Source organism: Paramisgurnus dabryanus, chromosome 3, assembly GCF_030506205.2.
Source record: "Paramisgurnus dabryanus chromosome 3, PD_genome_1.1, whole genome shotgun sequence".
Taxonomy (NCBI): domain Eukaryota; kingdom Metazoa; phylum Chordata; class Actinopteri; order Cypriniformes; family Cobitidae; genus Paramisgurnus; species Paramisgurnus dabryanus.
Genome location: NC_133339.1, coordinates 34548726 through 34814256, shown reverse-complemented (window position 1 = coordinate 34814256; position 265531 = coordinate 34548726). Strand labels below are relative to the sequence as shown.

At 37.6% G+C, this 265531-nt stretch overlaps 4 protein-coding genes and 1 long non-coding RNA gene across 8 annotated transcripts; 1 reads left to right on the top strand and 4 right to left on the bottom strand.

The window, feature by feature from the left end:
- Positions 1–35672: 35672 nt before the first annotated feature.
- On the bottom strand, positions 35673–92877 carry LOC135766762 (5-hydroxytryptamine receptor 3A-like). The gene is made up of 9 exons (XM_065276235.2): positions 92791–92877; positions 92324–92502; positions 92179–92223; positions 91978–92087; positions 65873–66045; positions 65629–65789; positions 50530–50740; positions 37740–37880; positions 35673–37225 (listed from the first exon to the last, which is right to left on the bottom strand). Exons 1-9 carry the CDS (start codon positions 92828–92830, stop codon positions 36990–36992), a joined length of 1296 nt encoding a protein of 431 aa, XP_065132307.1. The 5' UTR covers positions 92831–92877; the 3' UTR covers positions 35673–36989.
- On the bottom strand, positions 43005–43870 carry LOC135766717 (uncharacterized). Its single transcript, XR_010541807.2, has 3 exons — positions 43677–43870; positions 43423–43580; positions 43005–43082 (listed from the first exon to the last, which is right to left on the bottom strand). It is a non-coding gene; the product is annotated as an uncharacterized lncRNA (long non-coding RNA).
- A 28176-nt stretch (positions 92878–121053) lies between the features above and the next one.
- On the bottom strand, positions 121054–179526 carry LOC135743258 (E3 ubiquitin-protein ligase rnf213-alpha-like). 2 transcript variants are annotated; one of them, XM_065260914.2, is made up of 69 exons: positions 179368–179526; positions 177001–177124; positions 176581–176735; positions 174742–175338; positions 173113–173228; positions 172311–172380; positions 172114–172220; positions 171858–172028; positions 171551–171753; positions 171142–171431; positions 170514–170773; positions 163650–163865; positions 163340–163532; positions 162094–162149; positions 161150–161309; positions 160863–161027; positions 160674–160772; positions 158145–158267; positions 157648–157840; positions 157378–157551; positions 157129–157281; positions 156408–157039; positions 156155–156314; positions 155859–156076; positions 155326–155463; positions 154237–154401; positions 152887–154141; positions 152578–152759; positions 152274–152429; positions 147051–150632; positions 145960–146084; positions 145783–145878; positions 145566–145687; positions 145296–145418; positions 145138–145202; positions 144902–145037; positions 144671–144806; positions 144343–144534; positions 144128–144258; positions 143891–144048; positions 143601–143810; positions 141394–141581; positions 140224–140344; positions 140045–140145; positions 139769–139951; positions 139512–139678; positions 139330–139435; positions 138925–139039; positions 137325–137529; positions 135991–136187; positions 135787–135909; positions 135245–135355; positions 134908–135135; positions 134747–134822; positions 133207–133241; positions 132977–133077; positions 132604–132760; positions 131725–131899; positions 131527–131621; positions 130268–130519; positions 130044–130176; positions 127883–127966; positions 127599–127779; positions 127140–127341; positions 126979–127056; positions 126680–126877; positions 125231–125320; positions 124974–125152; positions 121054–121762 (listed from the first exon to the last, which is right to left on the bottom strand). In XM_065260914.2, the coding sequence occupies exons 2-69, from the start codon at positions 177101–177103 to the stop codon at positions 121609–121611; spliced, it is 15621 nt and encodes a 5206-aa protein (XP_065116986.1). In that variant the 5' UTR covers positions 177104–177124; positions 179368–179526; the 3' UTR covers positions 121054–121608. The 2 variants fall into 2 exon arrangements, with proteins under 2 accessions (XP_065116986.1, XP_065117068.1); XM_065260996.2 differs by having other exon boundaries at positions 147051–150629.
- Positions 179527–183018: 3492 nt separating this feature from the next.
- Positions 183019–237907, top strand: ttyh3a (tweety family member 3a). 3 transcript variants are annotated; one of them, XM_065255389.2, is made up of 14 exons: positions 183019–183897; positions 196589–196758; positions 205769–205880; positions 207415–207635; positions 208649–208744; positions 212428–212500; positions 215013–215088; positions 218223–218278; positions 220937–221029; positions 223139–223231; positions 224271–224407; positions 227601–227774; positions 230984–231059; positions 235245–237907. In XM_065255389.2, the coding sequence occupies exons 1-14, from the start codon at positions 183772–183774 to the stop codon at positions 235317–235319; spliced, it is 1578 nt and encodes a 525-aa protein (XP_065111461.2). In that variant the 5' UTR covers positions 183019–183771; the 3' UTR covers positions 235320–237907. The 3 variants fall into 3 exon arrangements, with proteins under 3 accessions (XP_065111461.2, XP_065111460.2, XP_065111462.2); XM_065255388.2 differs by lacking the exon at positions 235245–237907 and adding an exon at positions 231733–231828; XM_065255390.2 differs by lacking the exons at positions 230984–231059; positions 235245–237907 and adding an exon at positions 228375–230267.
- A 9659-nt stretch (positions 237908–247566) lies between these two features.
- On the bottom strand, positions 247567–255103 carry lfng (LFNG O-fucosylpeptide 3-beta-N-acetylglucosaminyltransferase). Its single transcript, XM_065255391.2, has 8 exons — positions 254598–255103; positions 250381–250429; positions 250045–250147; positions 249779–249932; positions 249603–249688; positions 249350–249515; positions 249183–249268; positions 247567–249095 (listed from the first exon to the last, which is right to left on the bottom strand). The coding sequence occupies exons 1-8, from the start codon at positions 254997–254999 to the stop codon at positions 249029–249031; spliced, it is 1113 nt and encodes a 370-aa protein (XP_065111463.2). The 5' UTR covers positions 255000–255103; the 3' UTR covers positions 247567–249028.
- Positions 255104–265531: the final 10428 nt, after the last annotated feature.

Sequence of the window (265531 nt, the reverse complement as noted above, 5' to 3'; positions counted from 1 at the left end):
GAGGATCAATGGACAGGTACTGGTATTTCTCTCACTTGAGACAATGAACAAGGTAAATACTCCACAGGTAACTGGACTCGGGTTCTCTCCTTCTGCAGGCTTTAGCTGTAACGCAGAGGATCAATGGACAGGTACTGGTATTTCTCTAGTCACTCCGATGCCTGTGGCAATGGACAGAGTATATGCAGGTAAGCGAACTTCCGACAATATTCTAATAACTTTGCACGATCTTCACCTGACCCCAGGCCTCTCCTGATCGACTACTGCTCGGGGCGGTGGACTAACAACAACTTTTACTGTGGTAGACAGAGAATGGTACTCACAGACCTTCGTGTGGTAGGGTGTCTGACTCCAGCCCTCACTGTGGCCTCCAGTGCGTCGGGACTTACCACCGTCACGCCGAGCCGAACGCTGCCCTTCCCTCTCCTCTGACCACAGCCGTAGAGAGGCAGACAGGGGTGCCCTTTTGAAGAGGCTCCGTGACAGGTAGGTTACTCCTTACAGCAATACAATTTCTTCGTTTAAAATATAGCACTGGATGGGTTCTACTCACAATTGGTCTGTTTCCGCCGATACACTTCACCACCGCCTCCACAGAGCCAAACCGATTCCTGGGGTCCGTCAGGGGATCAGAGAGGAAAAGCGCATAGTGATTCTGATCGCACAATCAACCAAGGCTCCTCGACCTATGGCAGCTGAAGACTTCATCTCCATGGCCGGTACTGCTGAGGAAAGACCTCCTCTCTCAAGTGAGAGGGACGATTTTGCATCCGCAGCCGGAGTAACCTTCCATGTATGGTATCTGAACGGCAACCTCCATGCCTTTCAGAACGAGTGCTACACACATTGACGGAATCTAGGGCCCCATCTACTAGGCGCCTTTAAACGCAGTGTTTGTGTTTCATTAGCTCAATTACATTACTAAAGACATCCCTAAAGTGGCAATTTTTAACATGCTGCAACAAATTATTAGTTGAGTATTTTGAGCTAAAACTTTACATATGTACTATGGGAAACACTAAAAGTATATTATGACCCTTTTAACAATTTTGTGAGTCAAAGACAAGCTTGCCTTTGTTATATAACAGTTTTTCTCAGACGCTTTGGTACATTTCTTGAATCATCTTCAACATTTGCCAAACAATAAGTGAATTTCTTAAAGGGGTCATAGCGTGATTTGACTTTTTTCATGTTTAAGTGCTATAATTGGGTCCCCAGTGCTTCTATCAACCTAGAAAATGTGACAAAGATCAACCCAGTAACTTAATTTGAGTAAGCCATTTTCTGCAAGCGTGTGAAAAATTAGGTCGTTCAGATTTCGCCTGTTTTGTGAGGTAGGTAGCAAGGCGAACTACAATAATACCGCCCCCTTAATCTGCACTATCCAACCACAGCACTGCAATTTAGTGCAGAGAGAAAGAGGGAGAAAAGAAGGACTTGACAGCACAATTGAGTTTCAATTACAACAAACCACCATCATTGTGATCAGTGTTTGTATTTCATCAGCTCATTTGCATTTTAAATGACACACCCAAAAATGGCACACTTTTGCTCAGCACTCTAAAAAAATCCGTAAAAAAACGGACAAAGTACTGTGTAAATATGAAGGAATTTTCCGTATTTATGTTTTACAGGCGTTTATCCGTTTTGAAAAAAAACATGTTGCATTATGGGTGCAACAACTCCTGCTGCAATCTTTCACTTTTGCCTCTCTATCACCATCTCTGTTTGAAACCTAAAATTACAACTTGCTTGCATAGTTCTTTTCTAACATGGATGATGTTTAACTTCTAAATAAATGCTGTCAGAACAAGATACAAGCGTTCAACTATTCCAGCATCGACAAATGTGATTTAGTAGACAAATCTTCTTTCTGACGTGACATGTAATTTACCACAACATTTATCACATTAAATCTCCAGTTTGTGTTTGTTTTAGATTCATTTGAAGTCAACACTATGGTGATTAGTGTTCCCTTTAGTTAGGCTTTTGTCCCTTGACCTCTCAGAACTGACTCTGCTCTTTTAACATTACAACAGTGTTTTTTGCTTGTTGCAATTACAACTTGTTTGGTGCTTGAGTAAGTGTCTATGATGTCATCTAAGCTTGGTTGTTTTTATGTTATGCTGCCTAGCATTTAAATATGAAATAATAAAATAAGAATAAAGAACTGAAATGTATAAGAGTGACACTATGCTGACCTAATAAGACACTGTATTGAATAAGATTGCTGCAAATGTGTAGCAATGTGGATTTTTTTAGAGTGAGGCCTACAAATTTAAACAATAAAATCTAAACATTGCAAATGTAACAATTTAAACATGCTATAATAAATTATCTGTGGAGTATTTTGAGCTAGAACTTTTCATATACGCACTCTGGGGACACCAAAGATTTATTTTACATCTTCATAAATTCATAATATGACTCCTTTAAAACAATTTGTACAATAGCAAAACACCATGGATTACTTGCAAAAGCCACTCTCTTACTCAAAATCCTTAGTTCATCTCTCAAAAGTAAATATCTGTGTCAATGAACATATCAGTGCCATCAGAATGACAAGTCCTTGTGTCATTGCGTATGGATAAGACAAATAAGTCTTATAAGTCAAAGACTTATCTTAATAAGTCAAATTGTTTAGTCATGTTGTCAATATAACAGTTTACTCTGCAGGGATGTTCTGATGTAAATTATGGCTAAAGTTGTGATGACAGTTATTGTAAATTGTAAATATTGTAAATACAGAAAGGAAAAGACATCACTAGTTAGCACAAAGAAAAAAACACAAAAGTAGAAATGTACATAGAACAATCTCTTTAGGGAAAACTGTACATGCATTGCTGTAGGAATTACACTGAAGTCTTCCTATTCCTCCTGACCCAGCAAGCATGTTTGTCTAAAAAATGCTAAATTTGGGCTGCCAGTGAAAGTCTAATAGACGTCAAACCATAGCCCAAAAATAGACAATGCATATATACTTTTAGAACATGTAAAAGAAACGAATGCAAACACCTTGAACAACTGTTGACTTTGCTTGCATGATATCATACATCTTCAAGTTACTTTGGCAAAAATGGCATGTGATCAAATTCAAGGTTATTTAGGGTAGAAACCAACAAGTTAAGAGTACTCAAAACTTTTGTGAAAACTTATTACCTCATAAATATTTAGTAAACAACATCAAAAAATGTAAGTAAACCCACATCAAAAAATTTAACAAAAACACCTTAAAAATTTCAGTTAACCTGAATTTAAATGTTTATGCTTCATTTTATTTAACATTTAAATACACTATAGATAAATCTATTGTTTATTATAAGAACTGCTTACCATATATTCTTTTGGATTTTGTACTTAAAAGCTTTCACCATTTAATTTTTGTTCACAAGTCATTGAAACAAATCATGTGACTCACGGAAATGTAAGACCAGTGTAAGTGTGAAACTTGAAACTGAACTCAGTGCAGACTTTCACACAGTCACAGTTTATATATCAAAGCAAAATCCGACTATAGCATAAGCACAGGCATTACTCTTCTGAATGGTGGTAGATGTCACACGGTGACGATCTTTTGGGGGCGTAACCAAAAATAGGAGAGGTTGGTTCCGCCCGGAAGTGTTCCCGCACGGACGGAAGAGTAGAAACACCGGAACTTCCGGTAAACGCCGCGGGATGAAATCAAGCCGATTAAACGCAGGTGTGACTTATTAAACATAGCGGCTGGGGATTGGAGGATGCGAAGGAAGAGAGGAGTATAAAGGACCGTCTTAAAGATTTTTTCAGTCGCTAAAAAGCGTTTGTCCAATCAGTTGTCACATTTTCAAAACTCTAAACACAACTAGCACAGCATTGGTCTTTTGTGGCCATACAATTCATTCATTTCATGTCGTTTTCACACAATATGCAGTCAGTAAACACATTTCCACAATGCTTACATTTTCTTAACAGACAAGCTATACCTCCCACCAAAATTATGGATTGTTTTTGTAGTATTTACAAATGCTTACGCACAACATCCCACAATCGCAAAAACAATATTCCAAACCATAGATATAGTATAAAAACCCTTTATATTGGGTAAATTGGGCCAACCACAGCTGATTCCAGTCTGGCTTAGGTTATTTTTTCTATTACATTGATACTTATACAGTAAAAGGAGGACTTTGATGAGTGATGTTTTTGAAAACAGTAACAGACAAACACTGTAATGTCTGGACGAGGAAGCATAAAAGCAAGGGGCACATGAAGAAGAGCAGGCCCAGTGAGAGGTGCAGTGAGAGATGCAGGTGAAGTGAGAGATGCAGTGAGAGATGCAGTGAGAGGTGCAGTGAGAGATGCGGTGAGAGGTGCAGGAGCAGAGAGGAGCAGGAGCAGTGAGAGATACAGTGAGAGATGCAGTGAGAGATGCAGTGAGAGATGCAGTGAGAGGTACAGGAGCAGTGAGAGGAGCAGGGCCAGGGAGAAGAGCAGGCCCAAGGAGAGGGCAATGTAGAGGTGTAAGAATGCATGGTGGTGGCATTCCAAGGGCTGCAAGAACAGTAGTCAGTGATGAAATTCACTTATTTCAGTAAGAGAGGCTGGTGAAATAGTGCAGCCCAATTTTAGGAGTTTGCCTCCATTATACGCATCTTTCAACAAACCAACAGGTAAGTATTGCATTTTACATGGATTGTTTCTATTCTCACTTGACATGTCAATAAGGTATTACAGTAATGCATATGTAAAAAAATTTTGTCCCTCTAAAGAATGCAACGTCTTCCACCCTGTGGGGGAAGAGGAAAGCTCCTCAAAAATGATCAAGATCAATACTGTAAAACTTTTTCTGTTCTATCATATTGTGTTTCTACTTTACCTCCTGTAGTCAAGAGTAAGGGGAAAAAACTGCTTTTTACTGAAATGCTTTTGAATGTGAACATTGCTGTACATGTGGACACACAGTTCCCAACCAAGACATTTAGCATAAAAACGGTGGATTGCATGTTTTGCATGCAAATACCTGTGAAACTGAAACATAAAAGTCTATGCAGTTTTTGTAATGTAAACAATAGCCAGTAATTTGAAACCTGGTGTACTTTAATTGATTGCATGTACCTTGTGAAGTGAAAAGATGTGTTATTCTTTGAAAGAATAATTTTATTTTGAGTCAGATTTCCAGTGTTTTGGTAAAGGTATTATGTGCAGAGAAAGATTTGTTCTATTTTGAAATGAAGAGTTAGTATTTATTTAACAAAATGTGTTTTTGAGAAGAAAATTATGCATTTGGCCAATTGTGTTATGTAGGTGGAAAACTGTTTTAAGTGTTTAGAAAAATTATCTGAAGTATGGGTAAGCGCTTGTTAGCGATTGAAAAAAACTGTAATAACTGAAACCGGCAGCCTTTTCGTTCTCCCACGGCGAGGTTAGTGAAGGCGGGGTTTTTTCTGACAATACACACACAGCAGTACACAGCACCACGTCAAAATGAAATTTCCACAACAACACAGCTTTACCCACCGCACTCAAAGTGAACACTTAGGACGCCCCGTCTTCCTTCACTTCACCGCAGTCCGTTTAGACGATGGTTAGCACGGCCCAGTCAGCATTCACGTCGCTGTGATAGCCCAAGTTGTCCTCCTCCGGCTCACCCACCACACTGTTTAAGGGTAGGGCCGTCCTCCTTTTCCTGGAATCGTTCGCTACGAAACAGGTTAGTATACAGTGTGTCTCAAACTCAATGTTTCATACTCACAGTCACTGTAAGATCTTCTCTGATGCTCTCCTTTTTAATACACACAGGCGATTACTCCCAGCCTCACAGAACAGAGCGTCTCTTCCCCCAAACAGGGTTGCACAGCGATTTCACTTGTATCACAATATCCTCAATATAGCAACACTCACGCTAACTCCGCTTCTCCTTTTGTTTCGTTTCAGTATCCAGTAGTCTCCAATCGTCTTCCAACCACTATGGTTTACTTCGTCCCACACAGCCACGCCAGCTTCAGCCTGAGAGGAAACAGCCCAACAATAAACACACCAAACAGCACCAAACGAGCTCAACAACTGCACCCAAACTGTGGTTTTGGATCATCCTTTATACTGCCCTGCTCGCCATTTACTCCAATCATCAACCGCTAATGTTAACTACACACACCTGTGTGCAATTCGCTGATTTTCCCGCTCGCGGCACTTACCGGGAGTCCGGTGTTCGTCTTCTCCGGTCCGGGCAGAAACACTTCCGGGCGCAACCAAACTCTCCTAATTTCGGTTCCGCCCCTGGATAGACCGTCACCGTGTGACAAATATATACATCAAGCTGGCACGAAAAAGAAAGTTGTTCCACGAAAATGTGGAAACACGTCTATTAAACACTCAAAACATTAAAGCTGAATATAAATACTGTCACATTCCTATCTTACCATATCTGCGCTACTCACTGGACCAACGGTGAGCTCAAACTGCCAGAAGCTGGTGGAAGGCTCGATATCTAGCACCAGTGCTGTGATTGGCTGAAACGCTCGGGGCATGGGGATTGCCTTCCAGGCAGTGCTGCCTTGGAGGCTTTCTTTGAGGGCTTAAAACACCAGCGAGCCAGGAGGTCACCTCCTGCTGAAAAACTGTGCTAATTAGCTAATCCAGGTGATTGGAACAAAATACTGGAGAGGACTTTTACTCATGGCACATGGATTACCCACCTCTGCAAAGGACATAGGGATGATCACCTTTGATTGGAATTTACCTACAAAGTGATGCAATAAAGTAATGCACTGACAAAAAGTTTCTGCTTGGTTTATTTTAAAAAATATGATGAATTTTTTGCATAATATTATTACGTAGATAATACAAGAGTAGTCTTTGTACAAACTACTTATTTTTTGGTTTGTTGAAATATCATTTGTACATACAGTAAACTTAATTTTAGTATTTCTCTAGCTATTATGTTATGTGTATGCTCTACACAACTTCAAGAGTTCTAAATGTATATTTTTGATTAAATCCAACTTCATGTTTTAATTTCCATATTATGATACTTAAGTTGGATCTACCTTGCTTTTTCAAATGTATTGGTGTATTGCAGTGGTTCTCAATCCTGGTCCTGGAGGCCCATTGCTCTGCACATTTTGTATGTCTCTCTTATCTGATGGACAATAAGATATCTGCTAATGAGCTGATGATTTGAATCAGCTGTGTTAAACAAGGGAGACATACAAAATGTGCAGAGCAGTGGGCCTCCAGGACCAGGATTGAGAACCACTGGTGTATTGGTAAGGTACATGCAATCCAGTTGCAAATGTTAACATGCTGAAACTAGTGATGAGCGAGTCACTCGAAACTCTGATCATTTAACCCGATCCCTAAAATGACTCGGGAACCATGGTTCCTTAGTGACCATTTACTCGAGTCAGTTGAGTACTCTCAGATTTTGCATTAAAAATGAGAAATTGTATCAAACACAAAGCTCTTCAAATGTTTACAACACAATTACAACAAATAACTCTACATAAGCTGCCATAGGTTCTATAACTTGCAACAACAAGTTAATTTACATCACCAAATGTCAACTGAGTGAGCCAAAAGCTGCTATTCCGGATCATAATTTCCTGCAACTCCGAGTTACAAAGGGATACGTGCGCGCTGAGTTGGTCAGCGACTCGGGGATTCACATAGAGAGTGACTCAACTCAGAGCTTGAATCCTGGACTAGGAGAAACGAGCCTTGCTTGTGTTAATAACCCACTGACTCATGTAGGCTGATCTTTTGCAATATTTGACTGGCACAATGTTTTGGGTAGAAGCTCCAAATGTTTAAAATACTGCTGCTGCTGCTGCAGCAGTGCTGCTGGAAAGATCCGCCACTGACGGACACACACGGCTCCTCTTGTTGACTGAGTCACTCAGAGTGACGTGAGTGTTTCACTCACAGGACCCGTGCAGGAGCGAGCAGGTGTTCTTGCGCAGATGAGTGACTGTGTGGCTGCATTAACCGAAGCCTACATCGTGGATCTTTTAAGTCAATCTGAAACAGGACACGTTCCTCTCACTTCCAAGTCAACAAAGCCTGACATCTTCTAAACGTGGTGTTGATATATTTGTCTTTATGAAATTAAACTATACACACCGAACTTTTAAAATTATGTAATTGATAATATTACCAAGGACACGCATGTTTTTTTTGTAGTTCCTCAGGTCACTTGAGCCCTTATTTGCGAGCAGAGGAGTCGTAGACTAGTAACGGCGTACGTGATCTGAGTTGCTTGGTTGGCATTACGACTTAGCGATTGGAATTGGGAGATTTTGACCAAGCGAAAACCAGATCATATTAGTGAGTGACTCAGAATAACCCAAACCCTTAAAAAGATCTGGGTTGACATCACTAGCTGATACCAAAAATGCATACAGTTAGGTGAGCATATGAAAGTCATTTTCACACTGGCATTACCAAGATTAGTTTTCACTGAGTGAAATATCTCACATTCCACTACCCAACCAAAAGCACCACTCTTCGCATGAGGGAAACCAAACCAAATGAATTATTGACGAACTATAACACAAACTCTTCGAAATCAATAAGATAAACGAACAACAAACACTATCAAGTCTTTCTCTTTACTAAAAGTGCAGAAAATAACACTTAATAAAAAAATACTTTCCAAATGCAGTTGCATACATATAAACCATGCTGGGAAGAGGCACTGCTCATTTAGTAATATCAACAAAAATCAGTCATGTGGTCCCAACACAAAATTATTAAGTTAACTTAATTTTTACAAGTGATTTAGGTTACTTACTTGTTTCAATTAATTGAATTGAGCAAGGCACACAATTGAGTGTAATTATTTTGTACTGAGTAAATTAAACAAGGTATTGTTTGTTGTGTGTTTTTGTACCTATTGGCTGGAATACTTTTACATTGTCTTGTGTTTTGAACATATGTTGAATTCATGATGTGACTTTTGGAGGTTTTAGCAATAATTATTTATTAAATGACTTTGCAAATAAGTTTTTAATTATAAAGATGGCTGGAAGGGATTAAATACAAGCATTCAAAACATTCAAAGATAAATACAACTGATAAACATATGACAATGACCACACCACAATTATACAGATGATCTGAAAACACTGAAGAGCAATTTCTCTCATTTTCCTGACATTGTCAGAATACAGTAATAAGTCATGTATATTGTTTAATTGTCTTGATATTACCATAATAATAGTTACTGTATAAGTTCACTTCCAGTAAGACAATCATACATTGAAAAAACAGTAAGTAGAATTTACTGTATTTTTATTTTGCAGGTTCTTGCAAAAACTATTTTTCACACACATTTTACAATGTTGGTAACAATATCATACATAATATTTTTCATTACTTTAATCGGTTACTTCTTTGATTTAATCTTCTTTAATGGAAATTGTAATATTACTTCTTTTTGTTAGATATTTCCCAGCCAGCAGTGCTTGGTGGGGCAAATGTAGGCCCCATATGGGCTTGCAATATGGGCCCCAAGCTGGTCTTGCACCCGGGTTTCATGCTGGCCCCATCTGACTTAGCCGACATGAACCTTCTGTAGAAACTAAAGCCAATGTGGACTAAACCAAAGTCAAGTATGGGTGTGGTTGGGTTGAAGAAGTGATGAAGTTAATTAGATAATGAAGAAATGAATGAAGTGATGATTGACCATTAATGATAAACACCTGCTGTTAATAAACAGAATCACTAAAGAAAGATGAACATGAAGAGAATAAAGAGAAAAGACCAGCAGAACCACAACAAATACAAAAAAAATAAACATTTCTTGGTGGAGCTAATGTAGACAGCAAAATCCTGGATATGGTTAGGATATAGTGTTGATTGTCATGTAAAATAAACTGAGATGCTATTTTAGTTTGCTTACCAAAAATATTTTTTCTATCAGTAATGTGATACCGATAAGTATGATATGATATCTGGCACTCTCATATTAGTTTATCATTGTAAAGAAAGTTGAAATACTGTATAGTTCAAAATGAACTATTGTCCAATTTAAACACCCAAATATAAAGAATCTGAGTATGGATCTCAAAAATGGTGACCATAAAATGAAAAGCTTCATGCTGCAATGCATTCTGGGTATCAATAAATCTTATCCAGAACTCCCAGAATGCACTGCGACATGAAAAAAAATTCATGAACATTTTGGCATTTTTCTTTGTCACCATTGTTGAGATTCATACTGTGAGACTTGATGTTTGTGTGTTTAAGTTACACCATGGTTAATCTAAGTACACATTGTTTCAAAATCTTCAGAATGACAAACCGCTTTGAGAGTGCCAGATATCATACTGTAGCATCACATTACTGAGAGAGACCAATACATCTGCTAAATGAGCAAACACTAAATGAATAAATACATTTTCTAGATGTTCAATATTACATATCAAACATCATAAAAGAATTGCAACATCATTGGTCTCTTCTTTACCATAACAAATATAACACACAAAGTTATAGCAGGCAGTAAATAAAATAAACAAAGAGTCAAGAGTCCAACTAAAACAACCAATGATCACAATAATGGTGACTTTAAATGAAACATATAAACCTAAGTTAATAAATAACTCTACAAGTAAGATGTAAGATGTAAAATGCTTCAAGTGTTACTTTTTTAACACTCTGTAGTGTGGATCTATATAAACATTAAGCAGTGTTAATGTTAATTTAACACTGGGGATTTTGCAGTCTACATTAGCTCCACCAAGAAATGTTTATTTATTTTTTGTAGTTGTTGTGGTTCTGCTGGTCTTTTGTCTTTATTCTCTTCTTGTTCATCTTTCTTTAGTGATTCTGTTTATTAACAGCAGGTGTTTATCATTAATGGTCAATCATCACTTCGTTCATCTCTTCATTATCTAATTAACTTCATCACTTCTTCAACCCAACCACACCCATACTTGACTTTGGTTTAGTCCACATTGGCTTTAGTTTCTACAGAAGGTTCATGTGGGCTAAGTCAGATGGGGCCAGCATGAAACCCGGGTGCAAGCCCAGCTTGGGGCCCATATTGCAAGCCCATATGGGGCCTACATTTGCCCCACCAAGCACTGCTGGCTGGGTTATTATATCACATAATAATGAACAAGTCAGAAGAGACTGGTCTCTGTACTGGTATTTCTTTCTTTCAAAGTTTTTTATTGTCATCACATCTTTTTTCAAAAACACACATTGCTTTAAAAAAACACTCACATATCAGTCATTAATATCAATAAAATATATTTAAAACATCAGAGAATAAATAACATGTAAGACTTTTAAAAGAGATACAACTATTAAAATCGTTTCTGGGTGTTAAAAAAGTAAAAAGCCAATGAGTTTAAGAATTAAACAATACCTGAAATAAAGTTACCAATGTAAAGATTGTTAAGGGCTGGGGTGAGCCTTTGCCAACATGGCCGTCACCCCACTCAACAAAAGTTTTTTCTTTGGTGCCCAGCGGAGATCCCCATCCTCCTGGCGCTGGCCCGCGGTTCCCGTAGCCGGTGGTGACCCACCCCCCCTATAACTGCGAGCTTGTAATCCATCTGGACCCCACCTGTTGGCAGGCACAGGAAAAACAAGGGACCAGTTCTGGCCCACAGGTCCCTCGCATTACCGCACTCCCAGAGGCCAGAGCAGATGTCAAACGGTCTCTGGTAGATTACACAGTGGACAGACTGGGTTCTTGGCCATACCCCGGGAGTGCATTACCACCCTGACTGGGAGGATCTCATGTTTGGTATTAATGCTGCGTTCCAGAGCCCATCCAAACCAGTGGGACGTGGGACTTATCCTACCTCCAACTAGGAAAAGTGCACTGGAATGCCTGTCGACGTGGAACCTCCTACCGGCGAACTCGGGGGAGTTTGACCTACCCCGACTTCAGAAAATGAAGTCGGAGGACAATGGCGGCGCCCATAAATCGCGTCGTCGTCAGAGGAAATCTTCAAGGAATAGACTATAAATTGTACTTCTCTGCTTGTAGGGTTGTTTTAGACACTGTAATTTTAACACAACTTGTTTTTTTAATATTATGGCGTGAAATTATGTCGTTATTATCTGTTAGCATGAAAATACGGTAAAAGTATACCAAGTTACTTAGCGACATGCAGCGCTTTTATATAATGGCCCCAGAACACTTTGTAAAGATGTTTAACTTGATGTTTTACTGTAGTGTGAACTGCACAGTTCAGACTGACGTTTAAAAGTCATGTAGTCTTTACGAGCCTTAAGAAGATCGGTCGGTCGTCCATGTTTTCTGTTTACGTTCCACTTCAAATGCCTGGAACGCTTTGAAGTAGGAGCTAGGACACTTCAGGAAGGATAAGTCCCACGTCCCACTGGTTTGGATGGGCTCTGGAACGCAGCATAATACAGTTATTGCTCATTGACTGAATTAACATCATGATTTTCATTGCATCACAGTCTATACACAACCACCACTCTTCTGAACCACAAAACTCAAAGAAGAAACAGAAACTCTTCTAAATCTCAAAGATAAATGAACATTAAACACTAACAAGTCTAATCTTAAATTTTACTCTGTGGGTGAAATTAGACATACATGTCCTGAAAAGTTGAAGGCCCCTGTACACAGCAAAAAGTCCAGTGTTAAATGAACTCTCACAGGGTTGATTTCAACACTATTTCAGAGTTTATATAGCTCCACACTTATCAGAGTTAAATGCGCTTTCAAGACAGTAACATTTTTAACACTCACAGAAGTGTTAAAAGGGTTACATTATGAGATTTTTTTTGAGGTGTAAAATAAATCTTTGGTGTCCCCAGAGTGCATAAGTTTAAGCTCAACAAACAATACAAATTATTTATTATAGCATGTTTAAATTGCCACTTTCTACACAGTAAAATGACTAGATTCGAATGTAACTCCAACTCTGAACAACAATGTACTCTAAATATGTTCAATTTACTATGTAGGTGTTGAATTCAAATCGGAAATGTTTTACACTGAAATGTTAACTCTCCAATTCTTGCTGTGTATAACATAATATTAAAATTGAAACCAAACCTTGCCCAGAAAGGTCAGAAACCCAATAACGGTGATTATGTAAAGAACGGTAAATATCACATTTACAATTCTTGCTGCTAAGGTCCAGTTTGGTGAAACTTTTTCTTGGTGTTGGTGAGTGAAAGCCCGAAACTCCATGAGGATTTGCTTCAGCATGTCGGGCGTACATGTCATCTGTTCAGTTCTACCGGTAACTGTGTCTAGAGAGTTACGCAAGTATTTTATGCCATCTGTGGAAAGAAGTACAAACCATGGATCTGGATAAATGCTATGGGTCAAGTAAAAAATGTTACTGTAGCTCAATTTAAGGCCTAGTCCACACGGACAAGGGGAAATGTATAACCGGAGTTTTCCCTAAAAAAAAAAAATCCTGTCCACACATGCTCGGTTTAAATTAAATATCCATCCACACGATAAAGCAAAAGCACGCTATCAAGCGCTGTCAAGTGCATGCCACACCAGCAGGCGAGGATATAACCCAAATCGTGTTCCGCAATATAGTGAGATAACTGAGCATCTATCTGTATACATGTTAGAAGCCCTGCTAGCACAGTTATTATTAGCAAGATACGATTGCACAGAATCATCAACAAAGCAGTCAGCGGCGCACAATCTTGACGTCAAACACAGTAGATAACAGCTCACACTCTGACGTCGCAAGGCAAAACCCCCGGTTTTACTCTCTACACGACACCACTGTAACCGGGGTTTCTTAAAAAGCTCACCCTGGCCAGGGTTTTCAAATATGCTCGGTTTCAGTGCCCTGATACTGCGGTTTTGTGTGGACGAATGGCCGAACCGCGTGAAAAAACTCAGGGTTATAAAAATACCCGTGTCCGTGCTGACTAGGCCTAAAAAATTTTTTTTTTTTTAAATGCAAAAACAAAAATCTTTCTATCCAAATATTTTTACTTCTATAAGGCTGCTTTGCTCCAATGGAAATTGTCAATAGTACAACAGAAATAAAAATTTAGTTTTGATTTCCCACAAGAATACAAAAATATACAGTATGCTGACCAGAATGATATGAACAGCTGCACAGAATGTCATTATCAATAAATTAAGTCTACTCAATGTAGGTGGTGTGTCTTTTCTGGTTATGTAGTGGATACTACAATCAAGGTTGATGTTGTAGATTACTTTTGTTTATATGGTGGCTTTTCAGTTTGACTGTAAGATTAAGACAGATTTTAGACAATGTTTCTCATTTTCAATTGTTAGGTTGACTCTTACCATGTTGAACAGTTACATCTACTCCGCTTTCTGTTGGTGTTACCGGTTTGGTCTCTTTTCCTTTAGCAATCAGAATACTCACAAAGATGGTCTCCAGAATACTTATGCCAATAAGTGAGAATACCCCAATGCAGTAAATCCCTGTGACAATAAGAGCAAACCATTATAGTACATTCATTCATATATAAAGATTATATATATATACATCTGATGTCTAAAATGGCCACATTTTAAATAGTTTTACTTTGCCTGGAGGTCCCCTTGACATCAATATTGGATGTTCAGAACACGTCATAAAAAGACGTCAAAAAAACTTTTGTTCTGGCTCCTCATGGGACGTAGAAGCGATGTATTTTTAAGACACCTTGCTCAGTGGGTAGACTTACCAATCAGTGGCATTTCATTGGCAGTAGATGGCAGCTTGTCATTAAGAATCAGCAGTAACACAGATATGGACAGCAGTAAAGTCACTTTAAAGCCCAGCTTCTCGGATTCAGATGCAATCATGAAGAAGGAGGCCACATCCAGAACAAGAAAACAAAATACTGGAAAAATTAAGTTGATGATATACAGCAGAGGTCTCCTCTTGATGGTGATCTGCAATATAAGAGTATTGTATGAACAAAACAGCAAAACCAAATCATTTATGATGTTACAGCCTTGACTATTCTGCAATGCTGAACCTGCTATCTAACTAGTTATCATCATGCAAGTTAAAAGTGAACATTTAGCCATGACTTTATCATTATATACGGTATAAATACCAGCTTATAGTATACTGTACTGTACTGTACTGTACTTTACTACACTATAGACGGCTTCATTGCATGCATGCACCTTGTCGCGTCTGGCCCAAAGTTAACTTCTACGCTCTGTTTGTTTACTAGTGGCTAAACTGACCTCTGGAACAAATACCAATAAAGATAGCCGATCTGTAGTTAACATTGTATACATTCATTTTAAACAGTAACGTTAGGTCAATGTAGGAGTTGATACACTTTAGCTATGATTTGATCTAAGGTCATTTACTTGTTATTTAATTAGCTTGTTATCAGAAATAGTCTGCTCTAGAGGGACTCTGTTATTGATTCTTTTTGCGGAAGTCAACCAGAAGTTAAGATTGGGCTATGAAAGGTGTTTGTATACATTATTGCCGCTATACTATACTGCCCTACAAAGCAAAAAGGCAGTAACTACGCTAAATGCAGAAATGAGAAAATGACTTTAAAGTTATTCTATCCCATCCAGCCTGTGCAAACGACTACCATTTTTCTTCAAAACGACACACATCGAGATAAAATGTTTTGTCACATAACAAAGGATGTCTTGAATTTCATGAAAATGATAATAACAGTTAATACATGTATCTGGCCACTTTTTATTTGGCCATCTGCTAACGTCTTCTATCCACTCCACTATAATACACGGATCTGGTAACTGTGTTGAAAAAGTTTATAAAGTCAATTTTTTTAAATAACTTTCTCTGTCTGTGTTGCTTCACTGCTGATTATTGCCAAACTTCCATTGCCAAAATGGCGTGTATATGTTGCCACGTCATCATTGTGTACAAACAGTAAAAGGGTCTATATAGCCCTTTTAACTACCTGAAATATTTTGCAACTTTGTGAGAACCACAAAGTACTAGAATGAGCTAAAGATGAACTTATATTGAGAAGTTCCCACTCTCCCTGGGTCTGGAAGTTCTCCCGAGATTGAAAAGTAAGAGACTGTGAATTAGTGAGGTGAAGAAAGACTAGCTCATAATCTGTGGGAAAATAAAAGCAAAGAATTAAACATGCATTAGAATTTGATTAATTTAAATTTAAACATTTTATGTGTTTGTTTTACCTGTATAGACTAAAGATTGAAGTGTTAAATTGCAGGTTTGTGTGTCAAATGGAAACCTGTACAAGTCCATCTTACAGGCTGAGGTCACAGATAAAATATCCACTGTGAATAAAAAGCCTGCAGCATCTATCTGCACATATGGAGACTCATTTGATCCAATGTCTGTGTTGATGCTAAATGAACAAAACAAAATAAAAAATACTAATGACTGGAGACAGATATTAAAAAGAAACTATTGAAATGAATGATTTGGTAATTATCTTTTTTCTTTGAAGTTGACCCTATGGCGTAATATTTGTGCCTCAATCCTGAGCGAGCAATTGTAAGTTTTGAGCACAGAGAACTATATTTTGCAAGCACATTACATAATATTTTGAACAGAAATTAACAATCGCAAACAAAATTGTTTGAGCAAATAAAAAACGATTTTGTGCTCAATAAATGTATTTGCTTGTTTGCTATTATCCTTATATTTACGTGCAGTAAATCTCTCTCTCTCAACCTCTTTCTGTGTGCGCTCAACTCGATGGATTAAAACACATTTTGGTAAGTTTTTTTAAAAGTGCCTTGATAGTTTTGTGTATTATAATGCTGTTGTGTTGTTAAACTTACAATATTATATCTATTATGACTAAAGTTAGCTTGACTTATCTTTTTCAACGCACAGCTGCAGACAATATGTCATCAGAACAGCAACCCCTAAATGTCCCACCACAGCCACATGTAAGTTTGTAATATTTTGGTTAGTAACTGTGTTTATTACCTTTATTTTGTTTGTCTGCATTCTTAGCGTGCAAACTACATTTTGTTGCTTCCGTTAAGTAATTTATATAAAAAAAGCAGTAGGCTAACTCCCAGGATAACTTTATTTGGCAAACTAAGAGAACAATAAAGGCTTAACTTTGTTCTCCATAATGATTTAAACGTTATTTAAACTTATAATGTTAACTAGAATGCACATTACTGCCAGACATTTCAGATGTTAAATTAAAATTGGTCTTCTTTAGGCTTGGGGAGGATGTATGAGAGTTATGCAATCAACATACAAATAACATGTATTCCATTACAGGAGCAGGAATAGATATGTTAATAGTTACATTTAGTAACATTTTGCATTATTAGCAGAATTAAAATAGTAATTCATTAAAAAAAAAAAAAGTTAACGTAAGCAACGAAATGTAGTTTGCACGCTAAGAATGCAGACAAACAAAGTAAAAGTAATAAACACAGTAATTATATAACCAAAATATTACAAACTACTCACATGTGGCTTTGGTGGGATATTTAGGGGTTGCTGTTCTGATGACATTGTCTGCAGCTGTGTTTTGAAAAAGATAAGTCAAGCTAACTTTAATCACAATATGAGATATAATATTGAAAGTTAAACAACACAACAGCATTATAATACACAAAACTATCAAGGCACTTTTTATTTTTCCAAAATGTGTTTTAATCCATTAGTCTCGCTGTAGTCAGTTATTTTTTAAGATTTGTTTCAGTAAGCTTCCGTGATGCTGTAGATAGTTCGACCAGACGGGCTTTGGTTCTACTAGCGATTTGATCAACAGCTAATCAAAATTGACCTTTAATTTTCTGATTGGTTGATTTTGTGGCACACTTGTTACGCTGTTGTAAGTTGAGCGAGCGTGTGCTTCGAGTTGAGCGCGCACAGAAAGAGGTTGAGAGAGGCTTGTGAGAGAGCACCTGAGTAAACTGCGTGAGACGGGTTATTACTGCACGTAATTATATGGATAATAGCAAACAAGCAAATACATTTATTGAGCACAGAATCATTTTTTATTTGCTCAAACGATTTTTTTTTTTTTGGCGATTGTTAATTTCTGTTCAAAATATTATGTAATGTGCTTGCAAAATATAGTTCTCTGTGCTCAAAACTTACAATTGCTCGCTCAGGATTGAGGCACAAATATTACGCCATATTGACCCGTCATGTCAGCAAAGCAAATTTAAAGCTGGCTTGTGCATCTTTTCACCTTCTCCCTACACTCTAAAAAAATCAGTAAAAAAACGGACAAAGTACTGTGTAAATATGAAGGAATTTTCGGTATTTATGTTTTACAGGCGTTTATCGGTTTAAAAAAAAAACATGTTGCATTATGGGTGCAACAACTCCTGCTGCAATCTTTCACTTTTGCCTCTCTATCACCATCTCTGTTTGAAACCTAAAATTACAACTTGCTTGCAGAGTTCTTTTCTAACATGGATGATGTTTAACTTCTAAACAAATGCTGTCAGAACAAGATACAAGTGTTCAACTATTCCAGCATCGACACATGTGATTTAGTAGACAAATCTTCTTTCGGACGTGACATGTAAGTCAAATGAATATTTGCCACATTTATCACATTAAATCTACAGTTTGTGTTTGTTTAGATTCTTTTGAAGTCACCACTATGGTGATTAGTGTTCCCTTTAGTTAGGCTTTTGTCCCTTGACCTTCCAGAACTGACTCTGCTCTTTTAACATTGCAACAGTGTTTTTGATTGTAGCAATAACAACTTGTTTGTTGCTTGAGTAAGGGGAATTGTCTATGATGTCGTCTAAGCTTGGTTGTTTTTATGTTATGCTGCCTAGCATTTAAATATGAAATGATAAAATAAGAGTAAAGAACTGAAATATGTAAGACTGACACTCTATGCTGATCTTAGAAGACAATGTATTAAATAAGATTGCTGCAAATGTGTCAGCTGTGGTTTTGGCTTCAAAGAGACATCAACACTTTGGATACAAATCTCAACAATGGTGAGAGCAAATGTTAAGAAAGAGTTTTCCACAATCCTGGTACCCAGCATGCATTGGGCCTATATGGGGAGGCTGCAGACCTGGAGCCGGTAGTTCTATGCCCCTGGCAGTTTTACGCCCCTGGCAGTTTTGCGCCCCTGTTGCTCCTCATGCGTCCAGTGGGGGGAGAAGGAAATACAACTAGGATACTAGCCTATTTAAATAACCGTTTATGAGCACTATTTATTAATATTACACATTTAAGCGAAAATTGTATAAACTTACAGTGTACACTGCAGTCTGCACACTACGGAACACAGACAGTAAAAAATCCATATCTGGTCATCTTGGTTTTTATTATTGGAGCTAAAAATAAGGATCATGGGTTTAAATAGTTTTGGATTATGATACGCGTGTATATTAGCGTGTTTTCCTGTGGCATTTGAAAAAGATTGGACCCGGAAGCGGCGCATGATGACGTCACACTTAACTATTTATATTTCTTTATAAACTGTTTTTATATACAAGAGACTGACTGATATAGGATGTTGTGATTTTATATTAAGTTACATTTAGATATTAACCATTAGGCCATTAGATATAAACTGTGTAATCATGTGGATCCTAAATGAAATATCTGCTGTACAATTCACAATAGGTCATCATACAGCTACAAAACATGTCCTACATAGCATTTTATGAAGACAAACACAATGTAACTTTTCTAAAATTCCAAGGGTCATTTAAAAGAAAGAGACAATATATTGTGGTTCACAAAAAAATTTATTAACACCATGACTTGGTTATTTCTTTAGAGCATGACTCCTGTAGATGACTCTCCTATGGTTTGCCACTATTTTAATGTTTTTTTATCCTGCTATCAAAGTGCTATCGCTCACTGATAAAAAATAAATAAAGCAAAGGTTGCATAGTGTTAGAAACAATGGTTACTTATAAGTAATGGCACTATATCGCATCAATAATTTATAAATAATAAATCATTATCATTATAATACAATCAACAACAATAACTTTAGCAGATTATTTAACATACCTCAATTCGTATCGCTTCAAGAAAGTCTGCTGCTATCATACGGTCTGCTGTTCTGATATATGACTAGGCTCATACACTAATATACAGCCTCCCCCTACTGGACGCACGAGGAACAACAGGGGCGTAAAACTGTCAGGGGCGTAAAACTGCCAGGGGCGTAGATCTACCGGCTCCAGGTCTGCAGCCTCCCCCTACTCCATTGCGGCATGAAGCTTTGTTGTTGATTGTCACCATTGTTGCGTTTCATAGGAGGATTGAAGTGTCCCTAAAGGCTACGGATAATGTTCTGTAAATCTACGGACAGTGTTCTATAAATCTACAGAATTTTCAGTTTTTGAATAAACAGAAATGTCTGTAAACATAACATAACAGAAAAGGTGCTGGTAATTTTCTGCCAGGACATTATCCGTTTTTTTAAGGATTATTTTTTTAGAGTGTACACACTGCAAAAATGCTGGATTAAGTTCAAACAACTTGTTTGCAAGTCAATTCAACCTACTATTTTAAGTTTTCACTTGTGATAAATTGGCATAACTTATAAAAAACATTTGAAAATGTTCAATTTGTAAGGTTAAAGGGACATAAATATATGTTGATTTGACAAAAATGCTGCTTTTCCTTCATAATTCCTTCATATTTACACAGTGCCTCTCTATCACCATCTCTGTTTGAAACCTAAAATTACAACTTGCTTGCAGAGTTATTTTCTAACCCCGGATTTACACCGCACGAGTCTGCGGCGCGTTGCGGCTCCGAAGAGGCAACCGGAACTGATCGCGGCCATTCTAGTCAATGCTTGTGTTTACATCAGATGCGCCGCGGCACGTTTCAAGAGCGTCCCAGAAGCTGCCCTACGCGCCGCTTCGCTAAAGATAGGTGCCTAGTCTATTTTTGACGTGCGCCGCGTTGATGCCGCACCGTAAATATAAAATAAAAATTTTCACAGTTTCTCTGCCAACTGCTTTAATCGAGCGGAGACTTTTATGCGTTACTTTGCGCTTACTTCCGCGTGTTTTGTTTATCTTTCATACGCGGAGACATGCGCACATGGACAAAACCGTGAGAAAGTCGGTTAAGGTGTTTACATGCCATGCGAAATCGGCGTAAAGAGCAAAAAACTACCTGTGCCGATCGGTTTTTGCTAAAGCCGTTTATGGGCTTTCCCCAACAAAGGAAACCCGTTTTACGCGTTTACATGACCCTGCGTGTTATCAGTTTATTAAGCATAATCGGCGTAAGACTGTGCATGTAAACGCACTCAGTGTTGCGTTTTATAGGCAGATTGAAGTGTCCCTAAAGGCTTACGGACAGTGTTCTATAAATTTTCAGAATGTTCAGTTTTTGAATAAATGGAAATGTCTGTAAAGATAACGGAAAACGTACTGGTAATTTTCTGCCAGGACATTATCCGTTATTTTACGGAGTATTTTTTTAGAGTGTAGACCACTGTAATTATTAGTATTATACAGTGGGAAAAATGCCAAAAAATAAAGTTTTAAAACGTTCTCACCTTTCTCTGATGACAATGTCTGGAGTCCAAAGCAAATCTTTTTGAGCTGTAATTGTATATATATAACAATAATCTGCAGGGTCCCACAAGTTTCCCAGTGTTAACCAAAGCTGTGAAAGTGTTTGATATAACATATAATATAACATTATATAATTTGTATAAGTTTTAAGTAAAACAAAAGGGTTTTAGAACACTTACAGTGATTATTTTTACTTGTGTTGAGATGCTCTGAGCTTTTTCATTCTGTGGATAAAAGCAAATGTGATGAACCACAACTGCTTAACATCTCAGATTCATACTGTACTGACCCATATAAAGAGAGTAAATAATACTGGACTCATACCACATCTGTGATGGAGGTCACATACAAGTCCACATAAACGAAGGTGACTGTATCTGTATATAAGGGTCGCGTGTTATTTAACAAATTGTCTTCCCTCGAGCTAAGCACATTAAAAAGTCTCCGATTAGCTGAGGCAGTATTATTATCAGTATCGCATGATTCTCCACCAGCAGACATCCAACCTGCAAACATGACACTTCATATAACACAGCTCAAATATATTCACCAAGCAAACAGTAAAACAAGTGTACAGCAAAATCCCCAGTGTTAAATTAACACTGCTTGGTGTTTATATAATCCACACCAAGATTGGTGTTAAAAAACACACTAAATCAGTGTTAAAGTTAATAAGATAATGAAGTGATTGAGTCATTAATGGTAAACACATGCTGGTCATTCCGTGTCAAATCAACTCAATTTTGGAATTGTTCCTGTCTTTAATTTTTTATATTGTTGACTCTTTTTATGGAGAAAGTAATACTAAAATGTTGAAGAAAGCCAAAATATTAAATGCAATAGACAAAATGACTAGAGTTCAATGAACACTATCATCATCTCTGTTAGAAAACTAAAATTACAACTTGCTTGCAAAGTTACATGGATGATAAGTTTAACTTCTAAAGAACTGCTGAAAATTGGTGAATAAAGTTAGTCATCATTGTGCGGATTAGTGTTTCCTTTAGTTGGTCTTGAAGTTTAGTGTAAGTTATCTTCTGCTCATTATGTTTATAAAACACATTTGTTAGAGCAGAGGACAATGAGAGAAATCAAGTTATAAACTGTTACTATGTCTTTTATTGTGAAAGTATAAGTCTTATGATTCAATGATCTCATACAAAAAATATTTTTTTTTAATTTAAGTGTATAATTTTACATTCTGCCAACCCTGTGAAGCTCCCAAGAAATCCAACAGTCCTGTAAAATCCACATACCCTGAAGATTTAAATATTGTTTACCCAAATCTAATCTGTGGGGTTAGACAGACACAATGAGACATCAACAATCAGCCTATAAAACACAATCATGGTGACAATCAACAACAAAGCTTCATGCCGCAATGCATGCTGGGTACCAGGATTGTAGAAAACTCATTAATAACTCCCATCATGCATTGCAACATGACAAAATTTTAACAACTTTATTACCATTAACTGTCACCATCGTTGAGATTTGTATCAGAAATCATGATGTGTCTCCTAAGCAAAAAAATTACTAAAGCATAGTGATGGGAGAAACGAAGCTTTTCGAAGCTTCGAATCAAATGAACCAATTGCTTCGAAAATTGATTCAGTTTTTTGAAGCAGTTTGAAACAGCACACACGCTGGCGACCCCTGCTGGTCAAAATAGTGTAAAGCAGATATGGCCAAACATTTTAGACTTTTTTTTACAAAAAATAGCAATTTTTTATTAAAATATGTTTTAAAAAAAATATTTAAAGGGGACATATTATGAAAATCTGACTTTTTCCATGTTTAACTGCTTTAATTGTGTCCCCAGTGCTTCTATCAACCTAGAAAATGTGAAAAAGATCAACCCGGTAACTTAGTTTTGGTAAACCGTTCTCTGCAAGCATGTGAAAAAATAGGTCATTGTAATTTGGCTCCTATTGTGATGTCAGAATAAGGTAATACCGCCCCCTTTATCTGTACTATCCAACCAAAAAACTGTCATTGAGTTCAGAGAGAAAGAGAGAGAAAAGAAGGACTTGACAGCACAATTGAGTTTCAATTGCAACAAACCACCATCATTGTGATCAGTGGTTGCACTTCATACGCTCATTTGCATTTTAAATGACACACCCAAAACGGCACACTTTTGCTCAGACCTATTTTAGACTTAGTTTTCATCTTTAAAAAAATCTCATAATATGTCCCCTTTAAAGGGGACATATTATGAAAATCTGACTTTTTCCATGTTTAAGTGCTATAATTGTGTCCCCAGTGCTTCTATCAACCTAGAAAATATTAAAAAGATCAACCCAATAACTTAGTTTTGGTAAACCATTTTCTGCAAGCATGTGAAAAATAGGTCATTGTAATTTGGCCCTTATTGTGATGTCAGAATAAGGTAATACCGCCCCCTTTATCTGCACTATCCAACCACAGCACAACCATTTAGTATGGAGAGAAAGAGAGAGATAAAATATTTCACAGCACAATAGAGTTTCAATTGCAACAAACCACCATCATTGTGATCAGTGGTTGCACTTCATCCGCTCATTTGCATTTTAAATGACACACCCAAAACGGCACACTTTTGCTCAGACCTATTTTAGACTTAGTTTACATCTTAAAAAAAATCTCATAATATGTCCCCTTTAAGATTTAATGTGATACATTCTGTGATTACATCACGTCAGAAAGAAGATTTGTCTACTAAATCACGTGTGTGGATGCTGGAATAGTTGAGCACTTGTATTTTGTTCTGACAGCTGTTTAGAAGTTAAACTTATCCATTTAGAAAATAACTCTGCAAGTTATTATATTATTTTTCAAATAAATCATATATGATGATAGAGAGGCAAATGTGAAAGATTGCAGCTTTTGGAGGCATACACCTAACAGTATTCATCTATTGCATTTAGTAATTTGTCTTTATCATTTTAGTATTACTTTCTCCAGAAAAAGAGTCAACAAAAAAAAAAATTAAAGACAGGAACAATTCCAAGATTGAGTTGATTTGACACGGAATGACCAGCAGGTGTTCATCATTAATGACTCAATCACTTCCTTATCTTATTAACTTTTACACTGATTTAGTGTTTTTTTAACACCAATCTTGGTGTGGATTATATAAACACCAAGCAGTGTTAATTTAACACTGGGGATTTTGCTGTGAATGAATCTGTTTTTTGAAAAAACTATTATGAAAACACAATACACAACACAAATGATAAATATATTTCAAAAGATATACTTACAGACTAATGCAAGAGAAAAGGTTACCCAGTGAAGGTCCATGACCAGTAGTTTAATAAAAACCTGTTTGAGATACTTTTGGTGGAGGATGAAGATTCACTTTGGTACACATTATTGTCATTTGCTCTTATTTATACATGGTGAGTGACAAACATGCTCCACCTGCTGCTTTCTGTCCTCTTACTGTTGTTCTGTCACTATAAAGATTTATTCAAATTATTTTAAAAATAAACATACATTTTGGACAATGTGTGCTCAGGTTTTATTTTCTTATGTAAATGTTTTGTAGTTTCAGCTGATGTTGAACAAGAGTGGAACACGCAATGGAGCCTAAATAAATATTAAGAAAACTTAAAAATACAAATATTAAGGCTTGTTTTAGCAAACAGGTTATTTGATATAGGTTTATTGGTAACACTTTACAATAATGGTGCACTAATAAGCATGAATTCATGCTCAACTAATGCACAGATAATACTGAATTAATTTATTACTTATGATTAAGCTATTATGATTGCCCCATTAGTAACTTAAGAAGAGTCTGTCTGGTTAATATATTAGTTCATGTATGAATTGTTATTAATTAAATATGTAATTTTGGATTATTTCCATCATCACTTATTTTATTAACTAATATTGTTAATTAATTTGTTAATTACCACAATGAGCCAAAGCCTTATATTTTAACTTCCAGATAAAACAGGTAAACTAGTACGCATTAATACATTATTAATTACAGCATTAGTAGTGTGAAATATATCATTATGTTGTGACTTTACATGTTGAAGAACATCATTATTAACTCATCATTTAGTAATTGTTGTACTTGACAACAATTACTAAATGATGAGTTAATAATGATGTTCTTCAACATGTAAAGTCACAACATAATGATATATTTGCAAACCATTAGCTAATGATTAATTAATCATTAATGACCATCACTAAGCTATTTATTAAACACTATTGCCAAAAACACATTTCCACAACACAATACATTTAAACACAACATTAAAACATTTACAAAATAATGTATATTCCCTCTCTATGACAACTGAAAGGTTAATGTCACATATATAGTGACATATGACATACATATATAAATACTGTACATGTTACGCTATAAATAGTTTTTGCTTTTTGGCATATATTCCCACTGTGTTTAATATATCATTCATAACCTGCAACAAAAACACAGTGTGTCTTGTAACTATGAGGTACTTTCAACCGGGCAATACAGCAATGGTAAAGCAAGCAGCTGATTAAAAAACTTGTGTGTTTTGTGGTGAACTTCTACACAGGATAATGATGATGAATGTCTTTTAACAGTCTACCAAGGGGAGCCTGACTATGTTTGTCATTTAAAGGGGACATATTATGAGATTTTTTTAAAGATGTAAACTAAGTCTAAAATAGGTCTGAGCAAAAGTGTGCCATTTTGGGTGTGTCATTTAAAATGCAAATGAGCGGATGAAGTGCAACCACTGATCACAATGATGGTGGTTTGTTGCAATTGAAGCTCAATTGTGCTGTGAAATATTTTATCTCTCTCTTTCTCTCTGTACTAAATGGTTGTGCTGTGGTTGGATAGTGCAGATAAAGTGGGCGGTATTACCTTATTGTGACATCACAATAAGGGCCAAATTACAATGACCTATTTTTTCACATGCTTGCAGAAAATGGTTTACCAAAACTAAGTTATTGGGTTGATCTTTTTAACATTTTCTAGGTTGATAGAAGCACTGGGGACACAATTATCGCAGTTAAACATGGAAAAAGTCAGATTTTCATAATATGTCCCCTTTAAATATTTTTTTATTGAACTAACTGGTGACTGGGAAAGGCATTGTGACAAATTAATTTATGTACAAATTTTTTACCTGTCTGAAAATAACCACTATAGCAATGTTCGTGGTAACTGTGGTGGTATAAGAGGAATAATCCGGTCCTTTGAATTATTTTAAACTAATGCACACCACCTTCAAATTATACAACGTCCCGTCATCATGTATTCCTTAGCAAGCTATAACTTTATTAACTAAGGTATTAATCAAGGCACTTATTTTGAGCAAACACCTGATGCACATGGTTTACATGACACTTCAAACACATATTTTCAATTTGCGCTTCTCGTCACGAGCCGCCACTGCTTTATATCACTAAAATGGTTCCCCTATGATTACGAGCTTTTAGTGCGTAGTTTAGAGTGTACAATCAAAGTCTGGATGCCTAATTTGTGTAATCTTAATTTGTGAAAAAAATAAGTAGGATAATGCTTCTTATATTTAATTTCATGACTCTTACCATGTTGAACAATTAAATCTACTCCACTTTCTGTTGGTGTTACTGGTTTGGTCTCTTTTCTTTTCCTTTATTTTATCAGAATACTCACAAAGATGGTCTCCAGAATACTTATGCCAATAAGTGAGAAAATCCCAATGCAATAAATCCCTGTGACGACAACAGCAAACCATTATAGCAAAAAAAGGAAACTAGGCTATGAGAGATTCATTAAAACATGAGCAGGAGAAATAATGGGTTTAAAATGAAGCACAATTGTGCTGCTTGTCTTGTTAGTAAACATACTTGACAGAGTTTTGTGCATGTGTATGTAAAAGCTTTCTCTGATAGTTCAAAGTAATCGATGAAATAAGCTTGCACAACTTTCACACTCTTGCAAAATGAAACATGAGGTGGAGGTACAACATAAACTGTAAATTCTAACATGTTCAGTTTACTTTAAAAAAAACTAAGGAAACCGATTGCCCTTATTTATCCAAAGCAAACTTAAAAAGGAAAATTAAGGTTAACTTACTAATCAGCTATTGTTTAAAACTCATTCATAAATCCCGTCCTGCATTGGAAATGGACAAAATTGTGCAACTTTCTTGCCATTTACCTTCACCATCATTGAGATTTGTATCAGAAATCATGCTGTCTCTCTTAAGCAAAACATTACAGCAGTTTTTTTTTTCTTTTTTCAAACAGTGCTATATGAGCAGCATTATTAGGTATTTTATTTTTTTACAATTTATTTATAAATAAATGTTTTATTTGCAATTTAGTACAATATAACATTCAAAAACAACTAACAAAGGCTTATCCTCTACATCAAGCGATAGACAAATGGTCTTATAAAAACACTGTTGCAATTGCTAAAAGAGCAGAATTAGCTCAGTGAAAGTCAAAGGACAAATGTCTAACTAAAGGGAACAGTAATCATGAAAGTGGTGACTTCACATGAACCATAACAAACACAAACTGGAGATTTAATGTGATACATTTTGTGGTAAATGTCCAATTGACTTTTGTCTATAAACAGAAAGATTTGTCTACTAAGCCAGTGGTTCTTAACGTTATTCCTGGAGGCCCACTGCCCTGCATGTTTTGTATATCTCTTTTATCTGACAGACGTAGTTCAGTTCATGGGGATCCCTTCTAATGAGCTGATGATTTGAATCAGGTGTGTTAAATAAGGGAGACATTTGCTGAGTCCCAATTCGCATACTATCCGTCCTAAATAGTATTCGAAACTAGAATTAGTACGTCCCAAAACGTAGTATATTGAAATGAGTATCCCAAAGATACCCGGATGGTCTACTATTTCCGGTTAGATTTCGAAGTGCAGATCGATCCACACTAACGGCTAATATTGCCCACAACCCATTGCGTGCGGGAGGGAGGAGCTTTGTGGTGATGTAAATATGGCAGCCAGACGCAGCAGCGGAGATGCGCCCTCAGCTTTTAAGTGTAAGAATTTAAATGTTTAACCCTAATTAAAGTTATCTTTCATTGTCTCGTAATATTCGGTTGATGTTGTGAAAATAAAGTACCATGGCTGTAGTACTGTGTCATGCATGTGTCTTTTTTATGTATTTCTTTTTATGTTTCTGTCTTAGATTTATACCTTACTATAAACCCTTATGAAAAAAACACCTTTTACTGCACTAATCATAGTTTAACCACACTGACTTATTTGTAGTAATACTGTGGCTGTACAAATGTTAACTTTATTAAGAAATATGGTTACTAAACTTTTACTATAGTAAAAGCATGGTTCATTTTCATCGCAGTATTTCTGATTTGCAAACATAAGTATAAAATAAGCATAAAATACGTTAAACAATAGTTATACTATAAACTTTAACTATTTTGACTTTAAAATAAGTAGCTTTCATTACACACATTGTTGCACATGAACATCATAACCAGCCGCCTCACAAACGACCTGCGTTTGGTGTGCGTAACTAGGCAACCACGTTGTCGTTCACTTTGCATGACGTCATCGAAGTACGTCCCAGAACGTGCATACTCTTTTGCTACACACTCAAAAGTACGTACATTTTCCTCACAAAAACAGTACATACTTTTAGGTCGTAGTATAAGTAGGCGAATTGGGACCCAGCAATACAAAATGTGCAGAGCAGTGGGCCTCCAGGAATAACGTTAAGAACCACTGCTATGGTGGATCCCAGCATGCTTTGCAACATTATATTTGTCACCATGATTCCGATTAGTGGGGTGATTCATGATATCTGCACGTGAGGCAATAAAGTATTTCCAACAAGTTTTTAACAATAAAATTTGAAAAGCTTCCTCTGATGAAAGGTATGTTACTAAAAGCCAATACAGAATAATATGCATTTGATCAACATCTAATTTTCTATGAATACTATGATTTTTTTGACCGTGTAAATAATTTACTTAAATCTATAATCTCTGTTTTAAAACTATATAAACATTTTAACAACCTTTGCAACCAATAATGTGTTTAAGAAACACTGTTGCAAAGACCTCGAAGACAGAAACAAGAGTCAACCCACCCAACTAAAGGAACCACTGATCACCATAATGGTGACCAAACAATTTCAAAGTAGACAAAAGTCAGTCTGGTTTGTAATAAGAGAGAGGTCTTTTCAGTTGATTTTATCTAAGGCAGTGGCTGGAAGTTGTAGTTGTAGTTCGGCTCATTATCACCAGGTGTCTTCAATAATCAAATAATCACTCAAATGATTGCTTAATTATCTAATTAACTCTAACACTGCTTCGGTGTTACTTTTAACACCCTGCTGGTGGTACCCATATAAACACCGAGCCGGTATTAATTTAACACCGGGGATTTTGCTGTGTATGAAGTCCATCCTGGATACACTGCTCCACAGCAACCAAAATTGTACCCACATGGCTACACACCTCTCCATTGCTACATAAATTCAGTTAGACATTTTAACAACTGATTTAATGCCAATTTTGAAAAAGCTTATCTGTATGCTATTGTAAAATGTAACGTTAGTAGTATTGTTTAACTAGCCAGCCACTTACCCTGCCATGCAGGTGCAATGCCCGCTCTGGACTTGACCAGACTTCGCCGCAACGATCCAGGCAGAGTAGATCTTTGACAGCGCCTGACCCGCTTCGATTTCTCCGTAAACAACACGGGTAGTTCCATGTATGTGTGTTAATATGCGCCTGACTTTTCTGGAATAAAAGTAGTTGTATGCGTCTAAGCTGCGATACGCTTTCCTTCTCTACCAGAGACACGCATTCCTTCTCTACCTGGGGCCGTATTCACAAAGCATTTTATCTTATCACTAAGAGTACTCCTAAATCGCAGTAAAAGATTTTAGCTAGGAGTTTTCTCTTAAAAGTTATTCACAACGCCTTTCAGACCTACTTTTAGTAAGGAAAAATTATAACGGATGACGTCAATTCTCATGCACGAGCTGCCTCGCAATGACCACGGTGATTGGTTGTTAGATGACCGGGCTGTCATGCGTAACATAACACAGACGCACCAAATCATGGAAGTACAACATTGAAATATGTCTGTGTCCTATACAAAATAATAATAGTAATGCCATCGAAATGCATATATTAAAGAAAAGTCGTGAATGAAATTAAATTAAATCAAGGTATAATACCCAAATGAAAACCGCCAATTGCCTTATAATAAAAAACGACATTGCATTAACACTTGCTTGATTAATGTACATCCTATTAGCCTAAATAGATTACTTAAAGCAAGGAAATGTTGCCCATATTGAAGAATCATAATGTAATAAATAAATGACGGTGGTTTATGAACTCGCCAAAACGGAAAAGAAAGCCCAACTGGATGCAGGATCAGTTACTGCTGCTGTCCCAGTTGGTGCTGGAAAAAAGAAACGTAATAAAAGGGAAATTCGGCACTGAGATATCAAGCAAAACTAAGCGTGAGACATGCGAGACAATGATGCGCGGGTCAATGTACAAAACAACCGGCACCCGACCAACGTTTTCAACTAACCCGCCCGCAAGTCGGACCGCAAAAAATCCGCGGGTGACCACAGGCATACGCTCATTTCGGATCAACCCGCGCATGGGAGAGGATTTGTTGCAGATCAATGCAGCATTCCCGCTTGTGTCGCGGACCCCAGACGACTGCGGGAGGCGGTGGTATGCATTACAATCGCAGTAGAGGGTTGAGATTTCAGCCTTTAAACAGACTAGCATGGCAACAGGTATGCCTATAATATTAAATATTTATTGTTTCATGTAATTCTAAAAATCTTCCCGCTTGCCATGAATGTAATGAATTATAAAACAAATGTTATAAACAATATGCTTACATTAAAGTGTGCTTATAAGTATGTGCAATGCTTTTGAGTTGGTGAAACTGTCCATGTTAAGGAGGATCAGCACCTAAGACATTTTAAGATGCTTTGTGAATAGGTCTTAGTAAGTTAGGAGTCTTCTCGACTTCTTTTAAGCTGTCCCAGACTTAGGTGCTACTTTGAGGGCTAAAATGCTTTGTGAATTACTTTTAGTGAAAAAAATTAGGAGTCCTAAATTTAGGAGTGACACGCCCAGTATTTTTAGGAGTTGCTCCTAAATTCGCCAGTTAGGAGCTACTTTTAGCCTTAAAATTCTTTGTGAATACGGCCCCAGATATTCAAATATGTGTACCTGACTGATCTCCGGCAATTCAGACAGGTCACAAGAAAAACATTTTTCTCTAAGCAATTTGTCGAACGGGTCCGGTAGTGTACCGTTGTCGCATACGAGTTTAGCCAAGGAACGGCTCTTTTCTGCAGCTGGCAGCCCAAAATAGTAATGACTAGACATCGTTTTAACTGTGCATTCACACCAGCCGCGGAAGAGGCGGCAAGCGCGGATGATTTACATGTTAAGTCAATGCAAACACGCGATTAGGCATCCTGCGGCGCGGTACACGCGGTAGCCGCGGCGCGGATGGCGCGGAACGCGTGGGGCATTCCGCACGAATTGAGCGTTGCCGCGGGAAACGCGCGAGTTCAAAAATCTGAACTTTGGCGGAATTCCGCGCCGCGTTAACCAATCAGGAGCTTACTGTAGTAGTGACGTGATTACAGGAAGCGAGCGGAGTGGTGTAGTCTCCGCGGAGTCGCAGAAGCCCCTCCCATGAGGCGGATTTCCGCGTGAATTTCTCGAATGACTAGAATTTCACCCGCGGCTTTCACGCGAGAATGAAGCGAGTGAACTCAAATGTTCAAGCATCCAACTACGCGCGAATAGCGCGTTTTTGCCGCCTCTTCAGCGGCTGGTGTGAACCCACAGTAAGAGGTGCTCTGTTGTTGTTTACCTGCCGAGGTCTACCGGAAGTTAGGGTCTGGCCACGAAAGCGCGCATGCGCAGTAACGTTTGTTTATGTTGTGGTCGCTGAAACGGTCTATAATCAAATGCTTTACTATAAAACATAGAAACAATCACATTTATTTAAATTTACAAAAATAAACAATCTCATATGCTCTGAAAGGTTTTTCCTCTACATCAGGCAATGAACAAGTGATCTTATTAAAACACTGTTATAATACTAAAAGAGGAGATTTAGTTCAGTGAAGGTCAAGGAACAAATGCCTAACTAAAGGAAACATTAATCAAAATAATGGTGACTTCAAATGAACCCATAACAAACACAAACTGGAGATTTAATGTGATACATTTTGTGGTAAATATCTTTTTGACCTGTGATTGCATCACGACTGTAAACAGAAAGAAGATTTGTCTAAATCACGCGTGTGGATGCTGGAATAGTTGAGCACTTTTAGTTTTCAAACAGAGATGATGATAAAGAAGCAAACATGATAGATTGCAGCTTTTGGAGTCACACACCCAACAGTGTTCATTTAACACTGGGGTTTTTGCTGGATTCATCTATTGCATTTTATATGTTGGCTTTCTTTATTATTTTAGTATTACTTTCTCCAGAAAAAGTGTCATCAAAATAAAAATGTAGAGACAGGAACATTTAAAAAATTTAGTTGATTTGACACGGAATTAACCAGCAGGTTTTCACCATTAATCTCTTTAACATCACTTCATTTTCTCATTAACTTCAACACTGATGTGTGTGTGTGTGTGTGTGTGTGTGTGTGCGCGTGCGTGTGTGTGTGTGTGTGTGTGTGTGTGTGTGTGTGTGTGTGTGTGTGTGTGTGTGTGTGTGTGTGTGTGTGTGTGTGTGTGCGTTGGTGCTATTTCTTTGCACTATTTGAACAGTGAACAGTCATTTAGTACAACACATTCAAAGCTCTAGAGTACTGCTTATACTGTGCACAACACAAATGATAACTATTTCAAAAGATACTTACAGACTAATGCAAGAGAAAAGGTTACCCAGTTAAGGTACATAACCAGTAGTTTAATAAAAACCTGTCTGAGATACTTTTGATGGAGAATGAAGATTCACTTTGTATTATTGTCATTTGGACAAATGTATACACTATCAGTGACAAACCACTCCACCTGCTGCTTGCTGTCATCTTACTTTTGTTCTGTCACTATAAAGATTTATTTAAATTATTTAAAATATAAACACACATTTGGGGCAATGCGTGCCCAGGTTTTATTGTCTTATGTAAATGTTTTGTAGTTTCAGCTGTTGAAATAATGAGTGGAACAAGCACTGGAGCCTAAATAAATATTAACTTAACAATACAATATTATAATATATATTATAAAAACAATAACGGAAATATAATAATTTTAAAGAACAATTCATTTGCACATGATTTACCTCAGGAACAGAAATTGCATGTAGAGAATGACCAAAAATTATCATAGGAGTGAGAGTCCTACAACACAAATACTGGAGGGAACGATACATCTGCTTGCAAATTAAATCAATTAATAAAATCCATATTTGATATAATATCACTTGCACTGTAAAATGTAATAACTGAATCTACTTGAAAAAAGCTTGTAAGTAGAACTAATTTGGACACAATTGTTGATATTACTTAATAATGCTATGCTGTATAAACTTTAAGGTGAATGCAATAGTTAAACTAAGCAACTTTAGTAAGCAGTACTCTAATGCAGGGCTATTCAAATCTTACCCTGGAGGCAGGGGCGTCATGCACCAATTTTTTTTAAGGGGGCAAAGTGTCAACAGCTCACAGAAATTTGTGCATACACAGACATCAAACGAAATATTATAGAGCTTTCTGTCTTTTCCATGGCACTTACATTTCTAACAATCTGAAAACCCCTGCTTTCATGCAAAAACCTCCAAAATAAGAGTGATGACTAACTTTAATATCAAATACTATTCAATCGGAATAAGGACACATTTGCATCATATTTACATCTGAAACGGCATGTTTTATTTAAGTCTTAGTGTCATTAATGCATTTTGCACAACAACATTATCATATAAAATTAATGTAATTTTAAATCCATAAAGTATATAAACAACAAAAATGACATAAGCTATAGCCACGTGATTGATTTTAATGTTCAATAATGATTTAAAAAAATATGTTTAGATAAAATTATTAGAGGAACGGATTTTTTGCATTAAATTTTACCTCATGTGAGCATGTGAGATTCCGCGCCCACGTGAACTCTGGCGAACTTTGGCGTTGTGCCAAGAAGATGAATCTCTACTAATATAACGTTGAGACGGTCACATTTAAAACCATACATTTTCTACACAGAGGAGGTTAACTGCACATTACCGTACTGGGGTTTGGAAATGTTGTGAGCGTTTCTAATACATTTTAATTCCTTTAATTCCAAATGCAGCAGCAAGCCAGCAACAGCAGAGAGCTCGTGAGCACGCCCAGACGCTGATGACGTCTGCGACTGCGCTGACTGCAGCGCCAGCTGCCGCCAGAATAAAAGTAATGTAACATGATCAAAACACTATCAAAACGGCGAAAATCTCTGAAAAGTGACAAGGATGCAGCACAGAATGTATAATATTGTGCATATTAAACAGATTAAAGGTCAAATAACAGATTAATGGACGCTTATTTGATTTTGAGGTTGGATGCTAAATCCATTGGCTCAAAAAAACCAAGGGGGCAGGTGCCCCCTCAGTTTGAATGGGCATGACGCCTCTGCCTGGAGGGCCAGAGCACTGCAGAGTTTAGCTCCAACCCTAATCAAACACACCTGAGCAAGCTAATCAAGGTCTTTGTGCTCGGCCCTTCAAGGTAAGATTTGAATAGCCCTGATGTAGGCTATCCATCCATTTACAGCCTTTAAAAGATCTGCTAATTTTACTTCCATGACTGAAAGAAAATGACTTTTAAAGGTTTTCATACCAAAGAAATTTGCTTAGATTGTTAAAATAGGGCCCTTTCAGTTTACTCACTTCGTGTGTGAAAGTCACATTAGCAATTCAGAAAAACTCTTGAGTAACCTATGCAGCTGATTAAAGGTGGGCGTGGAAACAATTAATGTCCATAGCAACAAATAAGGGGGCAGGACAACTGGAAGATATCAATGAAATCTTCAACAAAAGAACAACAGAGACTTCAAAATAAAAGTTCAAGTCAATAGAGACATGAAACACAAGACAGGATCGTGACACATAGTATTACTTAATTTAAGTGAATTTTAAATATATGAAATATTGCTGCAGTAAAACAAATTCATGAGGTGACTTTCAGAGGTTTTTAGAAAGAATGATTTATTAAATGACTTTGCAAATACGTTTTTAATTATATAGATGGTTAGAAGGGATTAAATACAAACATTTAAAACATTCAAAGATAAATACAACTGATAAACATATGACAATAACCACACCACAATTATACAGATGATCGGAAAACACAAGACACTCTGAAGAGCAATTTCTCTCACTTTCCTGATATTGTCAGAATACAGTAATATTACAGTACTATTTAATTGTCTTGATATTACCATAATAATAGTTATAAGTGCATTTCTAGTAAGACATATTTTTCACACACATTTTACAATGTTGGTAACAATATTATACATTTATACCATGGGTCTATTGAATGCTGTATTCTGATTTCTGACTTGTCAAATCTCTTAAAAGTAGGTACCAGAGCAATGTTTGTGATAACCGTGATATAAGAGGAATAATTGACTCCGGTCCTTTGAATTATTTGAAAATAATGCACTCCGCTTCGCGTCTGGCCGCATTGCACCTTGGGTGTGCATTATTTTCTTATAATTCAATGGCCCGTCAACAATTATTCCTTACACTATAATGAACGTAGTCAGAAGAGACTAGTCCCTTTACTGGTATTAGTACAGTTATTGCTCATTGTTTGAATTCACACATCATGACTTTCATTGCAACACCTACAGTCTAGACACAAGCTGTGTTTGTTTGTTTTATTTGATAATAAAAGTTAAACCAGATACAATCAAGCCCAAAAGACCTGTTCATAAACATCTTAAAATAAACTGTCGAGGATAAAATACACAAAAAAGCCTCACGCTTATTTTCATTGTGGTCCTCATAATGATGGTACTGAATGATGGTAACCACAAAACTCAAAGACGAAACAGAAACTCATCTAAATATCAAAGATAAATGAACATTTAACACTAACAAGTCTTTCTTTCTACTTAAAAACACATAGAATAGCGTTTCATTTTTTAAATTTTACTCTGTGGCTGAAATTAGACAAACATGTCCTGAAAAGTTAAAGGCCCCTGTACACAGCAAAAAGTCCAGTGTTAAATGAACTCTCACAGAGTTGATTTCAACACTATTTCAGAGTTTATAGTCCACACTTATCAGAGTTAAATGCACGTTCAAAACAAAAGTGTTAAAGGGGTCACATTATGAGATTTTTTTAAGGTGTAAAATAAATCTTTGGTGTCCCCAGAGTGCATGAAGTTTTAGCTCAACATACACTGAAAAAAAGTTTTCATTCAATTTACTAAATTTTTTAAGGTAAGTGGTTGCAATCAATTTACTTAAGCTCTTAACAATTTACTCTAAATATGTTCAATTTACTCTTTAGGTGTTGAATTCAACTCAAACGTTTTACACTGAAGCTCTCCATTTTTTGCTGTGTATAACATTATATTAAAATTGAAACCAAACCTTGCCCAGAAAGGACAGAAACACAATAACGGTGATTATGTAAAGAACAGTAAATATCACATTTACAATTCTTGCTGCTAAGGTCCAGCACGATGAGACTTTTTCTTGGTGTTGTTGAGTAAAAACCCAAAACTCCATGAGGATTTGCTTCAGCTTGTCTGGCGTCATCTGTTCAGTTCTACCAGTAACTGTGTCTAGATGCAAGTATTTTACGCCATCTGTGGAAAGAAGCACAAACCATGGATCTGGAAAAATGCTGTGGGTCATGTAGAAATGTGTATACATTAATGAATTTGTTTAAAAAAATGGTTAAAATATATTTTTTCTATTCAAATATTTTAACTTATGTGAAGCTGCTTTGCTCTGTTGTGAAAAGTACAACAGAAATAAAATTAAGTTTTGATTTCCCATAAGAATACAAAAATACACAGTATGCTGACCAGAAGATATGAACATCTGCACAGAATGTCAATAACGTCTTGACAATGCGTATAATGTTTTAATACCTAATCTGCAACATTATTAACTAGGAATCAATTAAGTTCATCTTCTGTTGTCTATTCTGGCAATGTAGGTGGTGTGTCTATTCTGGTTATGTAGTGGATACTACAATCAGGTTGATGTTGTAGATGACTTTTGTCTATATGATGGCTTTTTAGTTTTAGTGTAAGAATAAGACAGATTTAAGACAAGTTTAAGTTTCTCATATTTAATTGTTGGGTTGACTCTTACCATGTTGAACAGTTACATCTACTCCACTTTCTGTTGGTGTTACTGGTTTGGTCTCTTCTCCTATAGCAATCAGAATACTCACAAAGATGGTCTCCAGAATACTTATGCCAATAAGTGAGAAAACCCCAATGCAGTAAATCCCTGTGACGACAACAACAGCAAACCATTATAGCAAAAAATGTATAAATGAGTCAAAGTTACATTTCTCTTAAGCCTCTGGGGCCTCATTTATAAAATGCTGCATAAAAACCATCCTACATTTGATCTTACGATCATTTATCAAAAATGCGTACGTGTGATTCATAAACCGAACGTACTCGCAAAAAACGCACGTACCCCTTTCAAATCTACAAATCGCAAATGAACTTTAACTTGTGCGCAGCCGAGCAGTTTCAGATCTCCGCTTTTAAACGATGCCTAATTAATGTCACAGACATATAAAAGAGCAATTCTCAATGTTTAAACCAAATTTCGAGCAGCAAGATTGGCTTATATTTCCAAAAACCTGCAGCAATCAGACAAGCAAAAGTGCGTACGTCTGCTCAGACCCTGACGTGGCGCTAAGCACTTTTCCACGTCAAAGACAGTTTTTATAAATATGCACTTTGGCATGGATTTTTGCGTAAGCAAACTTTATGATCAAATCTGTGCGTACACACGCTTTATAAATGAGGCCCCTGGTCTCAGGGAGAGTATCATAAGCCCTTTTTTACACAGATATTACAGAAAATAAAAAGAAAATGTGAGCAGGAGTAATAACGGGTTTATATTGACTCTCACTAATATTATTTCAAAATCGTATCGCTGCTTGTGTTGTTAGTAAACATCAGAGGTGGAAAAAGTAATAAAATATTGTACTCAAGTAAAAGTAAAGTTACTTTAATAATATTTTACTTAAGTAAAAGTAAAGTTACTGGTCTAAAAATCTACTCAAGTAAAAGTAAAAAGTAAGTCATTTTAACTTTACTCAGAGTAAAAGTTACTTTTTTTACAGCGGGGAGAGCCGGAGGATTCTAGTATAGTTCAAAAACGACAAGGGAATATAGATCTCAAACTAGTTGTTTTTAATTGTAGGAACATCTTTACAATTAAAGTGCAATAACAAAAAGTTAATAAAATAAAAAGCTTTTTTAATTAAGCTTTTAAAAAGCTTTACAATTAAAGTGCAATAAGAAAAAGATAATAAAATAAAAAGCTTTTTTAAACTAAGAAAAATTTATTGAATTATTTAATGATTTTTACATGTGAGTTATGCACTTTTGAAGGTGGTCAGCAGCTGGTAAATACAATCACTATAGTAAGTTTGTAAATGATTTTTTAGTATTGCTGGTAACATACATTATTTTATTAAACTATATATACTTTAAATGAGCATATAATGAGATGAGTGCCATAGCTATATACTTTTGACAAGTTTATTGTCTTCTAGCTTCCCTGTCCTGGGTACCTGATGTCAGACCTCTCTCTCTCTCTCTCTCTCTCTCTCTCTCTCTCTCTCTCTCTCTCTCTCTCTCTCTCTCTCTCTCTCTCTCTCTCTCTCTCTCTCTGCTGCAATGTCTAATGACCTGCGCATTCTCGAGGACGTTCTGAAGTTGTGTTTGACTTGACGCGAAGCTATAAACCTCGGAAAATACTGCGCATGGTATTAAAAACGCATCGTGCAAATGAGCGGTAAAAGGTCGGCAATTTCGTACTTAAGGGCATGAATCCTACCTTTCATATGAGGAAACACTCGCTTCGCGTCAATGGAAAGTGGTCGCTTAAATATGGCCAGAGGTTTCTTTCATAAGATTTGAACTGAGGCGGGTGTGCATTAGCGCGCACCCGTCTATTCCGTCTCGATGATTCTTTTTGCGCATTACCCCGCCCATCAATCATCCGTTGCGCGTATTTTCACCTTGCTTTTTTAAATATTTTTTTTACTCAGTAACGAATATGATTTAAAATGTAGCGAAGTACAATACTTTAAACAAAACATACTTAAGTAAAAGTAAAAGTACAGATTTTAAAAACTACTCAAAAAAGTAAAAGTACACAAAAAAACTACTCAATTACAGTAACGTGAGTAAATGTAATTAGTTACTTTCCACCTCTGGTAAACATGCTGCACAGAGTTTTGTACATGTAGATGTAAAAGTTTTCTCTGATAGTTCCAGAATGATCAATGAAATAACCTTGTGCAACTTTCACACGCTTGCAAAATTAAACAAAAATTTAAGAGGCGAAGAGCAGCTGCTTTAGTTTTATGGTAGCCTAAATTAATGATGTTTATACAATTTATGCAATTTCCCATATTCGATGATCTTTTAAATTAACGTTCAATCAATCGAATAATCGTTAACTGTAATAGTGCAATAAGCCTTTACAGCAGTGTAGTGTTGTAGTCGAGTCCAAGCCGAGACCGACTCGAGACCGGATCAATCACGCTGTGTTGATTGAATTAATTGATTTCACCTACAGTGTGTTAAAGTAACATTGAAGCAGTGTTAGAGTCAATTGGATACTTAAGTGAACGTTTAAGTGATGGTTTTTTGATTATTGAAGACACCTGATAATGAGCAGAATCCCTGAAGAAAAGAGAAACACAAGAACTAAAACTTCCAGCCCCTGCCTTAGATAAAATCAACTTAAGATGTTGATGTTTTATTGAAAATGTTTGGTCACCCTAATTGTGATCAGGGTTTCCTTTAGTTGGACAGTTTGACTCTTTGTTCTTGTCCGCTGTCTTTTTAAAACATATGTATTTTTGCAAAGAAAGTTAGAAATAAAATAATATCATAGCATGTAAAAGAAAATTTTCTTAATTTTGTCTCTTATTAAAAGGCTTTATTTACTGTGGCCTGGAAAGGCAAAAATAAATTACAATGGTAAATTACTTATTTACAATATTAAAAACAAATTTACAAGTTTTTTTAACAAATTTACAAGTTTTTTTAACAAATTTACAAGTTTTTTTAACACATTTACAATGAGTGAATAAATGTACAAGTTTTCTAAACAAATTTACAATGATTGAACAAATTTACAAGTTTTTTAAACAAATTTACATGTTTTTTAACATATTTACAATGAGTGAACAAATGTACATGTTTTTTAACAAATTTACAATGAGTGAACAAATTTACACGTTTTTTTTAAAAATTTACAAGTGTTCAAACAAATTTACAATGAGCGAACAAAATTACAAGTTTTAAAACAAATTTACGTTTATTACGGAAAAGGTAGGTACAATACGCTGACGTCACGCATCTGAGCCTCCGGTGGGAGGAAACCCGGAAGTATCGCCGTGAATCACATGAGAGTTGTGAATGCGATGTTGTGTATTACGCTGTACATAATATTAACGGAAAGAGAGTGATAATATATAACCTTTCATCGCTTCCGAAGTGACTAAAAGGGATATTGGACCTTATTTTCAGGTAAGTGAAATAGTTTTAGTTAGCTAACGCTAGCTTTCCAAGTTGCACACGTTTTGGATGGCAGTTATCAAAATAATTCACTGACTTTCTTATTAGATTACAGACAACACGAGAGGGTGCTTCAAACTTTTTGGACTGCATTGTTCGTTCGCTCCCGGGGTTACATAGACTGAAACGGGGAAGCGTGACGAGTTTGTTTACATGGTGCTGTAAACTCCAACCCAGGAGGACACTATCAGAGGAATCACAGGGATAACATGGTGTGATTTTTTTTGTCAAAACCAGAACTGACTTCCGAATCCACCTGGAACGCATTTACTTTGATGGAGATGTGGGCGGAGGCTAAACCCTCCAAATAGTATATTTAGAGAAATGGAAGTCAGTAAAAATTAAGTTGGACTCGTTTTTTAACTACTGGCTGCTTAACACATGCTTATAAACCCAGGAATAGCACACACACTTCTAACAGACATGCAATGCACACATTAGATACGTGTTAAGTAAATAACTGTACAGTTTTAGAACAACTCATTTCTACATTAAAGAAACTTAATTTCACTCATTGTTCAAAATATAGTTTTATTTATAAATGAACTTCAATGTATATTGTCTCAAGTATGAAAAAATATACATGTACATTTTTAGAACCAAACATATTTACATTAAAAGCCAGTGGGTACTAACACACTTTTTTACACAGGGCCATGTAGTTTTGATTTTTTTCCCTTAATAATAAAAACCTTCATTTAAAAAATGCATGTTGTGTTCACTTGGGTTTTATTTTTTGACTAATATTTGAATTTGTTTGATGATCTGAAACATTAAAGTGTGACAAATATGCAATAATAACATGGGAAATCTGGATGGGGGCTAACACCTTTTCACACCACTGTATATACATTTGTTCCAATGTATATTTTCTATCTACTGTACAAATTGTAACAATAAAGCAAAGTAAAAACATTTAAATGAAAAACGTTTGTTTTTGGGATTAAAGTAATTTTTCACCCAAGATATAGATGGTTTGTTTTTTCACTGGAACAGATTTGGAGAAATTAAGCATTACATTGCTTACAATGGGATCCTCTGCAGTGAATGGGTGCCGTGAGAATGAGAGTATTTAACACAAACTATGATTGTGTTTATGGTGTGCAATATAGCATGTGTTTATGTTTTGTGTGTAAAAAAAGACAATATTTTTCACATACTCTCTAGCGCTGTTTTTACTTTACTAAAAACGAGCTGATGTCTTCCTTGTTCTATAAAGTCCCTCCTTCAGAAATACCTATCGAGTTCTGATTATGTAGTTTGTTTAGTGTGCTGTGATTCAACAGCAGCTTAGTAGAGCCACATGAGTTTAGCTGGCGACTGACATATTCCAGTGGGCAGAGGTTAGTAAAAAACTCTTCTTTGGATGTCATTCAATCGAGAAGTAGAGGGCTGTAGTCCAAACTGGCCGTTTGCTATAGGCTTTGAAAGGGAAATTCTATTAAAGAAAATATATCGCTTGGTGTAGAATTTTGAGCTTTATAATTTTACAGATATTATTTATGCTCTAACAGCAACATTACACACCAACTAAAGTTTAAAAAATGGGATCAGGATAAACGGGACCTTTAAACCTTACAGCTAAATCTGTGGCAGAGAAACAAGAAAAAATGATCCAAGACACAAATGTTGCGATAATCTTCCATAATAGGAGATGTTTCCAGGTAACCATAGTCTTGCAATGCCCCAGAACCACTGCTAGATCTGTGTATTGAGAAAGAGGAGAAAATTACATGTAAAAAAAGAAAGATCAATGAAGTCATGAGATTTATTTGTTCTAATTTTCATCAATGAATTACATGCTTATTTTTTTTTCTGCTCAGGAAACGAATGGTGGTCCTCCTCTTCTTCCTTTAGTGTTTCAATATCACAGACACTGGAAATTAACATAATCATGATTTCAGTCTTGGCAGTCTATCTATCTATCTATCTATCTATCTATCTATCTATCTATCTATCTATCTATCTATCTATCTATCTATCTATCTATCTATCTATCTGACATAAATGACAGTTTGCTTAGGCAACATTAGAGTTTTTGTAATATGATAAAACATTACAATACTGTCACACTCAGAGAGGTTTAAATGATTAAATGAAAATATAATTTATAGTATAAATATAGGTAATTTTAACAAATCGTCTCATTAGTCACTACATAAAATCCTAATCTTTTAAAGATTATTCAGATTATATCATCGAACAAGTTAACGCACCCTTGATTCCTTTGAAGTGTCCTCCTGGGTTGAAGTTTACAGCACCATGTAAACAAACTCGTCACACTTCCTCGTTTCAGTCTATGTAACCCCGGGAGCGAACAAACAATGCAGTCCTGATTAAAAAGTTTGAAGCACCCTCTCGTGTTGTCTGTAATCTAATGAGAAAGTCAGTGAATTATTTTGATAACTGCCATCCAAAACGTGTGCAACTTGGACAGCTAACGTTAGCTAACTAAAACTATTTCACTTACCTGAAAATAAGGTCCAATATCCCTTTTAGTCACTTCGGAAGCGATGAAAGGTTATATATTATCACTCTCTTTCCGTTAATATTATGTACAGCCTAATACACAACATCGCATTCACAACTCTCATGTGATTCACGGCGATACTTCCGGGTTTCCTCCCACCGGAGGCTCAGATGCGTGACGTCAGCGTATTGTACCTACCCTTTCCGTAATAAACATAAATTTGTTTTAAAACTTGTAATTTTGTTCGCTCATTGTAAATTTGTTTGAACACTTGTAAATTTTTAAAAAAAACGTGTAAATTTGTTCACTCATTGTAAATTTGTTAAAAAACATGTACATTTGTTCACTCATTGTAAATATGTTAAAAAACATGTAAATTTGTTTAAAAAAACTTGTAAATTTGTTCAATCATTGTAAATTTGTTTAGAAAACTTGTACATTTATTCACTCATTGTAAATGTGTTAAAAAAACTTGTAAATTTGTTAAAAAAAAACTTGTAAATTTGTTAAAAAAATTATAAATTTGTTTAAAAAGTTGTAAATTTGTTTTTAATCTTGTAAATAAGTAATTTACCATTGTAATTTATTTTTGCACCCCGAGGCCACCGTATTTATTGGGTCATAGTTGTTACAATAAGAAAAAAAATCAGGTGTTTATAAATCTCTTTTTTTTTAAGAAATTGGGGAATTTTTTTCAACGCACATCCAGATATCAAGAATCTGCACATAAATCACAAAGGGGATTTTCACGCTGATACCTAGAACTTCCGCTTTCAGCGATCTTTGTGCACGGCCGCTTCCGGTGAATAACTCAATTGAAGAAATACATATTAATTTAGGGTTTAGTAATTTCTGTTAATATAGCTTTTATTGCTATAGATGTCACTAGTTCACTTTTGTAAGTGTATGGTGCTGAGATGCACCTAATGATGTTTTTGCACTGCTGTTCATGGTATTATTGCAAATTCTTTATGTAATATAAAAACCTGCTATCACGTAATTCTTTTGTTAGGGGCCATTTTCACATAAGATGGAAAGTCATGTCTAATTAAATATAATGCCTGTCATTAATCATATTGATTGACTAAACATCTTATACTCGAAGGAAATGTATTACCATTTTATTAGTTAATACCATTCAGATTTTTATCTATTTGTGAGAACACAAAAGTTTATAGTAATACCAGGGGCGTAAGCAGAAATAGAATTTTGGGCGGGCCGGGGCAAAAGTGAGTGGGCCTATAGTTTATCCTAAAATAAAATGACTTAAATAATAATTAAACCGTAGAGTAGAAATAAAAGAATAGACAAATTGCAAAAACCATGATATCTTTACTTTGCAATTTTCGGCGAAGGCAAAAACAAAACACAGTCTAAACTGTGTTCAACCAACACAGAGCTCAATAAAGGCTGGACAAACCAGGCCAGCATAGACATTAAACTGTCTTATTCAGGCTAGTCATCAGTGCAAAAACAGTTCACCTGAAATAAAGTAGGCTAAAAGTAACAGGAAATAGAAATAATGAAAACTCTCAGCAGAGCACGGTTTGAAAAAATAGCAACTCATTTGAATTAAACAATGTAAATTAACCTATAAGGCATACATCTATAGACAACACACCACTTAAAGGGGACATATTATGAGATTTTTTTAAAGATGAAAACTAAGTCTAAAATAGGTCTGAGCAAAAGTGTGCCGTTTTGGGTGTGTCATTTAAAATGCAAATGAGCGGATGAAGTGCAACCACTGATCACAATGATGGTGGTTTGTTGCAATTGAAACTCAATTGTGCTGTGAAATATTTTATCTCTCTCTTTCTCTCCATACTAAATGGTTGTGCTGTGGTTGGATAGTGCAGATAAAGGGGGCGGTATTACCTTATTCTGACATCACAATAAGGGCCAAATTACAATGACCTATTTTTCACATGCTTGCAGAAAATGGTTTACCAAAACTAAGTTATTGGGTTGATCTTTTTAATATTTTCTAGGTTGATAGAAGCACTGGGGACACAATTATAGCACTTAAACATGGAAAAAGTCCGATTTTCATAATATGTCCCCTTTAAGTTAGTTAAATCACTTCACGAGCAAAAATTAGGAAATGAGTTAATCAACAGGCCTACCTTTGTTGTTTTCATTCTGCAATACAAGACGCAAGCGCCAGGGGTTAATGTTGAAAACAGAAATGATCTCATTATAGTCCAAAGAGTCACAGAGTTCTTTTTCAAAAAACAAAAGGCACAGGTTTTTGAGGCGGGTAGCGCTGATTTATTCGAATTGGGTTGTATGTGGTTCATCAATTGCCGTTAGATCGGCGGGTAAACGCGTGATTTTTTTTCCCAAACCAGTTCAGATAGGAGTTTTACTTAAACATGAGCTCAGGGGCAGAAAGTTATTTGATTGGTTCACAAAAATGACCAATGAAAGTTCTCAACCGGAGCCTTCAAGGCAGCTTCTGCAGTGAAGCAGTTCGAGCTCACCGTTGGTCAGGTGAGTAGCGCAGATGGTTAGATAGGAATGTGACTGGTTTTGAATTCAGCTTGAAATGTTTCGAGCGTTTAAGTTAAGTGTTTCCACGTGTCCGTGGCACGACTTTAATTTTCGTGCCAGTTTCACGTGTTGATTACTCAATTGTTTTTCCTATTTTCTTACCATTGTCGCTTGGGATTGGGGTTAGAACAACTTTGTTACATAAAATGAAATCCAAACCCAACTCTAACCCCAACATCAAGTAAAAACAGTTTAAATTTCTGACAAAAAAACATATAAACCACTGCCATTCTAACCCAGACCCAACTTCATCCTCACTCGAAAACAGTTTAAAAATAAAAAACCCCGCAAATCTAAACCCAATCCCAATCGACAATGGTTTGAAAAAAGGAAAAAAAATTGAGTAACCAACACGTGAATCTGGCACGAAAATGAATGTCGTGCCACGGACACGTGAAAACGTGGAAACACTTAACTTAACTAAATGCTCAAAACAATTCGAGCTGAATTCAAAACCAGTAACATTCCTATCTAACCATCTGCGCTACTCACCTGACCAACGGTGAGCTCAAACTGCTTCACTGCAGAAGCTGCCTTGAAGGCTCTGGTTGAGGACTTTCATTGGTCATTTTTGTGAACCAATCAAATTTCTTTCTGCCCCTGAGCTCATGTTTAAGTAAAACTCCTATCTGAACTGGTTTGGGGGAAAAAATCAAGCCGGGTAAACCTGTGTCAGGCTGACCGGGAGAGCGCACTGGAATTGCCACCAGGTGAGCAAGCGGCAACCGGCGCCACTAGCGCCTGACTAGCCTTCTTGTGGGTTAATAATGCCGCGTTCCAGACAACCTGTAACCCGTGAATTTCGACTTCAAAACCACGACTCACGACTCTGAACTGGGAGTACATTAATCCAGTACGAGTTCACGGGTGGGAAGTCAGGGGTTTGACTGCCGTTCCAGTGCACTTTCACAGGTAGAAGGTTGTAAAATCACGGGTTATTAGCTCCACACTCTTAAAAAATTAATCCATTACAAAACAGATAACGTCCTTGCAGAAAATTACCGACACTTTTTCCATTATGTTTGCAGACATTTCCGTTTATTCAAAACTGAGCATTCTGTACATTTACAGAATATTGCCCGTAGCCTTTAGACATACTTCAATCCGGCTATGAAACGCAACAATGGTGACAATCAACAACAAAGCTTCATTTAGAAAATAACTCTGCAAGCAAGTTGTAATTTTAGTTTTCAAACAGAGATGGTGATAGAGAGGCAAAAGTGAAAGATTGCAGCAGGGGTTATTGCGCCCATAATGCAACGTGTTATTAAAAAAACAGGTAACCCAGCTAGAAATAAAAAGTCCAAGAACGTTCCCTGAAAGTTCCCAATGTTCCCAAAAACATTCTGCCAACGTTAAAAGTGTCCAGTTTTGTTTAAGTTTTTGGAACGTTTCTGTTGTCTGAACGTTAAGAGTAATGTTACATTTTACCATTTTTAAACGTTATGACAATGTCATGTTTTAATGTTCACACAATGTTTAAAACAACAACTGTTTGTTTTGTTTAATTGTTATGTAAATGATAGAGAAACATTGGATTTTATTATTTTATAAAACATTATTTCTGAATGTTCAGTAAATATATTGCTGTAGAAAACACAATTCACTTATTAGGTTTAGATGTTGATGTTTTGTTTCATTTTAAGTAACCATTATTGTGATAAGTGTTTGTTTTAGTTGGACTCTTGACACTTGACTTTTTGATTACTAATCTTTTCCCTGATTGTGTTAACGTGCCAGATTTATTATGAACATGCAAAGTTAGTAGTGTAAATCTGTGGTTGTTGGTACATAATGGTAAAGATCATCACCTAATTAATTTACTAATCAAAAGTGTATTTTCTGTCAATAATGTATATTAGGTCCAGCTCTTTCACAGCAGTTTGTCATTGAGGAGTTTTAGAAACTTTGGACAAAAAATATCCGCTGTCTAGTTGGGATGCACAAACATCAAGAATCAGACTATGAATCTCAACCATGGTGACAAATAAAATTGTTTAAAAAATCCTTATTTATCCATGCTGCAGTGCATGCTGGGAGTCCTGAATGAGATTTGTAATTTATTAATACCCAGCATGCATTGCAGCATGAAGTTTTCATTTAATTGTCACCATGGTTGAGATTCATACTCTGATTCTTGATGTTTGTGCGTCCCAATTATACAGCAGATATTTTTGTCTAAAGTTTCTAAAACTCCTTAATGAAAGACTGCTGTGAAAGCACTGGATCTCATTTACTTTTTTGACAGAAAATAAACTTTTGATAAGTAAATCTTCATCTGTGAGCTTCATTTCTTTTAAAAAATTTGTGTGTGCTCATAATCTTTAATCAAAAATGCAAATCTCCTCCCCTCCTCAAAACGATCGCTCTTCACTTCCGGTCAAAAGTATGGCAGGTGGCCGGGGTTCGGGAGAAGATCGCAGCGACACGACCCAACTTCAAACGATCTAATCAGATCTAGATGGACAAATTCAAATCCACCCCTGCCTTATTTCATCTCAAAAGCCGTTTCATTCGGATATATGTCACCACGGGGAAAATAAGGCAATCGCTACTTCCGTTTCATGGCGACTTTAAATGATAAAATTAGGATAAAGAACTGAAATGTATAAGAGTGACACTATACTGATCTAAAAACAAACTGTACTGAATAAGATTGCTGCAAATGTGTCAGCTGGGGTTTTTGCTTCAGAGAGACATCAACACTTTGGATACAAATCTCAACAATGGTGGTGGAGTAAATGTTAAGAAAGAGTTTTCTACAATTCTGATACCCAGCATGCATTGCGGCATGAAGCTTTGTTATTGATTTTCACCATTGTTGCGTTTCATAGGCGGATTGAAGTGTCCCTAAAAGCTTCAGACAATGTTCTGTAAATCTATGGACAGTGTTCTATAAATCTACAGAATGTTCAAGGGGACATATTATGAAAATCTGACTTTTTCCATGTTTAATTGCTATAATTGTGTCCCCAGTGCTTCTATCAACCTAGAAAATGTGAAAAAGATCAACCCAGTAACTTAGTTTTGGTAAACCATTCTTTCCAAGCATGTGAAAAAAAGGGCCTTGTAATTTGGCTCCTATTGTGATGTCAGAATAAGGTAATACCGCCCCCTTTATCTGCACTATCCAACCACAACACTGCCATTTAGTTCAAAGAGAAAGAGAAAGAAAAGAAGGACTTGACAGCACAATTGAGTTTCAATTACAAGAAACCACCATCATTGTGATCAGTGTTTGCACTTCAGCCACTCATTTGCATTTTAAAAGACACACCCAAAACGGCACACATTTGCTCAGACCAAGATTAAGACTTAGTTTACATCTTAAAAAAAATCTCATAATATGTCCCCTTTCAGTTTTTGAATAAACGGAGATGTCTGTAAACATAATGCAAAAAGTACTGGTAATTTTCTGCAAGGACATTATCTGTTTTTTATAGAGTATTTTTAGAGTGTAGTTTGTATATAGCACTCTAGAAAATCTGTTCATTTTCAGAGTGAAGCGTGGCAAATGGCGAAAACAACAAATTCTGAGGCGTCGCATCTCCTCTCAACTCCACGACCTGCCATTGTGCTAATAGAAGCTGTTAACAAACACTTCCTCATCCAATAATGCACAGCGCAGCTGACTACGGCAGCTGGTTTAGTCCAAAAAGTACTTTTGCAGTTATGTCTTTTTGATCTCAGATCGCGTTCCACCACAAACAAACCGCTCCAGAGTTTGTTGAAAGCGTGCCGAGAACACCTCTCTAACGAAGTATCGGTCTGCTTGTTTGGTCTGCTTTTGGTGAGCACCCGAGTTCGATTGCTGCATTCTCACCTGTCAAAACGTACTGCACCAAGCTATTGAATTCTGGTACGATTCAACCGAACTAAAGGTTAAAAAGCCCCCCTAGTACCCTCTCCCATTTTCACATGAGTCAGGGTCATATCCCAGCATTCCTTTCTTAGATGAATGGGTTGGTAACCTTCCATCATAGGCTTTTCTGGTGAAAACTTAGCAGAGCTTAGCGGAGCAGTTTGTGGAGCTGTTTGAAAACTTGTGATAGCTGCCCGGGTGTGCATGTGTTCATGACTTGCAGTGCATGTGTTCACTATTCACTGGATGGTTTAAATGCACATTCCAAGTATTGGTTACCATACAGTACATTGGCAAATACGTCACTTTCAACATCATCAGATTCTAATATTTGAAGAAATGCCATGCAGGCCTGTTTGAAGTGTGTAAAGTGATGTAGCATCACTAGTACAAGTATTCAAATCAAAGCTTTTTATGTTACAACTCATGTAGACTTACCAATCAGTGGCATTTGACTGGCAGTAGATGGCAGCTTGTCATTAAGAATCAGCAGTAACACAGATATGGACAGCAGTAAAGTCACTTTAAAGCCCAGCTTCTCTGATTCAGATGCATTTATTAAGAAGGAGGCCACATCCAGAACAAGAAAACAAAATACTGGAAAAATTAAGTTGATGATGTACAGCAGAGGTCTCCTCCTGATGGTGATCTGCAATATAAGAGTATTGTATTAATAATACAGCAAAACCAAATAATTTATGATGTTACAGCCTGTCTATCTGTCTGTCTATTCTGCAATGCTGAAACTGCCCAACTAGTTATTATCATGCAAGTTGATAGTAAAAATGTAGCCTATGGAGGGGTATTGTGGCCTTCTAATTACATATGAACCATTATGTACTGTTCCACACTATAGACGTTTTAATCGCATGCATGCACCTTGTCGCGTCTGGCTGGAGGTTAACTTACAGGCTCTGTTTTTTTACTAGTGGCTAAACTGACATCTGGAACAAATACAGATAAAGATAGCCGATCTGTAGTTAACATTTTATACATTAATTTTACACCATAACGTTAGCTCAATGAGTTAAAGTCATTTACTTGTTATTTATTTAGCTTGTTATCTAGAAATAGTCTGCTCTAAAGGGACTCTGAGGGACTCAGATTCTTGATGTTTGTGTGTCTACATTGTGCTGCGGTTAATTTTTAAGTCCCTCAAAATCGTTCAGAATGACAAACTGTCATGAGAGTGCTAGATATTATACTACAGTCTCACATGATAAGTGTGTAATCACTACACCTGCACATAAGCTTTCTAGATGCTGACAATATTTAGAATTTATGTACTAAAAAATCACTATGGAATTGCAGTATTGTTTTTTCTTTGCTATAACACAACATGGCTTAACCATATTAAATTATAGCAGTTGGAAAAAATAGCAACTAAGAGTCTAGTCCTACTAAAACATCCACTGAGTACAATAATGGTGAGTTTAAATGAAACAGCAAACATCTAACTTAAACACACGAACATCAAGTCTCACAGTATGAATTTCAACAATGGTGACAAAGAAAAATGCCAAAATGTTCATGATTTTTTTTTCATGCCGCAGTGCATTCTGGGAGTTCTGGATAAGATTTATTGATACCCAGAATGCATTGCAGCATGAAGCTTTTCATTTTATGGTCACCATTATTGAGATCCATACTCAGATTCTTTATATTTGGGTGTCTAAATTGGACAACAGTTAATTTTGAACTATATAGTATTTCAACTTTCTTTAAAATGATAAACTGATATGAGCGTGCCAGATGTCATACTACAGTATCACATTACTGATAGAAAAATTATTTTTGGTAAGCAAACTAAAATAGCATATCAGTTTTTTTACATGAAAATCGACACTATATCCTAATCACCACCACCACCACCAATGTCTTAGAATCACACTGGACACTTCTGTCTCTTTCGCTGCCATAACAAACAGGTTTTAAACACACCAAGTTACAGCAACCAGAAAACGACAAGTCAAAAACAGAGTAAAGAGTCCAACTAAAACTACCACTGATCACAATAATGGTGACTTTAAATGAAACATCTAAACCTAAGTTAATAAATAACTCTACAAGTAAGATGTAAGATGTAAAATGCTTCAAGTGTTACTTTTTTAACACTCTGTAGTGTGGATCTATATAAACATTAAGCAGTGTTAATGTTAATTTAACACTGGGGATTTTGCAGTCTACATTAGCTCCACCAAGAAATGTTTATTTATTTTTTGTAGTTGTTGTGGTTCTGCTGGTATTTTGTCTTTATTCTCTTCTTGTTCATCTTTCTTTAGTGATTCTGTTTATTAACAGCAGGTGTTTATCATTAATGGTCAATAATCACTTCATTCATTTCTTCATTATCTAATTAACTTCATCACTTCTTCAACCCAACCACACACATACTTGACTTTGGTTTAGTCCACATTGGCTTTAGTTTCTACAGAAGGTTCATGTGGGCTAAGTCAGATGGGGCCAGCATGAAACCCGGGTGCAAGCCCAGCTTGGGGCCCATATTGCAAGCCCATATGGGGCCTACATTTGCCCCACCAAGCACTGCTGGCTGGGTACTGATGGTAATTTTTTATAATAGTTTATGAATGTATACAGAAATTTTATTTGTTAGTTTATTGCAAGGTTTTAATAGGCCTTAGTTATTAAAGAGAAGGTTAAGAAATTATTTACTAATATAAAATAATGTATATTTAAAAGATAAAAACCACTGCTTTTATTATACAGTAAATAATAGAATTTTAAGTCAATTTACAGAAATATTGTACTTTTTTTAACCTTAAAATAGCTCTGCGGCCCTCCGATTAAATGTCAATCTCAGAAATGGCCCCAAGCCAATTTGAGTTTGAGACCCCTGACATAGAGCAACACTCACACACTGTTTGCTGATTCACTCAATTCTTTTACTGCTTTATTCAGTACAGAACTCACTCTAATATAGAACACTGTCGCCCCCTAATGGCAACTATTCATATAGCACAACATTTAGCTGCATATATAACACTATACAAAATACATTTCTTTCACTGTTAAAATAACAATAATGATATTGAGAATTCATTCAAAAGTATGTTACCTTCGACACCTTCTGTATGGCGCGTGTTACATGACGTCATCACCACCGCAACTTTTTCAGGATCAATCATTAAAAACATTCATAATGTTTGTGATAAATGCACTTTTTGTAAAACATCAATTAAAGATATTAAACATTTATTTTTGTATTGCCCTTTTTCTATTTCATTTTGGACTGACTTCAAAATAGATATTCCTAAAATAGAAATTCCCAGTATTAGAATTTAGAACCTCATGACATTTTACTTTGTTTCCAAAACCCATATTTTTCTGGAAAAAAATTATATAATTAAATTATTTTGTCGATGTTTTATATGCATAATACACAAATAAAAGAAACCCTCCTACTGTATATTACCTTTTATAAGACCTCGCAGTATACTTTGAAACCCTTTCAAACATGAGATAAAAAAACAAAAAGGTTTTGAAAATATCTATAACTACTTTGATTCATAAACTTTTATTTTTGTATTCATTTGTATTTTTCATTTTATACTTGTTATTCTCCGATTTACACATTTTGAGCTGTATTTACAATGCTTTGTATTCATCGTTTTTTATTGCATTATACTTGAAATGTCTGTATTTGAACTAAATAATAAAATAAAAAATCATTAAAAAACAAATTATTATTTTAAAGATAAAAATGTCTCTAAAAGTAATGTTATTTTTATAAAAATGGTACAGCAAATGTTTTGGCTGTGTAAAGGCATATACGTGTTTGATCAAACACTCACCATATAATTATTAAAGGGTCCATGGCATGAAGATGTTAGCATTGCCACTTTGTAGGTGTGAGCAAAAATGTGTCGTTTTGGGTGTGTCCTTTAAAATGCAAATGAGCGGATGAAATGCAAACACTGATCACAATGATAGTGGTTTGTTGTAATTGAAACTCAATTGTGCTGTCAAGTCCTTCTTTTCTGTCTCTTTCTCTCTGCACTAAATGGCAGTGCTGTGATTAAATAGTGCACATTAAGGGGGCGGTATTATTATAATAAGAGCTCCTTATGACATCATAAAGAGGGCCAAATTTCAATGACCTATTTTTTGCTCACACCTACAAAGTAGCAATGCTAACCTCTGTTTGCCATGGGCCCTTTAAATGAAGTAAAAACGGTTTAATAAACTTATTTTAAGTGACATTAATCAATTAAGCAAAACAAACACCATTTTATCCTTATTCAGTCATTTTTACAATAATTTTTTGAAACGTCAATTGAAGTTGTCATCAAAGGCTTGTGTTCTTGTGTTCAAAACTCATTCCTTCGAACAGAAGCCATCAAACTCTCTATCTAAATAGAACGCACAGTGACCCCCTTCATGGCGAACCGCGCAAAGTCTGCGGCTTTGCAAATGGCTTTGTATCTTGCGATATTCACAAGGTCTAACAACACTGAGAGCACAGAACGGACATCGACATAAATCGCCGACTCGGATGTCTTCGATGCAAATGCAGTCATTAATTTTTCTCACTGTAACAACATGTTTCTGTCAACAACAATTAAATAATCCCCGAAGCTGAAAAGACGTCAAGCAAAGAGACCATCAAATTATATCGCACATGTATTATATCCATCATCTTTCCTTCAAAAGAAAATTACGATTTCTTTTTAGCTAAAGGAAATGACGTATAACTATGATTACGGCTGATTGGCCAACGCAGTTGCCAGGAGGAAGCTCTTTTGGCCTATGAGTAGTGATGGTCGTTTTCGAAGCACTGCTTCATGAGGCTTCGAAACATTTACGAATCTTTTGTTTCGAATCAGTGGTTCGGAGCGTGTTTCAAACGCGTGATTTTTTTTCCCAAACCAGTTCAGATAGGAGTTTTACTTAAACATGAGCTCAGGGGCAGAAAGAAATTTGATTGGTTCACAAAAATGACCAATGAAAGTCCTCAACCGGAGCCTTCAAGGCAGCTTCTGCAGTGAAGCAGTTCGAGCTCACCGTTGGTCAGGTGAGTAGCGCAGATGGTTAGATAGGAATGTGACTGGTTTGGAATTCAGCTCGAAATGTTTCGAGCGTTTAAGTTACGTGTTACCACGTTTTCACGTGTCCGTGGCACGACTTTCTTTTTCGTGCCAGTTTCACGTAATGGTTACTCAATTTTTTTTCCTTTTTTCAAACCATTGTCGTTTGGGATTGGGGTTAGATTTGTGGGTTTTTTTCATTTTTAAACTGTTTTCGCGCGAAGATGAAGTTGGGTTTGGGTTAGAATGGCAGTGGTTTATACATTTATTTGTCAGAAATTTAAACAGCTTTCACTTGATGTTGGGGTTAGAGTTGGGTTTGGGTTAGGATGTCATTTTACGTAACAGAAAGTTGTTCTAACCCCAATCCCAAACGACAATGGTAAGAAAATAGTAAAAACAATTGAGTAAACATTACGTGAAACTGGCACGAAAAAGAAAGTCGTGCCAAGGACACGTGAAAACGTGGTAACACGTAACTTAAACGCTCGAAACATTTCGAGCTGAATTCCAAACCAGTCACATTCCTATCTAACCATCTGCGCTACTCACCTGACCAACGGTGAGCTCGAACTGCTTCACTGCAGAAGCTGCCTTGAAGGCTCCGGTTGAGGACTTTCATTGGTCATTTTTGTGAACCAATCAAATTTCTTTCTGCCCCTGAGCTCATGTTTAAGTAAAACTCCTATCTGAACTGGTTTGGGAAAAAAAATCAAGCGTTTCAAACTGGCCCAAGTCACGTGATTTTAGCAAACGAGGCTTCATTACGTCATAACTGTTTCGAAACGTTTCGAAAATCCGACGATTCACCACTAGGGGGAGTTGATCACATGACCAGTGTCTAATATGTTTCGGTGAACTCGGGTCAGTTTTATTATAAAAGTTCATAAAACATTTATCCTTCTGACTAATTACACTGCCATTTTGTCTATTTATTGTTTATAGACAGATTTAATGACAAAAATGTGCATAATTAAAAGGGTAGTTAGTTTTAATGATTTGTTTGCCCTAAATAAAACAAAAAACACATAATAAACTTTTAACTATGTCTTAATTAAGTTAAATAATTTTTTTAAACATATTTTAATAAAAATCTTGCTATTTTTTTGTAAAAAAAAAGTCTAAAATGTTTGGCCATATCTGCTCTACACTATTTTGACCAGCAGGGGTCGCCAGCGTGTGTGCTGTTTCGAACTGCTTCGAAAAACTGAATCAATTTTCGAAGCAATTGGTTCATTTGATTCGAAGCTTCGAAAAGCTTCGTTTCTCCCATCACTACCTATGAGAAACCTCTTACCATGCCCCTACCTCTTGCCATGCCTGTTGCTAGAAGCAGCAGCTACCCATGTTTTTTTTTTTTTTTTTTTGCTTAAGAGACACATCATAACTTCTGATACAAATCTCAACAAGGGTGACAGTAAATGGCAAGAAATTTGCAAAATTTTGTCATGTCACAATGCATGATGGGAGATATGAATGAGTTATGAATGAGTATACAATCCTGCTACCCAGCATGCATTGCGGCATGAAGCTTTGTTGTTGATTGTCACCATGGTTGTGTTTTATAGGCTGATTGTTGATGTCTCAGTGTGTCTGACTGACATCACGGATTAGATTTCAGTGAAAAATCTTAACTCTTAAGGCTATATAGATTTCATGGGGTGAACCGAATATAAAATTATACACTTATATTCAGTGATTATTTTTTTGTATATGATCATTGAATCACAACTCTTATGTTTTCATAATAATTAACATAGTAACAGTTATAGACTAAATTTATCTCATCTTCCTCTGATCTACACTGTAAAAAATCCAATTAATGAATTGTTGGACGGGCAAAAATATATAAGTTAAACCAATTTTTTTGTTTGAGCTAGTTGCAAAGACATATTATTTTAAGTCTAGATAAATCTGTGTTTAAAACATTAAATGAATGGTTATTTTCAAATCCAGTCAACATTCAGAATGGCTAATGTTGACTGAACTAATTAAGACAAATCAGGAAAATATGTGGAGTTATGACAGCTATGTTTCCTGACAGCAAAATGCTCCTAATATTACTGTTATTTGGTCACAAAATGTAATTGTAAGAGTTTTTCAGGCGTGAATGTATGTGCTTAAAGTTTAAATATGCGGTCGGTTAATAAAGATAGCGTCTATTTAAAAGTGTGCTAGGACACTTTCGGACGGAGATTAGCTCCATATGAGCTCCATATGAGCTCCAGAAAATCACCGGCGCTTAAGTGCTCACACCCCGCCCAGCGCAGCCTCGCCTCGGCAAGCGCATCAGAAATCGACTGCTGGCTCTGATATCTCTGTGGCGTTTAAACGTGATTTAATTCATTTTAATTTCTCATACTTAACAATGAAAGGGTTATGTTTTAAATCATATTTTAGGATTGCACTTAATTGATATCGCTGTTGAGAGATGTTTCATATCTTTTACTTTATAACCGGAGTGCATGCGAATTTGATCAGAGCTGAAGGAGCGGATGGAGAAATAGTCCCAATATCATAACAATCTTAAATAAAACTTCTAAATATACCCGTGTGTGTACCCGTGTGCGCGCGCGCGTGCACGCGACCCGCTCGCGCGCGTGTGTGTATGTACAGTATGTGCGTGAGTTTTTTAATTTAAAATGTCTTAACTCGGAAGGATCTGTATCACAGGTCATTTCATCTGAGATTAATCCGCACCTAACAGCAGGAATCACTCACTGTTTTACACAAGGATACAATTCATCAGCCGTTTCCTCAAGTTCACGTCAGGTAAGTGTTTGTAAATAAATGTTAATTTTAGACTATATTAATTGGCAAAGACGCAAATACTCGACGTTTTTGTAAAGATATAAGTTATATAAAGGTGTGTTATGTTATGTGTCCGAGTTAAAGTGGAGCTATTTTAGTTAAGATTACCGGACAGGGTTTATTACTCCGTCTTAATTATAATTGGGACATTTTTACAAACAAACCTTATAAAATACAATACTGGCGTGCATTTTTAGACAAAACAATAGCACTCATATGTTAAGAGATGTCAGTATTTTAGTCAGTGATAAGCCCTGTCCGAGAAAACCGCCCAATAGTGTTTAATTCAATTACGTGTGATGTCTTAGGGGAAATTTGGCAATTTTAGGGTATAAAGTCTTTCACCGTCAAGCTTTATTATATTAAACATCTATGTATGTGTGTGTGTATTTATATTCCTCTGTTTATCAAACCAGAGCGGTGATGATGTGGAGGCCAGAGGTATACATGGCGAAAGAAGTTAAATGGCCCTGGAGATGTTCTCACTGACTTTGGAGTGTTTTATGCCTTCTATTAAGAGAAGACTTAATTCTGTATGTTCAGTCTGTATGATAAGTGAATAAAGCTTTTGTTTTTATATGACTGAAGTTAATTATTTGTTAACAACACCAGCATAAATTATTTGATAAATAATTTAAAAAATTTATTAAAAATTTCCAAATAATAAATATTAATTGAAGTAACACATAAAACATTGAGTAAATACTTAAATTTTAATTTACAGAGTCTTTACTGTAAGTTTTTAAAGATTCAACTGATTAAAACATTTTAGTTGAATGAACTATAAAGCTAGTTGAGCAAACATACTTTTTTATATTTGAGTCAAGTTTGGGCCAACTAAAAAACATCAATCCAGGTAACACTTTGGAGTCAGAAATTGAGTGAACGTAAAATTTCTGTGGAACTAGTTACTAAAAAATAATTCATTGAGCCAACAATTTATTTTTTACAGTGTAACAGATGTGTTTAATAAACACTCTGCCACAATAAGCAGATGAAAAGTAAGACTAAACTTTAAGACCCAAGTACCCAAATAAAGAAAACACTAATCGGCACAATGGTGACTACCTTTATTACTGTGGGTTCACACCAGCCGCGGAAGAGGCGGCAAAAACGCGCTATTCGCGCGTAGTTGGACGCTTGAACATTTGAGTTCATTCGCTTCATTTTCGCGTGAAAGCCGCGGGTGAAATTCTAGTCATTCGAGAAATTCACGCGGAAATCCGCGTCATGGGAGGGGCTTCTGCGACTCCGCGGAGACTACACCACTCCGCTCGCTTTCTGTAATCACGTCACTACTACAGCAAGCTCCTGATTGGTTAACGTGGCGCGGAATTCCGCCAAAGTTCAGATTTTTGAACTCGCGCGTTTCCTGCGGCAACGCTCAAATCTCTCTCTTTCTCTCTGAACTAAATGGCAGTGCTGTGGTTGGATAGTGCAGATAAAGGGGGCGGTATTATTATAATTTGCCTTGCTACCTACCTCACAAAACAGACGAAATCTGAACGACCTAATTTTTCACATGCCTGCAGTAAATGGCTTACCCAAACAAAGTTACTGGATTGATCGTTATCACATTTTCTAGGTTGATAGAAGCACTGGGGACCCAGCTATAACACTTAACTCTTTCCCCGCCATTGACGAGATATCTCGTCAATTAAGAGAAAACGCTTCCCCGCCAATGACGAGATTTTCCGTCTTTCCGCAATACCGCTATTATCCACCAGGTGGCGCACCTTCCGCAACTTTTTAAAACCGGAAGTATTGCCCTATGGCAAGCTGCTGCATGTCCGTGTCTGTTTTAAAGATCGCTCTGAATCGGATCTCTATAAAAAGTCCGTCACAAAAATTGAATTATCTCTGCTTTTTGCTCAAAATATGGTGTTTTTGCAAAAACCTACCCATATTCAAATGCTGATTGCAAAAGAACCACTAAAGGTAGTATGAAACGTTTTTTTTTTTTTTTTGAAAGCAGAGGGTCTGTTCTTTCATTTGGTATATTATATGTTTATATATTTAAAGAAGAACATTTTCTGGAAGGCATTAAACTTTGGTGAAAATCATGAAAAACGCTGGCGCTGGCTGGCAACTTTTTTAAAAACGCTGGCGGTGAAAGAGTTAAACATGGAAAAAGTCTGATTTTCACGCTATGACCCCTTTAACATGTAAATCATCCACGCTTGCCGCCTCTTCCGCGGCTGGTGTGAATGCACAGTTAACCAGATTTACAGCAGTTGTATCGAAGTTAAACTTATCATCCATGTTACTCTGCAAGCAAGTTGTAATTTTAGTTTTCAAACAGAGATGATGATAGTGTTTATTTAACTGTGGGGATTTCATCTATTACATTTAAATATTTTATCTTTCTTCATTTTCTTCATATTTTAGGATTACTTTCTCCAGCAAAAATAGTCATCAAAATAAAAAATTAAAGACAGAGAAAATTCTAAAATGTAGTTGATTTGACACAGAATGACCAGCAGGTGTTCCCCATTAATGTCTTAATCATCACTTCATTATCTCATTAACTTTAACACTGCTTCAGTGTTATATTTTTTAACACCAGACTTTTTAAACACCCATCTGGGAGTGGATTATATATACATCAACAGTGTTTATTTAACACCGGGGACTTTACTGTGTACAGTAGTGTAGGGTAGTGTAGTGCAGTATACACAGCAAAATCCCCAGAGTTAAATCAACTCTGCTGGTTGTACATATTGTCCCAATCTTACAGAGAGTTAAAAAGTAACTCTGAATTTGAGTTAAAAGCTGCAATCAGTCATTTTATCCTCTCTATCACCATCCCTGTTTGAAACCTAAAATTGCATACTTGTAGTTATTTTCTTAACTTAAAGGGGACATATTATGAGATTTTTTTAAAGATGAAAACTAAGTCTAAAATAGGTCTGAGCAAAAGTGTGCCGTTTTGGGTGTGTCATTTAAAATGCAAATGAGCGGATGAAGTGCAACCACTGATCACAATGATGGTGGTTTGTTGCAATTGAAACTCAATTGTGCTGTGAATTATTTTATCTCTCTCTTTCTCTCCATACTAAATGGTTGTGCTGTGGTTGGATAGTGCAGATAAAGGGGGCGGTATTACCTTATTCTGACATCACAATAAGGGCCAAATTACAATGACCTATTTTTCACATGCTTGCAGAAAATGGTTTACCAAAACTAAGTTATTGGGTTGATCTTTTTAACATTTTCTAGGTTGATAGAAGCACTGGGGACACAATTATAGCACTTAAACATGGAAAAAGTCAGATTTTCATAATATGTCCCCTTTAAGTTACACCATGGTTAATCTAAGTACACATTGTTTCAAAATCTTCAGAATGACAAACCGCTTTGAGAGTGCCAGATATCATACTGTAGCATCACATTACTGAGAGAGACCAATACATCTGCTAAAGGAGCAAACACTAAATGAATAAATACATTTTCTAGATGTTCAACATTACGCATCAAACACCATAACAGAATTGCAACATGGTCTTTTCTTTACCATAACAAATATAACACAGAAAGTTATAGCAGGCAGAAAACATAAACAAAGAGTCAAGAGTCCAACTTAAACAACCAATGATCACAATAATGGTGACTTTAAATGAAACATCTAAACCTAAGTTAATAAATAACTCTACAAGTAAGATGTAAGATGTAAAATGCTTCAAGTGTTACTTTTTTAACACTCTGTAGTGTGGATCTATATAAACACGGAGCAGTGTTAATGTAATTTAACACTGGGGATTTTGCAGTCTACATTAGCTCCACCAAGAAATGTTTATTTATTTTTTGTAGTTGTTGTGGTTCTGCTGGTATTTTGTCTTTATTCTCTTCTTGTTCATCTTTCTTTAGTGATTCTGTTTATTAACAGCAGGTGTTTATCATTAATGGTCAATCATCACTTCATTCATCTCTTTATTATCTAATTAACTTCATCACTTCTTCAACCCAACCACACCCATACTTGACTTTGGTTTAGTCCACATTGGCTTTAGTTTCTACAGAAGGTTCATGTGGGCTAAGTCAGATGGGGCCAGCATGAAACCCGGGTGCAAGCGCAGCTTGGGGCCCATATTGCAAGCCCATATGGGGCCTACATTTGCCCCACCAAGCACTGCTGGCTGGGTAAATGTTTGTTTTTTGATTTATTTTGGATTGTTTACTGTCATACCATTGCCTTTATTATGTTCCATCTTTGTTATTCCACAGTTTTAATGATTTTGCTATAGACCTTTCTCACAGTAACCGGAAATACGTAATCGTCGTGTAAGCGGAGTTCCTGTCAAGCGTCAACACACTAGAAAAACATAAACCCGGGCAAGTTTAAAATGGATCAAAGAGTCTACACAACTTCGTTAACGGATTTGCCAAATATTACATTTGCTGATGTGACACGACTAATGGAGGAAAACTTTTTCCATGAAGAATTTGTCCATAAATTTCTAGGTAAGTAGAGAGCGAGTCTAACTGTTACTGAACTGTTAACTAAAACGACACATTATAAGTCTCGCCGAATAGCCTGAATCCACTTATGTCTAACTTCACCATCAACAGAGAATTGATGGAACAGATACGGCTTTTTACATTGCCTTGACTGCGGAGGAAGTAAATTTCCGCGACGATTGCGTATTTCCGGTCATAAATACGGAAGTTGTGAGAAAGGTCTATTATACAGTATGTGGAAAAATATGAATAAGTGAAAGTGATCCTAAAACTTCTGAATGGGTAGTCAATGTTACATAAGCTAGTTAAACAGAAAAAATATAATACTGCTAGGTGTAATTGCATAGCAAGCTAATAATATATTATACTTCATATATAGCAGTATACTTTTATCCTCTGTATGTTTCTCCTCATCTTTCCTCTTTTAACCTGGGCTCTTTATGGCAATTTTTCTTATCTGTAGTTTATGTGTTGCATTACATCTACGGCTCTGCCTCATATTATGCGGTGTCTCCATTAGAAGCTGTGACTTGTTGATGTGAGTCCCACCGCAGCTCTCTGAGTAACAACTGATATTCACCCGGAAGTAACAAATCTTCTCTGGACAAACACTACAAAGTCCCGACCAGATTAACTGATCGCATGATGACAATGATATGATTGATGCAGATGAGGAATTAAAGTCCGATCACGCATTCCGTTATCCTCGCAATCACGGAGCGCGCGCGGCTCATGACTGCGTAACAACGGGTGACGCGACCCACGCCACGGAACGCAACTTCCGCTCCCAAGCACTTTAGAAAGTAAGAAACGCCTTGACTCGTTTTAACGCGCGTTGTTAGACGCGACATGTGAACGAAACCTTAAACGTTTAAAGTAAAAATGAAATGAATATGAAACAAAGTGAATAAAAATCTTTCTGCGGGCCAGATTATGTTATATTGTTGGAAGGTGCTGTAAGGTCTTTTCAATTGGATGCGAAAAGCTTCCTGATCCGCATAAAAGCGAGCCATAAACTTAATCACTTTATATTATGTTGCTTGCTGATGTATGTATATAAACAATTTTATCGTAACACATAGAGCAGTGGTCTCAAACTCCCGGCCCGCGGGCCGCAGAGAGGGGGAGGGCGGGCCGCAAATGGCCCGCGGGCCGGGAGTTTGAGACCACTGCTCTATGTGTTACGATAAAATTGTTTATATACATACATCAGCAAGCAACATAATATAAAGTGATTAAGTTTATGGCTCGCTTTTATGCGGATCAGGAAGCTTTTCGCATCCAATTGAAAAGACCTTACAGCACGCCCCATTCCTCGTGGCACACCCCATTTCTTTCCGACCTCTTGCCACGCCCATTGCTCCAGCCTGCAGCTACCTCTAGTTGAGCATTACAGCAGTCTTATTCAGAACAGTGTCTTATTCCTAGAGCATTTTTGTATTTGCAGTATTGTCTTTATCATTTATTTACGAATTACGATCAAATGTTTAATGAATGGTAGAGTATAATATAAATAACCTCAGATGCTATGAAAAGTTTTCCCTCTACATCAAGCAATGGACAAGCAGTCTTAATAAAACAATGTTACAATTGCTAAATGAGGAAAATTAGTTAAGTTAAAGGGATAGTTCACCCAAAAATTAAAATTCTTTCATCATTTACTCACTCTCATGTTGTTACAAACCCACATAAACTTCTTTGTTCTGCTGAACACAAAGGAAGATATATTGAGAAATGTTTGTAACCAAACGGTTCGAGGACCCCATTTACTTGCACAGTAGAAAAAATAATACTATGGATGTAAATGGGGTCCACAAATGCTTTGGTTACAAACATTTCTTGAAATATCTTTCTTTGTGCTTTTTTAGAACAAAAATATTTATACAGGTTTGTAACAACATAAGCGCAACTAATTGATGACATAATTTTCATTTCTGGGTGAACTATCCCTTTAAGGTCAAAGGACGAACTAAAGGAAACGTTAATCACGATAATGGTGACTTTAAATGAACCCAAAACAAACACAAACTTATGTGATACATTTTGTGGTAAATGTCTATTTGACTTGTGATTACATCACGTCAGAAAGAAGATTTGTCTACTAAATCACGTGTGTGGATGCTGGAATAGTTGAGCACTTGTATTTTGTTCTGACAGCAGTTAAGAAGTTAAACTTATCATCCCGGTTTAGAAAATAACGCTGCAAGTTATAATTTTAGTTTTTTTAACAGAGATGATGATAGAGAGGCAAACGTGAAATTCATCCATAAACTGTATTCATCTATTGCATTTTGTCTTTCTACATCATTTTAGTATTACTTTCTCCAGAAAAAAATTCCAGGAAAATTTAGTTAATTTGAGTTGTTGCAGTAGGTGATTGATGACATCAACGTACAGCGAGAGCGAGTTTGAGGAATCACACGTAGAGGTCTAATTTCAAATCGCTCTCGCGGTACTTTGACATCATCCGTCTGTCGGTTCTTGCAGCGCTGCATGAAGTCAAACACGCGTAAAATTGCTGACCTCAGAGCACTCGTCTCTGCTCCTCGACATAATGGAGCAGCTGTATTTGCAAATACAAACACACGAAACGAGTTTGCACGAACATAAATGTGATCTTGGAAGCGTTCAGAGTAGCAGTCACATGTAAACATGGGTCGAACTTTTGACGTAGGTGCGAGCTCTGGCGCAAACTCTGTGATGTTGCCTGCTTAAACATCCGTTTGTCTCACTTTACATGCAACCGTGCAACCGAAGATTTTCAAGATCTCCACTCTGGCTGGAGTTTTTAGAAACAATCAGTTTCAGAGGCGAGTTCTCCGTTTGCGTGTAAACGAGGGGCACAAACGAAGGTAAATCTCTCAGTTTTTAAAAATAATCATGTACGTGTAAACAGAGCCTCAGTTCAGTTCATGGAGATCTCTTCTAATGAGCTGATGATTTGAATCAGGTGTGTTAAATAAGGGAGACATACAAAATGTGCAGGGCAGTGGGCCTCCAGGAATAACGTTAAGAACCACTGTACTATACTATACTGCTAATTATGTGCACACCCCTATTTTTGGCTATTTCAGTCATTTCTGTGATAATAAATGCGCTGTATCTTACAACAATTTTATATGGTCTTTACAGTGTGTGCAGAGCCACAGTCATTTTGCGACAAAAGTGGCCCTCTCCAAACTGTGTTGCCCTTCCTCAAACAATATAGCAATTTGAACTGTACCTTAAATATTTTGCGATTTTGTGAAAACCACATAGTACTGCAATCAGCTATTGATGCATTTATGTTGAGAAGTTCCCACTCTCCCTGGGTCTGAAAGTTTTGCTGAGATTCAGAGGTAAGATACTTTGAATCAGTGAGGTCATGAAAGTTTAGCTCCTCATCTGTGGGAAAATAAAAGCAAATAATTTAACATGCAGTAGAGTTTGATTCATTTAAAGTTAAACAATTAATTTGTTTGTTTTACCTGTATAGCCTAAAGATTGAAGTGTTAAATTGCAGATTTGTGTGTCAAATGGAAACCTGTACAAGTCCATCTTACAGGCTGAGGTCACAGATAAAATATCCACTGTGTATAGAAGGCCTTCATAAACTAAATGCACATATGGAGACTCCTTTGATCCAAACTGTGTGTCGATGCTAAATGAAGAAAACAAAATAAAAAGTGAAAACAAATATTCAAGAAAAACTATTATAATAATGAACTGATTTTTTTTATACGGCGCATCTTTTTGTGTCATTTTATTTATTGGTTTCTCTTTTTTTTCCATTGTCGCTTGGGTTTGGGGTTTTTGTTACATAAAATGACATCCAAACCTCAATTCTAACCCCAACTCCAAGCGTCCATGGTTTAAAGCTATTGTCTATGATTTCAAAGATTGTTCATTATTAATAACCTGGTTTAGATCCTGGTTATGGTTCTACAGTAAAATCCTAACAATATGAAGAGAAAAAAGAATGAAAAAAATCCATTCACTCTATTGGGTGTACAGCTGCAGAGAAGTTGACCAAGCTGTATTTATTCGCTACGCGTCGGGTGGTTCTTCGCCTCTACGTCGTGCATTAAAACCCTTTAATGCATGGCTAGCCGTGGATTATCCCTTACATATTTTTATCAGTCTGACAACTTGGTCATGCTGCTGGTCGGCATTGGAATGTTAGCCGTTTAGCATCGCTTATCACAGGTCAAAGTAATTATATTTCTTGAAGTGCCTGAATATATTTCAATAGGCCTAGCTTAGTGATGTTACATTTGAAGCGAGGCTTCGGAGCTTGTGTCGAGCAAAAGTGGGCGTGCCAGATGAAGCTTTGATTCGAAGCTTGTGTTGTTAACGTTGAAATCACGTGACCAATGACAAACGAAGCTTCACTTTCTGCACAGTCACGTGCGCGCTTCGCTTTGCGTGTCAGAAGGTTCGAACCCCAGAGGTTTTTTATGAGTTATTTGCCTTATAACATTTTGGTCCCACATTATACTGTATATATAGTATTGCATTTACTTATACTTGTGTGCGCATGTGTTATTATGTGCGTGTGAACATTATTTTGTACAATACAATATTGAATCATATGAATATTAACTAATACTCATACTTTATTGCCACACTTTAATAAGTAAATACATTTATTATATTGACCATTCACACACATGTTGTCTAAGCTTTATTTGTACACATAATATTAATATTCATCTGAATTTCATCAGCTTGTTGCTTCATTGACGGAGCTTTTTCCAGAAGCAACTGCTATTTGTTTTAATAGCCAAAAGATGGCGCTGTTTTCGACACCCTCGTTGAAGCTTCGAATCATGGTTCGAAACAGTAAGAGAAGTATCGGTGCTTCATTTGAAGCTTCATTTCCCCATCACTAGCCTAGCTGGTTTCAGTTTGAGCTGATCGGAATTTGAACAAGATGCGCTGTGTGCTACTATAACAATTACTCAAAACCTTAGCAATACTAACTAATAATTATTGTGCAATTAATGTGCGCTAGGTAGCACTTTTGACCAGGGTAAACAAGGCTCAGGAGGGGAAACGTATGCCAAACGTTGCTGTAAAAGTAAATGACGTCAATCAGTCATAATTGTAAGTGTTCATTCCTTCAAGGCTTTATGTGTTCACTGCTTTCAGTTCCGATGTTTACTACCGGTGATCACAGCTTGACTGAGTGACGTTGTTCAGGTCATTTCCCAGTGAGAGGGATCAGGTAGCACAGAGGGGAGGGGGGTGTGTGTGGAGGGGCGGGATGAGTTTTTTAAAACTTCCCAACCGTCTCAGGCTTTCTCGACCGATTTTCAACATCGTAGACTACAGCTTTAAAAATATACAAAACATGAAGAAACTTATATGTTAAAGTCCACCTATTTCTTAACTAAAAAAACATTTATTTTTGTGTATTTGGTATAATACAATGTGTTTGATTGATTTATGGTTAAAAAACATTATTTTCCACATACCGTACATTTTTGTAGCTCCAGATTTCACTCTCGTCCTGAAATGCACTGATTTTGTACAAAACTCATGGGGCCCAATCTTGCACCCAGCGCAATTGACTTTGTTAGTGACGCATGTATCATTCGTATTTTGCAAAGGCGCACAGCGGGTTTTTCCCTCCACAGACGCACGTCAACAAACTAGGGAATGAACTTGCGCTCCCTGGGCATTTTAGCGCAAAAAAAGAGGCTTGTTCGGGCGCAAACAATCCCTGATGGTATTTTGCAGTTTCAAAAAACAATTGCGCCACTGACCAGAAAAAAAAAGTTTAAAGTCAGTGGCGCGTTGCGCGTTTTTCATTATGCTATTTTAAGGGCGCATGCTTGACCATAATGTATAGCGTGCACAACGCGCATACACTTTGCATCTAATCTACACAGATGCAACAGTTATTTTTGCAAATCATAAATTGTTACACTAAAAAATATTAATACACGAGATAAGGGGAATCATAGTGGTGAGCATTGTGGTGATAGTTTTTATTTATTGTGTGGCTGCGTTAAAAAATTCTCATGCAAATAACGATTAAAATATTTTCATAAGTTTGTTGTGTGGCTGTTTTACGTTTATTTTATGTAAATAATAATTAAAATGTTTTCATAAGAAACCTTAATTTATATGAACTTGATTTGTTAGTCTACTTTGGGGTTGGACCTTGCGTTTCTTGGGTCCGATTTCAAAGCCCCCAAACCCTTTCAGCGGTGAGGGTGGACGCAGCGATGTCCTCTGCTGGCGTCAGGTCCTGAGGCAGATCCACCTCCCGTTACACGGCGTGCCCGATTTATGCTGGCAAGCTTGGGATTCCCCCGTACAAGGACGTCGGTCTCCTCGGCTGTGAACCGCTCCTGGCGTGCGCCTGGTAAATCCGTCATAATAATAGCAACCCGCCACGGAACTTGCGCCCTTGCGTTTAAAGGTAATGTTGGATAGCGTTCTAATTGGTTTATTTGACGTTACGCCCAAACCACACCTATGAATAATGAACCTACTTCAGACCAACCCCTTATTGATTTGCGCCTGGCGCAAGAGTTATTTCTCACGCCGGGAAACTAGCAACAGCGCCCAAGATCCGCCCACAAACTCACTTGCGCGTTGCGCTTCGCACTTGCGTTTCAGATCGTTAAAATAGGGCCCATGGATTTGAAAAGCTCTTGAAAGAGTCCCTGATTGGCCAGCTAATCTGTATGTTGTGATTGGTCTGAATACCTCTGATGTCAGCTGGAATTGTGATGCTCCTTGCCATGTTTGAAAGATTCGCTCACATTGCAAGGCTAACGGAAGTTAATTTGCAGGCTGTAAGTCTGAAGCGGGAGGAATTATGATAATGTCGGTCGTGTCTACATCCCCAATCGCAGACCTACAATCCATGTGTTTGTTGTAGTCCAAGAAAAGATATTTATGTTGGAGACGATAACTTGTACATTTTGCGTATCATTAACATTTACTAATACACACTTTTGCACGAAAGGAAAAGTTAAAACGTGATTCAGACCATAGGTGCTCTTTAAATGACATCCTTCCTAAAGCAAATCCCAAATCTAACCCCAAACCCAAGCAAAATGTTTTAAAAAACAGAAAAGAAATGAGAAAAATAAAACAACATAAAAAAGATGTGCTGTATAAGTGAACAGGAAGGACCGGCGTATCATATGCAAGCAAAATTGGAATTTGATATTCACACAGCATGCTATTTATACGCATTTCATAAGAATGGGTTGTAAAAATATATAATAGATTTTTTATAGTGTGCCTATTTATTTATACTATTTTATACCTTCATACTAATACACTGTAAAACCAAATAGTATATGCTACTATAAAAATGCTAGTATGTTTACTTGTTTTTAACCCTCATGTGTTGTTGGGGATGTTTTCATCCACTACAGAGTTTTTTTTACTCTTAATTTGGCCGTAACTTTCTCTCTGTTTTAGCAAATTGAATGATTTTTGGTGACAAATCTTATATTTACATATATTTTAAGAAAATGCTTTGAATTTTTTTAAAAACTCAACGATATACCGTGGGCAAATTTACTACCCTTTCGTGTTGTTAGTGGATGAAAACATCCACTAAATTCAACGGCTGTAAAAATTTATCAGATGAATATTTTTTCCAAATTTTTTTTCATAAATCTGTTAATCAACCTCAGTACTGATCAAAACTACCAAATCTTCACAAAAATTCCATGATTTTAACCCTTTAATTGCCAAGTTTATAAGGTGTGTCACTGATTTGGGGAAAAAACACACACAAAATGACAGATTTTCAATATAAAAAGTGATTGTAAACTGGATTTTTGTTTACCTTTTTCAGAGTCTTGAACATGTCTAAGATTGGTAAAAACATTGGCTTTGAAACATTTTTAGTTTTTGTGTAGCATCAGTTTTAATTTTTTTCTCCCTCATTTATTGTTATTGGCTGTTTTTGCCCCATTGACTTCCATTATAACCACATTTTTTGATTGCAGAGCTATGACACCTTTTTATCATGCATTTTTGAATGTTGGTGTTTTTTCCTTTTGCTAAGAGGTCAAATTTGTTATTTTTACAGTTTATCACCATGTGGCACTATTAACCCTTTAGTAGCCCTGTGCAAAAACAAAGCTTAATTTCTGACTTGTACATTGAGTTATATGGAGTATAACTCCATAATAAAAGCATATTTTTGTGTGTGTGCATGTGCGCGTGTGTGTGTGTGTGTGTACCTGGTTATTATCACGTTGTGGGGACCAATTGTCCCCACAAAGATAGGAATACCAGTGTCTTTGTGACCTTGTGGGGACATTTTGAGGTCCCCATGAGGAAACAAGTTTATAAATCAAACAAAATGATGTTTCCTGAAAATGTGAAGTAGGAGAAGGGTTTTTGTGATGGTTGGGGTTAGGGAAATTTTCTGTAAAAATCTTCTCTGCATCGGATTTATGAACATCATTTATTATGAACACAAAAACAACTTCAAATAAATTGAACAATGAAGCAAGAGTAGAGGATGGATGGAGAACTAAACAATCAAACTAAATTTTAGTGTGTATGTGTGCCGGGGGTGTGTTCAGTATTTCCAGCAGGACTTGCAGCATATCACTTGGTGCTCTCTGCAAGTGTGTCCACCACAACAGATGCAAGTGCTGACATGTTTGTTCTTTGCACCAATTGCATGTTCCCCTCTTCACTCCTGAGCTGCTGGTTCCTGCTGGTGTCTGTGGATTTGTGTCTGGACAGACAGCTGCAGGAGACTGAATCTCTCTCACCAGTGCAGTAGCAACTGGTGTGCGAGGGTGATGCTCTCTCCTCAATATTGCTGCAGAGATTTTCCCAGGTCTTCTAGGAAAGACTTCTCCTAAACAGCTTTTCACCTCCCTCGTGTATGAGTTGCTGTCCCTCCAGACAAACTTGCAGAGATCACCAAGTGATATGCTGCAAGTCCTGTTGGAATGACTAAACACTTATGTGTTCATAATAATGATGTTCATAAATCTAATGTCTAATGCAGAGAAGATTTTTACAGAATATCTTTTTTCATACACACACACATCCGCACACATCCGCACGCACACACACACGCACGCACGCACGCACGCACGCACGCACGCACACACACACACACACACACAAATATGCTTTTATTATGGAGTTATACTCCATAAAACACAATGTACAAGCCAGAAATTAAGCTTTGTTTTTGCACAGGGCTACTAAAGGGTTAATAGTGCCACATGGTGATCAACAGTAAAAATGACTAATTTGACCTCTTAGCAAAAGGAAAAAACACCAACATTCAAAAATGCATGATAAAAAGGTGTCATAGCTCTGCAATCAAAAAATGTGGTTATAATGGAAGTCAATGGGGCAAAAACAGCCAATAACAATAAATGAGGGAGAAAAATTTTTTAACTGATGCTACACAAAAACTAAAAATGCTTCAAAGCCAATGTTTTTACCAATCTTTGGCATGCCCAAGACTGTGAAAAAGGTTTAAAAAAATCCAGTTTACAATCACATTTTATATTGAAAATCGGTCATTTTGTGTGTGTTTTTTCCCCAAATCAGTGACACCACTTATAAACTTGGCAATTAAAGAGTTAAAATCATTGAATTTTTGTGAAGATTTGGTAGTTTTGATCAGTACTGAGGTTGATTAACAGATTTATGTAAAAAAATTTGGAAAAAATATTCATCCGATACATTTTTATAGCCGTTGAATTTAGTGGATGTTTTCATCCACTAACAACACGAAAGGGTAGTAAATTTGAACAATGCACAAGGGTTAACCAAAATGTTAAGTTTACTTATAATGGCAAATTTTTGTTGCTAATGATAAAAAAAGTTCACATAACTAAAGCAATTTAAGTAAAATTACATAAAATATCCAGGACATTCTTTTGAGCATGTGCATTTTTGTGCAATTCTCCTCCTCCACACCTGTCTCTAAATTTTTTATTTTGATGACTCTTTGAGAAAGTAATCCTAAAATGAAAAAAAGCCAAAATATTAAATGCAATAGATGAATACAGCAAAATCCCAACTGTTTAATGAACAATGTTGGCTGTATGACTCCAAAAGCTCAAGTAATACTCATGTTTGCCTCTCTATCATCATCTCTGTTTAAAAAACTAAAATAATAACTTGCAGTTATTTTTAAAGGGATAAGTTTAACTTCTAAACAGCTCTCATAACAAAATACAAGTGCTCATCTTCAGCGCTCGTTGGTGTTTTAACCCCTCAACGAAGCCTTTAAGGCAGCGCTGCCTGGATGTCACGGCTAGTCCGTGTCATGTTTTGTGTATTGCACTGATCCGTCTCACCTGAACACTCATTGACTCATTACGCCAATACACTACACCTGTCTTGTGTTTAATTGTCTTAGTATTTTTATGCCTTGTTTCTGTCACACCGGTTGCCGGATTATTGTCATTACAACCCTGTCTGTTCCCTGTGTTGGATGTTCCTGGTTTCCTGTGTTCCTGTATTCACCATGTCAGCCCTCGTGTTTTTATTATTAAATGTTATTTATTTTGAACTTTGCGTTTGCGTCCTGTCACTCCTACCCAGTCATGACAGAATAATCCGGCCAAACTGGACGCAGCAAGTTCACGGAGGGCGGCTCCCCCAGGAGTTTCGTCGAGGGGGAGTAGTGACATCGGTGTTCATTCCCCATCAGCCCCGATGTCTCTTGGGGACCACCGTGAGCGATCGCTCGCTCCTGCGGGAGGAGGATCGGCCCAGGCGGTCCCCCAACGGTTGAGTCGTCGTCGACGGTCCCTCGGAGGACCACCGTCCCGCTCGTAGGGGGATCCGGAACGGACCACGCCCGATCATTTCCCCGGGGTGGCTACCGAGTGAGGGTCTCCATTTCCACGAGGGGACGGGAGATGACTTCCGGGGGGCACCTCATCGTCGACGATTCCCAGAAGGGGGGTAATTCGTCTGCCTCGGTTCTCGGAGCGATCGCTCTGGTTCTCCTGGCGCAGTCCGCCCACCGTCCTGTTGGTTTCGTCCCGGCGGCTGCCGGCTTCGCCAGGGTCCCCAAGCCCTCCACCCCTCCCTTGGACTCTCGCTACCAGACTTTGTTTTTGTTTTGTGTTTATGTGAGTGTCTGGTAGCCACTCGTAGAGGGAGGGGTTATGTCACGGCTAGTCCGTGTCATGTTTTGTGTATTGCACTGATCCGTCTCACCTGAACACTCATTGACTCATTACGCCAATACACTACACCTGTCTTGTGTTTAATTGTCTTAGTATTTTTATGCCTTGTTTCTGTCACACCGGTTGCCGGATTATTGTCATTACAACCCTGTCTGTTCCCTGTGTTGGATGTTCCTGGTTTCCTGTGTTCCTGTATTCACCATGTCAGCCCTCGTGTTTTTATTATTAAATGTTATTTATTTTGAACTTTGCGTTTGCGTCCTGTCACTCCTACCCAGTCATGACACTGGAAGGCACTCCCTCTGCCCCGAGCGTTTCAGCCAATCACTGGCGCTAGATATCGAGTCTTCCACCAGCTTCTGGCAGTTCGAGCTCACCATTGGTCAGGTGAGTAACGCAGATATGGTAAGATAGAAATGTGACTGTATTTGATATCAGTTTGAAATGTTCTGAGTGTTTAAATGACGTGTTTCTGCGTTTTCACGTGTCCATGGCACAACTTTCTTTTTCGTGTCAGTTTCATGTATTGGTTATTCAATTGTTTTTTTTTTTTCTTACCATTGTTGCTTGGGATTACAACTAATTTCTGCTCCATTAAAATGACATCCTAACCCAACTCTAACCCCAAGCAAAAACAGTTTAAAATTCTGACAAATACACATCTAAACCAATGCTTAAAATGACATGCTAACCCAAAGCCAACTTTATCCCTGCGCAAAAACTGTATAAAAACCAGACAAAGAACACATATCTAAGCCCAATTGGCAATGGTTTGAGAATATGAAATTAATTGAGTAACCAATATGTAAAACGGTGAAAAAGAAAGTTGTATCAGAGACACGTGATTATGGGAAATGTGTCATAAATGCAAAACATTTTGAACTTAACTTAAAAACAGTTACATTCCTTTCTTACCATATCTGCGCTACTCACCTGACCAACGGTGAGCTCGAACTGCCAGAAGCTGGCGGAAGGCTCGATATTTAGCGCCAGTGCTGTGATTGGCTGAAACGCTCGGGGGAGGGGAGTGCCTTCCAGGCAGCACTGCCTTGAAGGCTTCATTGAGGGCTTAAAACACCAACGAGATAGGACCAACTGCAGAAGTGCAAAACGTCATGACAGTCTGACTGTGCATTCACACCAGCCGCGGAAGAGGCGGCAAGCGCGGATGATTAACATGTTAAGTCAATGCAAACACGCGATTAGGCATCCTGCGGCGCGGTACACGCGGTAGCCGCGGCGCGGAGGGCGCGGATGGCGCGGAACGCGCGGAAGCCGCGGGGCATTTCGCGCGAATTGAGCGTTGCCGCGGGAAACGCGCGAGTTCAAAAATCTGAACTTTGGCGGAATTCCGCGCCGCATTAACCAATCAGGAGCTTGCTGTAGTAGTGACGTGATTACAGGAAGCGAGCGGAGTGGTGTAGTCCAGGGCTATTCAAATCTTACCCTGGAGGGCTGGAGCACTACAGAGTTTAGGTCCAACCCTAATCAAACTTACCCACCTGTGATTGTCTAGTGATCATGAGGACCTTGATTAGCTTGCTCAGGTGTGTCTGATCAGGGTTGGAACTAAACTCTGCAGTGCTCTGGCCCTCCAGGGTAAGATTTGAATACCCCTAGTGTAGTCGCTTGATTTTTTTTCCCAAACCAGTTCAGATAGGAGTTTTACTTAAACATGAGCTCAGGGGCAGAAAGAAATTTGATTGGTTCACAAAAATGACCAATGAAAGTCCTCAACCGGAGCCTTCAAGGCAGCTTCTGCAGTGAAGCAGTTCGAGCTCACCGTTGGTCAGGTGAGTAGCGCAGATGGTTAGATAGGAATGTGGTTTTTTCAAACCATTGTCGATTGGGATTGGGGTTAGATTTGTGGGTTTTTTTTATTTTTAGACAGTTTTTCGCGTGGGGATGAAGTTGCGTCTGGGTTAGAATGGCAGTGGTTTATACGTTTATTTGTCAGAAATTTAAACTCTTTCACTTGAAGTTGGGGTTAGAGTTGGGTTTGGGTAAGGATGTCATTTTATGTAACAGAAAGTTGTTCTAACCCCAATCTCAAGTGACAATGGTAAGAAAATAGGAAAAACAATTGAGTAACCAACACAAGAGACTGGCACGAAAATGAAAGTCGTGCCACGGACACGTGAAAACGAGGAAACACGTAACTTAAACGCTCGAAACATTTCGAGCTGAATTCAAAACCAGTCACATTCCTATCTAACCATCTGCGCTACTCACCTGACCAACGGTGAGCTCGAACTGCTTCACTGCAGAAGCTGCCTTGAAGGCTCCGGTTGAGGACTTTCATTGGTAATTTTTGTGAACCAATCAAATTTCTTTCTGCCCCTGAGCTCATGTTTAAGTAAAACTCCTATCTGAACTGGTTTGGGAAAAAAAATCACACGGTGTAGTCTCCGCGGAGTCGCAGAAGCCCCTCCCATGACGCGGATTTCCGCGTGAATTTCTCGAATGACTAGAATTTCACGCGCGGCGTTCACGCGCGGATTAAGAGAGTAAACTCAAAATGTTCAAGCGGCAAACTGGACGTGGTTCACGCGTTTTTGCCACCTCTTCCGCGGCTGGTGTGAACCCACAGTGAGACTGACAGCCCCAGCCTGACAGTCTGAGGCCGGAAGTGGCGGAGTTGTAATCTCAGACCGGAGGTGGACGAAGAATTATTAAACGTTAAAATCTTTTAAAATGCCTTTTCATTCAAATCAAATGCTCAAGCTTTATTTTTTAAGATTTGTGTTAAATTTATTTCTATTCATTTATGACAAATAAAAAATGGATAATAAACTGTACATTTAACTTAAAAAAAATATTAACAATTGTCTGTAGCAAATAACAATTCTTACGTTTTACATTATTTTACACAAATACATAAACACATATAACTTACATACATACGTGTGTGTGTATATAAAATATAATTCATCTCAAATGGCAAAAAGTGCCTCAGTCATTCTGAAATCGCCCCTATATTTTTATAAATAATATACAGTTGCATCTCAAATATCGTAAATCTTTTTAATACATTTCTTAAAACAAGCACAACACACACTCTGATCTCACAGTACTTTGATGTCTCAAATATTGTAAATATATATTTTTAAATGATATCTTTTTAATACATTAAAACAAGCACAACATGCACTCTGACCTCATGGTACTTTGATGTCGAGTGAATCGCTTTGTGCAAGCCCTGCATTTATTTTATTTTTTTTATCGAGGTGGGTCTTGATCACAGTCCATGCTCTTGATATAATGGGTATGGTTTTCTAACAAAGTTAGCGTCCGTACCGAGCATAAAAGTCAGAAAACCTGCATGCCTGCATAATCATATCACCGTATTATTTACAACGACACAGAAGTAGCGGAATGCCTTATAAGGTCCACTTCCGGCCTCAGACTGTCAGGCTGGGGCTGTCAGTCTCAGACTGTCATGACGTAGGGTTCTGCGCTTCTGCAGTTGGTTAGTATTGACACCAACAACCAATTTCAGCTTCCACACATGTGATTTAGTAGACAAATCTTGCCTGTTTTTTTTAAGGTTTTTTTTAGGTTATTCTACTTCATTCACTAATAAGATTCGCACTGTGCGAGTCACTTCAGTCACTTGGTTGAAATCTCCCAATTGTTAAAGAGAATTGTTTCTCTACTTACTAATGCCAAGCAACTCAGATCACGTATGCAGCTACTAGTCTACGATTTCTCTGCTTGCAGGTAAGGGCTCCTCCTGTTACCTGAGGAACTCGTAATAAACACACATGTCCGTGGTAACTTTATCAGTAATGCAATTTTAAAAGTTTGGTGTGCTTAGTTTAATTTCATAACGACAAATATATCAACACCATGTTTAGAAGATGTCAGGCTTTGTTGACTTGGAAGTGAGAGGAACATGTCCTGTTTCAGATTGACAAAAGATCCACGATGTAGGCTTTGGTTAATGCAGCCACACAATCACTCATCCGCGCAAGAACATGATCTTGTGAGTGAGTCCCAGACAGAGCCGCCCACTCCTGCATGGGTCCTGTGAGTGAATCACTCACATCACTATGAGTCAGTTGTTTTTCGAATTACGAGGACTGCTGCAGCAGTCCAACGGACTCACACACACAGGTCTCTTGTTATGACTGAGTCATTCAGAGTAGTGGTTTTCAATCTTGTCCTAGGGGACCCACTGTTGTACATTTATCGTCTTAGAAAACTAAGAATAACGAAGGGAGACGTTGCTTCGTTTCAGACGTTTAATGAAAAAAAATGAAAGTAAAATACAGCGTGTGCTTGTTCAGCAAATCGTTCACAAGATGGCCGTTCTAGAATCCCCCAGAACCATTCACAAACCTTTCCGTGAATCACGTGACCTTTTCCATTGCTCAAGGCATCCTGGGTAATGAAGTCCATTCACAAATCAAAATGACACAATGTTTTAACCACATATGTATCTGTAACATGAACTGTTAATCTAAATGTTGTTAATCTAAACGTTAACTTACTAAATTTTAACTTATCAATCTTAACCCTTGTAACTATTATTTTAAATAGTTTTCTAACAACCTTTTCTCAACACCCAAAGCTCTGCATATTTTGTATGTCTCCCTTAACTGACACACCCAGTTCTGTTCATGGATCTCTCCCTTAATGAGCTGATGATCTGAATCAGGTATTTTAGATAAGGGAGACATATGCTGCATCCGAAACCGCCTACTACATACTATATAGGATGCGAAAAGCAGTAGGCGAGGCGAGTAGTATGTCCGAATACATAGTATTCGAAAAACAGTATGCGAAAAGTACACGGATGACCTACTACTTCCGGTTAGATTTTGCAGTGTGCATACGATGGACGTTTCACTATCCCATGATGCCCCGGGAGAGGAGTTATCCAACGAAGAAGAAGAGGCACGCGGTTGTTTTCGTGCTGAAATGACATGACGTGATGATGACGTATGTCACGTGATGTAGCAACATGGCGGATGTAGTACGTCCGAATCTCATTCATACTACTCGGATTCATACTATACAGTACCTACTGTTTTAACGCCAAGTAAGTAGGTACTTCATCTAATTCAGTACCTACTATACAGTATGCGGTTTCGGACGCAGCCATTCAAAATGTTCAGAGCAGTGGGTCCCCTAGGACAGTGGTTCCCAAATCCAGTCCTCGGGACCCCCCTCCCAGCATGTTTTAGATGTCTCCTTATATGAAACACCTGATTCCACTCATCAGGCTAGGCTGGAAGGCATGATTTTTTTCCCAAACCAGTTCAGATAGGAGTTTTACTTAAACATGAGCTCAGGGGCAGAAAGAAATTTGATTGGTTCACAAAAATGACCAATGAAAGTCCTCAACCGGAGCCTTCAAGGCAGCTTCTGCAGTGAAGCAGTTCGAGCTCACCGTTGGTCAGGTGAGTAGAGCAGATGGTTAGATAGGAATGTGACTGGTTTTGAATTCAGCTCGAAATGTTTGGAGCGTTTAAGTTACGTGTCTCCACGTTTTCACGTGTCCTTGGCATGACCTTCATTTTCGTGCCAGATTCACGTGTTGAATACTCAATTTTTTTTCCTTTTTTCAAACCATTGTCGATTGGGATTGGGGTTAGATTTGCGAGTTTTTTAATTTTAAACTGTTTTCGCGTGAAGATGAAGTTGGGTCTGGGTTAGAATGGCAGTGGTTTACAGGTTTATTTGTCAGAAATTTAAACTGTTTTCACTTGATGTTGGGGTTAGAGTTGGGTTTGGGTTAGGATGTCATTTTTTGTAACAAAGTTGTTCTAACCCCAATCCCAAGAGACAATGGTAAGAAAATAAGAAAAACAATTGAGTTACCAACACGTGAAACTGGCACGGAAATGAAGGTCATGCCACGAAAACGTGGAAACACGTAACTTAAACGCTCGAAACATTTTGAGCTGAATTCAAAACCAGTCACATTCCTATCTAACCATCTGCGCTACTCACCTGACCAACGGTGAGCTCGAACTGCTTCACTGCAGAAGCTGCCTTGAAGGCTCCGGTTGAGGAATTTCATTGGTCATTTTTGTGAACCAATCAAATTTCTTTCTGCCCCTGAACTCATGCTCTGAATGACTCAGGGTGCGTTCCACTCCAGTTTTAGACACACACTCGCGAACTTCCCTAAGCACTTCCCCTCGGGGGAATCCCTGTCGCCATTTTGTAGTGCGTTCCACTTCGTCAAGTGGACGAGGGAAGTTTGTATGGACAGACCCTCGCTCCCTCGATTTTGACCGAGGGAGCAAGTCTGCTTCATATGTACACTTCATGCAGCTTCATATCCCACAATGCAACACGATTGTGATGTCACTTCAGCAACTCGCACTTTGCACATGGAGGGGGCGGTCTCCACTTTCCATGTGATCAAGGGCTTAGGGCGATCCATTTGAACCCACTTCAAGTGTTCTAGCCTTAGTGGGCACTCGTACAACGTAAGCAATGATGTACATCCGAGTGAACGAGACTGAGGGAAGTTAGGGAGGGAAGTTCATAAAAAAACGAACTGGAACGCAGGGTCAGTCATAACAAGAGGACCTGTGTGTATGGGTCTGTCGGACTACTGCAGCAGTCCTAATATTTTAAACATTTACAGTAGCCTTAATCCAGTCAAATATTGCAACAAATCAGCCTACATCAGTGTTCCCCAAATCTTAAGCTCCAACCCCAATCAAACTTACCCACCTGTATTTTTCTAGTGATGCTGAAGGCTTGATTTTTTTCCCAAACCAGTTCAGATAGGAGTTTTACTTAAACATGATCTCAGGGGCAGAAAGAAATATGATTGGTTCACAAAAATGACCAATGAAAGTGCTCGTTGGTGTTTTAAGCCCTCAACGGAGCCTTCAAGGCAGCTTCTGCGGTGAACCAGTTTGACCCACCGTTGGTCAGGTGAGTAGCGCAGATATGGTTAGGAATGTTCCTGTTTTTGAATTCAACTCGAAATGTTTCAAGCGTTTAAGTCACTTGTTTTCCGTGACATGAATTTCTTTTTTGTGCCAGGTTCACGTATTGGTTAATTAATTTTTTCCTTTTTTCAAACCTTTGTCGCTTGGGATTTTTAAACAGTTTTTGCGCAGTTAGGCTGTCATTTTAAAGGGGACATATTATGAAAATCTGACTTTTTCCATGTTTAAGTGCTATAATTGTGTCCCCAGTGCTTCTATCAACCTAGAAAATGTTAAAAAGATCAACCCAATAACTTAGTTTTGGTAAACCATTTTCTGCAAGCATGTGAAAAATAGGTCATTGTAATTTGGCCCTTATTGTGATGTCAGAATAAGGTAATACCACCCCCTTTATCTGCACTATCCAACCACAGCACAACCATTTAGTATGGAGAGAAAGAGAGGGATAAAATATTTCACAGCACAATTGAGTTTCAATTGCAACAAACCACCATCATTGTGATCAGTGGTTGCACTTCATCCGCTCATTTGCATTTTAAATGACACACCCAAAACGGCACACTTTTGCTCAGACCTATTTTAGACTTAGTTTACATCTTTAAAAAAATCTCATAATATGTCCCCTTTAAGCATTGGTTTATGTTAATATATGTCAAATTTTTAAACTGCTTTCGCTTGGGGTTAGGATCAGTGGTGGGCAGAGCGAGGCTTCGTGAAACACTGAAACAGTTGAATCAATTGTGCCGTATGTTTCGAGGCTTCGAAACATCAATCCGAAACCGCCTCCACAGTGACACCTAGCGGTCGTTTGCATGTCTTTACATGAAGCAGCCTTGACAAGATTTTAGACGAGCGCTGACAAATTGTATCCCACATGTTGTTTGATTGACACACAAGTGATAGAATGGGAGAGTGGATAGTGCTCTCGACTCTCATTCGTAGATCTTAGGATCGAACCTGGGAAATGTATGTGCTACGTCATCATAATAAAATAGTTTTGTTGTTGTTTTAACATCTGTTTGACAACTACATGAGCTTTTAGGCTCACAATTGTCGATAACTATAGGCTATTCGGGTCTATTTAATGAAAAAAAATAGAATAGAGATATACCAAATAAATAATAAGAGATTCATAAAATATATCAAGCCATAATATGCCACATTGTTTACATATAAAGATCTTTATTCAAATATATAAATTGTTCTGTGTTGATAAACTCAACCAGCTACTTTTTTACATATAATTTCTCCAGCCTTTGAAAACATTCTCACACAAGGGACACTTGCTGGCATGCATTTTTTGTAAGTAGCCTAAGTGTTACATACCTATGAGGAAAATTTACTTTTCAGTAATTTATAGTATTTGATCTTGCCAAAAACGCATCTATGAGGTATTGTCAGTTGTTTCCTACCCTGTCAGTTTAAGATTCGAAGCAGATTCGACAGGTACGCCACCTTTCGAAATACTTGTGAAATGCACCGCTTGGTGTTTCGAATCACTTCATCACGTGACATGGGTGTTTCGAATCACATTTTGGAGTAGTGTTTCGAAACATTTACGCTTCGGGATCTCGACACAGTGTCGAAACGTCAGTTTCGCGGGAGCCATCCCTAGTTAGGATGTCATTTTATGTAACAAAGTCTTTCTAACCCCAATCCCAAGCGACAATGGTAAGAAAATAGGAAAAACAATTGAATAACCAATACGTGAAACTGGCAGTAGCGCCTCACTGCAGAACGCGACATCCAGGGGGCGGGGTTGGATCCCGATCCAGAGATCCCATTGGTCGGCAGTTTTACCACAAGACACGTCATACTGTACACGTGTTGCTGCGTTACCAGTTCCGCATTAAGTCCTAACTAAATTAAGTTATTATTTTGACATAAAAACTAACTTTACTTATGACTACAATAAAAGTAGTGCCTTTAGGGTGAAATGTAAGTTTTTTGCTATAATGTTTTGGAGTAAAACATTTCGGGTAAGCCTATTATGAGTAATCTTCCCACATGCAGTTTAAGACCTATTAATGGATACAGTATAAATATCCATAATTATAAAAATATATAGGCTATGTTATTTAGAAATTAATAAATTGAATGTTTATCTTGTATGGACTTTGAACTTGTTTTAATGCGTCTTTGCTTACAGCCATTAGGAAACAGGTTTCCCTCGTAGATGGTTTACTTTTTTTATTTGCTAATAAAAGATATCAAATAAATTTGTTTTTATATTTACTCGTATAGGGATAGCTGTGTAATAAGTGGGATAATGTACAAATAAATCCCTTCAGTGATATCAAACTGTCGGGAACGTTTCCTTCCCTTTTCTTACACCTAACTGTGATACTTTCTAAATTATGAATCTTTCTCAACTATATTATTAATCAAACGTAGACTTAAATTGATAAGAGCAAACGTTGGCGACCACAGGTTGCAACTAATTGCGGGCTGCAACAACGCAAATATACTGGTTCATTTGGCAGAACAAAGTATATAAAGTGGGAGGAGTTGGATCTAGATCCAACCCCGCCCCCTGGATGTTGTGTTCCGCAGTGAGGACCATCTCGAAACTGGCACAAAAAAGAAAGCCGTGCCACGGACATGTGAAAACGCGGAAAAACTTAACTTAAACACTCAAAACATTTCGAGCCGAGTTCAAATACAGTCACATTCCTATCTAACCATATCTGTGCTATTCACCTGACCAACGGTGGCTCGAACTGCTTCACTGCAGAAGCTGCCCTGAAGGCTCCGTTGAGGGCTTAAAACACCAACAAGCACTTTCATTGGTCATTTTTGTGAACCAATCTTATTTCTTTCGGCCCCTGAGATCATGTTTAAGAAAAACTCCTATATGAACTGGTTTGGGAAAAAAAATCACACATCATGAAGACCTTGATTAGCTTGCTCAAGTGTGTTTCTATTAGGGTTGGAGCTAAACTCTGCAGATTTGGGGAACCCTGGCCAACATGAATCAGTGGGTTAATAACACGAGCAATGCTCGTTTCTCCTAGTCCAGGAAGCTTTATATGTCACTCTCTGTGTGAATCCCTGAGTGGCCGACCAACTCATCGTCGCGCATATGCATCCCTTTGTACTCGGAGCTGCAGGAAATTATTTTATGATCTGGAATAGCAGACAGTGGTTCACTCAGTCCCCCAGTTGATGTTTGGTGATGTAAATTAACTTGTTGTTGCAAGTTATAGAACTTATGGCAGCCTATGTAGAGTTATTTGTTGTAATTCTGTTTTAAACATTTTAAGACCTTTGTGTTTGATACGATTTCTCATTTTTGATGCAAAATCTGGAAGGACTCAACTGACTTGGGTTAATGGTTATTAAGGACACATGGTTCCCGAGTCATTTTAGGGATCGGGTTAAATGATCTGAGTTTCGAGTGACTTGTCATCACTACCCTGCAAGTAAGCCTACAATGGCCCTGTATAGGCATAGCCTAAGGGCCCCACGCAGGTTTGCTCACTGGAGAAACGTTGGCCCCTTAGGGCTGGCCCTGCATGGGCAGCCCTCACTTAGCCCCCAGAAAGTCCTCATACAGCAAAATCCCCAGAGTTAAATAAACACTGCTGGATGTATATATTGTCCCAATCAGAGGCGGACAATCCATGTGCCATGAGTAAAAGTCCTCTCCAGTATTTTGTTTCAATCACCTGGATTTGCTTATTAGCACAGTTTTTCAGCAGGAGGTGAGCTCCTGGCTCGTTGGTGTTTTAAGCCCTCAATGAAGCCTCCAAGGCAGCGCTATATACTTGGAGCTGCCTGGAAGGCACTCCACGTGCCCCGAGCATTTCAGCCAATCACAGCACTAGTGCTAGATATCGAGCCTTCCGTCAGCTTCTGGCAGTTTGAGCTCACCATTGGTCAGGTGAGTAGTGCAGATATCGTAAGATAGGAATGTGACTGTTTTTGAATTCAGCTCGAAATTTTTCGAGCGTTTAAGTGAAGTGTTTTTGCGTCTTTACGTGCCCATGCCACGACTTTCTTTTTGTGGCAGTTTCACGTATTGGTTACACGATTGTTTTTCATTTTTTCAAACCATTGTCGCTAAGGAATGGGGTTAGATTTGTGGTTTTCCTCAAAATTTTTTTTTTGGCTGTTTTCATGCGTTGGGTTTGGCATAAATGTAGATGTAATTTTAAGCATTTGTTTGAAAAGGGGCACAAAAAAGAAAGTCGTGCCACAGACACGTGGAAACACATCACTTAAGCGCTCGAAACATTTCAAGCTAAATTCAAAATCAGTCACATTCCTATCTTACCATATCTGCGCTACTCACCTGACCAACGGTGAGCTTAAACTGCCAGAAGCTGGCAGAAGGCTCGATATCTTGCACCAGTGCTGTGATTGGCTGAAATGCTCGGGGCACATGGAGTGCCTTCCAGGCAGCGCTGCCTTGAAGGCTTCGTTGAGGGCTTAAAACACCAATGAGCCAGGAGCTCACCTCCTGCTGAAAAACTGTGCTAATTAGCAAATCCAGGTGATTGGAACAAAATACTGGAGAGGACTTTTACTCATGGCACATGGATTGTCCGCCTCTGGTCCCAATCTTACAGAGTGTTAAAAAGTTACACTGAAGCAGAATTAAAAGCTCTGTTATCCTCTTTCTCACCATCTCTGCCTGAAATCTAAAATTGCATTTTACATCTTACTTGTAGAGTCATTTTTTATTTACTTTAGGTTTAGATTTTGTTTTATGTAAAGTCACCATTATTGTGATCAGTGTTTGTTTTAGTTGATTTTGACACTTGACTCTTGCCTTGTTCAGTCTTTTGACTGCTATAACTTTATGTGTTTAAGACATGTTGGTTATAGTCCACATCAGCACTTAAAAGTGTAGTATCGACAAAATATACTACCGGCACACATGAAAATGAAACAGCTGATAAATTAGCAGAAGAAGCGCTAGGAAAAGAACTGATAGCTATTAAAACACCTTTAGGAAGAAATTAAGTCAGATCAATAATTAATCAACCCATTCTCACCAAAAAGCGTACAAATGACACGCAGTGTGATTATCGTGCAATAGATACGCCAAATTCCGATTTTGCGTGCATATGATACGCCAGTCCTTCCCATTCACTTATATGGCGAATCGTTTCGTGACGTTTTATTTATTGTTTTCTCATTTGTTTTCTGTTTTTTTTTACCATTTTCGCTTGGGTTTAGGGTTAGAACAACTTTTTGTTATATAAAAATGACATCCTAACCCAAAGCCCAACTCTAACCCCAACTCCAAGCGACCATGGCTTAAATATAGATAAAAACTTAGAGAAACCTGTATATTAAATAACCTGCTTAAACAAATGTGAAATCTAACCCTAAACCCAAGCGAAAATGGTTTAAAAACAGAAAACAAATGAGAAAACAATAAATAAAACGTCACGAAACGATTCGCCATATAAGTGAATGGGAAGGACTGGCGTATCATATGCACGCAAAATCGAAATTTGCTGTATCTATTGCACGATAATCACACTGCGTGTCATTTGTACGCATCTTGGTGAGAACGGGTAGAATTAATAGATAAGTAATAAGAGTATGGCAACAAAGATGAGAAAGTAGTAGTACAGGTAGGTGGTATTATAGTATTGTAAAATCAGTGGGGAATAAAGAATCGTGCTATGGAAGACATAGAAAGGAAGAAGTAATGATTTCTAGACTAAGGATGGGTCATACAGGGTTAAATTCAACACTGGCATTAATGGGAAAGCATGGAAATGGTATGTGTGATGAATGTGGTGTTGCTGAAACAGTAGAACATGTGCATTTTAAGCGTAGCGATCTTTTTAGTGATATAAAGAACAGGCCAGTGAGCATCATGGACCTATTGGGAAAGGACTTGAGTGATACACAGAGGTTAGAGCCTACAGGACTAGATCGCAGGATCTAGAGCCTGAGAAGTAGGAGCAAGTATCTCTGAACATCCTGGAGGCTGAGGAGCTCAACGTGGAAGCTGGAGGAGCTGAAACACGCAGCGTCAGCTAAAGCTTTGGCTCTGATCATTTGAGATGTTAAAGGGTTTACGTAAAGGGTGATTAATAATGTTTTTGTTTTTTTGTATTTTGCTGCAATTCAGATCCATTACTCATGGGTGCAAGGTACACAGTAGGTGGCAGTAATAAACCTAAGGAGTAAACAGCCATTAAACAAAAAGAAGAAAAAGATGTTGGTTATAGCAGACAGCAATTCTTTGGTGGTGGTTAGTACTGCATAATAAACTGTTCATAATAAATGTGGGGTATTAACACTGTTAACACAACCAGGGGAAAAACTAGCGAGCAAAATTTAAGGGTCAAGAGTCCAACTAAAACAAACACTAATCACGATAATGGTGACTTAAAATTAAAGAAAACATCAACATCTAAACCTAATCAGTGAATTGTGTTTTCTACAGCAATATATTTACTGAACATTTAGAAATAATGTTTTATAAAATAATAAAATGCAATGTTTCTCTATCTTTACATAACAATCAAACAAGTCAATATAATAAACAGTTGTTGTTTTAAACATTGTGTAAACATTAAAACATGACATTGTCATAACGTTTAAAAATGGTAAAATGTAACATTCCTCTAACGTTCAGACAACACAAAAATGTTCTTAGAATGTCAAGAAAACTGGATACTTTCTATGTTGGCAGAACGTTTTTGGGAACGTTCTTAGAACTTTTTTCTGTTAGCTGGGATATCAAAGGGATAATCTTTCAGAGAATCTGAGGTTTTTATTTGTGTTATGTTCTACCAATTATTAAAACATTATAAAATTAAAGCTTTAAACATATGACACTAATCTGAATAAGACCACTGTAATGCTTTTTTTTTATTAAGCGAGACATCATGACTTCTGATACACATCTCAACAATGGTGACAGTAAATGGTAAGAAAGTTTCACAATTTTGTCATGTTACAATGCACGATGGGAATTATGAATGAGTTTTATACAATCCTGGAACCTTGTTGTTGATTGTCACCATGGTTGTGTAATATGTCTGGTTCCCACCATTGATTAGATTTGTGTGAAGATGGAACTCTTAAGACTAAATGGATTTCTACAGCACTGTTGGGTTTCTCAGGATTGACAAAAAGTAAAACAATACACTTTTCAAATATTCTGCAACTATATTTGATATAAAATCACTGGATCACAATATTTATGATTTCATAACAATTAGCAAGAAAAAGCTTTAAACCTACTTTATCTCATCTTCCTCTGCCTCTGCTTTAATAATTTTGTTTATAAACACACTATTGTAATGAACAGAAGAAAACTAACACTAAACTAACACAAGACCCAAGTGTCCAACTAAATGAAACACTAATCAGCACAATGGTGACTTAATTAATTAACCAGATTTACCGCAGTTTTTTAGAAGTTTAAAGGGGTCATATTATGAGATATATTTAAGATCTAATATAAATCTTTGGTGTCCCTAGAGTGTGTATGTGTAGGCCTGAGCAAAAGTGTGCCGTTTTTGGGTGTGTCATTTGAAACAAGTAGAGGTAGCTGCAGGCTGGAGCAATGGGCGTGGCAAGAGGTCGGAAAGAAATGGGGTGTGCCACGAGGAATGGGGCGTGCCGTAAGGTCTTTTCAATTGGACGCGAAAAGCTTCCTGATCCGCATAAAAGTGAGCCATAAACTTAATCACTATATATTATGTTGCTTGCTGATGTATGTATATAAACAATTTTTATCGTAACACATAGAGCAACACTCACACGCTGTTTGCTGATTCACTCACTTCTTTTACTGCTTTATTCAGTACAGAACTCACTCTAATATAGAACTCTGTTGCCCCCTAATGGCAACTATTCATATAGCACAACATTTAGCTGCATATATAACACTATACAAAATACATTTCTTTCACTGTAAAAATAACAATAATGATATTGAGAATACATTCAAAAGTACGTTACCTTCGACACCTTCTGTATGGCGCGTGTTACATGACGTCATCACCACCGCAACTTTTTCAGGATCAATCATTAAAAACATTCATAATGTTTGTGATAAATGCACTTTTTGTAAAACATCACTTAAAGATATTAAACATTTATTTTTGTATTGCCCCTTTTCTATTTCATTTTGGACTGACTTCAAAATAGATATTCCTAAAATAGAAATTCCCAGTATTAGAATTTAGAACCTCATGACATTTAACTTTGTTTCCAAAATCCATATTTTTCTGGAAAATAATTATATAATTAAATTATTTTGTCGACGTTTTATATGCATAATACACAAATAAAAGAAACCCTCCTATATTACCTTTTATAAGACCTCGCAGTATACTTTGAAACCCAAACATGAGATCACAAAACAAAAAGGTTTTGAAAATATCTATAACTACTTTGATTCATAAACGTTTATTTTTGTATTCATTTGTATTTTTCATTTTATACTTGTTATTCTCCGATTTACACATTTTGAACTGAATGTACAATGCTTTGTATTCATCGTTTTTTATTGCATTATACTTGAAATGTCTGTATTTGAACTAAATAATAAAATAAAAAAATCATTAAAAAACAAATTATTATTTTAAAGATAAAAATGTCTCTAAAAGTAATGTTATTTTTATAAAAATGGTACAGCAAATGTTTTGGCTGTGTAAAGGCATATACGTGTTTGATCAAACACTCACCATATAATCATTAAATGAAGTAAAAACGGTTTAATAAACTTATTTTAAGTGACATTAATCAATTAAGCAAAACAAACACCATTTTATCCAAAAGAAAAACATTTATTCAGTCATTTTTACAATTTTTTTTTTGAAACGTCAATTGAAGTTGTCATCAAAGGCTTGTGTTCTTGTGTTCAAAACTCATTCCTTCGAACAGAAGCCATCAAACTCTCTATCTAAATAGAAAGCACAGTGACCTCCTTCATGGCGAACCGCGCGAAATCTGTGGCTTTGCAAATGGCTTTGTATCTTGCGATATTCACAAGGTCTAACAACACTGAGAGCACAGAACGGACATCGACATAAATCGCCGACTCGGATGTGTTCGATGCAAATGCAGTCATTAATTTTTCTCACTGTAACAACATGTTTCTGTCAACAACAATTAAATAATCCACGAATCTGAAAAGATGTCAAGCAAAGAGACCATCAAATTATATCGCACATGTATTATATCTATTTTCTTCTTTCCTTCAAAAGAAAATTACGATTTATTTTTAACTAAAGAAAATGACGTATAACTATGGTTACAGCTGATTGGCCAACGCAGTTGCCAGGAGGAAGCTCCTTTGACCAATGAGAAACCTCTTACCACGCCTCTACCTCCTGCCAGGCCCCTACCTCTTGCCACGCCCATTGCTCCAAGCTGCAGCTACGCCTGTCTCATTTGAAATGATGGTGATTTGTTGTAATTGAAACTCAATTGTGCTTTCAAGTCCTTCTTTTCTCTCTCTCTTTCTCTCTGCACTAAATGGCAGTGCTGTGATTGGATAGTGCAGATAAAGGTGTTTTTTCCCTGTTCCCAGACTGTACTCCCTTTGGAGCATAGTCTGGGGGTTTGTTTTTTTAACCTACCCTCCCTCATGTAATGCTGTATTTCTTCCTAATGCCCTGTCAACCTGTTCTGTCTACCCCTTGTCAGTTTATGTATTGTGTATATGGACAGGTTGATGGATAATTTCACTGGTACTTGTACCATGTGACAATAAAGTGCTTTATTGATTGATTGATTGATAAAGGGGGCGGTATTACCTTATTCTGACATCACAATAGAAGCCAAATTACAATGACCTATTTTTCCACATGCTTGCAGAGAATGGTTTACCAAAACTAAGTTACTGGGTTGATCTTTTTCACATTTTCTAGGTTGATAGAAGCACTGGGGACACAATTATAGCACTTAAACATGGAAAAAGTCAGATTTTCATAATATGTCCCCTTTAACTTATCTCTGCAAGCAAGTTTAATTTTAGATTTCAAACAGCGATGATGATAGTGATAGATTCAATTAACTATGGGGATTTATTGCATTTAATTTTCTGTCTTTCTTCATTATTTTCTCCAGAAAAAGAGTGGTCAAAATAAAAAAGAATTCTCCTGTAATGCAATATGTTACTTTATCCTCTCTATCACCATCTCTGAGGCTGTTTACACTTGGCATTAACATGCGTTTTCGTCGATTGGATCACAAGTGGACGCCGTTAATGCCAGGTGTAAACGGTGTTCAAAACGTTTTGAACGCGTCCACTTTCAACCACTTTCAACCACATTCAGAGGTAGTCGAAACCACTTTTGATCGGATCGCTTTGGAGTTGCGGAACGCAAATGTGGTTGAAGTGTTCGAACAGCCACACGCGACCGCCTTCTCTCCGCCCATTTATCTAATCTGAGGTATTAAACACAAGTTTTACGTCTTATTTTTACTTCTGGCGTGAACATATGGTGAACAGCGCTATTTTTAGCCTTTCATTGATAAAACTACTGCGGGTGTTCTCCATAGTTTCGTTTTGAAAGCGTGAAAGTTGCGCGATCCTATTTCATCAATTGCGCTGAAAATTCAGAGAAAGCTCCAACATATAAACGTACAAAACACTCTGCAGCATGTATACTTGCTAAACAAAGCAGTGGACTCCGACATAATATTAGTTTGTGTCCATATAAACTCATAATTACTGCCGCTCGCATTTGAATGACAGCAGAGAGACTCGCCCACCGTCTCACGGACCGTCACCTCACAGTATTCCAGACAGAAGCGGTCGAAAGTGGACAAAAGAGACGGATTTAAATACCAGGTGTAAACATAATGTGTCTCTCTCGTCCACTTGTGATCCGATCGATGAAAACACATCACCAAGTGTAAACAGCCCCTCTGTTTGAAACCTAAAATTACATTTTACATCTTACTTGGACAGGTGTTGGCTGTTTTATTTAAAGTCACCATCATTGCTGTCAGTGTTTGCATTTCATTACTTCATTTACGTTGTTACAGATACACCCAAAATGGCACATTTTTGTTTGCACAAAAGTGGCAACTTTAACATGCTATATTAAATTATCTGTGTGGTATTTTGAGCTAAAACTTAATGTACAGTGTGCACTTTTGGGGACACCAAAGGCATAATTTACACATTAAAAAAATCTCGTAATATGATCCCTTTAACACTTTTGTGTGTCAAAGAAACTCTGGCCTTGTTATATTAACTTAAAATAATGTTATAAATAATATTCGTATATTTACTCAGGAAACATTTGTTTTACTTACTACTAGCTGATTAGTAAGTTAACCTTAATTTTCCTTTTAAGTTTGCTTTGGAAAAATAAGGGCAATCGGTTTCATTTGTTTTTTTATGTAAACTGAGCCTGTTAGATTTTACCGTGTAGCAATGCATTTACATATTGATTTTTTTTAAGGTTATGCAAACTTTGATGTGCTTTGCTTTGTAAATTTCATAGTGTACATATAGACCACTGTAACTATCCATATTATAGCGGGAAACGGCCAAATAATTAAAAAGTTTTAAAAAGCTCTCACCTTTCTGCGATGGCAATGTCTGGAGTCCAAAGCAAATCTTTTTGAACTGTAATTGTTTCAATATCACAATAATCTGCAGGGTCCCACAATTGTCTTCTTGTTTTCCAAAACTGCGAAAGAGTTTTCACTTGTAATGTAACAATATATATTTTTATACGTTTTAAGTAAAAAATTAACAAAATGGAGTTTTAAACCACTTACAGTGAATATTTTTACTTGTGTTGAGATGCTCTGAGCTTTTTCATTCTGTGGATAAAAGCAAATGTGATGAACCACAACTGCTTGACATCTCAGATTCATACTGTAATGACCCAAATAAAGAGATTAAATAATACTGGACTCATACCACATCTGTTATGGAGGTCACATACAAGTCCACATAAACTTTGGTGACTGTAACTGAAGTTAAGGGTCGCGTGTTATTTAACAAATTGTCTTCCCTCGAGCTAAGAAAATTAAAAAGTCCACGATAAGCTGAGCCAGAATCATCAGTACCGCAATATTCTCCACCAGCAGACATCCAACCTGCAAACATGACACTTCATATAACACAGCTCAAATATATTCACCAACAGTCAAACCAAGCAGTTTTTATTTTCTGTTAAAAGTTTTATACTTTTTACATACTTTTGGTCTGCCACACATAAATGTACACCTTGCTACTAGTTTTAAAACTAGACATAATATACATTTCTATTAAAGTATCCTTAAATTTGTGTGGTGCTTTTAACTGAATGTGTTTTATTTGAGAAAATTATTATAAAAACACAATACATAACACAAATCATAAATATATTCTTAAAAGATACTTACAGACTAATGCAAGTGAAAAGGTTACCCAGTGAAGGTACATGACCAGTAGTTTAAATAAAATCCTGTCTGAGATACTTTTGGTGGAGGATGAAGATTCACTTTGGTACACATTATTGTCATTTGCTCGTATTTATACACTGTGAGTGACAAACACGCTCCACCTGGTGCTTGCTGTCCTCTTACTGTTGTTCTGTCACTATAAAGATTTAATTAAATTATTTAAAATATAAACACACATTTGGAGCAATGCATGCTCAGGTTTTATTGTCTTATGTATATGTTTTGTAGTTTCAGCTGATGGTGAAATAATGAGTGGAACAAGCACTGGAGCCTAAATAAATATTAAGAAACCTTAACAATAGGCTACAATATTAAAGGGGTCATAGCGTGAAAATTGGACTTTTTTCATGTTTAAGTGCTATAATTGGGTCCCCAGTGTTACTATCAACCTAGAAAATGTGATAACGATCAACCCAGTAACTTAATTTCAGTAAGCCATTTTCTGCAAGCATGTGAAAAATTAGGTCGTTCAGATTTCGCCTGTTTTGTGAGGTAGGTAGTAAGGCGAATTACAATAATACCGCCCCCTTTATCTGCACTATCCAACCACAGCACTGCCGTTTAGTGCAGAGAAAAAGAGGGAGAAAAGAAGGACTTGACAGCACAACTGAGTTTCAATTGCAGCAAACCACCATCATTGTGATCAGTGTTTGCACTTCATCCGCTCATTTGCATTTTAAACGACACACCCAAAAACAGCACACTTTTGCTCAGCATATAAATTTGCGATTTTAACATGCTGTAATTAATTATCTGTGGGGTATGTTGAGCTAAAACTTCACATACACACTCTGGGGACACCAAAGATATATTTTACATATTAAAAATATCTCATAATATGACCCCTTTAAGACTTTTGAAATGTTTTGGTAAACAGGCTAATTTATAGGTTTATCAAATAAGACCTGGGGCAGCATATGCCAAGAATGAAAAATATTTTAAGATATTTGTATTAATTTGTGTACATACAATAAAAATATAATCCTTTTAAAGAACAATTCATTTCCACATGATTTACAGAAATGAAATGCATGCAGAGAATGCCCACAAAAATCCTACATCTTTTGCAAGTTTTTCAAGGAAATTTCACACTTGTGAAATAAAGTAAAATTTACTAAGAAAGGCTGAAAAACAATAAGTAGAATCAAAGTTACACTGTAAAAATATGTGATGTTTACTTAAAATTTTATGCATTATATTTTTACCAAAACATTTTAAAGTAAAGGGTTACTTCTTTAATGGAATCTTCCTGTTTTAATCACATAAAATTTCTTCTTTTCTGTATGTATTATGATGTGCCACATTATGTTGAGCAAGTAAGAAGAAAGTCAGACATAGTATACTAGCATTAGTACATTTATTGCTCATTGAGTGAATTAACACATATTATGATTTTCATCGTGCCACCTACAGTCTATACACAAGCACCACTCTTCTGAATGACCACAAAACTCAACGAAACTGAAAAAGATAAATAAACAAACAAACACTAACAATTCTTTATTTATTCTTTATTTTCTCTCCAAATGCAGTCGCATACAAAGCATGCAGGGAACTACAAGTCCTCTGCCTAGTTAATTATATTTACTTAACTAATTCAAGTAGGTTCAACACAAAATTATTAAGTTAATTTCCTTCTTACAAATTTAAGTAGATTTTACATTATAAAATTAAGTTGGATTTACTCAATGGGTTTATTTAGAATTACATATATTACTCACGTATTGTGTTATTTTTATTTAAGAATTTTATTTTAAAACAATTATTTTATAGAATTTACTCTTTTTTTGTTAAATTTACTAATGCACCTAATCATTTTAACAGTGTACATGTGGAAAGTAAAAAATTATTTGCTGCCCTAAATTTTTGTTCAACTTACTATTATATATTTTCATTAGATATGAGATTTTACAACTTATAAAATGAAGTTGATAATTCCTCTATATTTCGCTGTAAGTCATGACAACTTATTGAAAGTTATACCACGGGCTGTTTAAATACTCGATTCTGATTGGCTGGTAGGTGTGCTTTAAAAAAGTAGAATGCACAGGTAGTTCCAGTCAGTTTGATTACAGTTCGAAATTAATCCGCTACTATAAACATTGGTTACCATAGTAACACAGTTACACTTGCTTGAGAGTTCTCTACACTTGAGTGAGAGACACACGTTTATTTAGGTAGGCTAAATGGATGATTTTTGCATATCGTTTAATTTGTATGGTGAATATGGCAATTTTGAGAAATGGGCTCAGGCACGAGACGAAATAGAAGACTTGAGCCCTTTTCACACATACATTCCGTAAAATACACAGGAAAGGCATCCTGGATTTTTCCGGGATCGTTCGATTTTTTGTTCATTCACACTGCCAAGATTACCCGGGATCTGATGGTCCCGGAAAGACACGTGACCTGTTGAAAGTCCCGCCCTCTCTTCTACGCAGCATCTGAAGTTTGCAAATTATTTATTATTTCCCTCTCCAGAAACCACTCGCGTGCATTTTTGTTTATGATAAGACTATAGGAGCGCGTGAGCACAGTTCTATGCTGGTGAATGATCTCAGCTTCAGAATGGATATTTGACGAGCTCCCTGAACTCTGCTTTAATCCAATTTCTCATCGTGATTGTTTATATGCATTTAAAACCCGCATTTTGAGGAGCTGAACGATATATCTTGTTGGGATGACGCACAGGTATTTTCGTTTATTATAGCTCAAATGAGCATGTGATGCGATATTCTTTTATGCTGCTGAATGATCTCCGTTTCAACGCAGTAAGTAACGAGCTAACTTACCTGATATCTGCTTCAGTCCAGTTTGCTGACATTTCTCGTTGTGAATGTTGTAAATCCCTCATTTTAAAGAGTTGAACCAACTTCATGTTGCCATGACACGCGCGTCCTCACTACGGCACGTGCGTCATTGTTTATGCGTCTCATTTATCATTTGCTGATAACTGCTTCAATCTAGTTTGCAACATTTCTCGTGGTGAATGTTTATATGCATGTTATCTCTCATTGTAAGGAGCTGAACCATAACTTGTGTTGTGATGATGTGCGTGTCCTCACTACGACACGCCCATTGTGGCATTCTTTCGGCTTCTTGTTCACACAGAGGGTTATCCGTGTATCTGACTAGGTCCTCTTTCCGGCAACGATCCCAGAAGATTAACGGACGAGTTTGTGTTCACACAGCAATTTTACGGGTATTTTCTGGGACCAAAGGTCTGTGTGAATGGGCTTTTCGAGAAGACGTTGAATGACAAAAAGCGGCAAAAAGAATTAACACCGGCAGAGCTAGATAAGATCAATGAGAGAGAGAGAGAGAGAGAGAGAGAGAGAGAGAGAGAGAGAGAGAGACATGCGCAAGTTCCCTGTGTGCATCTCTTCTTTAAAGTCTACGACAAAGATGAGCTCAATACGAAAAAAAAAACACTTTCAGTGAGTTTTTGCGCCAAAGACAGAACAATTGTGATTTCGAGACCAAACGTTACTCTGCTTCTATTTTAAATGAGACATTGCGGCAGTTTTATGCCTTTGTTCAGTCTACCGCTGGACGCGAACAGTGTTGCACGTTTGATGTGTCTCAGAGCAGGTATAAACCGTCACATTACAAAATACAACATCATAAATGATAAAGACTTTGGCCTAGTCCACACGGACACGGGTATATTTATAACCGGAGTTTTCCCTAAAAAAAAATCCCGTCCACACATGCTCGGTTTAAATTAAATATCCATCCACACGATAAAGCAAAAGCACGCTATCAAGCGCTGTCAAGAGCATGCCACACCAGCAGGCGGGGATATAACCAGGGTTCTAAATTAACACCCGCCAACCCGCCAAATGCGGGTTAAAATTCATTTTGGCGGGTGTTAATAAAAACTTACTAGCCCGTTTGGCCGGTGATGCATGAGGCATTGCATGCATGATACATAAAGCTCTGTTCTCGGTCATTTATCCCTCTGGCAGTACTTCCTACATGAACACTGTGCCGTAATGCTACGTGATGATGTTTAAAGGGATAGTTCGGCCAAAAACGATATTAAACCCATGATTTACTCACCCCCAAGCTGTCCGAGTTGCATATGTCCATCGTTTTTCAGACAAACACATTTTCGGATATTTTAGAAAATATTTTAGATCTTTCTGTTCATTAAATGTAATGTCACGGGGTCCAGCAATAGTCCACGACCTTCAAGTCCAAAAAAGTGCGTCCATCCTTCACAAATTAAATCCAAACGGCTCCAGGATGATAAACAAAGGTCTTCTGTGGGTAATCCGTGCGGTGTTGTTGTAGAAATATCCATATTTAAAATGTTATTAACGTTATAAACTACCTTCCGGTAGCGCCGCCATCTTGGAGTGATCCGCATTCAGGATGAGAGCTTACGCAGCGTACAGAGTTTCTCTGCTGCTGCTCTGTGCCCCCGCCCTCCGAATTTGTCATACGTCACTAAGAAAAGTGCGTACACTACGCTAATACTCTCTCCTGAGTCTAAGATGGCGGCGCTACCGGAAGGTAGTTTATAACGTTAATAACATTTTAAATATGGATATTTCTACAACAACACCGCACGGATTACCCACAGAAGACCTTTGTTTATCATCCTGGAGCCGTTTGGATTTAATTTGTGAAGGATGGACGCACTTTTTTGGACTTGAAGGTCGTGGACTATTGCTGGACCCCGTGACATTACATTTAATGAACAGAAAGATCTAAAATATTTTCTAAAATATCCGAAAATGTGTTTGTCTGAAAAACGATGGACATATTCAACTCGGACAGCTTGGGGGTGAGTAAATCATGGGTTTAATATCGTTTTTGGCCGAACTATCCCTTTAATACGCCAATTGCCTGCGCGCAGTTTGCAGCGAAACCAGCGCAAGAAACCATGGAAACGAACTGACCGCGTCCACCAGAAAACTAAAGGATGAAGGAGAACGAACGGGCAGAGCAGGGAGGATATACTGAGACACAGGGGTGGGGCATGTGCTCCGGTGTAAATCTTTCGTGCCCATGTGTAAATCTCAAGTTTAAATTTTAGCAGTTAACTAATGTATTCCTTTACAAAGATAATAGCGGCAAAACAGATCTATATGCAATGTAGTTACCCAATTTACGCTTGTAAAGCGACGAAGCAGTCGTACTGACGCGTGCACGCATGTATCCATGTCCACGCGCTTCTTTGCGTTCATCCGCGCACGCAACTGCATCCAAAAGCGTACGCCACGCGAAGGAGTATTTATGAAAACATGACGAGAAGTATGTTTCTTAATAATACTGATAATCTTATTTTGACTCGATCATTATTGGCTTCTGTAGATGTACATCAAAAATGTTTTGTGCAAAGCAGGGAAATGGAAGAAGAAAGGAGAGATGATGAGTTAAAGGGAGGTAAGACAAACAACATCCTCAGCCTGTCAGGTCTCAAACATTAGAGGAAAAATCTCAGGAAACCTCTTGTCAAGTCTATAGAATTGCATTGTTGCTGAGAAAATCAACAGATTTATGCGTTATACTGTTCTATATTTTCAGATATGAAATTAATATTTAGTTTACTAATATTTAACTCTAGGACACTAACTTACATAACAGTTAGCAGTAACTAAGACTGAAATTATTTAATATAGCAGTCATAAAATGACTGGTTTCTTAAAATATTCTTGTAAAAATATTCTTGTAAAAATAAGTTATCAATCATTGCTATCATTGTATAATGTAGAAAATATTTCTCTGCTGTCATTATTACCAAACATGTTATGCCATTTATGCCTCCAAACATGTTAATAATGTTAGGTATGTTGAAGATTACACTTAAATATTTTTAACAACATATTTATCTTTCGCAGTACCTGTTGCACTGTAGAATAGTGGGTTAAGCAAAGGACATTGTAAAGAAGTGTTGCCCCTTTCTTGCACACAGCAGGCTTTCAAAAAAGTCAGCAAAAAATGGGGGGCATGTGCCCCAGTAAAGCTTTATGTCTATCAACAGAGAAATGAAGAAAGCTTATGTTTCATCACAAAAATGTTGTCATGTTTTGTCAGGATTGTTGCATGCATTTGAAAGAAAAAATAATCATTGTTGCATTCAGTGGCACTCTAAATTTCTTTTATTTTCACCGGGAAAAATTTGGCTAGTGGAAATACTGATTGGCTGGTAACTTTAAAAAGTTACCAGCCACTTTGGCTGGTGGTCAAAAAAGTTAATTTAGAACCCTGGATATAACCCAAATCGTGTTCCGCAATATAGTGAGATAACTGAGCTTCTATCTGTATACATGTTAGAAGCCCTGTTAGCACATTTATTATTAGCAAGATACGTCCGCCATTGCACAGAATCATCAACAAAGCAGTCAGCGGCGCACAATCTTGACGTCAAACACAGTGGATAACGGCGCACACTCTGACGTCGCAAGGCAAAACTCCCGATTTTACTCTCTACACGACACCACTGTAACCGGGGTTTCTTAAAAAGCTCACCCTGGCCGGGGTTTTCAAATATGCTCGGTTTCAGTGCCCTGATACTGCGGTTTCGTGTGGACGAACGGCCGAACCGCGTGAAAACACTCACGGTTATAAAAATAGCCGTGTTTGTGTGGACTAGGCCTTTAAGTCAAGCAATGCCGTCTATACCTGCTCTGAGACCCATAAAATTGCAACACTGTATTGGCGTCCAGCGGTACACTAAACAGAGGCATAAACCTCCCGCAATGTCTCATTTAAAAGAGAAGCAGAGTAAATCACGAAATCACAATTGTTTTTTGTCTTTGGCGCAAAAACTCACTAAAAGTGATAACTGCCCATTTAGTTGTCTTTTTCGCATTGATCTCATCTTTGTCGTAGACTTTAAAGAAGAGACGCACACTGGTAACTCGCGCACGCATCTCCCACTCTCTCTCTCTCTTTCTCTCGCTCCCTCTATTCCTTCTCTTTTAGTTCTCTGTCTCTCTTTTTTAATAATGAATTTAAATAAATGTGATAATTTATTCAAATAAAAGCAATCTGATGGCTCTACTTTATTTAAAGCGGACGGAGTGCTAGAACTAACGATCCGTAACTTAAGAAAATAACCGTAATTTTACCCGTCTGTTAAAAAATTACACTGTAAACATCAGTTACAGCTTTAACTTGTTTTTAACTTGTCAAATAACCGTGGTATAAGCGGGATAATCCATGGCTAGCCATGCATTAAAGGATTTTAATACACGACGTAGAGACGAAGAACCACCCGATGCAATGCATCGCTAGCCGTGGATTATCCCTAATTTATGTCACAGAGAGAGCTTTGGGAGCCGTTGTTGTGAAAGGGGGCGGGTGAGGGGAAGCCGGAAAGACGAACCGAAGAAAAAGCCACGTTGTGCCGGCGTTCGCGGAAGAGCGAAGTGGAGAAACGGCGGTGGCTGAAGAGACGCGCCTGGGTGCTCGTTTTCCGGCAATCGCTGTGTGTGAAGCGGAGGTCGATGGTGTGTTCAGAGAGAAGTCTATTTTGTGGATTTGCAGGCTGGGCGAAATCAAGACGGGGGATTGGGCTAAAACAGAGACGGAGCTAAGTGTTTAAAGGGGCCATGGCATGAAAATGAGACTTTTTCCATGTTTAAGTGCTATAATTGTGTCCCCAGTGCTTCTATCAACCTAGAAAATGTGAAAAAGATCAACCCATTGACTAGTTTTGGTAAACCATTCTCTACAAGCACATACAAAAATAGGTCGTTGAAATTTGGCCCTCTTTATGATGTCATAAGGAGCTCTTATTAGAATAATACTGCCCCCTTACTCTGCACTATCCAATCACAGCACTGCCATTTAGTGCAGACAAAAAGATAGAAAGAAAAAAAATAATTCACCGCACAATTGAGTTTTAATTGCAACAAACCACCATCATTGTGATCAGTGTTTGCACTTCATCCGCTCATTTGCATTTTAAAGGACACACCCAAAACGGCACATTTTTGCACACACCAAAAAGGGGCAATTTTAACATGTTATAATAAATTATCTATATGCTATTTTGAGCTAAAACTTCACATATGTGCTCCGGGGACACAAAATATTTATTTGACATCTTAAAAAAGTCTTGTGCCATGGCCCCTTTAATCATTCATACTGAAGTATTTGTTACTGATGTGACTGTGTATCTCGAAGGGATCGGGCACGTTGGAAAGCTACAAGAAACGGACTTAAGGGGAGAACTTAGCGACGGAAGGAGATGGAAGAATCGATGTGAATGAAGCTCTGGATGTGTGGGACATCTGCATGAAGGAGTGAAGTATTACAAAGTTAAAGGAACAGTGTGTTACGTTTGAAATTCGTCTTGCTGTTGCCTTGCTGTATGCACCATTGGTAATACTGCTACCTCAGTCACCTCTGTCTATGGATTAAGTGTGTGAGCCGCCCAGTCTGTGTTGAGGATCTGCGGGCATGCTTTCTTTGAAGTGTGTACACTTGGACAATTGTCGTGCTATACTGTTGTCAGTGTTGTCAGTGATCACTTCCTAGGCTGAAGAAAGAGCCCTGTGTCAGAAGAGCGGAGTGGTGGCGTTGACGGCTGCTTTCTATACATACACGACCGAGACCTGTTATTCTCCTTCCTGCCTGGTGGTGGCGTTGTGGCTGTGGAGAGTGCCAGTCTATGCTCAGTTTGTGCTTCCGCCCATTCACTCGCATGAATGTATCCCTGTACGCCCAAAGCAAAAAGCCCAAAGTACTCACCTGTATGCATCCCTGTACGTCCAAAGCTATGAGCCTGGTGTACGCACCCGTATACCGACCTGACTTCCCCCCTGTGAGAGCCTTAGGGACGAAGGACTTGAGATTCTTTTTAAAGGGGACATATTATGAGATTTTTTTAAAGATGAAAACTAAGTCTAAAATAGGTCTGAGCAAAAGTGTGCCGTTTTGGGTGTGTCATTTAAAATGCAAATGAGCGGATGAAGTGCAACCACTGATCACAATGATGGTGGTTTGTTGCAATTGAAACTCAATTGTGCTGTGAAATATTTTATCTCTCTCTTTCTCTCCATACTAAATGGTTGTGCTGTGGTTGGATAGTGCAGATAAAGGGGGCGGTATTACCTTATTCTGACATCACAATAAGGGCCAAATTACAATGACCTATTTTTCACATGCTTGCAGAAAATGGTTTACCAAAACTAAGTTATTGGGTTGATCTTTTTAATATTTTCTAGGTTGATAGAAGCACTGGGGACACAATTATAGCACTTAAACATGGAAAAAGTCCGATTTTCATAATATGTCCCCTTTAAGTATTTAATTCCCCCTCTGTGGTTTTAATATTTAATAAAGACTGTTCAATTTTATTTCCATCGTCTGTCTGGTCATTTGGGTGTTTTGGGACCTCCTCGGGGTGGGAACAGAAGGAGGAGTGTGACCCACGACAGGGGCGGTCCGCTCCCACCTGTGACACTTATTTATTAGTCAAGATAAATAATAGTAAGTTAAAATGACTGATTACATCACAGCAAAATCCCCAGTGTTAAATTAACACTGCTTGGTGTTTATATAATCCACACCAAGATTGGTGTTAAAAAAACACTAAATCAGTGTTAAAGTTAATAAGATAATGAAGTGATTGAGTCATTAATGATGAACACCTGCTGGTCATTCCGTGTCAAATCAACTTAAAGGGGACATATTATGAAAATCGGACTTTTTCCATGTTTAAGTGCTATAATTGTGTCCCCAGTGCTTCTATCAACCTAGAAAATATTAAAAAGATCAACCCAATAACTTAGTTTTGGTAAACCATTTTCTGCAAGCATGTGAAAAATAGGTCATTGTAATTTGGCCCTTATTGTGATGTCAGAATAAGGTAATACCGCCCCCTTTATCTGCACTATCCAACCACAGCACAACCATTTAGTATGGAGAGAAAGAGAGAGATAAAATATTTCACAGCACAATTGAGTTTCAATTGCAACAAACCACCATCATTGTGATCAGTGGTTGCACTTCATCCGCTCATTTGCATTTTAAATGACACACCCAAAACGGCACACTTTTGCTCAGACCTATTTTAGACTTAGTTTTCATCTTTAAAAAAATCTCATAATATGTCCCCTTTAATTTTGGAATTGTTCCTGTCTTTAATTTTTTATTTTGTTGACTCTTTTTCTGGAGAAAGTAATACTAAAATGTTAAAGAAAGCCAAAATATTAAATGCAATAGACAAAATGACTAGAGTTCAATGAACACTATCATCATCTCTGTTAGAAAACTAAAATTACAACTTCCTTGCAGAGTTACATGGATGATAAGTTTAACTTCTAAAGTGACTGCTGAAAATCTGGTGAATAAAGTTAGTCACCATTGTGCCGATTAGTGTTTCCTTTAGTTGGGTACTTGGGTCTTGAAGTTTAGTGTTAGTTATCTTCTGCTCATAATGACAGTGTGTTTATAAAACATATTTGTTAGAGCAGAGGATGATGAGAGAAATCAAGTTTTAAACTGTTACTATGCTATTTGTTGTGTAAGTATAAGTCTTATGACTCAATGATCTCATACAAAAAAATCAATAATCAGTGAATATAAGTGTATAATTTTACATTCTGCCAACCCTGTGAAGCTCCCATGAAATCCTCATACCCTGAAGAGTTAAATATTGTTTACCCAAATCTAATCTGTGGTATTAGACAGACACAATGAGACATCAACAATCAACCTATAAAACACAATCATGGTGACAATCAACAACAAAGCTTCATGCCGCAATGCATGCTGGGTACCAGGATTGTAGAAAACTCATTCATAACTCCCATCATGCATTGCAACATGACAAAATTTTAACAACTTTCTTACCATTAACTGTCACCATCGTTGAGATTTGTATCAGAAATCATGATGTGTCTCCTAAGCAAAAAAAATTACTAAAGCATTACGGCAGTTTTATTCAATACAGTCTTATTAGCATAGCATTTCTATTTACATGCTTCACTTTCTTCATAATTAATTTGTGATCAAGTGTTTAAATGATTTGGAGAGTGGAATACAATAAAATTAAACAATCTCTACTCATCTACACAACAAACAAGTGATCTTATTTAAACACTGTTGCTATTGGAGAGTTAGATCTGTGAAGGTCAACGGACAAATGCCTAACTAAAGGAAATGTTAATCACAATAATGGTGACTTCAAATGAATCCAAAACAAACACAAACTTAAGATTTAATGTGATACATTCTGTGATTACATCACGTCAGAAAGAAGATTTGTCTACTAAATCACGTGTGTGGATGCTGGAATAGTTGAGCACTTGTATTTTGTTCTGACAGCTGTTTAGAAGTTAAACTTATCCATTTAGAAAATAACTCTGCAAGTTATTATTTTATTTTTCAAATAAATCAGAGATGATGATAGAGAGGCAAATGTGAAAGATTGCCGCTTTTGAAGGCATACACCTAACAGTATTCATCTATTGCATTTAGTAATTTGTCTTTCTTTATCATTTTAGTATTATTTTCTACAGAAAACGAGTCATCAAAATAAAAATGTAGAGACAGGAACATTTCCAAAATGTAATTGATTTGACACAGAATGACCAGCAGGTGTTTACCATTAAGTCTTAATCATCACTTCATTATCTCATTAACTTTAACAGTGATTCAGAGTTATATTTTTAACACCAGTCTTTTTTAACACCGATCTTGGTGTGGATTATATAAACACCAAATAGTGTTGATTTAACACTGGTAGAGTTAATTTAACACTGGGGATTTTCCTGTGCAGTAAACAAAAAAATGAAAGCAGAAAATAATTTTTATAGAGGAATCTACCATCAATAAAATCCATATTTGATGTAATATCACGTGGGAGTATGTGCTGTACAGGTGTGGTGTGTGCTCAGCTCGGACATTATTATGAAGAGATTATTCAGACGTCAACATGATCATGTTCCTGTGGTTTTTTGATCTGTGTATTTCTGTGAGAACACTTAATTGCTCTCTCTGTGCCAGTGGCATTTCTACCAAATGTGGTTATGATCACTGGGGTAGATTACATTCGAATAATAGAGACAGATAAACATATGCCTGCACAAGGACTTCTCATAATGGCTTATGTACTGTACAAACTGTATTTTCTTTGCCCCAACTGAAAAACCTAACCCTCACAGAAAACTTTTTCAATTTTTTAGTTTATAAAAATATTACCATTTAGTATGTTTTAAACCCATTTAGTATACAATGACACATGAAGTGTCTTTATTCAATAATTTCCATAGTTCAAGTTTTATGAGAAATCCCTCAAAAATCTCTCAAGAAATCTAACTAATGTCACAATCAAAAAATGTATATCTGATATATCAACAACATACAGTAATAGATACATCAATTATAGGGATCAGGATGCAGTCCACGTACATAGTCATTTGGTACAAGGTTTTACAAAAGGTTCTAGGGTTCTGTCTAAAATTGCCAGACGATTGCAAAATCCCTACACTGTCAGAAAAATGATTTAAAACTGTTACTTTTTCTGTCACTGGGGTAGTACCCTAAGGTTTTATTGTACCTTTACACGAGTGTCACCGGGTGACTATGTAGGGCGGAACCAAAAGCGGCGGAGATTTGTTCTGCCTGAATATGGTTTCCGCCCGGACCGCATTTTTAAAACACTCTTTTACTTCCTGTAGTTTTCTAGGGATGAATGCAGCCTGATGAGGCACAGGTGTGGAAAATTAACACAGTGATTACCGATTGGCTGAAGAGAAGGAGGAGAGGAGGATAAAAGGAACTTTATAAACACAGGATGAGGGGTGCAGTTAAGAAGAGAGAAGATTTCCGGGGCAAGCTCCGCTCCGCCTAAGGCGGACCACAACTCACACTTCCTGCAAAGCGCCGAGGACGCCGTTGATCCGGGGATCGCTTTATAAGTGAACGGAAAGAGTGCGGGCCTGAGAGAAGCTAAAGGAAGGAGTTGTGGTTTTATAATATAGCGGAGCACCACAGTAAGAAGAGAAGTTTGTCCGCGCTGTGTTTCGTCTGTGCTGTTGTGTTGTGTTGTGCTGTGGCTACTACTGAGCAGTGTAGCCAACTATTTTCAATGGAAAGTAGCTAAAGCTTGCTCGGAAAGTCGCTAAATGTCGCTAGATTACGTCATTGCGTCATTAGCATAACAGTGACGTCATCACGTCGCATTTGCATTCTTACTACATTGGCTTACTACATTATTTCACGTTTCTCTTTCTCTCTGAACTGTCAAAAATGTTATTTTAATACACATGAATGCTTGAAAATGTTTTCTCGTTTGTTTATCTGCTTATGTTCTCATAAAGCGAAATGTGTGTATGTTCATGTTTATAAAAACAGTAAACATACACTGATAAATGATTGGAAACGTTGTTTTGTAGGTAAATAGCCCATTAACGCGTCAGCTCCATACAGTTTGTCTGTTCTAAATGTGCTGCTGCTCAGCTCCCTCAAGTACATTTATTTTATGTACAGTGATTCATTTTATTCAAAGACAATTTTACATTTACATCTCGCCATTAATGTAAGCCATCATGGGATCCGCCTGCTCCGGCTTCCCGCATGCACGATTATGCCCTCTGGACGCGAATAGATAACCACTTCTCCTGCCCTGACTGCAGCTGGGAGAGACTCTGCTCTGCTGCGCGAGGACTAGACCGCCTGTGAATGCTTTGGGACGGGGGTGGAGCCCACAGAAGCAGCGGTAGCTGCTCATTGAGAAGAGTGAATGTCACAGAAAAAGTCGCTAGATTTGTCGCTAGTCGCTTTTTTGAAAATAAGTCGCTAAAGGGGTCTGAAAAGTCACTAAATCTAGCGACAAAGTTGCCAAGTTGGCAACACTGCTACGGAGGAATTGGAGTTGGATGAACGGAGTGAAGGAGGATCGCTAAGCGAATTGCCAAGATGGCTAAGTTGAAGATGGTTGCGGTTATCAATGCGGATAGCCGGAAGCCACATTAAGTGTGAGTAAACTGAATTCTGCCAATTGGGAACGACTAAGCAAAAGTATTACCTGATACTGTGTTGTGAGAAGCTCCGTAGCATTACGGCCCCACTGGAGAGAGAGAGAAAACGTGGGCGAGCCGGGAATCCATTCTGGAAGTAGAAGATATACGTGAGTAACATTTCAGCCTATGTTGTGTATTGTGGATGTCAAAATATTAATTGCTTTTGTGTTGTGAGTGTCCCGACGTGTTGCGGCCCCATTAAAGAGAGAAACGTGGGCGAGCCGGGAAGTGTCACTATAAGCAGAGATATATGTGAGTAGCAATTCAGTCTGTGATGTGTATTGTGGATATTAAAGTATTACCTGATCTTGTGTTCTGAGTGTTACGAAGTGTTGCGGCCCCATTGAAGAGAGAAACGTGGGCGAGCCGGGAAGCGACATAAGCAGAGATATATGTGAGTAGCAATTCAGCCTGTGGTGTGTATTGTAAATATATTAAAGTATTACCTGATTTTGTGTTGTGAGTGTCACGAAGGGTTGCGGCCCCACCGAAGAGAGAAGTGTGGGCGAGCCGTGGGACATCTGAATCGCCGTCGGGGGAAGTCTCGCGTTCCTCTTTTATTCATCTCATCCCCTTCACCAAGAAAAACCATCCAACCCACCACACTGCGGGCCTGGGTCGAGTTTGGCTTTGTCCATAATTCACGAAGTTTGTGTGTAGTGCCGTGAGTCTTTGTCTTCATTTGTGTGTGTACACTTTACAGCTTGCAGTGTCGTGCTGTGTCTATATTGATAGAAGCTATTAGAGGCCAGAGGAGTCGTGAGGAGAGTCAGCTGGTGAGAACGGTGGAGTGTGGACCGAAGCATCTTATAAAGTGGGACTTCCTTGAGTGTGTAGCAACGAAACCCTTCCCTTGACGAGTGCACGGCCAGTGGTGAAGCATCTGGATGGTTGAAGTGAGTAGACTGATTTACGACCAATACTTGTGCCAAGGGGCGATTGGGCTGACGGCTGTAGGAAATAACTACCCTTGTGTGGAGCCTCTTCAAAGATTCGCCCCTGTTCTGTAAGTCCGACGCCGTGAGTGGAGGAAGAACCAGGGAAGCGTTCGGCTCTGCACTATTGTTCTCTACGTCTTTTCCCCTGCCCTTGGAAACCGTAAGTCGAAACACCTTGTGTAAAACCTCCTTGTTGATTAGTCCACTGCCCTCGAGTAAAGAGAGAGAAAAGTCCAGTCCTGTGTGACACACACCTCTGCTCGCAACACGGGCCTATGGAAGAAAGCAGAAGGACAGCATCAGAGCACGCATACAGCACAGTAATCACTCTTTCTGATTTGCCTCCAGGAGAAGGGGAGCGCGCCACGGGCTCAAGGGGAAAAACCCTAAAGGCTCGATTCCCCTGCTCCCGGGAAGCCCCGCCTGGAGGCGCGAAGAGATTTTGTTTTAAATTGCCCCTCCCCTTTCCCCTATCATTTTTTAAGTAATTTAATAAAGATTATTTTTAACTATAACTCCTCTCTTGTGTGTCTGGTCATTGGGGTGGCTTTGGGACCTCCTCGAGGTGGGAACTTGAAAGGGGTTCGCCCCGACCTGTGACACGAGTATACAACATTTACAATGTACCTTTTTGGGTACAATACTAAAAAGTACAAAAAGTAGTTAACTATTTTATACCAGGGCTTTGAACCAGAATTTTTTCCCAATTGGTTCGTTCCGAACAGAAACAGTATTTTAACGTTTCTGGTTTTCGGTTTAACCACACGCTCCACCTGCTGTCACTATAAAGTTTTATTCAAATTGTTTAAAATATAAACAAACATTTGGAGCAATGGGTGCTCAGGTTTTATTGTCTTATGTAAATGTTTTGTAGTTTCAGCTGATGTTGAAATAATAAATGGAACAAGCACTGGATCATACATAAATATTAACTTAACAATAAAATATTATAATTTATATTATAAAAGCAATACATATACTACGAAAAAATAATCCTTTTAAAGAACAATTCATTTGCACATGATTTACAGAAATGAAACTGTATGCAGAAAATGCCCAAACATTATCATATATTTTAATATCCCACCAAACATGAGATGTCCGCTCGACGTGCAGATCATGTCTATATTAGGTCGGTTGGTCCAGGCCCTTATCTGTACGTCTATACAACGTGCAAATCTGGTACAGTATCTGGACGTCGGACTATGACCCCTCTTGGACGTCAGATAGACGTCCAAAAGAGGTTCGGGAAATCAATACAAAAACATTTTATACAAATGTGGTTTATGAGTTCTGAGTCAAAAAACATAAAAATCACGTGTATCTTTGTAGAAAAAATTTGTTAAACTGAAAAAATAATGTAATCTTTATATATGAATGAGTGTTCAAAAACATAGCACTGCTCATAGATAAAGTTCCACCTTAAATGCTGTCTCTCTCTCTCTCTCTCTCTCTCTCTCTCTCTCTCTCTCTCTCTCTCTCTCTCTCTCTCTCTTTAATTAACAGAGATTTATATGCTGATGTTTTATTGAAAATGTTTTGTCACCATAATGACGATCAGTGATTCCTTTAGTTGGGTAGTTTGACTCTTTGGCTTTTCATCGTAGTGTTTGTAAGAGTGTTTACTAAAGCGTGTTATTCATTGCAAAGAAAATTTATTATAAAAAACAAAACTCATGTGGAACTTCACTGAAAGTTTACGAACTGTAATACCACCTATGTAAAGTCTGTAAATTCCTTTTTTAAACCATGTACTGTAGTATTGTCTCAATTTCTCAGTTGATTTGAGGTGTCACATTCAGGGCCGCCTTAACCTAATGTGAGGCCCCCCCATACCCTCAATTAATAGTCTCATTTTGGAAAAAAGAAGTGCAATATCTATGTAATCTGCATCACAAAATGTAGTTTTCCCTCTTTGACCCAGAAAACACCATATTATCATTAATAACATATCACTGAGCCCACTTGAGCATAAACACAAGACACTTTATTTAACAACCACACACAGCAACTTGTGGTGAAAATAAAACCAAAAGTAGCCTATATATGTTTATAAGCTTTATAGTTTTTGGAATATACAAATTTGCAGAAAATTGCCACTCACTAACTAAATGCTCACCACAGTTGTAAAAATATAAGAAGTTAAAGTTAGTTTTAAAGTGAAAATGCATTAATGTTAACAAAAGATAAGTCTTTATAGACAGAATGTTGTTTTTTAAGCAGTTATTTATTTTGTAGGCTATTGATATAGTAGGCTATGCATTGTATTTAGTATTTATGCATACTACGCATGTAAAACGAACACGTATGAATATGCACAAAACAGACAGGGAACATACCTGTATATAAGATCTTTAGATAAGGAGATAATAAATATGAATGGTGCGATCAGGGGATGATCATTTGACATGGTCTTGTCACGCTTTGATTTTTTCTAAACCAAATGTGTGTACTGTGAGCTAACATCGCGTCAAACTACATTGCTCCAGCTGCGCACGCGTCACTGATATAAACGCGAGTAAACTTAAACTTTATAACAACGAACAGCATTAATGTTCGGGAACTCCTTTTTTTATTTGGCGGCACAGTTTCTTGCGCACGGTTGGAGAGACTTCTGCATGCCAGAGACGCAGCTGTACGAGCACAGAGAGAGCGAGCGCGCGCGCGAAAGAGAGATAGAGACCTGCACCTCAGTGCTGATTATGAAATTTCAGAAATGACTCTTTCATTTGTTGGTGGATTATTTCCTGTTTCTCTGTCACACTCAGTCTAACATGCAGGAATGCCAAGTTGACAACGCGCACTTAATTACATTACACGGAATAGAAAAATCTGTTACGTCTGATATTTTATTTCACAGTAAGTTACCACGGACAAATCAGCAGCCATGTAACGTGCAGTTAGAGTGATTGACAGACAACCTGACAAGTTAAAAAACAAAATGAACGTGAACTTGGGAGGCCCCTGGGCTTCAACCCAGGTAAGCCCGTGCATTAAAGCGGCCTTAGGTCACATCCAACTTATTATTTAGGTTCATACCACCACTGGGAAGTGCTTATATAAAATTAAAAGTCCAGATGTTATTGTCACATATGCAGACATCCAGAATCAGCCCATGAATCACAACAGTGGTGACAATCTCTGGACTCATTAGTTTTGATAATACGCTGGTGCAATGCATTGCAACATGTAGAAAACTCACCATCGTTGTGTTTCATGGGCTGATTCTTGATGTCTGCATCTGTGTCACAAAATTCTGGACATTACATTTTTGATTACAGCCACGAGGTTCAATTTTCTGTTACCGTTGACAGCATTATGCACTGAAGTATGTTGACTGCAGCTCCAAACAAAACTGACCTTTTTTGTAATAGCCCTGGTGAAAAATAAATTTATACTTTATTGTATTTCAAGTATATTTAACTTTGCAATAGTACATTACAAATATACTTAGAACGAAATGTACCATATTTGAATATATTGAAAGTATGCTTACAACATATTTGCTTACAATTAAACTTTTAACATATTTCAAAATAATTATAATTTAGTATATTTTCTAAAAGTATACTTTAAAAAAATATACTTGGAGTTAAAGTTCTGTGCAGTTTGAACTTATTTTAAAGTTTATTTTAGGTATACTTTATCTGTTAAAGTTATCATTATAATAATGCACTGACAGCATATTTATAAAATACATTATTTAGCATCCTTTAGAAACAGTATATTTTAAGTACATTTTGAAAGTATATGTAGTGTACAAATGTATTATCTTTATGGAGAATCTTTAGTGTTAGTAAACTAGTAGGTTATTAATATTGTGCTGCAGGTATACTTGCAAGTATATTTTAATTATACTTTTAGTTAACTAGTAGTTTACTACTCAACTTTACTTTTAGTGAACTTAACATCATACTACAAATATATATATATATATATATATATATATATATATATATAGCACTTAAAGTACAATACAATGTTCCTGTGTATTAATTTTTAAACTTGATGTCACAGGGTGACTTTCATAGGGCGGAACTAAAAGTGGCGGAGATTGGTTCCGCCCGAAGATGGTTTCTGCCCAGACCAAGTTTCTCAAACACCATCACTTCCTGGTCTCCTATGACAACCCAAATCACGGCTCTACGAGCAACAGGTGCGGAAAATTAATGTGGCGACTTTGGATTGGACGATGCAAGGAAGATGAGACACATAAATAGATCTGCAGAAACGCAAGTGCAGCGCGGTTGACTTGGGGCAGATTCATTTCTGCCTATGGCGGTCGATTTCGGGGTGAGCTCCTTTACACCAAGGGCGGACCAAACCACACACTCCTGTTGAGAAGTCTGAAGGCTCCGTTGATCCGGGGATCGCTAAAGTGAGCGGAAAGAGTGCGGGGCCGAAGGAGGCGAAAGGAAGGAGTGGTGACTATTGTTAAAGGAGCACCCCGGAAAAAGCGGCTTTTGTCTCTGTCGTTGTTGTGCTGTGTGTGTGCACAAACTGATCCGGTGTGGAGAGAGAGGAGGTCTGGGCGAAGTCATTACAGGAGGAAACGGAGATTGTCATCGAGTGGGTGAAGAAAGTATCAAGGATACGAGTCACGGTGCGTATATGAAGAGTGTTTGCTGTCATGATGCAGTTGTGTCTTCATAGTTGGATGTTATTGGAGCAGTAACTATTGTGAATAAAATATAAGTTTATGAAATTATTCCATTCCTTTTTTACTCACTATTTCTACAGTGTCACAACTTTTTCTGATTCGAGGTTGTATATATGTCTATATATATAGCTGAATCCCCTGAATATTAACTTTCGTTCTGGACTCCATTTCCCATAATCCCGCATACCTGGACTGATTACTCTGCCACCTGGAACTCCCCAGCTTGAAGAAAAAAGTTCTAAGAACGTTCCCTGAAAGTTCCCAAGGTTCCCAAAAACGTTCTGCCAACGTAAAAAGTGTCCAGTTTTCTTTAAGTTCTAGGAACGTTTCTGTGTTGTCTGAATGTTAGAGGAATGTTACATTTTACCATGTTTAAACGTTATGACAATGTCATGTTTTAATGTTCACACAATGTTTAAAACAACAACTGTTTATTATATTGACTTGTTTAATTGTTATGTAAATGATAGAGAAACATTGCATTTTATTATTTTATAAAACATTATTTCTGAATGTTCAGTAAATATATTGCTGTAGAAAACACAATTCACTTATTAGGTTTAGATGTTGATGTTTGTTTCATTTATAGTCACCATAATTGTAATTAGTGTTAGTTTTAGTTGGACTCTTGACCCTTGACTTTTTGCTTGCTGGTTTTTATCCTGGTTGTGTTAATTTTTTGTTAATACACCACATTTGTTATGAAAAGTTAATAGTGTAATTCTGTGGTTGTTGGTACATAATAGTAAAGATCATTATCTAATTAATTTATATCTAATTAATTTATAAAGAATATATATATTCTTTGTACAAACAATATCTCCGTGAACTTGAATACATTTTTTAAATCAAATCTATTTGATTCGATTCTTTTATCATCAGTTAATATATCAGCACTCTCCACATAAAATCAACTATTTTTGACTGAACACGTTATATCAAAATTAAAGCTCTTTTACAAAATAAAAGGTAATGGGTGATCCGATTTGTGTTTTTTTAACAAATCTTTTACAAGCACTTTCTCTGATTCTATTATTGTTATACCTGTTTTATTTTTACCATTCTTATGTCTTTATCTATTATTTCTTTAAATTGCAGAGGGCTACGAAACATTCTTAAACGTAAAGCAGTTTTTCTTTATCTCAAAAGTCTCAACACAGATTTTTGCTTTCTACAAGAGTCTCATTCAACTTTAGAAGATGTCAAATTATGGAGATCACAATGGGGATTAGAATTTTGGATGTCTCATGGATATATACATTCTGCTGGAGTTTGCATTTAAAAAAATCGTTTTAATGGAAAGATTCTGGCCACTGACTGTGACATTTATGGTCATTACCTTATAATAGCACTTCAGTTAGTAAATCTGACATGTATTATTTCTAATGTTTATTGATATAATTCTCCAAAAGATAACAATTTTTTTTTTTAGAAAAATTAGAAAAGCGTATCATTCAAATGTTATCCAAATTTCCCAATTATTTTTTAGTTTTTGGTGGTGATTTTAATGTAGTTTTGAAAAGCACATTGGACAGATGGCCCCCCCAACCCAGTAATGCAAACTCTGATTATTTAATAACCTTTATGCAAAAATTTTCTGTTGTTGATGTGTGGCGAGAAACTCATCCCTTGCAAAGAGTATTCACCTGGAATAATAATTAACTTTCTAGTCAATCCCGACTTGATTTTTGGCTGACCTCTGAAGAACTATCCAATATTCAGACTGACATACTTCCCTCACCCTTTTCTGACCATAAGGCCATATGTATTACATTTATTTCTTTTGCCTCTCTGAGTAAAAAATATACATATTGGAAACTTCATACCTCCATTCTTAAACACAACAAGGTTCTCACTGAAATTGATAACTTAATTTCTTTTTACTGGGATAAAGCTAATAAAGAGGATTTATATGGCAATAATTGGGAACTGCTTAAATATGAAATTGGAAAGTACTGTCGGAAATACTGTAGTTTATTAATGAAATCAAGAAGAAATAAACAAGGCCAAATTATGGCTAAGATTACTGCTTTATCCAATAAAAATGTGGAGGACCTAACAGTATCAGAAAAATCTGAGCTTATTGCTCAAAAACATAACCAGGGGGATATAAATAAACGGATGGCTAAAGGTGCATTTATCAGATCTCGACGAAATTGGATATAGGAAGGTGAGCAGAACTCTGCTTATTTCTTTAAGTTAGAAAGGCAGAGAGTTAAAAGCTCCATCCAGCAACTGTGTATTGAGGGAAATGTAACTGATGATTATAAGGTAATTGCTGTCTATTGTGCAAAATTTTATAGTATCTTATATTCTTCTAAGTTCTTATATTCTTCTCTATCATTTACATAACAATTAAACAAGTCAATATAATAAACAGTTGTTGTTTTAAACATTGTGTGAACATTAAAACATGACATTGTCATAACGTTTAAAAATGGTAAAATGTAGAATTCCTCTAACGTTCAGACAACCCAGAAACGTTCTTAGAACTTAAAAAAACTGGACACTTTTAACGTTGGCAGAATGTTTTTGGGAACCTTGGGAACTTTCAGGGAACGTTCTTAGAACTTTTTTCTTCTAGCTGGGATGGTTCACATGATCATAGTTGCTGCTCCAATTGGTGAGTTGAAGTAATCTTTGTACAGTTGCTGCTATTAGAAATCGAGCTGCTACTAGTAATATCCATGTTTTGTTAAAAGCATATGTGACCAGTCACGGAAAGTAGGGACACAACTCGGATCTGGGCATTTTGAGTTATTCACAGATTCTGAAAGTGCAGTTTCTAAGCTTTCCAACGATGTGTAACACATGGAAATCTGATAAGATTTGGAGAAGTTGTGGCCATTTGAATATAGGAACTCAGAAATACTCAAACCGAGAAAATCGAGACGAAAGGGACTCTTCTTTTCAGCTGGGGGAGACAATAGGGCTCATTTACATCTCATTTAGCTAAGCCATGCCCCCTGTAAAACCCTTTTTGAGATGTTCTAGCATCATATGTAGTATTTTATGACCAAATGACAACCCGCAAAAATAAACATGACTCTTTTACCTTTGTGGGGATCACAAGTCGAATCCAGTCTGTTTCAGATTATCCAATGACCATATTTGTCAACAAATGCGTATAATCCGTGAAATATAGATTGTTTACATCCGATTTCGCATGAATGTCTGGTAATACAATATAATATATAATCTGAAGACTATTTAAATCGTAACATGTAAGGGTATATGAGCTTACACTCCGTTAAACACATGAACCCGCCTTCAAAGTTTGTATTTAAAATAGGGAAGTAGTATAATAGATCATCCAAACAGCGCCGTCGAAAACGTGACATCCTTTAGAGAGGTTACCAATGGCTCGCTCGTTCCTCCATCAGCCAATGACTTCATGGAAAATATTGATAGACAAAACATGTAGCCAATTATATGAAGAATACAACTATATCTGTGTAACTTCTGTGTGTTTGGACTCATGCTGCGCTGCAAGAACTGACATACAGATGACGTCAAAGTACCGCGGGAGCGAGTCGAAATTAAACTACTCCATAAGATTTCTTGAAGAGCTCTCGCGGTACTTTGACGTCATCCGACTGCGGCGCCGCATAAAGTCAGTGACGCGGCTGACGTACGATGCGGCTGACTGTTATTTGTTCCGCCCCAGCTTCTTTTATTTTTCTTTTGTTTTGTGCGCCCGAGCTTTACAGTCTGGGGAGACGCAGGCTATACTTTTGAAAAAAAAAAAAAACTTAGCAAACATGTCTGAGGAACAGGGCAGCGCGTCACTACAGTCACGTGACTTCACGCTCGAGCCGGAAGAGAAGACAATGCTGAATAAAGTCGTAATTCTGCTATTTTTAGACCAAACTGTATTTTCGATGCATGAACACAATCTTACTGACCCACTGATGTCACATGGACTACTTTGATGATGTTTTTATTAACTTTCTGGACATGGAAACCATACATAGATTTTCAATGAAGGGGAAAGCTCTCGGACTAAATCTAACGATAAAACATCTTAAACTGTGTTCCGAAGATGAACGGAGGTCTTCCGAGTTTAGAACGACATAAGGGTGAGTCATTAATTACATTATTTTCATTTTTGGGCGAACTATCCTTATTTAGTAGTCACGCTGTTCCCTTTGGGGGCGGAGGCGAAAACACAAGCTTATACAGTATGTAAATATACACACAGACAATGACGCCCCCAGCTGCACGCTAGAATCTCCGGAAAAACAAGCTTATTTTAACTGCAAATTGTACGCTTTTAAATATACAAAAACTGCTATCTCAAACATGGAGAGGCTTCTACGTGATCTCAACTAACAGATTCTCCAATAAAACGAAAATCACAAATTTCGCAAAAAAAACTTTGTTTCTCATTTTCTCGAAACTTGTGCTGCCGACTTGAGTCCCTGGTTTCCGTGACGGGTCACATATGACTTGTTATTGACTAGCGTGAAAATTCCATAGGTAAATCCTGGCTTTCTTATTCTGTGTGACAAGTGAGTGTCAGAGCAGAAACATAAAGTTTCGCTGCGCCACCTTGTGTACTGGGATATATCTATGTAGTATTAGGCGCCATCTAATGTCCAGGGAGTGAATTTGCATCTCACTCAGCTCATCGTCAGTAAAAATCGTTTGGGTGTGAAAGCAGAAAAACGTCACGTAAAACGCCGACGATAAACGCGCACGAAAAACGTCCCGTGTGTAAAGACCTTAAGTCCCAAGTATTTTTTTTCTTGGGCAAGTCAAGTCAAGTCGAGTCACAGGCTATGTTAAGTCAAGTCAAGTCCTGTAGTAGGTCAAGTCAAGTCACCTTATTATTGTAATTTTACTTGCAGAATCTGATCTTAATAAAGTGAAAGGACAAGATATACAGAAAGTAACTATCAGTAAATTACAATAATTCGGATTTGCATTGTAAATACTCATGTTCAGTAAAATGCATCATGGAATCAAACAAAATTGTTACTACATAAATTATTTATTTTTCACTTCTGCCAACCGTGTTGAACAATGTTGAATGTTCAACATTGAGTCCATAAAACAAATAACAGCTTAACATCCAACAGACTCCTCTCTGAAAACCTTCCTGTCTCTCAAACACAGTTTATGTACAACATTAAACTTTGTTACATTTCTCCTCTCTCTCTCTCTCTCTCTCTCTCTCTCTCTCTCAAACATGCGCCCAGAAAAAACGAGGGCATCGCACCGCGTGCGTGTCTCTTCCGTTCGCGCGCCTCCATTTGAAATAACGAACTTGGGCGCGCAAAAGATGCAACATGTGAACCGCCCCTAAGATTGTAGAATCAAGTCATTTTTCTGTGTGTGTGTGTGTGTGTGTGTGTGTGTGTGTGTGTGTGTGTTTGTGTTTAGGTGGCAAATTAGAAAAAGTAGGCAAGTCTTGTATCGCTTTGAGGCTGTCGTCTGGCTGCCCGTGATTTTAATCTTGCATGTCTTGCAACGCACTGTTTGTCTTTTGCCATCTTGTTGAAGCCGAAAGCATGACCCTCGGTACCCCTCCGGCTGACATGTTGATATCTGATCTAAGTGGGCGTGGTGTGCGTACGAGAGGGCATTGCTGATGATAATGTCGTGATTCAGTCATGACAACGCCATTCTCAGCCTGCGCTCCAGCTGGGTCAACTTTATTTTTTTAAATAATTTATATATTTTATATTCAAACTGAAAACATGATGTGATTAACACTTAAGTTATTCAAGTCATCATGTCTCAAGTCAAGTCAAGTCCCGAGTCTTTAACTTCCAAGTCCGAGTCAAGTCTCAAGTATTTTATTTTTTGTCAAGTCAAGTCACAAGTCACAAAAATAGCAACTCGAGTCGACTCAAGTCCAAGACACCAAGTCACAAGTCCCCATGTCTGCATTTTGGACATGATATAACAAATGATCTGTGGCGTATTTTGAGCTGAAACTTCAATGACACCTGAGACTTTTATTACATCTTGTAAAAATGGACATAATACACTACTGTATGTGCCCTTTAGTATTTGTAATGTGTGGTATTGTAATGTGTTTTATAAAAGCCTACATAAAGCTTACTGCTTACATAATACCATTATGCAATATTTATATTTTTTGGTTTAGCACAGAAAAGCACAACATCCACATCAAAATATAATCTTGAGTGTCTGAGGATTACCGCACCTCACAGATCCCCATCACCAGGTAGGCATTGGTACGAGTGCCACACATTGTACCACCTCTGAAACATCAGAGAATTCCTTGAAAATAATTTTCATAAAATGAAATTGCATCATAAAATGCAAAAATGTTAGTTGCAGTAAACATATTTAATAACTTCATAGTAAAATCAGTGTCAGTTACAGAGAAGTTATGTATTCGATGAGGTGGCTAACCGCTATGCTAGTTAGTTTGCAGCATGGTTTCTCCTGCAAAGCCAGTGACCAGCTACCGTACTTTTCGAAAGTTAAAAGAAATATTTAACTGCTTTGTTTTACAATTCTACATGAACTTACTAAGTAATAGTGTTTTGCCAAACTAACCAAGACCGGGCCTTACCGACCCGTCTTTTCCCACTAGCCTAAAGTACCCCCAAGTCTCTTATCACTTTCTCAAGATACGGTCCAGACCTCCCGCTAGCTTCTAGCAATTAGCATGCTGACCACAAGCAGTTTACATCCCCCGCCGAGTCTTAATTTCTGTAATTTGCGAAAATAATGCATTTGAAAATGTTTTATAATGGGAATATGTTAGCATTGTTCAGGGAAAACGAGTGTATTGTTGAGACTGCTACATCACAATTTACTCTTGAATCATTATGTGTCATGAGTTTCTTCTCCTGGAGTGTACTTATTAGTGATGTTTGATTTGTCTGTTGGCAATACATAAACCGTTAATAATAATATATATTATAAAATAATAATACAGTCTGCACTGCTCGCGATAACATTGCACATGCGCACATGACATTAGTAGTGGGGCATGGCCAAAGGAGCAGCAGCTCATAAATATGCACAGCAAAATCCCCGGTGTTAAATTAACACCGGCTCGGTGTTTATATGGGTACCACCAGCAGGGTGTTAAAAGTAACACCGAAGCAGTGTTAGATTAAATTAGATACTTTAGCAATCATTTGAGTGATTATTTGATTATTGAAGACACCTGGTGATAATGAGCCGAACTACAACTACAACTTCCAGCCACTGCCTTAGATAAAATCAACTGAAAAGACATCACTCTTATTACAAACCAGACTGACTTTTGTCTACTTTGAAATTGTTTGGTCACCATTATGGTGATCAGTGGTTCCTTTAGTTGGGTGGGTTGACTCTTGTTTCTGTCTTTGAGGTCTTTGCAACAGTGTTTATTAAACACATTATTTGTTGCAAAGGTTGTTGAAACAACGTTTTTATAGTTTTATAACAGAGATTATAGGTTTAAGTAAATTATTTACACCGTCAAAAATTCATAGTATTCATAGACCATTAGATGTTGATCAAATACATATTCTATATTGGATTTTAGTAACATAGCTTTCATCAGATCAAGCTTTTCAAATTTTATTGTTAAATACTTGCTGGAATTTCTTTTTTGCCTCATGTGCAGATATCGTGAATCACCCCATTAATCGGAACCATGGTGACAAACATAATGTTGCAAAGCATGCTGGGATCCACCATAGTATAAAACTCATGACTCCCATCAAGCATTGCAACATAAATTATGTCACCATTGTTGCGATTAATGGGGTGATTCATGATATCTGCACGTGAGGCACAAAACAAAATTTCCAGCAAGTATTTAAAAATAAAATTTGAAACGCTTGATCTGAGGAAAGCTCCGTAAGTTAAAACCAGTAGAGATTAATATATATTTGATCAAAACTTTATTTTCTGTGAGTACTGAATTTTTTGACTGTGTAAACAATTTACTTAAATCTTTAATCACTGTTATAACAACCTTTGCAACAAATAATGTGTTCAATAAACACTGTTGCAAAGACCTCAAAAGATAAACAAGAGTCAAACTGCCCAACTAAAGGAACCACTGATCACCATAATGGTGACCAAACAATTTCAAATAGACAAAAGTCATTCTGGTTTGTAATAAGAGAGATGTCTTTTCAGTTGATTTTATCTAAGGCAGTGGCTGGAAGTTATAGTTGTAGTTCGGCTCATTATCACCAGGTGTCTTCAATAATCAAATAATCACTCAAATGATTGCTAAAGTATCTAATTAACTCTAACACTGCTTCGGTGTTACTTTTAACACCCTGCTAGTGGTACCCATATAAACACCGACCTGGTGTTAATTTAACACTGGGGATTTTGCTGTGTGCAATGACCAGCTCAAAACGGCACCATCTGAAATGCACTGAAACAGAGGCTACTAGAGATGGGTAACAATGTTTTCCTACAAGCTATTTCAAGCTAACAACGTTTGAAACAGGTTTTAAGGAACTCTATACACCTATTTAACTAGTCATAAGATGGGCACTTTAAGCCACTGTTTAAGCCACCAGGTAGGCATTCGTACGAGTGCCACACATTGTACCACCTCTGAAACATCAGAGAATTCCTTGAAAATAATTTTCATAAAATGAAATTGCATCATAAAATGCACAAATTTGAGTTGCAGTAAACATATTTAATAACTTCATAGTAAAATCAGTGTCAGTTACAGAGAAGTTATGTGCAGCATTGGTCCAGAAAACATGTTTGTTCACAGTAACAATTCGTACTGAAATAAAGAGAGCACAAATGAACAAGATAGAACAAAACCCTGAAAATATGTAAAATATAAACATTTATAGGACACCTAATAACTATTAAGCAAAATTAAGGTATATATAATTTCAAAATAGAAAATTAGTAAAATGGCTAATTAACAATAAAGCATTGTCGGGCAATTCAAATCAAGCTTATAGTAGCTTCTAGATTGTTTTTATGCTCTGTTTATGACAGATTGTACTTCACTATTACTATTTACTGTTACAGAAGACAGTGCAATATATGTGTGTGTTAAGTTTACACCAACACGTAACACTTTAATGTGAAAAAGGCACAGTTTATCAAAGTCATATCAGATGATTGTTTTAAATAATCTCATTGTCGATTTTAGGTTAAGAGCTTTATTCCCTGAAATATGAATTCTGGATGACAGAACTGCTCCATCCAAGATTTATTTTTGATTTCTTTCTTGTCTAAGGAGAACGGAGAACTTCCATGCTTCAATGTACTGTGAGAGTAGGATCTCTTCAGGAAAGAACTCCACCACCTCTTCTGGAATGTCCAGATCTTTACGCTCCATGTAGGACACAACTGTATCTTTCAAACTGAAAGAATAGACAGAAACAAATTAACGTACCTGAACTGTAAATACTGGTTTCCACATGTTTCAAATACACATTTTGATCAATAAATGCCCATAACTATAAACCAGAACAAAATTACTGCATATACTGTAGGCCTATGTGCAAGTGGGATTTCCATAAATTTTTTGTTTGTTTTATTAATGCATGTATTTAAAAAAATTATAGGTTCCACTAATCTTACTGAACTTACTGTGAATAGTTCAGCTAATAAAAATCCCTGAATCTTGATAAGGTAATGATGATGAATAATTTATTTAATTCAGATTTTACATATTCAGATTTGCATCCTGCAGGGTAGTAACACCCCTTTGGCAATTTTGTAGTCTTTCGGTTCTTGTTTGGGAATTTTTCATTTATTTTTCCTAACCCTACACTCTTAGAAAGGATGTGTTAATTTTTTATACATTTTTTGTGTTAAACTTTTAACACATTATGTGTCATTTTGTGTTGATTTTGTGTTAAAATAAAAGTAACACAAAATGTGTTGTTTTTAACACATCCGTTCTAAGAGTGTACTGAAAAATCCAGCAAAGACCAGCATAAGCTGGTAGCTGGTTTTAGCTGGTTTAAGCTGGTCCCCCCAGTCCGGCTAAGTGCAGCTAGACCAGCTTAAAAAGTGACCAAAACACAGGTAGACCAGCTTGCTACACCAGCAAAACCAGCTAAAACCAAGGTGGGAGACCAGCTAAAACCAGCTTATGCTGGTCTAAGATGGATTTTCCAGTAGGGAAAAACTCCAAGGGAGTTTTGTGGGACATTTTGCATGCAAGCGGATAACTATCAAAAAATCTGCTTATTATAGAAACCTTTTTTATGCGTTCACATGCAAATCAACAATCCGGCTATGCAGAAACCTGCATTTACAGGTTTTTGGAGATTTGTCAGGTTTCCCGCAGGCAGTGACGTCACTGCCTATAATTCGTCTAGTCATTAAAAAGTCTTATTCTATACCGTTGTTTCTGTATGTATGCAGACACTGTAAATGAAACGTAAACTTTTATTTTTGCAGTTTCTCTGCCAACTGCATGAACCCACAGTCACACTAGACATTTAGCATGCGAGTATATTTGTTGGACGTTGCTGCAGGGAATGGAACTTTGGCTTTGTCCATTTGTGCTTTTCAGTAGAGAGAAAGGTCACGCATTGACTTCCTAGTTTTGTACTTGTCACAACGCTCAACGAGCGTTTCTGGTCTGACTCATTCGCATGCGTATGAATAGAACGAAAAGTCTAGTGTGACTTTTACGTATTACTTACCATTTATCTTTTACACGTGGAGACATGCACAAATTAAAAAAACTGCAAAAAAGCCACGTTAAAGGACAAGTTCGGTATTTTAGACTTAAAGCCCTGTTTTCAGATTGTTTATGGTGAAATAGAATGGTTTTGACTGAAATTTGGACATATGCGGCTGCCCTGAGAATTTTCGCGTGTTTGTGTTTCACCTCACACCTCTACAATGGGTTTAATGGTGCACTGGAACAATCCTTCCTAAAATGCATTAAACTTTCGTTTACAAAGACGTGAAACTCACCGAGTGGTCAGGGGTGTTCACTGATATGCTCACACAAAAATCGCTGCAAAATACGCATTCCAACAGGCTTTATCGTAGTTTTTACCAACTCCATTGACTTGTATTAGATGTCCTGTGAGGTACGGTATTACTCCGCGCCGGGAACTTTGTTTCTATTCTTGCAATTGGCAAAGGCGGATTAGCGCCACCACCTGGGCTGGAGTGTCTATTATTCAAGCTCTAAGCGGAAGAATGTACGGGTGTGAGGCGTTTGGAAATATAGGTCCACAAGTTAACGAATGCTAAAACAGCTGTTTGAAAGCATCTTTTGCAGCGATTTTTGTGTGAGCATATCAGTGAACACCCCTGACCACTCAGTGAGTTTCACGTCTTTGTAAACGAAAGTTTAATGGATTTTAGGAAGGATTGTTCCAGTGCACCATTAAACCCATTGTAGAGGTCTGAGCTGAAACACAAACACGCGAAAATTCTCAGGGCAGCCGCAAATGTCGAAATTTCAGTCAAAACCATTCTATTTCACCATAAACAATCTAAAAACAGGGCTTTAAGTCTAAAATACCAAACTTGTCCTTTAAGGTGTTTACATGCAATGGGAAATCGATGTAATGAGCAAAAACCTCCCCCCCCCAAAAAAAAAAACAGATTTACACGACCTCACGTTATCAGTTCATTAAGTATAATCGGTGTAAGACTGCATGACAACGTACTCTATAACCTCATTCACACAGCACTTTGGTCCCACAAAAAAAATTTGGCAGACAAGCTTCTGTGTGAACGCAAACACGTCCCATAAATCTTCTGGGATCGTTCCGGGAAAGAGAGCCTAGTAACATTACAGTAAGATACCCTGAAAACCCTCAGTGTGAACAAGACACAGAAAACAATGCCGCAATGGGCGTGTGGTAGAGAGCATGTGCGTGTTATCACAACAGTAAAGTTATGGTTCAGTTCTTTAAAACGAGAAATTTACATGCAGATCAACATTCACGACGAGAAACATCAGCAACCTGGACTGAAGCAGATATCAGGTAAGTTAGCTCGTCACTTACCGCGCTGAAGCGGAGATCATTCAACAACATAAAAGAATAACGCGTCATGTACTCTTATGAGCTTATAATAAACAAAAATTAAACTAAAAAAAAAACGGAAAAGTCCCGGAAAGACACGTGACGTGTATAAAGTCCTGGGCACTTTAAGGGAAAAACTTAAGGTGCTTTATGCAACCGGGCCCAGGACTTTAAACACAACACATGTCTTTCTGGGACTTTTACGGTATCTGTGTAAATGCACACACAGGTTCTGGCAAATCATTGGCAGTGTGAATAAAAAAATCAAACGATCCCGAAAAAATCCCGGGTCCATTTTCTGTGTATTTTCCGGAATGTCTGTGTGAAAAGGGCTTATGTTTAGGTCAGGGGACTGTAAGGGCCAACACATTTTGACCACTTTATTTCAGTAAACTAGGCATTAGGCAAACTACGGTACTGGTAATGACATAAGGTGATAAACTTGCCTGTCATGAGCCTGTCACACAAAACATTTGTCATCAATGTAAACCAATGAATCATTAATTTTATCGATGTACCATCAGGCAAGTTTCACACCTCTAGTTCAACTCAATTAAGCATGTAATCTCACCCCCAGTCTGGCCTAAAGGTTTCTATTGCTTTTGGGTTCTTCAGGACCAGCCGCAGAAACTCGTGCATCTCCAGAAGGAAGGAATAAGCATTGGCCTTGCTGAAAAAACTAGTGAGCAGTGTTTTATGTTCGTCCTGTAGATGGTGTTTATACTCTTCATTGATGCCCACAAATGGGTCCTGCAGAGGACATGAGAGTTCATTTGTAACATCTCAAATCATTTAAAGTAAAATGTTGTCTGGCATTGAATGTCTCACCCTCTTGAGGTGCAGCATAGTCTCTGATTTCAGAGAGCTGAGCAGCTGCCAGAGTGCCACACAGTGTTTCAGACTGCACCTGCTCAAAGCCTGAACAAAAACACTCACTATTAGCACTCAGGTATATTACTATAGTAATATCTAATCATAAAATTGCAGAATAATGTCATTTAGTTATCGATTAAAGGAATAGTTCACCCAAAAATGAAAATAATGTCATTAATGACTCACCCTCGTCGTTCCAAACTCGTAAAACCTCCGCTCATCTTGGGAACACAGATTAAGATCTTTTTATTTAGCCTGAGAGCTTGTTGACCCTTCATTGAAGATCTCGTACGGTATACTGTCCATGTCCAGAAAGGTAATAAAAACATCATCAAAGTAGTCCATGTGACATCAGTGGGTCAGTTAGAATGTGTTGAAGCATTGAAAATACATTTTGGTCCAAAAATGACGACTATATTCAGCATTGTCTTTTCTTCCAAGTCTGTTGTGAAGAGCATGCGTGAGATTAAAGTCACGTGACTGCAGTGACACGGATGACGTATGACACGGCTGACGTGTTATCTGGTGCGCCCTGCTGTTGTTTTTTTTTTTTGTGCGCACAAGCTTAGTTTAAAGTCTGAGGGAGACGCACGCTGTAAAACTTTGCAAACATGTCTGAGGATAACACATCATCCGTGTCACTGCAGTCACATGACTTTAGTCTCACGCATGTGCTTTACAACAGACACGGACGAGAAGACAATGCTGAATATAGTCGTCATTTTTGTTATTTTTGGACCAAAATGTATTTTGGATGCTTCAACAAATTCTAACTGACCTACTGATGTCACGTGGACTACTTTGATGATGTTTTTATTACCTTTCTGGACATGGACAGTATACCGTACATAGATTTTCAATGAAGGGTCAGAAAGCTCTCGGGCTATATAAAAGACCTTAAACTGTGTTCCGAAGATGAACGGAGGTCTTACGAGAGTCATTAATGACATTATTTTCATTTTTTGGGTGAACTATCCCTTTTATCACTTATAAATGTATTTTAGTCACTGAACATAACAAATTTTGAATACATTTTCCATGCAACCCTGTTATAACATGATTTTTAAGTTTTAATCAACATATGCGATTTTAAGTTTAAGGATGTCAGGCATCAGGACATTGAATAACTCGACGGGCCATTTAATTATTTGAAAATAAGGCACACCCAAGGTTATTTTCTGATGGTTTTGTGACCAGTGGTATGACAGGGCTTTCAATGGGATCTTCAATGACAGGTTTCAACCCAAATGTAAATGTACGGTAAACAAACTAATATGGAAAATTGGTAGCTTCTTCTTAACATAGGATAAATATTTCAGCCTAATATTTTCTGACATAGTTTAATACCGTCCTGCCACTGGTATCCAACCCTAGTGTTTATGATAGCATGTGTTCATGATTAACCTTGAAGACGTGTGGAGCCGTGTGGTCGGCCATCTGTAACACCTCCTTCAGATAGTCGCCCAGCTGTACGTGTGGCTCTCCGCCCGTCATGGCGAGGAAACCCAAGGCCAGCTCGACAATGAACAGTGCTTCACACACGTCGCTGTATGATTGGAGCTCCTTCACGAGGTCATGCTGCATGAGAGGCTGTAATGACTCCTGTGGATACACAATTGCGCTTGTCACGTGGATGTTACTACTAATTATTAGAAAACAACTACTTTTTGAGTGAACAATTTCACTTTTACGATGCAACTTACCTGTTGAACTTTGCTTTTCACATCCTTAAATATAATCTCATAATTCCGGTCTTGTCCGCTCACTAGTGTTGGAATACCCTGAGAAACAAATACAAATATTTTTAACTCCGTTATTACTACAAATGGCAGTTTTCTATTAATGCAACAGGTTGGTGACGTACATTTAAGGTGATGTGTGGTCTGCACTGTAGGAAGCGGGTGAGAATCTGTTGCTGAATTTTGGGCAGGTCATATTCCAGCAGTGTCTCCTGGCCTCGCTCCATGCTATACTGACAGTTAGACAGCACCAGGGGCAAGAGATCTCGCTCATACTCATAACAGATCACATGCTGCTCCGTCAGGTCAGCTGGGCTTACCGTGTATCTGCAAGATAAATATTTTCATTACGCATTTGATCTTTCGAAGACAGGGATGGGCAGCTGGTGGATCAAGATACGAATAGATCGTGTTACAGTGCATAGTATTCACACACCCTTCACTTTTTTCAATTTTGTTTGTTATGCAGCCTGATACTTCAATCGTTTAAATAAATTTTATTCTCTTTGCTAATTAGTATTTTAATTTTCATTTGACTGCAAATGTCACATCCATAATGCTGGAATAAGCCTGAATGTTTTTACCCAGTGTCCTCTCCAGTGTGTTTTTCTGCAGTGTAAATGAGGTCATTATGAAGGGCGATGAGGTAGCTGACAAGGGCAGTGGAGCACAAGCCCAGACCATGTCTCTGCGGCAGCAACACCTGCAGATCAGCATCCAAACCCAGATCTTGTTGGGTGTACTCAGCTGGCAACTTTATCTCCCCTGACACACACAAGAATTATGTATTTTCATACTGCCCATAGCAAAGAGAAAATATATGTGCCATTACCGGTACTACAGTACTCAGCACTAGGAGTTGGTTTACCTGTGGTGTCCAGCGAGACTCTGAGTTGGTTCCATGTAGACAAGAAGATTTTTATTCGTTTTTCATACCAAGCAGGGAGTGTGGCTGTTGAATGACAACATGAGATTTAAAATCTTTTACCACAATTTCTGAACGTCAAATGTAGTTTAAAAAACATGACACAAAGCCACAAAACAAAATAAAAATAAAAGGACAACCCTGGAAGACCCTCATGATTGCACTGCAAAAAAAAGGCTCTTACTTAGTATTTTTGTCTTGTTTTCAATATCTAAAAATTCTTAAATTAAAATGAATTTGCTTGATGAGCAAAATGACATAAAAAAGTCTAGTTTTAAAACAAAAAACATAAAATGTAAGAAAATTTAAATAAAATAATCTGTCAATGGGGTAAGAAAAAAAACTTGAACTTTATTTTTAAATACTTAATTCAAGATCAAAATTCTTACCCAATTGGCAGATTTTTTATTTTAAGCACAAATTTTCTTAAATTTTATTTTTTGGTCTAAAACGGGGTTGTGTACACCAAAACTTTTACGCCCGCGGCTGGCGCATGTTTTCAATTGTTTCCAATGGAAGCTAGGCGTTTTTCAAATAAGCCAGCAGCTAGCGGGTTTTTTCCGCTCTGTCGAGAGTTGAAAGAGATTCAACTTTGGGAGAAAAGCTCCGCTCGTCAACGTCAGTTCTCACATGGCCGCCTAATCACAGTGGAGGAGGGGCGGGACATTACCACAGCAACCAACTGGCTCGCAGCTGAAGTATCACAGCTACCAAAGCGCTCAGCTGAAGAAAGCTGGCACTCAGCTGAAAAACAGCTGGCATTCGGCGTCCTCAAGGCGTTTTCAGCCGCGTTTAAAAGTTTTGGTGTGTCCAGCCCCTTAGGTTTTTTGCTCATCAAAAATACAAAATTGTACTGAAAACAAGAAAAAAATACTAAGCAAGAAAGTAATTTGCAATGTGGACCTTCAAACGTTTTGCAGTGTGTGCGGCAGGTTTTGTAAGTCAACCTTGTAATGACATCACCAGGCTATTTCAGGTTGTGAAATGTCAAAAAGACCCCAGAAAACATAACATCCATGCTACAAAAATTATATATGTAAATCACTTTTTTGAAAATACACTGTAAAAAAATGATTTTCAAACAATTCTTAAATTAAGAAACAACCCAAAGAAGATAAGTCTAGTTTTTAGACCAAAAATATCAAATTGAAACACTACATTCAAGAAAAAAATCAAGAAAATTGGCAGATTTTTTTTGCTTGTTTTATGCACAAACTCACTTAAATTTTATATTTTTGGTCTAAAAACTAGACTTATCTTCTTGGGTCGTTTTGCTCATCAAGAAAAAGCATCTTAATTTAAGAATTTTTTGATATTTTTACTGAAAAAAGACAAAAAGACAAAGATTTTTTTTCTTGAAAATCATTTTGCAGTTTATACTCATTTTCCAGCTCCCGTAGATTTAAACATTTGATTTTTACCGTTTTGAAATCCATTCAGCTGATCTCTGGGTGTGGCGCTAGCACTTTCAGCATAGCTTAGCACAATCCATTGAGCATTAGACCATTAGCATCGTGCTAAAAATAACCATGATATTTTGATATTTTTCCTATTTAAAACTTGACTCTTCTGTAGTTACATTGAGTACTAAGAGCGATGAAAACTTTAAAGAAGTGATTTTCTTGGCAGATATGGTTAGGAACTATACTCTCATTCTGGTGTAATAATCAAGGACTTTGCTGCTGTAAGATGGCTGGAGGAGGCGCAATAATACTATGCAAGTCCCCTGCCATTGAAAGTTACTAAGGGGACTATTTTCAGCTGCTGCGTAATATCATTGGGCCTCCTGCAGCCATGTTACAGCAGCAAAGTCACAGCAAAATATCGAAACTCTTTGGTTATTTTTTTGTGTGATGCTAATGGTCTAATCAGATTCAATGGATTGTGCTAAGCTATGCTAAAACTGGTAGCGCCAGACCCGCAGAACGGCTAAATGGATTCCAAAAAGGTAAAAAAATCTAATGTTTCACTCTAGCGGAGCTCGAAAATGAGCATTTTTTTTTTCAAAAAAAGTGGAGTGTCGCTTTAAGCATAAAAATATGAAATGTACATATACAGATAATATGCTATTATTATTTATTATCATTATTATTTTGGTCAGTACCTGCTTTCTGACTTTGCAAGAACTCTGCTATGGTGCTGTAAGGTAAGTCTGTCAGGTTCTGGAACTTCTTTACCATGTCCTTTTGGAGTGCTAAGATTTCAGGAAGGAACCTCACCAGCCTTAGCTCCGCCTCCTAAAACCAGGGTTTGTAGGAATCATCATGTAGGAAAGACTACTATTTAACTGCATGTATTGAGAAACCCTCTGTTTGCTAGATGTCTTACCCTCTGCAGGAATCTCCAGAGAACAGGCAATGTGTCTCTACCATTGTTCTGCTCCACAATATGTGCCAGACTTAACAATGAGACCTTCCTTCTGCAGCTCCAGACAGATGAGTTATGAATGAGGGAGTTCTGGGGCAGAGAGCGCAGGAAAATCGCAGGCTCTCCATAGGTCAGCTTCAACACCGGATTAGAAGACACACGCTCATCCTGACTGATGTAGCTATTTACATCCTTTAGCTGATTCTCCAACCCCTGAGTGAAAAGTGGATGGAAACAGAAAAGATCAGAAATGCAAACGATCGGAGAATGGAAAGTAAGGAAATCGAGCATGTTTACAAACGCAACTACAACTTAAGGGCAGTGTAGGTGATTGGATCCAGAAACATTTTTAGTTAAGCTTGTTGAAATTCTTCTTACATCCTGATAGCATTCACTATGTTAAGTAAATGTCATCTGTGAAAGGCATAGGACCATAACATTTTCAACCAATTACTTTATTCGGACCGAATGCAATGATTGGAAGAATGCAATTTTTGCCTCTTGTTTTTGCATACCACTGCGCACCCTGTTCACACAGACATCATCAGCGTGTTCACATTCACTGTGTAAACTGAGAGAGAAAGGCAGGCAAACAGCAGCAACCAAACTTTTATGCTAAACCAACAAGTAGCACTTGCACAGGAGCCACAAAACGAAAGACATTTTTTGAAACAGCGACGACAAAAAATATCTGGATTTGCAAAGAGCAAAAACCCGAATTAACATCGGTACTGCTTTCCACAATGGAGACGGCTGAGCTGCGGGAAGCTAAGGGTCTGATAGACGATGCCATGGTTGCAATGCTTCTTTTGGACAGACAGGTACATGGCATGATTTTATTTTGATGGATTTAGATAGTAACCTATTATCTTGCTTATGTAGTTTGCGTTACCTTTACGAATTAGAGTAACAATACAGTATTTATATCTTTTTAAAATTACAAGCAAACTACGTCGTCACACAACTTAAAACTTGCTGCATCTAATTCCGATTTAAAATAATTGTTTATGTTCATTATTGTAGTAATGTCATTCACTTAGTTGGCAAATTCACTTAAATTTTATATATTTTTTGTCTAAAAACAAGACTTATTTTCTAAGGTCATTTTGCTCATTAAGAAAATGTATCTTAAATAAAGAATTGTAAAATATTTGTACTGAAAACAAGAAAAAAAATACTAAGAAAGTAATTTTTTGCAGTGTAACCCGTGTAAACATTACCTTGAGCACATGTGTGATGACATCAGTATTCATGGCATTTTCCCAACCATTTCTCGCTTCTTTAGTAGAAAGAATCGGATCATATGCAGCAGGCCCTGTTTAAAAGTAATAATTATATGTTTTCAACCACTGAATTTTCTGAGTGATTGCATTAATATGACAGTAACACAAGGTAAGGTGAGTTGTGTGTGCTCTTACACTGGTTGGTGGGATGGGGCTCCAGCAGACTGTGGATTGCGAGATGGATGGTGTTGACCGTATCATCCACCCCTTTTCCCAGAGCTCTGCTTAACTGCTCCATATCCTTCAAAAGATGAGCCATAAGGAACAGTCCAGAATCCGGTACAACAGGTTGGATCATCTGAATGATACTCTATATAAAAAAAACAAATATTATATTAAATATTTTGTTTTTCTAGTAAATGCATTCAGACTTCAAAAATCATCTGTGAATATTAACATTTTCGACAAAACGTGTAAGTGATTAAACTTTTGTTAAACACTGGAATTATTTTTTGCAATAATCCAAACGTCTATGGAAAAAATAAAAAAATTAATAAGCTTTTTGCGAGAAAACCAGTGTCCCACCAATTTCTGGGTTGGCCTACAAAAATACATCATCCCTACGGCACTCCACAGGCATATGACTCTACCAGGGACATTTGATCCATATAAGCTTTGAGAATATGCTTTTGGGGGCTGTAAGAAATATTAAAATTACTTCAAGAACTTTTTTCAGCAAATCAGTAATTTCACTTCTAAAATAACTATATTTTGACTTTTAAAATATCTGTAATGGAATATTTTCTGCAGAGTGAATTATTTTATTTAATAATTGCATATGTGCTTTCAAAAAATTAAAATCTTGAAACCTTTAAGAGGATAAATTTGTAAGGCAACGGGCTGTATGTTCAAAGATCCAACGTAGTGTAAGGGTTTTGCCTTTTACCATAATATTAGTATGAATATGCATCCTATGGGTCTATCATCGACCAATTGCAGATAGAGGAAGTTCACACAGTCTTCTACACACTAATGTCACAATGCTATCAATGTGACACTATAAAAAAATATTACCGGCTGATTTTTTTCAGCTCCCAGCAACATGGACATGTGTGTAAACAGTCTGAGAAGAGTAAAGGGGGCTGGTGACATATTCTTAGTGTCCTGCATGTCAGGGTGGTCACGGCGCTGTACATCCCCCAAAATGTGTCCCGACTTAGTGCGGTCCCCTCTATCAAAAGAAATAGAGTGGTTACATCAAAAACTTCAATAACAAAACAACAGAACTAAGTAAGAATCAATCAGATAAAAAATTAACACATAATCTACCTGATTAACACATTGTCAGCTACAAACTGATTACACAGTGTCATTGTCGCAATATTCTTTATTCAGCTAGATAAAAATATAATAGGAACAACAAGGATCTGCTGTCAGAGTAACTCACTGTATTTGCATGGCTGTGAAACCCTGAAGAGGTATGTGGTTTGTGCCCCCTATTTTTGCATTGCAGTCTGGACACCGGCCCTCCTGCATGGGTTGACCACACTGGAAAGGTACCAAGGAGAAAATAATAATAATAATAAATTGATCATTTTAAAAATTTTATTATGGTAGCTGACATGTCACAATCACTATTTTAAATCATATGTTGTATGTTGTGCCAAATGACCCTACCTCACCAACTGTGCATGGATGACCATTAGGACAAGCTGTCAAAAACAAAACAGAAAATGTTAAAATGAACCCACTCAACAGACATGAGACGTCTGCCCGACGTGCAGATCATGTCTATATTAGGTCGGTTGGTCAATACAAATTTGTTGGTTATACAAATTTTGTCTATGAGTTCTGAGTCAAAAAACATAAACATCACGTGTATTTTTGTAGAAAATATTTGTTAAGCTGATAAAATAATGTAATCTTTATATATGAATGAGTGTTCAAAAACATAGCACTGCTCATAGATAAAGTTCCACCTTAAATGCGCTCTCTCTCTCTCTCTCTCTCTCTCTCTCTGTTACAATCAACTACAATGTTTTGAAGTAGGACCAGACAAACCAGAGTGATTATATTTCCGTCATTTCTCTAACGTTTTTTTTTTATTATTATTTATTTTATTAACAGAGATTTATATGCTGACGTTTTATTGAAAATGTTTTGTCACCATAATGATGATCAGTGATTCCTTTGGGTAGTGTGAGTCTTTTACTTGTCTTATTAATGTTTGGTCTTTATAAGTGTGTTTGCTAAAAGATATTATCTGTTACAAAGAAAATTTATTATGAAATTAAATATATTGATTGAAGCTCCAAAGAAAACTTAGTGAGATGAAAAAATTCCTTTTTAATTAAATGTCTAGTGTTTTATCTGTGTCGTTAAAGTTAATTTTTACCACAACTTCTGACCGTCAATGTAATTAAGGAGCACTTTTCAGTGATATTGTGAGCTGTGTTTGTAACACATTTTGTGCAACAATAATGTGTTTTAACTAACACCATCACCAAGCGCACACGCTACAATATTAATCAAAGTGTCAAACTACCCAACTAAAGGAAACACTGATCATCATGATGGTGACAAAACATGTTCAATAAAACATCAAAATCTTGTAAATTCTTAAAAATGAGGAGGGGAAATTACAAAAAATTGAGTGAATTTGGTTTGTCTAGCCAGTATGGTCCTACTTCAAAACAATGCTTTGTTAAAACAACTTTTTTTTAACGGTGATGACATTGTTTTAGAGAATGTACATGTAACAATTATCCAGCGAGAGCCAGCGAAGAAGGGAGAGTGAAGTTCACGTCACTTTACTTCAATTATTGAACGAGAGAGAGCGAGAGCGAGAGAGAGAGAGAGAGAGAGAGAGAGAGAGAGAGAGCGAGAGAGAGAGCGCGAGAGAGCGCGAGAGAGAGAGCGAGAGAGAGAGAGAGAGCGAGAGAGAGAGAGCATGAGAGAGCAAGATTGCAGACACAGATAGTTAAGGTGGAACTTGTATATTTGGGAATTATCTATAAACAATATTTTTGAACATTTATTCATATATAAAGATTATATAAAATGGCCACATTTTAAATAGTTTTAAAACTTTTTAAGACGCCTTGCTCAGTGGGCACCTTTAAAAACACCTCTTTATTAAAAATAAATAAAACTGTAGGTTATCTATGTTTTATCAATTAAAATGAACAATTAAAAAACTTCATTAAAATCCACTCACAGTACCACCGAAGACCTTGCATGGCCTGCTGGGCAACAATCAACATATCATCAGGCATAGTGGGAATGAATGAAGCCTGTGGGGAAATATCACATTTAAACATACTGTAGTTGTAATCATGTGACTCTATGATGTCACAATGTGAAAAATTTAAAGTGTACCGTCATATTTTGCGGGAAGAAAGCCAGCTGCTGCAGCGGCTCTAGTACAGGCAGATTTCCACACAGCAACACTGCAGCCATGTGAACTGTGATCTCCACCAGCCTGGGATCTCTGGCCGATGCCTGTGCACGCAACCGATTCATCACCAGTGCCTGAGCAAACGCTCTCATTTCATTATTGACGAGGACATCTGAACTTCTGATAAACTCTTCAAATGCAGCACATTGCTACAAGACACAAAAACAACAGGAATTAAATAAGGCACTTTTTTTTCAAAACTCATAACTGCTATGTGCAGCATTTAATTTCTTGTCATGTAGTATATGTGCGGTTTACCACATGGTTAGGGTGCATGCTCGGATTATCTGTTCTGTACAGGGAGGTAACCTCTCTGAACAAAGCCATCAGCAGATAAACAGCCTTTTTCATCGGTGTGCACTTGCAGTCCTTTAAGCAAAAATTTGAAATAAGACTTCAATGCATTTTACAAAAAAATATTTCAAAGTAGGTCCATACAACGTTGACTCTTCAAAAAGCATATCCTGCCATCATAAAAATATGTTATATGACTTCAGTATGTTTATTGATGTGTCACCATATTCGTTTGATATGAGGACATCAGATGCAAAAGCTACTGAACGCTACCCCATCACAAATTAGATATGATATTAATCCAATTCTGTCGGCACATATTATACGTTCATCAAATACTTTTGCTTCAAATCCACTTAATCCCAGCCTCGGGCCATTCAGAAATATATAAAGAATGAATCATGAGGTGTCTTAAAAGGAGGCATATTTTTGCTGCATGTGACTGCTTTCGATGCCTGAAAATGCTGTCTATTGACATTATTGTCACAAGGTGTTCAAAAAAGTACCTTTATGGCTTTCTGTAATTTCTCCATGTTGCCATCCAGCATAGCTTTGGCTACTGCATCTCTAATACTTTTGTAGTCAGGTCCACACACTAGATACTGGTCAATCTGGCTGCTGTCTTGCTTCTAAAAAAAGACATGAAATATATTGTTAAAGCATAACATACAGGGTGCCTTATGTTAATCCTACAAAGCCTAAAAACCCACCGATTGAAGAATCTCCTCAGGAAACAGCCACTTGTACTGATCCAGTTGCAAGAGTTTCTGGGCACACTCGACGCCATAAAGACTGCAAATCTTTCTTATAAGGTAAACCCTGTACCAGTCATTCCTACTGCGACAGCACAGATCCACCACACTCTTCATAAATGCTGAGTTTCCAGATAGCAGCTCCTCATGTACACCTAAACATGTGGTTTACAATAAAAATCAGGGGAAAACTCATTAAGAAAAATATTTTAAAACAAAATTTTTAATTTGTGTGAACATTATTATTTAATAAATACACCACCGTCTAAAAGTTTAGTGTCAGTTGACATTTGTCGCATGAGCATTGCGATAATTTGCAATACCCAGAGGTGGTAAATTATATTTACTCACGTTAAGGCCGAAGTATAGTCTATGATGCAATCTTTTGTTATCCCAAGAGTGCCCAAGTACTATATGTGCACTGCCGGATTTTTGAAACCCCACATACTTTGTACCCATAAGTCGCGCATGTGCCTACAGTCGAATGTAGTACGTAGCCCAGGAGATGCTATGCATTTTGTTGCAATACGCATGTGTAGAACGAATAAAAAAAACTATACTTTGCAAGGCTGTGCGTTCGACCATGTACATACGTTCACATACACGTAAAAAAACTGACTACACTCTAGGCCAGGGGTGTCCACTCCTGCTCCTGGAGGGCCGGTGTCTCTGGAGAGTTTTATTCCAACCCTAATCAAACACACCTGATCCAGCTAATCAAGGTCTTACTAGGCAGACTTTGAGGCAGGTGTGTTGTGGGAAGTTTTAGCTAAACTCTGCAGGTTTAGCTTTGGACTTTGGACACTAGGCTGTACAGTACGAAAACTATGTCATGTCATAGACAATACTTCAGTCTGGCCTTTACTCTGTATTTATATTTTTGCATTGCAGAATAAAAGTAAATTATAGCGAAATGATGTGCATGAGAAAATTATTCATATTTTTAACAAAATTAACACAAAAGACCACACCAACCACAAATGCATATTAAATGCATATAAAATGAAAGATGCTGCACATAGATGGCTTTAAATCTTAATGGATATTCTTTCTCATGACTCAAGCTGTCTCAATATAATACTTAGTTACAAGACATGCGAGAATTTTTATTTAATTTCAGATGTCGTTGACCCATTAAAATTATTTTTTACATGTTGAGTCACAGATCTTTAACATGTTTAGTCTCATTAAAAAAATGGGAGAAATGTTATTTTCAGATAAATTATTTCTTTGTTTTATAATCTTGTTAAACAGTTTATCAGTGACGCTAAATATTAAAGACTCAGCGTTACCATCAGTCAGTTTGTTGACAAACAAGTCAGCAGTCATATCTAGGCAGAGTCGCACCCGAGCCATGTACTGCAGGTGCTCTACAGAAACAACCTGTGAGGACACAAACTCTGAGAGAAGGAAGCCCTGTAGAAACTGTGTTTCCCCCTGAAGAATCAACTGTTGCTCGCCTAAAGAGTGCCACTGCGTCCGCTCGTACATTGAGTCCTGAACACACAAGAGGAAATCAAATTTAACAATAACTCTATTTAAATTCTTGTTATAATAATCACAGAAAGTTCCTAAGAACAATTTACACAAATAATTTCAGTGTTTTGAAAAATTGTACTTATTTAACTTCATCAAATAAAGTAATTTAACATAGGTGCATCGAGAAGTTCAGATGCAAAACCCTCCAAGTGTGTCTGACAAGAGCATTTTTATAAGGCTCTTATGTTTCGGTTGAGTAATTAGACTTTAATGGCAATAGAAAGGTTATTAGTCAGTAACTGAAATGCCTTATTGGTCACTTTAGTCATCTCATTAATATTTAACAAATTTGACTCTCTTTCAGTGCAAAACACTCAAAGTTCATGCAAGGTTTTGTGGTAAAAAAAATCCACTTCAAAAAGAAATAATGTATTTTTACATAATAAACTTGCAAATATTGAAAGTCAGATTGTAAAAGTGAAGAAACCACATATATATTACTGCTGATCTATATTACTGCTACATTCTTTTTACATGCCGTCGTTCACACATTTCTTTAACTGTGCACTAAGAGGACTTTGCTGAAAAATTGAAGTGTCGTTTAAAGCATTCTGCCAATAAACAGGCCAATATTCCGGAATTACCTGATGTAGAGATTAAGCGGATACGAAGAGAATGTATTTGATGAATGTATAATACAAGCCGAGAGCATTTGGTCAATATCATTATCTCATTTTTGACAGAGGTGGCTTTCGCGATTTTGCCTCCGAGCTCCTCATACATTTCTGTTATATGTGCACCCAATGTAGATAAGAATTTCTTCATTAGGGACAATAAAATAATTTAAAGGGGACATATCATGAAAATCAGATTTTTTTCATGTTTAAGTGCCATAATTGGGTCCCGAGTTCTTCTATCAACCTAGAAAATGTGAAAAAGATCAACCCAGTAACTGGGTTTTGGTAAACCATTCTCTGCAAGCATGTGAAAAAAATAGGTAATTGAAATTTGTCCCCCCTGTGATGTCAGAAGGGGATAATACCACCCCTTAATCTGCACTATCCAACCACAACACTGCCATTTAGTGCAGAGATCAGCTCATTTGCATTTTAAAGGACACACCCAAAACAGCACATTTTTGCTCACACCTACAAAGTGGCAATTTAAACATATTTTAATAAATTATCTATATGGTATTTTGAGCTAAAACTTTACATACTTACTCTGGGGACAACAAAGATTTATTTTACATCTTAAAAAGTCTTGTAAAATTTCCCCTTTAATACAGTAAGCAAGTTGGATCAGTATCAGCACACCGATTTTGTAGACAATTAAATCAAGACTGGACATTCAAGCATCTGTCAGTCAAACATGGTCACACATCTGAATTTGTGAAGGCAGTGACAGACATACCTCTAAGCAGTTTATGTACAACAAATAAAGCTCCGTTTTATCCGACTCCTCTATGATGTTGTTTTGCTCAACCTCTGTCAGATGACGTTGAAGGTAGTGCTTCACATCATCAAAACTGAAGGAGAAAAAAGATGAAGGATTTAATTTGATTTATATGTGAGAATAGTATGATGCGAGCTGTTAAGGTTCAATGACACCAAGGATGAAAACTTTACATTTATCGTCCAATTCATTCTAAATTTAAGAGTTAATGGAAGTCCCCGCCACACTACAGCTCACCATACAAATGCACATGTCAACTTAGAAAAAATCTAATGTTATCATTGGTTGGTGTAGATGGTAATATAATTATAGTTATAGTTATCTTTAGCTATGGTTATTTATGTAAATGAGCCCTGTGCTCACCTGTACTTCAGCAGGAGTTTCAGCACCACAGAACGCACCACTGGATTTTTATCCACGGAGTCATCAAATGGAGAGAGAGCCTTGGTCAAAAATCGCCGGTCTCGTCCTACAAGGAAACAGCATTCTGATCAAACTGTTATTAAAGCTCAATAACAACACATAAACCATAGACACAGGCATACCTCTGATGTTAGGGAGTGTGCAGGCCTCCACCATGAGAAGTGACAGCAGGTGGAGAATGATGTCTTTACTGGGTGGAATGTTGTCCTCGAAGCACATGGTGGACACCAAATCAATGAAGAAAGCATTACAACGCTTCCTAAACATGGCATTTTGATTGATGAGACCCCTAATTAACAAAAAACATACAGTCTTTCAAAATGCTATACAGATATGGTCACACAAATGCTATTGAACTGATATCGAGAGAGAGGATTACTGTATTTCTTGGGAGGGCTTGAGCTCAAAGTCATCAGGCACTTCCTGTATACACAATGGACAGTGCATCTGACCAGGTACCAGCCACTGTTTGATACAGGCCAGGCAGTAGATGTGGTCACAGGGCAAACTCAAAGGATCCTTAGGGTCTTCCATGCACACCGGACACTTCTGAATGCCAAATCTGGGGTTAACAAACACACACTTTAGTCTAGCCCTATCTACCGTTAGCTATATATTATACTTTGTCTTTTTACAAAATCTTAACAAACTGAACCTAAAAATGCTCTGAGATGCATCTTCTTTGCATGCTTTGAGTACGATGATCACTGCCTCAAACGGTTGCTTCATTTTCAGGTCTGAGTTCTGCTCTAGGACCTTTAAGAAAATAATTACAAAATGAAGAAACAACGTTTAAAGAATGACTGCAAAAGAGGGCGGTATAAGCCAACGTACTTGTGCTAGACGTCGAGTGTGTTTCAGAACAAGCGGCCTCAGTTTCGACTGTACTTCACTGACACCCAGCAGCATGTGCTCCACGAACAGGGCCAGAGAGTAAATGCGATGCCAGCCATGCCTGAATAAAGTAATGGAGATTTATTGCATTTTTTATACACCTTACATTATGTTTCTAGTTTAACCAGCTATCTGTTTCATGGTTTTGATCACCAGTAAGCCAATAAGCATGTGACAGAAAGAAAAGCAAATGTGTAAAATATCATTATGAGGTGAAAAGCTTATATTTTCAAAACTGCTAATTTTCAGGAATTTGCAAAACATTGTAACTAAAGTTGTGAAAACTGGAATGGGATAAAAAAGAAAACTTCAATTCTCCTAGGGCTTTTAGAAAAGCTTAATTTATATAACATAAACCTATGTATAAACTTAATCAATCTAGTGTTTAGTTACTTTAGTTAATTCTGGTGTAATAATCGAAGACTTTGCTGCCCTAACATGCTGCCCAAAAATAGTCCCCTGCTATTTAAAGTTATTAAGGGGACTATTTTATTAGTCATGTTACAGCAGCAAAGTCCTTGATTATTACACCAGAATGAGAGTATAGTTCCTAGCCATATCTGCCTAGAAAATCACAACTTTGAATTTTCTGTTGGTCTTAGTACACAATGTGACTACAGGAAAGTCAAGTTTTAAATAGGAAAAATATTGAATCTATTTGGTTATTTTTTTTACGCGATGCTAAATGGTCTAATTAGATTCAATGGATTATGCTAAGCTATGCTAAAAGTGGAACAGCCAGACCCGGAGATCAGCTGAATAAATTCCAAAAAGGGTAAAATCAAATATTTAACTCTAAGGGAGTTGGAAAATGAGCATATTTTCAAAAATATTTAGTGTCCCTTTAACATGGGTGTCTAGAGGAATTGACTCCCTTTTGGAGCCAACCTTTATCGACCAGTCGATGAATTGCAGTTTAAGTCAATCTCGTGTTGGCCTTCATCAGAGAGATAGGAAGGTTGCCCCTTGGTTATGAACTCGGTGCAGAACTTGCGGGAATTAATACCATCATGTGCAATACCCACAATCCGTACTAAATTCTAGGCCCTGCAAAAACTGATAATTAAAACTGTCCAAACTAACTTGGTGACAGCACTGCTCATAACTCACTGAATGTGGGCCACCATTTGTCGGCTCCTCTCTCTATAGCGTCGCTGGTTCTCTTCAGAGCAGACCAGCTCAATTGGCACCTGTAGTTTCTTGACACATCTGAGCCAGACGAGACTTTGAGCATCTCCATCCAGAGTCCGGGGCTCCAAGTATTCAATACATGCTAGAGCAGCATATACATCTAAGACCTAAGAAACAAACAGGCAGTCAGGAAGTACCCAAAGTAGAATATGTACATACATTTGTATTAGGGCTGTTAACGCATTAATGCATTCAATTAATTCATTAATCATTAACATGTTAATGGATGCGATTCATTCACTAGTCATTAACACATTTAAATAATTTAACGCAATTAATTGCAGTCAGTCAGATCATCAGCACCGTGCCTTGAACAGCAGGGCGTGGGCAGGAGGTGTGTTTCAGTGCTGCGGGGACCGAATGGCATGTGGCAGAGTTCCAGAGTTCACCAACAGCCATGCACGTATGTGTTCTTCCTGAAGCAGATTGGTTGGCGCACTGTATGACAAAGCTTCATGACAGCAGAGTATTTTTTCAAAATGCTCTCATAAAGCATTTTCATACAGTGCGCCAAACAGTCTGCATTAGGACGAACAGATACTCAGCAGCTCTTAGTGGTTCGTGGATCTGTAGTGCATGCGTGTGTATGCATGAAGCGCAGGGCTCTGATTGTGACAGGTGCTTTGCCAAAACAACTATGCAAATGACAAACACACCTTTTGATTGCCATTCGAGACACCTAGAAATTTTAAAGAAACAACACCATTTCAATTAAGAAACAGTATCTACTTCAAATTCAGGGTGCAAAGGTTGCTTTGGAGTTTAGTTAATTCAATAATAAACCTGATTTAATTCCCCTCACTAATTATTCTATAAATATTAAAAAAATGATCAACGGTGAACTCTGTGAATCTCATTTACCATATGTTATCACCATTAATAAATGCAACCAAAGATTTTACTTATAGAGAAAAAACTCACAGAACAAATGTTGGGTTGTTAATAAACCTATGCTGGGTATTGTATTGAAACAACCCAGCCTAGGTTTATATATTAACCCAACAAGTGTTCAGTCCAATATTTACCCAGCATTGGGTTAAAAATAACCCAGCAGAATTTAGAGTGTTATTCAGTCTGATGGCCTATAGTAAATGAAAGGGGTCATACGGTATGATGAGATTTCATTTTTTCCTTTGTCTTTGGAGTGTTAAAAGCTGTTTGTGCATATAAAAGATCAGCAAAGTGGCAAAGATTAGAGTCTCAAACCTAAAGAGATATTCTTTCTAAAAGTGAAGGCTCTTCAACGCCTTCCTAAAACGCCTGATTCAAACACGCCCCCACATTTCTACGTCACTGTGTGGGAACATTTGCATAACACCGCTCAAATGTATAAGCAAAGAAAGAAGTCGTAACTTTTATTCATGCTGTAGTATTGTTGCCACCCCCGCTGAGACGCTTTGTTTTTTGTTTTGATATCAATAGTTAAGTTTTATTTGCAACACTGTTCCATAACAGTACAACCCAAACGTTCAAGTTTGTGCACCGCCTATTAAGGAGAACTATTAACCTAGGAGTTTTAGTATCCCTATCTCATCAATCAGTTACGTTCAGCTCAAGCCACGCTGATAAAGTTGATCGATCAGCTTGGTCATCTACATTTTCTAGATCAGATTCGTGCTTGTATTAATATGGTAGTAAAGACGATATTATCTCTTGTTGCGAGCTTATCTTCCAAATATGGTAAGGAGTGTCAAATTTCAGGGAACATGCTTGAGTTATTCAGCCAATCACAGCACACCACACTTTTTAGAACAATGAGCTTTGTACAAATCAATGCATTTAAGAAAAGCGGGGCATAGAGGATCAACAATAATGTACAGTATGTGGAAAAAAATGTGGCCTTTTTGTACCATAAACCACGTAAACACATCGCATTAAACCAAATACCCAAAATAATGTTCTTTTTAGCAACTTCATATGCTCTCTTTAACTTAATTATTATCTCGATTAGCATGAGATTAATCACAATTTGTTTTTACATTTTTATCGATTGACAGCCCTATTTGAACAAACAAGATACAACTATGTCTCAAAAGCAACCCAGGAAAATTACATGAATCCCTGTAAAGCCTTTCAAGCAAAATTGTAAAGTAGTTCACATCCATGCAGTAGAAAAAAGCACCCACCAGTTCCATGCCCTCTCTGGCATCTCTTTTTTTCAGGAGTATCTGAGCGATCTGAGGCTCTATAGTGATCATTCTGTTAAGGTTCTGCATACGGCTCTTAAAATGATGATAAGCAGCATGAACCCATGGCAAAGAAATTACTCCAGTCTCATTTGCTTCGTGATCTGCTTGAAGCTCATTAACAGCGCAAGTAAGAGCTCCACGTAAGAGCTGAAAGATAAACAGCAACACAATCATTAACACAGTCATATTAACATCCAGAATTAACAATAAAAGAGTCTTATACCCACCTCAAGATTCACATCTGATTTTACATTCAGGGTCATGGAGATGAAATCCTGGAGATACCTGTGGAAAAACTCCTCCTGCATCTCTTGGGTTGCTTTAGCAATGTACCTGCCCAAAGGGGTCGTCGAAAAAAACTCTTCAAATTTTTTAATTGTGTGTCCTGTTAAAAGAAATTTTAACTTGAGTTTAATTTCACACACTTGATTTCAACTGCAAACCATCAAGCTATGGTAAGATACCTTCTCGCTGTGAAGCGTATACCCATAGCTCTTCTAGGCAGTCTTTAATTCTCCAGCTGAAAGGCATGGTGCAACCCATGTTCTTGTCAACTGAAAAGTAGTTCTGGACCAAGATTGTCTTTGTCTCTGAGCTGTAAAAAAATGGCTGTTTTCAGTACATGAAAGAAATACCTTCAAGAGGTTAGAATAAATCAGTAGATCAAAGAATGCCATACTTGTTATCCACTCTTGCGTAAGGAACATCCAAAAACTTCAAATCGCCAAAAATGTCCAACCACAGTTTCTTTAATGACTCTCCAGAGTTTTTATCCAGCAACAAGTTGAGATTGCAGTCACGATCAATAATTGACACAAGTTGTGCCAAGAACGGAGTGACTACTACTTGAACTCGCTTCCAAAGAGCATGTCTGAGAAACAAAAACGCAACAAATATTCAGAAGTTGTTTTAAAAATCTTCAAAAATGAAATGGTCCTTGTCGAGTGTATGAGATACAGGGTAAAAAAACATCCAAGGTAAATGCATATTTTGTCTCTCACACATACCTGAAAGTTCCACCCTCGTGCAAGGCATCGATATTCATTGCTTCCTTGGAGACCCAGCTACTGGCTGAGAGTGTGTTTTGATCATGTGTACACAGCAGCGAATGAAGTCTTTTCTTCACAGTTTTTAGAAATTCAGCTAGTAACATAAACATGTAAATGTTAGTCAAATTTGTATGAAAGCTAATAAAAACTATTAAACAATGACTACAGGAACAGTGAAATCTGTCATACCATCATCAGTCAAGAGCATTAACAGAATCTCTACTCTCCTGGTGCTACGGGTGCCTGCCTCAGTCTGGTCTCTTAGCATACCAACTGCGCTTTGAACACAGCTACGCACAAGAGCTGTGGTGTCCAAAACATTTCCCTGAATCAAAAGCACAAGAAACTTAATTTTTACATCCGATTCCACATCACTATGGCCTACTAAACAGAAATATGTTTGCATTTGCGGAGATGCAACCCACCGTATTTTCCTCTGTCTCCATTTGCTGTTCTTCATCCTCTGTGTACATGTTCTCAACTTCCATAACTGTAAGCAATCAAATCAACCATTCATCCAAATCTTGAAAATGCATCCAGATCACTGACAATAGAGTAAAATGTTTCAATAATCAAACATTACCTTCAGATTCATCTGCTTTCTCCTCAAACAGCTGGCTGATGGTCAGACATTGCAATGCTTTTATATCAGAGACGATTTCTTCAGATTTTCTAAGGTCATCGATGTGGACTGACTTCCACTGACCTTAAAAATAATATTTAGTCAGACATTGCACTGCTTTTGTACCACCGACAATTATGACTAATACACATACTTAAAAAAATTATGTTTATATTTTGTATAAATTTAAACCCAATCCTGTCCAGTCATGGAGTCAAAGTGTTGTCTTACCACCATGAAATCCAACATAGGAAGTTCCACCGTCCACTCTGGGTAGTTTAGTGATGAAGTACACAAAAATCTTTGTATTGCACTCTTTCCTGAATTTGTTGATTTCGTTGATAGAAGAATACCTGAAAATATATTTATAAATTCAAATCATAGTGTCTTTACTGGATTGAAAAATCATGCAGAAGAGATGCCACCAACCAGATACACCAGAACTCACTTTGCAGATGCAATGACATTCGTACTCTGTAAACCTTCATCAAAATCGGTCTGGATGATAAGTGTCTTGTCACCGGTGGTGCCTTCCAAAAAGTTCCTGAATACAGAACACTGTTGTAACGTATGCAATCAAGAATGTATGTGATGCAAGGTTTGGTTATAAAGTGGGGGTGAAAACCTGATTTTCTTTAGGAATGAATGTTCTGTTTCAAACTGCTGTATTGGAATGAGCTCAATGTTTTGAACCCTGTCCCGTAGCTCCTCAATTTCTGTTGCGGTCAGAAGTCTTGAAAATGTGGTCACCTACAACATTGAAACAAAATCTTATTTGCAAAGTGTTTTTTGCTTACTGCTTTATTAAACTACAAAAGAAAGTTGCAAAATCATGTGTCAAGACTTAAAAGACAAAAAATGCCACATGCTCTTTTTAAAAACACTTAAGACTATGGGAGCTTGGCAGTGTTTTGAATTTGTCTCTACCTCAGCACTTTCAGAAAAAGGTACAAACTGGGCACTGGGGTGGTACCCACAAAGGTTAATTTCTGTACCTTTATAAGAATACAACACATTGAACTGTACCTTTTGGGGTTCAATATTATACCCTAAGGACCTATTGTGTACCTTAAGGAAACAACTGTGTATCTGTTAAATTTTAGGGGTACAAAACAGTTATTTGTACTTTTAAAGGTACACAATAGATCCCTAAGATACAGTTATGTGCCCAAAAAAGTACAATATTTTATTGTGTTTAGTATACCTGTAATTGCTGTAAAGGTACAGAATGGAACCTTAGGCATCTCAGTTTAGGTACAGTTTTGTACCTTTTTTTCTGAAAGTGAAGCACGGTTTTTATGTTATGTCAAAGTTTTCATGAGTTGCTGGTTTAATCTGAGCCATTATACTTCTACTTGCTGTTTTTAAAATCATCTACATCCTGCACATTCACTGTTGTTTCAGCATCAAAAACATTGAGCATCAATAAATGTTTGCACTTTTGTAGTTTGTTGAGACCCATAATTGTCCACTGTGTGAAAAAACAGATCTCAACATCAGTCAGTGACTTTTGGAAATGAATGCAGAATATGCTGAAAAAGTGAACAATGTGCAGGACCTGGAGGACCAAAAGACCAGTAGGCAGTTTAATAGCTCATTTGCTATTTCTCATAATGGGCAAAAACTATGTATGCTAAAACTGATCACCCTGTCGATGTTTGTTTTGCAATAATGAGCAGCGGATTGTACGTTATTTTTCATATGCAACAACATTACCTCTGTGAAACATGCACTGCTATGCTCTGCTTGTTGTGAATGAGGGAGGATGAAGTCAGCAAGAGAACTGTGCTTTTGGTCTTCGAAGTACACCCTTGACAACTGTTCACTTTCTAAATTGGAGAGTTTTGTGCAGCCTAGTCGGACCACAGCATCTGGTGTAGCACAGTTTAGAAGAACTAATTTAGCTTCTTCAAAGAGCAATCCAGGATCTGAAAGCTCCTTTTGCCCTTTGAACTGCTCTGTAAGTTGCAGGACAACAGAAGCACAAGTGTCCGAGTGGTAGCCAATGAAAACATCAGCTGGAGAGTACTGTCGTGATCTGGGATCGGCTGAATGCTGGGGTTTAGCAGAAGCAAACAATTTCACCCATTTTTCAAGCATTTCAACAAGTGCTTTTTGATCTTTCGTTAGTACAGTATTGATGTCAAGATAATGTTTCTCCAGCCTGTTGATCAAGGGAATAGGAAACTGCTTGTAGACAACCTCCTTCTCCTCAATAACAATGAGCCTGAACTCTTTGTGTACTCTGCATTTGACTCTGTGAGTACCAAGTCCCAAATCAACATATTTCTGACCTCCAAGACAGACATAATATTGATTGAGAGCATCATACAAACTTTCGTACAAGTTCTGCAGGTTTAGAAGAACAATGGTTTGGCCAGTTTCCATACAGACCTTGACACGGTTAATGTTACGGCAAATCTGAGTATACTCCTGATCTTTTGGAAAACTTGAGCCAAAGATGATTTCTGGTTGGCAGTGCTCTGAGAAAAATGCTTGCTGAAGAATCCGAAGGGCTGCATAGTTTTTTGTCAGAACCAGCAGGTATCTACATTCCTCATCTTGGCTAATGGTTTTGATGTTCTCTTCTACAAGATCAATGGCACTGATGCTCTCAAGCTTGGGCTTGAAACTTAGTCCTTGGGTGAACACTGAAACAGCATCCACATTATCCTTGCCACTGAAATTCCTAAGCACAGCCTTTGCAATTTGCTCTGGACTAGGCTTCTGATCAGAGACCTTGGCAACAGCAAACACCATCTTTATCAAGCTGTAATAGTCTCGAAGGCCAAAGAAACCTTTTCCCTGCTTCTTACAGATCTTGAGGTAAGCATGGGCAAATGGCTTAAAGCAATCTCTCACCCTTTCAAGAATCATGGCATCCGAGGAACATATTCCTTTGGCGCTCTCAATCAATTCCTTCTCATCAGGATCGCCACGAGAAACAAATATTCCTCTGTTCATCTTGGCTGGGTCCAAAGCCCAATTAGAGATACCTATGAATCCCACCTTTTTGTGAGGTACTGGCTGATCATCTATGCACCCCTCTTCCAGCAAAGGATGTAAAGTTTTCAGGGGCATTTTTGGTGAATCTTCAGCCAAGCCTATCTCATCTAGCACAACCACTGAGATATACTCTTTTAGATTCTTGCCTTCCTGAAAGCGGGAACATTGCTTGAATGTATTAATGATGCCCTCTGGTGTAGAGTGAGGACTGCACTGAAATGACACAAGATGAATCTGCTTCAGCTTTTTAAACAAATCAGAATGGGCTGCCTGGCCTTGCATACCATCTGCAACCAGAGTTTTAGACAGGGATTTAGAACTACCAGGTTTTCCAACTAAAAACAAAGGTATTCGTAGTTCGATGCAAATCACCATCATGAAGACATTTTCCTTTAAAGCACTGTTTCGGGCAATGGTTTCACCCAATGGAATTCCATTTAGAAATAGATCTTGAACAACCGAGATCTCCTGCATCACTTTCGTTTGGCTGTAGGCTGTAGGAAGGTACTTGCAAATTTGTTTTCTGTATTTATCTTTGTCCTCCAAGCAGGCATGGTAACACACACCAATGGCCATAATTAATGACCATATAATTGGGTTTCTTTGCTCATTTCTCTCTGTAATATTTTCGAACTGATCAAGTTCTGAGATCAACATGTGGCTGTTTTTATAGAACCATCCAAAAACTTGCATGCAGCGCTCTACATCCCTCAGACTCACAAAGCTACATTCATTCTCTCTTGTCCGCATATACATCTGTGAGGCTGACAGAACATCTGTTATGATTTTGATATAGCCTGCATCCATGGAATGTGTTTCTACTACCCTTTCAACGATTTGCTTGATGTACATTTTTTCAGTACGGTCATTAAGCTGTCCAAAGTCCCAAACTAGTGGTATCATGCTTGGTGGTAAAGCCTGCACTCTGTATACAAGCTGGCGAAGAGGGATGGATCCAAGTTTCTCATCGGTTTCTTCAGCACGAACTCTGTATCCCAAACCGGCTGACTCCAATCTCTTGATCATTACATCTGTGTGTTTCCTGTATGGGTTGCAAGCAGCAATGATTTGTAGGCCAGTATTGGGTGCCAAATGTTCTCCCCTAGCAGTGTTGTCGCAGAGGATTTCCTTAATGCTGCTAATGGCCTCTGTTGTATTGGCCTCATCAAAAAACAACACAGAATCAAAGCCATAAACTGTCTTATTTATAAGAGCCATTTCCTCTGCCTCTCTCACTTTGGTATAAATCATGTCTGAACTTGTCCCTCCATGAACCTTGACCAGTTTCATGTTATCAGTTGCAACTCCAATTCTGTGTATTTCACAAAGAAATTTGATTAGCCTGGTTTTCCCACACCCTGTCTCACCCATGATTATAACTGGAATACCACAACGAAAACGCATGTGAATTGCCAACATTTTTAGAATGTTGTCTGTAGTGAGCTCGTATGTTTCGTCTGGGTCAAGAGGCCACTCTACACCCAAAACCCTACAAAGTCTCTCAATCTTTTCTGATCTTGGAAGCTTGTCAAAATCAATATTGAAGGGAACTCTCTGTAGTTTAAGACCCTCATACAGCTCTTTGGTCATGATGTTCCTTTTGATCACTCTTTGTGTGGATGGATCAATGGCATCAACTCCATTCTCTGCATTTGGCTGTAGATGAAAGCCAATAAATGTCATTGACTCATGGTCAGCATTAAAGAAAATGTATGGATGGGGTTCTGACTCCCATCGTTTTCTTATCCTAAAGGGAGCTAAATCCTCTTCACTGGCACCAGAAAGGTCATGGTACAGTCTCCCTGGACTCTGGTCAGAGATGCTGAGGGATGGAGTGGCAAAATCTTTAGCCATGAGAATCATAAAATCAACAACAAAATTTTTGAATCCCATCAAGGTGTCCCCTATGAAAGCAAAATCACAGAAAACAGATCTCTCGCAATCCTGCAGTTGTAAGTTCAGGAACCAAGCAAAATTCCTCAACTCTGCCCAAGAGGGGTTTACGATCCCACAATACACAAACAGCATCTGCAGGCATTCAACAGGGGTGCCCTCAATTCCTTTGTATGTGAAGCTATCCAAACTGTCACCATTGTGGAAACGTTTCAGGTATTGGTAAGGGCGTTGGTAGGCCTCACTTCGAAACTCCTGGTGATCCATGAGGGGGTCATCACACTCCACTGATAATGGATTTTCCTGGAATCTCATTTCCAATTCAAGGACCTCTTTGGGTGGACGACAGTAGATACTTGGAAACACATCCAGAAAAGAAGAATTGGCTTTTGCACCCTGCTATAAAAAGAAAAAGTGTAAGTAAACATTCATATTACTTTGATTTTATTAGATTCTTTATATTATTATTTTAGATATAAGTGTAGTTATAGATGTTGGTTCAAATATAGTTTTAAATTAAATGTGTGTTAACCTTGGTATTGAAGCAATTTCTTCAACATTGAATTTAATTATTAGAATGTTGTTCCTGCAAAGGATTGCTTCTGACAGTTATTAGGACCCTTCAGAATTACATATAGACATAAAAATATTTGTTCTTGCAATGATGCATATGTTTTTTTTTATGGGATATTTCATCATACACAGAAATAAACACTATTGTTGCTTAACTTTGCTAATAAACCTGGTCGAGGGGGGTGGGCAGGGTGTGCAATGAAAGTTAAAACAGTATATTTTGTGAAATGATTTGACATTAAGTACAAATTTGACATTAATTAGAAAATACTGGATGATAGCATGGCACTGATGGAAAAATTGTCTAGTTGTTATTTAAAAAAAGAAAAAGTATTAATTGGATCAAAATAATATTACAGACATAAAACAGACTAAATTAAAGTATTAATAATTATTCTGAACCTATCTTGTAGTTTATGTGGCTACAGTTTTCAAATTGTTGTGTGGCTACAGTTTTTAAATTGTTGGAACAAATAGTTTTGACTAATGCTACCAATGAATTATTGTTTCATGACTTTACCATGCAGAAAAATTCATTTTGAAAACTTGCCATATTGAAATTCTAATTTTAAACCGTTCTGAATCTGTTGTCCAACAAAAGTCCTTTACAAAAATGCACTTATCTCATCTTATTGGTATTTTTGAAGAAACCTACCCATATTTGAGAGGTGATAAAAAGAGAACAAATTAAGGTAGGATTAATTTTTGTTTTGTTTTTTAAAGCAGAGGGTATGTTCTTTCGTTTAATATATTTATTATTGTACAGTATCATTAAGCTTTTGTGAAAAAAAATATTTTTGTCATAAATAATACTGGTGTGGCTGGCAACTTAAAAAAAAAATGCTGACTTGGAAAGAGTTTTAAAAATCCTAAAGGAATTTCCTTCTATTATCGGCTCTTATTGAGTGATTTTTTAAATATATTGTGCAGTCATCATTTCAAATCTGATGTGTAAGGTGTGATTTGGATGTTGTTTGTATCCCCACCAAGTGTTTGTTTTTTGCTGATAGATACAGTGTGGCTGACCTTGTATACTTTTATCTTTTCTTTGTATTAGTTATGGTTTAGCTGAAATGGGCTAGAATAAAATCTTTTCTTTCTTTCTTTTCTTTGGCAAGATCCAGTTTGCTTTTCTCATCCCCAGCTCCCTAGTAATAGTGAATCTCTGTTGGTGTGTAAATTTTGTGTATTAACCAATAACTTTTTATACCCTTGTTTGTACATAAATACATATTAAATCATATTAAATCACAGTATATATTTTAAATAAATATAAGTTCACTTGATTGTGTTCCTACTTTTTTTATTCATTTTTTTTCAATGCGTAAATGGCAACAATGGTTAAGGCTGGCTTAATGTTTCCCTTTTTAATCTCTACACCTTTAAGAGCCAAAGAAGGGTCGTTACTTCTGTTCTTTTGAACTATACTGTATATGAGTGTAATTTATGAAAACACAATTAACTTACAGCTTTTGGGACATTTCGGGATGTGTCACCATCAGGTCTCAGGACCTCAATGATATACAAGTGTTTTTTGTTACTTTTCCACATATTTCCTTCTGTGTCCATGAGATATCCAAGGATCAACAGTCTGAATAAAAATTCATGGAGTCCCTTTTTCACCTGAAAATATGTAAAAATGCAATATACTGAAAACAACCATTTATATTTACATATGCATTATTCCCATATTCCCATATGTTTAAAAATGCCTTATTTGGCCCCGATCTGTCATCGCTAAGTACATATAAAATATAAAACGCATACTTACCATGGTGGTGATGTCAAAATGGTAGACAGAAAGCTCCTTTTCCTTGTAGGTATTGAGTAAGGATCTAACAATGACATTTTCATCGATTCTTGGCTCAATCAACCTGATGCACTTCAGTTGTGAAGACCTCTTTGTGATTGTCTTCAATTTCTCATACATTCGTCTAATGTAGAGTGATTTGCCTAAAACATACCGCACAAATTATTTATGACAATATACAAATAAAGTAAATCATTCATTTATTATTTGGCTAATAAATGAGACACCAGACTCTGAAATGTAAGATTTATTACAAGAATGTCAACTTACCTACTCCAGATCTTTCAGAGGATACAACTCCGACAAATTGGCTGTTTTTGAACACAGCAGCAGCACTGGATATGTTATCCGGGACTGTAAAATGCCTTAAAAGGTACTGCTGAATACTGCTCATAGGTTCTTGAGGAACCAAGTGCAACCTGAACTGACTAAATGCTGAAGGAAGGTATGTATGTTCTCTGTTAGAGCTGCAGATCAACACCAGTCTGTAATCAGATCTGCTCATTGCCTTTTGACGCTGAAAAAACTGCTCGACTTTGTAGCTCACTTCATAGGTAAGTTGGTCTACATAAAGCATTGTGTATATCTTCTTTCCATTATATCCAGTATTGAGACATCTCCTTAGGAAGAGTTCCACTTCTTCATAGGGAGTGGAAGCATTACACAGAAGTACTTCATCATAGGTTGGCAAAGACTCATATTTGCTGCTCATATAAATTGAAATGCAAGAGGTCAAAATTTCTTCAGAGGGGCAGATGATGAGATTTGGTCTTCCAAACGCCAGTCCACTTGGCAGCTCTCTCTGAACACCCCTCGTTCTCTCATCGCGCAAGGAATCACCTTCGCATTTACTGGGGACGTTGGCCAAAATTTCAAGGAGACATCCAAGGTTTCTGACATCAAGAGAGTCTGGCAAGAAATGTTTCATGTTTCGCATGTAAGCATTCCAAATCACATCCAACTTTTCTGACCCATTTGCTTCCAACAACTGATTTTCAAAGACTTCAAGTTCCATGTCATTCTCAACTATACTGGGGACTTCCACAAAGGTCTGAAAGTCTAAATTATCGTTTCTTTCAGGACACCTCTTTATGACTTCATATTGAAGCCTGTGCCATGCTTGCCTCAGATCTGAAGGGGAGCAAATTGGGTGAATAAAGGACAGCATCATAAGAACTTGATCGTCCAGGTTAGTCAGTTTGTTTTGGGTTAGCTGACTGCACAGGTAGACTACTTGTTCTGCAGTGAAATAATTTAAGTAGTAAAAGCGAGATCTCTGCTTGTCCATAAAATCCTTCCAGAAACTTAAGCATTTCTCCATTTTCTGACAGACTTCAGGCAACAGTTGAGTGATATCACCTTCCAATATGACAACATTGACAACACCCCTCAAGTTAAAGTCAATAGTGATGCAGCCGCCTTCACTATTACTGCTGATATTTGCCTCCCAGTGTCTGAACAATGGATTTCCAGCAGCAAACAAATCAATAAACGCAGAGGCCAATCTCTGAACACTGGCAAAAACCTTAAAAACAAACAAAAATGACATTTACAAGGGACAATTGCGATAATCATTGTAAAAGTTTATCAATATAAAGCTGCTGACGGCTAAAAAATTACCTCTGCAAATCGATCAACTTCACACTGGCCTTGATCTCCTTTGCCAGACATTAGCATCAATTTATTCTGAAGTTCCCTGAGGTCTTCAAGAGAGTAAGTGCGTGTCTCACAGCCGTCATCATGCATTTCCACAATTTGCAACTTCAGAACCTTTTCCAAGCATAACTGAAAAAAATTAAGGGCACATGTTATGCCAATTTTTACAAGATGTCCAAGTCTCGGGTGTGCCTAGAATGTTTTTGTTTCAGCTCATAATATCCCAGAGATCATTAGTTATTCCATGTCCAAAATGCCCCCATTTGGGTGGGAGCAAAAATGCACCTTTAAATGTGTGTACCTTTAATGCAAATGACCTACTGCCCTCACTCACAGTCAGTGCTTTCTGAGATTTTTGTGAATACAGTCTTGGAGAACAGATTTGCAAAATGGCCATTAAAAAACAAGTGGGTTGAGTTTTTTTTTCATTGTAGGGTCGTTGCATTTACACTTAACCAACACACATTTATGTAATATGTCAAATAAATCTTTGGTGTCTCCAGAGTACGCATGTAAAGTTGTAGCTTAGAATACCACATAGATAATTTATTATATAATTTATTATATGTTAAAATTGCCAGTTTGTAGGTGTGAGCAAATTTTTTTTGTTTTTGGGTGTGTCCTCTTAAAATGCAAATGAGCATTTGCCATGGCTGGATAGTGCAGATTAAGGGGAGATATTGTCATATGATCCCCTTCTGACATCACAAGGGGAACTAAATTTTAATGACCTATTTTTTCATATCCTTACAGAGAATGGTTTACCAAAACAAAGTTACTGTGTTGATCTTTTACACTTTTTTCACATAAACTTAAGTTTACAGTGGAATCTATTACAATTATGATTTTTTGAGTCCGAAATTCATTAAATCTTTGGCATGGCCTTTCTCAGCTTTTTTCATAAAGCATAAAAATAAGTGAAAATTTATTACATGGAGCCAATTATTTTGTGTAAGGGATATGGGTTCTAAATGACATGAGGTTAAATTCAGTCTAGCAAAAAATATTTTGACAGCCCTGTAATTTATTCATTCTGCGACAATAATAACAAACCTTCTTTTGGTTTTGTGCACCGATAATGTAGATCCCATCTTTGTTGATAGCTGATGCCAGAGATAGAGAGGACAGTTCCACTGAACCATGACTGTCCTTGACTGTCTTCAACCATTCTATGTGTCTTGCAGAGTCACGCTGAAATAAAATAAAATGTCAAATAAAGTTGCGGGGGGTATATTTATAGCAAAAGCCAACAATACCTTGTATGTGTCCATGAAGATATTTTGTAATTTACTACCGTAAAAAATATAAAACATTTATTTATCATCATTAATGTTTTGCTAAGGACTTCATTTGGACAACTTTAAATGTGATTTTCTTGATATTTAGATTTTTTTGCACCGTTAGAGTCTAGTTTTTTAAATAGGTGTATGTCAGAGAAATATTGTCCTATTATTCAGCATTCAGCTGATGTATAAATCTCAATTAAAAGAAAACTGGCCCTTATGACTAGTTTTGTGGTCCAGGGTCACAAATGTGACAAACATTGTTTGTCTCCTCTCATTGTTAAAATGATCAGCAAACCTTACCAATTTCTTTGGAAGGTTGTCGTCATTATGAAGCGCCTTCCATAGTTTTTCCAGCATTTTTTGAAAATCCTTAAAGTCAGCATCTGGCTTTAAATCATACAGCATTGAAGAGTAGCCAAGAACAGCATCGTGAAAACAAGCCACACGATCCACATCCAAATCATTCTCTCCCGCAGAGATGGAGGCCAAATCCACAAACACTTTCAACTCATTGATGTCTGCATTTAAGAGTATGAAACGTTATAAAATTGAAGAGTAATAAAACGGCATAGAACAAAGTACATTAGTTTATTTACCTTCAAGGGCCTCTTTAACCCACATAACAAAACTCTTTCTTAGGTCAAGCTCTTGGAGGCAAACTCTACGTGAATCTGTGATATCCACAAGCACAGTTTTTGCCTGTATCAACTCATTGTCCATACTGTCAAGACGCTCCTGTTTAAAATCCGATTGTGTCTGATGGAAAACATTTTTTACATTTACCTTGTTAACTGAATCAAAATGTACTATTCACTTGACAATAGATAACATAACTGTTAAATGACTTACAGCAACAAGCAACTTCTCCAGGACTTGAAAGTCTCCCTGAAGACACAGTGCCTGTTTGACCCTCATGACCACCTGAGCTGACTCTACTGCCAGATGAAGCTCATGGTACTGCTCAATCTGCTGGATTCTGTTTAGTATCCACCGCTGGTCATCATTGGGATCAAGCCTGCACATGATTTTGACATCGGCTGCCAGTTCTTCATATTTTCCGGTGTATGCTTTGAATTTTACATCAACATCTTCGAAAGTCATGCTACCATCTCTGAGTTGGTTATATATAGCTTGGTATTTATTGTAGCATTCCTCAAATATGTCACTTTGAATGTCTTTTGCAGTCATAGGCAATTTGTTCTCTGCTAGTTCCTCCTCATCATATTCATCATCTTCATCATCATTAGTAGCCTGTGCAAACTCTTCAGCCTCCTTCACCCAACACGTTTTGAAAATGTAGCTGTCTTTATAGATGTTTAGAACCACTGCCATATTTCGCACATCGTTATCAAGATCAAAGTAGGTGACTACTCCAGACTCCTCTGAGGATATTTGATTCAAAACATGAACATCCATGAACCGGTCCAGATCCATTTCATCAATGTCAATACGTTGTTTTTCTTCCAACTCTTTAACATCAACTGGAACAAAGAACACGTGTACTATTACAATCCCTTTATATTTATTATAAATAGTTTTGTTTTTACCAAGCATTCAATAAACTTTATACCCATAACATGCTCCTGTAGATTGTGGCACATTGTAATGAGAACATCCACCAAAGTTTTCTCATAGTAAAGTGCCTTCACCTCCTCTTGTCTAAACTGAAGAAGCCTCCTCATTGAATTGGTATCCTTGAGTTGTTTATTTTCAGAAAAACAGTCTGGAAAAACAGCAGGGTGTTGACTCCTCGCTTAGGTTTATAGTAAACCAACAAACAAATTTCATATCTGAAACTGAGTGTAGATTGATGTCTTACCTAAATGAAGTAGCTCTAAAAAGACACGCTTCCTGTTCAGGATGAGATTTAGAAGTTTGATCTTTATTTTCCCTCTGACAAGTCGATTTAAAATGTCGGCAAATAATGAGGTTGCCATGGCAAATTTCTCCTTCGCCTCTTCAGAAAGCTGACTGATCAGGTGTTCATCCGCACCTGCAGAGCAAAGAAGTAAAAATTAGTTATTTTGGTATGGCTGTCTCTGTCTTGTTAACCATAAAAGAGCCGTGTTGGAGAGAAAACCTTTAATACCATGAAGCTGAAAGACATCTTTGGCTGCTGTCCAGTCCAGAAGATGTTGGAGAACAACTTCTTCTTCATCCACATAGATTCCTTTGTCATCTTTTGGCCAGGACTTTAAGATTATTGTAGACACGAGCTTTCCGAATTTCCAGTTTACCCGGAGATTACCGAGTCTCTCAAAAAGTTTCCATTCAGATTTAGTCTGTTAAAAATATAGAAGTATGATATAGAAGTTATGTGATTGCAGCCCTTTTGATCAATGCAATGCTAAAAAGGCAATAATAAAAACACTAAAATCCCAATGAAAAGCCACCAGATTTATTTCTACTTTTAAGCATTTCAAACCAAACTAAATTCTGCTGGTATTATAAAAAGAAATGAGGCTTAAATTCAAACAAGTTTTAGTTCTAATCTGAATTTAACGTGTAATAAATTGGTATTAAATTATGAATTCTACTGCAATTCTGAATAACTCACAATGTCAATGAAAATAGTTAGCTGCTTACCTGGCATATTGTGGTAACGGCTTGGAGAGCGCACTTCTCAACACTACCCGCTAAAAAGGGCTTTGAGTCATTGAGTTCCTCAATCTTTGAGCAGTAAACCTCTATTTGATCAAGATGACTTTCCTAGAATCAGAGAAAAAAACAGTTACAGATGTTCAGGTCATTGGTTAAATGTCTAATAACTATTTTTATTACTTTATACTTAATAATAAAATTATGTGTAAAAAATGAATGAAATGAATGAAAAGATTAAGGGCCCTATCTTGCACCCAGCGCAATTGACTTTGTCAGTGACGCATGTATCATTCGTATTTTGCACCGGCGCACAGCGGGTTTTTCCCTCCACAAACGCACGTCGGCAAACTAGGGAATGAACTTGCGCTCCTTGGGCGGTTCAGCGCAAAAAAGGAGGCGTGTTCCGCAAACCATCCCTGATGCTATTTTCCAGTTTCAAAAAACAATTGCGCCACTGACCAAAAAAACTAGTCTAAAGTCAGTGGCGCATTGCGCGTTGTTCATTATGCTATTTTAAGGGCGCATGTTTGACCATAATGTATAGCGTGCACAACGCGCACACACTTTGCTTATCTAATCTACACAGATGCAACAGTTATTTTTGCAAATCATAAATTGATACAATAAAAAATATTAATACATGAGATAAGGGAAATCATTGTGGTGAGCATTGTGGTGATAGTTTTTATTTATTTTGTGTGGCTGCGTTAAAAAATTCTCATGCAAATAACGATTAAAATATTTTCATAAGTTTGTTGTGTGGCTCTATTACATTTATTTTATGTAAATAATAATTAAAATGTTTTCATGAGAAACCTTAATGTATGTGAACTGGATTTGTAAGTGTACTTTGGGGTTGGACTGCTTGCGTTTCTTGGGTCCGATCTCAAAGCCCCCAAACCGCCTTCAACACGGTGAGGGTGGACGCAGCGATGTCCTCTGCTGGCGTCAGGTTCTGTGTAGAGGGATCCACCTCCCGTTACACGGCGTGCACGATTTATGCTGGCAGGCTTGGGATTCCCCTGTCTCCTGACATCATTGTAGCGCTTGGCGCAACGTCCTGGGGATGCCAGCTGATAAGACAATTGTGGCTATTTCCTCCCACGCCTGTTTCGGCTGTGAACCGCTCCTGGTGTGCGCCTGGTAAATCCGTCATAATAATAGCAAACGCCATGGAACTTGCGCCCTTGCGTTTAAAGGGAATGTTGGATAGCGTTCTGATTGGTTTATTTGAGGTTACGCCCAAACCACACCTATGAATAATGAACCTACTTCAGACCAACCCCTTATTGATTTGCACCTGGCGCAAGAGTTATTTCTCCCGCCGGGAAAATAGCAACAGCGCCCAAGATCCGCCCACAAAGTCACTTGCGTTTTGCACTTCACACTTGCGTTTCAGATCGTTAAAATAGGGCCCTATATGTTTAAGAAGTTCTCTTAACAACCTTATACTAAATAACTTATACTTGGGCAAAGTATGGGTTAAAATATTGAATTTTGGATGCTTTAACATTTATGGTGGCATTTCCAGCCATGCACAATGCTTTTTAAGCTAGTATTGATATGTTTTAATGGTGGTTAAAAATAATAAGCAGGAAAGGTTTGTCTCTTCATGCATTCTACCGAGCCATAGAAGTGACATTTGCAAAAATAAAAAAACCGAAAGACTTTCACGTTCGCAAGAAACTCGACAGCAACTTTGGCTTATACACTGCAAAAAATAACTTTCTACTTAGTATTTTTGTCATGTTTTCAGTAGAAATATCTTAGATATTTCTACTGAAAACAAGACCAAAATACTAAGTAAAAAAGTATTTTTTTTGCAGTGTAAGAAGTCATGCAACCAAACAGCATGTACATTGTATATAAAGGCAAGCAACGTTTTTGTTTCTTAATTTGTATAAACACAAATAATTTAACATGGTGCCATGTAAAGGTTGTTTTATAAATAACAGGCACCACCACGGTTAAGTTTCTTATGCGCACGCACAAGTCTTTCTATTTTTATTTTTGCAAAAATCACGTTCATGGCTCTGTAATATTATAATTATAATAATATAATATATCCGTAACTATTAAGAGTTTATACGTAAAATAATTTAAACTCTGTTTACAATGTAGCATATTTTATATATATATATATATATATATATATATATATGTTGTTTTTATAAAATACTGGATTTACCATTGTTTACATCTTAATAAACAAAGCTTTAGGCTTGCAGTCAAAATATGGGAAGTAATAAAAAATTCAGGTTTGTCTGTTATTTATATTAGATCAGATGAGTTTCAATTACAAGAATTCTGTAACTGCACTATTAGACCAGCAGCAAAACAATATCTTGCTGACAGAAATACTTAAAAACTTCCGTGGATGGAGCATATAATGTGAATTGTATCTCGTCTAACTGTCAACATGAAGGTTTGTGTGTTCTCCAGTATATGGACATAGCTCATAGCTTTACTACAGATCTAAACAAGGCACACAGACACATTCACTGTCATTAATACCTTCTGAAATTTCCCCTCAAAATCCCTTGTAAAGATCTCTCTCCATTCTTTAGTGAAGTCTTTGCTCATGAAATCTATGGCTAAAATGTTGTTCCATATCTGTAAATCAGGACAAAAAAGGATTAATCTTTATAGATTCAAAACTTGTCAACAGCCACTGATTTGTTTGTATGACTGTACTGCTTTTACCTCAATCTCGTTTGTGAAACTTGTGTTAAGTACTGATGAAAATCCATTGCTCAAAAGATTCTTTCTGAAAGAATTTCTCATCCAAGTCCTGACAACTTCTTTGGCCTTGTTGAGTAATTCAAAAGTCTTTTCAGGAGAATTGCCCATCTGTGGTGTTTGGATTGTCTTGGGATTGAACAAATACATACACTTGCTGTGTTAATTATAGGATTATAAAGATGTATGTCTATTGCTTTAATCAATAAATTACAACAACGATTATACAGTATGACCTCAGAGGGGAGTACCTGGGCAAATCCTGAAACAGAGGCCACTAGGTTCATGCATGCAACAGGAATTTCAGTGAAACTATCTGTGTAGGTGGGGTATTTCACTTCTTTGCAGATCTTCTCTAGTAGTTTGCAAGCTGCTTGCAGGCATCGCATGCCATAGTCCTCACTGGGACAGCTACAAAATAAATGAAATCCAAGCAACCATTTCATATACATAGTCTTAGACAACTACCATAATGCATTATTTTAATTTTTATATGTATGCATTTTGCATATGATTTTGTCCAAAACGGCCTAAAGTGCATTATAAGGTAGGCTATACGTTTATTTTCAATATGCGTGTTCTGGATTTGAACCCATTTTGCGCTGCTAATGCAATGCTCTACATTTTAACAATACAGGAGCACCTGTATTACATACACATACTGAAATACATACTATTCAACTAAATAAATAAATAAAGTATTTAACTGAGCACACACAAGCTTTGAAGAGAGGAGTCATTTAAAGTATTTAAAACTAGCTACGTTTCATGCTAGGTTAACTTAATGCTAGATAACCGTTTATCAAACATATATCATTGTCCTACAACAAACAATTAATTTATGCCTTTACCATATTGTAGACACCATAGTGCACCCTATTTCCGCAAGTTGTCTAATATTTCATTCCAATCACAATCTTTTTATTTGGTGCAAATGCTAAAATACAGAATTTTAAAGACTCATAATTGACCAATCAAAAAGGTATTACAAATAATTTCATTTAATAGCTAAGCTTCATGAAAGGAAATCTGAATAATTCGGTCAATGGTCAAACTATTACAATTATTCAATACTAAAATCACTCAGAAACATGATTAAAAAAAAATAGTAATTTCATATGACAATTTTAAGTACACTCAAATACTAAGTGAAAGCAAATACAGAGACAATTTTGACACTAATGATGAACTTTACCTGTATTTCTGCTCGAGCAGCTGACTTTGAATGTGTGCCAAAGTTTCTGAAACAGCCTGAGAAAAGATAAAATGCATATTTGAGTATCCATGGAACACAGCCTACAGGCCATACGTTTGTGATAATGAGTGCGATATTGAGTAGCTTGTCAGTGAACTACAGCTCTGTGTAGTAAATGCTGCTCCATCTGAAAGCAGGTGATGGCGATTAACTACTAATGTGATGCGCATGACAATCCCATGCAATATATCGCATCCCTTTTAACAAGCCAATATTTCCAAATGGACCAGACTTTGTTAATACAAGTCAACATGTGAGTAAACTCTTCTTTAATTGGTCAGAGTTCATCTGTTTATTTTCCGTAATTACACTCAAAGTTGTCATCCATCAGGATGGACAGATTTTGAAGAGGAATCAAAACTTAAGCGGGACAACATTCTCACCATGTACCTATTGCAGAGAAGAGCAATTAGAAGAAATTTTATAAAGAACAGGTGCGCTTTGGTTTTGAATGGCGCCGACATCCTCAGCAGAATTTGTCATAAGGTATGTTCATGACTTATAAAGCAAAAAAGTCTGTTAGTTGGTCCATTGGGTCAGATTGCTTTCACACGAACCGCTCCGAGTTCATTTGCAATCTTTTTTTGCAATTGTTTTGGTGTGGATCCGAGTGCAATTGCCGGGTTCACATATGCCAAAACAAACCGAACCAAGGGAGAAAACGCACCAGGCAAAGGCTAAGGTGTGAAAACTCCCTAGGAGGCAAGCAGTTATGGATACATTTGGGTTTTTTAGTAGTAAAGGATAGATTTTTTTTGTCCATTTGATTTATACATTCACGTCATTGTTGTACTAGGGAGGTTATATTTTGATCTATGATGTGTATTTATATGTATGTATTTAAAACTTTTTGTAAAGTCTTAAAATGTCTTGTACAATATTAAACAGTAAAGATTAATACTTATACTAATTTTATGATTTAAAACCAAAGTATAAGAGCCAACAGTTTTCAAATAATTGATTTAATGAATGTTTTGTAAAATACAGCCTTCTAATTTCAAGCAGAAAGTGATTGTTTAAATTAGAAGGTTCTATATGCAGTCGACCTCTTCCAAAACAAAAACATACACTTATAAATGTGATATTGATTTTGAAGTAGATGTAGAATATATTTAGGGATTTGTTCCCTGTATCGGTTTTGGAATGGAATGCAAAAATGATTTCTTTAACATTATTTGTCACTTACTTTAGAACTCATGTAGGCTATGTCACTGGGACATTTCATTATAAAAAGCTGTAGGATGTCCAAGAGCTCTGCATTAATGAGAGAGCTGCACTCGATCAACTCATCTATAGTCATCAGGTACATCCATGACCGGGGCAGCAGTCTGTCCACCTCCACCAAATATCCATGTGACTTCATCAGATTCAACATGCCCCTGAAATAAATGAATTCAGCAATAACATATTTATATATATATATATATATATATATATATATATATATATATATATAATCATTTTAAAAACTACATTTGAACAAATTGATGTAATACCTTCGATCTTGGGATCTGGAGTATTGTTCATAAGCTGGTTTGAGTCCCTGCAGGCCAGCCCAGCTCTGTTCATAAGTTGTGCTGAATGTGTTCAATACTTCCTCAAATGGTTTTGAAGTGCCTTTAAGAAGGTGCAGCAGGGGTAATACAATAATCCATCTGGGCATATTCTCTGCTCTCACTGTTTTGATCAGTGCCATCACCATCTCGGGCAAGCTGAAGAGGGAATAAAGGTTTTCAAGACCTTTGGTGTAGATACTCTCAAAGACAACTTAGAAACATGGACTTTGTTACAATTCCTTGTGAGCTGACTCTATGTCTACATATACAGCTGTTTTTTTTTAAGGCAACTTCCTAATCAAAACTTTATAAATTGAAACAACGAAAATGGTGTCAGACTCAGGAGCATGCCACCCAGGGCTTATAGGATTTGCTGGGTTTCCTACATATTATGCATGATATATATATATATATATATATATATATATATATATATATATATATATATATATATATATATATATATATATATATATATAACATGGGGGTCCTGCAACACTCCAAGGTCTGTTAATCCCCGATAATAACTGCCTGATACTGATAACACCATGCTCATCCAGGTACGATACTCCCAATCATCTTGACCACTTAGGTGTCTATTATAGACAAAAACTATAATGAAAGGCAGTTTACTGAATTTATTAGGATATTGCCATATTTCTGAGTCTTGTACATTAATTCAGAAAAGACTGTGAAGAGTGACAGGAAACCTTTTTTTAGAAGTGGCATTGCATGTAGTTAGAGGGTTTTGCAGTGAAAGGCAGTCACGTTTGTTAAAGCTCCACTGTGTAGTTTCTACTCCCATCTAGCAGTGAAATTCTATATGACAATCAACTGAATATTACTTTCTACCCCCCCATTAGGAGTGCGTTTTAACTTGTACGGTGGCCGTGTCATGCCAAGGTTAATATGGCTTCCAGTACAAAGCAAAAGCAATGAAAAATAATGAACAATTTACAGTGTCCTTTGCCTGTGATCCGTCATAGCACACAGATTTATGTTAAACATGGAAAAAGTCAGATTTTTTTGATATGCTCAGACACTCCTTTTTCATCGACCCAAGGAAAAATATCCCAGGGGCTGTTACACTTGGTATTATAGATCACAAGTGGATTAGAGAGACACATCACGTTTACACCTGGTATATAAATCCGTCTCTTTTTGTCCATTTTCGACCGCTTCTCTCCAGATTACTGAAGAGATGGTATGTGGACGAGTCCCTCTCCTGTCATTTAATCATGAGCGGGAGTAATGACAGGTTTAAATGGACGCAAACTAATATTATGTCAGAGTCCAATGCTTGTGTTTTAAGAAAACATGTTACACAATGAGAGCTTTCTCTGATATTGGTGAAATAAGATTGCGCAACTTTCACACGCTTGTAAAATGAAACGAAAGACGCGCAGATCAGCGGCGTTAGTTTTATCAATGAAAGGCTAAAAATAGCCGTGTGTTCGTGTTAGAGGTCAGAAAAGATGTAAAACTTTTATCTCAGTACCTCAGATTACGTAAATAGGCGGAGAGACGGCTTGTGGCTGTTCAAACACATTAAACCACATGCGTGTTTACACTAACAAGAGTTATGCATAACCATGCTATAGTTAGGAAATATAAAACTATAAAAGGAACTATAAAACTAACATTACTCCAATATTGACTTTGGTCTTTTTATTTTTCCTGTCGCGTTGTCGTTTTAAATCTCCTTTTCTCTTCCTTGGCGACTTGTTTTAATGTCCTAGAGAATAGGTCTTCAACAGGCTTTCAAATCTGCCTCAAATCAAAGCATTAGATAGCGGAGTTATCACGGTGTGCGGCTGTTGTAAAATCTGAAGGATTTCAGTCTACGCAGGTCGCATATGCAGGCTGTATATGTTATCAAGATTGGTTTATTTAAGTTAACTGAGCAGTACATTCACAAGTCATAAGCATATTACATCAATTTATAATTAACTAAGAATAATTGTCAGCTTTATAATTGTTAATATTCTGAAATAAGATCTTGATGACATATACCGCCTACACATGCAACCTCAGGAGGCATCAGCTAGCGGCCAGCGTGAGTGTAGTATGAAAGCGCGAAAGGCGGAGCTTGAATTTCAGGAATGTCCCTCGTTGGCAAATGTATTTCAAAGATGGAGGCACAACATAGATTCAGCCAGATGAGCGACTCGACCGTATGTATTTTAAATAGCAGATTCTACACTTACGAAAATACTTTGATTAGTAGGTAGAAGTAATTACACATGAATGAGCACATACTTTTGAAAGAAAACATGGGTTTGTGCTAAGAATTAACTCAAAAAACTATACAGTGGAGCTTTTGTTAAATACCAATAAAATGACTAAAGTGACATTTTAAAAACTAGATATTAAAGTTTGAGGACAAACTTTATGTTGGCTTGAAAAAGCGTAGCCTGAACATTTAAAATGGTTTGACAGAAGTTTATTTTAGTAGGCTATCTGGCTGTTAGCATGATTAGCATGAAGTAAGCATGATTAGCATGAAGCTAGCATGATTAGCATGAAGCTAGCATGATGTTAGCATGATCAGTATGAAGCTAGCATGAAGCTAACATGATTAGCATGAAGCTAACATGAAGCTAACATGATTAACATGAAGCTAGCATGATGCTAGCATGATTAGCATGAAGCTAGCATGAAGCTAACATGATTAGCATGAAGCTAGAATGAAGCTAACATTTATTCCGTTGCTAGGGTACTAAGTTTGGTTGCTAGGGAGAAAATTGGCATCCCATAATGATCAACCTTCAAGCCACAAGTAAAACGGTCCAACCCCCGTGTCTCTATGATGTTCTGAAGCGGAGATATAAGGCTTTGTTTATTCCGTTGCTAGGGTACTAAGTTTGGTTGCTAGGGAGAAAATTGGCATCCCATAATGATCAACCTTCAAGCCACAAGTAAAACGGTCCAACCCCCATGTCTCTATGATGTTCTGAAGCGGAGATATAAGGCTTTGTTTATTCCGTTGCTAGGGTACTAAGTTTGGTTGCTAGGGAGAAAATTGGCATCCCATAATGATCAACCTTCAAGCCACAAGTAAAACGGTCCAACCCCCGTGTCTCCATGATGTTCTGAAGCGGAGATATAAGGCTTTATTTATTCCGTTGCTAGGGTATTAAGTTTGGTTGCTAGGGAGAAAATTGGCATCCCATAATGATCAACCTTCAAGCCACAAGTAAAACGGTCCAACCCCCGTGTCTCTAAGATGTTCTGAAGCGGAGAAATAAGGCTTTGTTTATTCCGTTGCTAGGGTACTAAGTTTGGTTGCTAGGGAGAAAAATGGCATCCCATAATGATCAACCTTCAAGCCACAAGTAAAACGGTCCAACCCCCGTGTCTCTATGATGTTCTGAAGCGGAGATATAAGGCTTTGTTTATTCCGTTGCTAGGGTACTAAGTTTGGTTGCTAGGGAGGAAATTGGCATCCCATAATAATCAACCTTCAAGCCACAAGTAAAACGGTCCAACCCCCATGTCTCTAAGATGTTCTGAAGCGGAGAAATAAGGCTTTGTTTATTCCGTTGCTAGGGTACTAAGTTTGGTTGCTAGGGAGAAAATTGGCATCCCATAATGATCAACCTTCAAGCCACAAGTAAAACGGTCCAACCCCCATGTCTCTATGATGTTCTGAAGCGGAGATATAAGGCTTTGTTTATTCCGTTGCTAGGGTACTAAGTTTGGTTGCTAGGGAGAAAATTGGCATCCCATAATGATCAACCTTCAAGCCACAAGTAAAACGGTCTAACCCCCGTGTCTCTATGATGTTCTGAAGCGGAGATATAAGGCTTTGTTTATTCCGTTGCTAGGGTACTAAGTTTGGTTGCTAGGGAGAAAAATGGCATCCCATAATGATCACACTTAAAGCCACAAGTAAAACGGTCCAACCCCCGTGTCTCTACAATGTTCTGATGCTGAGATATAAGGCTTTGTTTATTCCGTTGCTAGGGTACTAAGTTTGGTTGCTAGGGAGAAAATTGGCATCCCATAATGATCAACCTTCAAGCCACAAGTAAAACGGTCTAACCCCCGTGTCTCTATGATGTTCTGAAGCGGAGATATAAGGCTTTGTTTATTCCGTTGCTAGGGTACTAAGTTTGGTTGCTAGGGAGAAAAATGGCATCCCATAATGATCACACTTAAAGCCACAAGTAAAACGGTCCAACCCCCGTGTCTCTACAATGTTCTGATGCTGAGATATAAGGCTTTGTTTATTCCGTTGCTAGGGTACTAAGTTTGGTTGCTAGGGAGGAAATTGGCATCCCATAATAATCAACCTTCAAGCCACAAGTAAAACGGTCCAACCCCCGTGTCTCTAAGATGTTCTGAAGCGGAGAAATAAGGCTTTGTTTATTCCGTTGCTAGGGTACTAAGTTTGGTTGCTAGGGAGAAAAATGGCATCCCATAATGATCAACCTTCAAGCCACAAGTAAAACGGTCCAACCCCCATGTCTCTATGATGTTCTGAAGCGGAGATATAAGGCTTTGTTTATTCCGTTGCTAGGGTACTAAGTTTGGTTGCTAGGGAGAAAATTGGCATCCCATAATGATCAACCTTCAAGCCACAAGTAAAACGGTCTAACCCCCGTGTCTCTATGATGTTCTGAAGCGGAGATATAAGGCTTTGTTTATTCCGTTGCTAGGGTACTAAGTTTGGTTGCTAGGGAGAAAAATGGCATCCCATAATGATCACACTTAAAGCCACAAGTAAAACGGTCCAACCCCCGTGTCTCTACAATGTTCTGATGCTGAGATATAAGGCTTTGTTTATTCCGTTGCTAGGGTACTAAGTTTGGTTGCTAGGGAGAAAATTGGCATCCCATAATGATCAACCTTCAAGCCACAAGTAAAACGGTCCAACCCCCATGTCTCTAAGATGTTCTGAAGCGGAGAAATAAGGCTTTGTTTATTCCGTTGCTAGGGTACTAAGTTTGGTTGCTAGGGAGAAAATTGGCATCCCATAATGATCAACCTTCAAGCCACAAGTAAAACGGTCCAACCCCCATGTCTCTATGATGTTCTGAAGCGGAGATATAAGGCTTTGTTTATTCCGTTGCTAGGGTACTAAGTTTGGTTGCTAGGGAGAAAATTGGCATCCCATAATGATCAACCTTCAAGCCACAAGTAAAACGGTCTAACCCCCGTGTCTCTATGATGTTCTGAAGCGGAGATATAAGGCTTTGTTTATTCCGTTGCTAGGGTACTAAGTTTGGTTGCTAGGGAGAAAAATGGCATCCCATAATGATCACACTTAAAGCCACAAGTAAAACGGTCCAACCCCCGTGTCTCTACAATGTTCTGATGCTGAGATATAAGGCTTTGTTTATTCCGTTGCTAGGGTACTAAGTTTGGTTGCTAGGGAGAAAATTGGCATCCCATAATGATCAACCTTCAAGCCACAAGTAAAACGGTCTAACCCCCGTGTCTCTATGATGTTCTGAAGCGGAGATATAAGGCTTTGTTTATTCCGTTGCTAGGGTACTAAGTTTGGTTGCTAGGGAGAAAAATGGCATCCCATAATGATCACACTTAAAGCCACAAGTAAAACGGTCCAACCCCCGTGTCTCTACAATGTTCTGATGCTGAGATATAAGGCTTTGTTTATTCCGTTGCTAGGGTACTAAGTTTGGTTGCTAGGGAGGAAATTGGCATCCCATAATAATCAACCTTCAAGCCACAAGTAAAACGGTCCAACCCCCGTGTCTCTAAGATGTTCTGAAGCGGAGAAATAAGGCTTTGTTTATTCCGTTGCTAGGGTACTAAGTTTGGTTGCTAGGGAGAAAAATGGCATCCCATAATGATCAACCTTCAAGCCACAAGTAAAACGGTCCAACCCCCATGTCTCTACGACACTCTAAAGTAAAGATATTCCATCTGGGACGCTTTTATTCCCTTATATGGGCATGTTTCCTGCCCCATTATAAGTCAATGGGAAATTTTGGGGGCCTCTTACACCCCAGGGGTATAGCTTACACCCCATTGTGATGTATGTTCTTACAGAGCCTGTCAGCCACCTTAAATGTGGTAAGCCACAAGTTTCTACAAGTTTCTCACTCACAGCTATGACCCGTCAAAGTTTGTCTCAATGTTAAGTCAATGGAAATTTTGGGGTGTTCGAGACCCCCGTTTAGGAATTCGGAAGGTCCCATCAGTTAGAAAAGATATAGCACACTAAGTCAGACCAGTCTGAAGGTCTGTGGAAAATTTGGTGCATGTAGCTTGAAAGCCCTAGGACGAGTTAGTGTTTATAATTTGGGGTAGAATAATAAGATATAAGTTTAATAGCAATAACAATATATTGGCTTTTTCAAAGCCAACATAATAAAGCATTGCAATTACTGACTAACTTTTCATTGCCATTAAAGTAAATGAACTGAACCTAAACACAAAAACCGAATAAAAATGTGTTCATTTACAAGAAAACATGTCAGATGCACTCATATTTTAATATATATCTTATTATATGCTAATGACAAATACCTAATGAAATATTAGCTATTAAATGTAATAGTTAATGTAATAGCTAATGAAATATTTCCAATCACTACTGTATATCATGTCCATATATAGAATTTAATATAATAAATATAACTGTCCAGACTCATGTGGCAAGCAGCTGTGTAAAACCGGGATAACAGCTAGTTGTTATTTTAAAATAAACCTGTTCAGGGTGATACATGACCACTCCATGTCTCCTCTTGATCCCTACACATCAAGGTCACAAGGCTAGGGCTTATTTTGAGGTAACAATCAGCTGTACTTTATTTCTCAATCAAAACAACTAACCTTTTAATTAATGAGAATGATTCTGTTATGTCAGTCCAGAAAGGCAGGAATTTATCCTTGGGTAGATTTGGCAGGCAGAGGGCCGTGCAGAGACGAGCAAGAATCCCATTATCTAAATCAAGTTTATACTGTTGCCACACATAAAGCATGATGAGAGCGGCCTTCAGTGGATCCGTAATGAAGGCGCTTTTATCTTTACAATCTTTCTGTAGCTCTGGAGTCACACGCTGTAGCATGAATCGCTTCAGAAGGTTGCTCACCTAAAATGATGATAAACACATCTAAAATGAAAAAAACTTTCAAATTTGACCTTAAGCATGGTTTAATGTACAGTATGAATAGTCATATGCTTATCTAGTAAATATACATGCAAACAGTAATAATGGGATCAAGCATAAAAGAGATAAAAACCTACATTGCAAAAATTAGAAGGCTCAGTTGCCCTATATTGATTTTGAATAAACAACATTCTAACTACAGCACACTGCTACCACCCTGATGTATACTTAAGCAATGGATACAATGGATAAAAATTATCTAATTTTCACAGTCACCAGCCAATAACATGTTACCGACAGCAGGCAATTATGCATTTTCATTTGTCTTATGCCTAACTGTGTCAACTTACATCTTTTTCACTGTAATCCAGGGAGGACCATTTTATCAGTTTCTTTTCAAATACATAAGGATTGCCATGGACTTCATAAAACTGTCTGAGTTGACTTATGAAGTTTTTGAGGTTTACTTCTCTCCACTCTCTTAAGAGGTCAAATATCGTTTCCAGCATCATTTTTCCAGCGATTTCTCTTCCCTGAATTACATCTTTACGGTCATCCGCCATAAAAGCACTTTTAATTCGTGTCATCACACCCTTATTTGGTTGTGCGCAGATGATATCGTCATACTGATGCCACTCTCCTGCACATATACAACAAGAAAAAGAAAAGCTGTACTGAGCCTTACATTTTTCCCCCATAATAGAACAGCAGCATATTGTTAATATCTATTTCCTTTAATCTCTCATGAACTTTACCTACCTTCATCATTCAGAAGATGCGGTTTGACAAAAAGACATCTGTTGGTGATTTCACTTGAATCCAGTTTGTAGATGAATTCATACTCATACTTCTCCTTCTTTCCTTTATACACTACATACTTGTAAGGTATGGACACAGATACAGCATTGGTCCTTTTGCATACATATTTCATTTCAACGAGTAACCCATGCTCTCCAAGATCTCTGAAATCATAATATTCATACATTGGTTTAATATTGGTAAATTGGTCAGAATTGGTTTGAATAATGGAAGACACATTCGAATAACAGACACAAATTAAACTAACCGTGAAACAGAGAGCTCATCCAAATTTTTATCCCAGTTTCCAATGTGATCACCAGCCCTGATAAAGATACGATCCTCTTCTGGGTCAAACTTGAAATCTTTTGACAGAATTGCGTGAAAGTAAATTGTGAGTCTTTCACTGGAGCTTAAATGTTGAAGTGATGCCGGATTTCTGCAAATTAAAAATGGCATAAGAAAAACTGATGATATTAAAATAAAAAGTCATTCAACATGTCTAGGAGGATGTATAGTCATACTTTTTTGGAGGTACGTTGCATTTATCTTTCTTGATTTGTGGGTCATCACTTTGATTGTGTTTCACTGTGTCAGCCTTAAGTGATGAATCTCCATCGGCTCCGGGATCCTTTGTGATCAAAATAAATGTCATACTCTCATAATGCAATGTTTGCAAATTTAAAAAATATATATATAAATAAGTGACTATTTTACATGCCTCGAGTCTGCTCTGTTGGTCGGATTTCATTTTTTTATCAGAAGACTTCTCGGTTTTCTCACGTTGATTTCTAAGTGAAAAAAAGTGTATTGTACAACTTAAAACATTTAAAGGGATACTTCACCGATTTAGCATTCAGCTTTGTATCTGTAGAAACCCGGCAGTATTACTGAATGACCATGTTTCCCTCCATCATTTCCCCCTGAGAGGAGAGATATCTGCATTTTGGTTCTGCAAAAAAGTCCTCAGATGATGCAAAAATCGTCATATTACATCATCGGAGGACTTTTTTGCAGAACCAAAATGCAGATATCTCTCCTCTCAGGGGGAAATGATGGAGGGAAACATGGTCATTCAGTAATACTGCCGGGTTTCTACAGATACAAAGCTGAATGCTAAATCGGTGAAGTATCCCTTTAAGGGTTTCCACAAGTTAAACTTTCCAGTTATTTAACTTTTTCAGTAGTTTATAGCAGGGTTTTTCAAACTGGGGTCCGGGGAGGATTCCCCAAAAATTTTTAAAATCTACTTCATAGCCAATTGTTTGGAAACAATTAGCTGTCTTTCTAATATCAAAATTACTATTGTTCTAACAGTTTATACAAAACATATTTAAAGGGTTATATATGTTTAGGATGGGGTCCCTCGCATAAGGTTTATCATATTTGGGGGTCCTTGCTATTATAAAGTTTGAAAATCCCTGGTTTATAGAAAAGTTAATGGCAGTTGTTTCTGTCTTTGTAAGGAACTAAACACAATTTCTAGAAAAATGTTTTTGTTAAAATGCAAACTTCTAGCATACGTGTTTAGAGATGAGGCTTGCTGGTTAGCAGCAGATTCTTTTTTCTCATTAGTTGTCTGCAGTTTCTGGCTGGGTTCAGGATTCTGTGATGAATCTACATTGAACCTCTGGTTCTTCTGAATGCAAAACAACACAAAAACATGTCTTAGTCTCATTTAATGTTATCTAGACCAGTGGTTCTTAACGTTATTCCTCGAGGCCCACTGCCCTGCACATTTTGTATGTCTCCCTTATTTAACACACCTGATTCAAATCATCAGCTCATTAGAAGAGATCTCAATGAACTGAACTGAGTCTGCCAGATAAAAGAGACATACAAAACATGCAGGGCAGTGGGCCTCCAGGAATGACGTTAAGAACCACTGATCTAGACAGTAGGGGTGTAACGATTAACCGTGCAAATGCGCGTTTTCTCAATAAATTACGGTGAAATCCCGGCACATCCGAACGCCAGGGGGTGCTCTTGTGCAGAAACTCCCTTTGTGCCAAAGAAGAAGTGCATTACAAGAGCTATTCCAGGAAATGTCTACAGGAATATTTATACGCTGTTCTTAAAATTGTTTCAGGTATTTTCATGATAATAAAGAATATTTTGAATGATTTTTATTTAATGAGTGTTGCTTTTTTAATTTCACATTATAAACGACTCATAATGATTTTAGATTGATAAGGACTTCCTACTGATCACAGAGCCGTAGTACACGCACAAGATGTGCATGAAACACAGAATCGCAGCCTTGCGATTCAGAATCGATTTCAGACAGGCATTTTTAATGGGACATGCGATTGAATCGTTACATCCCTACTAGACAATGAAAATTTACAGCATAATAGATGACTCCCTGACACTAAAGGCAACACACTGGAGTGTGTTGAACTTCATGCTGCACTGAGCATACAGATAAGCGAATGACATCAAAGTGTCGCAAGAATGTTTTGAGACCAGTGCTTACTAATGGCTCTCGCTGAACTGTCACATCATACGCCTATCGGTCTGCTCAGCAACCATAAAGTCAAACACCTATTGGCTAATGATTATGCATAATCGCCACCACATGGATGGGAGGGGAATTACAGTTACAAGTTACAACAAATTAATTTTAAATTTGTGTAATCTATGAAATGATTGTCTGTCTTTGATTGAATTTCTTGGCAGTGATGGAAAAACCTAAGACAGATATTTGATAAGGCGACCTCTGACTTACATTATAGCTCAAATGCTACCTTGAATACAGAGAAATTCACAATTTAAACCAGTGTAGTCTCTCTCTGTTGTTACTTGTCAATGGTATTATGTCTGAGCAAAGCGATTGGCGTATGACAAAGTATCATGAAAGCGATTATGAAAGCAGTACTGTCCTGATACTTTAATGTCAGGTACGTCATCAATCCACTCTGTTAGCTTATGTTATAAAGTAACAGTTATAAAACTTTATTTAACTACGTTCTCCATAAACATGATTTGTATGTTCGGCAATGGAGGTAAGGATGTCAACTGCAATCATTCCACGCTCCTTAACAGCATCATCAAGCTACAAATTTGATATTGCTATGTGATCTCTAGCGACGTACATTACATAATGTGGCTATAAAAATTTTTTAAATTACAGTAAATGCAAAGTTTTTTACCTCAGGTTTACTCTGTGGGCCAAACACCATTTTCTGATCAGTGGAACGTTCCTGTGACTTCTTGGTTTGACCAGCTTTATCTCTTTGATTGCTTGAACCGCTCTTTGTGTTTGCATTCTGGTCAATATTTGCACTCTGATCCGGAGGTGTTTCTGCCCCTGTGGACTCATTCTTCTTATTCTTGGAGTTTGTTGTTTTTTTCTCAATCCTTTGAGCTGCTTCCACTGAATCGGGTTGAGAAGCTTTGCTAGTGCCGACCGGCTCTTGTGACTGAGCTGTTTCTGTTATGTCAGACGCTACACAGTCGCGTCCAAAGTTGACTGGCCATTCAATAGACCTAGCTTTAACAGCATCTGTAGGTTCAGCAGAAACATTGGGCTGTGGGTTTCCAGCTTCCGTTTCATTCTCTGGTGTGTGGATACGGGCATCTGATTCAGGGTTGGTGATGTCTATGAGGCAGCTGTCACTGTCAGAAGATAGATCTTCATCCATTTTCGTCTCATGTTCAGTCAGAGACATTTCAGAAAGGTCAGAGGTCAGAGATGATGGCCCCTCTTCAACACCAGCTTTTGCTTTTTTCTTCTTTTTCTTTCTTTTCTGTGGACGAAAAATGAGTAATATGAGCTACAAAATACCAGCAACTTTCCAACGTGTTACATGCAGTGAGCTGTGTAATTGTTCTAAACTTGATATGCTATGTCAAGATAATAAAATGTTGTACAAACTGTAAACATTTTCAATTGATTATTATTAGTAATTAGTCATTATTATAATTCATTTTACAACCAAATGGCATCTGCACTATAAGCTGCAAAAAACCTATCATTCACAATTAGAATAATTAAAACATGCAATGCTGGACCTATATGTATCTTTATTAAATTTTTCATTAACTTTTAATACATGTATGGCCTTTTATCTTCTGTGTAATATATAGAGCAAAATGTCCAAGCTGCTCTTTTTCACACAATAAATGTCTGAGCCAACTGAAAAGGTTGGTATCAGGACGGATCAAGGCATTTCTTAACTGATTGGAATGGGTAAGTTACAGTACAGATAACTAAATAAGCATTTATTGAACTCGCAGTATTCTGTCAAGTGTTGTAAGCTGTATTGAACAAAGCTCAGCTGCTGCTGCCGCCTCATGAGAAAAAATTCCTGTCCAGCTGCAATAAAAGCACTTTCTTGCAATAAAAGTCTACCTTAATCAGACTTTTAACAAACCTAATATACTTAAAGTGTGAACCTAGCAATAGGAAAATACAAGTTTAGGACAGTATATCAACAAATATTCAAAATATTCCGACTCGGATGGGTGCCACATAAACATGATTCAAGTTTTTGAAGGAAAAAAAATGATCTACTTAAATATTTCCTGTAGAAAGAATGAAACTGAACGAAATAAATTCAAAGACGGGTAAACCAACTTGTGCTGGAAAATATACCAGTTAAAACGGTAAATCGGTTTAAATTTCGCACACAGTATACGTAAAAAAACTTCACATAAGGAGTGGTTACAAAAAACTGCCATGTCTGCTATGGGCAGCGCAAGCCCGTCCATCATCAGAAGGAATGGAAAGGAATTCATACGAATCCGGTGGGTTAATATATTTCTTTTGAATTGAAAAAATACTTTTGTGAGAGAAAACATTTTGTATTTAAAGTGTATTTAGTGATAGATACATCATGTTTGACTGTAAATGTAAATTGTAATGTAAATATAAATGCAATAACATCTAGATTAAAAATGGCGGCACACCGGCACCATACACCTAGGATAGCATTGGGTAAATTCTGGGCAAATTTTTGTTATTCAGTGAATTATTCTTTGAAGAGCACCTTTTTCTTTAAGTTCAGGTTGTTGTCTTCTTTTCGTTGTTTTGGAGCTGTGTTTGCATTTTCGTCATTCAAAGATTCAGACCTGAGATCAGTTATTTCTGCATCCAAGCAATGTGGAATGTTCGAGGATGTGTGAGACTCATCTTGTGGCTTGTCTGATAAAAACAAAAAAACACAAAAGGTTTTTTACACAAACTAAGAACACAGCATCCTATTTCAATTTGTTGCAATGAACTCAACTTAGGATGTTCAGACAGAAAAAAATATAAAACATTTCCGTCACTTGTCTGAACGATCTGAACAAAGGAAATGAGAGTTAACTTTTATTAAATTTACTTTTAATTATCAGCAGAGATTTAAACAAACAAAAAAAATATTAATCAAGCTAAAATATAAATGTATAAAGACTCAAGCACTCACCTGGTGTTTGCTCAGAAGCCTTAGACAACAGCTTATTGCCACACCGACTGCAGAATACTGGAGACGTATCTAAAGACACGTGACTGCACTGCGGACACTCCATTCTGGAATGATGCCTGCAAAACTGAAACAGTAAGAGTAAACAAATGAGGAAAGATAATTCATTACTTAATGATGATCACACAGCCTTACTTGTCAGGTGATTTCTAAGGAATCTACAAAGTTTTGCTCCTAAAAAAAGCTATTTACCATGCAGAAACTAAAAGAGAAACTGTAGACCCCATGCTGTGAAAAGGAAAATGAAAGCAAAAAGCCATTACACCTCATCCCCGAAATGATCGTTCACCCAAATATTTTCATCATTTTATTGTCATTTTATAAAATCATCATACCCCATGTCCAAACAAATGCAACACAAAAGCAGATGCAGGGCTCCAGGTAACTTTTTTTACTAGGAGCACTATAAACCCTAATTGAACATTTTAGGGCACAGCTTAAATCAGCCTGCAAATGCAATTATTTATCCAATTTTTCTCAAAATAACTGTATTACTGACAAAATACTTTCATAGGCTTAACTCACACAAATTAAAATGTGCAGTTTTATTTTCATTTCAGAGAGATATGACTCGCATGGCTGACTAATCTGTTTTGGACTCTTCACTCTCACACACATACAGTAGGCCTACTACACTGCTGGGCTCGCAATCTATTGTCTTTCAACATAAAAGGTTGCACATGTGCAAGTACTTGTAAAATACCCCTCCGTTCCCCAATCCTGCTCACAAATGCGACCATGTGGTCACAGTCTGTAGCCTTGAGATATTAGATAGAATGGCATGGAAAGATCAACTTAAATAAGGCCACGTCAATGGCAGGACTTTTATTTTGAACTAACACTTAAAAGTGTTTGAGAAATAAAAACACATTACCAGACTTATAAAGTTATAAATGAAATTAAAACAAACCTTACTACGATATGAGATTGCTGACAGCAATTTTTATTTGTACTAAATTACATATAATCTCCTGTGTCTCTGACTCGTGTATCTTTATTTTCCCTGATTACACAACCAATCAGATGTCAAACACCGTGTAAAAAATGTGAATGTTTAACACTGAGGTCTTTGTGTACATCAACATGATTCATTTCCTTAACACTCACTTTATAGAAGTGTCCTATATTACGCAAGACCATAGTTAGAAGTACGCCTGGCTCAGCTACTCAAAATGTATTAAATAAACACTTTATATGCACTGTAAAAAAATTTTGCTGCTTTCATTTTTTTTTCAGAGTTGATTAAACAAAAATTTAAGGCAGCCAATTTTTTTACAGTGCCAGTTTTTAGTAATTTTTTTTAAAAGCAAATGTCTCATTTGCAGAGGGTCGTTTTCTGTACCAAAAGAGAAGTGTCCTCAATTGTGCACATTATTCTGGAACAGAAAATTATCCACCTTAAATAATTTGCCCTCTACAATTTAAAAACAAACTAAAACTATAGAAACTATCTGAGAATTATGACTATTCTTTTTCTCCTAAAAGTTACTCAGAAAACAAATTATGTTTGGTATTCTATTCTTTTGTATAACTTCAATGAATGTCCTATTCACTTATAAATGTTTTATGCATACTGTTTTCTATGAGCATATTTCTTGTGTCAAACTTCGTCGTGTGTAATTCCATCATTCAATTTTATCCTTATGTTGCTTGTAAAATAGTAAAATAAAGTTACATGTTTACATAAATGTTTAACTCGTACATTTATCAAATTTAATGAAACCTTCCACTGGAGGCCGCTGTGGCTCAGTTCAACTGTGACTGAAACTGCTCCGAATAAGAGGAATTGACCACAAAAACAAATCTAAATGTAAAGGTATTATGAGTTTTATTACTAAACACAGAGTATTTGTGCATAAATACATAAAAAAAGCTAAATGTTTGTTATTATGTTAATACCATCAGGTGACGTGACTGCGTGTCTAAATGGCAAACCTGTATTTTACAAATTCTAACCAACAAAATAAAACTTGACACCTTATTTCTATCTACAAGTTACAGGTTCACGATTTGTATGTAAAACACACTGATACCGAATCGGTAAACTGGCCCATCAACCGCAAAGTTAAAAGAAACTACAAACAGATAACGCAAAACTTCAGCTAATCAAGCTAGCTAACCAGAATTCCTGTCAAGTTTAAATTCTTAACAGCATCTGAACGTATTACTTAGGCACAAATGATCGGATATAGGATTTTTGTCCAATCTAGGGATGCACACAGTCTAATGTGTATTCCTCGATAGACATGCTAAAGCTAAGGAGCAGCACAATATACAGTAAATGCGCGTGCACTCAGGTAGGTCTCTTACCTTCAGCAGGTGTGTGTATTGTACTCACAGATGGACACGCGGGTCACAGTAGCCCATGTAAACTTGCATTATGGCACTATACATATCACAGCTCGATTCACGTCCATAGCTCAGAACACACGGAAGAAGATGAAGTAGTTTCTCTCTCGCTTTCGTTTCTGTCAAACTGGGTTAGGCTTGTAAGTTAACGTACAGTGCAATAAAGTTAGGTTGTGTTTTTTATTATCAGTAAATTGCATTGTCTAGCCTGAACCAGCACTTATGCATTTTTTCCGCATTTATTTATTTGTTGATTATGTTAGTTCATTGTGAATATCTTAACAAATAAATAACATGAAGTAAAATTAATTTATAAAAAAATAACATGAAGTAAAATTAATAAATGTTGTTGAAGTATTGTTTATTTGTTCAAATGTTAACTATGACAACCCTTACTGTATATTTTAAATGTATAGTATTACCTTAAAAAGTTTGAGAATCAAATATTCATTTACATTTTTAAAAGAAAATCTCACAACCATGATGTGCTGCTGTGTTTTGTTGCCAGTGATCTGTTCTAATGTAAGTTTGGGTTTAGTTTGAGCAAACTTTGTTTTTTCTTTTATTTATAATGATTTATTTAAATATTCAGTTCACATAATAACATTACAAAACTTACAAAACTAGATTAGAACATAATATAATTAATACAGAATAAAAGCAGTATGAAAAGCAATAACAACAAATACAATATAGATCAAGATATTATGACAAAGTGATTGCTGACTAAATACATTAAAAAGTTTGCAAGCCATGCAGATTGTACATGTTCTTATATGCTTTAATGTTAAGTGAAAGTGAATATTTTATCTTTAGTAGCCTATGGTCAAGATACAGGAAAAATATGGCAGCTGTCACTGGTGAGGGTACTCCCCCATTGACAGTTTTGGTACATATTTTTTTTTAAATTACAGTTTAAAAATATATAAAAATGTGTAGAGAATTTGCATTTCTTTATATAATATATATATAGGAAACTTAATAATTAAAGGATTATAAATGCATTTGGATCTGTCTCAAATGTTTTTAAAAAACAACAGTTTGGGGGACTTTTTGAGAAACCTTTCATAATGGTATATGAGATCAGGGATGCATCAGATACATTTATTTTAAATACATATTTGAAATACAAAATAGGCCTACTATTTTGTATTTTAAAGCTTTTGAAAAAAAATCTGATGCATTTGGTATTTAAGTTACATGTTTTTGTGTAGCAAAGCATTAAACATGACTATTTTAATTTTTTTATTTCATAATAGTTTATCACAGTTCTCACAAAAAAAAAACAAGGAATTATAATGTTTTTTTTGGGGGGGGGGGGGGGTAATAGGACACCAAACTGTTTCCCTATCTGTGAAACGTGCAATGTCTCATTGTGTTAATTGGTTGATTATGACATTACATAAGAAATGCTGCTGTAATCTTGAAAATTAACAAATTTTAATTAAATAATAATATTAAATAACCGACAATAAAATAGATTATTTAAACAAAGCATGTAGAAGATATACAGTTGAATAACTGTTCCCGACTTATGCAGTGTTTTTGTTGAATGTGTGTTTTGAGCTAGACACCAAACTACTGTAATTGTGCCAAGTTCCCATTACATCAAAATTATTATTAGGAACATCATACTAATACTGTGTTTGACCCCCTTTCGCCTTCAGAACTGCCTTAATTCTATGTGGCATTGATTCAACAAGGTGCTGAAAGCATTCTTTAGAAATGTTGGCCCATGTTGATAGGATTGCATCTTGCAGTTGATGGAGATTTGTGGGATGCACATCCACGGCACGAAGCTCCCGTTCCACCACATCCCAAATATGCTCTATTGGGTTGAGATCTGGTGACTGTGGGGGCCATTTTATTACAATGAGCTCATTGTCATGTTCAAGAAACCAATTTGAAATTATTTGAGCATGTTGTGACGTGCATTATCCTGCTGGAGATAGCCATCAGAGGATGGGTACATGGTGGTCATAAAGGGATGGACAAGGTCAGAAACAATGCTCACTAGGGGGCCTAAGGTGTGCCAAGAAAACATCCCCCACACCATTACACCACCACCAGCAGCCTGCACAGTGGTAACAAGTTATGATGGATCCATGTTCTCATTCTGTTTACGCCAAATTCTGACTCTACCATCTGAATGTCTCAACAGAAATCGAGACTCATCAGACCAGGCAACATTTTTCCAGTCTTCAACTGTCCAATTTAGGTAAGCTTGTGCAAAGTGTAGCTTCTTTTTAGTGGAGATGAGTGGTACCAGGTGGGGTCTTCTGCTGTTGTAGCCCCTCCGCCTCAAGATTGTACGTGTTGTGGCTTCACAAATGCTTTGCTGCATACCTCGGTTGTAACGAGTGGATGTTTCAGTCAAAGTTGCTCTTCTATCAGCTTGAATCAGTCGGCTCATTCTCCTCTGACCTCTAGCATCAACAAGGCATTTTCGCCCACAGGACTGCCGCATACTGAATGTATTTCCCTTCTTACACCATTCTTTGTAAACCTTAGAAATGGTTGTGCGTAAAAATCCCAGTAACTGAGCAGATTGTGAAATACTCAGACAGGCCCGTCTGGCACTAACAACCATGCCACACTCAAAATTGCTTAAATCACCTTTCTTTTCCATTCTGACATTCAGTTTGGAGTTCAGGAGATTGTCTTGACCAGGACCACACCCCTAAATGCATTGAAGCAACTGCCATGTGATTGGTTGATTTGATAATTGGATTTATGAGAAATTGAACAGGTGTTCCTAATAATCCTTTAGGTGAGTGTATCTTATTATCAAATATATTTTATTAACATTTTTATAGGCCAGAGCATGCAGTGACTCATCACAAGTAAGCTTGTTTTGGAGGTATTTTGAACTGTTGCAATCATTCTAATAATCCAGGGATTGCTTAATACCAAACCATATTAGAATGTGGTGCTAGGTTAGATGACACTGAATAAAACAATAGAAAAAAATGTGTAAGATTCACAAAGTAAGTATACTAAAATCATCTAACATTTAATTATTTGGATACATTCACTCTATTTACCTTGTCAGATGTATCATAAATATATGGTCAAACAACTTTAAAGAGATTTAAAGAGATAGTTCACCCAAAAAATCATTTATTCACCCTCAAGTTGTCACTGTCTACATTTCTTGGAGGTTCAAAAAGGAATATATTTGTAATAAAGCAGAGAGCAGAAGCACTATTGGCTTCAATGGTAGGAAAAACAAATATGTTAATCAGTGGGGCTCAAAATAGCTTCCTTTGTGTTCAGCAGAACAAAGAACAATTTAATTCATTTATATTTCAAGAACTACTGTAGTTATGCACATCGTGACTAAATAATGATCCTTTGATCACAGCGTAGTAATACATTACACTATATTAAACATTTTTTTATACTGTAGCTTTAGGCCTTTTGGTGAAAATATATTCTTAATTTATTTAAACATATTAAAGCTGAAAAACCATCATACTTTAATAGCTTTAAAATATCAATGGTTTTAAGAAAGGATTTAAATATAGAAACACAATACTGACTGTGAAGTACTGTGTGCAATATTAGTTTTAGCCACTAGATGGCAGCATTCCCAACAGTTCACTCATTGCGATGAACCTTTAGTATCAACGTGGGTTTGTTTCGGTGGGCATCGGTGTTGCTCGCTAGATCTTCCCTCACACTGGATCTCAGATCATCTCACCGAGTTTTGTCGTCAGAGAGGAGTTGCGTGGCGTCCTCTAACCCACGCACGGACATCTCGACTTGATAAATACCTTCTCCCCGGTTATTTTGGACTAATGAAGACAAAGGGGCGCTGGATTCTCACCCGCAGAGCAAACCCTTGAGATGAATCTCGGTCAACGACTGACATCAAGCCGGGAAAATGCATCGCACTGTATAACTGACTGAACAGTCTGGGACTGTTTCCCACATCTAAAGGATTGGGCTCTGAATGCATGCAGATCTCAGGAATGTCGTGCCACGCGTGTAGTTTTAATGCATCCAAACAATAGGCAGTTCGGAGAGGGAAGTAGGAGCTGCACGTTTCACTTCTGTTTACCAGCAGCAGCCGGTAACTGTTAGTGGATAGGGAAGACTACTCCTGTTAAGTGTTATGATCCAAGTAATCAGCTATCTAACGTTACCGAACCGATTTTTTTTGTTTTTAAATCGTTTTATTTAACCGCGGTCAGATTTTAGTTTTTAGACATCTCGTCATGGACGGAAACCGATAAATGATTTTTTTTTATCAATAAATATCGTCCTTAGGGTGTAACATTGTAAATGAGTCTGATGTCACTGTGTAGACCCTGAAGTGAACTTCCTGCTTTAGTTGTCGGCTGTGTTATTGTCATAAAGATCATGGCAGCCGTTGTGAATTACTCTCCTCCGTGGTGGGTTAACCTGCTTCACAGACTGCCTCACTTTAACCTACAGTTTGAACAAACCGGTAGTGATTTTCGCCCAGAGGATTCATCATACCAGCAGGTAAGTTTCTGCGTTACATCTGAAAAACAGCTAAAACCATCCTAAGAAGGTGGTCTAAGATGGTCTTCCCAGCCTGGCAAAACTAGTCAAGCTGGTCTACAAGTTGGGACAGGCTGGTAACTTACTGAAGTTGTCAAAACTCCGCTTAAACCAGGCTGAGAGAGCTAACTAGCCAACTAGCTTACGCAGGGTTTAGCTGTTTTATCCGCACGTAACTGCAGTCTTATTAAATGTTTTCTTAAAAAAAAATCTTCCGCTTGGTAAAACAATCCTGTTAGATTCAGCTTTTTGAAAATCAACAATGGTTTAACTATATAAACATATTTTTTATTTAGTAAAACATAACCAGTGAACCATAATTCATCAATCCACAAAAAATTGTTTACTTCCCTGTACCATAATAACACCACGGTTATTTACCGAGGACAGGGAAGTTTGAAGGGCTGGTGACGTCATCTCAATCTCATGTCCCAATTTACCTGAAATCACACCACATTTGTGGAGGTTAGTTTATTTAGGAGGTGTGTATAGATCACATGCTTCTTATTTCTCCTCTTTTGGGCATTTGTATGTCTCATAAACATGACTCTGTTTTTTTAATGGGTCAATAAAGATCTTTTCAACCTTTATGATTGCTTCATAATTGTTTTTGTTGGGCCCCACATCACGTCTCTTCACTGGTAAATACACACCCAAGTGTGGCTGGACCTTTTGAACTACTTGGCTTTTATGATAGGGAGACAACAGATGGCCTGGAAGCTAAAGAGTGCCATAAGCCTATAGTGACAATACCTTTAATTAAAGCGCCTTAAATCACGCTTGGCTTTCTGCGAAGGCCTTACTGGTGCTCACATTGTGGAGCATTTCACCCATAGAAACATTAATCTTTATTGAAAGTGTCTCATATTTGTAGTCGAAATTAAACATACATTTAGAATTTGGTGCCTATTTGACCGAGAAAAGGGGTGTTTGTAGTCTCACTCCCTCAACAAAGATATTGGACTTCCTTCTTTTAATGATTCAAAATGATGATTTTTACATCATTGAAACAAGAAAGTTCAACACTGAAATCTGTATTTCTCCTGTCTGAGCGGCAACTGAGAAAATGATGCAAGACCATTCAAACACATGACTGGGGTTCTAACTATACAAAGCTTAATGCAAACGGGTGAAGTGTCCCTTTAAACTAGTAGGTTACTTGGCCTAGAGGGCTCAAAACAGGAAACCAAGAATGAATTGTACTGTATCTGTTAAATACAATCAAGCCAATCAAATGCAGACTGCAGGTTTTGAATGACAAATGAGTCAGCCAGTACAATATGTGGACAGAGCTGAATACACGAACATGTTGTACCACAAAGATAAGAGAGAACATTCATGGTGTTTATTATTGATAATGTGTATAATATAAGCTGTCTTCAAAAGCATCTGGTTTTGTGTGCTTTTTGAAACATTTCCTTATCATAGAATGAAATGTTTGCTTGTTTCAGTTTTGTATGTACATGACATCTAATGCAGTCATAAATGGTGTGGTCATAATTACTTATTAACTACAACAGTTATTCCCATGACTGCATTTTTGTAAAGTAATGCCTAATTACTAATAAAACATAGTTAACTTAGTTTTACAATGGTAACAGGGTGTGTATAATCTTTCTTCTTTAGTTTGTAAAGCTGCTTTGAAACATTAGACTTGACCATCAATTCAGACATTTTCATCATTATATCTTCACAAACATTAATTTTAGTATAGTGTTACTAGTGCCTCTTCCTGGCATTAAAGAAACATTTGAATGAATTGTCCGGCTTTGATCTTCATAAAATTGTTTGTTCAGCAGCAATGTTCATCACGAGATGGTGAAACTACTTCTCATTTCTAGATGTTGTATAAAGGCAAGAATGAGTGTGTTTATTTCAACACATTAGTCTCTGCCTGTTAAAAGAGGAACGCCACATGGTGTTCATAACTCTCTATGGTGGTCTTCATAATTATCATCATTACCACCCAGAAGAGAGGAAATTAAGACAGAGCGGGATTACCTGGGTGGTATAGATGAAATAAAAGAGGATGCTAGGAAGGCAGCTGAGACTCTTTTTCTATGATCATAATAAAGCTCAAGATAGATTGCCAGCTGTCTGACAGCGTGTTAGGATCAGACTAAATGACATGAGACTTGTTTTTACAGTTGTGCTATGAGCTATGTTTCCCATGAGCTATGCCAATGTATCAGTTGTCTAGACATTGCGTTTGTTGTACACAGCTTAGTCTATGTGAAGCTTTTTATGCTGTCTAGAAGCTCATCTGCTTGGGAAGCGAGGGACTGCTGACTCTTAACCAGGAGATTTTTGTTTATAATTCATAGCCAGTATTCATGTATTTTAGTATCACTTTTGGGATCGTTCATATAAAAAACCCTTTAATATTTAATCCATAATAGCCATAGCTTGTTTTCACAATGTATTAATTATTCAGTTTTCTATAACCATTTACAAAATGCTTATCTTGACCAGTCATCGACTAAAAATGCTTTTTGAACATCCTTAATAACACTCGTTTGGAAATGACAGGAAAGCTGAATCCAGGACGCACAGACAGCTTGCATGAACAGTCTGTTGTCCATAGCATTTGTCATGGGGTCAGACCGCACGTAGTCTATGATAACAGACAGCACAGCTGAGGATGGGGGAGAGTGGACACCTGCTCTCCACTGAATGCTGCTTATTCAAAGGATTGGAATTAACTAGAGTTGTCATCTTGGTTGACCACTACTTAGGGGTTAAGTTCACTCCTGATGTCTCAGTCGGAGGGGTTTCCTTGATGTGCTTATCTGTGAACTTTGTCCTACTTTTCATTTTGCTCATATTTTTAGTTTTTTGATCATAATATCATATGGCAGAGCTGCATTTTGCGCAGAATTATTATTTATTGATACCACTGCGTAATGGGCATGATGTGACTGGTTGTTAATGTTGCTAAGCAGAGTATGCCAAGAAATGTGAAGTTGCAAAGCTTATGCATATACTGAAGTCAGTTCTGAATGAAGAATGGTGGCAAATGTTTAGTGCTAGAAGAAATCGGGTTTCCCTCCCCTTGTCTTGAGTTGTTTGGGCAAACGACTGACCCTAAAGCAGAACCAATGCTTTCAAGTTTTCTGATTGGCTGACACATGCTAACAGCAGTCACATACTTTTCCATGCATAGGACACAGAGACAAATGCTACTACGTAACCACACTACCCTTGAAGGACACATTGAATTGATATCTGTAAGGTTGTACTTGGTATTTCAAAAATACTTGTGCACCCCCAAAGCCTGGTTTGTTTGACTAGTGTGAGCGCTCTGTACCATGCCCTGGCGTGGTTTGGTTAATCTCGCCCTGGCCCGCATAAGTGGGCTCAGGTGTGGAGCATATAGCGTGAGCGCAAATCGCGCCAGAGGGCAGTTCAAATGGTGAGACCACAGTTGCGCGACAGTCACTCAACTTTATCTGCCTTCGTAAAAAGCTTCTGATGCGCACAGCACAGTTACGTAAATGTCTGATTGGGACGAGCAATAGATCGACTAAGCAGAAGGATTTGTCATCGCATCCTAAAGACTCAAAATAAAAAAAACTATTAGCATCATTTAGTAAAGCTATAAGCGAAATGGAGAGATTCAGGTGGATTGGGGCCATTGAGGGAATTTCAAGGGGGAAAGATTTTTAAGTTAAAAGTGTAGGAGATTTCCATCTTTTATCCATAATAACCTCTAAACTGTATGCAAAACAAGATTTTCTGTATCTATAGATTAGTGAAAATAAAAAATGTTCCCAAATAGAGTCTCCTAGTAGTCTCAGCCTTTTCCACCACTCGTTCTAACTAGGGTTGTGCCGATAGACGATAGTGTCTTGTAGGGCTGTGAAAATTAATCGTGCTAATGTGCGTTTTCTCAATGAATGAATTTTAATGAATTACGGTGAAATGCCGCCACATCCAAAAGCCAGAGGGCGCTCTCGTGCAGAAATGCATTTGTGCCACAGAAGAAGTATCATTACAAACGTTAATCCAGAGGCATATTTATATTGCTGTTCTTCAAATTGTTTTAGGTATTTTCATGATAATAAAGAATATTTTGAATGATTGTGTTTGACTAGTGATGCTTTTTAAAATGCACATTATAAACGACTCAAACTCATAGTGATTTTAGATGGATAAGCACATCCTACTGATCACAGATCCATAGTACACGCACAAGCTGTGAATAAAACACAGAATCGGAGCCTTGCGATTCAGTATCGATTTCAGACAGGTATTTTTAATGGGGAACGTGATGCATCGATGCACAGACCTAGTATCTTGTATCACAAACGCCAGACATATGAACAATAGCGGGCTTTCATTACAATAGTTATTATTATTATTATTATCATCATAATTTCACATTAACATGCGCATTGTGTGCTTTTTCTTGCATGAGAGGGTTGTGGGCTTCACTTTGTGCGAGAGAGCTTGGACTCTTGCTTGGACCTGAACCGAACGTGTACGGCATGGTCATGGATTTCTCATAGCACCTGAACTTGTAATGCACTTGACTCAGACTTGTAATATGCACATAAGCTTGTAATACGCGTGGCTCTGCCATTTCCTTGCACTAGAGAGGTTGTTAGATGCGCAAGGGTTTCAAACCACCCAGTGTGTTGTTCCAGCTCCCTGGCACGCAGGAAATTTCAGAGCACCTGGGATTTAATGATGCGCTCTGTTTAATGGCATGAGTTTTACGAAGGTTGCGGTCATGGCGGTTTTGCCCTTCGAGTAAATCAGTTTCTTTTTTGTCTATCAATCAAGTGCCTTGTCATAAATTAGTAAAAAATTAACAAATTAATAATTGGCGCGCCCCACGATACTATCGTGTATCGGCAATCTCACAGCTCTAACTATATCTGGTTTTGATCCCAATTCAGTGTCTTACTATCTATTGAACCTCACCCTTTCCCCTCCCAAAGCCTTCGTCATGGACTATTAATGGTTCTTGCATTGAGAAAGCATGACTGGCTGTTTTACTAAAGTTGAGACTGTGGGAGTTTGAGCAGTGCTTCTCACAAAGACATGGATGAAAGCCTTGGAAAGTTGGAAAGGGAGGTCCAGTCAGCAGGATGATGGATGAGACTAGAGATTGGGGTTTGTTTTGGTAAAATCATTGTGCCATTGGATGCCAAGGGCACACAAGGCGAGCTCACGTGTTTCCATTGGGTAGACTGCCACGAATTGATTATCCACGTAGTTTTGGGAAAATTCAAGCTCAAACTGAGCACAGCTTTGTGTTTGCTGGGTTTGGCATTGGATTGCAACTCGGTGGTGGCATTCTCATATTTAGTCAGAGGCAACATGATAAGCAATTTTATTAAGACGTATTTGGTTACTGGTTGAATGTCCAAGCTGATCTTTCCGGAGTCTGTTTGAAATTAAACAACAGTAATTTACACTGATTGTATCAACCCATGGTTGGGTAAATATGGTCAAACCCAGCCAATGGTTTAAATTAAGCTAGAAAATAATGACCATATTTAATTTAAACCCAACCATTGGGTTTGCCCATATTTGACTCAACCATGGGTTGAAAACACCTAGGATTTGATAACTCATATTATGATTGTCATGCAAGTACTTTTATTAAAACATCACAGGGGATATTTGCAGGTCTCACTGGTTAAAATGTCTGACTCCTAGTGGGAATGTAGGCTTGAACACGGCCTGAAGTGAATATTTGAAAAACTACTACATGATTTCTCACTCCCACTCCCACTACACAAGCTCCTGTGGGGGATGCTGAAGTATTCGTGACTGGTCTCTTCGTGTTGTGTGGGGAGTGATGGAAACATTTCCAGTTTTGTTCATTCAGTCGCAGAATTATTTTAGTCATCTCAGTGTGTCGTTTACAGGGATGTCGGCCGGCACACAGGAAGTGAGAGCAGGGATGCTGCTAATCTGTTTTGTCAGCGTGTTTGCGTGTGACAAAGAGCGACGATGCCATCCTATCATCACCCCAGACAGGAAACACAAGCTGTCTTTCTCCCAGTGGCACACGGCCAATGAATTCATCACATGATCGTCTGGTTATTAAGGATTTGCGGGGGAGTTGTTCATGAACTGGTCTAAACTCAGGCCTTTGTGAAATTTTTATTTGACTCTGAATCAAGGCTTTTCTTTCATACGGTAGTTTACAGTCAGGTGTTAACTACTGATTTCCTGTGGATGTTTATTGCCATCCAGTTTGCCTTCAGAGGCTGAATTGCTTGTAACTTTGTCTTTGAACACAAGTCTTTACTCCTCACCAACTTAATGCTGGTTTCCAAAAGAAATATCTGACCCACATTTGTCACTTTCGCTGCTCCAGTTGCAAAATGAGAGCCTTTAAAGAGCCTTTACGTTTACTCAGGAAGCCATAGAGCTTTCTCAAAATTAAATCCATGAAAGTGCTTTTGAATAGTTTATCAGTATGGAAACCTAAAACGTGAAATTTTCATTGTAACAATACAAGGAATATCAGATGTGACTTAACATGTGACTTTGTGGCATTTGTTTTAATGTAATTTGGCAAATGCATAATTCCTATTTTTATTGTAGGTTTTTGTTGTTTTTTCTTTGTTCTTGTAAAAAGGTCTACTTTCACAAATTAGTTCTTGTGCTTTAGACTCTGCCAGGGCGAATGAAACGGTCTCTCTGTTTGACTGCTGTGCTATATTCATTTATAGAGCCTCAGTCACAGTTCCTTATAGAAGAATTAAGCCTCTTTCATAGAAAGCCATGAACTAAAGCTTGGTAATTAATAATTCAGAGTCACTTAACAAAGGCAAATTCATTTGACTGATCTTCTAAATAATGCTTCTATAGATGAAGATAGAAACATAAGTGTCTATAGTATGTAGCTCAAAAAGTAAAGCATTCCATTTGCAAAAGGATGGTCACGGTTTCAAACTCCAGGAAGCACGTAAACTGAAAGAAATGTAAAGATTGGATGCACTATAAGTCACTCAAATGCGTAAATGTAACATGACATTAATGTTTTCCCTATACCCAATCCAGCACCATAAGATAGATGTTTGTGTACATGGAATACTTCCTTTCCCTGTAATGTGACAGGAAAAAGGGTGTGAAGTATTTTTTAACTATCAGGAAGATGGCCTGGAGCAGGAAATGCGTAAGCACAGTGATCTTGTGTTTCAAATTCTGCCATTGTACTTGGGCAGTGGTGTTGCCCTCAAGGGTTTCTCTGTGTTGGGCCCTGATTCAGCGAATGCAAAAAGGACATCCATTAAGATAATCTGCTGAAGATTACAGTCTGTTTAGAAAAGCTGAGTCTGGGTCTTTTCCTGCTGCAGATCTCTTAGTGGAAGAAGAGAAATGTTGAAATGGTGTAATTTCAGTAACCCCATTGGCACAGGTTCTCTCAAGAGTTTGGGTGCATTACTTTGCAATTGCCTGATATGCCTGTTATAAAGCATAGGAATATTAATTTAAAGTCATGCAAATTTCTTTTTCATAAACAATATTTTAAAAAACATTGTTGGGATAAGTGTTGATTGGGATTAATAGCCTGTAAGATCGGCGATACACAATAGTATCGGGGGGCGAGGCAATAGGTTACTCATTTATTTATTTATTTGTTCATATTTTACTCATTTATGACAAATCCCTAGATTGGTGGAAAAAAGAATCTCATATACTCTTAGGGCAGCTGGCAATACAATCACAACTGCAGCATTCTTAAACCTGATGCCATTAATCAGAGCGCTTTAAAATTTCTTGCGTGCCAGCGAGCGGGAACCCCTGCCCGCCCAACAACCTCTCTAGTACAAGGAAATGTTATTGCCGCGCATAATACAAGCTCAGGCGCAAAGAAGAGTCCATGCCGCGTGCATTACAAGCTGTCTTGCACGCAAAAAGAGAAGCCCAAGCAGTCTCATTAAGGAAAAGCATTAATAATAATTTAAAGATGCAATTTGTATAATTCGTGCCGCTAGAGGGCGCCAGATCAAAACAATTACAATGCGGTAGATAAATGACGCTCTGAAACAGCGTGGAATGATGGGATTTGTTGTCTTTAACTCAAACGCTGATGACCATCAATCAGACGAGAGCGAGAAATCATGTTGAGAGATGTGGTAAAGTTATTAAGTTTTATAAATGTTTTGTTTAATGACATCTTATTATTTCATTATGTAAGCTTTCATGTAATGTTCAAAACGCAATTGTTAGTCTGTATTAGTCCAATATGATGGTGTGTTAACACAGCACAGATTTAAGGGTTCAGATTAACAAATTTACCATAAACAAGCGAGTGGCCCGTAGGGCTAGACCAGAAAATTCAAATATTCGTTCCGTGGGTTGACATTCGATTTTCAGTTTTGAGATTCGAATATATATATATAAATATTTTTCAGCGTTAATGCAGAGCTTTTGCCAAGCAGGAAGTGTGCTTCACGCCCCCGCTCTGTAGGTGGCGCAGAGAGACCAACATCCATAGCCAACAGCCACCAGTGGAAGAGATTGCCTCAAACGGAAAGTGCTACCGTTTTATTACAGTTTGTTGAACTTCGTTCATTTATTTTTGTTGTTTTATTTAAATAGCCTACCCTTTACGTTGTCAGTAATTACTGTGCTGATATGGGAATGTTTGTTTGTTTGTTAGAAAAATGTTAGGCTACCTTATTAAAAGTATTGCTCTTGTGTTTTGTTTCACTAATGCTGTTCTCGCAGGACGCGTGACAGGCACGCCGCTCCCGGCTTGCTTGCTAGTATTTTTAAAGTTTATTTCTTAAAGTTTATTCTAAGCGTGTCACATGTCCATATTGCACGAAAAAAAAGGCACTACAGTCCCTTGAGTCCGCAGCAACACATCCGCCACATAATAAAACTGTAGATAGACAGACACACACACACACACACACACACAGATTCCTGCCTTTATTAAAGAGAAAAATATATTCAGCCGCTCCTTCCGAAGCTTCGAATATTCGATTTTATTTCTACTGTAGCTTCGAAGCTCAAAAAATGGTATTCGGAATAGCCCTAGCGGCCCGATAGATGCTATTAATTCCGCATTTGTCCACTACACTGTTATCATGTGGTTTCTACGTCAGTAAAAGCGGTTACAAAGGGTAACGTAGATATTTATGTCATTTACAGGCGACTGCACTGCCCCGTGTCACTGTTTAGGGCAGCAATTTTTTCATAATTTACAAGTAGTTGAAAACATTAGAGATATTGTTAGTAATCAGCTGGACAAAATATATAACGCTGGACTAGTGGTTTTTGGATATTTTACTATAAATATCTTACAAATTGTACCTTTAAGACTATAGACTGTTTCAGCATAAACAAGCGGCTTTCGTGGAAAACGCGTAACTTCCGGTAAACTCTGCTAAAAATAAATGACAACAAAGCCCTTTTAAAGTAGTTTATTTATATAACAAGCAAAATAAACAACAAGTAGATTACCTAGGAAGAGTTCAGTTTAGCAACTAGTCAGACCATTAAACAAACAGAAACTGGTAGTTAAGTTGCGACCAGACGCGTAAATGCGTTACCGCATGTGCGTCCGATGAAACCACATATAACGGCCAAACATACCAACTAGCGCATGAAGGCCCACTATCGGACAACTCTAGTTGGGACTCATGTTATATTAGTCAGACCAACCGTTAAAGGTATTTAGTGTAAGAGTTAGTTATTCCAAACAAAAGCTAATTTAAAATGACCTTATTCGGTTTATGCTTTAGGTTTTTGGCCTTGTGTGTCCAGATATTTTCGGTTCTAGGCAAGAATTTTCATCTAGATACATTAGAAGTGCAGTTCATTTAATTATCTTGTATTAGTGAAGGAGGTTAAGTAGAAACGCACAGCGTTTTCCATAAAACACTGTGTTGATTTGATGGGCCCAAAGACTTGGTAATCACATTCTACAAACACATTATCAGAGTTTGTCGACTATGCAGTCCAAGAGCTGTTATTCTTTGTAAATGAGGGTATTTAAAGACTGATTAATCATATCGAGATTGCTTACTGGCCACTCTCCCAGATAGCCTTGGCAGCAAGTCATAGATTTCCACGTCCTCCTTCTTCATTTCGCCCATCATCATAATTCACACCTCATTTTTGTAGATCCTGCCTCACAACCATTGTTATTCTGTATGCATGGGACATTAAAGTGATTGGGTTTTTAGTTCGTTTTGAGTGAAACATTGTCGAGTGTGATAGCAGTGGGTGATTTCGAATGGTTCAGAAGACATTCATGTGACATCTGACTTAAAAAAAATTTTTATAACTTTAACTAAGAGAAATTTAGTGTGCCAAATGAAAATTTGTTATTTAATAAAGACAGTTATTAAAATAAACAAGTAATGACAAAATAATACAAACACAGAATTTAGTAATCTGCCTCCACAATGCCAGCAAAATGCAAAAAGTGGCAGTCGCACTGCGATTTCACCGCTTGCCTCGTACTGTGTAAAATGCCCTGGTATTTTTTCTGGTCATTATTTTATGATGTCATATTCTGCTTGTTGACAAGATGTGAATACAGAGAAAGTTTCGAAAGAATTCACAAAGATTCATTTCTCTTGATGTGCCACTGTCAATAGTGGACATTGTTCTTTGTTCATTTATTCAAAGCTCATAGAGCAAAAGCCTTAATCTTGTTGCTAAAATTAGATCATGGTTCTTGCTTTTTGGAAATGATAGTCTATTTTTCTCTGTCACGCAGAAATGTCAGTCAGGAATGAAATAATAAACATTCTCATAATTGAATGGCAAGACGAAAGCACAGAACGCTGGGATTTAAATATTTCTTTTAACTGCAGTTTGGTTAAATATTGACTGTAAAGTCTTTGTAAATCGCCAAGGTAACCAAGTTATATGCCTTGTAGACCTTAAAAGATGTGAAACACGTCACTTAGCCATTTGCTAATTTGCAAACTTGGTTTCATTATTCTTAATGCTTCAATTCAGTTTTTACATTTGTTTTTTGTTTTTATGAAAAGTGTCACACTTGACTGCAGCAGGCACAATGATATTACATAGTGCCCGGAAATAGTCCCCTGCTATTAAAAGTAACCAAGGGGACTATTTTAGGGAACTGCGTATTTCACTTTGCCTGCTGCCGCCATGTTACGGCAGTAAAGTCCTTGATTATTACACCCGTTTGAGAGTATAGTTCCTAGCCATACCTTACCAGAAAATCACAACTTTTAATTTTCCGTCGGTCTTAGTACACGATGTAACTACAGAATAGTCAAGTTTTAAATAGGAAAAATATCCAAACTCTTAGGTTATTTTTAGCGTGATGCTAATGGTCTAATCAGATTCAATAGATTATGCTAAGCTATGCTAAAAGTGGTACCACCAGACCCGGAGATTGGCTGAATGGATTCCAAAACGGTAAAAATCAACTCTAGGGGAGCTGAAAAATGAGCATATTTTCAAAAAAAGTGGAATGTCCCTTTACTCGAGTACCGCCCACTTAGAAAATGCAATTTGGTAATCTTTAGGTATTTTAATCCCTTTAACCCTACTGACTGTGCTTTTAAGATCTTCCAGTTTTTCAAGTCTGACTTGCTGGGCAAAGACTTCTAATGAAGCCCTTTTGAGCCACTAGAATGGTTTTCCCAGCTTTGCTGTGATCACACACTGTGAGTTTGATAGACAGCTTGGCTCAGGTTGAAAGCCATATGGAAACGATGCGATTTGGGAGATTTGAAATGCCTGCATGCGTTCACTGGGTCCATGGAGATTAAACGACTGGACACCGGGCCAAGCCCATCATGGGTGTTTCTGTGTGACCTCTTCCACTGGTAATCCAAAACTAGGTCTGTTTTCAAGGAAGTTGACTTCAGATGATCTTAAAGTGCTAAATCCCAGTGTGGTTGTCACAACATGATTGTCAGAGTAAAGTGTGGGTCTTAACCGAGAATAACTCTGACCTCATTATAAACAGTAATGCCTGTGAAGGTTATTTGACACAAGAGATTCAGTTGGAGAGGCTTGGTTTAGAGCGGCCCATATGCTAGTTTCAATATAAATGAAAGGATATTGTCATGAGGTGCCTGTTATGAAGTTGTTTTAGTCGTATTTAGTAATTTAGGCCAGGAAACTAAAACGCAGTTTATTAAAAGTATAGCATAAATAAGCTTGAGAAAGTTATATGTGGTCCCCATATGGTTGTTGCTTTGTGTCTCGTTTAAAGGACTAGTGTGTAGATTTTTGCAGCATCTAGTGGTGAGACTGTGAGTTGCAACCAACGGCTCAATCCACATCTTACCCTTCCCTTTTGAAACGCATAATGAAGCTACGGTAGTCATCGCAGGACAAAAGTGCCATAGTTTACACTTAGCATTAACATGTTATAGTTATGCTTTAGTTTGATGTGTTACAGATTGGTTTTTTTTTTGGTGATTATTTAGTAATGCTTGCACAGAATAGCAAGACTGATGTGGTCTACATGTTATCTTTAAACTTGAAGACTTTATTATCGGACTCTGATGTTTTTTACAGGCACCTGGAGATACATTTTATATAGTTTTGTGCAAAAGTCTTAAGCCCCACCAGCTCTGTTGTTTTCCATATTTTCCATTATATTTTTCACTCGTTTTATTAAGATGCAAACAGAAAATTATTCTTTATTCTTAATAGTTTCTCTCTCTCTCTTCTCTTACAGTCCATTCTGCTGCTGGGTAGTATAGCTGTGGCATGTTTAGCCTTGGATCTTATCTTTCTCCTCTTCTATTCATGCTGGCTGTGTTGCCGTCGTAAGAAGAGCGAAGAGCAGCCGAATGCAGACTGCTGCTGCACTGCATGGTGTGTCATCATCGCCACCCTCGTCTGCAGGTGAGTCTGGACATGTCTGTCTATTTCCGTCTATAGGGGTGGGGTGTCATGTTTTGAAACGGTCACATTTTTCCTTGTAACTGCTTTATCAGTGTCTCATTCAGGCCTGGGACGACACATGTAGTCACTTGTTTGTTTGAGATCCGCTGTGATCCGTCTAAGAGCTCATGCAGTTTGTTCCCCAATGAATTGCCTTTATCAAATGTTCCCCTGCTGGCAAAAGTCATTGTGCTTGTTGGAGTGTAACAGTAGTGGTGCATTGTGGGTAGGGTTTAATTTCGGGTAGGAAAGTCATTTGTGCACTAATCTTTCTGCAGTTTATGCAAAGCTGTCCCTCAGCTGCTGTGAGCTCTTGTATGCAGTTTTAACACCCACTATTGCTGGTTTAATTATAGTTGGTTTAATTTCACCTGTATCCCCGAATGAGACTTTTAATTCTTAATTTTGGACTGAAGTAAGGATTATACTAAAGAGAAAATGTAAACTATACTTTGATCAAATTACATCATCTTTCAACCTAGGGTTTGAAGAAAGAAAGTATTTGAAATCTTCTGTAATATTTTTCAGGTTGGCATGTACGCTTGTTTGGTGCACCAAGGTTCGGGTGGCAGTATTCACATCTACTTATTTTAGATGGGAATACTGCTACTTATTTTAACCAAATTTGCCAAATTCATACCGCACAATCTAAGATATCTAATATCTAATAAAACTGTCTGTTAATATTGGCCTAAAAAAAATCTTTTTTTAAAAGCGCATTAAAATTTCCTTTCAACAGCATAACAATCATAAAGCACATAATGCTTTAACCAGATTTAGTGATTTTCAAAGTTTTTAATTTAAATGTATTTTTTACAATGCACATTGTTTAAAAGCTGCTTCTGATTTTCAGTTATTTAATGCAAACCACTCGAAATGATTCAAACATTCACACTGAATTGGTAATGCTGGGTTTTGTTATGATGATGTTCAGAGCGAGACAAATGAAAGGCATTTGGTGGGAATTTTGGCCCGGCTATTGTCCGGCTCGACAATCCTGTCTCAAAAAACCCTGTTGCTATGGCAGTGGCTTTCCCGGCAGTTCCTAGCTTGTGGTTCTTGACATTATAGGCCATCGAAAGGGACTCGCACCCACCCTCCTCCACAACACCCCTCACATCTCATGACCGCTTTTCATGTTGAGTTCATGCTAACATGCGCTAGCTCTTCAGGAAGCCCGTCTATGACTGTGTGTTAATGGGAGAGCGCCTGCTGTGGTTTTATGTGGGTCTGTATTTCTTTGTGTATATTCATAGTTTAGATGTCAGACAGAATGGCAGGTGAGAACTTTATGGGCGCTGTGAGTAAAACACTGAGCAGTAAATGTCAGACTCCGTACATGGTCTCCAGCTGGGATAAAGCTGTAAAGAGCTGAAAGACGTAGCTAACACACAAAGGAGGGATGTTTGTTGTCACTTCATATTGGACATTTGTGTTCATTAAAATCGAATAACTTGTCCGCCTCTGAATTGTTTCTTTAGTTGCCATAATCATCAGCATTTTAAAATGACATAATTTGTTTGTATTCAACTGAAAGTCATTTACATGACATTAACATGAGTCTTAGGTTGTTAGAAAATAGTAATATTTGACCATTCAATTTACATTTACTAACTAGTTCATTACGCATACACGTCACTTATTTAAATCCATTTAGCAAAATTCCACAGGTTTTCCCCCACAAGCAGTACCCAAAAGTTTTAAGGTGTGAATTGCTCCTCACACATCTCCTTCATTGTCTAGCAGTTTCACGTGCACGCAATCTCTCTCTCTCACATTGAGTCTATTCTCTTTATCACTGCGCAGCTACTTTGTCTCTGTCTTTTTCACTTTGAGCTGTAAGGTTGCAGGTTGAGCAAGTAAAAGTCTAGCATGACACATCTGGTCCTGTGGAGAGGTGGAAATATGGAGAACACACTCTGGCACGTGTTCACAGACCCCCTCATGATTCGAGCCACGGGCAGCGAGATGAGCCCATTTTCAACACAAACACCATTAATAACCATCACACCTGCAAGCAACATGACTCATGATTTTTTATAACATGATGATAATTTTCTCATAATGTACCGCCGCAGTCAGTAACACCCGTAGGCAATGAAATCAGTTTTATTATAAGCATAGTTTTTAATAGCTGCATGTCTTTTATTGAAAATATCCTTTAAAGGCGCATTGTGTAACTTTCTGAAGGATCTCTTGACAGAAATGCAATATAATATACATAACTATATTACCAGTGATGTTTAAAGAACTTACATAATGAACTGAATTGTTTTATTACTTTAGAATGAGCCGTTTTTATCTACATATACCACGGGTCCCCTTACATGGAAGTTTCCGTTATGTTTCTGGGCGTTTTATCAATACATTGTCTCAGAAGATGGCATGTTTGTCCTGTGGCGGCTACCGTACACAGCTATGGACTAAGCCGTTGGTTGCAATTCACAGTCTCACCGCTAGGTACCACTAAAAATCTAAAAGGGATAGTTTGGCCAAAAATGATATTAAACCCATGATTTACTCTCCTAGATGCATATGTCCATCATTTTTCAGAAGAACACATTTTCAGTTATTTTAGAAAATGTCTGTCTGAAATGTATTAGATCTTTCAGTTAATCAAATGTAAAGTTACAGGGTCCACTCCTTCAAGACCATAAAATGTGCATCCATCCTTCACAAAAGAAATCCAAATGGCTCCACGATGATAGACAAAGGCCTTCTGAGGGTAATCCGCGCAGTGTTGTTGTAGAAATATCTAAATTTAAAACTTTATAAATGAAAATAACTAGCTTCCAGTAATGCCGCCATCTCAGACTCCTCTGTATTCAGGAGAGAGTATCAGCGTAGTGTACGCACTTTTCTTAGTGACGTATGACAAATTAGGAGGGCGGGGCACAGAGCAGCAGCAGAGAAGCCTCCGTAAACTGCGTACGCCTTCATCTTGAATGCGGACGCGACCAAGATTGCACCAATACCAAAAGCAAGTTATTTTCGTTTATTAAGTTTTCAATATGGATATTTCTACAACAACATCACACGGATTACCCTCAGAAGGCATTTGTTTATCATCTTGGAGTTGTTTGGATTTATTTTGTGAAGAATAGATGCACATTTTTTGGACTTGAAGGAGTGGACCCGGTAACTTTACATTTGATTAACTGAAAGATCTAAAACATTTTCTTAAATGACTGAAAATGTGTTCCTCTGAACAGTGATGGACATTATGCATCTCGGACAGCTTGGGGATAGGGCTGTGTACCCAACGTCGATATTTTTATGGTATCGAACGAAAAACTCTGTTACTATGAGTATCGAAAAACTATTTATCTTTCGGTGCCAAATTTTGGTTCCAAAAGCCAAGCGGCTGTGTCTGTGTGAGCCTGTACTTTCATGTAAGGACTTAAAGCGCCAGAGATTGGCTGTCCACCACCACGTGACGGGGAGGATTTCTAAAGATACTCGCAGTCACCCAACACAAGTGTAGAAAGGATGCAATATGAGAAATATACAGAAAGGCTTTGTGACAGTCTAACCAATTGAGAGAGCGCAAGTATGGCCGTGCTGTCTCCGTGAAAGGCACGTCAACCAAAACGGCGCTTCGCCTAAACTGACGAGGGGTTTCGATTTAAAGCACGCGTGCAGCGTGTCTCTCAAAGCTTAAAGGGGACAGAGAATGAAAAACCATTTTTACCTTGTCTTTGTTGAATAATGGTAGTCTACCCGCATGCACAAACATATAAAAGTGCTAGACATGCTAAACATCTCAGTCTCATGGAAATTCCTCTTTAAGAAGTGTCAGCCAGAAAACAGCTCAATCTGAAAAACTGATGCTTATGACATCACAGGCATCTCACTGCCCCTCCACTTTAAAATAATTGGCTAAATTTTTTGAGTGGCAGCAAAGTCAGCCAATCAGTAATGAGATTGCAAGTTAAGCCAGTAGGGGGAGCCAAATAGGTGCAAAACCACTTGTTTAAAATCCCCCACCCTAATAGAGCTATCTGAGAGAGGTTTTGAGGAAGCTTTTAAGGCATTACAGACCCAAACAAAAACAACAGAACAAGGATAAATACTCTGTTCAATCATTCTATGTCACCTTTAAAGCCCAAAACTCACGCCTGGTTCGGCAGCATTGCAAGATTTGCTTTTTTCTGATCATTAACTATCCGGTCGTAAAAAAACAAGTGTAAAATGCCCTCCGAGACGGATTTAAGTCTGATCGCTCAAACCTCTTTAGGAGGTGGTCTGGGGCGCATTTCAGACGAATCTGGAAGTGTAAATGCATCTAGCTTATGAAACCACATATGTCAGCGCATAACTCCTCCCACAACGTACTCATCGGATTAAAAAATTAAAACAAATAATTTATTTTTTGTTTGAGTCATTGCCAAAAGTACACATTTTATTCACACAACATTTCTGTGTTCTACAAAGATTTGAAAATGAAACTTATAAAAACGTATAACAGAAATTGTGTAACGTGTGAAGATTCTGCGTGGGTTCATCCTTTGTGAATGAGGAGGAAATAAGCTTATGGCAGTCATCCAGTGAACTGTCTTCCTGTGGACCCTGTGGATGTCTACATGGACGGACTGTTTAGCGAAAGTCTCTTGAAATGTTTACCATCTGTAATCTGAACTTGAGAATGCAAACTCATGCCATCAGATTTAATATTAAATGAGTCTGTTTCCTTTTAAAATAGAATTGTAGGGTTTGTCTTCCTTGGAAGAAAACTCGGTGGTGTAATCTCTGGAGTACTGCTGATGGAATCAAGTATTTCTGAGCTCTTACAAGATGTCTCAGTGGATGCATTTAAAGGAACACATGAGCCTTCGCATACAAACCAGAAGAATGTTACTCAAAACGTGCAATATTCTGTCCATCCACAATGATTCACAAAGGGACTAAACAGTTATTGTTAACTTGCTTTGTATTTCATTGATCACTGCCTGTTTTAAATTAAAGAAATGCTTTTGGGATAAACCAGCCTATAGTATACAGGACATGCAAATGCACAGCCTGTGATGTTGCATGCTTGGACTTTAGATCTCTTCAGCTTTGGGGCACATTTTAACTGCATAGTGTTACGCTGCATAACTGAAGATTATGGAAATCCAGAGCAAGGTTCTGAAGCCTTTACAGTGTTTATGATAATCAGCTCTTGGCTTGACATTGAAGCCACTTCAAAGTCTCAGATAGCATCACTCTGCAGCTCCACAAGGGAATTTTTGAAGAACTTGAAACGGGAATATATGAGCTATTTCATGGATGTGTCTGTCAGTACCTCATTATAAATTATGCAAATGATAAATTTGATTTTAATCTCATTGTTAACTTAGGTTGTTTTAACTGAAGCCAAAGTCTTGTCAAATTAGTTTGTGGTCCACCTGCAGTTTTAATGGGCAAAATTAAAAATGAAAATTTTTCTCATCCTCATGTTGTTCTATACATGTGATGAACACAAAAGAAGATATTTTAATAAATGATCGTACACAGCTGAGCTGATTGTAACCATTGACTTCCATAGTAGGAAAAACAAAGACGATGCATGATGTGTGCATACCATCATTTATCAAATTATCTTCATCATTTATCACAAAAGTGGTCGAAAGCAAACAAAAGAGATGAATAAAACACTTGTGATCCAATCGTCCAAAAGCATCTTAATACCAGGTGTAAGCCAAGCCTCCGGCATTAAGTCACCAAACCCATGTCATTGTAACCATGTGACACTCCACTTAACCAAATCCCTTCTGACTCGGGATGCTGTGCTAAATAGGGGGTTGGGTAGACCTGGGTGAGCAGCATAAGCAATGAGGTCGGCACTGCTGAAGTGCTTAGTGTGATGCTTCTAGTCAATGGAGTGTTAGTCTCTAAGGAGCATTTAACCCCGTTTCCATTGGCTAACAATCACAGCTCATTACTCATGCTATAAGTTATGCAACGGTTTGCATTATAACATCAGCCATCGTGGCATATTTGTCTCTATGATTTGTTGGCAGTATATCTGTAGAGACCTGAAACAATGTGCTGGAGATATTGGGCAGCGAGGGGTCATAATAGTGATAACAGCCTACAGCGATGGGACCATTGATCTGACCTTGGGTCATATGTTGACGTAGAACCCACCGCCAGATACAATTTCTCAGTATAACCATTATCTCGGGCTGTCAATTTGCAGATTTATGTATCTGACCCATTGAATTTCACCGCTGGCCTCTATTATCTTTAAGTTTTATAGCTCACTCCAATCTGGTACCCGTTATAAATAACTATCATAGGTTCTATAGTCATTGTCTTTTTTGACTATCATGAGGGTTTATATTATGATATCATTTGAAACTTTACATTTTAAATGCCATTTATATAAATAGGTATTCAAACAGTAATATCAACTAATACCATCTGTACTAAAAGGCATCCACATAAACTCATAATTACTCCTGCTCACGTTTGAATGACAGCAGAGAGACTCGCCCACCGTCTCACAGACCGTCCCCTCACAGTATTCAGCACAGATGCGGTCGAAAGTGGACAAAAGAGACCGATTTAAATACCAGGTGTAAACGTAATGTGTCTCTCTCGTCCACTTGTGATACGATTGATGAAAACACATCTTAATACCAAGTGTAAACAGCCCCTAAGATGTGTTTTCATCGATCGGATCACAAGTGGACGAGAGAGACACATTACGTTTACACCTGGTATTTAAATCCGTCTCTTTTGTCCACTTTCGACCGCATCTGTGCTGAATACTGTGAGGGGACGGTCTGTGAGACGGTGGGCGAGTCATTCAAACGCGAGCGGGAGTAATTATGAGTTTATATGGACGCAAACTAATATTATGTCGGAGTCCACTGCTTGTTTAGCAAGTAAACATGCTGCACAGAGTTTTGTACGTGTGTATGTTGGAGCTTTCTCTGAATTTTCAGCGCAATTTATGAAATAGGATCGCGCAACTTTCACGCTTTCAAAACGAAACTACGGAGAACACCCGCAGTAGTTTTATCAATGAAAGGCTAAAAATAGCACTGTTCACCGTATGTTCACGCCAGAAGTCAAAAAAAGACGTAAAATTTGTGTTTAATACCTCAGATTAGATAAATGGGTGGAGAGAAGGCGGTCGCGTGTGGCTGTTCGAACACATTCAACCACATTGCGTTCCCAGCTCCAAAGCGATCCGATCGAAAGTGGTTTCGACTACCTCTGGATGTGGTTGAAAGTGGTCGAAAGTGGACGAGCTCAAAACGTTTTGAACACCGTTTACACCTGGCATTAACGTCGTCCACTTGTGATCCGATCGACGAAAACGCATGTTAATGCCAAGTGTAAACAGCCTCTATCTCTCTCTCTTTATGTATCTGTGTTAGTATCCTTCATGTAAATTTGTTCCTGTGTATTAGCCACCAGATTTGCAGTGTAGTTGGAATGCTGGGAACTCCTTTGAGACCACACTAATGGGTCACATGTCCTTGGCCTCAGGGGACGGCAAGGTGACATCTGCTTGCTTATCTGTATGCTCGTGTTATAGCACGCCCAAGTTGAGCATCACAGAACATGGAGCATGCATAGATTGAACAGCTTCTTTACTAAATATTGTACTTGTTTTAGAGATAGTTTGAAGGACTGTCACTCAGTTCAACTCGAGTGACTCCCTTCCTATAGTGCTTCAATGCAACAATGGCTCCTTATAACATCCACAAATAATTGTGAAATCTTAACATCTAGGCATCAGCCAGCGCTGTGGTGCATAAAAGATCAGGCTGGTCGGCGCAAGGAATGCGTCTTTAATGCATGTACTCTAGCAGAGAGCTGCCGGGTCTGCCCTGCGGTGAATGGCTCTTTGTTTAACCGCAGAACCCTTGTAAGCGGGGAGGCACTGGTGGTGGCTACTATTGAAGGTTTTACAATGGGCGACATACTTGAGAGGGAGAGAGGGTGGGGAATGTCGAATGGGAAATGAGTTGCAGGACACCCAGCTGGCTTGGGATTGTGCCACCTGGTGGTGAGGCAACGGTTGGGTCTGATCTTTTACCTTTGTCCATAACTTCTACCATCACTCCAGTACAGAAGGTGCAAATGGTCCCTGGAGGGAGTATATTTCTGTAAATGGCCTCAGTGGGTTTGTAGGGCAGCACATGTTTGATGTGACCTGATTCTCAGGCAGGTTTGTCAGAGCTGTTAGCTCAATCGATTTGTTTTGTGTGCGCTGTTACAGTAGCCCAACAATGAGAGAGTCGTGTTGGGTTTCACTCAGTGCTGCTATCGATCATCTGACCACTATTGCTATATAAGTTCTAAACAATTAATCAATTAAAATTGAAAACATTAAATGACCTTGTACTAGTATTAAAAGGCTGTGCTTTTTTTAAATAAGTGAATTATGTGTGTGCTGTGAATCTCAAAATAGGCAGCACTCAGTTCTGTCTATAATCTAATACGCATTACCATGCACAGTGGCCATGATAAAGTGTCTTAAGTTTTATGTAACATTCAATAACACTGAGTTTCATGTGATGTGCGTCCACTTTCATAGCAAGATACAACGTGGATACAAAGGGAACTGGGTTCTTTTACTCTACCTTTTGCTGTAAGTTTCACTGTAAAGAGAACTTTAGTGTGAAGCGTCAACCTGACAACGGCTGTTTTAGTTTGCGTTTGCTTTATTCACGACTACTCTGACACCAAAATGAGATGTTTCTTTTTTAAATCATCCATCCAGAATGAAGGGATCTGTGAAGGCTCTGTATTATTACATCAGTTCATTCATTTGTGTTCAGTTTGTGTTGTTAGGACTTTGTGTTTACCCCCAGGTATCTGAATGTAGGCTTCGCTACATCTTCTGTTTAGCGTGGGGTTTGGGGCATTACTGACTTTTTACACATAGTTACAACACTTCCGCTAAAGTGCTCCATCTCACCCTATACTATTTTCTCCTCCTTATACCCGATCTCTTTTTGTCTCCTTACAGCGCTGGCATTGCCGTTGGTTTCTACGGGAATGGTGAGACCTGCGACGGGGTGAATCGGCTTACCTACTCCCTCCGCCATGCCAACCGCACACTGGCTGGAGTGAACAGACTGGTGAGTTCCCAGTGTTCATAAATATACGGCTTTTCCAAGACTCAGATTCCGATCTTCTCTTGGAGGCCCTCCGGCTGAAACAGTTTAGCTCCAGATTAATTGGTAGAGGATTGGGTTAGCACCGCAAAGGTTCAATCACAGGAAACATGCATACCTTGGCTTAAGGGTGTCACAACCTTGAACCTCGAATAAAAAACTGGAATCGTTGATGCTGCCAGCCCCCATGTGAAAAAAACACGTGTCGAGTGCTGCAAGTCAACCTCCTTTAACTTCGCTAGCTACAGCCAGTCAAAAGATAGCATGGGCAGATGCAGGAGACACCAAGCAAGCTGCTCTTTAAATGGGTAACAAAAAACAGCAAGCGCCCCCTGCCTTCAGCTGAACTCAGAACAGAGCATGCACGCGTGCACAGCAGAGCGTCATCTGTGGCAGGATCGGTCGTTTCTTTGAACTTTAAGTTTCACAACAACTTATTTCAGTTGCTGTTACGAAAATAGCATTTGAACATGACTTCTTGGGGTTATAGTCTCACAATCTCGTCTGACGGTAATAAAAGTACTGACAGGAGTGTTCTTCTTACAGGAAGTTTCGTTTTATCAGGTATGTGCGTGTACCATATTTTTCCACTGGCAGCACGACTAACATGGCAGGGCATATCAGGGTTCAAGGTCAGATATTATATTTCATAAAAGTCTAAATGCATAGCATTTTTTTGTTTTTAATCGAGAATCGAATTGAATCGTGAGCTTAGAATTAAAAATGTTATCGAATAAAGGATTTGGAGAATCGTGACACCCCTACCTTGGCTTGAATGCATTGAATATCTTTGGATAAAAGCGTCTGCCAAATGCATGAATGTATATGTAAACAGGCATGAACCATTTAGTCAAGGTCTTTTAAGGGATACTCCTACCAAAAATTACCCCATGATTTACTCACCCTCAAGCAATACATATGTCCAAAATCTTTCAGACAAACACATTTGGAGTTATTTTACTAAATGTCCTTGCTTTTCCAAGCATATAATAGGAGAAAACGGGGACCAGGGAACAACGTTTGACTTTAAGCCCATCAAAAATTGCATACACCCTTTACAGAAGTAATCCACATGGCTCCAATGGGTAAATAAAGGTCTTCTGAAGGTAATCAGTGCTATTTTGTAAGAAAAATATCCATATTTCAAAATGTATAAACTATTAATATCTAGCGGTAGCTACGCCATCTTGGACTCATGCAAAGTTGTTCCCTGATCCCTGTTTTCAAGCATAATAAAGCTTGGAAGAGCAAGGACATTCACTGAAATAACTCCAAATGTGTTTGTCTGAAAGATTATGTACATATGTAAATCATAGGGTAATTTTGATAGTTGGCTGGAGTGTCGGTTTAAGATTTCCCCCTTAAAAATCACAAGCAGGTGTGGAAGTTAAATTCTGGAGAATTGTGGCTCTCCATGAGCAGATTTTAATTACCAGCGCTAGATGTGATACCAAAAGCTATTGAGGAAAGTGCTTACACCACAAATATGTTTGTGTAGATATCTGAGAGTACATCAGCTCAAAGTCATACCGTGGACGAGAACCTTCGGCTATTAAAAGACCAGTATGCAAAGCACACAGACTACGTGTCCATCATACAGAAGCTGCAGGTCCAGCGGGGCGAGATGGTCCGTCAGATGACCGAGATACCCTTCTGGAACAATCTCACCATGTCTATGGAGGATCTGTCTGTTAAGATCGAGCTGTTTGACTGGTACAGGTACGTTACAGAGCGATGCAGCATCAAATGAAGTTAAGCATTGATGTCTGTCACAGGAAGTTAAGATATAGCAGAAAGAAATATATTTCTGATATGTATGATAAATGTTTTTGGTTCATTTGAAGGTCTAAAACTGTTTTTGCGTTCAACAAATCAGTGGAAGAAAATTCAGAGGATCGTCAGGCATGAACAGAGCTCTCTTAGAGAAAGGAAATTAGTATTCTGTTCATACCTCTTTCAACCTCTCGTCAGCTATTTACAATTCTCTGTGGGATCTGTTAGTTTCCCTAAGAGCTTTAAAAGAAGTAAACATACACTTTCATCTTAAGCCTTTGTGTAGCTTTTCAATGCAGGACAAATCCATACAATTGCAAAAAATGAACCAAGATATAGTTCTACATTTTATTTTTTTATTTGATGCTCTGGTGTTGTGGTTATTTACAGGTTGTTGCTATACAGTTACTGGGGGTGCTCTGGGTGATTGTTTGGTTGTTGCTTACTAGCTTAAAAGTCAGATAAACCCCACCCCTATGTTTGATATCCTGGTCCCTAGATATGACTCGGGCCCATCCTGTAGTGTAAACCTATGGGATTTACATCATCTGGTTTATCATCCGTCAAAAGAAAGATAAACATTAGTCTGATTGCTAAGAAAAGTAGCAGACCTCTCTTAAACAAGCCACGCTATTGCACACAGTCCTGTCTGTGACACTTTCATCACATACTTGCATCACAAAGTTTTGCATTAGCATCAAGCACTTTCATTATCTTCAAAAGTGTTAAGTAATGTTAATGTATGGAAATAATATGTACATAAAAATTATTTAAAATGCTTTGAAACTTTAAATAAACTTTAAACAAAGAACTATTTATTTTTTATGTTTTCAATGAATTAAAGTTAAAATTTCAAATATTTGTTGTATTCGTTTTTTGCATAGTTTTAAGCATTGTTATATTTTAGAGGCAATGTGGATTTTCCTGCAGTTTTATTGTTACTGTGCTGTTGTCTTTAGGTGGCTGGGATATCTGTGTCTGCTGCTGTTTGATGTGCTGATTTGCCTACTGGTGCTTTTCGGTCTCATCCGTAACTCCAAAGGAATTCTGATTGGGTAAGATGGATTGTATAGAAATGTCTTTGGATCATGAAGTTCTCTAAGAAATGAAAGTCTTCTGTGCTTTAAGAAACTTTCAAATGTCCAGCAATATTTATCTACTTCTCAAACTGACCAACAAAGGACAGAGAGTCGAATATTGAATTAGAACTTTTAATTGTGAGCGATCTATAGACCTCATGCCTCTTTATAAGGTTGTGTTGATGAATGAATTCCTGACTGCGCCTGTCAATCAGGCAGTTACACAAAATCGTTTTTGACTTTACAAAGTGCCAATTATCCTCTTCTGTTTATAGCTCATGGAGAGGAATTGTAATCTGTCTTTCTCTCTGATTTCCTCCTCTGGGAAGATTAATTCAACTCTGTCACATAAAAACCCGTCATCACATTCTCAAGAGAATGACAATCTCATGACAGCAGCTGAACAGCACCACAAAACTGACATATGGGGTGTATAAATAAGAGACGCATTTACTGTCATGTTACTTTTATGGTTGGTGTTGATTGGGTCACATTCAGTCATTAAATAAGTAGCACACTTATCCACTAGCTCTGCCAAAAACACTGGGACACATACAGACATTTTGTCTAACTGATTCTTGTTAAACTTTTGTTTCTTATGGTAAGAGTTAATGTTGTAGTCAAGACCACCTTAACTGAGACCAAGATAATGGCAAGACTTTTAGGGGCAGAGACAAAGACAATTATATTGGATATAATGGATATTGTGGGCTTTTGTATTAATTTTGTTGAGAGATTTCTTTTGGACTATTTCCCATTCATCTCTTACTGGCACAAAAGTAACAAAATAAATAAAATAAGAAATAAATCAATGATTACTTTTAAAGCCAGAAGTTTTTATCCAATTACATAATGATGTTAACAAATAAATCAGACAATGCACCAGCAATTAAGCATAATTTCTGCAGTTGTGGTCTTGACCAGTCTTGAAATAAAATCCTGAGACCAAGACGAGACAGAGACCAAAGACGGATGAGACCAAGATCATCAAAAAAAAAAGTGTTTAGAGTACTACAATACTAGTTAGAGTGCGGTGTTTTCCACATGCCAGCACTTACATCAAAGTGGTTTTCCAAAGTTACTAGCCACTCAGCATTTTCACTGGCCACAATTTTGATGTTGGAATTTTATATGATTAAAATCGACTTTGACATGCTAAAAATTACTTTTAAAGATTGACACCCAAATTGAGACTATATAGCGGGTATATACCTGGTATTAATACAGATCATATCGTTTATTTAGCTGCTTGAAAATTATGAAGTTTAAACAGCAAACAATAACTTAAAGGACAAGTTCGGTATTTTAGACTTAAAGCCCTGTTTTCAGATTGTTTATGGTGAAATAGAATGGTTTTGACTGAAATTTGGACATATGCGGCTGCCCTGAGAATTTTCGCGTGTTTGTGTTTCAGCTCACACCTCTACAATGGGTTTAATGGTGCACTGGAACAATCCTTCCTAAAATGCATTAAACTTTCGTTTACAAAGACGTGAAACTCACCGAGTGGTCAGGGGTGTTCACTGGTATGCTCACACAAAAATCGCTGCAAAATATGCATTCCAACAGGTTCTATCGTAGTTTTTGTCCAACTCCATTGACTTGTATTAGATGTGCTGTGAGGTACGGTATTACTCCGCGCCGGGAACTTTGATTCTATTCTTGCAATTGGCAAAGGCGGATTAGCGCCACCACCTGGGCTGGAGTGTCTATTATTCAAGCTCTAAGCGGAAGAATGTACGGGTGTGAGGCGTTTGGAAAAATAGGTCCACAAGTTAACAACGAATGCTAAAACAGCTGTTGGAAAGCATCTTTTGCAGCGATTTTTGTGTGAGCATATCAGTGAACACCCCTGACCACTCGGTGAGTTTCACGTCTTTGTAAACGAAAGTTTAATGCATTTTAGAAAGGATTGTTCCAGTGCACCATTAAACCCATTGTAGAGGTGGGAGGTGAAACACAAACCCCCAAAAATTCTCGGGGCAGCCGCATATGTCGAAATTTCAGTCAAAACCGTTCTATTTCATCATAAACAATCTGAAAACAGGGCTTTAAGTGTAAAATACCGAACTTGTCCTTTAAGTAATAAGACAAAACACTAACAATTCTTAAGTTAAGAAGCATTTTCTTTGTGAGCAAAATGACCTAAGAAAATAAGTCTAGTTTTTAGACACAAACATAACATTTGTGTGAATTTGTGCTTAAACCAAGCAAAACAATCTGCCACTGGGGTTAGAAAAGAATCTTGAACTTTCTTCTTAAACCTTTAATTCAATAAAAAAATTCTTACCCCATTGGCAGATTTTTTTGCTTGTGTTAATCACAAATTTACAATAATTTTTTTTATTTTTATACTTAAAACAAGTCAAATTTTTTCAGTGCAGCAAGGCATAAATAGAGTAGTTTCTAGTGAATATAATAAAAGCGGTTGCCGCAAACATTTTAAATGTATTAACTACAGCAGTAAACTCTGCTCAGTCAGAACATGTGCATGAATTTTACTGTCAAATTGTTTATGCAGATTGAGTTTTATAAGCTTAGTTATGGTTTCTGTTAAAATTGATTTAAGACTTAATTTAAGGTGCTAACTTGTTGACAAATGTCGAGAGGGCATTTTGGGTAAAAGTACAAAAGCACAATATGATGCGCCAGCGCGTATCCCTCTCCCTAAGGGTTTCATTTGCTATTATACAAAACTGGACTTCGCTCTGGTATGTGCAGATCTCCATTAATTTCTTTCAGCTCTCGCTCAAAGAGTGTGCACACATCTTAAATGTCTTTATTGCAATCGCATAAAGTGTGCATGTGTAGGCTCAGACTGCGTCCCGTGCATTCGCAAATCCATCAGCACTGGAGCTCTCCATGGTAAAAAAAATAAACCCTTGAACTTGTTGCAGGGAGTTATCATGTGAGTTATAACTTTGTAGATTCGCACCAGACATTGTTTATTATTTTACATGGCTTTAAGAAAACTACAATTTGAAAATTATATAAAATAAATTATATAAACATGTCAAAGTGGCTAGTGGGAGTGGCTGTCTTCCCCACCACAGGTGAAATCTACCCGCATTTGGTGGGTAATGTCAAGCCATGTTTACATTACATAGCAAAAAGCCCATGTGATTTGTCAAAGGTAAATGTCAGATTTTTGATCGTTCCTGTGATAAAAGTTGCTACATGCTGCATAACCATAAGCTCCAGGACATTTCATAATACCCCTGTAAGCCCTATCATTTCATTTTCATTTCAATTGTGTTTTTTTTGTATGTGTGACTTTTTACAAATGACTGTGAGCTTCATTATTTTTTAAAAATATATGTGCCGTCATAGTCTTTCATCAGAAATTATAAATTAGCAACTAGACACAACTTCAAACGATCCAATAAATTCTCGATGGACGAATTCATGTCCCGCCAACCTATTTTTCATTTCAGAGGTCATTTCACTTGATATACGTCACCACAGAGAAATTAAGACAATTGCTACTTTAGTTTAATGGCGACTTTTAAGAAACAAATAAGGTGTTATCTCATCTGTAATTTTATAGATAGATATGATTGTTATGTTTTTGTAGAAGCATTTTTCCATAAGCGAAGGTTTCATGTGTTGTCTTAATGATAGTTTTGAATAATCATTATCTTCCATTTGTCTCTGTTTAGGGTGTGTATTCTGGGTGTGTTGGCACTAATAATCAGCTGGGGCTCACTGGGCCTGGAACTGTCTGTCTCCTCGGTAAGTGTCTCCATAGCAACGGTACTCCATACAGAGGCGGGACATTACTGTAATGATGCTTCTGTGGTAACAGACCAGCTTTCCTTATGATCTCTCCCACACATACTCGACTCATACCTGCAGCATTTATTACCATACTGAACAATAAATCAGCTGGTATATGCTTTTATTTTATTTTAAGCACAATTGTATTTTACACGTACTCTTAAGGGTAGTGAGAGATATCAAGCACACAACTTTTATGACTCTTATGAAATATAAACATTTCATGTATTATGTAGACATATTGTCACTCTCACAGCATAAAGCTTTGAAAACACATTATGAGGTGGTTTCCCAGACATGTTATAAAATGTAACTAGTTGTAACAAACATGCCTTACTAAAAACATTATTTGTGTGCATTGTAAGGCAAAAAAAGGCACTGGTGTATTTTAAGATATGTCAGTGCAAGTTATTCTCAGTTTGGACAGCTCTTACTTTTATTTTAGTCTAGGACTAGTCTAATCCCTGTTCGGGAAACCACCCCATATGTGCTACCCTCTTTGTGAAATTCAGGCTTAAGAGATTAGGAGCATCAATGTTTGATTTCACTCACTGATTTCACATTTATTTCAATCTTTGGCATGACCTTACTCAGTCAATATTAAAGATAAAAAGGTTATATTTACACACAATGTTCCTAACAATCATCATGTAGGATGATTTTAAGTGATGCACCAATATAAAATTTTACCACAAAAAAACGATAGCCGATTATTCAATGTGACATTTTTTTTTTTGTTAAATAAATTTAATTGAAATTAACTAAATTCCAACTATTACATTTTCTGAATGTTATTCATTCATATAATGAGCATTAATGTTGAACATTAAACTACTAATATATATGCACAGACCTTAAATTCATTGCATTTTTCTGTTCTCTTTTAAAGGAAAACACCATTGTTTTTTTATATTTTACTATGTTCTTACCTCAACATAGAGGCTGTTTACACTTGGCATTAACATGCGTTTTCGTCGATCGGATCACAAGTGGACGACGTTAATGCCAGGTGTAAACGGTGTTCAAAACGTTTTGAACGCGTCCACTTTCGACCACTTTCAACCACATCCAGAGGTAGTCGAAACCACTTTCGATCGGATCGCTTTGGAGTTGCGGAACGCAATGTGGTTGAATGTGTTCGAACAGCCACACGCGACCGCCTTCTCCCCGCCCATTTATCTAATCTGAGGTATTAAACACAAGTTTTACGTCTTTTTTTGACTTCTGCCGTGAACATACGGTGAACATACAGCGTTTTTCATGATTTTCACCAAAGTTTAATGCCTTCCAGAAAATGTTCTTCTTTAAATATATAAACATACAATATACCAAATGAAAGAACAGACCCTCTGCTTTCAAACAAAAAAAAACGTTTCATCCTACCTTTAGTGGTTCTTTTGCAATCAGCTTTTGAATATGGGTAGGTTTTTGCAAAAACACCATATTTTGAGCAAAAAGCAGAGATAATTCCATTTTTATGACGGACTTTTCATAGAGATCCGATTCAGAGCGATCTTTAAAACAGACACGGACATGCAGACGCTTGCCATAGGGCAATACTTCCGGTTTTAAAAAGTTGCGGAAGGGCGCCACCTGGTGGATAATAGCGGTATTGCGGAAAGACGGAAAATCTCGTCATTGGCGGGGAAGCGTTTTCTCTTAATTGACGAGATATCTCGTCAATGGCGGGGAAAGAGTTAATTCCTTTGGATCCAAACAGGGATGAATTTAGAAGCCACCAAACACTTCCATGTTTTCCTTATTTAAAGACTGTTACATGAGTAGTTACACGGGTAAGTATGGTGGCACAAAATAAAACTTTTGTTTGGAGCCATAGGAATGAATGGGGCTAGGCTAAATGCTAACACATTCAAGAAGCATTGTACAAAGGTTAAAAGTGCACGTATTGAAAAAGATAGGTATGTATTCATTCATCTTAAGTTGAGGTAAAAACATAGTAAAACATTGAAAAACAGTGGTGTTTTCCTTTAAATGAGATGATATATCAGCCACAACTATCAGTTGCTTTAAAACTATTGTGCATTAAAAAATAAATAAAAAATAAACGTTTTTATTGACTGATACCGATTGTGGCATCTCTAATTGTACGTATAAAAAAGTAGAAGTTCAGACTGGGTCACATATATAGGCAGGCTTGGGGAAAAATGGATAACATGTAATGAAGTTACGTAGTCAGGGTACAAAAAACTATCAACTGTAATCTATTACAGTTACATAAAAAACAAAGCATTTAGATTACAGATGTATTTAGTAAAAAATAATATTACTCTCAGGATAATAAATCTTTTCATTCCCAAATAGATTTTTCTTTTGACATAACATGATAGCCTATTAGGATTGGAAGAAACCAAGCCCCGCTGCTCTGCCTTAATAAGAAATAAAAATGCTAAAATATCTAATATTGTGCTTGAACTTTAACTGCCGGTTGTTCTTTGTCTTGTTTCAGGGCTTCAGTGATTTCTGCGCAGCACCTGACATGTACATCACAAAAGTGTCACAGCAGTACACGTTTATCAAGAAAGGTACGTTTTATTTCCCACACATTTGACAAACCAACAATGACGTCTTCGAAATCACACAGCTATTGCATAATTTTTGTCCACTTCCTGCTGGTTTGTGAGTAAGATGCATTATGTAGCAGGTGCTATCCTGAGTCATGTGTGAGTCTGGCTGAATTTAGACTGTACGTCGTTCAGCACCCCGATGTGGACTGAGCAGTCGAGCCAAATTTCATTTCCTGTTGGCTCGCAGAAAAACGTCTCCATCTGACTTTCTCTTCCTCGTTTAATCGGCATTACTCAACATAGCGGTTCCTTTTCAATGTGACCTTATTATCCACAGGAAACTGGATGCTCTCGGTAGATTAGTGCGTATTTGTATATGTGTTTTCTTCTTTTGTGGCAGGTTTGGAAAAAGTGATGATTTATGGATAAATAATGTAAGATGGAAGACACTTTAATTGGTGTTAACCGATGGCTCTCCTTTCTGTCCTGGAATAGAATTTGGTGCAGTAACTCAGCCTGAAGCTCAGAAGTCTGTAGATAGAAACCACAGACAAAGAGATCAGTGAAGCTTAAAAAAAGTTTTCCTCCTGGCTATCACTGTCCTACTCTTGAATCAACACACGAGTCGCCCTCAGTAAAGCATGCAAGACATTTATGTGCGTTACAAATAGCAGTCATATCCCTGTGTTTTGTGTGCATCATATCTTCTGTGTTGCGTGGTTTAATATATATTATTTACCTGTTTGAAGGCTTTCAAGCACAAACACTGACAGTTTCATGAATCAGCGTCATTTATTACAGCATTGTTTGTTTTATTTTAAGACCCGTCTCCATCAGATAATTTTTTGAAAGCTGCATTTTCTTCCTTTACACACACAGGCTTCAATAATCGTCCAGTATTACATCCAATTACTGAAGGTTACTTACAGATTAAATATGAGTCTGGTGGTTCGGACCTTTAGGCTTTAAATACTTCCATAAATGAATACTTCTGCCCACTTCAGTCTTTTGTATACAGCCATCCATGGATATAATTGAGAGGCTGGTTCATTCCTCTCATTACGCTTTTTATGAGGCGATCAAAGAGGCTTTTACGAGGACCATCGCTGTCGCTTTCTCCTTGTGCATGTGTGTATATGTGGGTTTGTGTAATGATAATGATGAAAGTATCACTCCTCCTCAATCGAACCCACTACTGTGACGCACGTGTCTGTTTTAGGCTCGCCTCTACGCAAGCTGCGTGTGAACGTGGCCAACGGTTCCATCTGCGTTGGCGTGCGGAGGTTTGTCAGTAGGCTGTGTGATTTAGTATCATTTCCTTTGTGGAAATAGAAAGTGAATTTTTGATCGCCGCAGTCTGGCACCGCATCGCGCCCTACATCTTTACTTTCACACATCAGTGATGTGATTTATTGCACTTGAGTCTTATTCTGGACTATAGATGAGTAATGGCTCATTCAAAGAGAGCTATTCAAAACTGAGAAATGGGTTTTGACATGGTCAAATGTGTTAAATGGGATTCTTATTGGTGGCTTAAAGCAGTAGCAAATGAGCCAAAATATTAAATACACTTCTAAAAAAATGGTCAAAATATGTACCCCAGCTGTCACTGGGGAATTTCCCTTTATAAAGGTCCTAATTTGTACAATTTATGGCACTTTTCCATTGCATAGTACCTTGGTTTCGGTCAGGTCGGGTCAGCTCACTTCACTGTGGGTTGGTTAGCTTTTCCATAAAGTTTAGTATCACTTCGGAGTGGGAGGGCTTATAGGCGTGTCGTTATATTTGCGCTGCATACTGCTGTGACATCATACAAGTGAGAGCGTTGTTGTACATCCCCATACATTTATTTAATTCTCAGTCCGCCACAAAATTAAAATTGACCACCACAAATAGATGTTAGCACATCGCGTTTATCACTACCTCTGTCTCACATGACAGTTTCTGTGAGCTGTGGTGACAGTCGAGCCTCATTTAAGTTGCATTTAAACATATATGTGGACGTGCGCATCGTGAATGTGCCGCCACAAACTGCAAGTCTGAAAAAAACTGGTATGGTGTTCCTGATTCCCAACATGTGGATGTTTTCCTCGCTAAAAAAGAGTTTGGGAACTTATAGCAGAGCACAGATAACAACATAATTGCTTGAGACAGCGCAAGCTAGCATGAAACTAAAGCTAATCTTTTACATTATAATGTTGATGATGGTAGTGACGATTCTCTCAGACCAATCAGTGATCTACAGTGTTTTCTCGTCACGTTTTGGTATCAGCTCTGGTCGCTTGGAACCGTGACAGAGGTGGTACTAAAAAAGATATGGGGTACTACGTACTGCCCTCAATGAAAAAGCCCCCAAAAGTAAGCTGACCCGACCCAAACCGTGGGGTACTATGCAATGGAAAAGTGGCATTAGGTACAGAAATGTATACATTTGGTACCAATATGTACCTCTGAGGTACTAATATGACCTTTTTAGGTGCAAAGGTTTACTTTTTGAAAGCGTACTACTTCATAGACAAACTGTTTTTTTCTGAGAGTGTAGATGAACATGTAAAGAATGGATGTTTCAGTACTGCAGACTGCATCAGGTCCACGTGGAGATTTCTGCACTACTGAAATTCACAAGTTGATGTTTTGCGAACCCCCAGCCCCTTGTGTGTAGGATGTATTATCCGCTTCTGGAGTAAATTTCCTTCCAAAATCAGTTCAGATTTTTTCATTTATTCATGAGTCAGAACTCAGTGACACAGAGATTCTCCTCACCAGGGAGAGAAATTGGATACGAATCTCAGGTTGGGCGAGTGGCAGTGTTGGACTGAATTGAGAGGAAATGTAGTTATTTAAGAAGGTGCTGTAGTCAAACTTGTGCCTTAAAATTAGGTCAACAAATGATACTGGACAGTATAAGAGTTCTGCTCTAGGTAAAAAGTGTATGGGGAGACAATTGTATCATGTCACAGTTTTGTTATGACTGCCAGCGTATGTAGAAAAGGCTGTAAAATAAGATTGCTTGTAGAGGCATTCAAGTGGAAACACACAATCTTATTTAGATGGGTTTTTATCCAAATATAAAATGCTTTCTCTTCAACAAATTCTCCTTGACTTCTGTCATATCATGGCTCTTGATCCACCATTTCTTTTTCTGTTCACAGATATTCTGCAGTATTACCTCACATGCAACGTGGGCCAGGTTAACCCCTTCCAGCAGGTAATCATAGCTTTTATCTTTTTCGGAAATCGATTCAGGTTCTTTTTATTACTTGAGTATTTACCAGAGCCTTTTTTTAAACCTCCCACACAGAGAAACACTAAACTGTCAACAAAAAGGTTGTTTTCAAACTGCAGTATGAATAAAATAAAGTATATGAATAATAAGAGTTCTTTACATGGTAGTGGCATATCATAAGCCTTAAACACAATTGTTTCCTCATTCTTGGGTATTTAACTACGGTTTGGACTGGAGCTCCTCCTTCCAAACACTCTATTATGGGCAAAGTGCCGCCCACTTTTTTGTGTGTCCCTGTACATTAGCATTCTGTCTTCGTTCCGAGCAGCTCCATGGATCTGTGTGTTGATTTGGCTTCCTGCCCCTCCCTTTAGTTAATGGAGTCAGACTCCTTAAGTCTTTATGCGAATAATGCATCTGCATAATTCGAGGACCTCACAGCTCTTAACCGATCATGATTGATGGATTGTGTGGGTAACAGCTCCATTGTTTTGATGTCATTTCATTTAAATGACGGCTTATGCCCATATGGAGATTGAATGGTTCACTTTGTCAGCTGGTGCCTCTAAATAGGCTTTGTCCGGTTCTCTTACAGCATACGGATGAAATTGAGCTTGTTCGCATCTGAGACAGCCATTAACTGAAGTGGATATTGCTTGGAGGGGACTTAAAATGTCACCCATAAACCTTGAGGAACATGTTGGAGTACCTGAAGCGAATACCTCTTCTTTTTTAAAAGAAACCGTTTCAAATTCTGAATTGTATGGAGCTCTCTTGCTGTTAAATGTCTAAGCAGTTACTCTTTTAGGGAGTGTTCACAACAGAGACCCCAACAAACATAAGCAGCTCTTAGAGCGTGCTCACACTATTAGTACTGTACCATACTACATCTGACCCACAAAGTACGGTTTGGCTAGTGTGCGCACTCTTCCTATTCAAACATACCTGAATCCACTCATCAGCTTATTAGTAGATGAAGATGGAGGAACTACTGTAATGTGGACGGATATGGGACACATCCAAAATGTGCACTGTTGGGAAAGCTGAGCTGCATAATACGCCTTTAGCGTTACGACCAAATTAATTTCCAGCACTGTCACGAGAATCATCCCAAGGGTTACATCTTTAAGTTCCGAAAATAAAAACACGTTTTATCATCGTTGGACATTTAAATGTAGAACTGTTGACGGACAGAGTGGCCATTTGGCATTTTAAATATTTATGTTATGTGGAAATGCTATAATGGACCGAACATTTTTTCCTGTTTCACTTTAAAATGTCTTAATGTCGCCTTTGCTGCTGAGTGAAAATGTGCTGTTGCATAATGCAAAGAAACTTTCGGTACAGTGAGCACGGGAGTCTGAATATAGACTAGAGTAAGGAAATGGTGCACTGTAGAGGAAATCACAACCCAGTTTGTATCACCTATCCAATTTGTAGTTTTCATAAAAGCAACCACAATCCAAAAACTAATTTTAAGATATTTGTGCTGCTCACCTGGGATATTTGAGTCCTCCATCACATTACAATAACCCTCTCTTTCGCATATATGCATCTGATTAAAGGAATATTCCATTTTCTTAAAAGAAAAATCCAGATAATTTACTCACCACAATGTCATCCAAAATGTTGATGTCTTTCTTTGTTCAGTCGAGATGAAATTATGTTTTTTGAGGAAAACATTGCAGGATTTTTCTCATTTTAATGGACTTTAATAGACACCAACAATTAATACTTAATTCAACACTTAACAGATTTTTTCAACGGAGTTTCAAAGGACTATAAACGATCCCAAACAAGGCATAAGGGTCTTATCTAGCATTTTTGACAAGAAAAATAACAAATATACACTTTTAAAGCACAACTTTTCGTTTAGGTCCGGTCCAGCGCGACCTAACGTAATTGCGTAGTGACGTACGGAGGTCACGTGTTACATATATAAAACGCACATTTGCGGACCATTTTAAACAATAAACTGACACAAAGACATTAATTAGTATCAGTTGACATACAACAACGTAGGAACGGTCCTCTTTCACCACATTTGTAAACACTGGGGCGGAGTTTCGCGTTCGTCCTCTGTGACCTCTTGACGTAATGACGTATTGCGTCGGGTCACGCTAGTGCATGACGACCGGATCTAGACGAGAAGTTTTGGTTTAAAAGTGCATATTTTTTATTTTTTCTTGTCAAAAATGACAATCGTTTCGCTAGATAAGACCCTTATGCCTCGTTTGGGATCGTTTAGAGTCCTTTGAAACTCCGTTGAAAAAACTGTTAAGTGTTGAGTTAAGTGTTGGGCTCTATTAAAGTCCATTAAAATGAGAAAAATCCTGCAATGTTTTCCTCAAAAAACATAATTTCTTCTCGACTGATCAAAGAAAGACATCAACATTTTGGATGACATGGTGGTGAGTAAATTATCTGGATTTTTCTTTTAAGAAAATGGAATATTCCTTTAATTTAAAGCTTCTAACAGTGCACATGAGAAAAACATGTTTTATCAGTCTATGCATTTCCTGGGAATCAATTATTGGTATTGTTAAAGCCTTACTCTATATTTGAGCTACAGGAACACCTAACATGTACTGTATGAATAAGTTATTACACAGCATGTAACTGGTCTGTTATGTCTTATAGAAGCTGTCTGGAGGTCACAAGGCACTGGTAGAAATGCAGGACGATGTGTCTGAACTACTGCGCTCTGCAGTTAGAGAATACTCCAAAACAAAGGTGAGCGTTTGTGTGTACGTATTTGTATGTGTGTGTGTGTGTGTGTGTGTGTAGATGTTCATGCAATAAATGCCATGCTTCCCAAAATTCCAGAATCACAAGCTTGCAGGTTCTTTTATAGCGTCTGTCCATGTGTTTTCCTCTGGGCCTCCGTGTCATTGTGCAACTTCTGCGTGTGTTCTGGGACAAAGTGATGGCTGGCGGTTTTTACATGTGAAAAAAAGGACTTTTGCTGAAACACGGGCATTGAGAGAAAACGCTGATTCAGTGAAACTATTTCTATTGCTTGGAGTTGGCTTAAATCTGTTTGCTGCTGCAACTTTACACATGGATGTAGAGATGTAACGATTTCCGGTTTATTGAGTAACCGCGTTTTACTGCATCATTTTTTTTTATTACTGTTTAAAACCCTGTCCAAATCAACTAGTTTAAAGGATTAGTCCTTTTTCTTAAAAAAAATCCAGATAATTTACTCACCACAATGTCATCCAAAATGTTGATGTCTTTCTTTGTTCAGTCGAGAAGAAATTATGTTTTTTGAGGAAAACATTGCAAGATTTTCTCATTTTAATAGACTTTAATGGACCCCAACACTAAACACCTAACTCAACACTTGAGTTTCAAAGGACTCTGAACGATCCCAAACAAGGCATAAGGGTCTTATCTAGCAAAACGATTGTCATTTTTGACAAGAAAAATAAAAAATATGCACTTTTAAACCACAACTTCTCATCTATCTCCGGCTGTGTGACGAGCCAGCGCGACCTCATGTAATTGCGTAATGACGTGGAAAGGTCACGTGTTACATATATGAAACGCACATTTGCGGACCATTTTAAACAGTAAACTGACGTAGTTTCGCATACATCATCCTTGACCTCTTGACATGATGACGTTTTGCGTGAGGTCGCGCTGGCGCATCACAGGACCGGAGATAGATGAGAAGTTGTGGTTTAAAAGTGCATATTTTTTATTTTTCTTGTCAAAAATGACAATCGTTTTCGCTAGATAAGACGCTTTTGCCTCGTTTGGGATCGTTTAGAGTCCTTTGAAACTCCGTTGAAAAAAACTGTTAAGTGTTGAGTTAAGTGTTGGGGTCCATTAAAGTCCATTAAAATGAGAAAAATCCTGGAATGTTTTACTCAAAAAACATAATTTCTTCTAGACTGAACAAAGAAAGACATCAACATTTTAGATGACTTGGTGGTGAGTAAATTATCTGGATTTTTTTTTTAAGAAAATGGACTAATCCTTCCGACCGCATTTAAATCCTAAAACTTTTCACATTAGGGAAAAGTACACTCTTAAAACAAACGGGGCTAAATAGCACTAAAAGTGGTTCACTGGCCATATAGCACCTATGTAGTAGTGCTATATATATAACTATATCTGGTGCTATATCACCCCCGTATGGTGCTTTGTAGGTGCTATATAGCACTAAAAATGGTTCCCCTATGATTACGTGCTTTTAGTGCTATTTAGCACCAATTTTTTAGAGTGTAGTTGTACTGACACATGTTTACTTCATATTTCTTTAGACAAATCCTTTTTTTCTATTCATTTTTCATTTAATGATGTAATCTGATGAGTTTAAAGCTCCTGCTGTGAGCGCAGGTGTCGTTCAGCTTACTACTGGGTCATAAAGTACACCCCAGTTTTCACAACATTCGCAGACAGATGACTTGCTGATTTGTCCAGTGTTCATATAAAAATCTGATTTACTCTCTTGTGTTCTGTCTGAACTAAATGAACATTTACCTCACTATCCCAAATGTGCCATGATTAATGTTATTTTTTATGTTAATGCAAATAAAAGTGCACTTACATGTAAAATAAATTTTAATTTTGGTTTGCATCTGTACTTTTTCACATTTTTTAGAAATTGTTCACAAAAACATGATCATATTAATAATCGTGGTGATTTTAGTCACTATAACTGTGATGTACATTTTTATACGCGTTTCATCTCTACATGGATGTTTATAATTGAGGAGAATTTATCAATATCCACACTTAACTTTGTTAATGCAAAGTTTGTAAAAGTAGGTATAGTAAAATGTAGGTATTGCACATAGTTTGACAATGCATTGCCAACTGTGTGTGTTTTAGGGGAACCTTGAGCAAATTCAGAGGGCTTTAAACAGCACTGAAGTTGGACTGCATCAGCTCACAGCCCTCGTGGATTGCCGCAGTTTACACATGGTAAGAAATAATGACTGCTTGAGTATATGAACACATCGTTACATGCTTTTGGTTTAATTTGACAAAATTACTTTGAAAAATGTATGTTGCTTTATACTATTTTATTCTTTGTTTAGATTAAGCAATAGTTACTCAACAGTCTATATAAAAGGCATTTGAAAAATGGCAGAATTAAGGATTAAATGAATGTTAATATCTGTTAGTCCTTCTAACAACCCTCGCTGAATAAATACTTTTATTCAAACCAATATAAACCCATATAGACGGCCCTCAACAGAGAGATGCCCATGTATGATGTACTGCAGCATGAGGCCTGTCCTCCTCTCTGAGATAATGAAGATTTTAGCAAGACCACAGAGTTAAGTTCCTCCTCGAGTCTAGGCTCTCTGGGTGGTCCTAAAAAGTGCCTCTCCTTCCCATGAGAACAGTAGAAAGAAACTATGGGCTTTCGGAGATTTATTATACATTATTAATAGTGTTTTGGTACCGGAAAAGCAATAACACACTTTACGGTCCAAGCCCTCGTTTGTCAGAGCCGTACATCTGGGCTGTATGCGAAGAATCTGTGTTGAAGATACAGAACAGTGCCGACGGTAATTACAAGCTGAGCTAGTTTGTAGATAATAATGACAGCAATTTGCAGGAAGGAGATACTGCCATGTTTTTAAGAGAGCAGCATGTGTGAAGCTGTATGTATTATTAAAAGCCTGTTTCTCTCTGGAGCACATGGTGACGTCTACTGCTGGCTGTTTTTAGTTAGAGAGTCTAGCACTGGTTATTATCAAAAGCTAAGCATACTTTAATTTTACCCATGTCATTAATTTAGTATATAGTATGTATACTTTGAAAATAGTAGGCAGTGTACAGGGTATGCTGCACAGTACTGAGCAAATACTTTTTTTATATCGTCTGTTTATTTTCCACATTTCCATTAGATATGGAGCAGTTTTATGCACTGTTGTTAATAGCTGTCTGTGTTTATGTTCTGGTTTAAATCTCTGGGAGCTGTAATTGTGTTTAATGCTGTGTGTCTGTGCAGGATTATGTGCAGGCGTTGACTGGTATATGTTACGATGGACTGGAAGGGTTGATCTACCTGGTGCTATTCTCCTTCATCACAGCTCTTATGTTCACGTCTGTCATCTGCAGCGTGCCACACACATGGCATAGCAAAAGGTGAGGTACATGTTTAAAAACACGCTTTATAATTGGGCCTTATCATGATCCATATGGAGAATTAATATTTACACTCCACTTTAAATATGCTGATTTTTCACCTCCCCTAGAGTTAAACATTAGATTTTTACAGTTTTGGAATTCATTCAGCTGATCTCGGGTTCTGGCGGTACCACTTTTAGCATAGCTTAGCATAATCCATTGAATCTGATTAGACCATTAGCATTGCGCTAAAAATAACCAAATAGTTTTGATATTTTTTCTATTTTAAACTTGACTCTTCTGTAGTAACATTGTGTACTAAGACTAAGACGGAAAACTAAAAGTTGTGATTTTCTAGGCCGATATGGCTAGGAACTATACTCTCATTCTGGCGTAATATTCAAGGACTTTGCTGCTGTAACATGGCTGCAGGAGGCGCAATGATATTACGCAGTGCCCAAAAATAGTCCCCTGCTATTGAAAGTTACCAAGGTGACTATTTTCGGGCATTGCGTAATATCATTGCGCCTGCTGCAGCCATGGTACGGCAGCAAAGTCCTCAATTATTACGCCAGAATGAGAGTATAATCCCTAGCTATATCGGCCTAGAAAAATGCCACTTTTAATATTCCGTCTGACTTAGTCATGTAACACGAGGTAACTACAGAAGAGTCAAGTTTTAAATAGGAAAATATCAAAACTCTTTGTTTATTCTTTAGCACGCTGCTAATGGTCTAATCAGATTCAATGGATTATGCTAAACTATGCTAAAAGTGGTACTGCCAGACCCAGATATTGGCTGAATGGACTCCAAAATGGTAAAAATCAAATGTTTAACTCTAGGGGAGGTGGAAAATAAGCATATATATATATATTTTTTTTTAAAGTGGAGTGTCCCTTTAAAGCATGTTGTACAGTCTATTATCTGATGGCTTGTTTTGCATTAAAAAAGTAAATGTTTTTTTGTAGTGCTAATGGTTCTGTATGACTACATGTTGCTTATTTGACTCTGTGATTTTTGTCATTAGTAAACTATCGCCCCACTTAATAGTTATTGTTGAATGAATAGTGCTCAATTTAAAAATCAATTTGTTCTTGAATTGCTTACAAATTTCATTATTCACATGGTTTATAAAGCTTAAAGGTGCTCTAAGCGAATTGAAGCGTTTTAGACCATAAAACATTTTTTGTTACATACCGGAAACATCTCCTCACTATCTGCTTGCTGCCTGTCCGCTGATCAAACTGTAAAAAAACGCGATCTCTGTAGACAGCCCAGGCTTCACAAACGGCAATATCAACAAATGGCCAAACCTACAAACAGAAACCATAACAAAGTGTTCCAGCCAATAAACGACAAGAAGGATTTGGGGGTGGGGGTTGGGCGCGTTCATGAAAGCACGGAAGGGAGGGGGAGGGGGAGGAGTTAGCTACGCTCTGTCTGTTTGAAAACAGTTCAAACATCAACAGGAAGTGACGTCGCACATTATTCGCTTAGAGCGCCTTTAAAGCTCACAAAACACGCTCTGTTTCTGCTTATCTCATGTTAATCTTGATTACCTATAGAGTAGCTTTGCATCCTTCATATCTTTCAAGAGACTTTAGTTTTATTAGATTTATAAAAGAAAGATAAACTCGGAAAAACACGAGATCCTGGAGGCGTACTGTGGGCGGAGCGAGTCACAAGCAAGCAACACACACAAAACATTATCCCATTATCTCTTTTTTGCAAACAAAACACAGACATTTGATGCAGTTTACTTACCACCTGCGACTCATGACCTGGTTGGGGCCGCCCTATTTCAGCATAATCCAGCGGTAAATAAACACACACGCACAACTCCACTGCTACCGCGGATAAAGAAACTACATCCATTGTTTCCATAAGGTTTGGTTTTTAGGAAGCTTAACAAGCCTAAATTTCGCTGACAAACAACAACACACTTCTTGGTAAAGTTGATTTCATGTAAGCCCTTGGTTGTTGTGTGTGTGTGCGCGCGCTATTCCGCTTAAAGTGCCCATATATGGACTTCCACGGTATATAAAACAAATTAACCAAAAATGTTACGTATGAATCTTTCATGTTCGAAAAAAACTTTCAGTAAATTGTACGAACCCTGGCAAATTGCATTCGGCACAGAAATACTCAATCACATGTCAAACTGCTTCTTTAACACTTCTTTAACACTTTTAGCATGAGGAATCCAAATCTGAAATGGTGTTAATAAGTCAGAATGTATTAAATAGCTTTAGATCCCCTTTAACCACTGATGTTTCTCATCAGTGACCAGCAGGGGGCATCACAGGTCAGTATATATCTAAACCAAAGGGTCCTATACAGTTTGTTGTGTCTACAGTGGTATTAATATACGGCTTAATCATGGGTTCATTGGAAACAGAAAGTTACACACCAGCTGCATGGTTGAAAGAGTGCAAGTCATTTTTTGCTCTTTACTGTTTTCTACATAAAATCATCCTACATAATGTAAAGAACATTATTGACTAAGGTCAGGTCAAACGTGGAAATCAAACTTTGATCATTAGTCATTGATGCATGTCTGTGTTTTGGCTCGAGATGGTAACATCATGTCATTCCTCTTAAGAGGAAATTAAAGCTTTTTGGGTTTCCGGTATGTGAAAGAATGGCCAGAACATGCGTCTATGTGGCCATAATGTGTGCTTCACATGTTTTCAGCAATCACAAAGCAAGGGGCACCCTCTGCTGGTCATTCAACTCACTGCTACTGTGGCTTTTATATTGAAAATGATGTGTGATGAAATCAGGTTGCCAATAATTGAATGTATTTCTTTATTGGAAAGCATATCTACTGAAACATTCCTCTATTTTTGATCCAAGGAATGCAGCTTTATTAATTTAACTCTGGTAGGTCTGTACATTCCCCTTGGCATTGAATTGGTCATGATGTCACTTTCTTTTATTTGTTTTGTTGTTGAGTCCCTATGCTATTAATCTTTGTTTTAAGCCCAGACCACTCATATAGCGATTTGCAATGGCAAGCGGCCAAGATGTCTGCTTGTTGTAATAAAACACAGTAAATTTGGCTGTGCGTGTGTTAAAGTAATATAAAATTGATTAGTTAACAGGTTTTTCCTTTAGTATTTTTCCATTACAATATATTTAAAGTCATTAAGAGTGTATTATGATGAGCTGGATAAATAAAAAGCAATGTTGATGATGTTGTTTGCACAGGCCTGATGAAGACAGTGAGGAAGAGTCCGTGGCTCACGGAGGAAGACAGAATCATGATAATCTGTATCGGGTGCACATGCCCAGTCTCTACAGCTGTGGTAGCAGCTACGGCAGTGAAACCAGCATCCCTGCAGGAGCACACGCTCTCAGCAATGCTCCCGTTACTGAGTACATGTGAGTTTTACACACATCTAACTGAAAACCAGAAGCAGGGCTGCCCAGCACAAAAAAATAAAAAATATTTAGAAATATAATTGTAAAAGACCTCGTTTGCAGGGGGGAATCCCAATTGGGGTGTTTAGTTAAAACACCAGGAAGTCCATTTAAACTTTTATTTTATCAATGTATATATTTCATCTCAATTGGTGCTTCCAAAAGCAGCAGTTCTTTACTTAAATGCAAAACAATTATAAACAAATTAGGTAAACCAATATTATAATTTGAAGAGTTTTGTTGCAAAACGAGATAACTCAGTTTTTAAAATTTTTGTCAAAACATGTTTATTATTATGTTATCTTGTTATTATTTTGTTTTATGGTGCTACTTAGCTGTATTTTTTAAGTTATGAAGGTTTAAATCAAAACAAACCAACTGCAGTTGAATTTATATTAATTGGAATGCACAACCAAAAAATTAGATTTCTGAAAAATTAAAAAAACAGAAAGTTATCTCGTTTTGCAACGAAACTCTTCATTTGTATAACATACAAAATAGGTTTAAAAAAAAATATACAAACAATCAAGCAGGATAACAAAACTTACATTGCACACACAGCACCACAGGAAAATTTCCAAGCATCAGGACAAAGAGTGAATTGCTGCACTACCAAAAAGCCTGTGAAGGGTCTTCCAGCTGTCCTTAGAATGGGAGGAGCTTCCAACTAGATGCTCATGGGAGTTTTCTATACTAATAAATAAAAAGTGATTCTGAAAATGCTCATTTTAAAAGCAACATTTTTTATCTTCAGTTTACTATTATGTAAATAATGAAAATCATGAACATAAATGTGAATTAAATCAATCACAACTAAGAAATAACAAACATATTACTAATTACGTTCTGATTGTTTCAGAAATAAACTGACTTCTCTTTCTCAATAAAACTTTTTTTGATAAAAAACAACAACAAAAACTAACAAAACTAACTAACATTTTGACTAACCAAAACTATGACTGTTTTTGGATATTACATTGTAAATTCTAATGTAACATCAATCTAATGTATGAATCTAAATCTGATACATTTTTAAATTCTGTTAAGCTATTTATAAATGGTACATAAACATCAATGACTAACATGAGCAGTCCTTAACTTGTTATTCTTACTTGTATTTCTTGATGCTACCCGACTTTTTTTACCACTTATAATTTTCTTTTTTCATTCATTTTTATATGCTTAGTGTAAGTGGCAAATGCCAGTGGTAGTCATACATAATTAAGGTGATGCATTTTAATCACATCATGATGCTGACTGTTTAGATTAGTCCAAAATGACATGCTGTCATCTCTTACGTTTTTCTGGGTGATGTCACATTTGTTGTTACACTATGTGAGCCTGGACCACAAAACCAGTTGTAAGGGTCAATTTTTTATTTATTTAGATTTATCATCTGAAAGCTGAATAAATAATCTTTCCATTGATGTATGGTTTGTTAGGATAGGACAATATTTGGCCAAGATTCAAGTTCCAGATTTTAAAATCGTTGTGTGTTGCAAAGGACTTTTTTAGTTTTAGAAGTTTTTTAAAGTAATGTTTGGTAGACCTTCACTGCTGACAGACTAAGGGGTTGTGCACACCAAAACTTTTAAACGCGGCTAAAAACGCCTGGAGGACGCCGGATGGCTGTTTTTATTTTCAGCTGAGCGCCACTTTTCTTCAGCAGATCGCTTTGGTAGCTGTGATACTTCAGCTGTGGGACGGTTGGTTGCTGTGGTAATGTCCCGTCCCTCCTCCAATGTGATTGGACGGCCGTGTGAGACATGGACGAGCGGAGCTTTTCACCAAAGTTTGAATATTTGTCAACTCTCGATGCTGAGCGTGGTAAAACAGCCGAGCGCCGCTTTTCATCGCGGAAGAAAACCTCTAGCTGCTGGCTTATTTGAAAACAACATTTAAAAACATGCGCCGGCCTCGGGTGTAAAAGCTTTGTTGTGCACGCCCCCTAACTCGATCATTCCTTAAAAACATTTTGGGTCCCTCATAAAGCTCTGGTGTGTTTGACTCATGCAGTGCTGCGCAAAGTAACACAAAATGCTTTCGCGATACTTTAATGTCATGAGCTAAAAAAAATTACACCCTAGGGCTTGGCAACCACATATTTCAGTAATGCCAAGGGCCGGCCCTGGCCAGAAGGGTCAGAATTAATTAATAATAAAGCCATATTAATAATAAAGTACAATTTTTTTTTTAAACAACTTGCCATAGTGTCCTCAGACTTAAAAGAGGAGGTCTATTTAGGTCTAAGCAAATAAATATGCCACATGGTTTTATTTTTAATGTATGCTGGTATTAAGAAAATAGCATTTTAATATTAATACAGTGGCCAAAATCCCAATAATTCTGAGTCTTTTGGCTTTTGATAGCGACACACAATCAACAACCAATATAGTGTCTATGCAGGTGAGGCATGGACTAAATGACATTTTAATGACGATTTATTACAGCCTTCAAGCTTATCAAGGCTCAACACAAAGATAAAAAACAATATTTGCATAAATACAATTGCGTGTTTTTAATGTTAATGTTGTTGTTGTTGTTATTATTATTATTATTATTATTATTATTATTATTAGGATATTGACAATGCATATCATGCTTTATTAGTCTTTTTATAATAATAATACGTTGGGTGAAATTTATTAAATCAAAAATATTTGAATTTAATTGTATTGCTTCTCGTACATTTAAGATACTTAACAATTAAACCCTAAAAATGTAATTGCATAGGTTGTAAAAAACAAGATAACGTTAAGTCTTGTATTTTAAAATTGAAATCACAGACACAAGCCGATCACTAACCTGTCTTTCGATCCAAATCTGCGCCACATGAGCTGGACCGAATGATGTTGGTGTACTGACATCAGTTGGATATTTTTAACAGCGGGACTCGGCTGGACACAGACTGCACCAAATGTGCAATGTCTTGACTCAATGATGAGGATATAAAATCTGCTAGGATTAAACATTGGCCCCTTTCTAGCTGTGGCTTTGAGAGAAGGTCCAGCGGAGCACACAGAAAATGGCATTGAAATAAAGTTAATGTTATGCTGTGTACAGGGGTTATGTTATAAAGACTCAAATAACCATATACAATAAATGCATTATTAATATGAATGCAGTAGTATAAATTGTATATCTGTGTTTGCCGTATCTGTCATTTACAGGACTCAGAATGCAAACTTCCCAAACCCTCGCTGTGAGAACACTCCTCTCATTGGGAGAGAATCACCCCCACCTTCTGTAAGTATCTATGTTACTCCTTAATGTATATGGCACACATAAACACCCCGTTATGCACCTGACAATCAGAAACACGCTAACACACAAATCACGGAGTCATTTAAACAGCCCGAATGTTTAGATATTCACCTCGAATAACACTATTTTGCTTGTGTGAATCATCCGCCCCACTGTGGTTTAATCACTGTATATAATAAAGTCAATACAGAGAGTTTATATTAGATTGTGGCTGGTTGTGTGGGAACAGTCCAACTGTGATCAGATAAAATTGTTTTATATCAGCAAGTAACAAAGTGGGGAATTTTTGACTTTAGTTAGCTTGAAGATTTAAAGTTAAAATTGTTTTTGATTTGTTGTATAAAGGTGATTTTGGGCTAGCTGCAAACTTAAAATTGGGTATGACACAATGGTTACTGGTTGCTGCTGAACTCCCAATCCTTATGCTTTTAGGCAGGTATAAAATATGAGGTATAGATTTTCTGCGCATGGTGATGTAAGTGGTCCCTACACGCACTGTAAATTTCCCCTCACCAGCTCGCCCCTTCTCCACATATGCACACCTTTGCCTCTGTGTGTCTGGATGGTGGTGCTGTGTGTTTTTCGTCAGCTTGAGTCAGTCATGTATCTCTGCTCTACACTTTCTTGTCGTTTTCTTTTTTGCCAACCCACACAGTTGTATTTGACTTCATCGGGCAGTAACAGTCGTCACAGCTGGCATTTAAAGCCATCGGAGAGTTCCCGCTCCTTTTGGTAACAGCCTCTGCTAACAGGTACTCGATTGCCCTACTTCCATATGTTGGCCTGCCCCCTTCCTAAAAAAAGTTTGCAGCAGGAATAATATTTCTCATTCCCCCCTAAACTACCCTCGTTCTGACCCTTCTTAGTGTTTTTGTTGTATGTTTTGCTGGTCTTGTTCTCTATCCACTAGCTAGCACATACCACTTAAGACTAAGAGAATTAAATGTTCCTAACATTAAGTGTACTTACACTATGCGTACGGTACGTACGCCCTTATAGGCAGACATATTCTTCCTATATACTAACATATTCCCTATAGACTGACTATATTCCTTATAAAATGGCATGTTGCATCCTCAATTTTTGAAATGCTGCCATCTGAACTGTGTTCCTCATTGTATGACAAACAGGACTAAATATACATTACATTTATGCATTTGGTAGATGCTTGTATCCAAAGCGACTTACACAAGACCTACACAAAAATCATCTTTTATACCTCGGGCAATTTCATTTTCAATTTTCAATTATTTTTTATAGATGATAACTGGTGTCCAGCTTGTCTGGTCATGGATTAGTTCATTCATTTAGATTATTTTAGTTTAATTTATTAATAATGCTATTGTGAATATGCTGCAAACTAGGATAAATAAAGTAACTTACTAACTATTCCCTATAGACTGGCATATTCCTTAAAGCCCACAACATTCCCTGTATGCTACAATGTTTTCCAAAGACTTACAGTTTATTTGTGGGGGCACGTCCGGGAGGATGGTAACTAATATGCAAATAATGTCGGTCTCTAATGAATGAGGAGCCACACGCAAATTTACAAACATTTTTTAGCACATCAATACGCGAAATGGCATCTGACATATGGATTATATGCTTCCAATAGACTGTCATATTCCATATAGACTGCCATATTTCCTATAGACTGCCATAATACCTCCTCTATATACTGCCGTATCCTCCTATAGACTGCCAAATCCCTAAGAATGCCATATTCTCTATAGAATGCCATATCTCCTATAGACTGCCATATTCCCTATAGTAAGTCATATTCCCTGCCATATTTCCTACAGAAAGCCATATTCCCTGCCATATTTCCTATAGAAAGCCATATTCCCTATAGGAAGCCATATTCCCTGCCATATTTCCTATAGAAAGCTATTTTTACTATAGACTGCCATATTCCCGATATATTTTCACTATAGAAAGCGATATTTCCTATAGAATGCCATATTTCCTGCCCTATTCCCTATAGAATGGCGTATCCTCCTATAGACTGCCAAATCCCTTAAACTGCCATATTCTCTATAGAATGCCATATCCTCTATAGACTGCCATATTCCCTATAGCCTGCCATATTACCTATAGTGAGTCATATTCCCTGCCATATTTCCTACAGAAAGCCATATTCCTTTTCATAATTCCTATAGAAAGCCATATTCACTATAGACTGCCATATCCCTTATAGACTGCCATATTCCCTATAGTAAGCCATATTCCCTGCCATATTTCCTATAGAAAGCCATATTCACTATAGACTGCCATATTCCCTATATATTGCCATTTTCACTATAGAAAGCTGTATTTCCTATAGAATGCCATATTTCCTGCCCTATTCCCTATAGAATGCCGTATCCTCCTATAGACTGCCAAAACCCTTAAACTGCCATATCCCCTATAGACTGCCATATTCCCTATAGCCTGCCATATTACATATAGTGAGTCATATTCCCTGCCATATTTACTATGGAAAGCTATATTTCCTATAGAATGCCATATTCCCTGCCTTATTCCCTATAGTATGCCATATTCACTATAGACTGATATATGTCCTGTAGTTTCTTAGTTAACAGATAGCGAGAATTGTCATGTAGTGTTTAATTATTATTATTTTTTTAGTTCTGACTTGATATTTATATCTAAAATGAGTTGCTGATAAATTGGTTAGTCCCAAAATGTAATCATGGTACAGTGTTCCTATTTGGGATACATAGTAAGGGTTAGGTAAATGTTCAATATGTTTGGCTCCTGAGTCCTGACATGTTGCACACTGTTTAGGATATAGCATTGATTTTAGTTGATCACAGCAGAACAATTTAAATGATCTGAATCAAATCTATCATTTACCTCGCAAATGTAATAAAAGATACCTATGGGTGTGATGAAGATCTACTGATCTGTTCTTTTCGAACTGTGTTCATTATTTTCAGTCCCTCGCTGGACGTTATCTCATCTTGTTTTCTTGAACGGAAATGGTTTTGCCATTCACACTGTGTGCTAGTCATTGGGGCTTATCAGAATGGCCCGACACGCATTAAACATACATACAGGCCTGTTCATGTGTCTTTGAGGAGTCAGGGTTCAGTGGAACATCTGCTGAGGTTATGTACAGTTCAGGACAGTGTGTGGGAAACTATGATCACTGCATCTTTAACACACTTAATGAACTGCATGAACCACTTATTATACGATTATTGAATGTTCCTACAACCAAAACCTTGTCCTAGCATGCTTTTACGTCAATAGTGGTATAAATCATTTTGTCCAGTTGATCCTCTTTATGTATCAAGTTATGTTAGTGATGTAGTGTATTTAAGAAAAGTCAAATATTGTTACCGGTAGTATGGTATTGTTAGGCTTGCCACTGTTTTTTTACAGTATATTGCAGTACTCTGCGGTTATTCAGTTCTACAAAATGTATCTTTATGTAATTGGGATCTATACAAGACAAATGTTTGGACTAGAAAGCATAATTGATGAACATCAAGGCTGTCTAAATGATTCTGTGGTCGCTATACCATCGTTATGTGATTTATGTTGTCTATTTTACTCATTATTAAAGGTCCTGTTTACACCTTGTAAAGAGATTTTTTCCAAAATAGCCCTCAAATGGTGTTCTATGTGAGGAAATAGTCTTTGTAGTGGTGTCCAAAATCATAGTGAACATAAGTGAGTGCACTCGTTCAATCCCATGATGCACCGCAATAATGAGTAAATAACCAATGTTCACTAACTGCTAACTCCTCTTTGAGCTTCAAGCTGAATGAATTTTCACATCTCAACACAAGATGGCGCCCACAGCACTTCCTGGGCACACTGTGTCTGAATTTACGAACTCCTTAAAGTGGACTATATTCGTGGACTAATGCATTAGAGATTAAATGAGGGTATGGGGGTTATTGCTAACACAGCCCAGGTGTGAACTTGTCCACCTCTTAATTGGAAACCACACATTGAAATAGCTGATCAAAAACAACTTTGATCAAAAAAACAGTAAAAGTCAGGCCTTCATTTTGCTAAATAGCAACTGATTGATGTTATTTGTTAATACCAGGTGTAAACAGGACATTATAATGTTGCAGACACCATTTTTACACTATATTAAATTAGATCTTGTCATTACATTTATTGTTCTTTATGATTTTCTCCCTACAGTACACATCAAGCATGAGGGCCAAGTACCTAGCCAACGCCCGACCCGACCCCAACAGCAGCTCCTCGGCAAACTAAAAGGACCCTATATTTACTTCCGGTGGTCAACAAATTGCACACATGCACACACACGCAAATCTTGTTCCCATAGACCAGAAAATTTTTACCTCCAGGCCCACCATCCAGATGCTTCAAGTGATTTTGAAGTTTTTTAGCTCTCCAACCCAACTGATCATGTAAATACTACTGTCACGTGAATGTTTCAGAAGCCTCTTACGCAATTTCCAGATGTCCGGCTTCGAGTTCAGGCAGCTAGTTCATCGGGCGGCAGCAGAAGGTTATGAGTGTGAACTTCCCATTACCCTGAGATATATTGAATCATGGTTGTGTGTGTCCATGCTGACCTTGCTCATTTGTGGTGCTCTTGCCAGAGGTTCAGAGGACTCCAGAACCGGACCGGGGTGTAATGCCCTTCACTTTACATTCCTGCGTGGCCTCTGTCCTCTGGTGATTTGAAATAATGTGACCCTCTTCATATGCAGGACACACTGCCAGACCTATCATTTGGACTCTACTGTAATGTATCCATGAAGGAACCTATCTCATCTAAATAGTGTGAGAAATGCAGTCGTCAGGCGCCTCTGGTTTGTTTTGTAAATAATGAAAATGACCCGTGCTGATAAATATAAGGGACGTTACAGAAACATGCTTTGTGCAAGTATGCTGACGTAAATGTTTGGATGTGAACATGCCGAACATGCACACTTGCAGTACTGTGGCATTTGTACGCAACACGTTTCTTTATGAATTGCGGTCTGATACATTTTAGCACACAGTTGCTCATGAAAGCATTTGCGATTATGTACTCCAGTAGGGTATTTTTAGCTTTTAACCTGTAGCATAATGAGGCAAATTGGATTCAGATGTGTCATTTACAGGTTTGTGTTGTAGGTGTGAGAAGCAATGGCTGAATAATGATTTGCAGCTATTATTATTACACATGGAGTGCATAACACAATCACTTAATCAAATCTACATCAACTGCCAATACTGGAAAACCATGATGATGATGATGATGATATGGACATCCTCAAACTACTGTTTGCATCCATGTGTTTCAACCCATGAAATCTGAACGCCGAAGCAGCTTCATCCAATGCTGGGATTTTATCTGAACCATGTGCCAATGGGACAGGCATTTTTTTTTTTTTTTTTTATTCTTATCTGTTTCATTGATGTTGCACGAATATATGTGACTGCTCACGATTGCCACTATTGTGCTAAGTGATGAAGATTTTATTGTACTGTACACAATCTAAACTGGACATATGTACCTTCATTTTGTTTTTGGAAACATCTTTTGGACCCGTATGGAGACACATGATGACTTAACCTCAAGACGTGATTGAGTGTGACTTCAAAAATGCCACAATTTCCTGGGCTGGTTGCTTCTTGCCACAAATTGCTTTATTTCCCAAAATTGGGGGAAAGTTTCCCCTTCCCTTAAGAATTCAGAAAGTGATGCGCTGTCACTTGGAATATTTCTTCTTGTTGAAAGTACCGGAGACAAAGCCAACAGCTGGCATCTGATCAGTTTGGATCAAGGAGTGTTCTCCTGAAAAGACTTTTATTAGATATTGTATGAGCTTGTGTCTCTGTTTGGACTTCATATGGAAATGCCAAGGTTCTCATACCGTTCCAAGTCAAACATCTCGCCTTCCTTCACACCTCAGGGGTGCCTCCTTCTTTGGTATTAAAATATATACTGCAAGAGTCAAATAGGGAAGACCCAAATGGTTCATTTCATAACCTTTTTAACAATTTTTTTTAATTTTTTTGAATAAAAACTGTGGACACAGATATTCAGTTTACTAATGAATGCATGCATGCTGCATAAATGCAGACATGGAACTAATAACAAATGCCAATGGGACAAACCGGTGCTCCTGAGGTCCCAGAGACTGCAAGGCGTTTATGGAAGCAAGCAAGAACTTCATGGAGATGAACTGCAAGTACACGTAAAAAATCTTTGGAAAGATCAAATCCGAAGCTTTTTTATCTTAAGCTTAAAATGAGCGGTGGAGTCATATTGTGTGCTACTGACGCTTGCATTGGTTTGCTTTGTGATCAATGATGAGGTTTGTATCCTCAAATGTGCCAATGACCCACAACTTTCCTTGGATCTTCTAAATGTTTCACCTATTTCTCAAGAGCTCTGCTTTGCCTGAACAACCAAATGAGACGCCTGAAAACATGTCCTTTGTTTTTAATTTTCTCTGTAAATGACCATGCTTGTGATGATGCAGCCTGTTTTTATGTCGACATTCACTTGGATGATGTCATATTGATACACTGATACATGCACAACACAAGAAGAAAATGGCCTCTGATAAGGACATGAATTTGTAATATAGTACAAACAAAAATGTTCTTTTTAATTCATAGTCCATGTGGCATATTTTTAGAAATGTTAGCAAGCACAAAGAAATTTTGTCTTTTTCTTGCAAATAATGTTTGTCTTTTATTGAGATGTTTTGATATGACTTTACTGTAGGACAACCTGTTTTCTTTTATTTGCAGTTACTAATATATTGTACATGTAAAACCTGTGGTTTCAATGAGCTTGGTCTCAGTGTTTTCAGATTAAACTAAACATTAACCGATGATGTCATGTGTACAGCTGTGAGATTATTCCTTTATACGCAGTGTTGCAGAAACTGATTGTTTATATTAGCATAAATGCCTAATTTTATACAATAATTTCAAGTAATCCCATTTAAATAAGCTTTAATTTTTATATACATATACATACACTAGTCAACATTTGAAGTGGATCAAAACCTTTGTTAAAGTTTTCTTAAAACCAATATCCAGTACCCGTTGTTGTTTTAGGACATATGTGACCTTTTTTTTTAAACTGTTTTATTGCATCATATACAGTACTGTGCAAAAGTCTTAGACCACCATGCCAGATTTAGATTTGTTGTTTTTGCAATTGTATAGTGATAATATAATTGTTTCTCAGTCTGTTTATTAGAATACATCCAGAAAATACAGGATATGTGTATATAGTATTAAAAACTGTATAAAAATGTAAACCTGATGATGTGTCAAGTTTTTAGGGTAAACTTACCTTCCACTTGAGCAATATCAGGAAACTGCAGGATCTCTTAAACCTAAATAAAATTAAATCCTAATTTCACATTTTATAGAAATTAATCTTTTTACTTAATTCTGCTGAAAAACGCTCAAGATGCAAATGATCTAAACACTGACGAGGCCTAAAGAAGACATTTAGTCCTGAACATGTATTTTTTAATTTTTTGTACATATTTTTGGTATTTTCTGCTTTTATCTTAATAAAATAGATTGAAAAAAAGTTAAAACGTCTAAAATAACAAGTCTGGGAGTGGTGGCCTAAAACCTTTGCACAGTACTGTATATCACACAATCAATGGCAGTGTTTTTTTTATAGTGTTCAATACATTATTCCTGAGTAAGGTAAGTAACATTAAGTGCATACAATTTTTTATTTCTGTTTCTCTAAATTACTTTTTCTTCAAGTCTCACACATCCCCAGCAGCTCACACAAAATTCTTTTTTTAAGTCAGTTCTTAAGTAAAGACACTAGAAGGCACTGTTGTAACTTTCAGAAATAAATGCAAATTTGACCCCTCAGAGCAGAGGCTACTTTTTGGTCATCCAAAAGGTTCAGTTAGACACTTGAATTTTTATTCATCCAATTTTTTATATTTAAGATACATTTTTATTTTCATTGGTGTTCTCAGATCTTCTGTGGTTCCATTAATATTCCTTTATAATGATCAAAATTGTTTCAACAATACATTGCAAATACAGTATATATTTCCATTGTTATAAATTATTTTCAAAAGCATACATCCTGATTGAAATAACATAACTTGACCTTGATATTGATAAATAATGTAAACATGAAATTGTATACTGATTTTGATGTTTGAATCTGTTAAGACTTTATCCAACTAAGGTTTTCAACAAATTCCTATTGTTTATTTTTCCCTGAATGTGGAAAAGTTTTGATTCCCTGTAAATTCAGCAAAACATTTTCCTAACTAACAGGCCAAGATTTTGAACCTTTAGCGTCATAAATCATTACTCTGTTTCCTTCTTGTGCTGATGCGATTAATAAGCATCCAAGTAAAGTTACACATAAAATGTGACAATGTTTTTAATAGTTGCTCTTCTCATAAATGCTTTGTACTTTTGTTTGCATATATTTTAATGAGTATTTAATGAGTCGGATGCAGTAAGTGCTGTCATGGGAAAATAAAATCATAGGGTTGTGTATGTGACCTCGTTGGTGTGACGGCAGACAAGGGGTCAGTGTCACAAACAGGACAGAGACGCGCCATAACGCCTTTCCTGTCAGCCGCGGGGCAGCTGCCGCTTCGCTGAGGTCTGTGTTCTGTCTGTCTGGTCGTGTGTGCGTGCACGTGGAGGGGGAAAGTGTGGATTTCTTTTCTTGGGAAACAAATCGCACCCACAAGCACAAATTGGAAAGATCTCTATAGCACACTCTGCTTGTCCCATTCTAGGCATTGTCTATGGAAATTTAAACTGTTGTTTTGGAAAGGCTGAATGATCAAAATGGAAACATGAATCAAAAACCTCTTTGCTCTAACAGGAAACAGCACAGGTTTTTATTACTATATGATCTTTAATGAAATTCTGTGCAGCCAAGTTTTTTTGAAAAAAATTGAGTTTGGCCGCTATTGTTGTGCTGTGGAATGCATAGCGAGTGCAGTGAAGTGGTTAAGTGAATGGAATTGGGGGTGATGCCCCCTGCCGTTTGTCTTTCATCAGACAGGGCTTGAGGCCAGTGTGCTTGGTGTGGGTTTGCTTTTGCGACCTTTTTTGGCTAACAGGAACATCTGAGTGTGACCACTTTCCAAACAGATCAATGTGTTATGATCGTAGGTGTAGGTGAGAGTTTCTGATTGTTTTAACCACCTGCTTAAAAAATTATGTGGAAACTTTTTGGGACTTTCTTAGCAGTTGTCAGTTCTGTTGTCATGTGTGATTCGACTGAGACGGTGCTTAGGTGTGTGAGGCCTTTAAGCATACTAAAGGGCAAGATTTTGAGTCGTGGTGGCGAGGCGAGTTGCTTAGGACAATGCAGAGGGGCGGCTGTATTCATCGAGTCTGCATGCACATTCCTCACACACCAGTGGCTCTTTTTAACATTGTTCTCCACCAGCAGGAAGGAGCAGGCCACTTTGAATGGCTCAATCCTGTTGTCTCCTGCCTTTTATTGAGGAGCGGTGTGGAGAACTGGCCATTTCTCCACCGCTGTCAGTTAACTTCTCTGACTCCTCCCACTTTGCTCTTCTCTAATACCCCACCATTCACAAACATCTAAAGCTGCTTATTCCGAACCCTACATCCTTTTCTTACCCATTTTGTCAGGTTTCCCCCTCACTGTTGCGATTTATATACCTCAGTCCTCTTTCTCACCACAGCACAGAGACAAGAGAGAGTTAACAAGGTATAACCTACATTAGTGCACTACGCTGCCCCTGAATACGGCTGAATTCCTCAAGAATGAATAACAGCATAAAGGCAGTCTCTACACGAAAACAGCATTGTGCTGAAGGGCAGGACACCAGCGTTCTTTAAAACCTAAAATGACTTATTTCTTTAAAAGGAGGCTCAATGGTAATTTTTGTGATTTACTGTCTTCTATATAATGTGAATAACACTTGTATATAATTATTTTAATAAGGTATTTAGTACCTTAATATTTTTGTAATCTTTTGTTTGTATAAAGAAACTTTATAGAAAAGATGAGTGGTCCAAGCACGGAGCCTTGAGGTACCCCGGTATTAAGAAGTTGGGGTTCAAAGACGTCACCTCTTCAGGTTATTCTAAATAATCTGCCTGAGAAGGAAAGATTTGAACTATAGTAGTGCCGTTCCAGAGATGCTCATAGCCTTGGGGTTGACAGGAGGATGTGGTGATTGACCGTGTCAAAAGTGGCAGATAGATCCAGTAGAATCAGTACAGATGATTTGGAGGCTGCCCTTGTCTGCCTTGGGGTTTTAATGACTGAAAGCAGCGCAGTCTCAGTGGAGTGACCGCTCTTGAAGCCAGACTGATTGCGGTCCAGAAGGTTATTTTGTGTGAAGGAGGAGAGCTGGTTAAAAACCACACAGTTAACACACAACATTGTTTTACTTTAAATGTGCTTTTGTAGTGGATAAAGGTCATACAGACTATGAAAAAACTGATAAAGAATGAATCTTTTAGGAACCTTTAATGTGGGACCACCAGACCAGAAATGGTTCTCCTCTATGGCATCACTACTGCGATGAGACCCAGCACCTAAATTTTACTTGTACATTTACAAAGTACAAGCTATATATTTGTATCAGTATGTGTGTTTCTTGGGTTGGAACCCATGACTTTTGTACTGCTAACACAATGCTCTACCGAGCAGATTTTTAAGCCTTAGTCAGAGGCAAAACATTTTTAAGAGGATTCAATAGGATAGATTTTGCTTCGATTGAGAAGCCTGTTAAAGGGTTCAGTTGTTGTTTTACTCGTCACTTGTAAGCTTAACCATTTGTCTGTTAATAATATTCACTATGTCATATCACCTTTTTGCATAATAGTTAGCAATCTGATAGCTGAATTGCTCAACAGAAGATAGATGGTGTTTGTAATGGAAGATCTCTGCAAAGATTCACCAATAGTCTGGTAACTGTCAACATACACATGTTAGACAGTCATGGTGCGTCCTTTAAACCCTGGGAAAAATCTGTAACTCATTTGCTGCTTATTTGCATCCTTTTTAAATATATTGGCCAACCGATCACTTTCCTTTATTCATCAACCAGCCTCAGGAAAGCCAGATTTCACAGTCAGGGAGAGAAATAGATTTTCCATCAAAAGTATAAAACAGTACAAGTTAATCAAGTATGCAAAGCCACAACATAAAATGCAATACCACATATTTACAAAATAGGTACTGTTAATAAGTCATTAAGTACTGCGTTATTCATTTGTTAGCCATACTGTATTATGTGTTTGGACTACTGTTACTAACATTGTTTTATACTGTACTTATTGAGTTATGTAACTGTGCTATTTCCTTTTAGCCATGCCATAATACATCCTTGATTATTTATACAGTATATGTTGTCAAGGTACTGTATGTCAAAGACAGCACCAGAGATGTGAATTTATGAAGACATATTTCAAGATTACTTAAAAAAGCAAGATTGTACCTTCCAAAATGATCAAAAGCTTCTTATGCAATAGTTTCTTCAATAAGATAAGCAGAGGTTTATCTGTGGCATCATGTAGCACATTTACTTTAAAGAGTATGACAGAAACAAATCCAGGAAATGACAGTGTCCAAAAGTGAAATCACACATAGCTTTTATCTGTTAAACAGTTCGTCTTATTTTTTGTCAGTTGTTGCCCTTACAGTTTTTCTACAAACCTCAATTTTACTTAAGATCCCTAAACCACCCTGACTAAAATGTCTCGCTGTAGCTCTTAGAGCTTTCCAGCTACATCCACCATCTTGGATCAGTCCTACAACTTGTTAAAGTTTTGACTTGAAAGTTTTATTTCTATAACCAAAGGGGATTTTCAGTTTTCTTGTCGAAATCAAATATAAAAAAAACCTCAGGTTTAGGGAACATTCAGTGTCATTGGTACCCAGCTGATAATATAGTTATGTATATTATATTGCATTTAAGAGATCCTTCTATTGCACCCTTAATATTTACAAGGTTCAAACACACTAACTTTTTCATATGGGTCTTTTAGACACTTGTTGACCTTTACATATTTTTATGCCAGTTTAACCATATAGGGAACCAAACAAATGTGAAAGCCTCAAGCCATAGACCACATGGTGGTTTACCGAACACACAAATGGTTGCACAAGAAAAGCGACGGTTGCGAGCTTCTTTGAAAGAAGGTGCCTACGTTTCTGTTATGAGTCAAAGGGCCCGGGGGCCTTGTAACTTCACTTACTAGAACCTTTTGAACTTTCGAAATAGATCATTGCCATAAACTGCCTGTATTTTATTCAAATGACATTCATATCAAACCATACTTACATTTTCTCTCTCACATTAAAGTCATCATGAAAGCTGATGTGAGATATTGATCAGATGCTCTCAATTCCTGTTGATTCGGCAGCAATGCAGAAATGTTACTTCCACTTTCACAACTTTATTTGCTAAATCTAACTTCTGTGTCCAGAATATACATTATTTCCAAGAAAGTACGTCTGCTCACTGAACGCAGTAGTAGCAATAGTAGATCTTTCCAAAAGTCACATTTTGAAAGAATTTGTTTTTTTTGTGACTGATCTGAAAGGATAATTCATTGCTTTTAAATTTATTGTGAGTTCATATGAAGGTGCATGCTGCAGACGATTAATCTGACAGCAGTAACTAGCACCCTGTCTCCTGAACGGATCCCATTGACCGCCAAGGAACAAGCATTCCCAGTATCATGGCACATTTCCAGGCCCCCCAGTTGCTGGCCGGAGCTGCAACCTCTATGAATGTGCTGAATGGAGCTGAGAGACTGTCTCCTAATCCAGCTATCATCAGCCAAAGTGGCTTTACATCACAGAACAAAAATCTCTGTTTTGGGGATTTTTATGGAGGGTTATCAAACTGAAATGTAACTGCCTGCTGAGTGATGTCTCCTGGGTGTCCCAAGAGTCAAACAGTAATACATTCAGCGGTTCATTTGTCAGTACCTTGGATTTGGACCTTATGTGCTCTCACCTGAACCAGAAACTATACACTCTTAACCCAAATTAACTTGGGGAAACCCATTGCACTAAATCATTTTTGTTTTTACACAGGGTATAACTAAACAGGTTAAGTTGTATTAACAAAGAACCTTTAGTGGGTGCAGACAAATCAAGTTGCCATTAGTAGTCTTTACCAAAGAGTTAATTTAATTTGTAATATCAATTGCTCTGTCCAACATCTCCGCTTAGTTAATTAAGTTCAAATAGTTTCTATTTTGAATTCCTTTATATTACTTTTTGTGTTATAAATGGTATTATAACACAAAATTCATGAGTGACTGAGTGAGTAAATCACTAAATAAACTTGATTCTCCACAAAACACTTACAAAAACTGCTTTTTTGACACACATTGTCAGTACTGCGGAGAGAAATACAAATGTGTTGAACATGGTACTGTAAGTAAACACTGATCACCTGAATGGTGACTTCACAAAATTATCATTTACAACAAAACAACATTAATAATATAAGAGCTTAAACCTTTATGACATTTTATTAACAAATATGTAAGTATTTAAAGTTCTTATTAGTTCTTATTCTGTGATAAAGCATAAATAATTGAAATATTCAGGCTAAAAGAGTTATAGGTGTTCCTTACAACATGTACTAATAATTTTAAGTTTAGTTTACTTAAATGTTTTAGTTTAATTAATTTTGAATGCTTAAAGTTTAATGAACTAAAAATTTTAAGCATAGGTCCAAAACACAAAATATTGGGGTGGTTTCCCAGACATGGATAAGCTTAAACCAGGACTAGGCCTTAGTTTAATTAGAAAATATTACTTTTTTTAACAAATGTGCCTTACTAAAAACATTACTGGGGTGCATTTTGAGGCAAAACAAAGAGCATCAATGTATTTTAAGATATGTCAGTGCAAGTTGTTTTCAGGTTTGGACAGCTCTTACATTTATTTTAGTCTAGTTTAATCCCTGTGCAGGAAACCACCCCATTTAGTAATGTTTACTTCATTATTTAAGTAAAGACCATATCTTTGTTAACAGTGTACTATAAAGAAGAGTTTGTACACTGTAAAAAAAATCCTTGTTGCGCTTAAATTTGAATGTAAAGTTTAAACAATTTGACTTAAAGGTGCAATGTGGGGCTTTAAGAAGGATCTCTTGACAGAAATGCAATATTATATTCATAACTATATTATCAGTGATGTATAAAGACCTTACATAATAAACTGTATTGTTTTTATTACCTTAGAATGAAACGTTTTTATCTAAATACTAGGGATGCACCGATAGGATTTCTTTGGGACGATACCGATACCGATGTAAACAGACAACTTCTGGCCGATACCGATATTAAACACTTGTATATAATACTATACAGTTGGTCTATTAGCTAGTTTATTTCTGCATCAAATAATTTTTACTGAACATGGATTTGATCTAATTAACATTCAACTGACCAACATAATAAGAGAGGCACAAATTAAGCTAAAACAAATATAATAAGACAGCATGACAACCTTCAAAGGTGGTTTTTGCTATTCAGCATTTATTTTATTAACAACATTAACTTGTTTTTTTTTACATATAATGAATTTCTTTATGCAGTTAATTAGTAAACAATTGGTATCGGCCTTTCTCGTGCTATTGCCGATATGCCGATGGTTTCAAATTCATCAAAAATCGGCCGATAAATATCGGCGGCCGATACATCGGTGCATCACTACTAAATACACGTGGGTGCACTTACATGGAAGTCGCTTTCTACAGTAGCCCTAAACGGACAAACTGCCCTACAGAACGACCTGTTTGTCCTGTGGCAGCTATTGTAGCTGCTCATTGCGTTTCGAAAGAGAGGTTGGTTGCAATCTCAGCTAAAAAATACACATTACTTTAAAGTTACTTTACAGTGTTTACTACAGTTTGTCTATACTGTAAGAATGCGCGAGTATAACCAAAACAAAAGTGGTGATCTACAGGACTGGTTTTGTGCTGCTCAAGGTACTTTTAGAGTAAATAACTGTTGTAGAGTTTACAACTTAAGAATTTATTAATGCTTCTCCAAAACAGTTTACAAAATGTGGCATTTTAAAGTCCAGGTTCACTTGTAGTAATAAACCTATCTCATCGTTCATCCAAGCAAAACAGCTCGATGCTTGATTTCAGGCTAATTGAGGAAGTCTTTTCAGAATTTGGGAGACGATGTGTGCCTCATATACTTTTACCCTAAAGAATGTAGAAATCTCATCTCTGCCCCGATACTCATGGGAAAACAGGCAGTCATGGCTCAAGAACATAAACTCTCACACCATTAAAACAGACACAGATGTGACTTAATAAAAACATAATTATGTTTGTAATAAGATCTTTTTGATTCTGACTGGAATGTTAAAGAATGGTGGTTTTAAAGTGTAATAAATAGTAACATCGAGATGTGGAATTGACATTTGTGGTTGACTTGTCAAAATAAGCTAATTATGAATATTTGAAAGATGTTTAAATCTCCGTTGTTGACAGGCTATCAGTGCCTGAGGGATTTGGGTGAATTATTGGATAAAACACTTGCATTTTTTGAAGCAATTTATCATTTGCACACTTTGCTAGCCTACTTTATATTTTTTGTAATACTTTAATGGTGTACATGTGAATATTTGTTTATACAGCTATCAGGAATTTACACAGAATGATTTTATAATATAAGTATTAGTGTATTAATGGTACCTAAATTTATAAATGCTGTTTATTACTTTAATATGCCTAGTGCATTACCTAATGTAAATGATTTAAACCTATTGTAAAATGCCTGTGCAGCCTGTGTCCATTTCATTTATTCACTGTATATATTTTTAAGACTATAAATGCCATAACTATTTAGGGTGTTGAAAGGGCCGGTAGTGAGGCAATGCTGTTTCCCATGGCCATTGTTGTAGAATAATAAATTACTTGCGAGTCGGACAAAACTTTTAAGTGCGTTTCATTAATTCAACAGGCGACATGTAACGGGTCAGTGCCAGCGTTTGTAACCACGAGGGGCTGAGTTTGTTTGCTTTGCATGCTTCACAACAGTTTTGAGCGAGTACGAGACATTGGCCTCTGAACCTACATGGTCTGGAAATGATTTTACTTGAAATTATTAATGGAAGTTGTCTATGTTGTGCTATTGTAAGTGTGTCATTTTCTCTGTTTGTTTGAGTTGTTTGTAGACCCCAATGAAATCCAATTTTGGGATTTGTGGCTTTTTGTCTCCATCTATTAGCTTTGTAGCCATTTGTATGCTAATGTATCTTACTCTTAAAAACTAACGAATGTAAATGTTTGTAAGATATATGCATTTAAAATCCAAACAAATGAATGACTTATCATGCACTGTAGATATTTGATAATATATCCCTCCCCCAAAACCCTCTGCAGTGACTAGCAAGATATCATTGTTCATGGGTGTGTAACTAAATCCCTTTGATGTGTCCCACCCAAATTTCAGAAGAAATGCAAGAAATCTCATTAAGCCTGAATAGTGTTTCAGCAGAAAAAAAGACAATGCAGTATAGTTTCTTTGCGGATATGCTGTTTTATTCAAAAGCCTTTACCAAGGCATGCCATGGTAACAATATCAGGACTGTGATCCCTGAGCAGAACCATTTGAACCATTGAAAAATCCAGATACTGGAATATAACTTACAGCCAATAGCAAAATTCAAAGCATTACAAAACTAGAACAAATATCAGAGCTATGTCTGATCCAAATATCTGAACATTTTTGTACAAATTCAATTGTTTTAAAATGCCACAGTACATAAATACTGCTTTAAACTAACATATACAAGCTCACCCAATATGGGTTATTCCCACAGAGAATAAAAAAATCTGTTAGGATCACTGCAGTTGCTCATGTAAAGCTCTCAATCAACATGTTTTGTATAGCAGGCATAGTGATGTCCGACTGCCAGCCAAACTTTTGAAAGAATGAGAAGAACTGTGGCTCTAAGCCAGACCTCACTGGGATCTGAGAACTTGGTCCATCCTATAATCACGTCTTAAACTTTAGCTGCCATCTGTTTTAACAATGTACATAGCTGAGGGTAAATGCCAATGAGCCATTGCTCAGAGAGACACTTTGCATGAGCAACAAACAGTTTTTAAAACCAAGCTGTGCAATTTTCACATCCGTATTTCTGAACAAAGCTAAATCATGCCAAAAATCTGCCAAGATTGCTTAAATGCATTGGCATTAAATAATATAAACATCTAAAGATTTGGGGCATTTTTACACAGCTTTAAGTTCTTATCATCAAACATTTTCCAGAGAATTTAGGGATAAAAGTGCTTAATCCTCATATGTCACAGATTAAGATAACCTGAGGACATATTTGGAAAATTGCCTTTTGCCAGCACAACATCATAAAAAACGAATAACACTGACGTTAAAAAAATTAAACTAATAATAAAATGGACCTTCATGTCATTAATTTTGTCCGGAGTCCTTTAGAATATTTAAGCACCTGTTTAACTTTCATTATGAATAATTCAAAACAAAGACTAGCAAAATCAAATCATTAAATCAAACCTGAGGGAAGGATCATCCTGGATGATATTTGGAGATAAGAAAATATAAAATACAAGCTAATTTGCTAATGAGAATTTTCAACTAAGCGTATAAAGCTGGCAAAGGCTGGAGTATTCTAACAACATACATTCTATGAGAATTGCAAATGGGATACAAGCAATGGTAATGACATAAAGCACAGTTGATTGCCTGCAAAGCTTGGCGCTGAAAACCTCCTTCAGCCGGGCCCTCTGTTTCGTCCGGTTTGGACAGGAAGTTCAGGCACCATGCGAGAAGATAATGTTTAACGGCGGGCCGCACAGCAGCCCAGTATAACCACGAAAAGCCGCACGCCACTGCAGAGTAAACGCAGCGGTCGCACGGCCTAATACCACACTGGTCCCTCATGCCTTTCAGATACCGAGGCAATTAGGGACGAGGATACAAGAGAGGTGCCGGTCACCTTAATAGGCAACCTGAGGAGGACACCACGGAGTGTCTGGATACAGCAGACAGTGAACTGACTTAAATCTGTGGAGGAAAGTGGAAAGATATGTAAGATTTGGGTAAAAATGACATCCAAACAAGATTGACACTTGTATTGAAGTATGTTTTTACCTGGATGGATCCTCCTCGACAGAGAAAGCCCCCTTCATGTTTATGATGTTCCTCTTGTTTTCAAACATTCCATAACTTAATGTAATCTAAATGACAAGAAACACTATGTTAACAAACATTCATTGTATTTATGCTTTTATTGAAAGCCACCTTTCGTTAAATCGCACCTGTTTGTGTACTTCTGATTTGGACACCTGTTGCAGGTTCTCCAGGTGGGAGTGGAACAAGCTGCTTCGGGTCAGCGGGACACCTAGAACCGACTCGATGATGTACCCAATGGTGCAATCATCAGGGAGACGGATCTTCTCAGCAGTGTTCATGAAATGGCCACCACTGTAAGAACGTGAGGATTTGAGTCAAAACCAAGTCTAGTAACATTTAAGAGGTTGCGTAGTAAGATATCTGAGAAGTTTTATTCACCTAGCCCACGGGCTCATCTTCAAAGCCAGACCACGGCTGACACAGAAGCCAGCACCTCCGGTAGCGAACCAGAAATTAACAGGTCTCTGGAAAAGAGAAACGAAAATCGTTAGAGGGGTTCAAGTCTTGACATTGCCAAAAATATTACAGAAATTAAGATTATTTGGAAAACCTACCATCTTGTTGTCACCGAGTCTTTCTGTTGCCTCAATAGGTCTATCCAGACTGGGTTTGCCAATGTACATGTCTTGAGTATGAGGGTAGTTGGAAAGCAACTTCACAAGCGTCTTCACATTTACATAGTTATCATCATCCACATGACAAAACCACCTAAACCAGAGGAGAGACAAACAATATCATTAGAACAACAAGGTAGGGTTCAGTTGGACAGCAAAAGAGTTTTCAAGTAACAGTGGCACAATAATAATCCTGCATTGCATACTTTTTGCCAGACTCGATGAACTTGTCGTACTCAACTGCCATCTTGCAGGACAGAGCTTGTCGACTGTGAGCAGAAGAACAGTTGGTGTTGATGGCGTGACTTCCTGTGTGTGAGATAACGGATACTTTGTGAGTGCTCATGTTAAACTGCCACTTGAGTAAAACCCATTATCTAAAAGCCTACATGCTACTTCCCCCCCCAACACCCCTGTACCCCTTTAGCAAAGCACAAGATTTTATAACAAGGATTAAATGTCTGCTTCTAGTGAGTCCAAAATATGCAGCTAGATTTGCTTCTTTCTGCCCATGTGACTTCCCATCATGAAGCTGCACTTACCGATTTTCTTCTTCAGTTCCTCGTCTTCGCCGTCTGTGAAGATGTAAGTCTGCGAACACAAAGACAAAGCCCGGTTAGCTATCTCTTCCAGTCAAGTCACAAAATGAATCACCCGAGCAAAGACGAAAGAGGAATTGGTGAGTTCCAAACTGAAATCATGTGTCTTTGAGTGCTATTTATCCCAACCGGCCTGATTCGAAACAATTGTCTGGGTTTTTCGCCATGGAAAACTTAGCAAGTTAAACAAGCCAAACCCTACCCCCAAAAATAAAGGCCCCTTGTTCTAGTTGTCAGGCTCTCCATGGAAACTGCTCCGCACCCCAAAGCATCCCAGACCCAGAACAAAGCGGGGAGCAGACTGCCCTACTTACCCCCACCAACCCCCGTTCCAATGGCCCCCCAAAACACCTCCCTTGTCTCTCCATTCCTCATCCATCCACTTGTTAAAAATGCCCCAAGATGCATTGTAAAGATCATTCAGAAGAATAAAGAGAGAGCATCAGGTCGCATTCTCCCTAAACTTTCCAGACATACTCCAACTGATGAATATACATTCACCTTGGGCTGACGTCTGACCCCTCAGGGTTTTGTTAACATCAGAATAGATGGGTGGTTTAGGACGGAGGGTGAGATTTAGAAACTCATTGTGGAAGATAAGACCGAGCAGGTGCAAGGCGGCAGCCCTGGCTCAAAGGAGCTATTGAGCGAAAGCCGCCACACGCTTTAAACAGACTTATCAAAAGGTAGGCAGTGCACTGTTGTTAACCTGTTTGCTTTTTACCTCAGGTGAGACAGCACCTGCCGCCCGCCGCCTTATCACGGCCACGTGTCTGAACAAGTTGACCTGCCCACGCACCGCTGTCCTTGAAACACACGCCTTTTCTAGAAAACATTACGCTTTTATTATATGATAAGGCTATGTTTATTGTTTTTTATCTCAACGGCAGATTTAGCTATTTTTGTGTTTTCAAATGCCAGCACGCGAGCGGACGTGCCTATTTTTTCCACAGTTACATTTTTTTGAACGATCATTGATTCCAGATAACGTTTGATGGTTTACAAAACATACTCTGAGCAGATGTTTAGCACGGCACACTGAGGCCAAGGCCCAAGGCCGCTGTTTGTTTAAGGGAGGGCTGACGGTTGGGCTGGTAAAGGATCAGAGGCTGGCGATGTTTGCGCAGAGTTACACTGAAAAGACGGACTAATCACACAGGCAGCTGCCAAACACTAGCTGGGCACTGACAGAGGAGAAAAACCTCAGGGCTGATTAGTGTATTACAACTTATGTGTGTGTGGCTATTCACCCCTACCCCAACTATCCCTTTGCAACAAGACAATGAGGAGCGTTTTCAGGCTGGGTAAAGCCGGCACTGGAAAAATCCCAAAGATGTTTGCTTGAATTTGCATACAGCTGCAGTGGTTAACTAAAGGGAGGCCTCTCGCGGCTCACGCTTTGTTTTCTGGTTACCCATTTATTAAAAGATGAAAAGATATCGTGAGCCAAAATGACCTGGTGAGTCACGCTCATTTAGATTCACTTTTATGCATTTTCTTAAATAATCAAAAGTCTTTTTGTTTGTTCTGTGCACTGATAAAATACGGATGAGGGTTTTTATTTGATTTCGTGTGGTGCTCTGATGAGCGCGCAAAGTTTGTTTGGGCTGCACACCCCACCGAAGGAAGGACTGGCATGGGGCAGGGTAAGCCTGGAGCCTGGCTGTCTGTCTCCATCTGCCCAGGAAGGAAGGAGAAAGATGTCACTCCCTCTATTAAACACCACTCAGCCCAGTTAGCTCTATACCTGTGCCAATATAACTACTAGACTCATGCTACAACAGATCCGGACTGCTTTACTATAATTGTAGCCTGTACACTCAAAGCATTGCCCTAAACTGGAGATTTTTTTACCCAGTTAAAATCCCAGTTTGCCCAGTTTCAGACTGAATTAATGATGTTGTTTATTGTACATCATCTACTACATTGTGAAAGTAAAGCAGTTGATCTTAAAGGCATTTGGGATCTGTCCGTGTAACAGGACACCGGATAGCACAGGCTGTTCTCTCATTGTTGTGAATTTCTCTCACTGGGGAAGCCGCATTGTTCCAGGGGGGAAATTTAGAGAAACGCCGGAAACCAGAAGCTGCAGCGTGAACAATACAGAGGGGAGCAGATACGACTAAAGAGATTCATTCAATTCAAGAGACTTGACTCATCTAGTTAACATTAATAATCCAACATAGATAAAAAACAGCATTCTGTTTGGGAAAGTACTGATAATTCCAGTGTGTTGAAAAGGGTTGCAGAGTTTCTAGCTGACCTTGACCAACTCTAAACAAAGAAAAAAGTTTCTCAGTAAGAAGAGTTGCCATATGTGTCAACAGCAAGCACAGATTGGATCTGCTCTCGGTGTTTACATGTACACAGACCTAAACAGTGAGCTATTAATCACCTGTCAAAGCAGCACCTGAAGCAGGTGAGAGGTTTGGAAAGATGAGTTCACCACGTAAGTTTATTTCGACCCCTATGAGCATGCTCGCAATGCTAGTCACGCATCTTCTGAGTCAACATATGTGACAGTCCCCATGCTGCGGGTCTAACAATACCGGCCTCCCCACTGAACACTTGTCTGGTGCCAGCCATTGTGGCAAGTGGCCAAGCGGCACACCGGAGTCCTTGGGATAATCCCCATCCGTTAAGATGACAATAACTGTGAATTTCATGTACTCAGGTGTTGCATGGGTGAAGGTTGAAATAATTTGATAGGTCAGTGTGCCATACACATATGCTGAGAATGCGAGGATGTGTATATATCTGGCATTGGAGCTGTCTTTTGTTCTTTAAGCCCCAGCCACCTGGCACCCATTCACCGAGAACTCCCCCTTGTGTTCTGGGCTGTGTTGGTCTTTTATGTCTCGGCTGCCTCCTACCAGCTGCTGCTATTAATCCCTGCTGTTAACTCTTTCTACTGTGGGTTAACTTCTATCATCTCCTGTACTGCACAAACTTACAAGTTATAATGTTCAAATCTACCCTAAAATCTGTGCGGTCAAAATTTTAAATTACACATACTTAAATATTCGTGAAATGCTTACACAAGTAATGTTTTACATAAACATGTCTGTTTCAGCAACATGAAACCCCTACTTGTCAAGGGCCTGAGGGGAATTGATCGTGACAAAGCCCTGAGGCAAATAATACTTTTGTAAAATGTATGAGCGACTACTCTATGTGGTGGATAAAATTTCTTTGACTGCCCTGCGCTCGAGGTGCCCAGAGCGCTTTTTGTGAGGGCTACAAAAGAGGCCCGTTTCTCAGAGCAGTATTTTCAACCCGTGAGCCACTCTGCGTGTTGCTCAAAAGCTTTCCCTGCCTATAGATGCCATTCCTTTGTGCCTCCAGCATCTCCATAACCAAGACTCCCTTTTCCCACCGCTTGGGTATCTTGACCCAGCCTCCGCTCAAGATCCCGGCTTCCCATGAAGAGTGGGAGACAAGGGGCTGGCGAAGGTTTTCCCCTTTCAGAAAGACGCTTTGTTAGTGCCGAGAGGGGGACAGCTCCTGCTAGTTTGATGCATCCTGAAGTCCAGGCGCTTTCACAGGGACACAACTAAACAATGAGGCTGGAGTAGAGTGGGGGGGAGAAGGGGGTCTTACAGCCACCCATCACTCTGTCAGTAATACAGCCACTTCTATACTGTTTCACATGAGTCAGTCACATGTAAAGTAAAACGATTATGTGTATGGATTTCTTTTGGATGCATTTGTAGTTAATAAACTGTTTAAATTAACCAAATTTGCGCGTTATTGTCATGTTAAATGTTTATAAACAAGATAAAAGAATCACAATTCATTGGTAAATATAGAAAAAATATTATTTTCTATATTGCTGTGTTCCTGTAGCTCACTGTTTTAGAGCATTGTGTATGTAACCCAAAGGGCACGAGTTCGATCCCACAGAATGCACATGCAAATAAAACGCAATAAAATTTGCAAGCATTGTAAGACACAAGTGGAAAAAGCGCCTGCCAAATGCATATATGTAAATGTAAACAAGCCTGGGCTCTTAAAATATAAACGGAACATTCACACCAACGCTGTTTCGTGTCCGCAAATAATAACAAAAAAAATCCCCCTCTGTTTCCGGCTGATGATAGGCTACAACCTGCTACACTGTAACAAAGTGCAACACTAAGCGTTAGCATATATTGTGGTACCTGTTGCATGTTTCTGGAGATCCATGTGTCCAGCAGCAGGTCTAGTCTGGACCGGTGAAACTTCTTTGTGGTCTTCACTGCGATGAAGATGTCATCGGGGCTGATGTCCTCCGCGGGCGTCGCATCTGTCGCTCCGGACGCGTCGACGGGTTTCTCCGCGTCTCTTCTGCTGCGCGTCAGCTTGGAGAAATAAGTGGAAAATCCTTTCTTTCCCTTCTGCTCTCCGTCATCGGCCTCTGGTTCCCCGAGACTCTGAAGCGAGCGCAAACCGATCTCACTCCCGTTCTGCATCCCGTCCGCGTGAACGCGCTGATGCTGCGATACAACCAACAGCAGCGCCAGACAGGTGACGCTCGCGCCCGCGATGCAAAGCAGCGTTTTTCTGCTGTACGTTTTCAACATGTTTTTAAACTCTGTAGTCTTGTGTGCACTGCATTAAACCTCCCTCCGATAGCCTAAACTAAAACACTTCAGTGTCATTCGTCCTAACCGTTCATCTGTAACAATGAGAGTCCCTTCATCGTAACTCGGAGGGGCTTTTATAAACTACCCAAGCGTCGGTCACGCCCAATGGGCGGGGCGTGAGCTGCTATTGTGCTGTGGGAACCGCAGAGAAAGAGAGAGAGGGGACTGTCAATGAGAGGACGCGGGACAGAAGAACAGCAGGAGAGGGACACAGTGGGGGGAGGGTGAACATATTTTAAATGAATTAATAGTCTGGATAACAGAGTCTGTATTTAATATAATCACTGTTATCTGCATCCTGCAATTATCAGTATCTGCATGCACATGAAAACGTACTGTACTATATTTACAGTTAACCCTAGTAAAATTCCTAAATGGTAAATATTAAAGTACAGTTTTACTACAGATTATCAATTAACTATAGTAAATACTACATAACACTATAGGCTATACATTAACGACCTGTAGTAATTACAGTATACTACAATTTATTACATTTATTATAGTAAATCCTAATAAATACTATTTAAAGCATGCATGTAAAACATCTATATGTCTGCTCCCTTATAAACATAGTAATTATTACAATGTAAAGTAATAAAGTTAAACTTATAGGGGCAGTTTCCCGGACAGGGTTTAGGTTAATCCAGGACTAGGCCTTATTTATATTAGGACATTTAAGTAGTTTTTATAAACAATCCTTAGAAAAAAAACAATACTGGTGTGCATCTTGGGACAAACAATGGTACTGATACATGCTAAAATATGTCAAGATGTTTTTAATTAAGGCAGCTTAGACATGCATTTTAGTCTGGGACTAGGATAAGACCTGTCAGGAAAACCGCACCTAAACTAATAAGTAGTAACAAAATAAACTTTTAGTAAAGTTTAATGTTGTATTAAGTGCAAATGCAGGCTATATTTGTGTGAAAACCCCACATTATAATGAATTTTTATGCATTTCTATCTCAATCTATCATGCATATACAGTATGCATTTGTGGGGTTATATTTTACTTCCAAAAATTAAAAGCAAAAAATACAAATATTTTTGCATAATTTAAATAAAGAATAAATGAAATTTATGAAAGCAGTGTACATTTAACATCGGTAATTTTAGCAGTGTATTATTCTGATTTATTAGAAGAAACAAGAAATGAATTTTTTTTAGAAAAAATTTTTTTTTACAAAATTATTTACCTTGTTTTTTATGAAATTCCCCCGTGTCATTGCTATCATCTGGGAATATCATCGACAACGGACATGCTGAATCACACAAAGTATAAGCCATTTCTCAATGTCTACATTCAAGTCAGTCTCATAATGATGGTGTGCTCCGATCCTTTAGTTTAAAGGGTGACCTTGTGAGGCCTTCAAACAACCGCATGCTCCCCACTGTTTACTTTTTAAATGGCGGTGAAGAGCCTGTGGAGTAAAGTGTGCGCCCATGGCCATGGCTGCCAGCTGACAGCTCGGCAACTGCTGGTGACAGACTTAAATGCTTTGGATCTTGCTTCTAGCACTCTCAACAGCTATTTAGCCAAACATAAGCAACAGTCAGACACAACAACATTTATTCCTTACTCTCAACAGCTGAGATGCTTTAGATATTTTATCAGAGAACTTTATTAAATGTTGAGCACAATTTTTTTATTATAATTACAGTCGATTACAAAACAAAAACTGCATTTGTAAATTTTTTTTACAAAATGCATGACTTGGACTAAATAATAAAGGGCTACAGCAGCCAGTAAGAGCCCATAACAGGTGGAAACTTCAATGCTTATAAAGGGGGCGTCAAAGGGGGATTCATCAAGAAGTTAGTTGATAAAAAGACGAGTAGCCTATATCTATGCCTTCCTTTGAAAAATGCTGCTTTCCTTCGTTTTGTGATAAAAGCATCTACTCAATGCCTAATATAAATGGGTTACTACTTTAAAGATGCAAAAATTAAAGTTTAGTTTTTTGTCTTATCATAATTCCCATTATTAAAGTAGTAATATTTGTATAGTTTTATTACAGTAAGTTCTCTATTAATTTAATAAAATTAGAATTTGTATAAATTTTTACATTGAGGTCCAGGAGCTGCTAACAGATAGACAGCTTCTTTTGTTCATCTTTTGATGCAGCCCACAACAAATGTGTTAAAACAAGGATAAGAAACCAGGCAGAGGGGTCATACTCCCCCTGGCCCCCATTCCTTTGTGAACCTGCATCTTTTTTACTCTGGGATGGTGGAATTCTTTGGTCGAACTCCTTGTCGGACTCCTCAGACAATCTGTGCAATAAAAAGCAGGACTAAACCACACAATGTGAAAGTTCCGCTTGTATCCCAGATTCATGCCAGGCACACCCCATTCCCCCTCCTCAACTGATGGATAACAAAAAGGGGAAAGTTTTTTTTCTTCAATCCTTTCATTTATTCCCCCCCCCAAAAAAAAATCTCCCTCCATCTGCCCTCCACACCACATCCCAGATCCTTCTCCCTCTGAAGAACTTACCGCTGAATTCCAATCAAATGAAATCTCCTATTCAGGAACAACCCAGTTCCCCACAAGAATGCTGAGTGATCCTGCATATAAACATGACATCCTTGCAATCCATTGCCAATATCTTGCAGGGTGAATGAGGGAGACTTTCAGAGGAATAATCATCGGCAGTCACTTTTATGTGGGATGCACAAAGGAGAGGTACAACATTTCTTTGCATGTGGTGGGCATCCTCTAGTGAATATCCCCTTTTCCCGCCTGCCAAAACACAAACTTTTAAGGCTTGACGCAGCTGTTTGTTCTGTGATTTGAATGTTTGCACAAGGTAAACAAAAGGATTTTAGCAAGTTAGCTGTGTTTGCAGAGAGGGTCGTCCTATCTGACTATTCGATTTGGCAGGGCCTCTTGATGCAAATGAACTCGCTTTGATCTTAAAACCCACAATGCACCACAAGTTTAAACATAGGTAATGAAAGCAGTCTGTTCGTAGCGGTAAAAAGGCATCATGTCAATAAAAGTACTTCCTTTCCTCATCCATTCCATATTTATTTTTTCATCTTTTTCTTTCGCTCGGACCATCTGAGCGATTCTTTGAAGATGAAGGTTAAATTTACAACAGCTGCGTCTCTGCACTGCATCCATTGTGCAATGTGTATATGACCCGCGCACAGTCGGTTAGCGGTTGTCTATCAGTCTACAGTCTCCTGTTTATTATTCCACATAATGAATCATTTAGATGTATTGCATTCATCTGGAGTCTCGTGTTCATTTGAACTGTCTGCAGTAGGACCTTTTTGGTGGTTTGTGTGATTTTTGTTTCTGTTGAACTACTAGAAAAGTGATGTTGGGGAGTAACTAGCTAACTTACAGTAACTACATTTTGGGTAACTCAAAACAGAGTTTCCAGTGTATCTTTCAAATGATAAGCAGCTTGGAAAGTAGCTTCACTGAAACACTAAAAACCTTTCAATATTGAATGCATTACATAATGCACATTCATCCCTTTCTTTACCTCATTAGAAAAAATTTCCTCATTTTTTAGAAGTCTTGGCTGTTTGACATTTTTAATTGGATCTTGTCTGTAAAATGTTCAATTGAATTATATAAGCACCACATCCTGCCAAATGTAAAGTCTTTGTGTCCTTCTAACCGTTTCTTTCTCTAAAGCTCTTGGATGACAGCATAAATTCCAAACAGCAACGGTCCTGGATATCAGTCTTGAAACACAGGCACAGTGGATGAATTCAGACGTTATAGTGCACAATGAAACAATTTTCATCCCATCTGCGTAAAATCTATTTCAGTCGATGGAAAATGCATCTAAGCTAGATCCAGATGGAGGAAAAACATTCTGTATTTGTCTTCGTAGCGTATCTCTTTAACTATAAATCTTGCAGAGAAAGTTGTGCCCCAAACAGAGAAACAGAAAGCGGCTTCTGAGGGGCCGCGGTGTCCCCTGGCTCTCACTTCTGGTGTGACCTGTAATCCTATCAATGCTAGCACAGCCATGCTGAGAGAATAAACAGAGCTTTTGGCTTCTGCCACTGCCCTTTTAAAAACTATGATCCTCTCTCACACAGAGCAATGCAACCCTGGATTAAATAGACATGAATGAGAAAATACTTTTGGATGACATGGGTTTGCGCCTCTGTTTTTCTAAAACTTTGACAAATAAACATGTCTCGTTTTCTCATAGCTCTTCCAAGACTTTGACTCGCTATCAGATATTAACATTCTTCTGAGGGGATACTAATACCATGACATCATTTTGTTGAATTGTGGGTAGTTTGAGTGTCAGTTATTGCAATGTTGGCTGCCAGTGCTTGTACTTCAGTGACCGTTGCAGTTGCTGTAACTTGTGCTTTGTTTCCACCATGTCAAATGGATTAGGGGAAATTTTGCAATGGATTAAAGGGTATTTCTGTGGCGGTTGGGGGTCAGATTGCACCCTTGGCTTGTCTGGGCTTGTCCTCAACTACAGTACATCGAATTGTCCAATGTACAGTATGGCAATATGTAGCATTAGGTGCACCCAACCAGATAAAAAATTTTTGCTCAAATGTTACTTTTTTATAGTTCTTGAGATTCAAATGTGGATATCATAGTTCAGATCATTTGATTTAGGAAGTTCCTATTAAAATTAAAGGGCAAGCTGTGAAAGTTGAGATCTCTTTAGAAACTAGAGCAAACATAAGATTATCCAATGCAATCTTATTGTAATGTATTTTACAAGGTGGCTAATTCTTATTAATTCATACAACAAAAAAGTTGGTTCAACGTAAAAAAAAATAAGTTAGCTGGTTTCCTTAATATTTTGAGTTCATTCAACTTAAAAATTTTAGTTGCAACATAATCTCATGGAAAGTCGTGTTAGATTCAATGTGACACTGGCACAAATTTCTATAAATAGTTTTTCGGGTCTGTGGCACAACTTTCTTTTTTGAGTCATTTTATGTATTGTTTTCTCCTTTTATTCCCCCTATTTCTAAATCATTGTCGCTTGGGGTTGGGGTTAGATTTGAGGTTTGGATGTACTTTAAGGTATTGGTTTCTAAATGTTTTTCTTCCACTTTAAAACTATTCTTGCCTGGAGTTGGGGTTTAGGTTATGATGTCTAAAAATGTAACAGAAAGTGATTCTAACCCCACGCAACAATGGTAAGAAAGTAGGAAAAAACTATGAGAAAACAATACATAAAATCCAATGAAAAAGAAAGTTGTGCAACGCACACAAAAAAACTGTTTATAGAAATTCGTGCAAAAAAGACATTTGTGCTCAATGCATGAAAAAGCTAAATTTTGTGCCATGGACATGAATAAATTGATAACATTTTGCGTGACTATAACAGGACTTTCCGTGACATCACTTCCGTGATGGAGCGTCAAATATGGCCAATGTTAATTGCTGCTACCCAAAATCTTCTTGGGTTCTCCAGGGTTAAAGTCAACTAAGTTGAATGAACACAACATTTTTAAGTCAACTAGGTAACTTACTATTTTTTGTATGATTTGGTTTGCACCTGTGACATTGGGGTAAGTGGTGGGATTTCATGAATTAGCATGCATTTTTGTCCGATTCACTTCATATGAATTTATGCGAATTAGCCAACTTGCACAATGCATACCAATTTTGTGAGATCAGGGTGATCTTTTCTTCTATAAAAACATAAGGCAAGCAAAAGATCAAAATCTCTATAACCATTTCTTTCTTACATTTGTATTATTTGTTGAACAGTTTTCCACTACAAAGAACTTTTTTATGAAACAGAAATAGAGATAAATTGTCATTCATCTCCACAATTTACAATATAGCCATCAACAGCAGCTGATTTCTATCTGTTTAAACGTGGAAGAGCAGCACTGAAACCATATGAAAGATTTACATACAAGAAGCAAATGATCTCTCCAGCCTGTCAACAGTAACGTTCTGTGGCCAACTACAGTTTGAGGAAGAAGTGGGAGGTGAAACGATGGGAAAGAAACCGTTTGGCTCTTTTTGTATAGAGTTGGAACAGTGAAGCTTGGACAAGGACGCTGCTGTTTGTGAATGAATCGGGCTCTGGATCACTCAGCCTCTCTGAAAGACTTCTCTTCAACCTATACCCTTCTCTTTTGTGGCCTGCCACTACCTTGCTGAGCAGGACAATGAGCCAGCAATTGAAAACTGAGCCATGTTTCTGTGCTGCCTGGAGCCCATTAAACTCTAAAGCTTTACTGTAGGTCTCTCTCATCAGGCTGCTATTGTTATTATAATAGTTCGCTGCATGCCAATAGGCCCATTGCTTGAAGCACCCATCACATACCAGCCATAAATAAGAGCGGGTTGAAGTCAACGGGTAACTCTGGTTCTGAAAACGTTGTCAGTTGTTATGATGTAACCCTATTCATTTGTTTTGGAGTTAACTGAACTCATTTTAGTCTTCCTGTAGCTAAGCACAAGGGTTGTGGGTTCGATTACCAGGAAACAACAAAAAATGATAGGTATAAAGTATGTAATAAAATAACATTGAAGTCTCTTTGGATAAGAGCTTCTGTCAAATGAATTAATGTAATGTATTTTCTATACTGGTAATGATGTTGTTTTCATAGTAACCACATTTACAACTCTATCTGATCATTAGCGTACAGCCAAACCCTTATTAGAGTGCTGCAGGGATGATATATTTTTGTAGGCAAAACCCAGAAGCAAGTTAGCATTTTTGCACTTCTGTTTCCAGCGTCCCAAAGTCAATGGGTTTTTCGAATGGAGTTTTGGTTAAATGCCTTAAATAACATCTTGGGTTAACAGAAGCCCAAGATATTTTCAAGTTTTATTCTACGACCTTAAACACACCAGGTCAACCCTTCACTTGTGACTTTTTAAAGCTTTAACGTGACTTAAAAAGAGTGGTTGCAACATGGGACTACAGACTTTGTTGTTGAGGAAAAATGAATTGGCATTTTGTCAAGAGAACCAGTGTCTTCCTAACTTTCGGGTTGGCCTACAAAAATATGTCATACCTACGGCATGCACTTATTACCCGTGTATAATCATACTGTAACAATTACACTCTCAAACATGAAGTTTCAAAAGCTGTCACTGTGGGGGTTTCCTTAAAAAGTACCCAAAGGGTGTATATTAGTACCTCAAAGGTACATCTCTGTAGCTAAAGGGTACCATTCCTAGTGACAACCTTTGTACCTTTTATTTCTGACAGTGTAGATTTAAAATAGCCTGTGGTACCAGGCAATGAGAAATGTTGAATAGTTTCCTTTGTTTCATTGAATACAATGGGATATTGCAGCTATGGGGTTTGGGTGGGGTTGCCACTGTTGAGGTAAATTACCTTTTCTCCAGCCCATTCCGCGTATTTGTATGCTAAATGACATTTGGGAATGCTGAGATGGCTCCGCTGGGAGATCATCATCAGAGGTCCCATTATGCAGATCTCCCAGTGCTCACAATGGTAACTAATAGAGAGATAAGCAACTGTTGATATCCAAATGTTAACCTTAATAAAGAGCACACAGGGGAATCGTAGAGTATTTACGTGTGTTGCCCTAACAAGGTTAGCTTTGCAATGAAAGCATGTTTTGATGAGCGACTGATGAGTGTTGTTGAACAGGGTGCGAATCTGCTATCGGGTGTGAAAGCTCAGCTTAGGGTTTAGGATGTGAAGGTGTCGCGCTAAATCCGAATGTTGGTGCGTGGCACAAGCGTGTGGAAGTTAAACATCGTAAAAGTCCATTTCAAGTTGATGATGAAGGCGACGCGAGTCGAACGTGCAAGCGTGAAAGTCATTGTCTGAAGTGTAAAAAACCTCAGCGCTGTTAAGTAGTCGGTAACTTCAAACATGAAACCCTTGAAGGCTGTCATTAACGGCAACAAGTTCCTAAATGAATTCTTGATCTGTTTGTTTTCACGTTTGCTTTTCCCTAACAAGAACCACATGTTGCCAAAGTCAAGCTTGTATCTAAAACTCTCTAAAACTTGTCGGTCTTGATGTTTTTGCTTGTTAATGGTCCTTTTTTATTGCTTAGTCCATAAATGCAGCACACAATAGGTTAAGACTGACCTCACTGCAGTAATTGGTGTCAGTAATGTTTTGCAATTTGGACTAGCACATTTGCATAACTGTCTCTGCGTTCAACCCCCAATTACTGTCCTAATTCCACCCCTAACTCTTTTCTACTCTCTTCCCATAACTTTGACCCAGACATGTTACCCTGAGTGACTGTCTTGCAGCCTTATGAGACAAGAGAAGACCCTGTGTATATAAATGGGTCTGTATTTCCATTAAAGGACACAGAGGGCCACAACAGTGGGAATCAGTGCACCAGACAGTACCAATTAACACTATAGAGAACCAGAGATCAGTTCTGGTTGTTTCCCTTTGATTCATTTGGCTCACATCTACTCTTTTTGTCTCACCGATGTTTGGTTTCGGAAGGGCTTTGTGATGTGAAGTATCTGTGCGGTCACATGGGATGCAATCTTCCGAGGCACAAGAATGAAACCATTGGGAAACGATACTTTAGTCGAATATAATATAAAACAAAGAGAACCGGAGTGGCCCTAAAGGGGTAGAATGACAGGGAATCTCACAGGGGACATCTCATATAAAGTGCTGAGCTGGAAAGAGAGGAAATGTACCGGGACAATGCTGAGAGTCTCTTTGTGTGTGTGATGAGTCATCACACAGGAAAAGGCGTTAGATGTGGGAAAAACTGATAAAAGTGTTCAATAAGCTAACTGCTAAGATTACCAGATTTAATGTCCCTTCAGACTTGCGGATGCTTTTAAGGTTACATAACGTGAGGTTTGCCAAGTTTACAGTCATCACTGATTCAACAGCACACTGATTGCTATTTTAAGTATTTTCAACTTTACTTAAGTCCTATTATATTCACATTTATGCATTTGGCAGATGATTTTATTCAAAGCGACTTAAAGTGCATTGAAAGGTACGTTTTATTAATATGTGTGTTCAATGGGATCAAACCCAAGACTATTTGCACTGGTGTCCTAGAGTCTAACATTTTATTTTAAACAATTTGTGCATTATATTTATTTGAAAGCGAAAATGTCAATTTCTAAAACAATTTAATGTAAAAAGTAATTTTTATAGATATGCTTGGCCAGAAAATGTTTCAATTTTTTCCAGTTTAAATTAAAGTCCCCAAATGTAAGTTTATAATTGTCAATCCAATGTAACAAAAAAGGTGGTTCGACTTAAAAGACTAAGTCAGCCTGATCTTACGAATTTCCATGTTATAGTCACGGAATATTTTTCTCATTTATCCGTGCCATTGTCATGGATCTCCGCATTTTTTGCACGTGTTCGTACCACGGACTTTCTTTTCCGTGTCAGTTTCACGTATTGGTTACTCAATTGTTTTCCTATTTTCTTACCATTGTCGCTTGGGTTTGGGATTAGAATGACTTTCTGATACATAAAATGACATCCTAACCCAAACCCAACTCTAACCCTAACGTCAGGCGACAATTATTTAAAAATCCGGAAAAATTAGTATAAACCAATAGTTAAAGTGACATTAACCCAAACCCCAAATCTAACCCCAAACCCAAACCACAATGGTTTAAAAATAAAAAAAAACCAATTGAGTTACCAATACTTGAAACTAACACGGAAAAGAATGTCTGTGGTACGGACACATAAAAATTTGGAGATCCGTGACAATGATATCTATAAATTAGCAAAATATTCCGTGACTACACCACGGAAATTTGTGAGATCAGGTTGGAAAATTTTGAGTAAATTCAACTTAAAAATATTAGAGTCAATTTTTTTAAAGCTCAACTAAAACTTTTAAGTTGAATTAACTAATCCACTGTGTATAACTAGGGTGACCACACGTGCCATTTTTCCAGGACGTGTCCTGACCAGGATTTCGGGTGCGTCTTACGGAAGTCATATTTGTCGACCGTATGCATCATCGCGGTTCTCACATTTCAGTTAAAAACATGCTTTTCTGAAATGACGAAATGACCTTAATGACGGTTTACAAATACAACTTCCAGAAGATGCATCCGAGATCCTGGACAGGACGCGTCTTGGGAAAATGGCACGTATGGTCACCCTAGTATAACCAATCTGAAGTTTGGATGTGTGGTTTGTCTGAGTTGTGTAAGATGTAGAACAAAACCAAACATTTCTATCAAGAAGAATTTTTTTTATTTTTGACATAATATATGTTATTTTAGCCAAAAGACTGAAAGCATATATGACAAAAATGAGGTTGCTGTACATTTTAAATGTTTTAATTATTATTACAAAGTCACTTTGGAGGAAATATTAGACAAATTAATGCAGACAGTCTCCTTCATAGTCATGTTTTGTTTTCATTTAAATTCAAGATTTCACTTTGCGATATAATCAAATTTATTACGAGGGGCCAAAATCAGCTCTGTTCAACCAGGCCTGTCTGCTTCACTTGCTTTTGCCTTTGTCTCACTTCTTGTGTTGCTGTTCTCTGCAGGT

Coding starts and splice junctions, on each gene's coding strand:
- ttyh3a (XM_065255388.2), top strand. CDS start 183,772: ATGGCAGCCGTTGTGAATTACTCTCCTCCGTGGTGGGTTAACCTGCTT. Junction 196,759..205,768: donor ATCGCCACCCTCGTCTGCAG/GTGAGTCTGGAC, acceptor GTCTCCTTACAG/CGCTGGCATTGCCGTTGGTT. Junction 205,881..207,414: donor TGGCTGGAGTGAACAGACTG/GTGAGTTCCCAG, acceptor ATGTTTGTGTAG/ATATCTGAGAGTACATCAGC.
- lfng (XM_065255391.2), bottom strand. CDS start 254,999: ATGTTGAAAACGTACAGCAGAAAAACGCTGCTTTGCATCGCGGGCGCG. Junction 249,269..249,349: donor AATCAGAAGTACACAAACAG/GTGCGATTTAAC, acceptor CTTGTCATTTAG/ATTACATTAAGTTATGGAAT. Junction 249,096..249,182: donor GTCGAGGAGGATCCATCCAG/GTAAAAACATAC, acceptor TTTCCTCCACAG/ATTTAAGTCAGTTCACTGTC.
- LOC135743258 (XM_065260914.2), bottom strand. CDS start 177,103: ATGGAGTGTCCGCAGTGCAGTCACGTGTCTTTAGATACGTCTCCAGTA. Junction 157,040..157,128: donor TCTACAGGAGCATGTTATGG/GTATAAAGTTTA, acceptor TCTTTGTTCCAG/TTGATGTTAAAGAGTTGGAA. Junction 135,136..135,244: donor GCATGCACCCTAACCATGTG/GTAAACCGCACA, acceptor TGTGTCTTGTAG/CAATGTGCTGCATTTGAAGA.
- LOC135766762 (XM_065276235.2), bottom strand. CDS start 92,830: ATGTACCTTCACTGGGTAACCTTTTCACTTGCATTAGTCT. Junction 50,741..65,628: donor AAAATCGCAAAATATTTAAG/GTACAGTTCAAA, acceptor CTTATATTGCAG/ATCACCATCAGGAGGAGACC. Junction 37,881..50,529: donor CAGTCAAATGCCACTGATTG/GTAAGTCTACAT, acceptor TTGTCGTCACAG/GGATTTACTGCATTGGGGTT.